The sequence below is a fragment of the Rhinolophus sinicus genome, linkage group LG11, assembly GCF_036562045.2.
Source record: "Rhinolophus sinicus isolate RSC01 linkage group LG11, ASM3656204v1, whole genome shotgun sequence".
NCBI classification, from domain to species: domain Eukaryota; kingdom Metazoa; phylum Chordata; class Mammalia; order Chiroptera; family Rhinolophidae; genus Rhinolophus; species Rhinolophus sinicus.
The window spans coordinates 122,349-410,706 of record NC_133760.1 but is presented as its reverse complement, the minus strand read 5'-3'; the positions used below and the strand labels follow the sequence as shown (position 1 = coordinate 410,706).

Sequence of the window (288,358 nt, the reverse complement as noted above, 5' to 3'; positions counted from 1 at the left end):
CTTTTCACCCCCTTATAAATTGCCTTATTTCCCCGTGAAGTCCTAGACCCCTGCTTACCCCTTCTTGGTCCAGAATGACATATATACCTCATTTTGCCTTTCTGTCTTTGAAATTTTCATGCTTATGTGAATTACCCATACACCTGTATTGAAATTGATTTTTCTGCTGTTAATCTGCCTTGTGTGATTTTAATTATTTGACTAGCCACAAGCTCTAAGAGGGAAATGGGGAAAGTGTTCCCATCCCAAACAGATGTAAGAAGAGAGAGACAGAAGGGCTGTGAGTAGTGCCCCATGTTATACAGCCCTACTTCCAGGGTCCATGATGGTCAAATGAATTCATGCATTTAAAAGATCTTAGAATCATGTCATCCAGCAGGCCTCCTTCTGAGTACACACCCAAAATAATTGAAAACAGGGTCTCAAAGAAATATTTGTTCACCCATGTTCATAGGCAGCATAATTCACAACAGCCAAAAAGTGGAAGCAACACAAGTGTTCATCGATGGAAAAATGGATAAACACAAAGTAGTCCATATGTACAATGGAATACTATTCAACCTTTAAAAGCAAGGAAATTCTGACACGCTGTAACATGGGTGAACCTGGAGGACATTATGGGCAGTAAGCCTGACACAAAAAGGCAAACACTGTATGACTCCACTTCTATGAAGTATCTAGAGTGGTGAAATTAGCAGAGACAGAAAGTAGAATGGTGGGTGTCAGAGGCTGGGAGGACAGTGAATGGGGAGGTAGTGTTCAGTGGGGACAGAGTTTCAGTTTTGCAAGATGAAAACTGGGATGTGAGGGCACAACAATGTGAATGTACTTAACACTACCGAACTGAAGTTTAAAATGGTTAAGATGGAAAATTTTGTTACGTGAATTTTACCACAATTTTAAAAAATCTTAGTAAGGCGCCTTGAAGGTAGTAATAACCATAGCGAGTCTGATAGCATCAGTGCAGAGTCTCCTGGCCCCGCCCCCCCCCCCCCCCCCGCCCTTCCGGGATAGAGTTGTCTGATATGGGTTCCCAGCTCCGTTTTAGAGCCATTATCAGCTCTAGCTCACCTGGCTTACCTTAACCTCACTGATTCCCGTCCAGTGATCCAGGCTGGGCTCCAACAGTCCGGTAAGTCTGGGTAACCCCTCTTCTGCAGGAGACAGGACAAGTGAATTCAGATATTCCTCGAGACTTCCGCAGTCCGAGCATGCAGTTGCTCAGTCTGGCTCCATGCCAAGGGTGGAAAAGACCCATTTTCCAGATGAAAGTAGTAGGAACTGCAAGCTGCGTGCCTGTGAGAAGAAGTGGGGGAGGGGGAGACTGGATGAGTGTCCGAAGGCCCTAAGGCTGTTTTCTTAATTCACGGGTAAACAATGTTAAAGGTTAAACGTTATTCAGGGTTTAGGATGGATGGGTCAATGATTTCACTCAGTCTCTCTTGTACGCTGATTTGTTTGTTACAGCCAGCAACTTTGGGAAGCTGGCCCTATTATTACCATCAGCGGCGTTTTATAAAAATGTGGTAAAATGCACATAAAATTGACTGCCTTAACCATCGACTCTATTATTATTGACATTTTCTAAAAAATTGTGGTAAAATGCGCATGACATAAAATTGGCCATTTTAAAGTATTTTTAACTATTTTTAAGTGTACAGTTCAGTAGTGTTAAGTATATTTACATTGTTGTGCAACCAATCTCCAGAACTCTTTTTTCATCTTGCAAAACAGAAACTCCTTACCGTTAATTAATAACTCCCCATTTCCCCTCCCCCGGCCCCTAGCAACCACCATTCTACTTTCTTTTTCTTGCTTCCCCCCCCATTACAGTGACATTCAATATTTTATTAGTTTCAGGTGTACAACATAGTGATAAGACATGTATATAATTTACGATGTGATCCCCCTATAAGTCTAGTACCTCCCTGACACTATACATAGTTATTACTGTGACTATATTCCCTATGCTGTACTTTACATCCGTTTTATAACTACCAATTTGTACTTAATCCTTTCATGTTTTTCACTCAACCCCCCACCATTCTATTCTGTCTCCATGAATTTGACAATTCTAGGTAATTCGTAGAAGTGGAATCATACAGTATTTGTCTTTGTGATTGCCTTTTTTCACTTAGCATAATATCCTCAAGGTTTACTCATGTTGTAGCTTGTGTCAGAATTTCTTTTCTTTTAAAGGTCCCCCCCACCCAGAGAAGTTTAGTGAAAGACATTCCAAACCCCAAAGGAGTAGGAAACAGAGTCCCGTCATTCCTGAATTTGGATTGAACATTAATCCTCCCTCCCTCCAGGCAACTGGGAGGACATTTTGGTTTGATGCCTTCACTGAGCTGGGCTAGAATCTTTCCCTTCCTACAGATTCCATCTCTTTCTGCCCCAGCTCCAAATTCTAAATCCATTTCACTCTGCAAACAACAAAACAAAGCTACCAGGTTTCAGGATCCTTGGTGGAGAAATCTGTGGCATGTGAGCTCTCTTATAACTAAACCCCACAGTCACTGATCAAGGAAGTGAGGAAATAATGATGCTTATTAAATAATCATAGTTTCCTCTGTTTTACAGAGGAAGGGAGGACAAAGAATGGTACGTAGCTTTTGCAAAATCAGACGGCTGATAACATGGCAGAGCTGGATTTGAACCTGGGTGATATGGCTTCAAAATTCCACACTCTTATCTACTCAACTCATACCAGATAAGCAGCTACTATGTCCCAGGCACTATACTGGGAGATTTTGCTTGCTTCTTAATCTTCAAACAATCCTTCCAGTAACTTTGAAATGTATTAAAACTCTCCATGAATTTGACTATTCTAGGTAATTTTTTTTTTTAAATTGGGGAATACTGGGGAACAGTATGTTTCTCCAAGGCCCATCAGCTCCAAGTCGTCCTTCAATCTAGTTGTGGAGGGTGCAGCTCAGCTCCAAGTCCAGTCACCCTTTTCAATCGTTACAGGGGGCACAGCCCACCATCCCATGCAGGAATTGAACCAGCAACCTTGTTGAGAGCTCACGCTCTAACCAACCGAGCCATCTGGCAGCCCTCTAGGTAATTCTTCTTTTCTTTTTTTAAAGATTTTTTTTTTTAATTGGGGAAGGGGAACAGGACTTTATTGGGGAACAGTGTGTATTTCCAGGACTTCCTTCCAAGTCAAGTTGTTGTCCTTTCAATCTTAGTTGTGGAGGGTGCAGCTCAGCTCCAGGTCCAGTTGCCATTGCTAGTTGCAGCGGACCCTGCCCACCATCCCTTGCGGGACTTAAGGAATCGAACCGGCAACCTTGTGGTTGAGAGGACGCCCTCCAACCAACTGAGCCATGCAGGAGCTCAGCGGCAGCTCAGCTCAAGGTGCCGTGTTCAATCTTAGTTGCAGGGGGTGCTGCCCACCATCCCTTGCGGGAGTAGAGGAATCGAACTGGCAACCTTGTGGTTGAGAGCCCACTGGCCCACGTGGAAATCGAACCAGCTGCTTTCGGAGTTAGGAGCACGGAGCTCCAACCACCTGAGCCACCGGGCCGGCCCCCTCTAGGTAATTCTTGATGGCTTTCTTTCTTGTTTTCTCTGCAGATCTTAACCTCCTCAACTCCATCTAGGATGCTGTGTCAGCGTGTTTGCCAATTTGGTCAGAAGCTGGTCCGCAGGCAGCCCCTGGAGACCAGGGGAGGTGAGAGCTGCTTGGCCCGTTGTCTGAGCACCATGGATCTGGTGGCCTTGGGTGTGGGCAGCACCCTGGGAGCAGGAGTGTACATCCTGGCTGGTGCAGTGGCCAAGGACAAAGCTGGACCGGCGATTGTCATCTGCTTCTTGGTGGCCGCCCTGACTTGTGTGCTGTCTGGGCTCTGCTATGCGGAATTTGGGGCCCAGGCACCAAGCTCCGGTTCTTCGTATCTCTACAGCTACGCCACAGTGGGACAGCTGTGTGCCTTCATCACTGGATGGACCCTCATACTCTCCTATGTCATTGGTGAGGTGGCGGCCAATGTGGGGGAAACAAAGGACTTAAGAGCAGGACACAGGAGGAAGGATTGGGGTCTTCACCCTCATTCACGAACACTTTATCCACCTTGTGAGGGAAGTGCGTAACAGTGCCAGGAAACCCCCCAAAACTTCATTCTACTCAACTCTATCCTGCTTTCATTAAATTACTGAACTAAGAACCAGGAAGAAATGGGAACTGTAGGAAGTGGGGAAGAATTCCTGTGGGTGAGAGACCTTCTCCAAGGCTCACCATTGTGAGGTCTTTGCTCAGCTGTCGCCTTCGTGTGATTTTCCCTGACCACCCGATTTAAACTGTCAGTGCTCGTCTCCCAACCCTCCAGGGCCCACTTCCCTGTTGACTTGCACAACACTGGTCTATGACATTAAAAAGTTTACCTGTTCTGTAAAACATCTGTGTCTGCTCTCCCCACCCCATGAAAAGAAGATAAATTCTTTGAGATTAGGTATTTTGTCTTGTTTCCCCCCCAAAAAAATATATATCCCATGGTGCCTTAGTGGGGGTGCAGACTGCAAATGAATGTTACTTCTTCTGTCTTGCAGGGAGTGCCAGTGTGGCCAGGGCCTGGAGCTCCGCCATTGACAGCATGACTGGGAACCACATCTCACGGGTCCTGCTGGGCAGTTTTTCTCTGCATGTGCCTAACCTGGCCCAGTACCCAGACTTTCTCTCGCTGGGCCTGGTGCTGCTGCTCACTGGTGAGGCAGGGATCAGAGACAGAATAGGGATAGTGGGGTTTGGAGGGGAAGCTGGGATCGAAAGGCTTGGAGGTGGCAAAATGGTGGGGGGAATTAGAGACTGGAAAGGGGGATCAGTAGTGGGAAGGACAGGGGGGCAAGATGTAGACCATTGTTTCCCACCCTTGGTACTACTGACATTTTGAGCTGGATCAGTTTTTAGTGTGTGTGGGGGGCTGTGCATTATAGGATTTCATTTAAAAAAAATTTTTTTTATGAGTCTATTTGAGCCAAACTGACATACTGGGAAGGAGGAGGAGGAGGGGGAGGGGGAGGGGAGGGGAGGGGGGAGAAGGGGAGGGGGAGGGGGAGGAGGAGGAGGGAGGAGGAGATAGGGGGCCAGCTGGTGGCTCAGGTGGTTGGAGTACCATGATCCTAATGCCCAGGTCGCTGGTTCAATTCCCACATCGGCCAGTGAGCTGCACCCTCTACAGCTAAGATTGTGAACAACAGCTCCCCCTGGAGCTGGGCTGCCAAGAGCAGCTGGAGGTTGGCGTGAGCGGTCCGCAGCCGTGAGTGGCTGACTGACGACTGGCGATCAACTACCTCCGCCAGGGGGCAGTGCAAGGCTCATAATACCACCATGGTCCAGGGAGCTGTGTCCTACACAACTAGACTGAGGAACAACGGCTTGAACTGGAGTGGGGGGCAGGGCAGAAGAAAGGGGAAAAAAATGCAAAAAAAAAAAAAGATAGGATATTGCCCATGGCACCTACCCCCTCAAATGGGACAATCAGAATATCTCCAGACATTGCCAAATGTCCCTTGGGGAACAAAGTCATCTCCAGCTGAGAACTATTCACTTTGACAAGTTTCTTCCTCCGTACTGAGACAAGAGTTTTTAAAAATGATGTCATTTATTTTTTTTAATTGAGGTGAAATTCCTGTAATGTAAAATGAACCATTTTATTTTATTATTTTCCCAAGCTTTATTGAGATATAATTGCTGTACCACATCGTGTCAGTTTAATATGTCCAACGTGGTGATTTGATACATGTATACACTGCGAGATGATGACCTCAATAAGAAATTAACCATTTTAAAGTGTACGATTCAGTGGCACTTAGTACAGTCACAATGTTGAGTAACTATCACCTCTATCTAGTTCCAAAACATTTTCATCATCCAGAAGGAAACCCTGTACCCATTAAGTAGTCACTGCCCATCCCCCTCCTCCAGCCACTGGAAACTACTAGTCTGCTTTTCTATGAATTCATTTATTCTGGATTTTTCCTATTTCACTTTCCCACAGGCCTACTGGTTCTGGGAGCTAGTGAGTCAGCCCTGGTCACGAAGGTATTCACAGGCCTGAACCTTTTGGTCCTTAGCTTCGTCTTCCTTTCTGGCATCATTAAGGGTGACGTGCGCCATTGGCAGCTCACGCAGCAGGATTACGAATTGGCCAAATCTGGATCCAATGACACCGATAGGTCAGGAGGGCATCCTGGACATAGTAGAGTGTGTGTGGGTGGGGTGGGGTGGGGTGCATAGCTGGGAGTCTGGTGGGGAACAGAGATCTGGGCTGATGGGTGCAGGTGACAAGGGGAGTAGAGCCCAGGACTGTGGTCTGACAGCTGTCCAGTACAGAGGGCTGAACACATCTCACCCATGTTCTTGCTTGTTCCTGTCTCTATAGCTTGGGCCCTCTGGGCTCTGGAAGGTTTGTACCTTTTGGCTTTGATGGGGTTCTCCGCGGAGCAGCTACGTGTTTCTACGCATTTGTTGGTTTTGACTGCATTGCCACTGCAGGTAACACAGTCATTCTGTCCTATTTGGGGTCTGGGCACAGTATGGGCTGCCCTTGGACACAGGGTTGGTAGAAGGTTAGCCTGCGTTTGGAGGTTCCCAAAGCAAGAGAATTTTGTGCCTTCATGTCAGAGTGTTTTCCTGACCCAACACTTCCACCTGTCCTGCAGGGGAAGAAGCCCGCAATCCTCAGCGTTCCATCCCTCTGGGCATTGTCATCTCACTCTTCATCTGCTTTGTGGCATATTTTGGTGTCTCAGCGGCACTCACCCTCATGGTGCCCTACTACCAGATTCATTCTGACAGCCCCTTGCCACAGGCTTTTCTTTACGTTGGATGGACCCCTGCCAGATATATCGTGGCTGCTGGCACCCTCTGTGCTCTTTCATCCAGGTCAGTGTCAAAAACTTTCTTCTCATTTACTTTAGATTCTCAGCTGTCCCTGCCTTGGATTGAGAGATGAGAAGGAGAGACACCTTGCCTCATGTAGGCTAGGGAGCAGAAGCCCTGGTCTGTCCTGCTCTCCATGTCCCCACACACGTTCCCATTTTCTCCTCCAGCCTCCTGGGTGCCATGTTCCCCATGCCTCGGGTGATCTACGCCATGGCAGAGGACGGGCTCCTTTTCCGGGGTCTTGCCCGGGTCCATGTCCGCACATGCACCCCCATCATAGCCACTATAGTTTCTGGGACTCTTGCAGGTGAACAAATAAAAGCCACTCCTGTTTTGATCAATTTCCTTAACTTGGGTATTTCCAGTGGTTTCTCGTCCCTCTCGCCCGACCTGGTTTGTGTCCTATTCTAGCATTCATGGCACTCCTCTTCGAGCTCAGTGATCTTGTGGACCTCATGTCAATTGGGACACTGCTTGCTTACTCCCTGGTGGCTTTTTCTGTGCTTGTCCTCAGGTGAGGCTCCATTACCTCCTGACTGGGGGTCTTGACCTCATGGGGGTTGATGGAGGGCTGATCCTTTTCTGCCTTCATGCTGTCTCCTAAGTGCCCTGCTACACTTAATGCAGGGAAGAGGTGGTTAGGCTGCCTGATGCTGAATGGATAGGGGCTGGTGTGAATACTTCCTTAATACCTCTAACTCAGGTACCAGCCAGACCAGGATTTACGTAAGAATGAGAAAACGGAGCTGGAAATAACTGAGGTAAAGCCTGAACCTGAAGCAAGTTCTTTGGCATCTGTACCTGAAGCAGGAAACGCAAAGACTCCTAAGAGTCTGTGTAGCCCGATCAACACCATCCCCACTCGGAAATCTGGCCAGACCGTCTATGGATGTGCCATACTGCTTGGTGAGCAGTGGGGTTTCTCTTTGGTGGTGTTCTGAAATTAACAGGATGTGTGCCTTTGGCAGCTGAGGAGGAGTCTTGGAGATATGATGGCTCTTCGTGACCTGGACAGTTGAGGGTGGGATGTGAGCCAAGGTCTTGACATATTTGGCTTCTGGCACCGGACCTGTTCTCCTCCAACATGACCCTTGCAGTTCTCCTGCTGACGATCCTGTGCCTGATACTGGCCCAATGGCCCAGCCATCTGTTCTCTGGAGACCCACTTTGTACAACATCAGCTGGGCTGCTGCTTCTGCTTATTTTCGGGATCACATTCGTCATTTGGAGACAGCCCCAGAACCCAACTCCTCTTAACTTCAAGGCAGGTGACTTTATATCTCCAAATTATCTACCTGGAGCAAATGAACTCACTTGAGGTCCAGGCATTCTTTGCTGGACCAGGGAAAAACAAGGGGAGTTGCTAAAACCATGATCCACACTCAGTCCTTTACTAGTTCCATTCAGGGACATCCAGTGGGACACCCGATATAAGCAGGCATTGAATGCTCGGCCCAGATGGTACTGGGCTTCCTTCCCGCCTGGGGGGTAGGGCACCTCCGGCTTTGCGGTGAGTGCTGGGATTTACCGATTCTGCCCACAGGTCCCTGCTTTGCCTGTCCTTCCGCTGATGAGCATCTTTGTGAATATGTATTTAATGATGCAGATGACTCCCAGGACCTGGGCCCAGTTTGGCCTCTGGATGGTGATTGGTAAGTGGCTTTCTGGGGACAAGGGGCCTCTCGGGTGGCTGACCCCAGCCCTCTTCCTAATATCTTGCCCCAAATTGCCTCAAATGCCATAACAGGAGCTCTACCGGGCATTTACAAGTGGGGAGAGTGCCCTTTTTTCCTTCTTCTTGTCTCATTTCTGTTCTAGGATTTGCCATATACTTTGGATATGGGATCTGGCACAGCGTGGAGACGACCAATGATCAACAGCCACCGGCCTCAAGCTCCCAGACTGCTGACAAAAATGTCCCTAGTGCTGAATTTCCATACGGGAAGTAGATGCTGTGTGGAACCTCCATCTGCTGGAGGTATGCAGGTGTCTTCTGGCTCAGCGGAGACTTTGAGCCTCATGGAGTGTGAAGGTGGGATGCATTTAGGACCTTGGATTTATGTCCACTGGACAAAATGCCTTTAATGTTGTAAACTTTTAAAAGCATAATATACACACAGAAAAGTGCATTTTCACAAAGAAAATACAAAGTAACCAGCAACCAAAAGAGGAAATAAAATATTACTTGCAGATAAGAAGTAACCTCTTGTGCCTATTTCTGAGGGGGGAGGGGCCGGGGGAATGCCAAATGGGGAAAAAAGACAGATTTCAACTATATTGTTTCAAGAGTCACACTTTAAATATTAGGACAGAAATAGGTTGGAAGTAAAAGAAAGGGAATCTGTCTAGATCATGCAAACAGTAACATAAGAAAGCTGGCACAGCTATATTAATATCAGACAAAATAGGCTTTACGAAAAAGAATAAAGAAGTGGATCATTTCATGCTGATAGAAAGAAATTATCGTTTTTATTCGCCCCCCAGCTTTATTGAGATATAATTGACAGATAACATTGTGTAAATGATCCTTTTTCTTTACTTTTCTGTCACGGACTTTTTAGAGTTACACAATAGAGTGGATGAAGAAAAGTTCTCCACTGAAAAATGGCAGCATTGCCAGAGGCAGGGGGTGGGGCATAGGAAGTAATGGTGTGGTTGATAAATGGTTACTATTGGTTGGGACTAAAAGGAGACAGAGAGAGAGAGAGAGAGAGAGAGAGAGAGAGAGAGATTACTGCAGGACAGAATGCTTGAAATTGAGATTAGTGGATGTTGAAGGCATTGGTAAGAAGGTATAGGGTTGACTGTGGGAATGAGCAACTGCAGTAGAGTGAAGAATATGACCATTGGGGGGGATGAAGGTCAAGAAACTGAGCAGCAAAGTTATTAGATAAATTAAGAAAAAGAGATGGCAGGGGATTAACAAAATTAGAAGCCCTGATGAAATTACAAGGTCAGGAAACAATGGAAACTGAAACTTTAGGTGGAAGTTTGGTGGAAATGGTTGACACCACCTGATTTATCATTATGACCACACTGATGTGGGACAGACACCATGTACATCCCATTGGGCCGACAGGCAATACAGAACATTACCCATAAAATAGCCTTGAAAAATTGGATCAGAATGTAATCAAGCCTCTAGTCGACTATCAGCTCATAGAAGACATAAGGAATGGAGTCACTTATCTGAAAACACAATCAGTGAGACCTAGAACGTGGGCAATTCTCCAGGAGAAAAGAATGGTGCACTTTCTGTAAAAATTAAATGATATGACCCAAACCAGAGTTAACAGCTGCAGATTAAATATTGACTAAGCATAAGAGTCAGAAGCTGACATTTGGAGGAACAATCTATCTTGTTTTTCATCAGAGAGAACACATGTTCTATCACCCACTTTTGCAGGGTGTGATAATGATATTGTGGTTATGCTTTTAAAAAGTATGCAAGATTTTGAATGTGCTTTAAAATACCCCAGCCAAGAGGAAAAAACAAACAAACCCTGTTTGGTTGTGATTTAGAACCAACCAACTGTATACACACAAGAGATTGTTGTGAAAAAGTGAATTAGAGGATATTAAGAAGTTAATTATTGGGGCGGCTGGTTAGCTCAGTTGGTTAGAGCGCGATGCTCAACACCGGAGTTGCCAGTTCAATCCCTGCATGGGCCAGTGTGAGCTGTGCCCTCCACAACTAGATTGAAACAACTACTTAACTTAGAGCTGATGGGTCCTGGAAAAACACACTTAAAAAACAAAAAAAAGTTAAAAAAAAGTTAATTATTGTAAATTTCTAATATATATTCTTATATGAGTGATTCCTAGAGTGTCTCATGTTGAGAGTAACGATATGATCTGTAGACGTGAATACTGGGTTTACTCCCAGTGTTTTCCTGAGTGACGCTGGCTACATGATCTCAGGGAAGTTCGCGGGCAGCAGCCAGTGTGCAATGGACTTCAAAGGTGCTGAGAAAAATATTAATAGAAAGACGGGAGTGGATGACTGATGCAAATGTAGCCACGAGGAAAAGAGTACTGGCAGCAGTGTTCCTTCTACAAGTGGCAACTGCTCAAGACGTTCCAGCCAGAGTAGGTGCTGTAAGTGCGGTGAACATGACCGTCATCCATTTCAAGGCAGATTGATTCATGAAGGTGATTCGACCAAATGGTTAAAGGCTGAGCTGTATGGTGAGATTTCCTGGCTCCAAATTGAACCATTACACTTAATGACTTACTGTTGGGCCTGTCTGTGTCTTGGCATTTTCATCAAAATGTGGGCACAGTGATAGTGTCTACAACCCAGGGGTGTCTCAGGATCCGGTCAGTGCACACAAAGCCTGTGAGTGGCATCCTGCACGCGGTGCACTCATATCACAGCCATTCAATATAGTGATTAAGGACGTGATCTTGGAGGCAGGCAGGGTTTGAGTACAGCTTCATCACATAGTATTGGTGTGACCTCGGGCAAGTTACTCAACCTCACTGGATCTCTGTATCCTCATATGGAAAATGGAAGAATGATGAAACTTACATCCTAGCATTATTGTAATTTTTATTTAATGTGAGTCTTTAAAAAGTGACAGCAGGATCAGTAATGTGGATTTGGGTATCAGTGTGGTGCAAAGCAATTGAAGGGTCTTAAGAGCTATAGGTAATGTCTGTGACCTGTATGTTAAAAACACGTTCAAGAACTGTGATGACAGGTTGTACTGAGGATGCTGGGTGACTCATTTACTGTTCAGTTCACGGAACGTTTAACATGGCAATACTACAATTTGAATTTTTATCTTCATGTTTACTATCCACAGATTTTCTCTGAAATCTTTCTCTAAGACACCTGTATCTAGCATTTACTCAAAGGTCACATTCTCAGTGAGACCTTCCCTGTATGTTTTGAAAAAACCCCTCAAATTCTGCAGACAGTCTCTAGATTCCTCCCCATCTTCAGCCCCTTATCTCTTCTGTTTACCTGAAAGGCTGGAAGCACAACTGTACTCGTTTATTCTTTGTATGTCTTCCACTGAAGTCCTGCCTATGACTCAGTCTGCCTATTTTCAGCTGAGACTTTTGTCAAATTATCTAATTTTGTTAACTTATTTGAAATTTCAGTTGGCCAGTTCACTCACTACATAATAGTTGAAAGAACATGAATTCTGTCTAGCAGATGTTTGATTGTTCCTTCAACACAACCAGGTACAACCAGATGTGGACGTTTTCGATGGACTTGTCTATCGGTTTGCCTCATATTAATACTGCAACCCCTCTCCCAGCCCCTGCCAGCTGTTTCCCCCCAACCCACACAGAAATTCTCCACAGAAAGTCAACGATCAATGTAATTTTCAGTAAGTAGCTCCTGAGATTAAGTGGAGATTTTTTGGCAAAGGTGATATGTGTCTATGTATATGTCACAGGAAAAATTTCAATTAGTGCTGTAAAAAGAATATATTCTTTTAAGTGGAGGTGTTGCGTCAAAGGCATATACATTTAAAAGTTTTGGCAGATGCAGGCATACCTCAGTGATATTACGGGTTTGGTTCCAGACCACCAAAATAAAGCAAGTCACACAATTTTTTTGGTTTCCCAGTGCACACAAAAGTCATACTTACACTACATTGTAGTCTATTATGGACGGCATTATGTCTAAAAAACAATGTACTTACCTTAATTAGAAAATACTGTATTGCTAAAAAATGCTACCCATCATCTGAGCCTTCAGAGTCGTAATGTTTTGGCTGGTGGAGGGGCCTGTCACGATGTTGAAAGGGCAGTATCTGTGAAACGTAATAAAATGAGGTATGCCTGTATTGCCAAATTGCAGCCCAGAACAGTGTTGTCCAACAAAATGTAATGAGAGCCACATATGTAATGAAAAATTTTCCAGTATCATTAAAATAGCAAAGAGAAACAGGTGAAATTTTAATATTTTATTTAGCCCAATATATCCAAAATGTTATCATTTCAACATGTAATTAATGTGAAACTATTGGTATTTTATCTTTTTATTTCTGGATGAGGTCTGCAAAACCCACCGTGTACATTTTACACTTACTTTAACATGTAGTCACATTTCAAATGCTCAGCTGCGCTTATGGCTAGCATACTGGATAACGCTGCTCGAGAATTTCTCCCATGCTTACTTGTTGGTTTAGTGCAGTGGTCATCTAAACTCTGGTCCATGGCCCCAATCTCCCAGGTGGCCCTGTTTTTGTATGGTCTAGAGGCGAAGAGTGGTTTTTATTTTAAAAAGGTTGTAAAAAAGATAAAAAGGAATACATGATACAGAGCATTATGTGGCCTGCGAAACTTTAAGTATTTACTATTTGCCCCTTAACAGAAAAAGCTTGGCAACCCCTAATTTGCTGTAACTGAATGTCCTTGCTTTGTTTATCCACTATGTTGATGTGTTCAAATTTGCCTTGCTTTTTGATGTCTCACCTTAGTCAGGCATGCCTAGAAGAGACTGGAATGTTCTCTAGTGATCTTTTGTTTTTCTTTGTATAATTACTTTTTTTTCTTAGTCAATCTGGCTAAAGGTTTGTCAAGTTTTGTTGATCTTTTCAAAGAACCAATTGTTGGTTCTGTTGATTCTTTATCGTTTTTCTATGTCATTTTTCACCACTCCAATCCCTATTATTTTCTTCCTTCTGCTAGTTTTCAGTTTAGTTTGCTCTTCTTTTTCTACTTTAAGATGTGGAGTTAGTTTATTGATTTGAGATCTTTTTTCTTTTTTAATGTAGGCATTTACTGCTACAAACTTTCTTCTGAACACGGCTTTCACTGTATCCCATAAGTTTTTTTTAATATTCATTTCTATGTATTTTCTAATTTCCCTTGTGACTTTTTCTTTGACCCACTTATTTAAGAGTGTGTGGTTTAATTTCCACATATTTTTCCCCCTTGTGTTGATTTCTAGTTTTATTCCATTGTGGTCATAAAAGATTCTATGATTTCAACCTTTTCCAATTAGTTGAGACTTGTTTTCTGGCCTAACATATGGTCTATCCTGGAGAACATTTTATGTGCTCTATAGAATGTGTATTCTGTTGTCAGTGGAGTGTTCTGTATATGTCTATTAGGTCTCATTGATTTACGGTGTTAAGCTCTTTTTTTAAAAAAAATCTATCTCCCATCTAGATTTCTATCCGTTATTGAAAGTGGGGTATTGAAATACTTATTAATGTAGATATTTCTTTCAACATTGTTAATGTTTACTTCATAATTTTAAGGTTCTTTTGTTTAGTGCGTATATAATTGTTAAATGAATTTTATTACTATATGGATTTTCTTTGTCTCTTGTAAGAGTTTCAGACTTAAAGCCTATTTTGTCTGATACTAGCATAGCTACTTCAGCTCTTTAATACCTGATGAGGAAGGACGTCACTATTTTGCTGTTTGCTGTGTGTCTTATGCCTTTTCTTTTGTTACATAGATTTAAGGTGTACAATTCTGTAATACATCATCTACATCTTATGCCTTTTTTTGTTTCTACTTTCCTCCATTACTGTCTTCTTCTGTGTTTATTTTTATAGTGAAATGTTTTGACTACTGTCTCATTTCCTTTTGTGTATTTTTAAAAGATATTTTCTTAATGGTTACCATGGGGATTATAATCGACATCCTAAATTTGAAACAATCTAGTTTGAGTTGATAGCAACTTAGATTCATTACAGAAACTCTGCTTCTATCTAGCTCTACCGCCTGTATATTGTCACATATCTTTATACATTTTGTACTCATTAACATAAACTGATATTTTATATTTTAAATCAAGTAGTAAATATAAAAAGAGACATTACAAACAAAAAGTATAACACTACTGGCTTTTATATTTACTTACGTAGTTACTATTTGTCTTCAAATTACTGTTAAGTGTCCTTTCACTTGTGCCTGAAGGTCTACCTTTGGCTCTTGTAGGGCAGGTCTGCCAGCAAGCAACTACCTTGCCTTTTATCTTGGAATGTCTTAATTTCTCTTTCATTTTCCCCTCCTTCTTCCACCTCCTCCCCACTCCGGTTCAAGCCGTTGTTTGTCAGTCTAGTTGTGTAGGACACAGCTCCCTGGCCCATGCTGGTGTTATGAGCCTTGCACTCCTCCTCGCTGAGGTGAGGCAGTCAGGGTATTGAAATACTTACTTTAACACCTGTCGCTCACAGCAGCTCATGGCAGCTCTCGCCAGCTGCGGCCACTCATGGCAGCACACTGCAGCCCACTGCTAGCCACTCAGCACACAGTAGCTTTTCGCCAACCTCCAGCTGCTCACGGCAGCCCAGCTCCAGGGAGAACTGTGGTTCACAATCTTAGCTGTAGAGGGTGCAGTTCACTGGCCCATATGGGAATTGAACCAGCGACCTCGGCATTATGAGCACAGTGCTCCAACCACCTGAGCCATTGGGCCAGCCCCCTTTCATTTTTTGAAGGATAGTTTTGACATATATAGAATTCTTTTTTTTTTTTTTAATTGGGGAAGGGGAACAGGACTTTATTGGGGAACAGTGTGCACTTCCAGAACTTTTCTCCAAGTCAAGTTGTTGTCCTTTCAATCTTAGTTGTGGAGGGTTCTGTTCAGCTTCAAGTTGTTGTCCTTTCAGTCTTAGTTGTGGAGGGCGCAGCTCAGCTCCAGGTCCAGTTGCCATTGCTAGTTGCAGGGGGCACAGCCCACCATCCCTTGCGGGAGTCAAACTGGCAACCTTGTGGTTGAGAGGGCATGCTCCAACCAACTGAGCCATCCGGGAGCTCAGCGGCAGCTCAGCTCAAGGTGCCATGTTCAATTTTAGTTGCAGGGGGCGCTGCCCACCATCCCTTGCGGGAGTCGAGGAATTGAACTGGCAACATTGTGGTTGAGAGCCCACTGGCCCATGTGGGAATCGAACCGGCAGCCTTCGGAGTTAGGAGCACGGAGCTCTAACCGCCTGAGCCACTGGGCCGGCCCCTGACATATATAGAATTCTTGATTGGCAGCTTTGTTTCAGCACTTTAAATATATCATCCCTCCCTTTTCTGGTCTTTCTTTGGTCTCCCTGGTTTCTGATGAGATTCCCATGAGCCCTTGTTAACAGCTCCTTAGACATATCCTTAATGATAAAGTATTTCTTATGCTGATATAGGCAAGAAGGGGATCATTAATTAATGATTTAATGAGGCTCAATAAAATTCATTCATTCAACAGACTGCATATAGTGTACATGGTATTGTTCAAAGGGGTCAGGATTCAGAGGTAAGCAAGCCAAAAGAGGTCACAGAATTCAAGAATTCACATTCTAATGTAGAACACAACAAAAAAACAGTAAATTGGTAGAAATTTCCATTTAGGATCTGTACCAGAAACAAACAGTAATGTGATAGGGAGAACTCCACGGAGCTGCCTTAAACCTATTCTCTCTAAAAACAGGAGCCTGAAGCAAGGACTGTGTACTGATATTTCATTGGACAGTGAGGAAGAACTTCTTAGAACTACTCTGATGACAGTGGTAGCCACTGGGAGACAAAGGGGACTTTTCTTGTAAAGGGAATGGAGTTCTGAAGCAGAAATATAAGAAAGGCTAAAATGCTGACAAGGGACTGTCCACCAAGCAAAAAATGAAAACAGTGGTTGAGTAATGTAGGGCTGGAAATTACAGCAATTTTCAGGCAAGCAACACCAAGCACTGGAAAAAAAAAATTGAATTGTGTGCAGAAGGCTAAGGAAATAGTACAGTGCCCTAAAGCCCCAGAAATGAGAACTTCAAGAGTAGATATAAAGTATGGTGTTAGAAATTATACATGGTAGTAAAGTAGCATATACTTCTTTTTGATGGACTACTGGAGATTTTATGAACTGTTTTGTAAGGGTAATTTTAAAACTGGAAAAGGACAGGAAGGCTCAAGATGCTGCATTTCCCCACTCCTCTCCCCTACACACACACACACACACACACACGCACGCACGCACGCACGCACGCACGCACGCACAGAGGTGGGTTCAGACTCTTCTGAAACTGCCCTCTTCTGAATGTAGGAATGTCCTGGTTCCTGCTCTGATGTGAACAGCTGCTGATTCTGTCTGTCCCGAATCTGGCCAGCTTATGTAAGCGCTCCTGATTTTCTTTGTTAAAAACTTCAGGGGGCCGGCCCGGTGGCTCAGGCGGTTAGAGCTCCATGCTCCTAACTCCGAAGGCTGCCGGTTCGATTCCCACATGGGCCAGTGGGCTCTCAACCACAAGGTTGCCAGTTCAATTCCTCGACTCCCACAAGGGATGGTGGGCAGCACCCCCTGCAACTAAGATTGAACATGGCACCTTGAGCTGAGCTGCCGCTGAGCTCCCGGATGGCTCAGTTGGTTGGAGCGTGTCCTCTCAACCACAAGGTTGCCGGTTCGACTCCAACTGGACCTGGAGCTGAGCTGCGCCCTCCAAAACTAAGATTGAAAGGACAACAACTTGACTTGGAAAAAAGTCCTGGAAGTACACACTGTTCCCAATAAAGTGCTGTTCCCCTCCCCCCCCCAAAAAAAAATAATATATATATATAAAAACTTCAACAGCAGGGCGGCCGGATGGCTCAGTTGGTTCGAGTGCGAGCTCTCAACAACAAGGTTGCCAGTTCAACTCCCACATGGGATGGTGGGCTGCACCCCCTGCAACTAAAGATTGAAAACAGCGACTGGAATTGGAGCTGAGCTGCGCCCTCCACAACTAGACTGAAGGACAATGACTTGGAGCTGATGGGCCCTGGAGAAACACTATGTCTCCCAATATTCCCCAATAACATTAAAAACAACAACAAAAAAAACCCAATAAGAAACCTCAACCGCATCCTGTGAGGCTTATGTGTGCTCCATGGTGGTTATAAGGCTTGGATGCACCAGAGATGTTTTGAATCCACCTTGCCCTGGGGATAGTTTCCAGGATAGACTGAACCAGTCCTGAACCAGTCTGTCTGGGAGACTCCATTCTGAAAAACCTGTGGAAGCATTTGGGAGACTTTTTCTTCCAGATACTGCAGGCTGGAAATGTGAGGGATCCTGGCATGGTCAGTACTGTGTGCAGCCTCTGCATAAAAGCTACTTTTAAGGAAGCAGAGCCAAGAGCCAGCCCGATGGCTCAGGCGGTTGGAGCGTGGGCTTCCAACCACAAGGTTGCTGGTTCAACTCCCTGACTCCCGCAAGGGATGGTGGGCTCTGCCCCTTGCAACTAAGATTGAACGTGGAACCTTGAGCTGAGCTGTCACTGAGCTGCTGGATGGCTCAGTTGGTTGGAGCGCATCCTCTCAACCACAAGGTTGCCGGTTCAACTCCCGCAAGGGATGGTGGGCTGCGCCCCCTGCAACTAACAACGGCAACTGGACTTGGAGCTGAGCTGCACCCTCCACAACCAAAATTGAAAGGATAACAGCTTGACTTGGAAAAAACCCTGGATGTACACACTGTTCCCCAATAAAGAATAAAGTCCCGTTCCCCTCCCCCAATAAAAATCTAAAAAAAAAACAAAACAAAAAAAAAGCTGAGCCAAAACTCAAGGCAGATGTCCTTGGAAGTTTTGAGTGAAACACCGGGGTCCACCCAAGGCTAAGCTAGTGAAACCTCTGCAGGAGTCAAATCCTTATTCCCCCACTCTGCCCTCTTAGGCTACTTTGAGTTAGGTTCTTGCTCCTTGAACAAAGAGTCCTTACATTCTTCCTCTATTTCCTTCTGTCAATTTCCTGTCCATCCAAGCAGTGTCCCTGCACCTTGGCCGTGTTCACCAGAGGCCTGCCCAGTACTGCCTGTCTGTGCAGCTTCGAGTTTCTCAGTATTATCTCCACCATGATTCCCACCCCCACATTTCTCCATCCTCCTCACACTTTTTGTCCTTTATGGTCCCCCCCCTCCTGACAGTAGTCTTCCAATTCTTCCTCACACATTTCTCCCATCTCATACTCTTTTCCTGCTCCTCCATCTGCTGTTTACAAAGCTTGGGAGGACAGGGCCCACCCAGCCTGCAGCCTGAAGCAGGAGGGAGCCTGGGCCCCTTCTGTTGATACTGGCATAGGGTCAACAGGAGAGGGGGAACTGAAAAGGATGAGAACTCCTACAAGGAGGATTATGGGGGTGATGAAGCCTCGTCCACAGTCACCTGCGTCTGGCACCCCTCCCCATGAACATGTTTCATGTTCCCTCATTCCACACAATTCAAATCCTTAACCCAACAAGAAGGTATATATGACCCAAGGACTAACTAGCTTTAATTGAAATTAACCCAGACCCTGAGGTAAACCAAACATAAGCCATACTTCAACCTGGTTCTGGATCCTTTGTCAGCCTTTATAGGACACTTCTCTGGGCTCTAACCACAGCACCATCCCGTGTTCAGGTCCTCCTACTGGCTTTAGCACCCACCCTAGACTCCCCAGGTTACACTCAGGAGCATTCCAGTCCTCCTCTGGCTCTCAAAGTCTCCCCTCCTCCCAGGACTTGTCTCTGAACACTAGCTTTTCCTTCCTCATGCAGTCTGCCCATCAGCTCCTCCCTCAGCTTTTCAAATGCACTCCCATGAGCCCTAGCCCTTTTTCTAAAATAAACCACTCCCGTTGCTCTAGGGCTGACCATCTTAAGATAGCTCAGGTCCCTGCCAAGTCGAATTGCTCCCTGAACTCTCTCAGGGCTCTACCCAGGGCCCTTTGTCAGGACAAGTCCACTCGCATCCCTTGAGCATCACCTTCATGCTGTTGTGGGGCCTCCAGGATTTGGTAGTGGTCCAGTGTGCTGGCCCAATTCTTTCCTGAACAAGTCATGTCTGAATATGCAAAAAAACAGACCAGCTCATATGCAATTTTAATTTTAACCATTCTGGTGAGCAGCTAGTGACATCACATGGTGGTTTTACTTTGCATTTCCTTAACGAGAAATGATGTTGAACACATTTTCACTTACTAGCCATTTGGTAATCTTCTCAAGTGCTTATTCAAGTCCTCCCCTCTACTCTTTGATTATGTTTTGCTACTCACTTGAAGTAACCTTTATATTCTATGTGAGTCCTTTGTCAGGTGTATGTAAATATCTTCTCCCAGCCTGCTTCCCACCCCCCCTTCCACCTCCTCCCCCCTCTGCCCCCGACTCCAGTTCAAGCCGTTGTTTCTCAGTCTAGTTGTGTAGGGCACAGCTCACTGGCCCATGCTGCTATTATGAGCCTTGTGCTCCCCCAACTGAGGTCGTCTGTTCACAGCAGCTCATGTCAGCCGGCTCACGCTGGCCGCCAGCCACTCATGGCAGCACATGGTAGCCCACGGCAGCACAGTAGCAGCCTGTGGCAGCACTCAGCGGCCCACGCCAACCTCCAGCTGCTCACCGCAGCCCAGCTACAGGGAGAGCTGTTGTTCACAGTCTTAGCCGTAGAGGGCACAGCTCACTGGCCCATGTGGGAATCAAACCTTTGACCCAGGTGTTAGGAGCACGGCGCTCCAACCACCTGAGCCACTGGGCAGGCCCCCCAGCCTGCTTCTTGCCTTTTCACTACCTTCATTATATCACTGATGAACAGAATTTTGTACTTTTGATGAAGTTCAACTTATTAACCTTATTTTATGTTAGTCTCTTTCGTGTACCAAGAAACACTATCAGCCCCAAAGTTGTGCCTATATTTTTTCTCAGAAGTTTCATAGCCTTTTCTAAACTCACTGCACTCACAGGGGGTCTTCTTGTAATAATTCACTAATAGCAATACTAATGGCAATGATAAGAACAACAACAGCTAGTATTTATTGAGCTTACACAATATTCCAGATATACTTTCAAGGAATTTACATGTACCAAACTGATTTAATCTCCACAATAGATGTATTAGGTAGGTGTGCTTATCCATCTCCGTTTCACAAATACTACACAGGAGTAAGAGCTAATTTGCCCAGTGTCTCACAGGGAGTAGAGGTGGGATGGTGAGATAACTGGTAGGGTGTATACCATCATGAAAGGCTTTTGCACATGTTACATTAGCAGAGTTATTCCCTAGAATGAATCTGAAATGTGATAGATACGAAAGGTATAAGAAAGCTTCTGTGCATCCATTAAATTAACCCATCCAGTAAAAAATGTCTACACTATCTTGTAATCATTTTTAAAAAAGTAATTTCTCCAGTCTCCAAATTTGCCTCTAGCATGACTATTCTGATATTCTATAAGAAGAGTGACCAGTGAAGGCTTTGTTATGTTAAATTGTATCACGAATTTTTCTCCTGTCATGGAAGAAATGAATGCTGTATAGGTGCCTCCAAACAGTCTTTGTATTCAAAAGGTTTTTCAACAGTGTGAATTCTCTGATGTTCTCTAAGACGGTTTGCATGGTTACATGCCTTTCCACATTCCTTACACTCATGGGGTTTCTCACTGGTATGAATTTTCTGATGCTGTGTAAGTTGATGGCCATGACTAAAGGCTTTCCCACATTCCTTACACCCATAGGGTTTCTCCCCTGTATGAATTCTCTCATGTTTAACAAGGCTTGACCCATAAATAAAGGCCTTTCCACATTCCTTACATTTATAAGGTGTTTCACCAGTGTGAATTCTCTCATGTTGAGTAAGGTGATAGCCACAATTAAAGGCTTTCCCACATTCTGTGCATTTATATGGCTTCTCACCTGTATGAATTCTCTCGTGTTTAACAAGGCTTGAACCCCAACGAAAGGCCTTCCCACACTCCTTGCATTCATGAGGTTTCTCACCAGTATGAATTTTCTGATGTTGAGTGAGGTAATTGACACGAGTAAAAGCCTTCCCACATTCTTGACATTCATAGGGCTTCTCACCGGTATGAATTCTTTTATGTTGAACGAGGCTCGAACCACAGATAAAGGCCTTCCCACAGTCTTTACATTCATAGGGCTTATCACCACTATGAATTCTCTTGTGTTGAATTAGTTTATACACACGGCTAAAGGTCTTCCCACAGTCTTTGCATTCATAGTCTTTCTCACCAGTGTGAAACCTCTGATGCTGAGTGAGCTCATCACCACGTCTAAAGGCCTTCCCACAGTCTTTACACTCGTAGGGTTTCTCACCCGTATGAATTCTCCTATGAATAACGAGGCTCGAACCCCATCGAAAGGCTTTCCCACAGTCCTTACATTCGTAAGGTTTCTCACCAGTGTGAATTTTCTGATGTTGTGTAAGTTGGTTACCCCAACGAAAGGCCTTTTTACATTCTTTACACTCATAGGGTTTCTCACCAGTGTGAATTTTCTGATGCTGAGTAAGTTGGTAGCCACGACTAAAGGCCTTCCCACATTCCTTACATTCATAGGAATTCTCCCTATTATGAAGTCTCTGATGTGGTCTAACAGAGGTATTTTGTCCATCAGTGGGCGTTTTCCTACAGCTGATTATCATCTGATTGAAATATCCCTCTTGAGGGCCCTGTGCTCCTTCCAACTCACCTTCACACATCCAGTTAAGGCCGAGGGATTTATTTTTTCCATCTGAGTTCCATTTGGAAACATTTATTTCATGAATGCCCTTTTGTGTAGTTAAATTCTTGGTCTCAAATGGTGACTCCAAATCTGGAAAAAAAAATTTTTGTTTCCTTTTACAGAAAACAAAATAAAAAAAACAAGCCTAACTACAAATCAAAAACTTCGCTAGTAGAATAAATATAAGTCAACTAGACCTACATTAAAACGTAAAGTCCACATCTGACACCACAATACTTAATGAGAAACACTGGAGAGTTTCCTGCTAAAGTCAAACAGGAAAAAGGTACTGACTATTAGTCCTATTCTTTCCTATCAGCTGACACAATTAAGCAAAAGAAATTAGCAGTGTAAGTCTCAAAAAAGGAGATGAAAAAGAGCACAATTTGTAGATGATGTGATGACATACCTGGGAAACCCAGGAAAATTAAATTCAGAACTACTGTAAAAAATAAAAACATACAGTTGGATGACTGTGTGTAAAATTAATATTCTGAAATTGATATATGTTTACGCAAGTAATACAATAAAGTAATTCTGGATAGAAAGACCCACCAACACTCAAAAGCAGTAAGAAAGGTAACAAGTAGGATTAAATTTAATTAAAAATGTGAAATACTTATGAGGAAATGTTTAGAAAAATTTGAGCATCAAAAAGGATGTGAACAGCAAAACATCAAACATGTTTAAATCCAGGGGCGGCCAATGGCTCAGTTGGTTTGACCGTGAGCTCTGAACAGGGTTGCTGGTTTGATGCCCACATGAGCCAGTGAGCTGCGCCTTCCATAACTAGATTGAAGACAATGAGCTGCCGCTGAGCTGCCAGAGGGGCGGCTGGATGGCTCACTTGGTTAGCGTGCGAGCTCTCAACAACAAGGTTGCCAGTTCAATTCCCACATGGGATGGTGGGCTGTGCCCCCTGCAACTAAAGACTGAAAAACGGTGACTGGACTTGGAGCTGAGCTGCACCCTCCACAACTAGATTGAAGGACAACTACCTGGAGCTGATGGGCCCTGGAGAAGCACACTGTTCCCCAATATTCCCCAATTAAAAACAGTGTGTAAATCCATGAGTTCATAATGATACTAAAAAAAGTTAAATGACCAATCTTGGAGTATTCTAGGAAAACAGCCCTTCATTATTAAAAACTAGTTAGTTTTTCTTTTTAATTTTTTTAAAATTTTATTGGGAAATATTGGGGAACAGTGTTTCTCCAAGGCCCATCAGCTCCAAGTCATTGTCCTTCAATCTAGTTGTGGAAGGTGCAGCTCAGCTCCAAATCCAGTCACCGTTTTCAATCTTTAGTTGCAGGGGGCACAGCCCACCATCCCATGCGGGAGTTGAACAGGCAACCTTGTTGTTGAGAGCTCGCGCTCTAACCAACTGAACCATCCGGCCACCCCTAGTTATTTTTTCTTTAATGAACAACCTTCTTATCCAATATGAACAGTGCCACTATATACATAACCAACCAGCAGATGGAGCACAGTTTCTTTTTAAAGAATTATTACAGTGAATAAATGAAGAAGCAATGGTAGAATACCACCATTTTGAACCCCCAGTGGAAGAGTGAATCTAGGCACTCAAATAGCACCATAACCAGATAGCGTGTCATGATGGAAGAATGTAACAGCACCTAGGATGCAGCACTGTCAAAATTAGATAAAAGGAAAAGAAAAAAAGCACTCGAAGCTAGGATAACAGCCTTCAGGAACAGGTGCGGGCCTAGGATCATGTCACCTCACCTTGGCTACTCAAGGCGTGGCCCACATACCAGGAATGTCATAGATTGTGGTAGAGATTATCATCAGCAACACATGAAATCGGGTGAAATATGAGAAAACAACAAGGTGAGAATGGATGGGGTGCAGATGAAGTTCATGGTGGTGGTTTCCTCCCCAGAAGCTGTGGGCCTTGGACCTTGCTAGTAGGTCCAAACGCCTCAGGGGTGCACCTGCTCCCTGCCCAGCTGGGCTGCTGCCATAAGGATGCTTTGTCCCAGCCAGACTGGCTCTTTCTTTGTAGTGTCTTCTTGTCTTTTTCCTCACAGCCATCAAAGCTCTTTCCCTTCCTTCCATAACAGACAATCACATCCAAAAGGAACTGTCCTGCTTTCAAAAATTGAAATGCCACATGATGTAGAACTTGCTCACAAATTTTTTGATTGAGCCTTAGTCAAATTTATAACAGCATGAAAGTAAAAATCTTAAGAGACTTCAGAAAAGAGAATGGATTAAAGAAAAAACAGGTGGACCAGGCAGGTAAGGAAAAGCTCTTATTTTAAACTTCCGAGGGCCTTATCCCTGGAGGTGAGTACAACGTGGCAGCTGACAGTATGGATTCTGGGCCAGAATTCTTAGGCTCAATTCTTGCTTCTGCCTTCTCTGTCTGACCAGTCACTTTGTGCCCCAGAATACTCACCTACAAATCAGACATACTATCATGTCTTTCTCATAAACTTGTGAGAATGAAATGAAATGTATTTATATATACACAGTGCTTACAACAATACCTGGTATAGAGTAAGCACAATATTGGCCATTATTATGGTTGTTATTTTACTAACAGTAAGTTAAGAAATTTCCTGGGACATTTACAAGATATTATCATCCAATATTTTAAGTCAAAGTTCATGGATTATAACTTTCAACCTCACTTCAGATGCAATGCATAGGAAATGAAATATGCTCACTTTGGTTTTATATGAATTCTGTTCATTCAATCCAGCTCTACATCAGACCGAGGCTGGTTAACTAGAGAAAAATCCAGCCACTGTGTCAAGCCATTTTCCTTAAAGGTGGACCCAAAGTACCACAGGCTATCAACAGCAATTTGGGTATAAACATATCACAGTGTGAAGCTCGGTTTCTTTGAAGATGGTCATGAAATATATGTTGCAGAATTCTAATTCATTCTTTGGTCATTAAGATAGAGCGGTAATTACAGCAAGGGCCAGACAAAGGTGGGAAGACCATTGATGGATGAGACGATGAAGGTACGTAATGCCTATTCCCAAATCGACAACTCAGAGCACTCCCTGGGGACGAGAAGAAGAACCTCAACTAGTTTCTTGAATGACAGTCCTGAAATTCACAACGCAGGGGGCTGACATTCCAGGGAGCAGAGTCTAAGTTTACGACGCAGGCAACTTACTCAGTGAGACCAGGTTGCTGTAGTTCTCCAACATCACATCCCAGTACAGGTCCCTCTGCGTGGAGTCCAGGCACGCCCACTCCTCCTGAGAGAAGTTGATGGCCACATCTGAGAATGTCACCAGACTCTGAAAACACAAGCCCACATGTCCCTGATGAAATGAGAAGATAGTTTCAAGATGAAGGAAAGGAGAGGAAGGGCTACGCTTTGGGTGGGGGCGGATACGGTGCATAGACTGAAAGCCTGTGATATGGGAAGGGGGCAGTAAGGACATGTCAGGGATTGAGACAGAATCGCTACAGGTTACTGAAGAGCCCCACGGCTGCACAGAAAGCCACCTACACCCTGTGGAATTCTTACTCATCCTGACCTGTCAGGACATGGGTAATTGATAAGCACAGAGCCTGCCACGGGCCTGCCTCACAACTTCTCAGCTGGTGTGGGTTCCATGGTATCCTTTGCCTTTTGAGGGGAAAGAAAAAAATGCCTACACTTTTGTTTCCATGTAACGTAATATAAGATCTTTTAACTTCAAAAATAAGGTTTGCATGTTTGGATGTTTTCAAGCCTCAAGTTCATCATTTTGCCAGGTTATCTTTTAAGCATTTTTCCTTTGTAATGACAAAAGCATTTCTTATTCCATCATGTATGATGGATTAGACTTAATTATTACACTTATACACTTGGGTTGAACAAAATGTGTAAGATTCCCCCCACTTCTGGGAGCATATGATCATCTACTGTTTCCGTCCTGGATAACCCTGCCTGTTACCACCTGCCGCCCTGCCTGCCTTTGTTCCTGATTTAGAGGATAACGGTACCGAATGATGCAGAAGCATATAGAGGTCTGGCAGGTCTGTTCGACAACAAAATTGACCTCTTGGGTTCCCTGACAAAAACATGACCTCTAAATCTGTAGGCTTCAGACACAGCCCTCTGCAATCCCAACGCCTCATAAAGCTTGAGCTCTCACCGCACACTAAGCCTGAGACCAATGAACATTAACACTCCCTGTTATCGTCCAGGAAAAATGATCAGCGGGGATCAGTTGACAACCCTCATTTTCTCCTGTGGTCAAATGGGACCAACATCTCTAAGTCCCCAAACCACAGACTCAACTTAAATATTTCTCTCAAGGGACTGTCTTCCTCCATTGTGACAACATTGTTACAACATTACTGTTACAACAGTTTTGGTGTGGCCTCCTCTCTATATGCTTAGCTATAGGGGTTCTGTTCAGGCAGTCTTCAGATGATTCTCGAAATTGATTGTTCTGTAATTTAGTTGTAATTTTAATGTGATCATGGGAGGCGGCAGACACAGCATTTATCTATTCTGCCATCTTGGCCCTCCCCACAACATTCCTCTAGACAAAGACAAAAAACTGAGCACAAAGGAGATACGGAACAATCAGCTCCATGGTTACATGAACATTAGCCACAAAGGGTGGGCACAGGGCTACATGGCATCACCATTCACCAGAACAGGAAGAACTGGGAGGTAGGTTATTGAATGAAATTCCTGGGCAGGGGGCTTCAGGATAATTCATAAAGAAGCCACAGGACCCAAATCGCATATTTCAAGAAGGAAAGAGAAATACTTACATGGGCCATAGTTTTAGAATCCAGAACTGACCAGTTGTCTTAGGATTTTCTTTACCGAAGACACAAAATCCAGAGAAACTAGAGCTGGACGAGGAGAAAGAAGCATCGCAGTAAGTGCACCTTGGTTCCACAAAATGACTTACAACCTTTTTGCTCCTCTGTCTTTGCTTCTAAAGAACCCGTGGCTCCTTCCCCCACACCCACACACACACATCTGGAGAAGATGAAGAGGATTCTAGAAAACAACAAGCTCTCCCTGAAACACCAGGAAACCCAGGGGCATAGAACCGAGCAGAGGAGCTTTTATGTATTTATTTCTCACCTTGACTTCAAGACCCAGGCATTTTAGCAGGATTCGTGGCCAGCTCCCTGTTGGTGGGTAGGTATTAAGAAACTGGTCTCGACCAAAGAGAGGTCTGGTCTTTGTCCTCAGCTTCTGAGAGGAATCTACATCATACCTGATAGGAAGGGCTCTGTTTTGGGTGCTGGCTGGCTATACCCAAGTCTTATGGTGGGAGCTGGCCCTGCTAGAAGGACCAACCAGGTGATTCTGGGTGGAGGGCTTTGGGTCATGGGTATCAGTTGACCTGAAGACTGAGGTTAACATCCAAGCAACGAATGAATCAATCATGTCTATAGAATCAATCAACCCACTGTGTCTATGCGATGAAGTCCTGATGAAAACTCTAAATATCGGAGCTCAGCTGAGCTTCCCTGGTTGGCAGTGCTCTGTGCGTGTTGTCAGACATTGACGCCAGCAGAGTAAGGAGTCCTGACTCTGGGGAGAGGACGCCGGAAGCTCGGGTTGGGAACAGCCCTGGACCTCCTCACCTTATGCACCTGTTTCCTTGGCCGACGTTAGTTTGTACACTTTCCCTGGAATAAACCGTACTGGAGTAAAACAGCTCTCAGAGTTCTGGATATCCTTCTAGTCCTGAATTATTGATCCTGAGGCTGGTTTCAGGAAACTCCTGATCCTGTAGTTTGTGTGAGAACTGGGGGTGGTCTTGGGTGGAGACTGTGCCTTCAGACCTTAGTGTGGCTCACTCCGGGCAGGGGGACTGTGATCTGGACCTGAGACCGGGTGTGTCTAGGACGCTGTCTCACTCTGAGCACATCCTGCTCCCCCCAGTCACACTGTCCAGGGTGAAGAGGCTCTGCATCAGCCAAACCTGAGTCTCTTCTGGCCTCCAGAGAGGGTGGTGTGGGGCAAGACATGGCAAGTGCATGGGGTGACGGACGGACTGCCCAGGCAGCAGTCAGCACTGAGTCCAGAAAAGCTGGCTGCATGAACACATGCAGACGATCAGTGCAGACAATGACATTAGTGCTTATTCAGCGCTACGACGGGAGAAATACTTAGACATGAATGGTATTTCAGATATACTGCCAGTTGGAAAATCAGTACCAAAACAGGATACAGTAACACATTTGTAACATTCTACATATGACTATATACGCACATGTGTAATATGATGTGTGTTATATATATGTATATATAACACACACACACACACACACACACACACACACACACACAGAGGGGAGAGAGAGTGACAAACACACAGACACTGACAAACCATAAGACATCACAGAAAGAAAGGGATATAAAAATAGAAACAGAGGGGCCGGCCCAGTGGCTCAGGCAGTTAGAGCTCCACGCTCCTAACTCCGAAGGCTGCTGGTTTGATTCCCACATAGGCCAGTGGGCTCTCAACCACAAGGTTGCCGGTTCAATCCCTCGAGTCCCACAAAGGATGGTGGATTCCGCCCCCTGCAACTAAGATTGAACATGGCACCTTGAGCTGAGCTGCCTCCCGGATGGCTCAGTTGGTTGGAGCATGGGCTCTCAACCACAAGGTTGCCGGTTCAACTCCCACAAGGGATGGTGGGCTGTGCCTCCTGCAACTAGCAACAGCAACTGGACCTGGAGCTGAACAGCACCCTCCACAACTAAGACTGAAAGGACAACAACTTGACTTGGAAAAAAGTCCTGGAAGTACACACTGTTCCCCCAATAAAGTCCTGTTCCCCTTCGCCAATAAAAAAAATCTAAAAACAAAACAAAACAAAAAAGGGATCAATCCGTTCCAGACCTTTAAAAAAAAAAAAAAAAGAAACAGATCAATAGAAGGAAAATATCCTGGAAAGTTACATATTCCTTACAGAGAAGCGTTAACATGGCAGGTCTGAAGCTGCTATCCTTAGGCCTTCTTGTAAGACTGGCCCTTGGCTGGTCTTCCAGAATGTTCCCACCATTCCCTAATGGCTAAGAGTGGTTCACTGTGCTAGAATTTTGGGTATGTGTTAAGGCAGGGATGCCTATGTGACTGACCCCCCAATAAAAACCCTGGCCTTCTAGGCAGGCGAGTGTCCCTGGTAGACCATACTGTACACTTGTTGCCGGAGGAATGAAGCATGTCGTGTGTGACTGCCCTGGGAAAGGACCCTCGAAAGCGTGTGCCTGTTTTCCTCCAGATGTCGTCCTGTGCGCCTTTCCTTCTGCTGACTTTGTGTATCCTTTCACTGTAATAAATCTTAGCCATGAGCAGAGCTATAGGTTGAATCCTGTGAGTCCAGCCAGAGAACCACTGAACCTGGTAGTGGCCTTGGTGACTCTGACGCAGACTTTGACCTTGAGTTTCTTCTTTTTGTATAAGTATACCTAACTGGGTATTACAACCATAGCCATGCATTGGCTTGATAAATATAAATGTGTGTGCATTTCTTTCTTTTAAATTTATTAAGACGCAGTTAGACTCTTAAAAACCGGAGAAACCTGTCTTTTTTTAAACAGTTTCCTCTTGAATTGCAGAAAAAGCTGACACTATATTATCTTTGGATTATCTTAATGAATAACTTTTGTTTCCTTTCACTTCCTAATACCTAAACCAACTCTTTGATGTCCATATATGCCTACAAATGTTGGAGTACTGACTGGAAAAATGACTAAAATTCCAAGTGATGCCTTAGATACTGACGGCTGTCTCAATGCTGCTTAGTTTATGTCTTGGTGGGGGGGTGAATTTTACTTTTCAATCTGTCCTTTCAGCTGCGGTGTCCTGCAGGTGACTGCTAAATCACTTGAGCCTATTAGTCTTCACTTTGCATCAAACGTTACAAAAAATATGTAAGGCATAAAACTTAGAAAATAAATTCCCTTTACCTTCACATAGAGCCTGTGAATTCAGAAGTATTTGGTCATGACCTGATGTCAGTGGCTCTAGTGAGAATGACACCCTGTCCTTAGCACCTCTCAGGGCACATCACTTGGAATTCGCCACGGCCTGCCTTGTGCTTCTGCCATTCAGACCTTCCCTTCCTTGCTGGATTATAAGCAGTGCACAGGTAACCGTGTGTCTTCAGTCACTCTGTCATTCCAAGTACCAGTACCACAGAGTCAGGCCTATTGCAGACACTTAACGAAAGTAGGATTTTGACTCAAAAGTCCACTTTTTGGAATGTATCCCAAGGAGAAAGCTATAATAGTGTGTGTATACAAACACACACACACACACACACAAATATTTTTATGAGACAGTTGTTCTTTTAAGTTGAGGTAATTGCAGGTTCATGTGCAGTTGTAAGAAATCATTCAGAGGGAGCCTGTGTAACCTTTACCCCAAGAGTACTACACCACGAAACCATATGGTACAAAATCACGACTGGGATGTTAGCATTCACACAATCCATTTATTTTATTCAGATTTTCCAGGGAATTATTTTAAAAAATGAAAAAAAGTAGAAATATAAATAATTCATAGTAGGGTATAGATTAAATAAATTACAGTCTGCTATAATGGCATATGTTTACTAGTAATGATATTGATTTATATGAATTGAGAAAGAAATTTAAGATGAATAACCAAGCAAAGAAGGTAGGTTTAAAAAAGTACGTATAATTTGGGAGGAGGGGTCTGGGTGAATTTAAGAATACTGGCTCTGCAGTCTGACTTTCAGGATGCGAATCTTAGCGCTGATGGTTCCTACCCTCACAGTATTTGTGAGACAGGGGTAAAAATAGTACCTACCAGGTATGACTGTCTCAACTACTAAAATCATCTACATAAAGCACAATATGTAACAATTATTTAACGCAAGTTAGCTGTTATTATTGAAGGTCACTAACATTAGACACCCCTCAATCCGGTTTTTTAAAAAGAAATCCAAGACTGCTGTGTCATTTTCTGATATAAAAATGTTTTCAAACCTGCTGTCTATATAATCAATACTAACAAAAAACTTTCAGAGCCTCTTAAGAATGAAATTATTTTTAATTAACAATAGTAGCAAAAAAAAAAAAAAAAAAAAAAAAGATTCTGAGACAGATAAGGAGGAAATGTTTTATCTCCACCAACAAAGAGAGGGACAGCCAGGATTCTGCGTTAAAAATCTAGCTAGAAGGACTGAAAGTGAGGAGATGCCAAATTAAGAACATTATCAAGCGGCTCAGTCTTTTCTTCTATGGGATATGAGAGATTTATGTGAACATTTTACTTCTTTTTTTTTTTTATGTGAACATTTTAAACTGCTGTCATCTTATACTTTTCTCATATATCAGCCCTTGGAAATGTCACTTGTACAGTCCATATTTGTAATGTGTCAGTGACCACTGCCATGGTCTGTGAAAGATATACCAAAATCCTAGAAAGTCTAATTTTGAAAGTCTTTCTTGCTAATTTATTGAAATGGAATTAGTTTCAAATCATGTATCTCTAATCCTATAAGGGGTAAAGATGTGAGAGATTTTTTTCAAAGCAAGAGGGGCTCACTGGCACGCCTCTCCCCTCCCCACAGGTACACAGGCATCACCTGATCCATGGCCGAAGTGGGTTCCTTTTACAAACTAAGATTTGGCGAGTCTTTGGCTCATTTGCACGAGCAGTTAGCAGGATTCAATGCTCTAGAAACAAAACCACACACATGCTTAGAGGGGGAGGGGAGGATTGGAAACAGACACACCAAACTATCAACAGTCATTATCTTTGGATGGTACAGTTACGGGTAATTTCAAGTTTCTTTTGTACGATCTCCCTAGGAAACTGAATGTTTTTTGCAGCAAGCCTGCATTAATCCCATCATAAGAAATGTAACTTAAGACAGTCCCAAATTTTAAAAAATAATTAACAAAGAAAAGGACCCTGGTTATGGGGGAGCAGTATCTTGCAGTCATTAAGGGAACAGGCTTGTGGTAGACAGAGTAACTGTCTCTCAAAGATGCCCATGCCCTAATTCTGGAAACTGTGAATATGTTACACTACCTAGCAAAGGGGATGTAGGTTGCAGATGGACTTAAAGTCACTAATAAGCTGACCTTAGGTAGGGAGATTATCCAGAATTATCCATGTGGGCCCAATGTATTTGCAAGAGTCCTTAAAAGGAGACGAGGAAGGGGTCAGAAGGAGAGAAAGATGTGATGACAGAAGCAGGGTCAGAGTGATGTGATAGGAGAGGACTTGACTTGTCTTTGCTAGCTCTGAAGAGGGAGGAAGAGGCCACAAACCAAATAAAGCAGGCAGCTCTGGAAGCTGGGAAAGGCAGAGAGAGAGAATGCCTCCTAGAGCTTCAAAAGGAACACAGCCTTGCCAACACCTTGACTTTGCACCTCTACTAGGACTGTAAGATAATAAATTTGTGTTGTTTTAAGCCACTACATCTGTGGCAATATGTTACAGCAGCAAAAGGAAACTGCTACAAAGCCTAGAATTGAAAAAGCAAGGTGACCAAAACAAACGTCACCTCGCTGATCCTGGATGTCCTTCCACTGCGTCTCAGCAGTGCCATCAGACCCTGAGCACAGTAATGCAGCTAAGCTGCTCTGCAGACTGATAAGGAAAAGTGTGCAAGGCAGACAGGAGGCTGTTTGGTACAGAGAAGGTGCTCAATAAATGTGGCCACGCTCCCCCCCACCTTTGCTGAATAATCAATTAAAACGTCATTTTGGATAGGATACTTAAAAAGTGTTTTATTAAATGAATTTCAAGCTAATTGAAAAATTTCACCCATATTATGAATACTGCTTAATAGTGTATCACATGTGTTTTTCCTTCTTATGACTATTTCTAAACATAATTTTTCATAGCTGCGTAATATTCTATAATGTGAATTTGGTGTGGTTTCCCACCATCCTAAATACTGACCGTAGTCAGGCTAACACAGTCTTTGATTCCAGACCAAGAATCTAATTGTTTGGGGCGTGTCCACCTTTGTGAACGCCATGAAGCTATAGACTTTCTCCCAGGAAAACACCACATTTACAAACATACGCACTGACTGCATATAATTTCCTTTGGGAAATTGTAAATGGAATTAAAAGAAGGACCCCAGTTTAAGGATTCCAGTCCTAGACCCTTTGAGGATCTAGTTCATTTTGTCAACTTGCAAGTACCAATCACAGTGAACATATGTTGCTCCTGATCTATAGAAAGTCTAGACTTACCATATAGCAAAAACAGTATTTGCTGAACACTTATGCTCTGGGGGGGGCTGTTCTAAGAGATTTTACCTGTATTATCTCAACCCTATTTTCATAAAGCTCAAAATGCCAGGAAGAGGCCGGATCGGAACCCCAATACTCTAGGCTGTAGGTCAGGCTTGGCAAACTACAGCCTGCTGGCCAAATCCAGCCCACAGCCTGATTTTGCGGGGCCAGAGAGCCAACAAGGGGTTTTATGTTTTTAAAGGGTTGTAAAAACAAACAAAAAGCAAAGGAGGAGGAGAGGGCGTCATTCCCCATTCCTTAAGTGTGAGCTGCACAGTGTGACTTCTTTCCAAAGAGGACAGTATGGAAAGGGGGAAAAAGGAGTGACTTTACACTGGAGGAAATTGATAAACACTACCTCAGCCAAGTGATCAAGTGCCACCTCAACAATCACAAATCGTGTTGACTACGTACCTTTGCCATGTCGTGAGGAAAGTGGTAATTTGCCTCTGTGATCTTCTACCCTCAAATGCATAAACCCTGTCTAACCATGAGAAAAACATTAGGTCCCAATGGAGGGACATCCTGCAAAACACCTGACCAGTACCTCTTAAAAATGTCAAGGTCATCAGAAACAAGGGAAGTCTGAGAAACCGTCACAGCCAGCCAAGAAGAGCGTAAGGAGACATGACAATGAACTGTCGTGGAGTCCTGGGGCGGGGGTGGGGGGGGGGGTGGGGTGGTCCTGGAACAGATGAAGAACATTATGCAAAAACTAAGGAAAATGAGTAAAGCATGGACTTCAGTTAATGATAATGTATCAAAATCGGCTTATTTATTGCAACTAATGTCCCTTACTAACGTAAGTTGGTAATAACAGGGGAAACTGAGTGCAGGGTACCTGGAATTCTCTGTACCATCATTGGAATTTATCTGTAAATCTAAAACCATTCTAAAAAATAAAATCTGCTGAAAAAGAACATATGCAACCATATATAGCTCACGATGCATAAAATGTTTAATACATGACCCTCTATAGAAAGAGTTGAGCAACCTCTCCTCCAGGTTCAGAATTTATACTCAGTATCAAACCGTATTGCTTCTCAGTTAATACAAGATGTATCTAAACAAACTGAAACTGACCGACTTCAAACAAGACTCGGCTCATACAACACACTTCTAGTTATAGATTACTGAAAAAAATTTCCTGCCTCATGACAAAGATCTTTGCCCAAACCCCACTCCCCAAAGCCTCACGAAGCTGATAACTTTGTCATGTACGGACTAAAACAATCAAACTTCTCCTTTCTTCCTGTGCTTTGAAAAGTCAGGTGTGTGGGAAAGACCAAAGATATCTAGTGTTTGATTCCACCTAAAAATCAATGTACTACTTACCAAATCACACTAAAATAAAGTGCAAACAATAACCTCCCAGTAATATTTTTTACGCCATCAAATTCTTAGAAAAGAGCACACAGAAGGATATGAGTAATCTGCCAAATGAGTAGGTGAATACTCACTGGAGAAGGTGGGTACACTGGGGAGGGTGGGTACACCTGCACAGCCCCTGTCACACCTCTTGGGAAGGAATTACTGGGATAGGTCACTGTTAGGGAGGATATTTCAAGGAAAGCAAATATTCTTAAGTCCTATAAACACAAATCACTTACTGAACAACAAAAAAACAACTCATCTGAACCTTGATTTTAAGATGTGTAACAATTCTTCTCCCTCCTGAGGATGCTTTATCTAGAGGATGGCTGGCCTGGGGGAAAGAGAAGGATAGAATGAGACACCAGGTTCTTTCTGGAGCACAGACTACATCAGAACATACCGTCCAAGGCCACACCTATCCCCATGTCATATCTAAAAACAATCACAAATAAGGGGGAACTGGGATCTGAGTATTTCAGAGATTCTTGGGGACCAGGCTCTAGTAACTGGGGTTCTGAAATATGTAGCTGTCCCATACTCCCACCTGCCAAGTCTGGGACCTCTACCCTCTAAAAAAAGGAACCTTATTCCTGAGGCCTTTCCATTCTGCCATTCAGGGAGCCTGTATCGAGAGCAGTGCTAGATCTATAACTGCCATCTCATAACTATGTCTGCGCCCTTCTTGTTAGTCATTTTCACTATAGGGTTCAGGCTCTGACTTACCTTTAGTGTCCCTGCGTCTAGGCAGGTATCACATGGTTAGGTGAAGGCAGAGGGAGTTGCAGACATCCGAGCTACAGGTTACACTGTCACAACACACCCGTGTTCACTCAATCCGTGGCCACACACCGAATCACGCGAGCACAATACTGCACCTGTAGTCACAGCCTAACAATCGCACCGTTAGGTGATACACCTTAGTCCTGTCATCGTTACTGACGCCCACGTCAGAGACACGGTGCCCGGCCCTGACAAACCCACAGATGAGCAAAGGCACACGGTTCACAGCCACGGAGACATATCTGGGCCCTGCCATCCCCTCAAAGCCCACACGCAGGTAACTCACACAGAGCAGAGTCGCCGACTTACAGCCTGGCCGCGTCGCCCCTACAGACGCTCCCACGCACGCGTCACAGCCACCGGGACCGGGAGGGCGGCGTACCCCCTCTCTCACTTCCAAGTGCGTCACAGCCACGGGGACAGGGCCTGTCCTTGTCACCCTCACCGACGCTCCCACGCACCTCACTTGCGGGGACGTGGCCTGGTCCTTGGCGCGCACGCGCACGCGCACACACATACACACTCTCTCTCGTGAGCGCGCTTCTCTCCGCAGCTGCTCTCGTAGCCATAGGCCCAGGCTCTGCTTCGGCCTCCTTGCCCGGGGCGCTTCCCTCCCCGCCATCCCCCGTGGCATTCCGCGCTGCTTTCCTCTTGGGATGCTAACAACTGCTAACAACTTACCGCGTAGGGCACAGCGACCAACACGAAGTCGGGAGGGGGCGCAACGGTTGAGCTTAACTCGGGACGGCGACCTGCAGGGGCCAGAGCCTAAAAACCCCTTCGCGCAGGAAGCGCGTCTCCCAGCATACAACTGGAGCGCTCCTAATGGGGCTGTTCCTTAGAGACCTCTGGGAAATGTAGTCCAGAATCTGGGAATCCGCGGAGCTGGAAGCGGTTTCTCTCACTTCCTCAGCTGGCAACTCTACATGGCCCTAATGAGTGGGCTGTGCCCCCAGAGACTTCTGGGAAATGTAGTTCTCGTGGGAATCCTCCGGTCTGGAAGCACGGCCTTCAGGCGTTCTGCCCTTTAAAGGAGCTGTGCCTGATAGCGCGATTGTTAGGGGGGAATTTGCAAATGCTGGGAGCCCTGCCAGCACTTCATTATCTCTCCCAGCTTGAAATTCAGCCTGCTGCTAAGGACAATGGACCGGCAGGCCCCTGAAAAATGTTCAGCGTCAAGGAAGGAATCCCCAAGAGATGGGAGTCCAATAGAGCAGACTGCTCCTGGGACCTAGCCTAAGGGTGTTTAGATTGTAACCTGTGTGGTTACCTTGTAAGTATTAGTGATTCTTGAACACTAGGGGGCTGAACTATGCCGGTCCACTTATGTGGGAATATTTTTCAATAAACAGTCAGCTCATCAGCTGTATTCCATCAACCAATGGAAAACTATTTTCAATCTGCAGTTGGAATTGTCGACTGGCCAAATAATTCTCCAGGTAATCCACCAAAAGAAAATGGTTTATTGAAACAGAATCACCAAGGAGTGCGTGCACACTGACCTACCTGCTTATTATCACCCATGTGGGAAAAAAAAAGGGTACAGCCCAACCTGGCTTTCCCCTTTATTTGCATCCCCTCATCCCCCCCACACCCGAAGTTATCATAGAGTTCAAGAGGAAGTCAAGACTAGAGAGTTAACAAGGGGGCCCAGCTCCACCCATAGTCCTCCCAGCTCTATGGTTAAACATCTTAAGGGGCCTTCGAGTGACTCAGTTGGTTAGAGCCGGAGCTCTGGGCAACCGGGACCTGGGTTCAATTCCCACATGGGCCAGCCAGCTGTGCCCTCCGAAACTAGAATGAAGTCAATGAGCTGCAGCTCAGCTTCCGGGTGGCCAGATGGCTCAGTTGGTTAGAGTGTGGACTCTCAACTACAAGATTACTGGTTCGACTCCTCAACTGCGCCCCCTGCAACTAACAGCGGCAACTGGACCTGGAGCTGAGCTGGGCCCTCCACAACTAAGATTGAAAGGACAACAACTTGACTTGGAAAAGTCCTGGAAGTACACACTTGTGGGGACAGAGCCAGGAGTGCAGTTTCCAGGCTCTAGACCTCACGTGGAAATGTGCTGGCTCAGGTAGTAAATAGCCATCAACTGTGATTGGATGGCCATCAGCTGTGGCTAGTTGGCCATCAGCTGCAACCAGTGAGCCATTGGCCACTAATATAACTGCTGTGGTTACGCTAGCAGAAAATGGGGGCTGGTCAGGAGATGGTGGCTGAGCTAGCAAGCACGGATTGTGGATTGCAGCTAGCAAGTGAGGTTGGTTGGCAGAGACAAGTGGACGGCAGGTTGCGGATCGTGTGGCTCCTGTCTCCTGTGTCTCCAACCCAGATGCCAGCAAGAATATAGTGGTATGACTCCCCTATCTATGGCTCCGTGGATGTTCCTTTTTGTCCTCACCATATCCTGCGTTCTTGTGCGGGGAGCGGGAGCTGAGACCCTGCATGACACATGGCGCAGCGAGCAGGGTATGGCGCCAGGAAAAGCTCTCCGAGGGATGGTAGAGCAGATTGTGCGTGTGAAAACTCAGCCTTGGGAAGCCCATGAGGAGCGGCGCTGGAAACAGGAAACGCAATCTGCCTGGGAGAAATGTGACCCCCTCGGTGAATTGGTGGTCCTCTTAAGCCTCCGGATGGCATGGCTCCCTGTTGGCCATAGCAGGCATCACTGGCTTTTTGGTAGGCTGCTGCTGCCATAGGCTCCGAGAGTTGTGGAAGTCTTGTGCAAGGGCTACCACCCACTTGGATGCCTGGCACGGCGAGCAGGATCCCGGCCAGGTAGAAATGGTGTCTGACTCCAGGTAGGAGAACAGATGGCCTCCACAAAGTGTGTGGCACCCGGTGGCCACTGTTCTCAGGAGTTGGACCCCCCAGGAAGGGTGGGAGGACATGGACGGCTCTCAGGCCAGTGTGGAGAGGGCCCTGCAGGCTCTGGCTGAGCGGTTGCCGGAGGAGGAGAAGGCTACAGCCGGCCACGTGGGCTGGATGTTCCTCATGGCCTTGAGTCTCAACACGGAAAGTATGCTTAATAAAATGGCCCAGGTGCCAGACCAGGTGTCCTGGTTGGAGGCGCTGGAAGCCCGGGTTCACCTGTTAGAAGAGGGGCCCCACAGTGAAGACTCTGAGGAAGAGGCGGAGGAAGTGGAGACAATGTAGTGAGACAATGTAGCTCCCAACCCCCAAGCCTGGCCAATCTTGAAGCAAAGGGTAAAACGTGAGCAACCTTTGGGCCCCAGGGGTGTTGCTGCCGGCAACCCAGCTATGACTGAGTTCACGACCTACACCCCTTACACTCCCACTGACTTGCAGGAGCTGGGGAGGCAGTACAGACAGCGCCCTGGAGTCTCGGCTTGGCTACTACGTTTATGGGATCAGGGAGCAGACAGCGTTCTCTGCTCCCCAGGCAAAATGGAAAAGCTAGCCTTCGTGACAAGGTTACAGAATTGCCATAGGTTGTCCCAAGACCAGGGCAACCACACCCTAATGGAGTGTGGCTCACTGCTGTGGTACGCACAATATGGGGAGAGGCTGGCGAACTGCCAGATACTGTGGGTAAATGGCAGTCATATACGGAACTTATTCAAATCATCCATGAAATGGGTATGAGACATGCTATTTTTAACCCTAATATGCGAGGGCCGGATGACGAGCTTTTTACAGCCAGCATGAGAGATCTGGTTTTGGATACTGCACCTGCGAGTGCTTTTGGATCCTTGGTTGCCATTCTTACGCCCTATGTGGGGCGGCGGATCCATGAAGTTACCATTCCATGGCCACCCTAGGGGATGTTGAAAGCTGGAGGCAAAGGAAGTTAAGACAGGAGGTCTGGGAAGTTGAGACCTGGAAGCCCAAATCAAAAGCAAGGGGGCGAGGTCATGGGCCTCAGAGAGTAATACGCATGCAGATGTGGCGTGATCTCGTGGCAGCAGGGGTCAATTGGGAAAAAATAGACTGACAACCCAATGCACTCTTGTTGGAACTTTGGGAGCAGTTGCATCCGGAACAGCAATTCAGGAGAAGCCTAAAGGAGGAGTCTGGCAAAGCACGACCCGTGTCCCTCCAGGACTTCATGCGGCCACTTGAGGCCAACTCCTTTTAGCTTGATTAAGAGTGGGGCCAAGGTACCACGTCAAAGGAGACAAGCGGGGACCGGAGGCCCCACGTGGAACTGTCCATACATTGGTCCCCTTCTAATGTGCAGAGGGTTTTAGCCCTAGTGGACACTGGCACAGACTGCAGTCTTGTTTATGGGAACCCAGAACTGTTCCCTGGACCAGCAATCTGCATTGATGGCTACGGGGGAAAGACTGACTGTAAAAGCCATTTCCCTAACACTGAGTATAGGAAGGCTTCCTCCTCGTACCTACAAGGTTTATGTCCCCCCCGTTCCGGAGTATATTCTAGGAGTGGATGTGCTACATGGCCTCAGTTTACAGACGTCGGTTTGAAAGTTCCGTCTCCGGATCTGGGTGGTGAAAGCGGTGACACGCGGGCATGCTCACCACCCTCCTCAAGTGTTGCCACAGCCCTGGCGCGTGGTTACAGTGCGACAGTACCGCCTGCCAGGAGGGCAGGAGGAGATTGGTCATACAATATTGGAATTGGAGAAGGCACATATTGTGAGGCCAAACACACAGTCCCTTTAACTCCCCAGTATGGCCTGTCAAGAAGCCAGAGGGGGACCTGGCGAATGACTGTGGACTATAGGGAGTTAAACAATGTGACGCCACCTTTGCACGCATCAGTGCCTTCAATACACGATTTGATGGATCGTCTGACTGTCCGCCTGGGAACATGTCACTATGTAGTGGACTTGGCCAATGCTTTTTTCTCCATTGACAGTGCACCCGATTGTCAAGAGCAGTTTGCTTTTACTTGGGACGGGTGGCAGCAGACTTTTCAAGTCCTTCTGCAAGGATACTTGCACAGCCCCACTATCTGCCACGGGCTCATAGCCCAGGATTTGGCACAGTGGGATCACCCATCCTCTGTGGCCTTGTTTCATTATGTCGATGATATTTTATTAACAACTGATTCTCTTTCAGATTTAGAGCAAGCAGCTGCCTCTTCTCTGCCACCTGAAGTCACGTGGCTGAGTGGTGAATGAGGAAAAGGTCCAAGGCCCTGGCCCATCCATCAAGTTTTTGGGTGTTGTGTGATCAGGTAAGACAAAGGTCATACCTGAGGCAATTACTGACAAAATACAAGCCTTTCCCCAGCCGACCAGGGTCTTCCACCTGCAGACATATTTGGGTCTGCTAGGATATTGGCGGGCATTTGTACCCCATTTTGCACAAATGGCAAGGCCCTTGTATAACATGATAAAAAAAAGGGGCCTCATGGGATTGGACAGAGGCTATAGAGCAAGACTTTGTTGCCACAAAATGGGCAGTGCAGCAGGCACGGGCTCTGCAAGTAGTAAACCCTAGCCGCCCATTTGAACTTGATGTTCACGTAACCCAAGAGGGGTATGGTTGGGGTCTCTGGCAACGGCAGGAGCGTCTCCGGCTGCCAGTGGGATTTTGGTCCCAATTGTGGAAAGGAGTGGAAATCTCTCCAATAGAGAAACAGCTGGCTGCTGTGTACGCAGCCCTAGTGGCCACAAAAGCCATTACAGGAACGGCATAGGTGTTGGTTCGAACAACCTAGCCCATCCAGGGGTGGGTCCGTACATGGACCCAGGGACCCAAAACGGGGGTGGCACAGACTACCACCCTTGCTAATTGGGGTGCCTACTTGGAGCAATGTAGCACCCTTAGTTCAAGCCCTTTGAGCACAGAGCTACAACAGATCCTGTGGCCTGTGGAGCTTGTAGCCCAGGCTGAGCCAAGCACTCTGCCTAGGGGGCAGGACTTGGAGCCCTTGCCCTACAAAGGACAGCCCCCAGTACCTGAGGATGCCTGGTTTACTGATGGTTCTAGCCACAGAACTGCAGCTGTTTGGACGGCTATTGGTGTGCAGCCCAAAACAGACACCATTTGGTTTGATACTGGGATGGGCCAGAGCAGCCAGTGGGCTGAGCTATGAGCTGTGTGGATGATAATCAGCCATGAGCCTGGGCCCCTAGTTATTTGTACTGACAGCTGGGCGGTGTTCTGGGGCCTAATATTGTGGCTCCCTATGTGGAAACACCAAAACTGGTTGGTAGGACACTGTCCATTGTGGGTTCAAGCCATGTGGCAGGACCTCTGGGACCTAGGGCACAGAAAGGAGGTGACCCTAATGCATTTCACAAGTCTCTCCACCTTAGTGTCACCAGGTAATGATGAAGCAGATGCCCTAGTACATGTCCGGTCGTTAGAATGGGCCCTTGCCACTGATGTGGCCCATTGGCTGCATAGGAAATTGCGGCACGCTGGAAGCCGAACCATGGGGTGGTGAGCAGACGCTGGGGTCTGCCTTTGAAATGGCAAGAGATAGCAGATGTCTGCTATGATTGTGCCATCTGTGCCCAGGACAGCCCCAAAGGCGGAGGCTTCCCTGGTAGACACAGCAGATTATGCAAGGAGGGTGCCCCTCACTTGCTGGCAAGTGGATTACATTGGACCCCTGCCTAAGGCCCGCAATGCGATATATGCATTCACAGCAGTGGACACTGCTACGGGGTTGATGTTTGCTTGGCCGTCTCCGGTTGTGGATTGTGTGGCTCCTATCTCCTGTGTCTCCAACCCAGACGCCAGTGAGACTATAGTGGTATGACTCCCCTATCTGTGGCTCTATGGGTGTTCCTTTTTGGCCTCACCATATCCTGCATTCTTGTGCAGGGAGCGGGAGCTGAGACCCTGCAGGACAATACTGTTCCCCAATAAAAGTTCTGTTACCCTTCTCCCCCCCAAAATAAATAAAACCAATGCAATACAACATTTCTTCTTAAAAAAAAAAAAAAAGCATCTTAAGATGCCAGTTCACTTTTAACAGAATCCAAGTGTCCACGAGAAAAACATCCAGCCTAAGAAAAAGGTTATGAGTTTATTTGAGCCAAACTGACGACAATTGCTGGGAAAGAGTCTCAACAGATTGATAAAATGCTCCGGTTGTTTTGCAATTTAGTCCATATATTTGTGGGGACAGAGCCAGGAGTGCAGTTTCCAGGCTCTCGGCCTCACGTGGAAAGGTGCTGGCTCGGGTAGTAGATGGCCATCAGCTGTGACTAGTTGGCCATCAGCTGTTACCGGTTAGCCATTAGCCACTGATATAACTGCCATGGCTATGTTGGGGGGTTGGTTGGTTGGCAGAGAAGTGGATGGCGGATTGCACATCGTGTGGAGCCTGCTTCCTGTATCTCCAACCCAGTGTCGTGCGGGGAGGCCTGCAGGGTCTCTGGTCCCGCTCCCCACATAATGCAGGATATGGTGAGGCCAAAAAGGAACACCCACGGAGCCATAGGTAGGGGAGTCATACCACTACGGTCTCACTGGAGGCTGGGTTCACTGGACGTGCGACCTGCTGTCCGTTTTGTCTGCAACCCACCGACGACTCTCTTTCACTCTCCTCCACTCTCCTCGGCTCCTCCGTAGCCGCAGCAGTTATATTGGCGGCTAATTGGCTAACTGGCTACAGCTGACGGCCAATCAGCCACAGCTGACGGCCATCTACTACCCGAGCCAGCACTCCTCCACGTGAGGCCGAGAGCCTGTAAACTACTTTCTGGGGCAGAGCCACACCCAGCCACTAGTGAGACTATAGTGGTATGAACCCCCCATCCATGGCTCCGTGGGTGTTCCTTTTTGGCCTCGCCATATCCTGCATTCTTATGTGGGGAGTGGGACCAGAGACCCTGCATTACACGTGGCACAGTGAGCAGGGTACAGCACCAGCCAGAATCCCCAAAGGGGTAATGGAGCAGTTTATATGTGTGAAATTTCAGCTTTGGGAGGCCTGTGAGGAGCAGCACCGGGAACGGGAGGCGTGGTTGGCCTGGGAGATTCGATCCTCCAGATGGCATACCACCCTCTTGGCCATAGAAGGTGTCGCCTTCCTTTTGGTAGTCTGCTGCTGCCGTAGGCTCCGAGGGTTGCAGACATCTTACACTGAGGCCTCCACCCACTCAGAAGCCTGGCACGGCGAGCAGGATTCCGGCCAGGTAGGAATGGTGTCTGACTCTGGGCAGGACGACATGTGGCCCCCACACAGTGTGTGGTACCCAGTGGCCACTGTTCTCAGGAGTTGGACCCCCGAGGAGGGGTGGGAAGACATGGAAGGCCTCTCTGGCCAGCGTGGAGGGCCCTGCAGGTTCTAGCTGAGTGGTTGCCAAAGGAGGTGAAAGGTACAGCCGGCCGTGTGGGCAGGATGTTCCTCACTGTGTTGCGTCGTAACATGGAGGACGCGCTTAATGAAATGGCCCAGGTGCGGGATCACCAGACCCAGGGGGAGGTGCTGGAAGCTCGGGACCGCCAGTCAGAGGAGGTCCTCACCGTATTGCGTCATAACTCGGAGGAAGCGCTTGCTGAAATAGCCCAGGTGTGGGACCAGCAGTCACAGTGGGAGGTGCTAGAAGCTCAGGTCCGCCTGTTAGAGGAGGAGCCCCACAGTGGAGACTCTGAGGCAGACAATGTAGCTCCCAACCCCCACACCCGGCCTATCGTGATGCAAAAGGTAAAGCATGAGCAACCTTTGGGCCCCCAGGGGCATTGCTACCGGCAGTAACCGAGTTCATAGCCTACACCCCTTACACTCCCACTGACTTGCAAGAGCTGGGGAGCCAGTGCCAACAGATCGGCCCTGGAAAGCCGATCTCAGCTTCGCTGCTACGTTTATGGGATGAGGGGAAGACAGCATTCTCTGCTCCCCAGGCGAGATGGAAAAGCTAGCCTCTGTGGCAGTGTATCCGTCCCTGTGACAAAGGTTACAGAATTGCCATAGGTTGGCCCACGACCAGGGCAACAACACTCTAATGGAGTGGCTCACCGCTGCGGTACACACAGTATGGGGACAGGCTGGCGAGCTGCCAGACACTGTGAGTAAATGGCAATCGCATACTGAACTTACTCAAATCATCTGTGAAATGCGTATGAGACATGTTATTTTCAACCCTAGTATGTGGGGAGCTGGACCAGAGACCCCGCAGGCCGCCTCGCACGACAAATGGCGCAGCGAGCAGGGTCTCCTGCATGACACACCAGTACCCCAATGAAGGGTCTTCCAGCACCCCAGTCTCGCAGGCGGCCAGGCAAGACACAGGAAGTAGGATCAACACGATCTGCAATCCACAACCCACTTGCTAACCACACTTGCTAGCCGCAATCTTCCATCCGCTTCTCTGCCAACCAACCCCACTTGCTAGCTGCAATCTGCAGTTATATTAGTGGCTAATGGCTAATCGGTAACAGCTGATGGTCAACTAGTTACAGCTGATGACCATCTACTACCCAAGCCAGCACCTTTCCACGTGAGGCTGAGAACCTGGAAACTGCTCTCCTGGCTGTCCCCACATTGACTACCCTATTTTATATAAAATTTGAGCATCTGTGGATTTGGGTATCCCCACAGGTCCTAGAAACAATACCTCTGTGGGCACCAAGGGCCGATTCTGGAATTAAGTTTTAGGGAAGTCAAAAGTCATAGGCAGAATTTCTACTCTGTAGGGTTGGGGGGTTTGGCATTCTTACCCCCACCTTGTTCAATGGTCAACTGTATATGAATTTCTAGGCCCCATCTATTATTAAGTGGTTGATTTTAAGAGTAATTGATATTTTCCCCATGTCATTATTTATTTTTAAAAAACTTTTCCTTATTTTGACATTCCTTCTACATCCATTAACTGGTATATTTTTATAAAGTAAGTCTACCTTTATAAAGCGGAACTGTGTGGTTACATCTAATATTAACCCCATTCTAAAGGCAGGATGTATGTATGCCTCTTTAATTGACACTTTCTAAAGTAATCAGTTGTTTTAAAAACCACTTTGAATGTGGATAACTTGTTATTTTGGCTTTTTCTTTTGAGATTAGAGCCATAAATTTTCATTGAATCAGTGTATTTCAAATTACAGAAATCAATATTCCTTATATTGGCCCAAATGTTCACAATAGCAAGGATATCTTCTTCACAACACCGTTTTTTTAAAAATTTGATTTCATTAGTTATTGAAAATTTTCTTGCTTTTTGACCAGCCAGCTCTCCCGGGTTCACTTTATTCTTTCTCTATTCCAGATGCAGAATGAGCCACTTCTCCAAAAAGTCCTGGTTCCTTTCAGTTGGAAGTGACATTAGTGAACACAATCTGGGCACTGTTGGGTTGACACTGCATTTAGACATTTTCAGTGGACAGAAGTAGGAAAAGAATGCTTGTCTCCCATTCATATTTTCAAATAAATTTTAACCCTATAATGTTTTTCTCTCAACTTACTGAATCCTAACTTTATTAACATAATTATATCCTGTTGCCTACAATATAAAGAAAATACTTTCAAAATAACAATGGCGATAGTTCTAAAATAACTATGGTATAACTGAAGGAAATCTGAAATATTTTTTGTAATCCCTTTTGTCCTTTAAATGGCTCCCAGTAAGCATATAAAGTCAAGATACCACATTGCTACTTTGTTGATGATGAACTATTTAAAAATGCTGTTGGGATAACAGGGTAGTTATGTGGAAAATGATCAAATTCATTCAATACCTCAAACTATATGTCAGAACAAGATACAAAGCGATCAGAAATATAAATGTAAAAAACAAAACAAAACAAAAAACTCATAAACATAATTAATGTGTTGTTTATAATGGAAAGTCTAACCATAATGCAAAATCTAAGAGTCATAAGAGGCACATTATAAACTGCTGAAAGCTAAAGAAAAAGAGAAAATCTTGAAAGCAGCAAGAGAGAAATGACTCATCTCATTGAGGGGAATGATAGACAATTTGATTAATGCCTGGCACTTCATTAAAAACAGTGAACAAAAGAAGCCAGTGGAATAAAATATTCAAAATGTTGAAAGAATATTTAAAAAAATCAAATAAGAATGCTATATCCAGCAAAACTATTAAAAAATTAAGGGCAAAATAAAGACATTTTCAGATAAATAATATGCAAAGAACTTTTACAATTCATTAAGAAACCAACCCAATTAAAAAATGGGAAAAAGACTTGAATAGACATTTCACTAAAAAGGATATATGAATGGCTCATAAACAAATGAGAATATGCTCAACATCATCAGGCAAATGAAAATCAAAATAATAATGAAATATTACACCCACTAAAATGGTTACAATACAAAAGAGCGGGAATATTGTTCCACAGGCTACGGAGAAACTGGAACCCTCATATATTTCTGCTCAGAATGTAAAATAGTACAGTATCTTCCATTTAAAAAAACTATTTAAGGGAAATGTATTATTTTCTAGGAAATTATGTTACAAATACTGACTGAAAAATAACCAGACAATCAGAATAAATCTGAATAACCAATTTTAATATACAGATTTAAAGGCATTGTAGGGGATTAACAAAGCCTGACTCATTTTAAGCCAGATATAGTTCCAATGTGACATAAACTCTTCTAAAAAATAAGTCTGTTCCCATTATTATACATCAGGCTATTAAAAAAAAGAACGAAAACAATTTTAACTTGAATCTTCATTAAATATGTAGGGACGGAGTCCCAAAGAGCAGTTTCCAGGGTCTCGACCTCACGTGGAAAGGTGCTGGCTTGGGTAGTAGATGGCCATCAGCTGTAATCAGATAGCCATCAATTATGATCACATGGCCATTAGCTGTAACTAGTTGGCCATTAGCCACTAATATAACTGTTGTGGCTATGCTAGCAAGTGCGGATTGTGGCTAGGAAGTGCGGTTAGCAAGTGGATTGCGGATTGTGTTGATCCTACTTCCTGTGTCTTGCCCAGCCACCATCGAGAATATAATGGTATGACTCCCCTATCTATGGCTCTGTTCCTTTTTGGCCTCACAGTATTCTGTGTCCACCCACCGAGAGCGAGACCAGAGACTCTGCATTACACTTGGCACAGCGAGCAGGGTATGGTGCTGGCCCAAGCTCTCCAAAGGGCGGTAGAGCAGTTTGTGCATATGAACACTCAGTCTTGGCGGGGCCTGTGAGGAGCAGTGCTGGGAGGAGGAAATGCGATCTGCCTGGGAGGAACATGACCCCTCGGTGAATTGGTGGTCCTCTGGAGCCTCTGGATGGCACATCGCCCTATTGGCCATATCAGGCGTCGTCTTCCTTTTGCTAATCTGCTGCTGTTGTAGACTCCGAGGGTTGTGGACATCTTGCACCGGGGCCACCACCCACTGGGATACCTGGTGCAGTGAGCGGGATTCCGGCCAGGTAGGAATGATGTCTGACTCTTGGCAGGAGGACATGTGGCCCCCACAGTTGTGTGGTGCCCAGTGGCCACTGTTCTCAGGAGTTTGACCCCCGTGGAGGGGTGGGAAAATGTGAACAGAATGGTTCTCCGACCAGCGTAGAAGGAGCCGTGAAGCTGCCAGAGAGCTGGACCCCCGTGGAGGGGTGGGAGGATGTGGATGGTTCTCCAGCCAGCATAGACCGGAGAAAGTGAAGGTCGTTGTGGCCATGTGGACTGGGAAGTGCTTGCCAAGGCACTTGGCAAGTCCCAGGTGTGGGACTTGTAGTCCTAGGAGGAAATGCTTGCTTAGTCCTTGGTGGAGGATGCGGGTGAGGTCAAGGTCGTCCCTCGCCCCCAGGTTGGGGAGGACTGGGAGCCCTCACCCTGTGGAGAGGGCACATATTGTGAGGCCCTGGCGAATGATTGTGGACTATGGGGAACTGCCTTCCAGACCTGATTTGATGGACTACTTTGACTGTTTGCTTGGGAAAGTACCACCATGTATTGGAACTGGCAGATGTTTGCTTCCTGTGTCTCGTCTGGCTGCCAGCGAGACTGGTGCAGGAAGACGCCTTGTTGGGGTACAGGCGGATGTTTACTGCCTGTGTCTCGCCCAGCTACCAGTGAGACTGAGGTGCAGCAAGACCCCTGTAATGCACGGTCTCTGGTCCCGTTGCCTCTCTTGGCGGGTGGACAGAGAGTATGGTGAGACCGAAAAGGAACAACAACAGAACCATGGATAGGGGGTTCATACCACTATATCCTTTCTGGCAGCTGGTCAAGACACAAAAGGAAACATCTGCCAGTACCCAACAAGGGGTGTTCGTATACCCCTGTCTCGCTGGCGGCCAGGCTAGACACAGGATGTAGGATCAACACGATCCGGAATGTAATCCACTTGCTAACCGCACTTATTAGCCACAATCAGCAATCCGCTTCTCTGCCAACCAACCAACCAACAAGCGTAACCACAGCACCACAGCAGTTATATTAGTGGCTAATGGCTAACTGGTAACAGCTGATGGCTACCCAGCCACAGCTGATGGCCATCTAATAACCGAGCCTGCACCTTTTCACATGAGGCCGAGAGCCTGGATGGAAATTGCTCTCTGGGATTCTCTCACCACACTCCACCCCTGTAGGGTCTCACCTCAGAATCTACATCACTAGCGTCTTCCACGAGGGGCCCTGTGTGAGGAACCTGGAGGTGGATGCAACATCCTGGGCACAGCCAGGCTTTCTGGGCACAGCTAGGTTTCCTGGGCACAGCCAAGTTTCCTGGGCACCACCAGGCTTTCTCAGGGTACCGCCAGTTTTTCTGGGCATAGCCAGGGTTCTCAGGGTACTGTCAGTTTTTCTAGGCACAGCCAGACTTCCTGGGCACAGCCAGGGTTTCTCAGGGTACTGTGCTGGAACAATAGTGGCTCACAGCCAAGGTGCTTATATATTCTCGATGGCGGCCAGTCAAGACACAGGAAGCAAACATCTGCCTGCACCCCAACAAGGGGTCTTCCTGCACCACAGTCTAGCTGGCGACTGGGTGAGACAGAGGAAGCAAACATCCGCCTGCACCCCAACAAGGGGTTTTCCTGCATCACAGTCTTGCTGGCAGCTGGGTGAGACACAGGAAGCATACATCCACCAGTTCCACTACATGGTGCTACTTTCCCAAGCAAACAGTCAAGCGGTCCATCACATCAGGCAGGGATGGAAGGCACTGCAGTGTGCAAAGGTTGTATCACCTTATTCAATTCCCCATAGTCCACAGTCATTCACCAGGGCTGTGAGTTGGCCTCACGATGTGTGCCCTCTCTGCAGGGCGAGGGCTCCAACCTGGGGGTGAGGGACGACCTTGACCTCACCCGCATCCTCCACCAAGGACTCAGCAAGCATTTCCTGCTGGGACTACAAGTCCCTCACCTGGGCTGCCTCAGCAAGCACTTCCAGCTATAACGACCTTCGCTTTCTCTGGCCTATGCTGGTTGGAGAATCATCCACGTCTTTCCACCCCTCCACCAGGGTCCAGCTCTCCAGCAGCTGCACACCATTTCCTATGCTGGTTGGAGAACTGTCCACATCTTCCCACCCCGCCATGCGGGTCCAACTCCTGAGAACAGTGACCACTGGGCACCACACTGTGTGGGGGGGCCCATGTCCTCCTGCCCAGAGTCAGACATCATTCTTACCTGGCCAGAATCCTGCTTGCTGAGTCAGGTGTCCGAGTGGGTGGTCGCCTGGGTGTAAGATGTCCACAACTCTAAGAGCCTACAGCAGACTACAAAAAAGAAGGCGATGCTTGCTATGGTGAAGAGGATGGTATGCCATCTGGAGGCTCAAGAGAATCACCAATTTACTGAGGGTCATGTTTCACCCAGGCAGATCAGGTTTCCTGTTCCTTGTGCTGGTTGAGACCCTGCTCGCTGTGCCAAGTGCAATGCAGGGTCTCTGGTCGCATCCCCACTCTCGGTGGGTGGACACAGAATATGGTGAGACCTTAAAGGAACAACAACTGAGTCATGGATAGGGCGTTCATACAACTATCTCGCTGGTCGAGACACAAAAGGAAACATCTGCCAGTACCCCAACAAGGGGTCTTCCTGCACCCCAGTCTTGCTGTGTCTTGCTGGCGTCCAGGCAAGACACAGGAAGTAGGATCAACACGATCTGCAATGTAATCCGCTTGCTAATTGCACTTGCTAACAGCAATGTGCAATCCGCTTTTCTACCAACCAACCAATGCCTAGCGTAGCCACGGCAGTTATATTAGTGGCTAATGGTTAACCGGTAACAGCTGACGGCCATCCAGCCACAGCAGATGACCATCTGATTACACCTGATGGCCATCTAATAACTGAGGCAGCACCTTTCCTCGTGAGGCCGAGAGCCTGGAAACTGCTCTCTGGGACTGTGTCCCCACAACCCCTTGTTGGGGTACTGGCAGATATTTGCTTTTGTGTCTCGACCAGCTGCCATCGAGAATATAGTAGTATGACTCCCCTATCTATGGCTCTGTTGTTCCTTTTTGGCCTCACCATATCTTTCGTTCTTGTGCAGGGAGTGGGAGCTGAGTCCCTGCATTACAAATGCATAATGTGAAAACATAAATATGACTTTAGCCGTTTAAATTTAGCCAGTTAGCAATCAATATTAGCCAAATGCAATTCATTCTAATTTAAAAAAAGATTCAATATTAGGACATCGGTTGATGCTATACACTAAAATAACAGATTTAAATAGAAAAAATATTTCAGCACTGCAGTAGATCCTTGAATAAGATATTTGATAACTGAATCATGCCAAGTAATGACAATTTAAAGTCTTTTTAAGCAAGAAAGTTTCAGTAAACGTTATGAGCAGCAAAAACACTGGGAGTATTTCCATGAAAGTGAAGCTCAGACCTAGCCATTCACCACTGCACAGGATGCCTAAGCCAGAATCCAAAGAGGAGGAAACAAGAAAAGAGAATCAAATAGCTAGGACAGCTATTATTCACAGGTGACATGATTACATACCCGAAACAGTGGAGGATTTATTTTAACTGTTAGGGCTAATAAGAGAATTGAGAACATAGAGCAAATTCTTAACATACACCAATCTTTCTTTTGTAGCAGTAATTAAAAAAACAACACAAACAAAAACAGAAACAGCCTGCATTCCCATTAGCAAATATACTGTGACTTCTTCTTAGAAGGCATTTCCAGATTTATGTGAAGCCGTCAAAATTTTTCAAAGGACATGATTAAAGACTGAAAAACACATCATTGCTGATATTTAACACAATGTAAGGGAAGAAATGAAGCTGTTGAATATTAGGTGATCTGGTTAAACTAATTTTTGACAGTCAATATAAAAGATAATCATCATTATTATGAGTAAAATTAGGCCCCCCTCCAAAGATATGTTGAAGTCCTCACCCCAATACCTCAGAGTGTGATCTTATCAGGAAATAGGGTCATTGCTCATATAATTAGTTAAGATGAGATTATTCTGGAATAGAGGGGGACCCTGGCTTCTAATTCAATGACTGGTGTCCTTATAAAAAGAACACCATATGAAGGACATGCAAAGAACACCTTGTGAAGACCAAGGATGGGGTTGGTTGATACACCTACATGCCACGGTACCTCACCTCAATGACTGCCAGAAGCTATTAGGTTGGTGCAAAAGTAACTGCGGTGTAAAAGGTTAAAAAAAAAAAAAAAAAATTTGCAAAAACCGCAACTACTTTTGCACCAACCTAATAGAAGAGGCTACTTTCAGAGAGAACAGGGCCCTGCCCACGCCTTGATTTCACCAGACTTCTAGCTTCCAGAACCATGAGTCAATAATTGTTATTTTAAGCACCCAATGTGTGGTACTTTGTGATGGCAACCCTAGGAAACAAATACACTCACCAAATGCACAATGAAATATGTAAAATTAGTTACCAGATACTGAAGAGTATTTTCAACATATAATGATTAGAAAGGCATTGAGACTGCATCTGAATCTGATACGATATATTTAAAAGGAAAAAAGTAATTTGGAAATTAAAAAGAAAAATGTAATAAATGTGGGACCAAATTTAAATAAAATTTGAGAATACAGGAATGGAATAAAGTTGCTCCCTATATGAAAAGCACACTGATCAGTGGGGCTTTGGGGCTGTAAACACACCACGACTAGCCAGCCCTGTTATGGGATGAGCCTTGGGATGGAAGAAACAGGAGGTTCCACAGGACAGGAGTCTGTCACCTCGCCCAGGAATCCGGGGGATGACTCCTCGAGGTAGTAACCGCGAAGTGGGGGCCAGGAGAGAGGCATGTCCCGGCTTGGAGAACGCGATGAGGGCGGGGAGGTGTCTCAGGACCGGGTGAGATCTGCAGAATTCCAGGACCAGGGAGGGGATTTGGCAACACGCACTGCCCGCAAGGGGTGGGCACCCGCGACGGAGGTGGGAGAAGGGCAAGAATCCACGTACAGAGTGAGGCTTTTACACGGCGTAGGGGTGGATGAGGACGGTCAGTGAAGGGTTTTAAGCAAGGAAACGAGGCAGGTGGCGCCCACACGGCCAGAATGCAGAGAGGGAGCAGGGATCGACCTCGGAGCGATTGTAATACGTAATGCACGTGGATTCCTGAATTCGGAAGGTCTCCTAACGACACTGGGACTCACCACGGGAAGGATGGGCGTATTTTAACGTCCGTAGCGACTCCCAAAACCCGAGCTGTGGAGGTCTACGGACTGGGAGGCCGCCAAACCCATGATTGAACCAGAAAGACAAAATCTCCCTAAGGTAAACTTGACCTCCGCTTCTCCGGATCAAACTCCGGGTCTGCCGGAAACTGTGCAAACGCCGATGCTGGAAGGTGCAGGGGGCGGGGCCCGGGCGGGGCCTTGGCCAACGAGTGGTGGAGGCCTGGGCTGTCCTGGCTGGAGAGGGAGCACAGGAACTGCGGGTTAAGGTTACGTAAAGAGGGGGTCTGAAAAGGGGCGGGTCTACCCTCCGCCCCGCCCCCAGGGCGTTTCTGGTTCGGCCGAACAGAATTTGACCTGGGTTCATAAGCGTTTGAATTTCTTTCCCTTAATGGAGTTACTTCCTGCTTATTTGAAGTAAATGTTTCAAACAATGTAAGATAAAAGTTTAGGGTGCTGTGGACCAATTGTATTTGGAAGGTGAGATCTTGTCCTTTTAATAAACTGAAAAAGTTTTAAATCAAAGACAGTTTTTGCTGGTGGGTGGAGACACTGTGAGTGGAGCGGGGGCGCTGGCACCACAGTGGGGATTGAGGTAGTAGAGCAATTGTTGGTGACTGTCCAAACCTGTAGATAACTTTCATAAAAAGTTGAGCGAAACAGAGGAGGCGCCTGGAAGCAAGACTTCAATAGACTGAGCAAAATGTTTTGGAGAATGGTAGTTTGCAGCTTCTTTTATGCAGGAATTGAGGGAACAGGAGGAAGATTATGTGAAGGGGAGAGAAAGCAAGGTGGGGATGGGATTCCAAGATAGGTAACAAGATTACGTGCTGTCTTGAGGGTGGTTACAGTTTATTTCAAAGGTGTGTTAACCTAGATGCACAGAAACAATGGATAGGGCTTGTTTAAGGCAAAGATAAACCTTTTCTACTAAAGAAGTTACAGGCCTGGGGCTTGACTACCCACGACCAGCCCAGTTAGGGATTTATGATCAGATCATCCTGTGAGGTTATTTTCCGTAGAACCCCTTTTTCTTCCACACAGTGGTTTGGTCTGGGAATATTTATGGCTGTGACAATTAGAACAGATTATTTAATTAATCAAGGACTGGAGTTGTCTGTATAGGGGATAGAAACTGGAAGATGAAATGCAAAAATCTGCTGGTGAGGAATGTGCAATTTTATAACGACTTCGTCAGTACTTAATTCCTGTTTCTGTTCTCCACTCACTCAGAGTAGTAACCCTGGGGTCACGTCCAGGGTCTTTCATGGACCAAGGAAGGACCTGGGTATGTGGGTGGAGGGTATCTGATAATTGAGGTCACCAATCCATTACTTTAAAATATCAATTAAAAATTTAAAAAAATAGATATTAATGTTTTAATTCCTCTTTATCTTCAGTTTGTTGATCTATTACACACTGGAGGTGATCTATAAATCCATATATTTTAAAAATAAAGTTGGATGGCATCTACTTTTTTCAGTTAGCTGAAATTTTCTTTTGCCCTACTGTAATCTCATATTTGATGGATGTTCTAGAGGTGCATTGAAGCGGAATAAAGAACATTTCTTGGTTTCATTTGTGTTTACTAACTTAGGTATACTATATCTGCAGTATGGACCTCACTGTAGGATTGATTACATGAGGACCTTCCAACAGGTAAGAGTTTTAAGGTAATTTCTAGTTCAACAACTGTTTGTACTCACTATTGTCATGGAGTGGAATTAACCCCTGGTCATTCGCAAAAGGTGAAAGCATTCACACAAGACTCTACAAAGTGGGAGAGTGAAGAAAGGTTTTATTAAAGTTGAGGCAGAGAGAGAATGCCCATGGCAATGTCCAAAGATGACGCTGCCATTGATTGTAAGGAAACACCAGCAGGGTAGGGTGTCGCTGGGGTAGAGTCCAGAGTCTGAGAGTAAACAGCTGCAGTTAGCTTTTTCTTACATAGGAAAGAGGGAGTCGGTCAGGCAGGTTTGAGGGCTGACATCCTTCCTGGGGTCTGGTCTGCTTGAAGATGAAATCTCCAGATTCTGGACTCGGACTCGGCCATCGAGGTCTGGGACTTTAATGTGTCACCAGTAAAAACTGCAAGAGGTTGTAAATTAGATTCCAGCATCCGGTGTCTGGGCACTTGAGGATTAAGAAATTGCTCTCTTCCAGGTTAGGATGTTGTTAATTAATGAGGCATAGGTGGCCTTGAGAAAGGGAACACACAGAGTTCTTCAGTTTTATCAGTGAGGGGAGAAACAAAGAGCAAACAGATGAATATCAGGATGAATCAAACTGCAAACAAACTAGGTTTAATCATAGGTGGCTAGACAGCGAACTATGCAGTGAGTTAAACTGCAAACTGGCTAAGTCTATTAACTGTGCTATTGATTTACTGAGTTTCACCCTTACAACTATATGCCCAATCAGAATGAGAATTCGCCTAATTTCCTAGCTCGCAGAAACAATAGGTCTTTCCCCATTTTAACAAAGAAAAACGATTTTTCATCTGTCCTCCAGTCTTAAAATGTTGCTTTAATTGCTAAGTTACTAAAAGAGGGACATTACTTTTTTTTTTTTTTTTAAGATTTTTATTGGGGAAGGGGAACAGGACTTTTATTGGGGAACAGTGTGCTCTTCCAGGACTTTTTTCCAAGTCAAGTTGTTGTCCTTTCAGTCTTAGTTGTGGAGGGTTGCAGCTCAGCTCCAGGTCCAGTTGCCTTTGCTAGTTGCAGGGGGGCGCTGCCCACCATCCCTTGGGGGAGTCGAACCGGCAGCCTTCGGAGTTAGGAGCATGGAGCTCTAACCGCCTGAGCCACTGGGCCAGCCCAGTAAAGCTACTTTTATTGAAGGCGTTTAAATCCATATCCATTTCATTCAGGAGTATAGTTATAATCCAAATACAGTTTTCATGTTTAATATTTATTTCTCAACATACATGGTATATTAGATTGCTTTTATCACTTGTGCATTAGAAATTAATGTTAACTTAATGATAATTTAAAAACTCATTGTTTATCAAAATTTTAAGAAGAAATAGCTTTAAACACATATTTTTTATAGAGAACTATCATAAGGTATTAAATAAAAGTATTGTGATGGGAGAAAAAATTAATATGAGTATATAATTCTTTGGGGGAGAAAATTATTCCACAATTTCCAGAGGGAAAAATGTACCATATTCATCAACCCTAGGATGCCAGAATTCCACTGAAAAGGAAACCAAGGTATTTCTCACTTGCTTCAAAGTCTTTCACAAGTTTTCCTGACAATCTAGTGAGATATTGGCACGTTAGATGATGAGACAGGCAGAGTTAACAGGAGTGAGCATGTGAATTAGCAGGAACGAGCTTAAAAATTAACCACTTGTTTTTGAATTCCCTGTCTAGCACTGTACCTATAAGCTGACAAGCACCTTCCATCCATCATAGATGGGAACAGAACAGTTCCCAGGGGAGGCCAACTGCAATGGCAACCCCCTGCCAGGGGTAAACACCCATCGTAGATGGGAACAGAATGGTTTCTAGAAGAAGCTCCCTGCAAGCTGGTGAGCACCCTGCATCCATCATGGGTGGTTGCCAGAGGAGGCCAATTGTAATGGCAACCCCCGGAAGCTGACAATCACCCTACATCCTGCACAGAAAAATATAAAGCCCCAACTAAACAGAAACCTGCTGCAGCTGTCTAGTCTACACTCTACTCCGGCAACTTCTCTGCTGGTGCTTCTGTCTGACTTCTGCTCCGTTGTCTGGGCACAGCTGCCTGTTCTAGACACTGCCATGGGCATCCTCGCTGCCCGACTTTCTCTTACTTACAACAAACTTTTTCTTGTTTTCCTACTTTTATGAGTCCCATGAATTCTCCCATGTTCTGTGAACAACCAGGGGTATCAAAAAAGCCCCAATCCATTAAATGTCTTTAAAATAATTAATTCTACTCAATTAAAAGAAAGCATATAATTTCCTGGTCTATTTCAGTAGCTGCTGCTCCTTTTTTTTTTTTTTTTTAGATTTTATTGGGGAAGGGGAACAGGAATTTATTGGGGAACAGTGTGTACTTCTGGGACTTTTCTCAAGTCGAGTTGTTGTCCTTTCAATCTTTAGTTGTGGAGGGCGCTTCAATCTTTAGTTGTGGAGGGCGCAGCTCAGCTCCCGGTCCAGTTGCCGTTGTTAGTTGCCATTGTTAGTTGTGGGGGGGGTCGCAGCCCACCATCCCTTGGAGGGAGTTGAGGAGTTGAACTGGCAATGTTGTGATTGAGAGCCTGAGCGCCAACCAACTGAGCCATCTGGCCACCCAGGAGCTGGGCGGCAGCTCATTGACTTCATTCTAGTTGCAGAGGGCACAGCTCGCTGGCCCACGTGGGAATCGAACCGGCAACCCCGTTGCCCAGAGCTCGTGCTCTAAACAACTGAGCCACCCGTCCACCCCAGGAGCTTCTTAATGAATCTCTTCCTTTATAAGCTTCACTTCACTTGGCAATCATAGAGAAGTCGTTTACAAACATAGATTTCATATTGTCACTTTCCTGCTTAATTCCCCATGGTCTCTGATTGCTCTCAGTTTGAAATCCAGATGTGTTACCAAAGCTGCTTACTATAATCTGGTCCATGGCAACCTGTCACTTTTCTTCCCATACCAATTTCATTCCATGCACACACACTCCTGGCATACACGGCATATTTCTCTTCTTCCAACACATCTTGTCTCTCCTCGTCCAGGGGTTTTGCATAGCTCTGTCCTGTGTTTTAAATGACCAGCTCCTTCCTCTAGCCATGGCTGACTTCTGCGCATTCCTCTTGTTTCAGTTCAGTATTGTCTCCTAGCAGAGACTGTAAAGGACACATTTATGCATCCCTTTGGGTCCCCTCAGGAGAATTACCTTCTGATCATTCTTGTGAAAATTTGTAGGTTTTTCATTTTTATCATATCCAACTGTAGCCTCCACCCCTTGCCTAAGGTAACCAAAAATCTGACATTTCTCTCTCTCTCTCTCTGTCTCTCTCCCCCTTAGATTCCACCCATAAAAGAGATCATACAGTATTTGTTTTTTCTCTGTCTAACTTATTTCACTTAGCATAATGCCCTCAAGGTCCACCCATGTTGTTGCAAATTGGGATATTTAAAAAATTCCCTTTAGATTTCCTCTTTGACCCAGTGGTTAATCAAGAGTATGTTATTTCGTTTTTGTGTACTTGTGAATTTCCCGGTTTCCTTGCTGTTACTGATTTCTAGTTTCATTCCATTGTGGTTCCACTAAATTGTCACCAAGTGTAACGTTTTAAATTATATACTTGTTTTGAGTTAAAATTTCAAATACGTGTAAAGTAGCTGAGGAAGAAGTAACATATTTCCTTCAGTTCCTTATCTCACAATGCCAATCTTTCTATTAATAGAAACAATCATTCATACTGGTCCTGCCTGTATCTTTCCAATTCTTTTAGAAATATGCATATAGATACCTAGTTAAATTTATGCATTTTATATTGCTTGGGTATTTTCTTTTATGTATAATCTGTGGCTTCCTTTCAACACTTAACCCATATATTCTGGAGATGTTTTCATCTTAATTAATATATCTTTAGTACAAACTTTAAAACCCCCCATGTAAGCATTCTGCTATTCACAATATATAGATTATTTTACAAGAATGCTGCAGTGACTGTCTTCAGAAAGTCAACCTTTTAAAGTACTTCTTTACCTGGGTTGGAGGATGTGACTTGTAGCTGCACTGTCAAAGGGGATCGCATTTGAAATCATGACAGAGACTGGCTAACATCCTCCTCAAAGCTCTACCAGAAAGAGGCTGCAGCAAGATTACACTATATCCCCACCTGAAACAAATAACAGCAGCAACAACAACAACAACAACAAAAAAAAAAACCAAAAAAAAGATTACACTATCCTCTGGGCCTGGGTATGGATAATGCAAGGGACCAGATGGGGTAAACATGGGGGGACTGGGAAGGAGAGTGGGGAGTTTTTTCCTTTTGGCTCCTCACCCTACTTCTGTGTTTTCTTCCCCTCCTTGTATCTCCCAGCACCCAGACAGTGTTCCAGGCAGTGGCTCTTCATTCTCCCCAAGCACGCACCAGGTTGAATCCCTCAGTCTGGGGCACTTTTATCTTCTCCTGCACCCAGCGCTCCCTCATCCCTGCACTACAGAGGGTAGGATGGTGACCTAGAATGGACATTTGTGTCCAACAGAGATATAAAAGTTTGAGTTTTACCCTTCCAAAAAGAATCCAGGAATATTCTTTAATGCTGTTGAAGTAAGAGTGTGGACAGAGGGAGGAATCGGGACAGAGAGAGAGCAATTCTGCACTAGCAAATGAGGCACTAGCAAGACACATTTCCCTTCAGTATCTAGCAGCCTCTCAGCTGCTGTCAGCTCAACCAAATGATGATATAATGTTTTCCAATTACGTGAGGCTCTATATCAATTTAGAGACACCTTGACCCTTTTTCCTCCTGCTTGGAAGAGAATGAACAGCAAGCAAAGCACATTCAGGTTGCTTGTTTCAATCCTGTTTCTCACCCATCAGCCTCATTCCCAGGTAGGACAGTGGAGGGTCCTGATTCCTCCTTTCCCACCAGCATCCCATCATCATCAAAACTGGGAAGAAGAATGTAGAGACTTAAAATTTACACTATTTACAAGCCAGCAAGTTAGCATGACTAGTTGCATGGATCCCTGCAGAACACATGAGATTCCTGGATAGAACACAAAAGACTTAATTCTTTATGGCACGATAGGCAGCAAGCGCTTCATGTTTGCAACTATGCCCCTTGCTCTTCCCAAATCCTGCAGTTGGGGTGATGCAAAGAGGCCCAGGTGTGTGCTGTACAGTGTAGATTTGCACCACAGATGACGATCCTCAAACTAAGGAAACCCCAGTATTTTAAAATGGGTTACAAGAGCATACTGTAAATTGGTAAATCCAATCCTAAATTATGCAGTATTATATTGAACATAAACAGACTACTCCCGTTAAAGTTGAACATATTTTACTATATACAATTTGGATATTTTTTCAAAAGGTATAGCTAAAACATAAGGATTGGAATAGAAAAATAAAAACACATTCCATATCATTTTAACTAACTAAGTAGAATGCGTACATATATGTACCAGGGGTGCCAAAGAAAATGTATGCAAGTGGACACTTTGGTCAATGTTGCTCAAGCAGTAGTTCGCCGTAATCAGAAGTGTCTGGATGCTGATGGTAACCACTGTGAGCACCTCTTGTAATTGCAGAAATCAAACGTGACTTGTATTCATCTTTTGTTACCGGTATATATTGAGTATTACAATTTTAATAGTTTTTTTCTTTCCTTAAAACGTGTATACATTTTTTGGCACCGTGTGTGTGTGTGTGTGTGTATAGAAACTAAAAATGTTTTTGCACAACATTCAGTATATAGTAGGTTAAACCAATTCTTCTGTTTTTTTTTTCCATTTTTGAATTTTTAATACTTTGCATCAGCTTTACAATGTAAATACAGACAAAGTTATATTAAAATACTTCCTAGAATTGAGGAAATATCCATTTTACTGCTTTAGAAAATCACAGGCCAGAAACTTTACATGAATAAGTTGAATTCATGACTTTCCCCTCCAAATGGCTATTCTCCCACTGTTTCAAAGTCAATGGAAGGCTCCAGCAAAACCTTATTCCTTTGCCTGAGAGACATGCGCATGTACCCTCAAACATTTCTTTGCAACATGTTCAATTGGCATCTTCACATAATAGACAAAAATCTTCCTTCTACAGATCCCCGAATCTGTGCAGTTTTGTCCCAGACAGCATGTATTTTTTCATAGTCAACACTTATTTGATAATTTTTAAAAATCAGCAAAAACATCCTTTTGTGTTCTCTTTTATCACACTGTTGGTCAACCTGGTCATTTCTACATGAAAATGTTTTTAAATATACTCATCTCCCTCATAGCATTGTATTTCATATTATAATCTCTCTAAATATGTAATGTACAAAACTTGTGTTTGGCCCTCGATGACTGCTTTTTGAAACTGAATCTACCCTATAGCTAAATTCCATGCTATTTACTAATCTATGGGAACTTTTTTCTTTCTTCAGTTTCTCAAATGACCACCTGAAATGGTATTCTTCTTACATGTGGGTTTTCTTACAATCCACTGAAGGTTAAAGCCTGGGACAATTAATTATGTCAGATTGAAAGCTACACATACGACTTTCCTGTAATCTGCAGATTGTTTTAGGAAAAACTGTTTAAAAGTGCATAGACTATGAATTTCTCCACTGCAAATATTAATGAGACTCCAGTTACATAAGAATTAACATGGTAATTTTATCATATTTCATTTACAATTGATTCTGTCTGGTTTACTACTCTCTTATAACTGTTTTAGAATTGTACTTAAACTTTGAGAAGATTAATGAATAAACAACTAGGCATTGTGAATATACTTACATTTTACATTTTTCTGATAATTGTAGGGGATGTTGTACTCCTTATCCAGGCAAAGCAGGACCTGGGCAATCTAGAGTCATCATGGCTCACGAGAATGTAGGGGCTGACTGCTGGGAAACATACAACAATCAGTGTAGCGATGTTCACCAGCCACAAACTGGGTCTGTTAAAAACAGCCAAGCAAACGTGAAAGATGGAGGAGAGGGTGTAAAAAGACACAAAGGTGCTCACCAGGGCACCAGGGCCCTGGGTGCCTCTGGTCTCAGGAGAGGGTCTGGGGGACAGACTGTTGCTATGTATGTATTGGACCTGCTGCTGGTGCCTGTACAGGATGGAAACCATGGAGGCACTAGCCCAGATCATGAGCCCCAAACAGAAAACATCATGCAGTAATACCAATGCTACATACAGTGACTGTGACTTTGGATAGAATAACAGTAGCCACAATCTCTTTTCTTTGTGATTTGTTTGTTGTTCCATTTGCCAGTCACATACACAGGAACTATAGTATTTAGCGTCACGTACAGAATCCAGCAGAGGAAGGTGGAGGTACCCATATACGTGGCAGCTTTCCTTTTAAGGTGTGCCTACCTGGAATTCCTGAGGCTGATGGTGAGGGCCTGGAAGACACTCAGGAGGCAGGTCGTGCCCACGGACACATCCCTGCTCATACTGTGAACATAGAAAATAGTTTGCATTCAATATCACTGAGGAAATATTTCAACCCAAAAGCTGCCACTGTTTCGGGTACTCCTTTAGACAGAACGATTAAGGTGTTGGCGACAGTCATGTGTTTGTGAATCAGATCTGCAGACCTCAACCTACATTTTGTGAAATGAAGGAAGAGATAATGGTAAAGAAGAGAGAAATTCCCTAGAGTTCCAACTATTGTCTGTAATAAAAAGGTGATTCCTAGCGCCAAGTTTCTGGTTGCCATCCTCTCAGTTCTCAGGGGCTGATATTGTCTTCAGAGCCGGAGATTCCTGTGTGGGAACATGAGGTGAAAGATGGAAAGAAATCAAGATTCTCTATGGGCATTAGTTCCCACTTAGAAATAATTACTTAAATTATTTCTTTTATTAATCATTTCCTCAGAGTTGAATATATAACCTTTAAAGCATACTGAGCGAATACGAGTCACAGTTATGAAGGCTGAACATGTAATAAATCCTTTATTCTTCCTAATGCCATGAGATGAGCAGCACTGTTGTTCTCTCTGAAAATATAAAGAGCATTTAGATAGATAAAGGTTAATGATTTGTCTAAATTCAATTCTTTATAAAGGGCAAAGTGGGCACTTGAACCTGGCTGGGCTGGTAAAAAGACAATGTCTTTAAAATACTCCGCCCAGCTAGTTAGCTGTGTTCTTCCAAAAAAAAAAAAAAAAAAAAAGTGCAGACGAATGTTTAGTCTTGATTGGTTGTATTTTATTTTGTAATTTCTAATGTTTCCATTAATGTGTAAAGATTTATTGCATAAACCAATACCAAATTGTGACGAAAGATTTAAATATTTAATAAAATGTATATACACTGATTGTCATATAAATTTATAGGGATCTGCTCCATAACAAGTTGTATTTAAAGAACAAATTGATACTTGTCACAGGAACCACTGAACACAATGTTAGTTCTAAACCATGGGGCATGAAATACCAAGATGTGATGAAATAGTAAAGAGTGGAGAATAAATATTACCAAATCTAAATCATATGGTTATCTATACCAGTGCCTTACTTAAATAAAAATGTGAACAATAAGGCAAGATTTGTGAAAGAAGTTAAGATACGAAGGTCTGACAATTAAGTTCGTTAACTTGTTGGAACGATGTTGCTAACTTTTTTGATAGCAGAGGGATTATTCACTTCGAATTTGTACCAACTGGACAAACAGTTAACCAAGTTGACTATTTGAAAGTGCTGAAAAGGCTGTGTGAAAAAGTTGGACGACTTGAACTTTTCACCAACAATTCATGGCTCTTGCATCACGACAAAGCACCAGCTCACACGGCACTGCCGTGAGGGAGATTTTAGCCAGTAAACAACTGTATTGGAACACCCTCCCTACTCATCTGATCTGGCCCCCAATGACTTCTTTCTTTACCCAAAGATAAAGGAAATATTGAAAGGAAGACATTTTGATGATATTGAAGACATTCAGTAATATGATGGTGACAGCTCTGATGACCATTCCAGAAGAAGAGTTCCAAAATTGCTTTGAAGGGTGGACTAGGCACTGGCATCGGTGTGTAGCTTCCCAAGGGGAGTACTTCGAAGGTGACTGTAGTGATATTCAGCCATGAGATATGTAGCACTTTTTCTAGGAAGAATTTGCCAAGTTAATTGTCATACCTCGTATGATCCAGGAGTTCCACTCTGGGTATATATCCAAAGGAAATGAAATCACTATCTCAAAGAGAGAGCTCCATCCCCATGTTTATTGCAATTATTCACAATACCAAGATAGGGAAACAACCTAAGTGTCCTCCAACAGATGAATGAATAAAGAAAATGTGGTATATATACATACAATGGAATATTATTCAGCCATAAAAGAGCAGGAAATCCTGTCCTTTGTGACAACATGGAGGAACCTGGAGGAACCTAGGCTCAGTGAAATAAACTAGACAGTGAGAAATAAATACTGTATGCTCTCCCTTATATATGGAATCTAAAATAGTTAAACTCACAGAAGCAGAGAGTATAATAGTGGTTGACAGGGTAGGAAGATGTTTTTCATGGGGTACAAACATTCATTTATGGGATGAATAAGTCTGGGGATCTAGTGGACAGCATGGTGACTATAGTTGACAATGCTGTATTATAATCTGAAATGTGCTAAGAGAATAGCTCTTCAATCAGCTCATCATACATAAATACTATGATGGATTTAATTGGTAATCATTTGACAATGTATACTGTATCAAATAATCTTAAATACACCTTAAATATATACAAGTTTGATTTGTCAATATTTCTTCAATAAAGTTGGAAAAAATCAGCCAAAACATTTTTTGTGTTCTCCCCTTTCCATTCCAGTTTAATCTGACCATTTCTACATGAAATATGCTTATCTCCCTCTATGTAATCATATTTGAAATGACTACCATCTTTGTCAGGACGTAAGGTATAAATTTCATTACTTGGGCCCAAATGCAACTACTATATGAAACTTAACTTTCATTCCAGCATCACCACATATTACTTCATTATTCCCTGGGAACATATTTTCTTCAGTTTCTTCAATGATCATCTCACATGCTATGTCTTCTTCTTTTCTTTTCTTTTTTTTTTTTAATTAAATTTATTGGGGTGACAATTGTTAGTAAAATTACATAGATTTCAGGTGTACAATTCTGTATTACATCATCTATAAATCCCATTGTGTGTTCATCACCCAGAGTCACTTCTTCCATCACCATATATTTGATCCCCCTTACCCTCACCTCCACCCCCACCCCCCTTATCTTTTTTTTTTTTTTTAAAGGACCATTTTTTTTTTTTTTAAAGATTTTATTGGGGAAGGGGAACAGGACTTTATTGGGGAACAATGTGTACTTCCAGGCCTTTTTTCCAAGTCAAGTTGTTGTCCTTTCAATCTTAGTTGTGGAGGGTGCCGTTCAGCTCCAAGTTGTTGTCCTTTCAGTCTTAGTTGTGGAGGGCGCAGCTTAGCTCCAGGTCCAGTTGCCGTTTCTAGTTGCAGGGTCACAGCCCACCATCCCTTGTGGGAGTCAAACCGGCAACCTTGTGGTTGAGAGCACGCGCTCCAACCAACTGAGCCATCCTGGAGCTCAGCGGCAGCTCAGCTCAAGGTGCTGTGTTCAATTTTAGTTGCAGGGGGCGGAGCCCACCATCCCTTGCGGGACTCGGGGAATTGAACTGGCAACCTTGTGGTTGAGAGCCCACTGGCCCGGCAGCCTTTGGAGTTAGGAGCATGGAGCTCTAACCGCCTGAGCCACCGGGCCGGCCCCCATGCTATGTCTTTTTTATGGAACTTTTCTAGAAACTCCATGTTCAGTTATTTTCTAATTAAATTGTTAGGTCAGATTGAACATCACACACTCAAAGACATTCCTATAATCTCCTGATTGTTCCAGGACCTACTACTGACAGGGGACATGGCCTTCTGGGCTCTACCTATGTCTTGAAGAATGTTAGTGCCTCAAGTCTGACATGATTTAAATGTTTTTGTTTATAGTGGTATTTCCAAAAATATAGTAAGAAAATAAAATACATCAAGGCAGAATAGAAATTTGAAAGTAGTGAATCTGGCATTTATTCATGTAAAACATAGGGATAAATAGCTAAAAATTTGTTTCCATCCACAAATATTGAGTAATCCATTATTTTCTGAGTTCCAAAGCCTCTTCTGACATATCACTGTATATTTTATATGAATATTTAGCGGACATATATTTCACATCATTAACTTCTATGTTTATTATTGCACAATCTTAGTTACTATTTCATTAAAATAGAGGGTGGTACCTAGAGGGGTACATTTCTCACAGTGTAATATTTCTTAGATTCATTTGTCTTCATAATTTTTGTCTCTGTGCTCTTTTCTGTTAATTTTTCAATTGCATTTGAGTGTTCTAAAAACCTGTTGAGATTTTGATTGGAATTAATTGAATTATACATTAATTTTGGGAGAATTGAATTTTTATGGTTTTTCCAACTATAGTCATATGTCACTCTCCATTTATTTGAATACTCTATCATGTCAACCAACAATATAATTATCTTTGTAAAGCTTTGAAGAACTTTTCCTGGATTTAGTCTGCAGAACTATTTAATATGGGCTGGTAATGTCAATAATCTTTCTTATAAATTATATTTTTGCTAATATGAATTATCTCAAATCCTGAAAGGCCTCTAGTATAGGCATTAAGATGTTCTCTCCATCACTTACCGCACCCAAAAGAGGGGTTTGGAATGGATGATGCAAGACTGGCAAAGTTTAACAAAATTTGAGTCTATGAGCTTAGGTTTTTTTTTGTTGTTGTTTCTTTGTTTTGAGATCATATAGTATGTCTTCCTCTGACTCACTTATCTCACTTTTCATAATGCCCTCAAGGTCATTCCATGTTGTTGCAAATGACAGATTTTTTGTGTGTATGGCTGAATTATATTCCATTATAAATAAAGCAAATGCGGTGTGCATATTTTCTTTATTCATTTATGTATTGATGGCTGCTTAGGTTGCTTCCATGTCTTGTTTATTGTGAATAATGCTTCAGTGAGCAGGGGAGTGCAGATATCTTTTTGATTTAATATATTTGTTTTCTTCAGATAAATACCCAGATGTGGAATTGTTGGATCAAATGGTAGTTCTGTATTTAATTTTTAGAGGGAACTCCATACTACTGTTTTCCATGTGTTTTTTTTTTCTAACTTGACAGAACAGAATCTTTACCCTACTCAGGTGTGTGCTGACTTGCATATTTATTTGCATATTAATGTCCTAATGCTGCTCATGGGAAGTAGCATCCCCACTATTGTCACAAACAACACTGAGAAACACAATATTACCTGTGTTACTCATTTAAAATTACATTGAAGCTCTCCCAAGGCAATTTAAAGTGGCAGAAGAATTGGAAACAATGATGGAAGACCCAGTTTGGAGATGATATTATTATTATATATCTAGGAACACAAAGGAATTGAAAGAAAAAAACTCATTAAAAATGATTCATTAAACTAATACAATATAACATTGACACACACACAAAAATAATAGTCTTCCTCTGTACAACTAACAGTCATTTATGAAGTGCACTGGAAGACGGTATATGATGAAAAAAATGAAGTAAATAAAAAATGTGACAATGTCTAGGCAATGTGAAATTGCGCACATAACTTCAATGAATTCTAATGTGAAATATTGGCATCATGTTCTTCCTTTTACTTGAACATCTGAAAATCCTGCTCAGGAAATTGTGTCTCATTTTTGTCTCTGCTCATGACTTAAATGGTGGTGCAGCTCAATAGTCTGAATATAAGAAAATACGGGGGGTTTTTTTGTTTGTTTTTTGTAAAATGACTTCTTATGGAAGTTGTTAGAGAATGCAGTGAGACACATGTGCTTGGCTGCCGGTCCCACATGTCAGACCCTAGATTTCCCTGGTTCCTTTGTTGCAATAACTGTCTTCAAAAAAGCCCACTTTTACAAGTGTCTGCCTGTAGGAATCGTGGAGAAAGAGCCTGCCTCAAACATTCCAAAGGTCCCTTTGGAGAAGCTAACTAGGAACTTGTAATTGTTTTGTTGATTTCTTTTTTTGTAATTAGCAACTGAAAGTAGATTTCAGAAACATTCTCCCTCGCCAGCCTGTACTCTGATGGCTGCTATAGCTGAAATGACAAATGCAGTCCTGAAGGGGTTGGTGAGTGATATCACAGAATCACTCACCAATTGTCAGGTTCAGCTGACTCCTTCCCTCATTTGCGTTGGCTGCTGTGACCTTCACATGAGCACCAACCATCCTGTCAGCAGGAATCAGTTGGGTGTTTTCTGTTTCAACTTGAGAGGCACAATCTGTAATGAAAGTGGGGCTGTCAGAAGTCTGGATAAATCTGTTGGAAAAACTGATGCTTCTGGGGTTGAACTTAGTCCAATGTCAAAGCCACGCAAGAGTGAGGAATAATTCCTGAGGCATGAGCCGGGCTAGTAAAGGCAGATGAGGTCCTACACCTCACACCAATCACGACTCCTAATTTAATTTACTGTAATTGACAAAGTCATTTTGGTGTTTAAGTAATAATGAAAACTGATCTTTAAGGTGCTTAGGAACTGAAATTCTTTCTGAGATCAATCTGCTTATTCTGTCTGCTTTACAGAATCATAAACTAAATTTCAGGATTACTAGATTTGTGCTTGTAACACATTCATGCTTGTAATAAAGAACAGGATGAATCTATAAGGACCATATAATACTGTGCAGAATCAGTGTATTCGAATCACAATTGCTGGAATAGAAATGTTTTCTCTAACTGGTGTCAGTAATTGTGTTTCTACTGAAACACCTGTGGTCTGCTGATAATTATATAAAGTTAGGGAAACAGCAGTGAAGGAAAAGATAACTTTATAACTATCAATTTCAGACAGTAGCTGTCAGGAATGCATATTTTGTGATACTGTATTTGGTTTAAAAACATTCTTATATCAAATAAAAAACTCTACTGTTGCAGTTCATAAAATATGCAAGATTTCATGCCCTAGAGATTCCATTTTGTTCATATGTCTCATATTTTAGTATCTTTCAAAATCTGTGCATCATTGCTCATAATTTTACTAAGTTGGGTATTAATAAATATATAAGTAGATGATCTGAAAATAATTAGTTTCTACTCTACACTATTTTATCACACAATATTGTTTTATGTCCTATAGAGTACAGCATGAATTTTTCAATAATTCCTGTAATAGGTGCCACTGTATTTTTTTTTTTTTCCTGGCATAAAAGCAAAGAAATCTTTCTTTTGCTCTCCTCATATCAACGCATTCTTCTGTTCATTTAATCCAACTTGTTATGCGGCAGGTTCCTGTAGCATTAAATTCCTATCAGTGCATCAACATTTATTAAAATTTATAAATCTTCATTCATAATGGCTTTTGGCCTATAGAAAATCTATGCACATAAATGGAAACTTGTTATAATCAAAATTATAAAATCACGACCAACCTAAAACCAAACAACAAAGGAAGAACGACACTAAATATGCATCTGGATTATCTGAAGAGTGCGGCCAGCCGGCTGTTTAGTGTAGCTTGGTGGTTCAGTGCACTGTTTTGTTACCAGCCAGGCATTTTCAAGTCCTCACTCTGCCCCTCACCAGCATATGGATTTAGACAAATCAGTTAACCTCTGTTTGCCTAAATTCCCCTTATCTTTATAGTTAAAGTAATAATAGTGTGTGTCTCATAGTTTTGTGAAGAACAAAGAAGTTACCACATGTATGCTCCTTGTAGCAATGATCCATACATCGTAAGTTTTCTCTGAAGCTTATATAGTCAATTCTTCAACATCTCTTAATAAAAGACAAAAAAATTAAATCGAACCTAGAAATAAGTCAGACAGAACAGTGAATGGGGATATTGGAATTCAGTTGACCCTCCTGCATGCCTCTTATTCCCACGCAGGATCCAATGACTTTGAACACAAGTGTCAGTCACTGAGAACAGGATGGTCACCAGGGATCTGGCACTAGGAATGATCTTCTTATCACAGACTGTATTTGGACTCCTGGGGAACGTCTCTCTTTTTCACCATTATCTCTCCCTTAACATCGCTGGGTGCAGGGAAAGTGCACAGATTTGATTCTCACGCACATGATAGTAGTGAACTTTTTGGTTTTTCTTTCTAAAGGAGTCCCCCGGACAATGATAACTTTTGGATTAAGACATTTCCCCAATGACTTTGGATACACACTTATTTTCTATGTTCAGAGAGTGGCCAGAGGTGCGTCCATTGGCACCACCTGCCTCCTGAGTGTCTTCCAGGCCATCACCATCACCCCTGGAACTCCGGGTGGGCAGAGCTGAAAGTGAGAGCCTGCAAGTACATTGGCCCCTCCACCGTCCTGTGCTGGGTCCTGAACATACTGATAAATACCATTTTCCCTCTTTGTGGGATGGGAAGGTGGATCAATACAAACATCACAAGGAAAAAAGTCTATGGATACTGTTCTGTTCATCATGACAGAATCACTGACACATTGTATGCAGTGATGCTGTCGTCCCCTGATGTTTTATGTTTCGCGCTCATGCTCAGTGGCTCCATGGTCTTTGTCCTGCACAGGCACCAGCAGAGGGTCCAACACATTCACAGGACCCACATCTCGTCCTGGTCCTCCCCTGAGTCCAGAGCCACCAAAACCATTCTTCTCCTGGTGAGCACTTTCGTATCGTTTTACACCATCTCCTCCATCTTTCAAGTTTGTTCGGTTCTTTTTAATAATACCAGTTGGTTGATGGTGAACATGTCTGAAGTATTTGCTGTTTGTTTCCCAGTGCTCTGCCCCTTTGTTCTCGTTACTGTGACTCCAGTGTCTCCAGGCTCTGCTTTGCCTGGATAAGGAATAAAAAAAACACCCTAATCTTGTCAGAAGCATGGATATTGCATGTTTTTTCACAATATTCAGTTGTTAATTCACTCATTCCTCAGATTTATAAAATTGTAAGCACAATTATGTGAGTCACATTACAAGTGGTGGCATGTGCACACATTATATGCATTTGTATACATATAAATGTGTGTATACACCCACACACATAGAAGGGTAGATGATAGATAGATAGATAGATGATAGATAGATGGAGCTCTAGATATAGATATGTATGTATACACACAATTAGATTATCTTTCTTAACCCCTAAGCAATAATGCTGGAAAAGTATACATTAATAGAGGTAAACATAATACTAATTATGACAAACTATTTTAAACTTCACATTTATTTTATCTGGTAATTACATGGCCTTCTTGGTTAATTGTTGAAAAGGACAAGGAATGCATCTTTCACTTTTCTACTTTAACTTTTATGTTTTAGCCATGTTTCTTGAAAAAAAAAAATCCAATTGAATATAGTCAAACAATGTTAGCCTTTAACAGGAGCAATTAATATATGTGTTTAAAATAATGATATATTTGGGATTGAAGTTATCGATTTACTGTGTTCTTCATGACACCTGTTCTATTTTCTTATTCTTTCTGTCTTCTGTGTTAACTTTTTAAATTATTGCACATTTTGCCTGTTTTTGGAGGTTGTATTTTCAGTATCTCTTTAACCGAGGCATTGCAGCATACTTAAAAAAAAAAAATCACAATGTGAAGTTATTTAATATTTTTACCTTCTACCTTGACAATATAAGACAATAATGACATTAACCTATTCATACCCTCCAAAATTTCTCTTTACTTGCAGATATGTATTTAAAAAATTAATATGTACGCACAGGTCAATGACATTTCACAAACTGAACACACCTATATGCAGTTCCTATGCCAAACAATGGAACATTGTCAGCCTGTGGCAGCTCCTACTCACTGTCCTTAATGGTGACCACTATTGTGACATCTAACATCTGAATCTCTTTACCTATTTTGTACTGTATATGAATGGAATCATATAGCACGAATTCTTTTGTATTTTGATTTTAACTTCCATATTTTGTTTTTGATGTTATTGCTATTTTGCATGTTATTGGTGATTCATTTGCACTGGTGACAGAATTTCATTGTGAGTGATTTTCTGTTTGGCACTCTAGGAATAGTGCCTATATCTGAATTCTAGGATGTGTTTTGATGAGATGTGTAGAAATTTCCCTTTGATGTATATGTGACAATGATATTGTTGTGTCATAGGGTTACAGGCAGACCTCAGACATATTGCAGGTGGGTTCCAGACCACAGCAATAAAATGAATATTGCAATAAGGTGAGTCACACCAAACTTTTTGGTTTCCAAGTGCCTATAAAAGTTATGTTTATGCTATATTGTAGTCTGTTACGTGTGCAATAGAATTATGTCTAAAAATACAATATATATACCTTAGTTAAAAACCATTTTACTGCTAAAACATGCTCACCATCGTCTGAGCCTTCAGTAAGTCCTAATCTTTTTGCTGGGGGAGGGTCTGGCCTCAGTGTTGATGGCTGCTGACTGGTCAGGGCGGTGGTTACTGAAGGTTGGGGTGGCTGTGGCAGTATCTTAAAACAAGGCAAAATGAAATTTGCCACATCGGTTGACTCTTTTTTTCATGACCGATTTCTCTGTAGCATGCGATGCTGTTTGATAGCATTTTACCCAGAGTAGAACTTTCAAACTTGGAGTCAGTTCTCTCAAACGCTGCCACAGCTTTATCAGCTAAGTTTATGTAATAGTTTAAATCCTCTGTTGTCATTTCAATGATCTTCACAGCATCTTCACCAGGAGTAGTTTCCATCACAAGAAACCACTTTCTGGTAGAAGAGGAATGGTAAAGGGGCTCAAATATAAGGTGACGGAAGGAGATTTGACTTGGGGTGGTGAACACATAATGCAATATACAGATGATGTATTGTAGAGTTGTACACTTGAAAACTATACAATTTTATTAAACAATGTCACCCCAATAAATTAAAAAAATAAAGAAATCACTTTCTTTGCTCACCCATAAGACAAGGGCACCAATAGACTTGCATGACACAGAGTTGCCACAAACCTTCATTTGTAAAAAACGCAATATCTGCAGAGTGTATTAAAGTGAAACACAACAAAATGGGGTATGCTTGTATATCTGTCCATCTTTAGGAGATATTGCCAACAGTTTTCCAACAGTTTGCCAACATAATGTGTGCATGAATTTTACACCCCACTGCAGTTGATGAGGTTCTTAGTTTATTTGCATCCTTGTCAACAAAACGTTTTCTGTCATTTTCATTTTAGCTTTCTGGTTATTGTGCGATAGTACCCTGTGGTGACTTTATTTGGATTTTCTTGATGAGTAAGAAATTTGAACATCTTTTCACACATTTATAAGCCATTGAGTAAACCCCCATTTTTTTTTTTTTTTTAAAGATTTTTATTGGGGAAGAGAAACAAGACTTTATTGGGGAATAGTGTGTACTTCCAGGACTTTTTTCCAAGTCAAGTTGTTGTCCTTTCAATCTTAGTTGTGGAGGGCGCAGCTCAGCTCCAGGTCCAGTCGCCGCCGCCAGTTGAAGGGGGCGCAGCCCACCATCCCCTGCGGGACTCGAGGAGTTGAACTGGCAACCTTGTGGTTCAGAGCCCACTGGCCCATGTGGGAATTGAACTGGCAGCCTTCGGAGTTAGGAGCATGGAGCTCCAACCGCATGAGCCACCAGGCTGGCCCCAGGTGTTTTGTACTTTTGAAGAAATCTTTTCCTATTCTAAGATAATAAGGATAGTGTCTTCACCTCCATTGGCTCACTCTTACTCGGGATGCTAAGCTACCTGTCAGAGGTGTTAGGACAAAGATTCTCTATGGTTTGAGAGATTTCTCGGGGTTTATTTTCAAAAGTTATTCCAGGAAGAAAGTGAGCATATTTTTATCATGCCTTTGGTTGAAAATCGAGTGGAAATAGTCTAAACACACAAAAATGGAAATGGAATAATTCTCGTGAGGAAAGACTGAAGACTTTGAGTAATACCATAATACATATTGGATAGCTCACAAAGTAGTTTATGACCCATAATAGAAATAAAGTAGTTTTTTTGACCTATAAAAAAAATAAAGCCATTCTAACTGGTGTGAGGTGGTTTTTATTTTCATTTCTCTGATGATTAGTGATACACAATGGAATACTATTCTGCCATAAGAAAAGATGAAATGGTGTCATTTGCAACAACATGGTGGATCTTGAGATTATTATGCTAAGCTAAACAAGTCAGACAGAAAAAGTCGAGAACCATATAACTTCACTGATATGTGGTATGCAAAACTGAAAACAACAAAAGAACAAGACAAACAAATGAAGAAACAAAAACTCATAAACACAGACAATAGTTTAGTGGTTATCAGAGGGTAAGGGGGGAGGGGACTGGTAGATGAGGGTAAACGGGATCAAATATATGGTGATGGAAGAACTGACTGGGTGGTGAACACACAATGTGATATATAGATGATGTATTTCAGAATTGTACACCTGAAACCTATGTAATTTTACTAACCATTGTCACCCTAATAAACTTTAATTTAAAAAAAATAAAGCTGGAGATAATAAAACATTTAGAGATAATCAGAGGTTTTTTTTTTTTGTTTGTTTTTTTAAAAAGGCAATGTATGCATAACAGTGTTTCCACAGAACATAATGTGGGAAGGATGTACGTATGTGTCCACACCAAGATGTTAAGATGTTAAGAGTGGTTTTCTATAAGATGTGGTATGATAGCATGTTCTTTTCTTTCTTTTTGTCACGCAGCTGCCTTCCCGTCTGTCCCCTCGTGCCTACCCCTAAAAAGAAAGAAGAGTCTGTGAGACTAATCCTTTCAGGGACTTTGCTTCACCTTTGTGCTTACACCTTATGTCTCCTTGTTTGGCCCGAAAGGATGGCTGGTCAGCCAATGATGGGTAAGACTCCTCAAGAGAGGAACAACCTAAGACAGGCACAGTCACGTGGGGAACTCACAGGGTTGATAGAGGTGGGCATAGACCCCCACTTCCCCCGTCGAAGGAGAGCTTCTGCCTCTGTGGCTGTATTCCTTCCCACAGCCTGCTTTGGAAGTGATTCTAGATGTGATAACGTCAGTTCTCCATCTCAGCAAGTTTCAGCATAAAGGTTTTGTCCCCTGGGGAGGTACAAACCACAATTACTAATACATCATGGGACTTTCGACAGGCAAGGGTGATTGGTTTGAACCAGCTTTCTGGTATCGTGTATGGGACTCACAGACTGTGGAGAAAACAATGCTACTTCCTTGTATGTGCATCAATAAAAGCCACAAGGAGGCCCGATGTGGGGCTCTCAGTCCTTTGAGGCTGTGAGACCCTTGGCCCCTGTTTCAAAACTTTCTTGATTTCTATTTCCTTCTTAACCCTTCGCCGCCCCTTCTCATTCTACTGCCCATGTTGCGCTGGATGCAACACTTTCTTTCCTTTTTTTTTTTTTTTAAAGATTTTATTGGGGAAGGGGAACAGGACTTTATTGGAGAACAGTGTGTACTTCCAGGACTTTTCCAAGTCAAGTTGTTGTCCTTTCAGTCTTAGTTGTGGAGGGCGCAGCTCAGCTCCAGGTCCAGTCGCCGCTGCCAGTTGAAGGGGGCGCAGCCCACCATCCCCTGCGGGACTCGAGGAGTTGAACTGGCAACCTTGTGGTTCAGAGCCCACTGGCCCATGTGGGAATCAAAACAGCAGGCTTCAGCATTAGGAGCACGGAGCTCCAACCACCTGAGCCACCGGGCCGGCCCCAGGTTCTTTTCTTCATTGACTTACTTATATTTTCTCATCTTGTGAAAATGCATAATTGAAGGGGAATATTTAAAAGTTAAACATGACTATGTGTCAAATATTCTGACAACATTTACTCTTTTAAATATTACTTCAAAATGCAGTGTGTTATACTCCATACATCTTTGCGAATGAAGAATCGAGTAATAAATATTTTCCTTTGATACCTGTGTTCCAAAATTTCCACCTATGCGATATTTAGAAATGTTTGTTCTAAAGGGTTAGATGAATTTTCTTTTGTGAGCTTTGCTATTAATCTATGCCTATTCCATTCTTATATTAATTTCATATCTGCATAAAAGTTTTTACATTATTTCATAAATAGCAGTAGTAAGTAAAAACAGATTTGAAATTTGGACAAATAGAAATAAAATAAAGAGCAAAAACCCCCTTTCTTCTCCCAATCCTTTATCCTTATCTCTTCAAAAGACCCTTAACCACAGTTCCTGGTGGGACATTCCAGAACTTGTTATTCATACACTAATGTAAGTATGTACATCATGGAAAGCACATACTGTAGTGGTAGCAGAAATTCTGGGGACAAATTGGAATCCTCGTGCGGTCACTGCTTATGTAACATTAGGTAAGCGATTATGTTCTGTGTCTCACTTTCCTCATCCGTAAAATGGATATTATAGGAAGAGTACCTACCACAGGGTTATTATAAGGACAAAGTGTGTTACTATTAGTCAAGCATCTAGCATAGTATTTGGAACATGGCAAGCATTGCGTAAATACTGTTTGGATTTTTAAATATCCTTTTTGGTTTGCTTAATAAAAATACTGTTTAATTACTTGCACTGTAGCATGGAAATTTGGAGATGTTTTCACATGAGGACTGACTGAGCTATTTCAGCTTTTTAGTATTGCAATACTTGAATGTACTAAGGTTTCTTGAAGTTGTTCCCTGTCGTTGTATTTTTCGTGTTACTTGAAATTGTAAATTCACCTGGAATAGACATTAATCTACTATGTATCTATCTGTTAATGTGAGTCTAGATGGAGATATTTTAACAATTTGATTGGACAGTAAGTTTAGTATGACAGCATGTATGTCAATATTGATACAAGTACAGAATATATGCCTTATGTTAATATGTAATGGCATGTGATATCCCAAATTGCATAAAAAGGAGAATACTCCTTAAAGACATGAAAATTATTCCATCTGGAGATCAAACTAGTATTGGGCAGGGGTGATTAAATGGGGACTTTTATTTTAACTTAAATATTTTATAATAAAACATGCATGTAATTGTTTTCAATGGAAAATATTACAATATATCCATGAAACTATTACTAATGGTTACCTCTTGGGATGGTTTCTTACAAGGGAATAAAAGTTCTTCCAGACATAAGCAGAGCTTAGTATGGGGACAGCCACAGACATTTATTTCCATCAGTAATGATCAGGTACAAATAAACATCCCCTGCCAGACCCCTCCAGTGTCACTCTCTGTACCTGGCATCCCCAAAGAAGAGAGCAAAAGGAATTGTTGTTCTCCCTAAATCTTACTTGCACCCCTATAATGTATATACAGTTTAAGGGTATTCTCAGGGATATCTTGTATATACAAGATTTCTGTCTGCTGAGCTAAATTTTTTTAAAAAAGAGACAAACAAAAAACTCATAGACACAATAGTTTAGTGCTTACCAGAGGGTAAGAGGGAAGTGGGGTGGTAGGAGAGGGTAAAGGAGGTCAAATATATGGTGACAGAAGAACTGACTCTGGGTGGTGAACACTCAATGCAATATATAGATGATGTATTATAGAAATGTACACTTTAAACCTATATAATTTTACTAACCAATGCCACCCCAATAAATGTAATAAAATTTTTTAAAAAATGAGTAAATTGTGAGTCAACTATAAATGAGGAAGTTTAGTGAATTTGTGATTTTTCACTGTGACTTTTGTCCATCTCCCCATCTCTATTCCACTCACCCTCCTGATTCCATTTCCCTACAATCTCAGACCTTCATCCATCAATCAGGTGAATGAGCTCTGTCCCACATCCTTCATTCGCTGGGTCACCCTCCATCTCCTTGACTGCTACCTGCCCCATTATATCCACCCAACCATTTTGGGCATCCATATTGCCACATCACCTCCAGTCTGTGCCCTTTGGACTTTCATCCCACTAAGAAGTCTATCCCAGCACTCCAAGAATGTCAGTCCCAAACTCCTTGCCTTCCTCCTTGTCCTGTATCCGATCCCCCATTTCAGTGACCCTAGTCTAATTATTGCATCCTTTCTGTTGCCAGCCTTCGAGTGTTTGGTTTGCTCCATCTCCCCCATCCTTTCATCACTCTCCATTACTTCCTGGGTCTATAACTCCAGCCCTTTTTTCTGGGTCCTTTAGCCCACTGATACCTCTTTCCACTGATTGCCTCCCTTGTCTCATACACATTTTATCCACCTGTGTCCATTTCCCCTCCAATCTCCATTTCCTCTTTCACCCTCTCCCTCTGCTGTGGACCACCATCAATCCCTGGGACCTGTACCCCAAGCTGCTGCCCCCTGCTTCCTTAGCCCTGCCTTGATAGAATCTCCAGTGCATTCACCCACCTCTGCCCTTTAACCCCTGCACTTGTTCTCCTTCGTCCCCTTTATGACATTCGCTTTCCAACACCTGGCACCCAGTATGCTTTCACCACCCAGTGTTCTCTTCATTTTTACACCTTGACCCCTTGTGCCCTTAAACTCTGCAATGCATTTTACCCCACTGCACCCCAATACCATGTGTCTTTGTAGCCTCTCACTTTCTCCCCTGTACCCACAATCCCACATGCACCTTGTTCTCTGCAACCCCACTTTATCCACATGCCACATTTGCCCTATGTTCCCTTCTTACTGTGCTCCCTACCACTCACCCACCTGCCTAAACTCTCCACCCTTGCCACTGTGTCCCTTGATTCAAGGGGCAAAGCTAACAGTGGTTTTATAGTCTGGCACATAGTAATCTTTTCCTTGTGGGATGTTTCAGGGTGGGTACCCAGGTTGGAGTCCCTCCAGGTCCCCGGTGCCATGGTGAAGAGCACTGAGCCAGGTATGGAGGTGTAAACTGATACAGCCATTGTTCCCACTTTATATGCCCCTTGAAAAACACAGATGAAGCTGTCATGGTTTCTACCACCCAAGAACATTTGGTTTAGAACAACCAGTTAAATGGTTGAATTCAGGACTCTGGGTGGAAGGAAGGGGTGCTTTAGAGGGGATTTTGACTTCATTTGGACCAGTTCCCTTTCTCTGTTTCATGAGTTCCGATATCGTCCCTGATGGACCATCTATGTATGGAAGAGTTTTTAAAATTATTATGGTATTAATATTCCTTTTACTTTTTAAAGAATAAAATAGCTTCTAATATTATTTTCCCAGGAAATTCTAAGGTTCTACATTAAGTTACTTGTCAGTTTGTACTATGAAACAGACACAAAAGTGTCTTAAATAGATTAAAATTATGTGAACTTTGGGTATTAGTTTCTGTTGGGCAGGCTTTGAAAAGATGGGTATGTGTGGGAGGAACATTAAGACTTTCTCAGAAAATTCAAATACATAGTACAGTATCATTGTCTATAGTTCCCATGCTGTACATTAGGTCTCCAGAACTTACTCATCTTGCATAACTGAAACTTTGAAACTTTTGATCAATGTCTCCCCATTTCCCTCACCCTCACCTAAGGAAACCATCATTCTGCTCTTTGCTTTTATGAGTTTGCCATTTTAGATTCTAGATATAATTGAGATCATGCAATCTTTGTCTTTGTGTCTCTGGATTATTTCACTTAGATAATACCCTCAAAGTTCATCCATATTGTTGCTTATGGAAGGAATTTTTAAAGGCATAAAAACATTCCATTCTCTCTCTGTATTTCTCTCTCTCTCTCTCTCTCTCTCTCTCTCTCTCTCTCCATATATACCATATACATGTAAAATATCATATATATATATATATATATATATATATATATATATATATATCACATTTTCTGAAATGGATTCATCCTAAACACCAGGGAAACTATAATGAGATAGCACTTCATATTTTCTAGAATGGCTCAATTAAAAAAACAACAACAACAAACAAACATCAGTGAGAATGTGGAGGAATTAGAATGATCATATACTGCTGACAGAGAAAGTACAATGTGCATTCACTTTGGAAAACTGTTGGGCAGTTACTTATAATTTTAAACATTTACTATCCTTTTACAAAAAGAAGTAAATTAGAAACAACAATGAAAAATCCCTCTGAACGACTACTCTACACTCCCTTTCTCTGTTCCTCTATCCATCTGTATTTAGCTTTATTCTATACTGGCATTTTTCAAAAAAAATATCAGTGATGCGGGGGGAAAGAAGTGCTACTGGAAACAGGTCTAGAGAGAAAGGACAGCTCTCCCCAGGGAGACTTAAAGATGCCATGTCCTGGGCCCCCTGCAGACATGCAGAACCATACGTGCTTAGAGTGGGCCCTGATCCCCCAGGGACCTGCATGCTTATTGAAGCTAAATGTTCCCATCCGTTTCCTCCTAGGTCACGTCAGGAATTCAAGGAGTGATGTCACCTGCACTCTCCCCCTGGGAGTTGGACAAGTGGTCTGGGTGGAGCATCATTATTTTTTTAGCGAGCTGTTCCATGATGAGGCAAAAAGAGTAAATAAAAGTGAGCCCAAACAGGGACTGCCTAGGCCTGCATCCCCTCCCCGGGAACTGCTCACGCTCAGCCCCTAGAGATCAATCGAGCTGTCCAAAGACTCCTAAAAAGACTCAACTGGATTTAGTTCATTCCTAACACATGTGCAAAGTGCTGGAGCCTGGCCGCTACCTGAACTCTAGCCTCATTATAATACAATTAAAATAAAATGAACATTAAGACTTACACCCCCCCCATGGGTTTTTCTGTAGCAGCATGCACAGAAAGAAACTAGTTATATAATCAACGTATGTCAATCAAATGACCTCAGTCTATACATCACATTTCCTGCTGTAAGGAAATTTACCTACCCTTTCCTATATGAGAAAAAGCTAGCCTACAGTTAAGTGAAGTTGTCTATTCTAAGACTGCACTGGCAACCCCTCTGCCAGTGTTTCTCTCCTTACTACCTGGGGCAGCTGTCTTCTTTAAACATGAACATTCTCTCTCTGCCTGACCTTCAATAAAATTTTCTTTGTTCTCCTACGTTTCTGAATCTGAATTCTTTCACCTTTTGCGAGTGACCACGGGTTTCCAATGACAAAACATCTGGTGCCGAAACCCAGGAGTTCAACTCTACCTCCTCATCTGTCGTGCCAACCGACCAACGACTCTCCTCCACTCTCCTCGACTCTCCTCGGCTCTCCTCGGCTCTCCTCCGTAGCCGCAGCAGTTATACTAGCAGCCAATCGGCTAACTGGCCACAGCCGACGGCCATCTACTACCCGAGCCAGCACCTTTCCACATGAGGCCGAGAGCCTGTAAACTACTTTCTGGGGCTCTGTCCCCACATCCTCTCCTGGAGTTCAACTCTTTCTTTTCTCTCCCTCAGGAGCCTCTCACAGAAAGATGTTAAACCCTTCCACTCCCCTGTCTCCTTTACTTTCCCTCTCCACGAGGCACTTCTGGTGGTCTAGCTGGGGCATCAGTAGGTAAGTGGATATGCTTGGGGACATCCATGGGGCGCCAGCAATGCCCCAGACCTGGTCCACTACCCCTGACCTTAGTAGTGTTGAGGACGCTGTCATAGCTAACGGTCAGTCTCATACTCTTGTCTCTCTCTGAAGTACATGGTAATATGCACTAATTCTGAAACTCCAGAGATAGAGGCCTGTGGGGACAGAGCCAGGAGTGCAGTTTCCAGGCTCTCGGCCTCACGTGGAAAGGTGCTGGCTCGGGTAGTAAATGGCCATCAACTGTGATTGGATGGCCATCAGCTGTGGGTAGTTGGCCGTCAGCTGTAACCAGTGAGCCATTGGCCACTAATATAACTGCTGTGGCTCAACTAGCAGCAAATGGGAGCTAGCAAGAAGGTGGTGGCTGAGCTAGCAAGAGTGGATTGCTGTTAGCACGGCGGACTGCAGTTAGCAAGTGAGGTTGGTTGGCAGAGACAAGTGGACAGCGGGTTGCGGATTGTGTGGCTCCTGCTTCCTGTGTCTCCAACCCAACCGCCAGCGAGAATATAGTGGTATGACTCCCTTAGCTATGGCTCCGTGGGTGTTCCTTTTTGGCCTCACCATGTCCTGCATTCTTATGTGGGGAGAGGGACCAGAGACCCCGCATAACACCTGTGGGGACAGAACCCCAAAAAGTAGTTTCCAGGCTCTCGGCCTCACATAGACAGGTGCTGGCTCAGGTAGTAAATGGCCATCAACTGTGATGGGATGGCCATCAGCTGTGGCTAGTTGGCCGTCAGCTGTAACCAGTGAGCCATTGGCCACTAATAACTGCTATGGCTATGCTAGCAGAGAAGAGGAAAAAGAGAGAATGGGGGCTGGAAAGAAGATGGCGACTGGGCTGGCAAGCGTGGATGGCGGTTTGCGGACAGTGTGGATCCAGCCTCCAGTGAGAGTATAGTGCCGCCAGAGAGAATATAGTGGTATGACTCCCCTACCTATGGCTCCGTGGGTGTTCCTTTTTGGCCTCACCATATCCTGCGTTCTTGTGTGGGGAGCGGGAGCAGAGACACCGCAGGCAGCCCTGCATGATAAATGGCGCAGCGAGCAGGGTCTCCCGCAGGACAACACCCCACATGACAAAGCCCCTCAAAAAACTGGCAGAAAATCATGGGTATGCCCCTCAGTTTTCTGGCTTAGCTATCATGAACCACTACCCCCACAGCCATAGGAAGTGGCCCCTCTATTCTGCAAGCTGGGAACTTATACTCCCTTGTCTCTGCTGTCAAAGCCTCTCTTAGGCTAATCACCAGCACCTGTTCTGGATTTATACACCATCTGGGCTTTGTGCCAATCTGGGGTCTCTCTGAGGCCAATCTGCGGTGCTGGGCTGGTTAGAGACCAAATTTTGACCCCCCAGCTCCTCATTTCGGGAGGATTTGGTTCTGTGAGTACTCTGGTTTATTTGACTTGTTTATTTTGTTTGCCTCTAGTCTGTCTTTTCCCTCTTCCCCTTCCTTTTCTATTTGTGTCTTAAACATCAAGCTAATGGGGAGCTCTGTATCTATACCTCCTGAGAGCCCCCTAGGTTGTATATTAACAAACTGGTCAACTTATAATTATAAGCCAGTGATATTTTATTGTAACACTGCTTGGTCCATATATGTTCTAAATTCTAAGGAAAGGTAGCCTCTCAAAGGTCTTTAAATTACTATACTATTTTTGCAGTTAAACTTGTTTTGTATACCAACTCTATATTCAGAAACTTGGTGTCATGTGGGGTCTCTGGTCCCACTCTCACTCTCGTCGGGTGGACGCAGAGTATGGTGAGGCCAAAAAGGAACAACAATGGAGCCATAGATAGGGGAGTCATACCACTATATTCTCGATGGCGGCTGGTTGAGACACAAAAGAAAACATCCACCAGTCCCTCAATGAGGGGTCTTCCTGCACCCCAGTCTCGCTGGTGGATGGGTGAGACACAGGAAGCAGGATCAATACGATCCGCACTGTAATCCACTTGCTAACCACAGTTGCCAGCCGCAATACTCAGTCTGCCAACCGACCACTCCCCTAGCGTAGCCACGGCAGTTATATTAGTGGCTAATGGCTAACCGGTAACACCTGATAGCCAACCAGCCACAGTGGATGGCCATCTGATTACAGCTGATGGCCATCTAATAACTGAGCCAGCACCCTTCCACATGAGGCCAAGAGCCTGGAAACGACTCTCTTAGCTCTGTCCCCACAATGCTCATGCAGTAGTTCACCGTAATCAGAAGTGTCTGGATGCTGATGGGGTAACCACTTTGAGTAACTCTTGTAATTGCAAAAGTCAAATAAATGTGAGTTGTATTCATCTTTTGTTATGAGTATATATTATTATAATTAATACAGTTTTTTTCCTTTTTTAAAAATGTGTATACATTGTTTTTTGGCACCCTTCATGTATATATATATATATATATATATATATATATATATATATATATATATATATGTATATATGTATGTGTGTATATATATATATATATATACACACACATATATACATATGTGTATATATATGTCACTTTCTTAATCACAGAAATAGCATTAAGTTGATTTGTCATAGTTTGTTATTTAAGATTCATTTATTTTTCTACAATATATTTTCAATTTTCTATCCGTAATATATTGAGTGTCTGGAATCAGCATGTTGGCGTTGGTATACTGAATTAGTACTTAAATATATCATTGTGTTTTCCAGGAAACTTAGCTGATTTCTTGCATGACTTTAAGGACTTCTTGTCCCCTGGTATTTATAACACCTGTAAGTTCTGTAAAATTTCTAAAGTTCTGGAACTTGTATCCTTGAGTGAAGACTTGAATACTGTTTTGTTTCCCGTTTGTTTCCATTTGAACCTCATGTAGAACCTGGGCCCTGAGGTCCCCTTCTAGGTGCTGTGCTGTTGTTCTCTGGCTCTTATTTGCTGTATATGTTGCTAATCACCTTTGTACATTGACCTGCTCTATGGGTCTCCACCCCACTTCTACATGTTTCTGCACATAATTGCTGCTACTTACAAGGCCCTTGAATACAAGCCCTTCTTGTTTGTGGGTCATTTACTTCTTTTCTCCAGAAGGTTACTTACATTCTCCTGATGATATTTATGGAGTGGAACTTAAGAATTTTGGATAAGTACACCTTAAGTGTCATTGACTCATAACAGTTATGCGTCTACTAATACATGCAGTGGGAATTCCTCTGACCTTATATGTCTCTCTCTCTCTTTTTTAATTTAAGACCTTTATTACCAGGTGCTTGCAGTTTGTTGAGTTTTTTGAGAAAAATCAAGTTGTAAATTTTTTTTACAAATTAAAAATCTCGGCTTCACCAGATATGAAACAATTTAAAAACCTTTAAAACTGTATTGAGAAAAAACAGACTTTTTAAAATTAAAAATCATGTTTGTCATTACCAAAAAGATTCATCTTTAGGTAAAAATAATAAAACCCCATGCTGCCTAGATAATGCAGATAATTCTTGTTATCTGGTCAATGGGCAAAATGCAAGCATGTAAGATCTTTACCTCCAATCTTTTGTTCATTTCTTCTTTCTGGAATTTCATATTCCTTTCTTGTTGGATGACTAAACCAGATGATGGTAGAGATGGTAAGCTGGTATTTACTCAGCCCCTCCTTGCTCAGCTTCAGCTGATGGATTGGCTGCTTTTGTCTCTGCCATCTTGTGGGTTAGGGTTTTCTGGGTGTCTGCGTCGGTCATTGAAGTTACGGCGGTACCGACAGTGTGGTGTGTCGCAAGCGCCTGTGAAGGACAGTCGCCACATTTTCAGTCTATTCCTGAAAGTCAAGGGGACATTAACCCCTCGGCAGGCCCTACATCCCTGCGTGGTACTCGGGACGCGAGTGGGGAACAAAGTCCCGGCACACAGGTTCAGATAGAGTAAGTAACACAGCTTTATTTGGGAGCCAGTGTCCCTCCAGAGGCCAATGCTCTGGTAAGTACAAAATATTATACAGAATAGAATAGAATTTCATAATGAACCAAGTCCCAGGGTCAATTGAGGTGGTGAAGGTTCCTGGTCCGGGAGAGATGACTGGGCCCACGACGGGTCTGAGGTGAGCTGGTCTTGCAAAGAAGAACTTCAGAGAGTCCTGGCTTGCCACTCGCAGGTGACGCTGTTTGATATTGTCTCACCCATAGTCTCGCAGAGGGTCTTAGCTGAGCGCCCAGTCAGACTGCTCATGGCATTGCTCTGCAGTTCTGCTTTTATCCTCTTTTCCTTGGACTCGTTGACTTCTTAGGTGATAACCAGAAATTGTTTGCCTCTTAGATGACAACCAGGAGTTGCTTGGTAAGGGTGTTTATCACTCAATTTTGTTATGCTCAGTTTTCACACAAAAACATGTGTTTCACTTCACTCTTATCAGTCTCAAACATATGTGGCCATAGTCCTGTCCACGTCACAGGGGCCCTCCAAACTAGCAACCAATTTATTTTGCAAGCCTCAGTCCAGCACATATAATACATTTTATATGTGCTCTGCATGGTGGTTGTTGACTTTGGGTTTCATCTCCTTGATTTTCCTTGTCTTCTTTATTGCTGTCCTCTCTAGGCCGTCTTTGGCAAGGAGGGCCTTGCAGAATCATGGTCTATCCCCCGATGCATATTCTGTCTCACTGGTCTACCTTGTTCTCCTGCACCCTGGTTGTCAGCACCCTCCATTGCTTCTCCCTACACAGGAGGGTTGGAATACTGTGGTGGACGCCCATCGGGTCTCCGAATGTAATGAGGTAGGAACCGCAGTCTGTGGGAGGGCTGGCGCTGTGGGGCCTGGCCTTCGGGAGCACTCTCCCATCCCTCATTCTTTCCCCCACTCTCACTCTTCCGGTAATTCTGCTGGTAATTGTGTGGAGGACCCCTGCAATGTACGTGGCATTTATCATGGTTACCATCTGCTGCATATTTACTGCCTTGCCCCGGAACTCCACCAGGGCAGGGCCTGTGACATCTGCTGCAACCCCCCACCCCCCCTTTTCTCCTTCAACGACTCCACAGTTTCTCCATCTCCTACACTGCGAACGTACTTCCTGGGGTTATTCTTTATGGCAGTCTGGTGTGCAAAGACGTTTTTATTCGTGTCACTCCTGTTGAAACCATACCCATTTCTTACACTGAACCATTTCGCTATTCCCAAAACTTTCATTTGAATGACCTTCTTGTCCTCATTGGGGCTGCTGCTCCCTGGCGGCTGTCCGCGGTGCTCGGTGACTGCTGGGTCTCAGCCCCGCTGCTCATGGTTGCTGTGACGTGACAGGCCTGGGGCTGCTGCGGCAGCTGCGGCTCCTCCCGAGGTGTAATGGTGACTAGGTCGGTGGCGGCAGTGGGGTCTCTGGGGTCTGCTTTCCACTCCCGCTACGGATGGAACTCCTCATGTCTCTTTTTTTATTGTGTTGTATAACTTACATTATTTCACATCATTTGTGCCTAGCAGAGTTAAACCATACCATATATTTTTTGTTGTGATTTGAGAAGGGATTCAAGTGATTACCATGAGTATATAAAATCACTTTTTTTTCTCTCCCTTTTTCCCTTTTCCCTCAGCTCCTGGCAGTCTCTTTTCTATTTCTAGTAATTTGATTATTGTAGACACTTCCCATAAAGAGAATTACATAGTATTTGTCTTATTTGTGACTGCTTCATTTCACTTAGCATAATGTTCCCAAGGGTCATCCATGTTGCAGCAAATGACTGTGTAAGTGCCTTCTTTTCAACACTGAATAATCTGTTATGCCTATTTACCACGTGTGTTTGACCAGTCATCTGTCAGTGGACATTTGGGTTGTTGCTGCCTGTTGGCTGTTGTAAAGAATGCTTCTGTGAACGCGGGTATGCAAATATCTCTTCGAGATCCTTCTTCCACTATTTCGTATATGTACCCACAAGCGGAATTGCTGGATCGTACAGTGTAGTGTGTTAGTCTGTTCACATGCATATAACAAGGTACCCAACAGGGTGGCCTATTAACAGGAAAATATATCTCACAATTTTTGGGCTGAATGTCTGAGATCAGGGGCCCAGCATGGTTACACTCTGAGGAGAACCCTCTTCTAGGTTGCAGATGGCTGACTTCCCACTGTTTATTCATGGCAGAGGGAGAGCTAGCTGGTCTCTGGAAGGGTCTTACTCATGATGGTTCCACGCTCATGACCTACTTACCTCCCAAACACCTACCATTGTATGTTGGAACATTTTAGCATCAGAATTTTAGAGGGACACCCATATTCAGTCTGTAGTGTATGGTAATTCAGTGTTAAATTTTCAAGGAACTGAATTGCCCTGTTTTCCATGACAGCTACAACGTCTTACCTTCCCAACAGTAATACAGAAGAACTCCTGTTTTTTCACAGCCTCTCTAACACTTACTTGCTCTTCTTTTAATAGTAGCCATCATAATGGGTGTGAGGTGATACCTCATTGTGGTTGAGATGTGTATTTCTGGAATGATTAGTGATACTGAATATCTCTTCATATGTTTGTATATCATCTCTAGAGAAATAGCTGCTCAAGTCCATTGCCCACTTTTTAATTGGAATATGTGGGTTTATTGTTCTTGTTGAGGTGTAGCACTTTATGATACTGTGATTTGTAATAAGAAATATATATTTGGTCTTCATCCCACTCTGACACGAGCTCCCAAAAGCCTTGGAGTTTCCTGATTGATAAAAGCAGTGGGCGGATCTCTTGTTATAACATTTGGTCTCTTGTCCTTACTTCCTGCAATTTTTTCAGTGTCTTAAAGGTAAAGTGGGTGTCAATCATCACAGGTTCCTCTCATTCACAACTCTGTTTATAACAATGAGGTGACTTTTGGAAATCCCCACGGATGATCAGTCTACTTGTTGTGGGAGCCAAACATAATTATTGGGTTGGAATTTCAGCCCCACCTCCTGAACTCTTGGGAGGGGGGAGGGGCTAGAGTTTGAGTGTAATCACCAATGGCCAGTGATTTAATCAATCATGCCTATGTAATGAAACTTACATAAAACCCAAAAGTAGAGTATTCTGAGAGCTTCCAGGTTAGTGAACATGTGGAGAATAGGGTGGGGTGGGGGGTGGCATGCTGGGAGGAGCATGGAAGCACCTGGCCCTTTCTCCATACTTTGCCCTCTCTGTCCTTTCATCTGGCTATACTTACATTATATTCTTTCTTAATAAGTCAGTGATGTAGTAAGATGTTATCTCATATATGATTCACCAATATTTTTTCCTATTCCATGGATTGTCTTTTCACTTAATTGAGTGTATTTTTTTTGTGCACAATAGTTTGTTATTTTGATGTAGTTCAATTTACCTGTGTTTACTTTGGTTGCCTGTCTTTATGGTGTCATATCTGATAAATTATTGTTGAATCCCATGTAAGTTTTCCTCCTATGTTTTCTATGAGTTTTATAGTTTTTGGTCTTTTGTTTTGGTGTTTGTTTCATCTTTGGTTAATTTTTGTATATGGTGTAAGGAATTGGTCCCAGTTTATTATTTTGTATGTTTATATCCCATTTTCTTAGCACCTTTGGTTGAATAACGTGACTTTCCTTCATTGAGTGGTCTTGATACCCTTGTGGAATATTGTTAGACCATATATACCTGAGTTTCTCTCTGACATCTCTATATTCTGTTCTGCTGGTCTCTCTGTCTTTATTCCAGTATGACATTGTTTTCATTAGTATAGATTTGTAATAAGTTCTGAAATAAGGAAGTGTGTCTTTCAACTTTATTTTTTCAAGTTTCTTTTTCCAATTAGAGTCTCTTGAGACTTTATATGAAGCTTATGATGGATTTATGTATTTTTTCAAGAAAGTTATTGTAAATTTCCCGAGAATTACATTGAATCTGTTGATATTGGTTAATATTGACAGCTTGACAATATTGTCTTCAAATCTGTAAACTTGGGATATCTTTGCATTTGTTTGTGTTTTCTCTAATTTTTTTCCAGCAGTTTTTCATTAACAGTACACAAATTTTCCCTTTCTTTCATAAGTTTATGCATAAATGTTTTATTTTTGATGTTATTGTAATGGAATTGTTTAGTCAATTTCCTGTTCGATTGTTCTTTGTTAATGTATAGAACCAAAATCGATTTTTGCATTTTGATTTCATATCTTGCAACTTTTCTGCATTCATTCATTAGTTCTAGCAGTGTTTTTTTTTTTGCAGAGTTTTCATGTTTTGACATATTAGATTATATCACCTGTGAATAGAGAAAATGTTGCTTCCTCTTTTTCTATTTGGATACCTTTTATTTCTTTTTTCTTTTTAACTTTTTATTTGTTTAAGTGTGTTTTCCCAGGACCCATAAGCTCCAAGTCAAGTAGTTGTTTCAATCTAGTTGTGGAGGGCGCAACTCACAGTGGCCATGTGGGGATCAAACTGGCAACCTTGTTAAGAGCACGGCCTCCAACCAGTTGAGCTAACCGGCTGCCCCTTATTTCTGTCTCTTGCCTCTTTGTCCTGGCTAGGGCTTCCAGTATCATTGTTTACAGAAATATTGGGAGTAATTATGTCTGTCTTGTTCCTGATCTTAGAGGAAAAGCTTTGAGTCTTTCACCTTTGAGTATGATGTCAGCTGTGGGCTTTTCATATGTATCGTCTTTTGTGTTGAGGGAGTTAATTTTTATTCCTAGTTCATGGAGTGTTTATCATGAAAAGAGAACTTTTATCAAATGCTTTTTCTGCATCAGTTGAGATGATCATGTGTTTTTTTTTTCATTCGTTCTTTTACTGTGCAGTATTACATTGAATGATTTTCATATGTTGAACCATACTTGCATTCCAAGGACACATTCCACCTTAGTCATAGTGTATAATCCTTTTAATGTGCTGTTTAATATGATTTATTATTGTTTCACTGATACTTTTTCATCAGTATTCATTGGGGATATTGATCTGTGGTTTTCTTGTACAGTAGTACCTCAGTTTTCTAACGTCTCCATTGAAGAACATTTTGGTTTATGAACGCCGTAAACCCAGAAGTAAATGCTTTAGTTTTCGAACACAACTCAGAAGTCAAACATGTCACACAGCTTCCGCTGAGTGCAAGATCCTGAGGCCTAGCTGTCGGCTGTTTTTGAACATTTCAGAACTCATGGATTATGTTTGAAAACCGAGGTACCACTGTATTGTCTTTGTCTTACTTTGATATTAGCGTAATTCTGGCCTCCTACGATGAGTTTGGAAGTGTTCCCTCTTCAATTTTTAGCGAAGTGTTTAAGGAAGATTTGTGTTAATTCTTTTTAAATGTTGGGAAGAATTTTGCAGTGAAGCTATGTAGCTTTTCTTTGTTAAATGTTTTTTGATTAGTTATTTAATCTCCTTACAAGTTACAGGTCTGTTCATATTTTTTATTCTTGCTTTAGCTTTGGTAGGTTGTGTGTGGTTTGTTTTGTTTTGTTTTAGGAATTTATTAATTTCTTCTAGATTATCCAATATTTAGGCATAGAATTGCCCATTGTATTCTCTTATAATGGTTTTGATTTCTGTAGGATCAGTTATAAGCAAGTATAATGTCCCTTCTTTCATTTCCAATTTTAATTATTGGAGTCTTCTCTCTTTATTTCTTAACCTAACGAAGGGTTTTTCAATTTTGTTGAACTTTTGGAAGAACCAACTCTTAGTTTTGTATTCTTTCTTATTTTTTATGCTCTATGTTTATCTCTAATCTTACTCTTTTCCCCCCTTCCTCTTGTTAGTTTTGGCTCTCTCTCTTCTTTTGAAATCTTCTATTTGGAAATCTTTTTTATGCAATGGTAAGCCAGGATCTCTTTGAATATTCTTTTGTACTTTCTTTTGTTCCTAGCTTTTAACATATAACATACTGTAAATTTAAAGTGTACATGGTGATATTTGATATACATGTATATTGCTAAATAATTACCATAGTAGGTTAATTAACATGACCATCATAATTTATTCATCTTATTACTGGAAGAATGTATTCTAATTAACATCCCATTCCTGCCACTCACACTGCCCCTGGAAACCACTGTTTCTCCTCTTTTTCTATTTGGCTTTCTTTTTCTTTTTTTTTTTTTAGATTCCACAGAAAGCTGTAGAAGAAAGCTGTAGAAGTGAAATTATACACTATTTGTCTTTCTCTGTTTGAATTATTTCACATAGCATAATGTCATCATAGTTCATTTATTTATTTATTTACCTGTTGTTGGACACTTGATTGGTTTCCATGTGTTGGCTTTTGTACATAATGCTGCAATGAGCATGGGTTTGCAGGTATGTCTTCGAGATAGTGATATATATATATATATATATATATATATATATATATATATATATATATTCCAAGAAATGCAATGGCTTGATCATGTGGTTTTCCTTTTTTTGAATATTTTGAGGAACCTCCATACTGCTTTCCATGGTGGCTGCACCAATTTACATTCCCACCAACATTGCACTAGTGTTCTCTCTCTCCCATATCCTCATCAATGCTTGTCTCTGATTTTCTTTTTTTTTCTTCACATTTTTATTCTTTTATTCTTTTTTTTTTTTTTGTGGGAGTGGGGAAGGTGAACAGGACTTTATTGGGGAACAGTGTGTACTTCCAGGGCTTTTCCAAGTCAAGTTGTTGTCTTTTCAATCTTAGTTGTGGAGGGTGCACAGGTCAGCTCCAGGTCCGGTTGCTGTTGTCAGTTGCAGGGGGCACAGCCCACCATCCCTTGCGGGAGTTGAGGAGTTGAACCAGCAACCTTGAGGCATCTGGTACTGGCCCGTGTGGGAATCGAACCGGCAGCCTTCGGTGTTAGGAGCACGGAGCTCCAACCGCCTGAGCCACCAGGCGGGCCCCTGAAACTTTTATTTAGGAACTCATTAATAAGAAAACTATGGTCTTTTTATATCTTGTAGATATCTGTCCTCCATATGTGATCAAGAAATTAAAACCAACAAGACCCAATAATACAAGAGAAATCTTCCAAATAGTGATGTTTAGAAGACATGACAGCCATGTAATAAAAAATGTTCCCTTCAGAGAAATACAGAAAAATATGCATGACTTTGCATGTCAGTGGAGAGATGATGAAACAAATTACCAAGGAATGCCTATAACTCATAAAAACCATCTTCCTGATAGGAGAGATCAACATGGTAGAAAGCAAGCAGGAAATAAGCCTATTCAAAATAGGCTTGGACTAAGCTTCTAGTCACATCTGGCTGATGTAGAGATAATTCATCATGAAGGGAAAACTTATGAATGTAAAGTAACTGAGAAGTCTATCAACAATACTTCCTCTGTTTCTCCACTTCAAGGAGTGCCTCCTAGTGCCCAAGCCCACATTTCTAATATATATATATATATATATATATATATATATATATATATATATATATATGGGAATGACCTTAGGAATCGTTCAATACTAATAACAGACCAGAAAGCATGAAGGAAAAATTCTTACAAATGTAATGATTGTGGCAAAGAATTTAGGGTGCGTTCAACCCTAACTAGACATCAGATAATCCATACTGGAGAAAAACCTTACAAGTGTACTGAGCGTGGTAAAACTTTTCATAGAAAATCACATCTGGCAAGTCATCAGAGCATTCATACAGGAGAGAAAAGATACAAATGTAACAAGTGTGGCAAAGCCTTTAGGGTGTGGTGGAGCCTAACTTACAATCAGTTCATCCATACTGGAGAAACACCTTACAAATGTAGTGAGTGTGGCAAAGCCTTTAGGGTGTGGTCAAGCCTAACTTATCATCAGGTACTGCATACTGGAGAGAAACCTTACAAATGTAATGAGTGTGGCAAGGTTTTAGTAAAAAAATCAAACCATGTACATCATCAAAGCATTAATACTGGTGAAAAACCTTACAAAGTAATGAGTGTGAAAAGGTCTTTAGTCAGAAATTCCACCTTACAAGTCATCAGAGAATTCATATAGGAGACAAACCATACAAATGTAAGAAATGTGGCAAGGCCATTTGTGTGCGTTCAAACCTGTCTAAACATCAGTTAATCCATAGTGGAGACAAACCTTACAAATGTAATGAATGTTGCAAAGCCTTTGTTGTGTGTTCATACCTGACTAGACATCAGTTTATCCATAGTGGAGACAAACCTTACAAATGTAATGAATGTTGCAAAGCCTTTATTGTGTGTTCACACCTGACTAGACATCAGTTTATCCATAGTGGAGAGAAACCTTACAAATGTAATGACTGTGGCAAGGTCTTTGTACAGAAATCACACCTTACAGATCATCAGAGAATTCATACTGTATAGAAACCTTACAAATGTAATGTGTGTGGCAAAGCCTTTAGTGAGCATTCAAACCTAACCAGACATCAGGTAATCCATAGTGGAGAGAAACATTACAAATGTACCAACTGTGGCAAGGTCTTTAGTTACACCTCACCCCTTGTAAGACATCTGAGAATACATACTAGACATCTGAGAGAAAAACCTTAAAAATGTCACAAGTATGACAAAGTCTTTAGTGTGAGCTGAACCCTAACTTACCATACTGGCGAGAGACTTGATAAATGTACTGGATGTGGAAGGCTTTTAGGTATTGCCTTAAACTTGGGGTTCATCCAGTAGTTCATATTTGCACATGCGGTGAATGTGGCAAAACTTTAAATTAGAGCTCACTCTCTACTGGATATATGAAAATGCATCCAGGAGAGAAATCACACAAATTAGTGTGTGGCAAGATTTTTACAGGTGCAATGAGTGTGACAAAGGCATTACTTTGAGTTCAAGTATTAATCAACAGCAGAGACCCCATAGGGAAGAGAAGTTATGTAAATGTATGTGGCAGAGCCTATTTCCAGGTCTCAAATTAACTAGAAATCAGAATGCATGTCTTTGAGAGAGCCACACAAAATTGATGTGTGTGTTAATGCTTTTACCCAAAGGTCAAAAGTGTGGGACATCAGAGGATTCATACTGGAGAGCAACCTTACAAATTTGAATGTCATAGGCTCTTCACCAAATGTCTATGCCTTTGGAGTAATGACAAAATTCACACAGGATGGAAACTACACTACCGTTTCACTGAAAATAAGACCTAGCCGGACCATCAGCTCTAATGCATCTTTTGGAGCAAAAATTAATATAAGACCCAGCATTCTATTATATTATACCCAGACTTATATTAAAATAAGACCAGGTCTTATATTAATTTTTGCTCCAAAAGACACATTAAAGCTGATGGTCCAGCTAAGTCTTATTTTTGGGAAAACACGGTGATATACTGAACATGGAAATACTAGGAAACTGTCCTCAGGATTCATTTAAGATTTCATACTGGGGAGAACCCTTACAAGTGTAGTGAATTTAAGCAAGTCTCACAACTGACCACACAGTCAGCATTCCATACTAGGAATAATTACCGTATTTCCCCGAAAATAAGACCGGGTCTTATATTAATTTTTGCTACAAAAGATGCATTAGAGCTTATTTTCAGGAGATATCTTATTTTTTTCATGTACAACAATCTACATTTATTCATTCATGTACAAAAATCTACATTTATTCAAATACAGTCATGTCATCTTCTTCTGGAACATCGTCATAATTCTCCAAACCCCTAATTCCAGCTTGAATTTCTTGCAGCTCCATGTCCTGTATAACCATTGGCCCTAATCTCTCATGTCCAGGAAAACAGCTCTCCTTAAATGAGCACTTCTTGTCCATTTAGCCTGCTCGTAGTGCATTGGCAACACAGCTCTCAGTGATTTTATCCCATGAATCCTTCACTTAAGTCACGACCTCTTGCAGGCTAGGCTTCACAAAGTTTCCACGCTGATTTCTCTCCATTTTATTTTCAATGTAGTCATTTATTTCCATGGGCAAATCGTCCTTGAATGGCTTGTTTATTGCAATATCAAGAGTCTGGAGATAGGCAGTCATTCCTGCAGGAATCATTATTTGATCTATTCTTCTCTCTACAAGAAAGTTCTTCATGTCTTTAGTGCGGTGAGTGCTGGCTGAATCCCAGACTAGCAGACCTCTTTGGCCACCTCACAAAACAAGTGGCAGCATTAAATCAACCCACTTCCTTATAACTGTTTATGTGCACCAGGCTTTTTCGGTTTCAAGAACATAAATGCCTGAAACACGTCCAACCTTATCTTTCTTGCCCTTAGTGATGATTAGAGATGGGGCTGTTTTTCCATTCAGACGAATTGCCAAAATACAGGTAACACGTGTACTTTCATAACCAGTGGAGGGAATGTAGATTGACGAGGCACCCCTCTGATCAATTGTCGTTTGAGATCCTTGGCCTATAAACACTGCAGTTTCATCCATAGCAATCATGTTGGAGAGTTGGTATTTAGAAAAGTCGATGCCGTCAACAAAGGACTTGAATGCAGGTGTGTGTTTAAATAACTCCAGTATCTTTCAGCTTGAACAGTGTTGTCGATCTTAGAGGCAGTTCATATCACTGAAGGAAGCCATCCAGCAAGTGTTGTGATGCTTTGAATTCTTCTGGGATATTTCTAACTGTGGTGCCACTGCAAGGGCAAATGCCTGAATGTCAGCCCTGAGCACAACCAAAGCCTTTGCTCTCCTGTCAGCAACCCATTCACAGATGATGTCTTCCAGCTCAGGAAATAATGGTTGCCGACCTGATCCACACTTGCGCTTCTTAGCATTTCCCTTGTCCACCTGTTGAATGAGGTTATCGTACTCTGCTCGCCATTTTCAGACCATTCGGAGATCCAACTTATTCTTTTTGTAGAAAGCTGTAAGATTCTTGCCCTGGGAGTCCTCCACAATTCCTTTCTTGTACTCAATGGGATGGCTCTTTCTTTTTGCACTCATCTTGTCTGGGGGTCAAAATATTGTTCCCTTTAAATCTACCATTAAATCAAGTGTTAATTGAAGACTTACGAGACAGGAGTGGCAACAAAAATAATGACAAGTTAAGAATGATGGTCCACGCAAAAGCAACAAAAAATTGCAGGCACCAAAATTCAGAAAACGTTTCTTTATTTCGCATGAGTGCATTAAGTACATCCATTACAATGCACGATGTATTGAATTATGAAGATTCATATTAGACACAATCACGTCCGTTCGTTATCAAGTGCGCACATTATTTATGTCTGTACTCCAACTGGTCATTGGGCAATCAGTCTCTAGTTCATCTGTTTAGATAGGTGTTTACCTCTCACCCAAAGGCGCCCATTTGGGTACTTACAAATATTTAATTATAATTTATATTATAATTTATTTTAAGTATTAGTGTCAATAATTTAATTATATATTAATATTGTTATTTTAAAATTCAATATGTTCATTGTGTGTTGTAATTGATGTACTAAATGTGTCTGTCTGGCTGACGATCTTAACTGGGGCTTATTTTGGGAGTAGTGCTTATATTACGAGCATCCTGAAAAATCATGCTAGGGCTTATTTTCCAGTTAGGTCTTATTTTTGGGGAAATATGGTAAGTCTCTAGTTCTCTGAGATTAACCCGTGACATTATATGCTTCAGAACAATTACAAAGCAAACTTTTAAAATTCAGGACATGGTATATATCACAGGAACAAAGATGTGTACAAACAGTCCATTATTTTTAGGGTTTGTAATACTTAGTTATTTGAGTTTTCTGGAAAAGACTGCATTACTATTTATGAATTTTAACGTGAAGTTAAAAGTCTGTTGAAGTTAAGCATTTCTTACAGGCCTTTCATGATGATCCCTGGGAAGCAATCCATACAGTGCAAGTGCCTCCTTCATTAGGCATATATCCATGACCCCTGGAAAAACAAGGACACTGAATATCAGATTCATTGTTGCATGAATTTGCATTAGGGAAGGCAGAGAGTAATGTAAAACTATGTTATCAGGCTTCATACTTACTAGGTTCAGGGTGCCCATCTCTAGACAGGCCCCTGTAGGTCACAGGAAAGAATACCAAACAGACCAAGAAACAGCAGGCTGGACATTGAGGGCTGGGTTTTTCATGGGAGGAGAGTGATAGGTTACTGGGGGGTGATTCTGTGGTAGAAATAATGCAGAGGAAATGGTGACTTTTTTCCATTGACTGGCAATAACTTGTATATCAATAGTAATGAAAAATTTGTTTTGCTCTTGGAAATTGTAGAGAGCAGTAATCTGAGAGAGCACCTAAATGAAAAGAACCGGAAAGGTTGTGTGTGTGTGTGTGTGTGTGTGTTTCCCACCTAAGGGCTGGCATTACTTCTTGCCCGTGTTATTGGGAATGTATATTTGGGCTCATGTTTTTAATGAATACAGTTAATCATTTTTCATAACCCTGAATGAATCATGTTACTTGTATGAACACTGTTATATTCCACCTCCATAGGGTACTTCATAATAAACGAGAAGTGCTTTGGGCTCTCGAGGTTGAAGGAATTGATAACAATTTCCTTCCATCGTGGGATCAAGGAACATACAATTTATGGGTCACGTACTTGCACTTGAGTTATTCCCTCCACATTCTGGCTCATGACATTTCTTACACTATAATAAAAATACAATAGTGGTGCAATTTCAGACTGTGATCTCTAAAACCTGCCTCACATTTATGAATATACACTATAGGATTATATTTATGTCCTCAGTTTTACCAAAGTACAACCCATCGTATACTCCTTGATTTACATGAAGTGAAAATAGAAGCAAATATGGAAAAAATATGAAATCAACATTTCAGGAATAAGTATAAATCTTTTGAGATTGGAGCACTTAATGAAATAATTTAGGTGAGCAATATACAATGAGAACATTTTGTTGTTGGGAAAATTGGAAATTTCATATATTCACTCTCAAAACATTTTTGTTAATTTGCACTTGTAACCATTCACAACAGAGTGGAACCCCGTCCAAAACTTGGTTTGCATATAGAGACTGATGACACCATACACTCAAATGTTAAGAGATTACTTTTTATATAAAAAAGCTTGCTTTCTGAAAGTAGTGTTATGTGTTCTTTCATGTCAGGCAAATCAGAGTTAAAACCATAGGTCGGGCCAGCCCGGTGGCTCAGGTGGTAGCAGCACCGTGCTCCTAATGCCGAAGGCCACCAGTTGGATTCCCACATGGACCAGTGAGCTGCACCTGCTACAGCTAAGATTGTGAACAACAACTCTCCCTGGAGCTGGGCTGCTGTGAGCAGCTGGAGGTTGGCGTGAGCTGCTGTGTGCTGCTGCGGGCTGCTGTGTGCTTCTGTGTGCTGCCATGAGTGGCCAGCAGCCATCGTGAGTGGCTGGCAGCCAGCAAGAGCTGCTGTGAGCTGCTGTGAACAGACGACCAAAGACTGGCGACCAGCTGCCTCAGTGGAGGGGAGCGCAAGGCTCATAATACCAGCATGGACCAGGGAGCTGTGTCCTACACAACTAGACTGAGAAACAACGGCTTGAATTGGAGGAGGGGCAGGAGGAGGGGGAAAAAAGGGTGGGACGGAAGAAAAACAAAAAGAAACCATAGGTCAATTTAATATGAGATTAAATACTACAGAAATAAACTATGAACCAACCATCAGTGTGGATTACACCACAGTGTATTAGCGGCACTCAGATTAGTATGGTTTTTAGGACCAATCGTTTATCTCCACACACTAAGTGCATTTGTCAGGAGTTATTCCTCCTACGCTATCTTTTCCACTGGACTAATTCCTACCCTGCAGGAATCCCTTTTTGTGCTGTGAGCACTTACCCCATCTTCTCATCCACCTCTTTCCCATACAGACTCTGGCTCTCCCACTGAAATGGGTAAAGATTCATTGGGTTCCTTCATGTTGCCTGGACTGCAGCTTCCACCCCATTGTGACAATAAAAAATGTCTTCACATATTTGGGGCTATTTCCTAGGAGAGGTGTGACCACTCCTGGGTGTCACCTGCATCCATGTAGAAGTCAGAAAAGCAAAAGATAACATGCCATGTTGTTTTCAATTGCATATGAAAAAATATGACAATGAAGACCTGACATCGGAAATGAAGAAACTCATTTGCAAGCAGGATTTAAAAGGCGTAACTGTGTCTTAGACTGGTAAAACTTACCATTTAGAAAAGGTGAGAATGGCAGAGGTAGAATCTTTGTGAGGTGGAGCTGTTTGGGTCAGGCCCTAAGCCTCATCCTACCTGAGACCCTCTCGGGAAAACAAGTCAAGGGGAGGAAAAGAAGCCACTAATGCCAGAAGCAAGACAAGAGATGGAACCTTAGGGGGCCAGGGTAAGTGGGGGAAACATGGGAGTAGAGGTGCTTCCTGGGGTGGGGGAATGGCACTACAGTGTCTCTCCCTTCCCTGTTCCACCCCAGCTCCAGCCCTGGCCTTTTGTTTTCTTCCCTCTCCTCCAAGGCCGAAGCTGTGGCCCTGGCCTTGTCATCATGTTCCTGTGTCCCCTGCATGTTCCCCACCCTTCACCCTCTCCTTTTGTGCAGATCCCATTACAATACATTTTAAATAAAAACGTGGAAAAAAATGCTTTGTGGGTCAAGGGCAATTGAAACTCAAAACATAGCATAGTCATGTAGTGATGTCACAGAAATGGTGGCATGAGGGGTGCTCTTGAAATCTGTGGAAGTTACAACAAATTGAATGACTATAATTCAACAAATAATTCTCTGCTCATCACACAGGAGCAACTAAGAGACCTGCACAATGAATCACCTGAAGGTGTGCGAATTGGGCGAGTAGGGTAGGAAGAAAAGGGGAAGTGTGGAGACGCTGCCGACAGGAGGGTTATGGGCCCCAGGACACAGACTGGAGACCACAAGGACCATGGGAAAAGGAAAAATCCAGGCTTTGGGCTCTCTCCCTGTGCCCTGCAGTCCTGCCTGAAGGATTAGCACATAAGATTGCTGTGCCCAGCTGAGAACTGTGGCTTAAACCTCACAGCTAGGCAAGAACCAGAAAAGACTCAAGCCTGTACATCTCCCCCTGACCCTCCCAGAGCTCGCGCCACCCCCGCCGTCCCAGAGTTACAAGCAGTCTCCAGAAGAAGCAGGAGCAGTGTCTGTCAGATTACAGAACAGAATAACTGCAACTACAGCCACTGAGACACAGGTCTAGCATCAGGTTGCAGAGGCAGCTCTGGGTTTTCAGATGCTCAGAAATCTATTGCCTTCCATATCTCCCCTTGTAAGACCCAGGCAACCTGCTCACACAAAAGAAGCCCACCTTCTGGTGGTTGGCTTTGGTGTTTTCAGCACAAGTTTGTGTGGGTGAGAGCAGAAACTGCACTGACTTTGTAAAAACTACCGAGCACACCCTATTGCCCCGCCCATCTAGAATTGCATTGCCAGGGGCACTCTGGGTGCCTGGTGACCAACCCCACCTCCACAAGACCCAGAGGAGATTTTTTACAGCTGTGGACAACTTGGAGATAGCTGGTGAACGTTAAGCCAAGACCTGAGCATTTTTCTTTTTTTCCTTCCTTTTTTCCTTTCTCTTTGTTTCTTTTATTTCTCTCTCTCTCTCTCTCTCTCGCTCTCTCTCTCTATTTTTATATTTTCGTTTGTGTTGAGTGTTTGTTGTTTCTATGTGTGAGTGTATTTGGTTTTCTTTGTTGTGGTTGTTGGTTTGTTTTGTTCTGAAATTGCCCTGCACAAGAGCCCCGCCCATGAGGCACAAGAATCAACACACCCAGAGGCCACCTTCAGAACAAACCAGAGGACTACCTGTTTGACCTACAAGCAGCACGCACAAAGGGAATTCTCAACAGGCACAAGAGCCTGTAGGGCCAAAGCCTCTGCTGAAGGATCAGTCCTCACACAACAGCTCACACACTGTGGGCATAGCCAATCATCATAGCTACTCAGCCTGGGCGTCATTCCCACCCACTGACAAGCCAGAAGCAATCAAGGCTCAACTACAACAGGAGAACACACACAAATCAAGGGATACCTCTGGAATATATGAACAGGAGATTAGGGAGACTGAGCAATTTGACTACAAAGGACACATACTACATAAGGTCACCCAGCAAAGACTCAGAGACATAGATGATCTACCTAATACATGGAAACAAACGCAGAGCAATAGCCAGAATGAGGAAACAAACACATCCCAAATAAAAGAACAAAAGAAACCTCAAAAGATGGAACTAAATGAAATGGAGGCAGTCAATCTATCAGATACAGAGTTTAAAATACTACTAATAAGAATGCTTACAGAACTTAGTGACAATTTCAACAAAGAAATAGCAAGCATAAAGAAGGATACAGAAACCATGAAAAATGAACAGTCAGAAATAAAGACTACAATAACTGAAGTGAAGGACACACTAGAAAGAATCACCAGCAGATTAGATGAAACAGAGGATCAAATCAGTGATCTAGAAGACAAAGTAGTAGAATTCACCCATTCAGAAAATAAAATGAAAATGAATAAAAAACAATGAAAATAGTTTAAGGGTCCTGTGGGACAACATCAAGCGCGACAACATTCATATCATAGGAATACCAGAAGGAGAAGAGAGGGAGCAAGGGATACAGAACATATTTGAAGAAATAATGACTGAAAACTTCCTTAACTTGGTGAAAGAAAATGACATACAAGCCCAGGAAATGCAGAGAGTTCCAACTAGATATCCCCAAACAGGTCCACACCAAGACACCTCATAGTTAAAGTGGCAAAGGTTAAAGACAAAGAGAGAATCCTAAAAGCAGCAAGAGAAAGACAGAGGGTTACATACAAGGGAGCTCCCATAAGACTATCAGATGACTTTTCTACAGAAATTTTGCAGGCCAGAAGGGAGTGGCAGGAAATATTCAAAGTAATGAAAAACAAAGGCCTACGACCAAGATTGTGCTACCCAGCAAGGCTATCATTTAAAATTGAAGGAGAGATAAAGAGCTCCCTAGAAAAGAAGAAGCTAAAGGAATTTATTACCACCAAGCCAGTCTTGCAGGAAATGTTAAAAGGGCTTCTTTAAGCAGAAGAAAGGTGAAAACGAACTAATGAAGACTAGAAATATAAATAATAAAGGGGCAATAACTATGTATCTATCAATAATCATTTTAAATGTAAATAAATTAAATGATTCAATCAAAAGACATAGGATAGCTGAGTGCATACGAAAACAAGACCCATTCATATACTGTTTACAAGAGACCCACCTCAGATTACAAGACACACACAGACTGAAAGTAAAGGGATGGAATAAGATATTTCAAACAAATGGAAATGAGAAAAAACTAGAGTAGCAATACATATATTGGACAAAATAGACTTTAAAACAAACACTATAATAAAAGACCAAGAAGGGCACTACATAACAATAAAGGAATTGATCCAAAAAGAGGACATAACCCTAGTAAACAACTATGCACCCAACACAGGAGCACCTAAATATATAAAACAGACATTGACCAATATAAAGACAGAGATCAACAGTATCACTATCATAATAGGGGACTTCCACAACCTACTGACACCAATGGACAGATCCTTCAGACAGAAAATCAATATGGAAACAGTGGCCTGAAATGACATATTAGACCAGTTGGATTTAATAGATATTTTTGGAGCATTTGACCCCAAAGCGTCAGAATATGCATTTTTCTCAAGTGAACATGGAACATTTTCCAAGATAAGCCAGATGCTAGGCCACAAAACAAGTCTCAGTAAATTTAAGAAGATTGAAATCATATCAAGCATCTTCTCTGATCACAGTGCTATGAAACTAGAAAATAATTACAAGAAGAAAACCAGAAAACACACAAACACATGGAGGCTGAATAACTTGATACTAAATAATGAATGGGTCAACAATGAGATCAAGGAACAAATCAAGATATCTTGAGAAAATGAAAACATAATGACACAAAATCTATGAGATGCAGTGAAAGCAGTCCTTAGAGGAAAATTCATAGCGATGCAGGCCTACCTAAAGAAACAAAAATAATCTCAAATCAATAGTTTATCTCTACACTTAAGGGAACTGGAGAAAGAACAGCAAAATAAGCCCAAAGGGAATACAAGGAAGGAAATGATAAACATCAGAGTGGAAATAAATTAAGTAGAGGCCAAAAAGAAAAAAAAATACAAAAGATCAATGAAACCAAGAACTGGTTTTTAATAAAGATAAACAAAATTAACAAATCTTTAGCCAAACTCATGAGAGAGAGAGAGAGAGAGAGAGAGAACCAAATTAATAAAATCAGAAATGAAAGAGGAGAAGTGACAACAGACACCACAGAAACACAAAAAAATTTAAGAAAACACTACGAGCAACTGTACGCCAACAAATTAATCAATCTGGAAGAAATGGGTAAGTTTCTAGAAGTATACAATCTTCCAAGCCTGACTCAACAAGAAACAGGAAATCTGAACAGATTGATTGCTAACAATGAAACTGAATCAGTAATCAACATGTTCCCAACAAACAAAAGCCCTGGACGAGATAGCTTCACAGGTGAATTTTACCAAACATAGAAAAAAAGGAATTGTCACTTATTCTCCTCAAACTATTTCAAAAAATCCAGAGGGAGGGAAGGTTCCCAAGCTCATTTTATGAGGCCACTATCACCCTGATCCCGAAAACAAAGACATTGCAAAAAAATTAAACTGTAGGCCAATATCCCTAATGCGCGTAGATACAAAAATCCTCAACAAAATATTAACAAACCGAATTCAGCAATACATTAAAAAGATCATACACCACAATAAAATGGGTTTCATTCCTGGTGTACAAGGTTGGTTCAATATCCACAAATCAATTAACGTGATACACATTAACAAAATGAAAAATAAAAATCATATGGTCATATCAATAGATGCAGAAAAAGAATTGGACAAAATCCAGCAACAATTTATGATAAAAAAAAACTCTTAGCAAAGTGGGAATAGAGGCATCATATCTCAACATAATAAAGGCCATATATGATAAACCTACAGCTAACATCATACTCAATGGGGAAAAGCTAAAACCATTCCCTTTTAAGATCAGGAATAAGACAAGGTTGCCCACTTTCACCACTTTTATTCATCATACTTTTCAAAGTTCTAGCCACAGCAGTCAGACAAGAAATAGAAATAAAAGGCATCCAAATATGAAAGGAGGAAGAAAATTGTCATTATATGCAGATGACATGGTACTATATGTAGTGAACCCCAAAGACTCCATCAAAAAACTGTTAGAACTGATAAATGAATTTAGTAAAGTAGCAGTATATAAAATTAATATTCAGAAATCAGTTGCATTTGTATACACCAATAACAAACTATCAGAAGGAGAAATCAAGAAAACAATCCCATTTACAATTGCTTCAAAAGCAATAAAATGCTCAGGAATAAATTAAACCCAGGAAGTAAAAGACCTGTACTCAGAAAATTATAAGACATTGAAGAGAGAAATTAAAGAAAATATAAATAAATGGAAACATACACCAAGCTCATGGATAGGAAGAATTAATATAGTTAGAGTGTCCGTACTACCTAAGGCAATATTATAGATTCAATGCAATCCTTATCAAATTATCAATGACATTTTTCACAGAAATAGAATACATAATCCTAAAATGTATATGGAAAAATTAAAGGCCCCGAATACCCATGGCAATCTTGAGAAATAAGAACAAAGTGGGAGGTATCACTCTACCTGGCATCAAATCATACTACAAGGCTATAGTAATCAAAACAGTGTGGTATTGGATAAAAACAGGCACATAGATCAATGGAACAAAATAGAGAGCCCAGAAATAAATCCATGCCTATATGGTCATTTAATCTATGACAATGGAAGCAAGAATTTACATTGGTATAAAGAAAGTCTATTTAATAAATGGTGGTGGGATAACTGGACAGACATATGCAAAAATATGAAGCTGGACCACACTCTTATGCCATATATGAGAATAAACTAAAAATGGATTAAAGACTTAAATGTAAGACTTGAAACCATAAAACTCCTAGAAGAAAATACAGGAAGTAAATTTTCAGAGATTAACCTTAGTAATATATCCCCTTGGGCATGAGAAGCAAAATAAAAAATAAACATATGGGACTACATCAAACTAAAAAGATTTTCACAGCAAAGGAAACCATCAATAAAACAAAAAGACATCCTACAGAATGGGAGAATATATTTGTCAATGATACATCTGATGAGGGGCTAATATCCAAAATTTATAAAAATCTCATGCAACTCAACACCATAAAAACAAACAAACCAATTAAAAAATGGGCAGAGGATATGAATAGACCTTATTCTAAAGAGGACATACAGATGGCCAACAGACATATGAAGAAATGCTCAACTTCACTAATCTTTAGAGAAATGCAAATAGAGACCACAATGAGATACTACATCACTCCTGTGAGAATGGCTATCATCAATGAATCAACAAACAAATGCTGGCGAGGATGTGGAAAAAAGGGAACCCTTGTGCACTGTGGGTGCAGATTGGTGCAGCCACTATGGAAAACAGTGTGGAGGTATCTCAAAAAAACTGGAAATGGAACGACCTTATGACCCAGCAATTCCACTCCTGGGTATATATCTAAAGAAATCCAAAACTAACTTGAAAGAACATACGCACACCTATGTTTATTGCAGCGCTGTTCACAATAGTCAAGACATGGAAACAGCTGAAATGCCTGTTGATAGACGATTGGATAAAGAAACTGGTACGTTACACAATTGAGTATTACTTGGTCCTAAAGAAGAATGAAATCTTACCATTTGCAATGACATGGGTGGATCTAGAGAATATTATGCTAAGTGAAATAAGTCAGACATAGAAAGACAAATACCATGTGATCTTACTTATACGTGGAATCTAAAGAACAGAAGAAATGAACAAACAAAATGGAAATAGACTCAGAGATATAGGGGGGAAAAAACCTCTTGGTTGTTAGATGGGAGCGATGTGGGAACAGGGGAGAAGGTAAAGGGATTAGAAAGTTCAAATTAGTAGTCACGGAGATATGAAATACAGTATGGGGAATATAATCAATAATGTTGCAAAGTTTATGTAGGGGGCCAGATGGGCACTGGACTTATTAGGGAGACCACTTCATAGACTGTGTAGTCTATGTATTGCGCTAACTACTGGGCAATACACCTGAAGCTGAAGCTGAAGTTGAATAGTATGGAATCTCAACTATAATTATATATATATATATATATATATATATATATATATATATATATATATATATATCACAGAATGTGGAGTACAGCATAGGGAATGCAGTCAATGGAATTGTAACAGATATATATGATGTCAGAGGGGTAGTAGATTGGGAAGGTTATCACTTTGTGAGAGGTGTAAATGAATGAGGTCAGACAATTAAGTTTGCGAACTCATCCTAGAAAAAGTGCTATGTATATCGTTGCTGAATGTCACCACAGTCACCTTCGAAGTACTCCCCTTGGGAAGCTATGCACTAATGCCAGCACCTAGCAGACACTTCAAAGCAATTTTGGAAGTCTTTTTCTGGAATGGCTATCAGAACTGTCGTCACATTACCCTTGATGTCCTGAATGTCATCAAAATGACTTCCTTTCAATATATCCTTTATCTTCAGGTAAAGAAAGAAGTCATTGGGGGCCAGATCAGGTGAGTAGGGAGGGTTCCAATACAGTTATTTGTTTACTGGCTAAAAACTCCCTCACAGACAGTGCCGTGTGAGCAGGTGCATTGTTGTGATACAAGAGCCATGAATTGTTGGTGAAAAGTTCAGGTAGTCTAACATTTTTACACAGCCTTTTCAGCATTCCAAATACTAAGCATGGTTAACTGTCCAGCAGTTTAAATGAAGGACAGGACCCCAATGCCCTTTTTTATTTATTTATTTATTTTTAAAAAATTTATTGGGGTGACAATTGTTAGTAAAATTACATAGATTTCAGGTGTACAATTCTGTATTACATCATCTATAAATCCCATTGTGTGTTCACCACCCAGAGTCAGTTCTCCTTCCATCACCATATATTTGATCCCAGTGCCCTTTGAAGTAATGTGCCGGTTGGTAAGATAGCTCCTGTGAAATTGCTCCCTTTGGACAAAATGGTTTAGTGAACAGAAACTACAAGTGTGGCTCTTCTAGGAAAACCTGAGAAGCATGAAGACCCTGGAATAAATCTAAAGAGATAGGCATGCCTCTCAAAAAGTGGAGGGTGGAGCTAATGGAAAGTGGATCTATTTAGTATCACAACATGTAACTTTTTATTTAAATTAAAATTTATTAGGGTGAGGGGCTGGCCCGGTGGCTCAGGCGGTTGGAGCTCTGTGCTCCTAACTCCGAAGGCTGCCAGTTCGATTCCCACATGGGCCAGTGGGCTCTCAACCTCAAGGATGCCAGTTCAACTCCTCGAGTCCTGCAAGGGATGGTGGACTCCGCCCCCTGCAACTAAGATTGAACATGGCACCTTGAGCTGAGCTGCTGCTGAGCTCCCGGATGGCTCAGTTGGTTGGAGCGCAGGCTCTCAACTACAAGGTTCAATTCCTCGAGTCCCGCAAGAGATGGTGGGCTGCGCCCCCTGCAACTAGCAACGGCAACTGGACCTGGAGCTGAGCTGCACCCTCCACAACTAAGACTGAAAGGACAACAACTTGACTTGGAAAAACGTCCTGGAAGTACACACTGTTCCCCAATAAAGTCCTGTTCCCCTTCCCCGATAAAAAAGAATCTTTAAAAAAAATTTTATTAGTGTGATAATGGTCAACAAAGCTACATAGGTTTCGAGAGTACAATTCTATAATACATCATCTATATATTGCATATGTGTTCACCACCCAGACTCAGTTCTCCTTCCATCACCATGTATTTGACCACCTTTTTTACTGTCTTCTACTATCCCCCATCCCCCATTCCCGCTTGTCCTCTGGTAACCACTAAACTGTTGTTTGCGCCTATGAGTTTTTGTTTCTTTATTTGTTTGTCTTGTTCCCATGTTGCCTTCAGTTTTATATCCCACATATCAGTGAAGTCATATGGTTCTCAACTTTTTCCGACTTATTTTCCTTAGCATAGTAATCTCAATATCCATCCATGTTGTCGCAAATGGTACTATTTCATCTTTTCTTATGGTAGAGTAGTATTCCATTGTGTATATATACCACATTTTCTTTATCCAATCATCTATCGAATGACAGTTTTTTTTATTTCCATGTGTTGGCCACTGTAAATAAAGCTGCAATGAATATCGGAGTACATATATCTTTATGGATAAATGTTTTCAGGTTTTTTGGGTAGATACCCAGGGGAGGGATTGCTGGATCATATGGTAATTCTATTCATAATTTTTTGAGGAACCTCCATATTGTTTTGCATAGTGGCTGTACCTATTTACATTCCCACCAACAGCGTATGAGGGTTCCTTTTTATCCACAGCCTCTCCAACACTTGATATTATTTGTCTTGTTGATGATAGCCATTCTAATAGGTGTGAGGTGATATCTTACTGTGGTTTTTGTTTGCATTTCTCTGATGATTAGTGATGTTGAGCACTTTTTCATATGTCTATTGGCCCTTACAATTCCTTCCCTTTCACCAGAATTAGTTGTGCTGTGAGTCTGTGGCTGTGCGGCTTCAGTTCTCAGGGCTGTAAATATTCTGTCCTTTAATTTGACACTGCTACTGTTTCTTCTGGAGCCCACTTCTAACACTGGGAGGGTGGGGTGGGGGTGTAGCGGCTAGGCTCCATGTCTTTCTCTTCTGTTTTCTGTCTGAAAGTCAGGGCTTACATCACAGTTCTCACCCAAGGTCTCTGCCACAAACGCTGGGTTCAACTCTCTCATGTGCTGATCCCTCAGACAGGACTGTGGACCACAGCGGGTGCACCTGCAGCCTGAATTCTTTCCTCTCCCACGACTGTAGTAAGCTCTGGACTCTAGCGAGCTCCAGTCTGAGTCCTGTAGCCCTATGGACCGCATTTCTGCACTTGCCCCTTCCCACCTTCCTCTCTCGCCCAACTTGCCAACCTTTAGGTGATGAGATTTGTGGGTCCCTTGATGTGCCTGTGTGTCACGCAGGGAATCCTTTGTTGAATTATAGCTGTTCAATTTGTTGTAACTTCCAGGAGAGATTTCAAGAAGCACTCTTCATGCCGCCATTTCTGTGCCGTAATACCAAAAGTGTAATTATTTAATGTCCTGTTGTCCTGTTGAGAGTTCTACAAACTTGTCCTATAAAAAATTTGAGCTAATAGACTCACAATAATCTTTGGAACTATAGGTGTTAATGAGATGGATGTAGCTGGGGAAAGATGCTTGTTTCACCAGGAATGAATGCATCATTTCTAATCCTGTATTACATGTGACTATGTGACATCGGGAAAAAGAAACAGAAAGACTGGCTATCCATTCAAGGGATAACTGGACTCAAGAAAGGATCCTTCTTCATTCCCATCCCCATGGACTAGGGCCCCAACTCCTTTGGGGAGGATTTATTGAGGTGTTATTTCTGTGTTCCACTGTAACATATTATGTGATGAGGACTCCACTCAGGGCTCTGAATCAGATGAATCTCATGACAGTCTTATAAGACATTTGTGATTGAAGTCATATGTAGGTAGGACTTTTAAACATTTTTTTGGGACACATGTAAATGTATGCTTTTGGGGGCAAATGAGGAACAAATTATTTCTGATGGAAGCTGCACTGCCATATGTTGTAGCATTATTCCCAATTATCATTCTCCTGTGATATTGTACATCTCTGCCCTTTGATAGTAACCTTCACTACTTCACCCAGGCCACCCTTCCTCCTTTGGGATGATTGTACTTCGTACCAACATCATGGCAAGCTTGACTGTGAGTTTTCGTGACTTCCTTGGTCAATTTGGTGTGAGTAGAGAGGGCATAATTCAATTTTAAAGGGACGCTTTAGGCATTTTTGTTTACTTTTAACTCCATCATTTTCTGCTTCTGTCCTGGATGAACTTAAATTTCCCAGAATTGAATTATGGGGCCATGCAAGTGTGGATGATGAGAGATATAATATGAGGAAGAAAGAAAGGTTTGTTGTTGTAAGCCAAAGAGAATTCAGGGGTATGTGCTACCACAGCTAAACTTCCAGAAACCTGACTGGTATTCTTTCAATGACATTTTCTTTTTTCTGTACGCCCCTATCCTCCCAACTCTGAGATTACAGATGGGAGAGCATTATCTTCAGCAATTGAAATCTTGATTTCAAGAAATCTCTTCCTATATTATTATGCTCATTCATTTTGTTTTATCTTTTCAGTTTCCTTTATAATATCCATTTATTTTTAATTCATCGAGGAACATATTGTCTTTCATTGTCTAACAGCCCTCAGTGGCCTTATGGTGTCAGTTACATTTTCACCTTGTTTATCAAATGTCCATAAAGGACCTCACGCACCTTGCCCATGTTCACCTGCTGCCTTCACCTGACAGCCTCAGGACCTGATGAGCTGTTTTCAACTCACGTCCCTTTACAGGCAGGAAGTTCACAATGATGTACAGAAAACCAAAGCAAACAAACAAAATAAATAAAAGAACACTTAGCTTATGGGTGTTTGGTTCAATTGCCATCTTTTTTTTTTAGATTTTTTTTTTTTTTTAATTGGGGAAGGGGAACAGGGCCTTATTGGGGAACAGTGTGTGCTTCCAGGACTTTTTTTTTTCAGTCAAGTTGTTGTCGTTTCAGTCTTAGTTGTGGAGGGCGCAGCTCTGCTCCAGGTCCAGTTGCCGTTGCTAGTTGCAGGGGGCACAGCCCACCAACCCTTGCGGAAGTCGAACCGGGAACCTTGTGTCTGAGAGGACGTGCTCCAACCAACTGAACCATCCGGGAGCTCAGCGGCAGCTCAGCTCAAGGAGCCGTGTTCAATTTTAGTTGCAGGGGGCGCTGCCCACCATCCCTTGCGGGACTCGAGGAATTGAACTGGCAACCTTGTGGTTAAGAGCCCAGTGGCCCATGTGGGAATCGAACTAGCAGTCTTCGGAGTTAGGAGCATGGAGCTCTAACCACCTGAGCTACTGGCTGGCCCTGCCATCTCTTTTCGAATGGTGCTATTTATAATTTCTGTGTTAGTGACAAATTATAAATGTTGATATGTTCTGTTCTTATTAATTCAGATTGCATTTTATAGGACTAAGAATTTGCTTTGTCTTGTTATAGTACTATGTGCATTTTTAAAAAAGTTTTTTATTTGAGAATATTGGGAGCAGTGTGTTTTTCCAGGGCTCATCAGCTCCAAGTCAAGTTGTCCTTCAATCTAGTTGTAGAGGATGCAGCTCAGTCGCTGTTTTCAATCTTAGTTGCAGGGGGCACAGCCCACCATCCCATGCGGGAATTGATCCAGCAACCTTGTTGTTAACAGCTCATGCTCTAACCAACTGAGCCATCTGGCCAACCCTACTATGTGCATTTTTAAAGATTGTGTATAATTCTCTTGGTCAGTGCAGTGTTCTTATGAAGGAAGATTTCAGTTTTCCACTTCCTGTGTCAGATAAAATCCAGTTCTTCCCTACTGAGTGTTTCCTTCTTCTGTGTCCCCTGTACTGTCACAGCACTGCCATAATCACCCAGAAGTCTTCACTTGAGACACTTTTGGTCAGCAAATATGTGGAGGTTTTACCCTACACGAAGCAATTCTATGGTACACCAGCTGGGTGTCCTAAATTTTAATGCAATTCTGTCACTATTGGTCTGGTCTGGAGATAGCATCAGGTCTCACAAGTTAAGGGATTCATTCCATCGGTTGTTCCTATTGCCTCCAGCACAGATGCCAGTTGGAGCTCCAGTTTAAGTGTACTTCTGACCAACTGGCTATAGATTGGAGGTTTCTACAACCCCCTCCTTGGGTTCAGTTAATTTGCTAGGTCTTTTCACAGATCTCTAGTTTATTAAAGGATGTGATAATACAAATGGACAGTCAGATGAAGAGACACATAGGGTCAGGTCTGGGAGGGTCCTGAGCACGGGAGCTTCTGTCCCCATGGAATTGGAGTGCATCATCCTCTTGGTGTGGATGTGTTCACTGCCTGGAAGTCTCTGAACCCTCAACTAATGGGATTTTATAGCAGCTGCCTCATGTAGGCATGATCAATATGTAACTCCATTTCCAGCCCCTCTTCCTCTCTGGAGTGTGGGGGTGCAGCTGAAAATCCCACCCTTCTAATCATGGCGTGGTTTTTCTGGTGACCAGTCCCCATCTAGGAGCCCACCAGAGTCACCTCAATAGAACAAAAGATGCTCCCAGTGCTCTGATGACTTAGGAAATCTTAAGAGTTTTAGGAGCTCTGTGCCAGCAACCAAGGGCAGAGTCAAATTTATATATTTTGTTATCTCCTAGTTCTATAAATGTCAATAAATTGATTTATTAACAATTTAATTGTTAGAGTCTTCTATGTACTAATTTTCTTTCTAATTGTTTTATGTATTATTGAGAGAGGGAGTATGGGAATCTCTGAACATGTGTGGATTGCATTTTTTCTCACTACAGCCTTGTCAAGGTTGTCAGGGCTTTGGAAGTTCTGCTGCTCAGTGCATGGATCATGGTTGTCATGTCCTGGTGATGAGTTTATCCCTTCCTGATTGTGAAATAGAGTTCATCATCCCTGGTCATAGTATTTGTTCTCTATTCTCCTTTGATGTTAATATAAGTACTCTATTTTGAATAGTGCATATATGGTTTATCTTTTTTTTAAGATTTATTTTGTGTCCCTTTCTATCCTAATTTTCCTGTTGTTGTTTAGATATTTTCTTTGTTATTACCTTTAAAAATTTAAAATATCACTTCAGTATATATTTCCCTGAGACTGTTTATAGTTCAGTAATTTTAACTTCCAACCATGGTGAGGACCTAGAATGTTTTACCCCCACCCCCCACCAACAATCATGCTACTGCATTTCAAGTTTTCATTTCTCCTTTTTTTATAATACATTTTTTTAAAAATTTTATTTTCTTATTCTCACCTCTAGCCCCTCACATTCAGTGACCCTCGGCTTGTTCTCCATATCTTTGGGTTTGTTTATATTTTATTTTGTATATTCTTGCTAGACTTGTTGATCCCTCCCTAGAATAGAAAAGCCCTCTTCTGCCTGACCTGTGAGTGTAGATCTTGTACTCAGAATATTCTGTCTAGAGTAATGATGTTTCCTGTAAAGTCTCTCCTTACCTACATCCAGATTTTTAAAAACTCGATAGTGGTAAATATTATGTGTTTCATGTGTGCAGTCACACAACAGCCTAGCCAACTGTCCCCCTGTGTCTTTCCTTAAGGAAAGAAGAGTCTGTGAGACTGTGCCTTTCTGGGTCTTTGTTCCATCCTTGCGTTTACACCTTATGTCTCTCTGTCTGGTCCCCAAAAGATGGTTTGCAGCCAAAGACAGGTAAGATATCTCACGGGAGATACAACCTAAGCTAGGCGGAACCAAGTGGGGACCCCCAATGAGCTGCCTTAGAAAAATATGGGAAGGGGCCTTGCCTCTCCTTCCCCCTGCCTGGGAAAAGCTGTTGCCGGCTCTGCCTTTTCCCTGGCACCTGTTTGTGAGAGAAGTCATGAGGACAACAAAGATCAGTCCTCTCCACTTACCTCAACGGAACTGTTACCATATGAGAGACTTGACCCTGAGAGGGTACATACCTTAGGTAAGACATCATGGGACCTTGCGCTTCGGCTCTTTACAGACAAAGGGTGATTGGAATAAACATTTTTCTGCTATGATGTATGAGTCTCACAGACCGTGTAAGAAACAATGCTACTTTCTTATATTTGTGTAACTATCAATAAAAACCTCCAGTCAGCCTTATTCTGGGCTCCAGTCCTCTGAGACTGAGAGACCCCTGGCCTTCGGAGAGATTTAACTACATTAAGTCTCTGTTCGTTTCTTTCTTAAAAACTTAACCCAAGCTGCCCCTTCTCACACCCTCACTGCCCGTGTTGCGCTGGACGCGACACATGTGTGCTTAAAAATGTATGGTCTCTGTTTTCGTAACCCAGATTTCAATTCATAAGGTCAAACTAGTTCTTTTTTCAAATTTTTGAGGTCTTCAATAATTTTGACATCTCTAATAATCATAATTTGCATGTGTTTTATAATGATATCACAGGGCGACATGTGACATTTTTGCATTGATTGAGGAAATTCTTTCTTTCTTTTTGAATATTTTCTTTTTCCTCCCTGTAAATTTTACAAGCAACAAAACTCCCCAAGAACAAAACGAATTCTCGACTTTCACCTATTATTGGCTTTGCCTCAACTATTCTGAATTTGATGAAATGTTCCACCAGCCATGCATTTATTTGCTTGAGAACATGTGAGTCCCAGATGAAATCTCTTTCATGCCAATTTGGCTGGTTGGTTCAATATTCCACGATACTGTATAATCTCCATAATCTACTTTCAAAAGATCGCCAAGATTGTGCCTTTAAAAACATGTTCAAGAGACAAACGCATGGAATGATTTGATAAAAGGATTGGATCAAAGTTTAAATACATCAGGGTAAGCCATAGAGATTATAACTGAGGATGCACAAAGTATAATCAGTTAAGAAATCTATCCAAAAGGTTTCAGTTTGCAGAACTGGAAAGAATCCTTGCTAGTATCAAGCTCAACATTTACAATAAAGATGGGAAAGTTTTGATCCATTCTTCAATGATAACCAAATCTCACAGGTATACATATTAGAGAAAAAACTTTACAAATATAATGAAATTAGATAAATTTCACTAATCATCAGAAATTCAAACCGGGGAGATCTTAAAATATAATGAAAACCAAGAGTCAAGCATTACTAACATCAGTAAATATACATCTAAGAAATCTTAAAAATATAATGTGGGTGGGAAAGATATTTGTATCCAAACTACAAAGCTAACGAACAACTATAGTCTATAACCAATGAGAGCGAAGCGTAGGAAAGCCCCGCCACGCCCCCGCTCTGGCCCCACCGCGTCCCCCGGTCCCGTCCCTCCCTCCCGCGGGCCCCGCCCATTACAGGCCACAATTCCCGCCCCGCCCGAAACCTTAGGGCTTCTCACAGGTCCCGCCTGCCGCCCAGGTTTTCACGTCGCGTCCCCGCGGAGTTGGTTGCAGACCCGGAAGCGATTAAGGCAGAGAGAAGGTCGGGTTGGCGCCGTGACTTTCGGTCTTTCTGGTTTAAACCTGGGCGTCTCAGTCCACGGTCCCGCACACGTGACGCCTGGCGGTCACTACGGACGTTGAAGTCCCCGCACCAGCGCCCCCCACAGCGGTGAGTCCCGCGTCCTGGGGAGACGACCCGATACCAGACCTTTTCGCTGCCGGGTGGAGGCTCCGCGGGGGTTTCCGGGTAAACTGAGGCCGTCCTCCCTCTGGTCTCTCCGCCTTCGGGCCCTTAGACCTCTCCTGCCGCGTTTTCCTGCTTAAAACCCTCCACCGGGCAGCCCCCCACGCGCGGCGTGAAGTCCTGGGAGATGGACTCGGGAGATGGAGTCCGGCCGTTGGCGCCCCTCCCCCAGCCCCGCCACGCGGCCCCTGGAGCCCCGCCTCCCCCCGGGGCTGGGGTTCTGCAGACCCTCCGCCGCCTGCAACCCCCCTCGCCCCAGTTTAATAAGAGGCCCCGAATCCCAGGTAGAGCACACTGTTCAGGGGGATGGGACTTAGGAGGGAACACCGCGGGGTGTCACCAGGTCACCCCCTCACCCGGGGAGGGGCTTTGTGTGAGCGGGGACTGTGAAGGGCCGGCCAGGAAAGCGGCAGAACGAGGGTGTGAGGGGGTCACGAGAAGGAGACAGATGAGAGAGGAACAGACAGGTGAGAGGGCAGAACGGTCAGTGCGGGTCGGTAAAGAGGAGGCAAAACAGGATGTGGGAGGGACTTGTAAAGCGACGGTAAGACAGAACGAGTGACTCGGAGAAGTAGCCAGAGGAGAAAGAAAATGGAGAAATACGGAGGGAAGGGGGAGCTCCAGAGAGATGAAGGGGAACCTAAAGGGAGAGGGGCCCCTGGTTAGCAGAAGTGGGGGCAACAAAGGACAAGGCACTTTAGAGGAGAGAGGGGTTAGGAGAAGAGTTAGGGGAGCCGAGTGCAGGAACTGAAAGGGGTTGGGGGTTGACAGCACAGCAAGAAGCCTCCCTGAGCTAAGTTGGGTGTGTCAGTGAGTCCCGACACAGGGATGTAACAGGACAGACAGTGTCACAGGGGAAGAGGAGGGGCACATGGACAGGAAGAAAGGCAGAAATACATGGAGATGGGGAACAATCAAACAGATTAGGCAGAAAGAGCAACTGAAGGTGAACCGGGTTTCAAGAGTTTCAAGGAACAGGTGCAAGGAAGGGGATAGAGAAAAAGGGAGAAATCAGGGAAGGGGAGAGGGGACAGGACAGGACAGAAGTGGAGAGAATCCTATGGAGAGGGACACAAACCATAGACAGGAATATATAGTAGCAGAGGAAGAAGGGGAGCCCCCACCTGCATGAGTTGTGAGTTGGTGGGATGTGGGTGGTCAAGTCGTGATATATTGGTTTGTGGCTTTATAATCTATTTAACTTTACTTGTGCTGTATTTTCAGTCACAGATGAGAATGAGAATTACAAAATTCCAGTTTCTAAAGCCTTGTGCATTTAATAATTAATTTCATCACCCAATGGCTTCCGTGTGAAACCCTCATAGAGCCAGAGGGGGGAGACCTATGTCAGTCAGTCATGCGTCCCTTCTCATTTCCTGGGGTGGCATGAGGGACGTGACCTGGGATGAGAAATGACTACTCTGTCACCACATGATGCTTTTCAAGGAATATTGAAAGCATTGCATCCTTTTTTATTTGACAAGGCATTTACTTTTTTCTTTTTAGCTCTCTTACACTTGATTCATTGTTTTTTGTGTGTTTTTTTAAAAGCACATTGAGTTAAATCTTAGTCTGCTGAATTTCTGGTTTGTTCTAAATAGCCATTAACTGCTGGAATAAGCTTTGGTGACATCTCATTAGCAGCTCTTATACTAAATATGAGGTAAAATTAGTTTTTTTAAAAATTTTGACCCTAGAAGTCATTACAGTAAAAAACATGTAGAATAGATTTCCCTTCTAATAATATTGTGACTGGTTTAGGTGAGAAGCCCTGCATTCTTTCTACTCTTTATTATGTTGAAACATCCATTGGTACTTATTAATAATACTAAGTCACTTCAATGTGCATTTGGTGAGGAGGTCTGCGGTGAGAACCTAGTTTGGTGTGTTAGTCTGATATTCAGGAGCTTTTGTCTTCTGTTTAGATGATTTGTTAAATTAGTGAGCTGGGAGCTACCAAGTAGCTGTCCCCTCAAGTCCCTTTTTCCATTCTCTGAAAATGTGGACGGATGGACCGGATGGACCTAAAACTCCCATGGAGCCCACCCATTCACAGTGAAGTATTAATAATTTGCTCAGCGTGTTTTCATAGCTAACCTTTTTTTTTTTACAAGTTTCAGCACCAAATGCATGTTCATCATTTTATAGCTGTTAGCTGATTCCCTGTGATTTCCTGGAAAAAGGAAAGAAAATCCACCCGAGGGGCTGGCCCTTCTAGAAGTTCCCGCCCCAACCCCTCACCCACTCCAGAGCTCTCAGGTGTGAGGTGTTTGAGATCTATAGCCCAGTGTGACAGGAAACAGGTGTGGGTAGCAAGTCAGCTCCCCCAGGGAGACTTAGAGATGCCATTTCCTGGGCGCCTTGCAGACCTGCAGAACCATAACTGCTTAGAGTGGGCCCTGATCCCCCAGGGACCTGCATACTATAATCATTGATGCTGAAAGTTCCCATCTGGGTTCCTCCTAGGTCTGTGGGAATTTCAAGGAGTGATGTGACCTGCACCCTCCCCCTGGGAGTTGGACACATGGTCTGGGTAGAGCGTCGTTGTAGTGAGGTGGTCCAGATGATGCTCAGATGAGGACAGGGATTAGCTGGGGCTCCTGGACACAGTTCTGAGAGTTGAGAGCAGACTTGGTCAAGGGGAAATAGTGGATACTGCGTTGGGTTTGTGGGGGCAGGAGAGCAGCCCACATTCTCATTGCTGTAGGAATTTGTGAGTGACTTTTTGAGGAGAGAGCAGGTGAAGACCGGAAAGAAAAAACTCACAGTTCTGTCTTCACTTAGGAGCTCCTTGTCCCTGACTGTCCTGGGACACAGGACAGGAGAGGGCAGCATTTTCAGCATTTCAAGGTCCTTCTGCCTGTCAGTTGGGAGGAAGCAGAAGGGCCTGTGCCCACGCCTATAAAGGCACATTCTCAAGATGCAGGAGTGATTCCTCCCCAGAAGTTTCCTGAGGAAACAACCTAGAGCAGGAGGACAAGGACGAAATGGCTGCTTGTCAGGTAAGTGTTCCGTCCTGGGTCACAGGCTATGTCCGCTTTTCTCTATTTGGCTGGGTCAGATGCTCCCTGTCCTGAAAAGGAGCAGTAGATGTGTGTCCTGTGACTATAGCTTCAGGGCTGTAGAACGACGGTAAGAATATGCAGGACGACCCAGGATGCCTCAGTGCTCAGAGTAGCCTGGAAAATTCTGAAGAAAAAGAGTAATTGGAAGAGACACTTACTCACTAGGTTGATAAGAAAGACTTAGTGGGTTTTTGTTTGTTTTATTGGGTGTTTGGGTGTATTGGGTGTTTATTGTTTAACAGGGTGTTTTTTCCAGGACCCATCAGCTCCAAGTCAAGTCGTTGTCCTCCAGGCTAGTTGTGGAGGGCGCAGCTCAGCTCCAAGTCCAGTCGCTATTTTCTAGTTGCGGGGGGGTGGGGTGGGGGCATAGCCCACATGTAGGAATTGTAAACGCAACCTTGTTGTTAAAAGTTGCCGCTCTAACCAATTGAGCCATCCGGCCTCCCCAAAAGACTTACTGTTTAAATGCACTATTAGAGTCTCAGAACTGGGGAGCTATATCTGCATTGAAATTTCCATAAAACTAATGTTTTTATGATCACATTATGATTTCCTTATTTGTTCATTTGTGCTGGTAATATCACAGCGGTGATGGTGTGTCCTTCCATGTGCCTCGGCCAGCTGATACCATTTGTTCCTTCCACCTGATTTTCACCTGGTTGAGGTCCTGTCTTCTGTCTTCACTATAAAGTTAACATTTTTTTTGTCTTTATCATTAATAAAAGTCTGGAGGGATTTATAGAGAGATGTGCAGAAACCATCACATTTCATCTGGAAACTCCCTTTTTCTTAGTTTCTCTGCTTTGGATAATGAAGGCCCTCAGCTTTCTTTCCTTGAGATAATTGCCTTTGGAGTGGAGGCTTTAATCAGTCAGGCCTTGTTCCTGTCAATTTTAATTATATTCCACACTCATGTCACAGACATTCTCTACTTCATCACTTTTTGTGTTTTCACGAAAGTTTACAAGAATCATATTATTAAGGTGTTGAAGTGTGGTAAATTTGTAATGTATAGCTCAGCACAAACGATATACAATTTTTTTCAAAGAAACACCAGCTCGAACTTATTTTATGTTACTGTGTGTTCCTCTCCCTACTGTGTTTTTTAAATAGAATCATCCACAAAGACATTTATGAGATTTACACAATTGAAAATAATTGTGATTTCAGTGACATGAAAACTTCCTTCTCTGTCACTTGTAATATGCACATAGTACTCATACATCTGTGTGTGCACATAAAATGTTAACACTATTTGAGCTATTTTTTCTTGCTTAAGTTGTTTCTCTTCTTCTGAGTCACGGAAACTGCTATGAATGTTCATGAGGTTTGTCTATGCATATTGGTCTGGACCTTTCTGATAAATTCTAGAGATAGTTGGAGTGAACTCAAAGCTCTACCATTGACTGGATGCTTCATAAAATATTCTCAAAGAAGAAAAAGGTGAATGTTGTTCTAGATTAATTAAGTGCTTTATGAATTAATATGTAAAAAACAACTCTGGTACACAGCAAGTTTTCAGAAAGGTTTATTTTGCTATGCTTCTAGAAGTGTAAATTCCATAAAACTGTCAGTTCAAAGTTACGTATGAATTTTTCCGTTTCCTTCCTCTGTGCTATTCAACAGTGTGACACATGGACCAGAGACATTGGTGTCACTAGTTAAAAGTGAGTTTTGTTATATATAGAAACTTAGGCCCCACCCCAGGACTCCTCAGTTGGATTCTGCATTTTTACGACAGTCCAATTCCTCGTTGTCCATGTGACAATTTGAGAAGTACTTTGCATTTCTAACTCACCATGATATTTCCTGCCAAGAAATGAACACAATGTATGAACACAATACAGATATGATACAAACACAATACTCAAAAATCCATATGCCTGTGTTGACACCTGAATTTAAATCTACCTTTCAGAAAAGTAGATTTTTGTCTACTATGGTTTGTGGATCATACGTCATCCTCCTTTCTCAGAGTTAGAAAATAACACTCGAGAATATTACTGTCTGACGTTACTATTTAATTCTGGATACTCTCCTAGGTCAGCATCAGTTCTCTTAACTCTGTTTTCATATTGAGTTACGTTATGACCTTGCCTGTGACCACGTGTAAATGTGTCTTGTTTCAGGGACGGTTGACATTCAGGGATGTGGCCATAGATTTCTCTCAGGAGGAGTGGGAATGTCTGCACCCAGCTGAGCGGAAACTGTACGTGGACGTGATGCTGGAGAACTACAGGAACCTGTGCTCCCTGGGTGAGGGTGACTTCCTTCCAGAACTCCTACCCCACCGCAGGGTTGTGCTTCCTTCATCAGTACAGCGTCTCCTGGGAGCTTCTGCTTTGTGTGGTAGAGTTTCAGATCCCGGCTCTGAGGAACAAACTGGGGGTTTGCTGGTGTAGAAAAGAAGCAAATTGGGGGTTTGCTGGTGTAGAAAAGAAGCAAATTGGGGGTTTGCTGGTGTAGAAAAGGAGTCTTCATGATGCCCTTGGAGTGGAACTCAGGATCTGAAAAGTTTCTATGTTGTCTGGTAAAGGTGCTGTCAGAAAAGAGTGTTTTGGGGGAATCCTTTTTAGAATATTCCAATTTTCTGCAATGTCTTTCTTCTCAACTGAGCACGTACTGGATTGGAAATTGGAGAATCTCCATCAAAATTCATGTTCCTTTTTCTAATAAACAGGTCTTGCTGTCTCTAAGCCAGACCTGGTCATCTTTTTGGAGAGCATGAAGGAGGCCTGGGATGTGAAGCGAAAAAAGACAGTGTCCATCCACCCAGGTAGGTGGGAATGAAGGAGGCAGATGACACAGGTGAGCGGGTCAATGGTCCTGGAGGAGCCAGACCTCAAGATGTGGTTTGGGAAGCTCCGCTTCAGTGGAAAGGATGTGAGAAGCCCAGGTTTCTTTCTGTTGCTGTCACAGAGGGACAGTCCTGTCCAACACGTCCCGTGCTCCACATCCTCTAGGGACTGTCCTGCTCAGTGATCTGGGTCCCATCGCAGTGAGGGCCGACGTCCTCCCCCTGGACTGTGGGGGCCGCCATGATGTGGTTGTTGTTCCATTGCTTCCAGGGCCCGGGAAAATCTGCTCTGTGCTGAGGAATTCTCCCTGAAGCCATATTTAGAGTTCTGTTCTTGCCTCACATAAGGAGTTTGTGATGGCAGTGGTGGAGGTCCTGGAATTAGGTTCAGAAATCTCAGGGGCACTGGAGACACATGTCTTATTTTTCTCTGCTATATAATTTCTAATCCTAAGGAGGTTTCAAACATAATCCTACAAAGGTTCAGACTCAGTAATTTCATCTCAGCACAAAGCACCTCCCTATGGTGAGAAACCCTCAATCTCAGTTTCACTTCAAAATATCCTTTTGCTTTTTATGAACTAACATGAGAAATTTCTAATCTGTATCCCCCATTCCTCCATGTTAGAATAGTTTAATGTATCTGTTTACCTCACAGAATTCTTAAATGAATTCATGCCTTAGGGGAGCTTAGAGCATTGCCCACTATATAGGAAGAACTCCATAGTTGCCTGATTTCTTAATGACTCTTGTGTTATAACTGTGTTGTTCTGTCCAAAACTGCCCTAGCCTGTGTCTTGTATGTTTTCACTCTCTAATTAGATCTTTTCAGATTAGTGATTTTAGATGCAGAAGTACTGATGCCGCGTGCTTGAATGAACTCCTTTGGTAAGAAGTGAGTTGTAGAATTATTAGGCTCGCATGTTTCAGAAAATGTGTGCTTCCTCAATTTCAGTTTACTTCAGGCAAAAAATAATGAGGTTTATCATCTGCCTTCCTCAGCATGTTTATAGATCACTGATTCTGTTACATTTTACAACTTTTTTGTTGTTCCTTTAGAAATTAAGGGTTCTTTTGTTCTCTACATGCAGATTATAGTGTACATATTTTCTGTAAGAATAGTAGGAATGTATTAATAACCTAATAAATTTCTCCAGTGTCAATTCCATGCTTGTTTATTAAGTTTTTCTTTAGATCTTTTTATGAATGATTCTAATGCATTGTCTGAAATTTACCTGCAGTGCAACACATATTGTAATGCTTCAGCATGCTTGTTACTCTTCATGGGCCCACACTCACAGTGGAAGCTGAGTTCTATGGAAGAATTCTCTTCAATAGTACATCTGTGTAGTGTTCACAGTTCTGGGGATACATTGTGTTGTGTTCTCGTTTTGCAATTCCATGACAATGCCTTTGTTTATGGTAGTTTTTTCAAATTTAGTTACTTGTGTTTTGGGTTGTTACTTAGACATTATGAACGTCAATGTCAGTTTTCAGCTCCGTACACTTAAGACAATGTGGGGTTTGATTCAACATGAATCAGGCATATGTCTATTTCTGTTAGAATTATGTGCATGTCTGTCTATCATTTTACCCTGACTTTGTGCATGATTCATCTTGTTCATTTCTTTTTTTTGGTAATGGTCAGTCTTTTCTTATCCTGAGTAGTTAAGTAGTTGTGGTAATAGTCTCAATTTCACATCTATTTATTGATGATTTTATATTCTCTTTGTGAGAGAACCAGTATTTTGAATTCTAGATTATTTTTGAAATGTATTATAACTGTATCTGTTTTACATCTTATTTTTCATTTTTAATTTTGGTAAAACACGCCACTAAAATTCTACCCTCTGTAACTGGAGACCAGTCATGTTAAGTATAATCAGATTGTTGTGCAACTGATCTCTGGAAATTTCCATCTTGCAAAACTGACTGAGTACCCATTATACAACCAGTTTGTCATTTCCCTTCACCCCAAATCCCTGGCTACTACCCTTCTTTTTGTTCTATGAAGAGGACTGCATTATTAGTCCACAAAAGTGGACTCTTACAGTATCTGTGTCTTTGTGATTCATGAGCTTTACTTAAATGTCCTCAAGGTTTGTCTGAGTGTATCAGGTGAGAGCATCTTTTTCTGTTTCAAGGCAGAATAATATTCCGTTGTATGTATATGCTACATTTTCTAAACCCGATCATTTATCGATGACCAATTGTGTTGCTTCCAGCTATTACAGGCTTTGTGAGTAATGCTACAGTGCGCATGTGTGTGCACACGGCTCTTGCAGAGCCTCCTTTGAAGTCTCTTGGAAATGTACCAGAAGTGGGAAGTTTGCATCATAGCACGATTCTATTTTTAAGTTTTTCAGAGACCTTCATATCGTTTTTCATAGTGTTTGCATCAATTGATATTTCATCCAACTGTGAATAAGGGTCCAATTTCTCCATATTTTCACCAACATTTGATATTTTAGGTTTCCTTGATAGTGGTCAGGGTAATTGATGTGAGGTGATATGTCATTGTGTTCTTTTAAATAGAGGATACAAGCATGTGTGTTCTCGTAGAAGCATAACGAACCACTGGAAAGACATGGCACTGAGATTGGATAGTTCAGAGAAGCAGAAGTCTGAGGATGACTTTTATGTTAAGTGCAGTTTTCGGTCACAGCAAAATTGAGTTGAACTTATAGAGAATTTCCACATGCCCCTCCCATATGCACAGCCTTCCCCTTCCCAGTGGTAGATTTGTTGCAGAGATGAAGCTACATTGACACGTCATTGTCACCCAGAGTTCATAGTTCACCTTGGGGTTCACTGTGTGGCTATCCATTCTGGGCATGTGGACACATTTATGATGACATATGTCATACAGAGTAGTGTCACAGCCATGAATATTCTCTGTGCTCCACCTGTTCATCTGTCCCTCCCCTAAACCCAAGCCACCAGTGATCTTTTTACTATCTCCATCATTTTGCCTTTTCTAGAATGTCATAGCTGGACTCATAACATTATGTGGCCTTTTCAGATTGGTTTCTTTCACTTAATATCTATCTAAGTTTCCTCCACTTCTTTTCATGGCTTGATCACTTCTTTCTCTGTAGCACTGAATAATATTCCATTGTCTGTATGTACCACGTTCACTCCTCCATTCTCCTCTTAACAGACATCTTGGTTGCTTCCTCATTTTGGAAATTATGAATAAAGCTGCTGTGAACACACACGTGTAGGCTATTGGGTCGATAAATGTTTTCAACTCTGGATAACTACTGAGGAACACAATTTCTTGATCTTATAGTGAGAGGATGTATAACTTTGTACGAATCACCAAAGTGTGTACCCAAAAGGCTGCAGCATTTTGTGTTCCCACCAGCAGTGAGTGAGAGTTCCTGCTGCTCCACGTCCTCACCAGCACTTGGTGTCGTCCGTGTTCTGGGTTCTGGCCCCTCCTAATAGGTGTGTAGTGGTGTTTAATTTGCTGTGTGTTTAATTCTCGTTGTTTTCATGTGCATTTCCCTGGTGACATGATGTGGAGCATCTTTTTATACATCATTTTGCCTTCTGTATATCTTGTCTAGTGTGCTGTCTGTTTAGGGCTTTGGCTCATTTTTCAATCAGGTTGGTAGTTTTCTCATCAATGAGTTTGAAGGCTTCCTTGTATGTTTTGTATATGGTCCTTTACAGGTATTTCTTTTGCAAATATTCTTTCCCATTCTGTGATTACTCATTTCATACTCTTGATAAAGATAATTCCTTCATTTTTGCTCCTTAATATGTTGTTTCAAACTTGGGAATTCTGAACTTAACATTAGAGATAGCAAAAACAAGAACTTATTTAAGAATTTGCCTGGCAAAAAGTCTGAAGTGTATGAAATTAAGTTCCCTTTATATTTAATAATATTTAAATTAGAATTCCAGCTCTGTGTTCTTTCCTGCAATAAACACATAATAAGTCACGTGTTGATGGAGAAGAGTTTACAGATAAATTTTCTGATGATATTATGTCAACTCTAATGAAACCTTTTAATTCATTCCTAATTGTATAGCATCATCAAAGATGACCTTTTTTTCAATCTTTTTCTATTATTTTGGTGTTTCTTGCATTATAAAAATAATACATGTTTGCTACAAAAATTGAAAAAGTAGAAAGATATTCAAATATTCATTGTGGTGGAAAATGTCATCCATTTTGTTTGTTTATTTCTATTATTAAAGTCTAGTTGACATGCACTGTATTAGTTTCATTTATGCAACAGAGTGATTCTTCATTTGCATATCTTAGGAAGCGGTCGTCACGCTGAATCAAGTTTCAATGTTGTCACCTGTCAAGCTGTATCAGGATATCGTTGACTATATTCCCTCTGTTACATTACATCCTGCGCCTTACTCATTTCATAACTAGACATTTATACCTCTCAACCCGTTTCCCCTTTTTCAACTTTCCTTATGGCCCTCTCTTCTCTGGCAAGTGTCAGTAAATTGTATATATGAATCTTTTTCTGATTTGTTTGTTTGCTTTTAGTTTTTAGATTCCTCATAATAATGAAATCGTATGCTGTTTAGTGTTCTGTGTCTGACAAATCTCACATTGTGTAGTACCTTCTAGGTCCTTCCATGATGTTGCCTCTGGCAGCATTTCTTTTTTTTTTTTTTTTTTTTTGATGAATAATATTCCATTTTGTGTATTTATCACATCTTTATCTATTGATCTATCCATGGACACATAGATTGTTACCTCATCTTGTTGTCTACTGTAAATAAGGTTGCAATGGATGTAGGGTTTACATATATCTTTGCAAATTAGTATTTTGGTACTGATTTGATAAATGTCGGAAGTGGAATTGCTGGGTCATATGGTAGTTGTGTTTGTAATGTTTTGATGAACCACCATACTGTTTTGCTGCACCAATTTTTACATAAATATTGTTATAGCTTCTTGGTGAATTCACCCTTTTATTGCTATATAATGTTCTTTGTGTTGTAACAGTTTTTGACACTTATTGTGTATTTCAGTAATGCCAGCATGGCCACTGTGCTTTTTATCAGTAACCGTTTGTATGGAATGCCTTTTCCCATCCTTTTAGTTATGTTTTATGTCCTCATCAAAATAAGTCTCCTGTAGGCAGAATGTGTTGGATTTTATTTTTCAATCCATTCAGCCAACTTGTGTCTGTTGATTGAGGGAGTTTTATCTGTTTTCATTTAAACTAATTAATGAGAGGGAGGGACTAAAACAATTTTAGAATTATTTTCTGCACTTTTTGTAGCTCTTTTGTCCCACGTTTCCCTTCTCAACTGTGTTCTATTTTGTTTCTTTGACCTTTTTAGGCAGTGACATGCTTGTGATTTTTTCTCAGTTTCTTTTTGTGTCTGGTATAGGTATTATATTGTGGTTACCGCGGGGGTAACTTAAAACATTTTAACTTATGAGAGTGTATTTTGAATTCTTGGTGGTAATTAATAGCTCTGTTAGTTTAGGGCCAATATCTGGAGATTTAGTTTGTTAGTCTGATTGGACCATGTTTTTCTGTTCCTTTGTATGCCTTGTGGTCTTTTGTTGAGATTTGGGAGAAATAGCTACCATCCCAGACTGTGTGGACTTGCTTTGTACAGGAAAACACAAATAACAGGAAGATTTGATGGGAATTCTAAGGCCTGTCAAACTGGTTCTGGGGATGTGTGTTCTCTGTTTTTTTTGTGCGTAATTTTCCACTTTAGAATGTTTTCTTTTTCTTCTTTAGAGGCAGTGGTATCTTCCTATTATTATTGTTTGTTTTTTTTTAGTGAAATTTTTTTTTTTTTAAATTTTTATTGGGTAATGTTGGGGAACAGTGTGTTTCTTCAGGGCCCATCAGCTTCAAGTAGTTGTCCTTTAATCTAGTTGTAGAGGGCGCAGCTCACTGGCCCATGGGGGAATTGAACCGGCAACCCTGTTGTTCAGAGACTGTGCTCTAGCCAACTGAGCCATCCCGCCCTCCCCTATTCCTGATGTTTGTCTTCAGTACTGCAGTCTTTGTGGTGTTACCTTTTTTCTTAGTGGCCACCACAATACACTGACATTGTATTGCCATTTCCTTAGCACTTTGTGTCATGCAGAAGATAAACAAGTCCCTCAGGCAGCTGTGATGAAGGGACATCATTGGACACACAGTATACTCAGCTATTTCCCTCCTGAGAAGAAACTGGGAATTGGTCGTTCTCACAATGTTACCATAGTGTGCCAGGGAGGGTTAGTGGCTATTATCGGCAAATGTAAGCAACTTTTCTTCCTTCTTTGATGTGACTCTCTTTTTGTACTTTCCTGAGTGTGCTGTGAACTCTTCGCTCCCTTCTAAAAGTATCAGTAACTCTCCATGGAGGAGCGAAGGTTTGGTACTTGCTCTTATGCCATCTTCCTATCTCCAATAATCGATATTAAATTCATGCAATAGAATTTATCTGACTGTAGAAAGAGTGATAATTTATTTGGTGCCTTGCAGTTATGCCTTCTGAAGACACAAAGGGCCTGTTGCCAAAACCGGGTATAGAAGATTCAGTCCACAGAATGCTTCTGGTAAGATATGAAAGGTGTTTCCTTGAGTATCTACCATTAATGAAAAAGTGGTAATACGAGGGGGAGTGTGAAGGGCTGAAGGGAGATTATGATGGACATAACGAAACTGGGACCGTTAATCATAATAAAATCCCTGTGGCCAAAAGCGATCAAATATATAAGACATCTTGGGAAAACCGTCACTTTAAGGCAGTTACATTTGCAGAACAACGTGTTTCTAAATGTAAAGATAGAAAAGAGTTTTGTAAAGATATATATTCTGACAAATATATAAAAAGTATAAGCAAATGTGGAGTATCTGGGAAGTCCTCTGATGCATGGTGTGATAATCATTCAAATAATTTCAAATGTAGGATTGTATTAAACATTGAACCGAAAGATTTCCTCAATCCCTTAACCAGGCATTCATTATTCTTTCACCAAAAAGAATCCCTCCTTGTTTCAAATTCTGTAGTTGTCATGAATGTGGGAGGGTATGTATACAAGCATCATGGTTCCATAAGTATCATGGTGTAATTGGGAACAACTTTACATGTTTAATGAAATTGGAACCCTCACTAGAGGTCTTTCTGTCTTCAATGATTACCAGAGTACACGTAATGGAGAGAGAAGCTTTCAATTCAATGAATCTTGGAAAAACTTTAAACAAGGGTCAAACCCTAATAAGCATCAGAGAACTCACTTTCCAGAGAACCATTGTAAATGTGGGAGTGTCTTAGATCAAAGCTTAAATCTTATACATCAGAGTCATCCTACTGTAGAGAAGACAATCAAATGTAGTGAATGGGACAAATCTTTGAACCAATCTTTAAATTTTACTGAACTTGAGAATATTGACACCTTGGAGGAACCTTACAAATGTAATCCATGTTGGAGAGTCGTTACTCAATTACCCAATCTATTAAATAGATGTAAGAAAATCCGTACTGGAGAGAGGCCTTACAAGTGTAGAGAATGTGGCAAAGCCTTTATTCGGCGTTCACATCTTACTAGACATGAGATAATTCATACTACAGAGAAACCTTACAAATGTAAACAATGTGGCAAAGCCTTTAATGTGCGTTCACATCTTACTAGACATGAGAAAATTCATACTGGAGAGAAGCCTTACCATTGTAGAGAATGTGGTAAAAGCTTCTTTTGGAGTTCAAGTCTTACTCAACATCAGAAAATTCATACGGGACAGATGCCTTACAAATGTGAGCAATGTGGCAAAGCATTTCATTGGCGTTCACATCTTCTTCTGCATGAGAGAATTCATACTGGAGAGAAGCCTTACAAATGTAGAGAATGTGAAAAAGCTTTTATGTACTGTTCACAGCTTACTATACATATGAGAATTCATACCGGAGAGAAGCCTTACAAATGTAGAGAATGTGAAAAGGCTTTTATGTACTGTTCACAGCTTACTACACATAAGAGAATTCATACTGGAGAGGGTCCTTACAAATGTAGAGAATGCGGTAAAGGCTTTACTCACCCTTCAAATCTTGGTGTACATAAGAAAATTCATACTGGAGAGAAGCCTTACAAATGTGAACAGTGTGGCAAAGCCTTTATTCAGCGTTCATGTCTTGCTGCACATAAGAGAATTCATGCTGGAGACAAGCCTTTCAAATGTAGAGAATGTGGTAGAGCCTTTACTCGGTGTTCATCTGTCACTATACATCAGAGAATTCATACTGGAGAGAAGCCTTACAAATGTAGAGAATGTGGTAAAGCCTTTACTCAGCGTTTATATCTTACTGGACATGAGAGAATTCATACTGGAGAGAAGCCGTATCAATGTAGAGAATGTGGTAAAGCCTTTACTCAGCGTTCATATCTTACTAGACATGAGAGAATTCATACTGGAGAGAAGCCTTACAAATGTAGAGAATGTGGTAAAGCCTTTACTCAGCGTGCACATCTTACTGTACATGAGAGAATTCATACTGGAGAGAAGCCTTACAAATTTAAATAGTGGGGCAAAGCCATTACTCATCATTTACAGTTTACTCAACACGTGAATATCTATCATAATGGAGAGAAACCTTAAAACTCAAGAATCCAAGAAGCCCTGTAGCTATATCTACAGCCTCACTCAATTTCAGAGAAAGCTTACTGTCGAGAAATCTACATAATAAACGATGAAAGCCCTTGGTTCAGAATACACACTTCTAGAAAACCGACAGAAGTCATGCTTCAAAGTAACTTTAAAGATGTAAAAAAACTGTAATCCAAAATAAAATCTGAAATACCAGAAAATTGACATTAGAAAATAGTAAGTGAAGAACACTTTTCAGATATCACTTTAAATCAGAATACTTATAAACAATAAGCAAATGTTAAAAAACTTGTTTAATATGATTGAAAGTATCAAGGGCATGGATGTTGGACAGGTATAATTATTTACAATGAGTCTTTATATATTGACAGTACTTGACGTTTATTGAAAAAGAAATATTAATTTCTAGTATGATTCTAGTATGAAGTTACTTGGTGCTATGTTTTTACAGCTAGTGTGTGTGTGAATCGTGGGTTGATTGTTGCTGCCTCAACAATTGTTGATTGTTGAGAGCCCTCGTATGTTGGTGGGATTCACTCAGATCTTCTCAGACTCAGATGCACTGAGACTGAGGGCAGTGTAATATAAATGTTTGTAGAAAATCTATGTGGGGATGCTGTTTGGTTGACTTAAATATTGATGTAAGTCACCATGAAGTAGGTGTTCAGGGCATTGTTCTCTGCATTAATGTAAGACAGAAACATTCTGAATTTTCACTAGTTTTACCCATTGCTCTTTAAGGAAAATAGGTGGCGGTTCATTAAAACCATGATGTATTTTTGTAGTAGCCAAAGATAGGAGTTGTTGAGTTTTATTTGATGTGGTTGAAATAAAGAAGTCCTCAGAGGTACCTGAGAAAAGGACAGAAACTCATCCCTAAGTGCATAATTATTGTACATTCATGTTTCCTAAACAATGAGCCTCAGTCTTCAAACCCATTGAAAACAGAGCTCTAAGGTTACTATATCAGAACAACCAGAATGCTTCTTAAATGCTTATTATCTGTATTTTGTCCATGGACCCTACAGGTGGTTTAGACTATGTGTGAACTTATATTTTTAATAATAAAGGTGATTGATTTTTAATGTACCAACACTGATCTGTAATGAATGATTTGTTTTCCTGCCAACTACATTAACCTCTCCCACCTTAGTCATGGTTGTAATCAACAATTCACTATTCGGTGATGCAGTGGAATGACAGCCCTAGTAATCCCTTTTTCCTGTGGTTTTAATCTGCAAATAATGTGAGGCCATTTTCCCCATGATTTATGTATTGTATCCTCTTCTGATTGTAACTACTGGAGAATTATTACAATAAAGACACAGTACTGCTGTAGAGAGTTTAGCTAAACTACCATATTGCCTCAGAATCCATGTTGTGTAGCCAAGTTGCCTTGAAGTGACACTGGCCCCTCCCACTAGTGCATACACTAGACAATAGGTCACAGACTCACGAGTAAATGTAAGTTCACGATAGGACTTCTCCAGCAGCCCTTATGAGCAACAGTGTCCCCTGCCTGTGAGGGACTTCACCTTGTATACCCTTGGATAGATCCCTGCAGAGCTTACCAAAACCTTGCTGTTTTTTGTTTGAATTGATTAATGTGGACTTAGCTTGAGAACCCCAAAGCACTGCTCTCATGGACCCTAATAAAGGCATGTGCCCTGGGTTCTGCCCTTCTCTGGTGCATCCCGCCTTGGCCTCCCCATGTGGCCCTTCCAGGTGTACTGTGTCCTTCCTGCAGGATCCCCATGAGGATAAGAAACTTGTCTGTTTCGGTTTCCCTGTGGTCCTTTTTTTACCCCCTCTCCTGCTCCTCCCCCCCTCCCACTCCAGTTCAAGCCATTGTTTCTCAGTCTAGTTCTGTAGGACACAACTCCCTGGCCCATGCTAGTATTATGAGCCTTGTGCTCCCTCCAGGTGAGGCAGTCGGTCCTGCTCACGGCAGCCCAGCTCTAGGGAGAGCCATTGTTCACAGTATTAGCTGTAGAGGGTGCAATTCACTGGCCCATGTGGGAATCGAACCAACAACCTTGGCGTTAGGAGCACAGTGCTCCAACCATCTGAGTCACTGGGCCGGGCAGGGCCCCCTGTGGTCTTTCTTTGAACTGCGTGTTCAGCATCCAGTGAAGGAGCTGTGCTTAACAAATGCTAATTCATCAAAGTAACAAGAAATGTAATTAGGAGCTGTACTTTAGTCCAAGAGGAGGTAACAGTCTGCTTTACATGGCCTTGCAAAGTGGGTATGTCCATGCACCCCTCAATCCCCATCTGTATCAAAATTTGTGGGTGTTTGTGGGAAAGTAGGGAGCTTGAGGACAGGAAAAAACTCTGTTTGGTCTCCCTGTGGGAGCTCATTGTCCCTGATCCTCTCCTGTGACTGAGGACAGGAAAGGGGGTCCTCTGCATTACAGGGTCCTGCCTGTGGATGTGGTTAACAGATGAATGGGCTTTGCTGGTGCTATAAACACAGATTCTAAGGTTGCAGGTGTGACTCCCCACATCACTAGATGAGGAAGAGTTAGAAACGGCAGGTTCTCCCGTAAGAGTCTTGTCTCAATTCAGTGGCTCTTGTTTTTGCCTGTTAACGTCATGTATTTAGAACTTGCAAACCTTTACTTCTTCTGCTGTTCCTAGCTAACCAATGTTTTCAACTAGTTTTTCCCCTCTTTTTCTTATGATAGTCAGGGTCAGCTCTTTAGATTACTTCTTTTCTGTGTCACAGAGTTTCTGTCCACTTCTCCATCATGACTTCCTACATCTTCAACTACTGACCTGCAACTTTTGAAAGTGTTCCCTTTGTGACAGGACGACATAGGAATGTATCGATAGCCAAGATTCGCACTGGTGTTGGGCTTGGGTCCTGGGATATCAGTGAAGGAGAATATTTCATGTTTGGGTCCCACTGGATGCTCCCTCAGTTCTGCTGGAGACTGGGCTTCAGAAGATGCACAGACAGTATGGAAAGTGTCTTGCTGTCTAGAATGCTAGCAAAAGACTTTAAAATAAAGGTGGGCTGGCCCGGTGGCTCAGGTGGTTGGAGCACCGTGCTCCTGATGCCGAAGTCACCGGTTGGATTCCCACATAGGCCAGTGAGCTGTGCCCTCTACAGCTAAGATTGTGAACAACAGCTCTCCCTGGAGCTGGGCTGATATGAGGAGCCGGAGGTCGGCGTGAGCTGCCGCAGGCTACCATGTGCTGCCGTGAGTGCCTGGTGGCCAGCAGCCAGTGTGAGTTGCCAGCAGCCGGCGAGAGCTGCCGGTAGAGAGCTGCTGTGAGGGCCCAAACGACGACTGGTGATCAACTGCCTCAGCTGTGGGGAGCACAGGGCTCATAATACCAGCATGGGCCAGGGAGCTGTGTCCTACATAACTACACTGAGAAACAACGGTTTATCCGGAGTGGGGTGGGGGGAAGCAGAAGAAGGGGAAAAAGAGAAAAAAAAGGTTAGCAGACATGGAAGCTACATATAGCTTGAAATGTGCATAAAGCACCTGTTTTCTTGTGATCAGAATCATATAATTCACTTTTCCCCAGTGATAACTGGATAGATGATGTGTTCATCTGTGTGCGTCAGGCAGCCCACACCAGTTTGTCCCCTCACAGTTGATACTACCTTCATCCACTTGATGGAGGTCTTGTATGCCCGATTTCTCTAGAACAGTAACAGTTTTCCTATTGTCAGTAATAACGATTTGGGGGCATATATAGAGTGTTGTATATAAACCTTGACATTTACTCTGGAAAATCCTTTCTTCTCAGTTTGTCTTTGCTTGTATTTTGCTTTGGATAATAAAGGCTCTGACCTTTGTTTGTTACACGTACTGGTTTTTATAACTGGAGGTTCTAAGTCAGGCCTCAGTCCTGTAAGTTTCCATTCTATTCCAACGTTGTGTCTGACATTATTCTTCATGTCTTTGTTGCATTTTCAGAAGAAGAAAATAAGAGTCATATAGTTAATAGATATTCAAGTGTCTTCATGTTCTAAGATGGAATTTAGCACAATAACTAAGAAATTTTCAGTAAGTACACATTCACAAACAATAGCTTTTATATGAGTTTATGTCATTGGGTGTGTTTGTCCCCATAGTATTTTTAAAACATGAAAGAAGATTCATCCCCAAGGGGCGACTGGATGGCTCAGTTGGTTAGAGCACGGGCTCTGAACAACTGGGTTGCTGGTTCGATTCCCACATGGGCCAGTGAGCTGCACCCTCCATAACTTGATTGAAGACAACGAGCTGCAGCTGAGCTTTCGGAGGGGTGGCTGGATGGCTCGGTTAGAGCGCAAGCTCTCAACAACAAGATTGTCGGTTCAATTCCCGCATGGAATGGTGGGCTGCACCCCCTGCAACTAAAGTGTTGTCACAAAGCAGCCTACCCGTCTGTCCCCTCATACCTGCCCCTAAAGAAAGGAGAGTCTGTGAGACGGATCCTTTCAGGGACTTTGCTTCACCTTTGTGCTTACACCTTATGTCTCCCTGTTTGGCCCCGGAGGATGGCTGGTTAGCCAATGACGAATAAGATTCCCCATGCGGGGGACAACTCAAGCCAGGCACAGTTGAGTGGGGACCAGCAGGAGAACCCATGGGGTTGATAGAGGTGGGCATAAACCCCCACCTTCCCCTGGTTAAGGAGAGCTTCTGCCTTTGTGGCTGCATTCCTTCCCACAACCTGCTTGGGAAGAGATTCAATGGTGTAATAACATCACTTCTCCATCTATCCATTTCAGTAAGTTTAAGCATAAAGGTTCAGCTGTTTGCAGGAGGTACATCCTGAAATTGACGGTACAGCTGCCTGCAGGCAAGGGTAATTAGTTCAAATCAGTTTCTTAGTATAATGTGTGAAATTCACAGACCTTGGAGAAAACAATGTTGCTGTCTTGTGTGTGCATCAATAAAAGCTACAGGGCAGCCCCATTCAGGGCTCTCAGTCCTTTGAAGCTGTGAGACCCTTGGCCCCTGTTTCATAACTTGCTTGATTTCTGTTTCTTACCTTCTTAACCCTTCGCCGCCCCTTCTCGTTCGCTCACTGCCTGTGTTGTGCTGGACGCGACATCTGGCGCCCCACGTGGGGCTCGAGGGAAGGACGACTACGAGTCGAAATTAACCGGTGGAGCAATGGCAAGGACTCTGGGTAACGGTCGCGACAACTACATGGTGAGGTAGGGAAGGTCCCGGAGAATTTAACCAAGGAAAAGGGGAATTGGTAAAAACCTTACTAAACACTTTTGTATGTGAGAGTGTGACTGTGTGAGTGATTGATCTTAGCTCCATGGCCTCAGTTATGGAGCTTGTGTGGGCTCTAATCTGCGGTTCCGTGGTCTAGGTCATACGGCAAAACGGTGACTTAGCCCCTGATGGCGTTAACCAGGCCCGTGGTTTATACGGGTTTACCTTAGCCAAGACCGACCTAAAGTCCCGCGAGGGACATGGCCAGACGAGCATCAGAGTGAACTTGAAGTGAAAGCGCTTCTCTTTTCTCTTGTCTTTTACTAACATGGACAATGCTGAGAGTAAGTATAGGCCTTATATTTGCCTGCTTAAACAACTTCTTAAGAAGGGAAAACATAAAACCTCGGAAAAGAAAGTAGAGGAACTTCTTAAGGTGATTGAAACTGATTGTTCCTGGTTTCCAGACCTTGGAACATTTGATTTAGATCAATGGGAGGACGTGGGACAAGACCTCCATAATTTACATTCCAGTGGGGTCTTTTTGCCCGGTTCAATCTGGGAAACATATGAACTAGTTCCTTTAGTTTTGGAACCTCTGCAGACAGACTCAGAGGAGGGGATGAAGGGAGAGAAGACCAGATGGGGGAAAGGGAGGATAGAGAAGATGAAGACAGAGTCTGAGACAACATCAACAATGGTCCCCAAATCATTAAATTCAAACTTGGGAGACTGTTTAAAGGATGTTCGGTCCCCCTCCCACTCTTCATTATCAGCCATAGAGCGCGGCATATGCCAGGGCAGGTTAGAAGGGGATGTGGATGCCTTGGCCTTCCCTGTAGTCATTAGGGAACGCGAAGCCCCTACTGCAGAACACCCCGATGGGATTCATGAGGCAGTTCATGAACCTTTTTCTTTTAAACTACTCAAAGAATTAAAACAGGCAGTTTTGCAATTTGGACCTACTTCACCTTATACTACAGGCCTTAGATGCAGTGCCGATAGCAATTGGCTGATTCCTATAGATTGGAATGCGTTAGCAAAAACCTGTCTGGCCCCTTCTCAATTTTTTTTGGTTCCAATTTCCTTTATTCAAGTTGCATTATTTTCATATTTAAATTCAATTTTGTTTTTCCCCTTCTCAAGTTTTACAGTTTAAAACCTGGTGGATTGATGGTGCAGAGACTCAGGGAAGATATCATCAGATTCGTAATCTTGATATCAATCAGGACTAATTATTAGGAAAAGGAGATTGGGTGGAAACACAAGATCAGTTGGGAATGGAAGATCATGCTATTGATCAGTTAAAACAGATTTGCCTGATGGCCTGGGAAAAGATAGAGGTGGGAGGGAAAGCTCCATCTTTCCAAAAGATTTCACAAGGTCCACAGGAACCTTACTCCGATTTTCTTGCTTGCTTACAGTAAGCTATTAACAAACAGGTGACTAATTCTCCAGCAGCAGATATAATTCTACAAATTATGGCTTATGATAATGCAAATGAGGATTGTAAGCGAGCAGTTGGAACACAGAGAGGAAAAACTGATGCCATGGGATATCTTTGGTTATGTCAAGGAGTAGGGACAGAACAGTTTAAGACCACTATGGTAGCCCAGGCAATTACAGGATTTATAAAAGGAAATAAGTTCGCAGGCACCTGTTATAATTGTGGGAAAACAGGACACACTAAAAGGGAGTGCCATAAGAAAAGTAACAGCTCTCAACCACAAAATTCCTGTTTCCCAGGGTCCTAAACAACCTGGGATTTATCCTCGATGTAAAAAAGGAAATCATTGGGCATCAGAATGTAGGTCAATATATTATAAGGATGGAACACTCCTTCAGGGAAACGAGAGGCAGGGCCAGCCCCAGGCCCAGACAACAACCAGGGCATATATGAGCCAGGCAATGCCTCAAAATTACCAGGCTGTGCCTCTTCCCCCAAATTATCGGTACAACAGTTAACTCCTGCCACCGAGGGAAGTGCTGCAGTAGATATCTGCACAATTCAAGATATTCTGCTTCCAGGGGAAAGCCCCCTTCCTGTGCCCACAGGTGTAAGGAATAGAAAATATGAAGGCCTGCCTGGGAACATTTGGGGATGTAAACTGTCACAGTGGTTGGGGTACGTGCTTGGCCTTGGAAGGATTGGCTACCCTCCCAAGGACCAAGAAAATATTTACAGGATGTGGAGCCTGGCCTTTGCCTTGGCGCAGGTGGGCCGAGCTCCGATACATCTAATCTCGTACCAAGGACTGGCCCCGGCTCCTAGCCAGGTCCGAGTCCAGTTCCTTGTGTTGTTAACACGTATGCTTATTGGCTCCTTGCCGCTGTTGTTAGTGAAGTCCTCAAAACCCCAGAAAGCAGGCAGGTAGCAGCAGTAGTTGTTGTTATTCCCTGGCCGCCTCGGCTGCTGCAAGATACTCCGCCCGTGCTGATGACTTTACTTGACTGGGATTTCGCCCACGCTGATGAAGGGCTGGTGCTGTTTCTGTGCGTGATGTTTTGCCCGTGCTGATGAAAGGCCATTGCTGTTTCTACGACTCTAATTGACTGGGCCCTGGTGGTATGATGAATTGCCTCCTTGCTTGTTAGTGGTATGATGATATATTCCCCTAATCTCTGTCTTGTCTTACTTACTTTCACTCTGTAATAAAACTCTTTAACCCCTTCATCCTGGCTTGTGGTGGTGTGTCTTGCGTATCGGGCCTTGAAATTAAGTCTGTGCACAGCAATCGATAATACTTATCGATGCAACAGGAATAATTGGACCAATCCCTCCAAATACAGTTGGACTTCCCCTTGGTTGTTCAAGCTTAACATCAAAGGGAGTCACAGTCCACGCTAGTAGCATAATTGATCCAGACTATGAGGGAGAAATTCAAATTATAATGTCCTCTTCTGTTCCCTGGTCGGCTAAAAAGGGGGAACGAGTTGCTCAACTCCTTCTGATCCCCTATGCACCCCAGAAAAAAGGGAACACAAAAGAGAGGAACCGGAGGATTTGGAAGGACCAGTCTGGCAGGTATTTTTCTGGCAGAAAAAAATCTCAGGAATCCGTCCTATTTGTCAAATTGAAATGCAAGGCAAGAAATTTAAAGGTATTTTAGATACAGGAGCTGATGTTTCTATAATTAGCTCTCAGGAATGTCCAGCAAACTGGCAAGTCCAGGAGACCAACATTAATATCATTGGGGTAGGCCGAGCCTCAGGTCTGTGTCACAGTGTTTGCATTTTTCCTTGTCTCGGACCTGAGGGACAAAAGGGATTTTTACAACGTTATGTTGCTGACATTCTGGTAAATTTATGGGGTTGAGATCTGCTCACTCAATGGGAAGCAGAAATCTGGATACCCCCTGGACAATATAGTCCTCAAAGTCAAAATATGATGAGTCATATTGGCTATCAGCCAGGAAAAGGTTTAGGAAAATTTAATCAGGGAATCACCCAATCTATACAGCCCTCGTCTCAACAAGGACGTGAGGGACTGGGATTTAAATCAGAAAATCAGGAGCCTTTTGTGTAGGGGCCTCTGTTGCAGAGCTATGGACTCCTATAGCTCTTCAATGGATTAATGGCAAGCCTCTTTGGATAGAACAGTGGCCCCTCTCAAAAAAATTAGAGGCTTTGACAAAATTAGTACAGATCCAATTAGAACAAGACCATATAGAGCCCTCCACTAGTCCATGGAATTTGCCAGTGTTTGTAATGAAGAAAAAACCAGGAAAATGGCGAATGCTCACTGATTTGTGAGCTATTAATGCTCTAATTGAACCTATGGGTCCTTTACAACCTGAACTCCCACAACCGTCCATGAGTCCTAACATTTGGCCATTAGTACTGATAGATTTACAGGATTGTTTTTATACTATCCCCTTACATCCTCAAGACTGCCCTAGATTTGCATTTTCAATACCGTCTATAAATAACAAAGAACCTATCAAAAGATACCAATGGAAAGTGCTTCCACAGGGAATATTTAATAGCCCTACAATTTGCCAGTTTTTTGTAGCTTGAGCTGTTTTGCCAGTTAGAGAAAAATTTCCAGATTGTTATATCATTCACTATATGGATGACATTCTCTGTGCTGCATCATCTACAGAGATTTTAGCTGATTGTTTTCAGTTCCTCCAGGAACAGCTTGAGTCAGCAGGTCTCTGTATTGCTCCTGATAAAATTCAAACTACAACTCCTATGCGATATCTAGGAGCTGTAGTAGATAGGCAAACCATCCAGCCACAAAAGGTGCAAATTAGGAGAGATCAAATCTCTACATTGAATGATTTACAAAAATTATTAGGAGGTATTAATTGGCTATGTCCTACTTAGTATTCCTACTTATGCGCTTAGTAACCTATTTGGTCTTTTGTGGGGCCCCCCTCAACTAGTTAGCCTCCGCACTCTAACCCCTCAGGCCAACAAAGAGTTAGAATTAGTTGAAAAGAAAATTCAGGATGCTCAAATTCAGCGCATAGATCCATCTCAACCTTTACAAATTTTAATTTTTCCCACTCCACATTCACCTACAGCAGTCATTATTCAACAAAATGACCTGGTAGAGTGGATTCTTTCACCTAATAATTTTGTTAAATCACTCCCAAGTTATGTGGAATTAATTTCAGAGCTCATATTGTAAGAGACCGTTAGCATGAGAACTGCTACCTTACGGTCAGGGTTAACAGCCCTTAGCTTAAAACAACCTAATTGTAAATTCCAGGATGTGGGCAGTTGCAGCACAGAGACCAGAAGTCCTGTAGCTTATCTGTGACGGGCCAGCCGCCACGAGTCGATCAGTACCTGAATGGGGGAGTTGGAATGAAATAAAAGACACACACAAATGCTAATGCGGCCGGTCTTCAGTCATGCTGAAGCCCTGAGTTTATTATCTCTAACCAATATATACAATTTGAGTACGTGCAGTTAAACGAAGAAGATACGTATTATCTCAGTGAAAGTAAATCTTTCCAGCTTCAACCTTACTTTGACATAGAAGATACAAGGTCACTGAAACTCACAAAAGTAAATATCTCAAGGAGACAGAATCTACTAATTGTCCAGAAAGCCCTTAGTTTTCTGTGTCTGGGAACTGGCCGTTTCCACCACATTCCTCAGCAGCCGTTAGGCGCTTCTCAGATAAGGCAGAGACAATGTTATGGGGGCAGAAACCGAGCCAGTCTGCAAGGTTCAGGGCTGCAAGAAACCATGGCTCCCCACACTTATCTTATACTCCTTGAAGCTATGTAAGTCCTGTAGTTTATCTTGTACTCCCTAAGACTATGGAAAATTACTGAGTGCCTTAAGAACGCTATAAAAACCCTTAGCTTTAAGGGTTTGGGGTCCTTGTTAAAACCCGCTGCGTAGGGCAGAGACTGGGACCCCAGCTGGCTGGAAATAAACCTGGCTGTGTGACTTGCATTATCGTGTGTGTCCTCTGTCTGTCTGTCTGAGGGGTGGACGATTCCAGGCCTTAACAATATCACGAGCCCATACCAGAATCTTACATCTAAATGGAAAGGAACCCAATAAAATAATAGTTCCCTTTAAGAAACAACACATAACACATTATATATTCATTCTGAATCTTGGCAGACAGCTATTTGTGAATTTTTTGGAGTCTTGACAATCATTATCCAAAAAAATAGTTATTCCAGTTTCTTTTAAAAACTAAATGGATCTTGCCTAAAAAACTCAGACAGATCCCTATTCCACAGGGTGTCACAGTCTTCACTGATGGATCAAGTAATGGTAAGGCAGCAATTGTCAGTAAAACGGATAAACAGATCATACAAACTAACTGTACCTCTGTGCAAAGAACAGAGTTAGCAGCTGTTATAACCGCCTTAAAAATTTTTACTGAGCCTTTAAATATTGTCTCTGATTCTGCTTATGTTGTACATACAGTACAAAACATTGAGACAGCATCTTTATCTTATAATTTAAACCTGCCTCTCCAACTTCTTTTTAATCAACTCCAACAAGTTGTAAGAGACCGTCAACATCCATTTTTTATCACACGTATTCGCGCTCATACCCCTTTACCGGGATCATTAACGCGTGGCAGTGCTGTTGCTGATTTACTAGTAATAAGTGCCCAGATTACTGAGGCAATCCGTTTTCATTCTTTAACTCATACAAATGCTGGTCGCCTCCAGGCCTGTTTTCCTGTTACTCATAAACAGGCTCGACAGATTGTTCAAACTTGTCCAACTTGTCAAATTCTTAATGTCCCACAGGAGTGTCCTGAAGGGGTCAGTCCCCGGAGTTTGGTCCCCAATGCTATCTGGCAAATGGTTGTGACTCATGTCCCCTCTTTTGGACGTTTGTCCTTTGTTCATGTTACTATGGATACCACCTCTGGCTATCTCACTGCTACTGCGCAGACAGGTGAGACTGCCACACACTCCTGCCTCCATTTACTTGTCTGTTTTTCAACTATGGGGCTCCCTCAAGCGATCAAAATGGACAATGGCCCTGCTTATACCAGCACAAAATTTACAAAGTTTTGTGAACTGTGGAAAATGAATCACACCACGGGAAATTCCTTATAACCCATAAGGCCAAGCCATTGTGGAACGTGCTAATTGTACTTTGAAAAAACAACTTCAAAAACAAAAAGGGGGAGACGGAAAGGATTCTCCACAAGTACGGCTAGCTAAAGCCATGTTTACTTTAAATTTTTTGAATTATTCTGGCTCCAGCACAGAACTACACCTTGGACGCACAGCTGCAGAAAGACATTTTAACAATCTCCATAGTCCTAACGCTTTGGAGAATGTGCCCATTTGGTGGAAAGATATTCAAACGAATCAATGGCAGTTGGAACCATGGAAACATGGGGGCGAGGTTATGCTTGTGTTTCTCCAGGACCGGAAGAACGTCCTTTGTGGGTGCCCAGTCGGTGTATTAAACCATACCATGAAAAACGCAGCGAAGACCAGCCTGACAGTCAACCGCGGGAAGAACCAAAAGATTTATTGGACTTTTAATTGCAGCTATTATGGGAATAATTGCTATGGCCACTGTAGCTGCCATTTCTGGAGTAGCTCTCCACCAAACGGTACAAGGCCACTGAATTTGCACAAAAATGGCATGAAAATGCTGGTAAATCTTGGAAAAGACAAGATAGATCAGGAAATTAATGTTAGATTAGCTAATTTAGAAACTACTGTTGTATTTCTTGGTGATCAATTGGAAAATCTCCATACTATGTGTGGGGACAGAGCCCCAGAAAGTAGTTTACAGGCTCTCGGCCTCACGTGGAAAGGTGCTGGCTCGGGTAGTAGATGGCCATCAGCTGTGGCTGATTGGCCGTCAGCTGTAGCCCGTTAGCCAATTAACTGCTAATATAACTGCTGCGGCTACGGAGGAGAGCCGAGGAGAGCCGAGGAGAGTAGAGGAGCAGAGTCGTCGGTCGGTTGGCAGAAAAACAGACAGCAGGTCGCACGTCCAGTGAACCCAGCCTCCAGTGAGACCATAGTGGTATGACTCCCCTACCTATGGCTCCGTGGGTGTTCCTTTTCGGCCTCATCATATCCTGCGTTCTTATGTGGGAAGCGGGACCAGAGACCCCGCAGGCCGCCCCGCATGACAAATGGCGCAGCGAGCAGGGTCTCCCACACGACACTATGATTACTTTAAAATATGATTGGAATATATCTACCTATTGTGTAACCCCTTTCTCTTATAATCAAACTCGTACCCCTTGGTCTGAGGTGCGAGCCCATCTCCTGGGACACATGCCCAATCTCACTGTGGACATTTTACAACTACAACAAGAAGTTGACCAGATGTCTAACGCCAGCTTCAACTCCTCCCTGGAGAGGAGACACTTTCTGCAGCTGCAGAAGGACTTTCTACTTTAAACCCTGTCAGTTGGATAAAGACTTTGGGTGGAGGGTTTGTTGTTGCTGTTGCTGTTGTGTTTATTGTTCTATGTTTATTTTGCTTAGTCCTCAGAAGTGGACAAAGAGCCCTCCGACGGGCAATTAATGAAAAATCTGCAGGGTCTGTGTTTTTCATATTTCAAAAACAAAAAGGGGGAGATGTCATGCAGCAGCCTACCCGTCTGTCCCCTTGTACCTGCCCCTAAAGAAAGGAGAGTCTGTGAGACGGATCCTTTCAGGGACTTTGCTTCACCTTTGTGCTTACACCTTACGTCTCCCTGTTTGGCCCCAGAGGATGACTGGTTAGCCAATGACGAGTAAGATTCCCCATGCGGGGGACAACTCAAGCCAGGCACAGTTGAGTGGGGACCAGCAGGAGAACCCACGGGGTTGATAGAGGTGGGCATAGACCCCCACCTTCCCCCAGTTAAGGAGAGCTTCTGCCTTTGTGGCTGCATTCCTTCCCACAACCTGCTTGGGAAGAGATTCAATGGTGTAATAACATCACTTCTCCATCTATCCATTTCCGTAAGTTTAAGCATGAAGGTGTTTGCAGGAGGTACATCTGGAAATTGGCCGTGCAGTTGCTTGCAGGCAAGGGTAATTAGTTCAAATCAGTTTCTTAGTATAATGTGTGAAATTCACAGACCTTGGAGAAAACAATGTTGCTTTCTTGTATGTGCATCAATAAAAGCCACAGGACGGCCCCATTCAGGGCTCTCAGTCCTTTGAGGCTGTGAGACCCTTGGCCCCTGTTTCATAACTTTGATTTCTGTTTCTTACTTTCTTAACCCTTTGCCGCTCTTTCTCGTTCGCTCACTGCCTATGTTGTGCTGGACGCGACCCTGAAGATTGAAAACTGCAACTAGAGTTGGAGCTGAGCTGCACCCTCCCCAACTAGATTGAAGGACAATGACTTGGAGCTGATGGGCCCTGGAGAAACACACTGTTCCCCAATATTCCCCAATAAAATTTATTTTTAAAAAATGGCCCATATGTCCGGGAATTGTTGGACACTACTACTTGATACTTAGCCATTATTAAGATTCCAGGGCATTCTAAACTCGATTCCCTGGAAGCTAAAGGAAATCACCTTGCTGACATTTCTGCTAAGAATGCTGCCCTAAAAGGTGTCAGCAGCAGTCAAACCTCTGTCATGGTCCAAAAAGAAATTTCTCCAGTTGATAAGTTAGAAAAACGGCCTAGAGAAGCCCAACAATCAGTTTCTAAAGAAAAACAAGACTCAACAGTTGCAATTCAACAATTGCTGGATTAACAAGGCAAAGAAACTCTGGTTTGGACCAAATAATCCAGTCCTATGAGAAACTCTAAAATTCCCACTCCTAACAACTGTACATGCGTTGAACCACTGTTCAGCTGACAAAATGGTAGTAATCATGCACCAACACTGGTCAGGAGATGTTAATGCTGCGAAAAGTGCCTCCGTTAGGTGTCCCACCTGCCCAAAGTATAACCCAGGGAAGCCTGTTTTGCTGACCCTGGACATGTTAAGTTGCCAAACGGACTGGCAAATCTGTTTGACTTCATACAGCTTCCCACATCTCATGGATACAAGTATGTTTTAGTCATGATATGTATGTTTTCTCACTGGACTGGATTCCCTTGCAGACAAGTTAATGCGTCTGCAGTGGCTAAAATACTGTTAGCGGTTATTCCTGCTTGGGGAACTCCTTGAACTCCACAGTGATTAAAGAATCCGTTACACTGGCCAGGTGCTAAAGCACCTGTGCTATTAGGCCACTTCTACATTTCCACTGTGCTCACCATCCTCAATCTTCAGGATTGGTTGAATGCATTAATGGCATTATTAAGACTCAAATTGGCAAAATTTATGGAACTCTTCAAATACCTTGGCCAAAAGCATTGCTGTTAGTCCTTTTAAATCTCAGATCTACCCCTTTTAGGACTCATAAGCTTTCACCGTTTGAGAGAATTACAGGATGCCCTATGCATTTGGCTCCTGCCACTCTTGGTCCACAGTTGGTGAAAGGAGACATACTTCAAGATTGTAAAGGCTTAATTGCTTCTATTGACAATAACCACGCCTTGGTAGAACAATCATTTCACCGTGCACTCCAGGGAAATGAAAAACTAAAAATACGTACTCTACAAGCTGGAGATTTTGTTTACTGGAAGAGACAACTCAAAAAGGATTCACTCCAACCACGCTGGAAGGGCCCTTTCCAGGTGCTGTTGACTAATCCCTGTGCTGCTAAACTGCAGGGAGTAGGTTCTTGGATTCATGGAAATGCACACAGTTTGGTGACCTGAAACTGAAGTTGTCAAAATTTAAAGCAGGTGACGTCTAAAGGAGACGAGTTACCAAATCTTTCTACAACTTTGGTCTATTTAAGGTAATACTAGTCTTCGTCTCATTATCTACAAGCTTGGGCTCCTGATTTGCACCTGCCACATAAGCTAGGTTGTTATGTCCTAATTCTATCTGTAATTCTTATTGTTTTAAGCTCTGTTCCTGATGCCTGTCAACCCTGGACACCAGCTGTTCCTGATCCTTGCACTCTCCCTCTGATGAAGAGATGACATCCAGAGAAAGTCCTTCCTGACATCAAGGGACAAAAGGCTGAGGACTGGAAAACATGAGATCTAAAGAGCTGACTGTTGATCAGTGATACTTTTGGAGAAAAGATCTTGATCAAAAGAGGGGAATGATAAAAGCAAACTGGCACTTTCAGGAAACTGACCAGGGAGTTGGGAGGACTGTGGATGAAGCTGGGCTTCCTGTTACTCTCTAGTCCTGACTTCCTGTTAAACTTTATAGTTCTATCTTCCTGCCGGGGGCGGGGGATATATATAAAAGAGCCATCTTGGGAGATCGCTCATCTCTCTTGGCATGTGGGTGGCCGTCCGGAAGGTGCGTGTTCCCACACTGTTGTGGTGGTTTACTTTTTTTCCCCCGAATAAACCTTATTGACAGACTATCTAAAAGATTATTTTTGTTCAACCAACAGGGTAAAATTTGGTGAATCAATAACGTAATTAGATTTAGGTCGTTTGCAGTTTGACTCACCACATAGCTTGCCATCTAGCCACTTGTCAGTTTGATTCACCCTGATATGAAGCTGTTTTCTCTCTGTTTCTCCCCTCACTGATTGACTTAAGAACTCTGTTTTGTTCCCTTTCTCAAGGCTACACATACCTCATTAATCCATTTAGTCAACTCAATCCTAACCTGGAAAGGGCAACTTAATCCTCAGGCGCCCAAACAATTTGAAAGCCACAGGCCACGGAAGCCGATTCCCAAGTCTGGGTTCCAGAGATATAATTGTCTTAAAACAGACCAGACCCCAGGAAGCAATGTCAACCATCCGACCTGCCTGACTGACTCCCTCTTTCCCTTTGTTCTTATTGTGTACGAATAAAACCTGTCCGTTCTAGGAACAGGGAGATGGCCTTTGAAAGGAGTCTGCTATTCTCCCAGAACGCCGGCATTCTGAATAAACCTTTCCACCAATCTTGTCTCTCAATTTTTAACTTTTTCAAGCAGCAGGCAGCCGGACCTTATCATGGTATCATTGGTACTTCCAATTCATAATAATATAGCATAGTTACATTTTGTCACCAAAAAAGATTTATTTGGGAAGAAGACAAAGGAAAGGGTTGCAACCCAGCAGAAACAGACATAGAAAACCACCTTCACATTCTGGCCAGTGTGGCAAGATGGAGGGATATTTAAGGAAGGGAAAAAGGAAGTTAGAACCATAGAGTTCTATTATCTTGCTCCCCAGCATATGTCATTAGTTTGGCTCAAACTCATAAAAATGGTCTACAGAGATCTACATGTTTTATATTGACAGCTCTTTGGTAGGCTTTAGGAGTGAGAAAATAATGGTGGGAGACTTCAAACAGAGTGGGGAGAGGATAGAGGTATTGGATCCATGGCCCATAGAACCACTTGTTTTCTCGGATTGAAAGAGAGGACAAGGGGGTGACAGGGAGAGCAGAGGAAGAAACAGCAGGATGGAAGTGTAGCCTCCTGGGTGTGGCAGAGTGGGGATGAATGGGGTGTAACTGGGAAAGAAGGAATGTAACTGGGAGAGTAGAGAGGGAGCTGAAATGGGGAAAAAAGTGAAAAAATTCAGGGAGATTAGGGACAATCAGAAGTTGTGGAAAGAACAAGAGGGTATCAAGTTGTTGAGTGGGGTTAGCACAGGTGAGAAAAATACTGAGAAAGGGAAACAACAGGATGAGGGCAACAAAATGAGCAGAATAGTAAAAAAAAAATAAAATGTGGCGATAGAAATACATAGCAAAGGAGCGAAATACATAGTAGTGAAGAGGGGGATCCACTTCTGGGTACATATATCTAAAGGCAATGAAATCATATTTTGAAGAGATATCTGCACTTCCAGAGTGTTACTGCATTATTCACAACAGCCAACGTGTGGAATCAACCTAAATGGTGACAGATGAATGGATAAAGAAAAAGGTCTATATATGAGGTCAGCCGAAAAAGTTTGTGAACTTATCCTAGAAAAGTCTTACATAACTCATTGCTGAATATCACTACGGTCACCTTCGAAGTACTCCCCTGGGGAAGCTATGCACCGATGCCAGCACCTAGTCCACCCGTCAAAGCAATTTTGGCACTTTTTCTGGAATGGCCATCAGTGCTGTTGTCGGATTACCCTTGATGTCCTGAATGTCATCAAAATGCCTTCCAATATTTCCTTTATCTTCAGGTAAAGAAAGAAGTCATTGGGGGCCAGATCAGATAAGTATGGAGGGTGTTCAATACAGTTATTTGTTTACTGGCTAAAAACTCCCTCACGGTGCCGAGTGAGCTGGTGCATTGTCTGTGATGCAAGAGCCATGAGTTGTTGGCAAAAAGTTCAGGTCGTCAAACTTTTTCATGCAGCTATTTCAGCATTTCCAAATAATTTTAAGATCCAGTTATGTTGTCGCAAATGGCACTATTTCATCTTTCTTTATGGCAGAATAGTATTCCATTGTGTATATATACCACAACTTCTTTATCCAATTCTATACTGAAGGACACTTTGGTTGTTTCCATGTCTTGGCCACTGTAAATAAAGCTGCAGTGAACATTGGAGCACATATATCTTTACAGATAAATGTTTTCAGATTATTTTGGGAGAATCCTCCAGGAGAGGGATTGCTGGGTCATATATTAATTCTATTCTTAATTTTTTTGAGGAACCTCCACACTGACTTCCATAGCGGCTGCACCAGGCTGCATTCCCATCAACAGTGTATGAGGGTTCCTTTTTCTTGACAGCCTTTCCAATACTTGTTATTATTTGTCTTGTTGATGATAGCCATTCTAAATGGTGTAAGGTGATATGTCATTGAGTTTTTTATGTGCATTTCTCTGATGATTAGTGATGTTGAGCATCTTTTCATGTGTCTATTGGCCATCTGTATGTCCTCTTTGGACAAGGGTCTTTTTACTCTGCCCATTTTTTAATTGGATTGTTTTGCTGTTGTTGTTGAGTTGTATGAGTTTCTTACATATTTTGGATATCAGCCCATTATTGGAGGCATTTTTTGCAAAAATCTCCCACTCGGTTGGTTACCTGTTTATTTTGTTGATGGTTTCTTGTGCAGAAGCGTTTTAGTTTGTTATAGTCCCATTCATTTATTTTAGCTTCTACTTCCCATGCCTTTGAGGTCAAATTCATAAAATCCTTTTTTAATCCAAGGTCCATAAGTTTAGTACCTATGTTTTCTTCTATGCAGTTTATTATTTCAGGTCTTATGTTTATGTCTTTGATCCATTTTGAGTTAGTTTTGGTACACGATGACATATAGCAGTCTAGTGTGATTCTTTTGCATGTGGCTTTCCAATTCTCCCAGCACCATTTTTGAAGATGCTTTCTTTTCACCATTGTATATTTTGGGTTCCTTTGTCGAAAATTATCTTTCCATATTTATGTGGGTTTATTTCTGGGTTTTCAATTCTATTCCATTGATCTGTGTGTCTGTTTTATTGTCAATACTATGCTGTTTTGATTACTGTTGTTCTGTAGTACAAGCTGAAGTCAGGGAATGTGATTTTTCCAGTGTTGTTCTTTTTTCTTAGGATTGCTTTGGCTATTCAGGATCTTTTATGGTTCCATACAAATCTGATGATTTTTTTGTTCTATTTCTTTAAAATATGCCACTGGGATTTTGATTGGGATTGCACTAAATCTGTATATTGCTTTGGGTAATATGGCCATTTTCACTATGTTGGTTCTTCCAATCCATGAACATGGGCTATCTTTCCATTTCCTTGTATCTTCTTCAATTTCTTTTAAAAATGTCTTATACTTTTCAGTGTAGAGGTCTTTCACATCCTTGGCTAAGTTTATTCCTAGGTATTTTATTCTTTTTGTTGCAATTGCAAAAAGAATTGTTTTTCTAATTTCTTTTTCTGAGATTTTATTGTTAGTGTATAGGAATGCAATTCATTTTTGTACATTGATTTTTTTTTTTAAGCTGGCAACTTTACTGTATTTTTTTATTGCTTCTAATAGCATTTTGGTGGAGTCTCTAGGGTTTTCTCTATATAGTGTCATGTCATCTGCAAAAAGTGACAATTTAACTTCTTCATTCCCAATTCAGATGCCTTTTATTTCTTTCTCTTGCCTGATTGCTCTGGCTAGGTCTTGCAATACTATGTTGAATAGCAGTGGTGATAGGGAACAACCCTGTCTTGGACCTGAACATAGAGTGAAGGGCTTCAGTTTTCCCCTGTTAATTATATTAGTTGAGTGTTTGTCACATATGACCTTTATTATGTTAATGTATTTTCCTCCTATACCCATTTCATTAAGAGTTTTTTTGTTGTTGTTTTTAGATTTTTTTTTTAATTGGGGAGGGGGAACAGGACTTTATTGGGGAACAGTGTGTACTTCCAGGACTTTTTTCCAAGTCAAGTTGTTGTCCTTTCAATCTTAGTTGTGGAGGGTGCCGTTCAGCTTCAAGTTGTTGTCCTTTCAGTCTTAGTTGTGGAGGGCGCAGCTCAGCTCCAGGTCCAGTTGCCGTTTCTAGTTGCAGGGGGCGCAGCCCACCATCCCTTGAGGGAGTCAAACCAGCAACCTTGTGGTTGAGAGGATGCACACTAACCAATTGAGCTATCCGGGAGGCAGCTCAGCTCAAGGTGCTGTGTTCAATCTTAGTTGCAGGAGGCGCTGCCCACAATCCCTTGAGGGACTCGAGGAATCGAACTGGAAGCCTTGTGGTTGAGAGCCCACTGGCCCATGTGGGAATCGAACTGGCAGCCTTTGTAGTTAGGAGCATGGAGCTCCAACTGCCTGAGCCACCGGGCCGGCCCATTAAGTGTTTTAATCATAAATGGATGTTTTATCTTGTCAAATGCTTTTTCTGCATCTATTGATATAATAATATGACTTTTGTCATTTATTTTGTTTTATGTGGTGTATTACATTGATGGATTTGCATATGTTGAACATACTTGTGCCCCTAGGATGAACCCCACTTGATTGTGATGTATAATGTGGAGACAGAGCCCCAGAGAGTAGTTTACAGGCTCTCGGCCTCATGTGCAAGAGTGCTGACTCGGGTGGTGGATGGCCATCGGCTGTGGCCGGTTAGCCGATTGGCCGCTGGTATAACTGCTGCGGCTACGGAGGAGAGCCGAGGACTGCCGAGGACTGCTGAGGATTGCCGAGGATTGCCGAGGAGCCGAGCAGAGCCGAGCAGAGCCGAGGAGAGCGGAAGAGAGAGCCGAGAGAGAGGAACAGAGGAGAGAGTGGAGAAGAGTCGTCGGTCGGTCGGTTGGCGGAAAAGCAGACGGCAGGTCGGCGTCCGGTGGGCCCAGCCTCCAGTGAGACCGTGGTGGTATGGCTCCCCTACCTATGGCTCCGTGGGTGTTCCTTGTTGGCCTCACCGTATCCTGCGTTCTTATGTGGGGAGCGGGACCAGAGACCCCGCAGGCCGCCCTGCACGACAGTAATCTTGTTAATGCATTGTTGTATTCGATTCGCTAGAATTTTGTTTATGATTCACATCTATATTCATCAGAGATATTCATCTGTAATTTTCTTTTTTTGTATTATCCTTACCAACTTTTGGTATCAGGGTAATGTTAGCCTCATAAAATGAGTTAGGGAGTATTGTCATTTTTTCAATTTTTTGGAAGAATTTGAGTAGGACAGGTATTAGATCCTCTTTGGATGTTTGGTAGAATTCACTAGTGAAGCCATCTGGACCCGGAACTTTATTTTTGGGAGGTTTCTGATAACTGATTAAATTTTCTTACTGCTAATCAGTCTATTTAGATTTTCCAGATTTTCGTGATTAACCTAGGAAGGCTATATGTTTCTAAGAATTTGTCCATTTCTTCAAGGTTATTGAATTTGGTGGCATATAGTCAGTCCTTCATAGTATTCTTGGATGATCCTTTGTATTTCTGGGGCAGCCATGGTAACTTCTCTTTCATTTCTGGTTTTGTTTCTTTTGTCTTTTCTCTTTTTATCTTAGTGACTCTACCAAGGGTTTTGTCTATTTTACTAACCTTTCCAAAGAACCAGCTCTTTGTTGCATGCATTTTTTCTATTGTCTTTTTGTTGTCTATTTCATTTAGTTTTGCTCTGATTTTTATTATTTCCTTCTTTCTGCTGACTTTGGGTTTCATTTGTTCTTCTTTTTCTAGTTCTTTAATGTGTAACATGTGGTTGTTCATCTGGGATTTTTCTTCTTTCTTGAGATAGACCTGTAATGATATAATTTTCCCTCTTATTACTGCTTTTGCTGCATCCCAATAATTTTGATAGGATATAGTTTCATTCTCATTTGCTTGTATGTGTCTTTTCATCTCTCTTCTTATTTCTTCTTTGACCCAGTTGTTCTTTAAAAGCATGTTGTTTAATCTACACATATTGTGATAGCTTAAACCACAGTAGAAAGTGTTTTTTCCTACTTGCTTTTTACATTTGATATCCAATTTCGAAGGCTTGTGATCAGAGAATATGCTTCGTATGATTTCAGTCTTCTTAAATTTTTGGGACTAATTTTATGTCCTAATATATGGTCTATCCTTGAGAATGTTCCATGCACACTAGAAAAGAATGTATAGTGTGATATTCTAGGATGAAATGCTCTATAAATGTCAATTATGTCCATTTTGTGTAATGTGTCATTTAAGGTTGATATTTCCTTATTTATTTTCTGTTTGGATGATCTATCCATCCTGTCAATGATGTATTTAGTGATATACTACTATAATTGTGATTTGGTCAGTTTCTCCTTTTAGTTCTGTTAGTAGTTGCTTTGTATATTTTAGTGCTCCCTGTTTGAGGGCATAAATATTGATGACTGTTATATCTTCTTGTTGTATAGTCCTCTTTATCATTATGAAATGTCCATCTTTGTCTCTTGTTACCTTTTTTTATCCTGAAGTCTGTTTCATCTGATATCAGTATAGTTACACTTGATTTTCTTTGAATACCATTTGCTTGGAGTGTCAATTTCCACCCTATCACTTTGACTCTATGCTTGTCCTTGTAGCTGAGATGTGTCTCTTGGAGACAGAATATGGTTGGGTTTCGTTTTTTGATCCAATCTGGTACTCTGTGCCTTTTTATTGGTGAGTTCAGTACATTTACATTTAGGGTGATTAGTGATGTATAAGGATTTCCTATCATGGTATCTTTTGTTTTCTGGTGGCTTGGTGTCTCCATTGTTTCTTTGCCTTTTTGTTGCTGTCCATTATTTCAATGTGGTGGTATTCAATGGTTTTTCCCTCTTTTTCTGTGCTTTACGATGTCTGACAATTAAGTTTGCAAACTTGTTGCAATGATGTTGCTAACCTTTTTTGATATCAGAGGGATTATTCATTATCAATTTGTACCAACTGGGCAAACAGTTAACCAAGTTTACTATTTGCAAGTGCTTAAAAGGCTGCATGAAAAAGTTAGAGGACCTGAACTTTTTTCCAACAATTCATGGCTCTTTGCATCACGACAATGCACTAGCTCACATGGCACTGTCTCTGAGGGAGTTTAGCCAGTAAAGAAATAACTGTTTTCCCATTCAGTTAGTTGCCTCTTTATTTTGTCGATGGTTTCTTTTGCTGTGCAGAAGCTTTTAAGTTTCATATAGTCCCATTCATTTATTTTAGCTTTTACTTCCATTGCCTTTGGAGTCAAATTCATAAAATGCTCTTTGAACCCAAGGTCCATAAGTTTAGTACCTATGTTTTCTTCTATGCAGTTTATTGTGTGAGGTTTTATGCTTAAGTCTTTGATCCATTTTGAATTAATTTTGGTACATGGTGACAAATAGGAGTTCAGTTTCATTCTTTTGCACGTGGCTATCCAATTCTCCCAGCACCATTTATTGAAGAGGCTGTCTTTCCTCCATTGTATGTTTTTAGCTTCTTTGTCAAAAATTATCTGTCCATATTTATGTGGCTTTATTTCTGGGTTCTCAATTCTATTCCATTGATCTATGTGTCTGTTTTTCTGCCAATAATATGCTGTTTTGATTATTGTAGCCCTGTAGTACAAGCTAAAGTCAGGGAGAGTGATACCTCGCATTGTTCTTTTTTCTTAAGATTGCTTTGGCTATTCAGGGTTTTTTGTGGTTCCAAACAAATCTGATGATTTTTTGTTCTATTTCTTTAAAAAATGCCATTGGGATTTTGATGGGGATTGCATTAAATCTGTATATTGCTTTGGATAATATGGCCATTTTAACTATGTTGATTCTTCCAATCCATGAGCAGGGAATATCTTTCCATTTCTTTGTGTCTTCTTCAATTTCTTTCAAAAATGTCTTATACTTTTCAGCATATAGGTCCTTCACATCCTTGGTTAAGTTTATTCCTAGGTATTTTATTCTTTTTCCTGCAATTGAAAAAGGAATTGTTTTTTGTATTTCTTTTTCTGAGATTTCATTGTTAGTATATAGGAAGGCAATGGACTTTAGTATGTTGATTTTGTAGCCAGCAACTTTACTGTATTCGTTGATTGTTTCTAATAGCTTTTTGGTGGAGTCTTTAGCGTTTTCTATATATAGCATCATGTCATCTGCAAAGAGTGATAATTTAACTTCTTCATTCCCAATTTGGATGCCTTTTATTTCTTTCTCTTGCCTGATTGCTCTGGCAAGGACTTCCAACACTATGTTGAAAAGCAGAGGTGATAGGGGACAGCCCTGTTGTGTTCCTGAACGTAGAGCAAAGGGCTTCAGTTTTTCACCATTAATTATGAGATTAGCTGAGGGCTTGTCATATATGGCCTTTATTATGTTAAGGTATTTTCCTTCTATACCTATTTTATTAAGTGTTTTAATCATAAATGGATGTTGTATCTTGTCAAATGCTTTTTCTGCATCAATTGATATAATCATATGATTTTTGTCCTTTATTTTGTTTATGTGATGTATCACATTGATGGATTTGCGGATGTTGAACCATCCTTGTGCCCCGGGGATGAACCCCACTTGGTCGTGATGAATAATCTTTTTAATGCATTGTTGTATTCAATTTGCTAGAATTTTGTTTAGGATTTTTGCATCTGTATTCATCAGAGATATTGGTCTGTAGTTTTCTTATTTTGTGTTGTCCTTACCAGGTTTTGGTATCAGGGTAATGTTGGCCTCATAAAATGAGTTAGGGAGTACTGTCTCTTGTTCAATTTTTTGGAAGAGTTTGAGCAGGATTGGTATTACATCCTCTTTGAAGGTTTGGTAGAATTCACTGTGAAGCCACCTGGTCCTGGACTTTTGCTTTTGGGAAAGTTTTGGATGACTGATTCAATTTCGTTACTGATGATAGGTCTGTTTAGATTTTCCAGTTCTTCATGGTTCAGCCTTGGAGGGCTGTATGTTTCTAAGAACTTGTCCATTTCTTCTAGGTTATTGAATTTGGTGGCATATAGTCCTTCATAGTATTCTTGGATGATCCTTTGTATTTCTGTGGTGTCCGTGATAACTTCCCCTTTTTCGTTTCTGATTTTGTTAATTAGTGTCTTCTCTCCTTTTATCTTAGTGAGCCTAGCCAAGGGCTTGTCAATTTTGTTTATCTTTTCAAAGAACCAGCTCTTTGTCACATTAATTTTTTCTATTGTCTTTTTGTTCTCTATTTCATTGAGTTCTGCTCTGATTTTTCTTCTGCTGACCTTGGGTTTCATTCGTTCTTCTTTTTCTAGTTCATTAAGGTGTAACATGAGGTTATTTATTTGGGATTTTTCTTGTTTCTTGAGATAGTCCTGTAATGATATAAATTTCCCTCTTAAAACTGCTTTCGCTGCATCCCAAAAATTTTGGTAGGATGTATTTTCATTGTCATTTGTTTCTATGTATCTTTTGATCTCTCCTCTAATTTCTTCTTTGACCCAGTCTTTCTTTAAAAGTATGTTGTTTAATCTCCATGTATTTGTGGTTTTTCCTGCTTTCTTTTTTGCAGTTGATATCCAATTTCAAAGCCTTGTGATCAGAGAATATGCTTGGTATGGTTTCAATCTTCTTAAATTTACTGAGGCTGATTTTAAGTCCCAATATATGGTCTATCCTTGAGAATGTTCCATGTACACTAGAAAAGAATGTACAGTCTGATGTTTTAGGATGAAGTGCTCTATATATGTCAATCATGTCCATTTCATCTAATGTGTCATTTAGGGCTGCTATTTCGTTATTTATTTTCTGTTTGGATGATCTATCCATAGCTGTCAATGATGTATTTAAGTCCCCTAGTATAATTGTGTTTTGGTCAATTTCTTTAGTTCTGTTAGTAGTTGCTTGGTATATTTCGGTGCTCCCTGATTGGGGGCATAAATATTGATGACTGTTATGTCTTCTTGTTGTATAGTCCCCTTCACCATTATGAAATGTCCATCTTTGTCTCTTGTTATCTTTTTCACCCTGAAGTCTGTTTCATCTGATATCATTATGGCTACACCTGATTTTCTCTGGGTACCATTTGCTTGGAGTGTCAATTTCCACCCTTTCACTTTGAGTCTATGCTTGTCCTTGTAGCTGAGATGTGTCTCTTGGAGACAGCATATGGTTGGGTTTAGTTTTTTGATCCAATCTGCTACTCTGTGCCTTTTTATTGGTGAGTTCAGTCCATTTACATTTAGGGTGATTATTGATATGTGAGGATTTCCTGTCATTCTATCTTTAGTTTTCTGGTAAGGCTGTGTCTCCATTGTTTCTTTGCCTTTTTTGTTGTTGTCTATTATTTCTGTGTGGTGGTATTCTATGATGTTTCCCTCTGTTTCTTCTTTTATTACAGTATATATTTCAGTTCTGGATTTTTTTTGAGTGGTTACCATTAAGTTTATGTAAAAGAAAGTTTGATATTTAGAGTATTCCATTTTCTTCAGCACGCTTACTTTCTCCATTCCCATATTGCAGTTCAGGCCTTTACTCTCCCCCTTTTTATGTTTCAGTTGCCACAAATTGTCCCTGTTGATGGTGGTCGAATAGCCTCCTTTAGTATTTCTTGTAGTGCAGGTCGTGTATTAGAAAATTCCCTCAGCTTCTGTATGTCTGGAAAGGTCTTTATTCCTCCTTTATATCTAAAGGATGTCTTTCCTGGATATATTATTCTTGGCTCATAATTTGTCTCTTTCAATAGTTTGAATATTTGGTTCCACTCCCTTCTGGCTTGTAGAGTTTCTGCTGAAAAGTCTGATGAAAATCTAATGGGCTTTCCTTTGTAGGTTACCATCTTCTTTTCCCTGGCTGCCTTGAGGATTCTTTCTTTGTCGTTGATATTAAACAGCTTCAATACAATGAGCCTTGGAGAAGGCCTTTTGGGATTGAGGTTCCAGTTCTGTCCACAAGTTTGGGAAGTTCTCATTGACAATTTCTTTGAATATATTCTCTGTTTCCTTCTCTCTTTCTTCTCCCTCTGCTATGCCCATTATTTTTATAGTGCTCTTTCTGATGGAGTTAGAAAGTTCTTGTAGAGTTCTTTCATTTCTTTTAAGTCTCAAGTCTCTTTCTTCTTCCATCCATGTCATTTCCAGGTTTCTATCTTCGACGTCACTGATTCTTTCCTCCATCTGGTCAACTCTACCACCTAAGCTGGTTATTTCATTCTTAATTTCTTCTGTTGAGTTCTTAATCTCCAGAAATTCTGTTTGGTTCTTTTTTAAAATTTCACTCTTTCGTAAAATGCTCATGCTGTTCTTTGATTGTGTTTCTGAGTTCATTAAACTGCCTTTCTGTGTTTCTTGCATCTCATTGAGTTTTTTCAGAACTGCAATCTTGAATTCTCTGTCATTTAAGTCACATATTTCCATGTCTTTAAGTTCCTTTTCTGGAGACTTTTCACTTTCTTTCTGAGCTGTCTTGTTGCCTTGGTCATTCATGGCAATTACTGATTTATTATTTCTCTTCCTAGAAATCTATAGGAGTGGCTTCTGCAACAGGTTGATAGGAAGAGGTCTTTCTTTTGTTTTCCAGTACTTGTTGGTAGAGTGTTTTATTTTCTCTCCGACTGCAGCCTTTTTTTTCTCTCTCACACGGTAGCGCTATGTTTTCTCTGCACTATTCCAGCTTCTCACACAATGGGTGGATTCCCTGGGAGAGGGGCTTCTCCTCTGTTAATAGTTCGCCTGGGTCACAGGGCACAGTGTCCGTGTGGGTATGCGGAGAGCTTTTGAAGTTCCAAAGCTCTCCCTGCACCAGATTCATAGCCTGTGTGTTTCAGCAATTCTGTTTACTCCTGCAGGGATCCACCCAGATAGGTGGGGCCAGGGTCAGTGTGAGTTGTGAGAGGTGGTCCAGAGCAATGGTGTTGACCACCACCAGAGCCGGTCCTGCTTCCACAGCTCCCTTCCCTTTGCTAGAACTAGTTGGGCTGCGAATCTGTGTCTGCGGTCCACAGTTCTCAGAACAGCAAATATTCTGTTCTTTTGATCTGAGACTGCTATTGTTCTGCTTCTATCACCGGGTAGGTGGGGGTGGGGCGAGCTCTGGGAGGGTAGGGAGGGGGCGGCTAGTCTCAGTGCCTAAGGCTTCCGTTCTCAGCTCGGCTTGAGGGCTTAAACCACCGTTTTCACCCTTCTTCCCTCAGTCTTTTCTCCGAGGTCTCTGCCGTGAAAGTTGGGTTCAGCCATGTTATATGCTGCCCCCTCAGCCCTGTGGGCCACAAGCGGAGCCCTAGCAGTCCGAGTTCTTCCCTCTCCCGCAGCTGCGGTAGTTCCGGGAAGCAGCGAGCTCGGAGCACTGAGCGAGGTCTGCGTCCTGCGCGCGCGCGGCTCCGTCTCCACCCACTTCTCCGTTTCCTCTTCCCCCCACTCACGCGAGTCTCCCACCTGTAGGTGACTTCGGTAGTGGGCCACTTTGTCTTGCCTGTCTGCTGTGCAGGGAGTCCTTTGTGGAGTTATTGTTGTTCGATTAGTTGCAAATTCCAGGGGAGCTTTACAGAGGCTCACCTCTCGCCGCCATTTTGATCAGTTCTGGATTTTTTTTTTGAGTCATTACCATGAAGTTTATGTAAAAAAAAGTTGCATATTTACAGTATTCCTTTTACTTCAGCATGCTTCCTTTCTCCGTTCCACTTTGCAGGTTCAGACTTTTACTCTTTCGCCTTTATTTTTTTGTTGTCACAAATCATCTCTGCTTATGCTGTGAGTTGATTTCTGTGTAGCAGTAGCAAGTTGTCTTTTTCCTCTTTTTTTGAAAATGTTTTTTTTCCTTCTTAATCCTGTATGTTATGTTTAAGTGTATAGTGTCCTATTTTGTGTAGTGATTGTTGTTTTTCACAACTGTCTGTCTGTTTTAGTACTATTCATGGTGTTGTATTCTTTTGCTTTTTTGTTTCAAGTCAAATAGCCTCCTTCAGTAGTTTTTGTAGTGCAGGTTATATATATGTTAGAAAATTCCCTCAGCTTTTGTATGTCTGCAAAGGTCTTTAGTCCTCCTTCATATCTAAAGGATATCTTTACTGGATATATTATTCTTGGCTCATAACTTCTCTCTTTCAATAGTTTGAATATTTGATTCCACTCCCTCCTGGCTTGTAGACCTTCTTCTGAAAAATCTGATGATAATCTAATGGGCTTTCCTTTGTAGGTTACCATCTTCTTTTCTCTGGCTGCCCTGAGGATTCTTTCTTTGTCGTTAATTTTTGACAGCTTCAATACAATGTAGCCTTGGAGAAGGCCTGTTGCGATTGAGGTAATTAGATGTTCTATTTGCTTCTTGGATTCAAGGATCCATTGCTTTCCACAAGTTTGGGAAGTACTTTTCGACTGTTTGAATATACTTTCTGTTCCCTTCTCCCTTTCTTCTCCTTCTGGTATTCTCATTTTTATGTTTCTCTTTCTGATGGATTCAGAAAGTTCTTGTAGAGTTCTTTCATTTCTTTTATCTTTCAAGTCTCTCTCTGCTTCCATCTGTGTCATTTACAGATTTCTATCTTTGATGTCACTGATTATTTTCTCCATCAGGTCAACTCTACTACCTAAGCTGGCTCTTGTATTCTTCATTTCTTTTATTGAGTGCTTAATCTCCAGAATTTCTATTTGGTTCTGTTTTAATATTTCAATCTCTTTGGTAAAATGTTCATTTTGTTCTTTAATTGTGCTTTTGAGTTGATGAAACTGCCTCTCTGTGTTTACTTGCATCTCATTGAGTTTTTTCAAAACTGCAATCTTGAATTGTCTGTCATTTAAGTTGCATATTTCTGTGTCTGGAAAGTCATTTTCTGGAGACTTTATTTTCTTTCTGAGTTGCCTTGTTACCTTGGTTATTCATGGTAATTAATGAATTGTTATTTCTGTTCCTAGGCATCTATAGGAATGGGTTCTGCAACAGGTTCATAGGAAGATGTCTTTCTTTTGCTTTCCAGTAGGTGTTGGTGGAATGTTTTATTTTCTCTCCCGCTGCAGCCTTTCATTCTCTGTCACACTGTAGCATTATATTTTCTCTTGCACTGTTCTGGCTTCTCAAGTGATGGGGGTTTCCCTGGAATGTGGGCTTCTCCTCTGTGAATAGGTCCCCTGGGTCTCAGGGCACCACCTCTGTGGGGGGATGTGGAGAGCTTCTGAAGTCCCAATGCTCTTCCTGCAACCAGATTCAGAGCTTGTGTTTCTGGCTCTGGTACCCCCTGCAGGGCTCCTCCCAGATAGGTGGGGGCTGGGGCAGAGTGGGTTGTGAGAGGTGGCTCTGAGCAATGGCAACTACCAGCTCACAGTTGTCTTGCCCCTACTGTTCCTTCTCTTTCACCGGAATTAATTGCACTGTGAGTCTGTCACTGTGGGTCTGCCATTCTGTGAGCTGTAAATATTGTGTTATTTAATCTGCCACTGCTACCATTTCTTCTGGAGTCTGCTTGTAGCCCTGGGAGGATGGGGAGGAGTCGGCAGGTCTTTGTTTCTTCCATCCTCTACTTGGCAGTGAGGGCTTTAACCACCGTTCTCACCCTTCTTCCCTCAGTCTTTGCCCCAAGGTCTCTGCTGTGATGAGGGGGTTCAGCTGTGTTATATGCTGATCCCTCAGGCAGGTCTGTGGGCCATAAGGGGAGCACTAGCAGTCAGAATCCTACCCTCTCCTATGACTCTGGTAGCTCCGGACTACAGGGAGCTCTGAGCTTTGGTGTGTGTCCTGTGGCCAGTGGCCCGAGTGTCTTCACTTCCCCCTTCTCTCCTTCCCTGCTTGCCTGATTTGTCCACTTTAGATTATTCGATTTGGTGGTCTCTCAGGTGTGCCTGTGTGCCGTGCAGGGATTCCTTTGTTGAATTATAGTTGTTCAATTTGTTGTAAATTCCAGGGGAGATTTCATGAAGCATTCCTCATGCCACCATTTCTGTGACATAAACCTACAATTTCTTTATCCGGTGGTCTATTGATGGGATTTTGATTGTTTCCATATATTGGCTATTGTGAATAGCACTGCAGTAACCATACAGGTGCATATATGTTTTTTAAATTAGTGTTTTGGATTTCTTTGGATAAATACCCAGGAGTGGAATTGCTGGATCATAAGGTAGGTTTATTTTTAATTTCTTGAGGAACCTCCATATTGTTTTCCATAGTGGCTGCACCAATTTGCAAACCTACCAACAGTACACGCAGGTTCCCTTTTTTTCACATCCTCACCAGCACTAGTTGTTTGTTGATTTATTGATGATAGCCGTTGTGACAGGAGTGAAGGGATATCTCATTGTGATTTTTATTTGCATTTCCCTGATGATTAGTGATGTTGAGCATAATTTCGTATGTCTATTGCCCATCTTTATGTCTTCTTTGGAAAAATGTCTTCATGTCTTCTCTGAATTTTTTCATTGAAGTGTGTGTGTGTGTGTGTGTGTGTGTGTGTGTGTGTGTGTGTGTTTTGGTGTTGATTTGTATTTGTTTTTAAAATAAATTTTGGATATTAACCCCTTATCAAATATATCATTGGCAAATATCTTCTCCAATTCAGTATGATGTCTTTGTTTTTGTGATGGTTTCCTTTGCTCTGTAAAATACTTTTTAGTTGGATGTAGTCCCATTTGTTTATTTTTTCCTTTGTTTCCCTTGCCCAGGAGATATATAAGTACAAATATTCTTAAGGGTAATATCTGAGAGTTTACTTCGTATATTTTCTTCCTGGAGCTCTATGGTTTGGGTCTTACATTTAAGTCTTTAATCCATTTTGAGTTCATTATTGTATATGGCATTAAAAGGTGGCCCAGTTTCTTTCTTTCTTTTTTTTTTGCAAGTATGTGTCCAGTTTTCCCAGCACCATTTATTAAATTGATTGTCTGTACCCCAATGTAAATTCTTACTTTTTTGTTCACAGATTAAATGATCATATAAGCATGGATTTATTTCTGGGCTCTCTATTCTGTTCCGTTGACCTATGTGTCTGTTTTTATGACCATACCATGCTCTTTTGATTACTATAGCCTTGTAGTATAATTTGATATCAGGTAGCGTGGTACCTCTAGCTTTGTTCTTATTTCTCAGGATTGCTGTGGTTATTCATGATCTTTTATGGTTCCATATAAATTTTAGGATTATTTGTTTTAGTTCTGTGAGAAATGCCATTGGTATTTTGATAGGGATTGCATTTAGTCTCAGATTGCTTAGGATAGTATGGACATTTTAATTATATTAATTCTTCCTACCCATGAGCATGGTATATGTTTCCATTTATTTGTATCTTCTTTAATTTCTGTCTTCAATGTCATACTTTTCTGAGTACAGGTCTTTTACTTCCTTGGTTAAATTTATTTCTAAGTATTTTATTTTCTCATGCAATTTTAAATGGGATTGTTTCTTAATTTTTCTTTCTGATAGTTCATTTTTGGTGTATAAAAGTACAACCAATTTCTGATATTAATTTTGTATCCTGCTACTTTACTAAATTCATTTATCAATTTTAATAGTTTTTGGTGTAATCTTTAGGTTCTCTGTATATAGTATTATAAGTCTACAAACAATGACAATTTTACTTACTCCTTTTCAATTTGGATGCTTCCTATTTCTTTTTTCTTGTCTGATTGCTCTGGCTAGAGCATCCAGTACTATACTGAGTAAAAGTGGAGAAAGTGGGCATCTTTGTGTTTTTCCTGATCTTAAGGGGAATGCTTTTAGCTTTCCCCCCGTTGAGTATAATGTTAGCTGTGAGTATGTCATATATGGCTTTTATTATGTTGAAATATGGCCCCTCTATTCCCACTTTGCTGAGAGTTTTTATCATAAATGGATGCTGGATTTTGTCATATGTTTTTTCTGCATCCATCGATATGACCATATGATTTTTATTTTTCATTTTTGTGTGTGCTGGATCACGTTGAGTTAAAGATATTGAACCAACCTTGCATACCAGGAATGAATCTCACTTGACCGTGGTGTATGATCTTTTTAATGTATTGCTGAATTCAGTTTGCTAGTATTTTGCTGAGGATTTTTGCATCTATGTTCATTAGGGATATCAGCCTATAGTTTTCTTTTCTGGTAATTTCTTTGTCTTGTTTTGGAATCAGGGCAATGGTGGCCTCGATGAGCTTAGGAGCAGTCCCTCCTCCTGGATTTTTTGGAATAATTTGAGAATAGGTGTTATGAGCACTGCACTCTAACCACTAAACCAACTGGCTGCCCCCTCTCTTTTTGGTAAAATTCACCTGTGAAGCCATCTAGTTGCACTTTTATACATCATCAATAACAACTATCAGAAAGAGAAATTAAGAAAACAGGAAAAAGAACAGCAAAATAAGCCCAAAGTGAGTATGAGAAATAAAAGAAGGAAATGCTAAAGATCAGAATAGAAATTAATGAAATAGAGACTTTAAAAAACAATACACAAAAAACATGTACTCAGAAAATTATGACCTGATTTTTTGAATTGATAAACAAAATGGACAAACATTTAACCAGCTCAGCTCCAGGTCCAGTCGTTGTTTGTAATCTAGTTGTGGATGGTGTGGCTCACCGGCCCATGTGGGGATCTATCTGGCGACCTTGGTGTTATGAGCACTGCGCTCTAACCACTGAGCCACCTAGCGGCCCACCGGCGGCTCAGCTCCAAGCTCAACCTGTTGTTTCTCACTGGTCCATGTGGGAATTGAACCAGCGACCTTGGTGTTATGAGCACTGCATTCTAACCACTAAAACATCCGGCTGCCTCCTGTCTTTTTTCCCTTGAGTCTGGTTAAAGGTTTGTCAGTTTTGTCTATCAATTCAAAAAACCAGGTCTTGGTTTCATTGATTTTTGTGTTGTTTTTTAAAGTCTATATTTCATTAATTTCTATGCTGATCTTCATCATTTCCTTGCTTGTACTCACTTTGGGCTTATTTTGCTGTTCGTTTTCCTGTTCCCTCAGGTGTAGAGATAGACTGTTGATTTGAGATTTTTCTTGTTTTTTGAGGTAGGCCTGTACTGCTGTGAATTTCCCTCTTAGGACTGCTTTCTCTGTGTCCCATAGGTTTCGGGTTGTTGTGTTTTCATTTTTGTTTGTCTGAAGGTATCTTTTGATTTCTTCCTTGATCTCATTGTTGACCCATTCATTATTTAGTAACATGTTTATTCTGTGTGTGTGTGTGTGTGTGTGTGTGTGTGTGTGTGTGTTTGTGTGTTTCAGTTTTTTCCTTGTAATCGATTTCTAGTTTCATACACTGTGGTCAGAGAAGATGCTTGATGTGATTTCAATCTTCTGAAATTCTTCGAGACTTGTTTTGTGGCCTAACATGAGGCCTTTGTTGGAAAATATTCCAAGTATGCTTGAAAAGAATGTATATTCTGCTGCTTTGGGGTGAAGTGCTCTAAAATATCACTTAAATCCATCTGGTCTAGTGTGTCTTTAAGGCTGTTGTTTCCATGCTGATTTTCTGTCTGGAGGATCTGTCCCTTGGTATCAGTGGGTGTTACAGTCCCCTACCATGATTGTGTTACTGTTGATCTCGCTGCCTTCATGTTGGTCAATATTAGTTTTATATATTTAGGTGCTCCTTTGTCGGGTGCATAGATGTTTACTAGGGTTATGTCCTCTTGTTGGATTGATCCCTTTATAATTATGTAATGTCCTTCTTTGTCTCTTATTATAGTGTTCGTTTTAAAGTCTATTTTGTCCAATATGAGTATTGCTACCCCAGCTTTTTTCTCATTTCTATTTGTGTGAAATATCTTTTTTTTATTTTTTTACTTTCAGTTGTGTGTGTGTCTTTCAATCTGAGGTGGGTCTCTTGTAGACGCCATATGCATGGATCTTGTTTTCTTATCCACTCAGCTACCCTATGTCTTTTGATTGAAGCATTTAATACACTTCCATTTCAAGTGATTATTGATAGGTACATAGTTATTGCCATTTTATTATTCATATTTTTAAATTAAAGTTTATTGGGGTGACAATTGTTAGTAAAGTTACATAGATTTCAGGTGTACAATTCTGTATTACATCATCTGTAAATCACATTGTGTGTTCACCACCCAGAGCCAGTTATTATTCATATTTTTATCTTAGTTAGTTTCCAAAGTTTCTGTTCAGAAATCAGCTGATAGTATTATGGGAGCTCCCTTGTGAGCAACTAATTGTCTTTCTCTTGTTGCTTTTAGGATTGTCTCTGTGTCTTTAATCTTTGCCATTTTAACTATGATTTTCTTGGTGTGGGCCTGTTTGGGTTCATCTTTTTTGGGATCCTCTGTCCTCCCTGGGCTTGTATGTGTATTTCCTTCACCAGGTTAGGGAAATTTTCAGTCATTATTTCTTTAAATAGTTTCTCGATAATTTGCTCCCTTTCTTCTTCAGGAATTCCTCTGATGCAAATGTTGTTATGCTTGGTGTTGTCTCACAGGTCCCTTAATCGATCTTCATTGTTTTTTATTATTTTTTCTTTTTGTTGTTCTGATTGGGTGTTTTCTGCTATCTTGTCTTCTAAATTGCTCATTTGATCCTCTGCTTCATCTAATCTGCTGTTGATTCCTTCTAGTGTATTCTTCATTTCAGTTATTGTATTCTTTATTTCTGACTCATTGTTTTTTGTTTTGTTTTTTCGGTTTCTATGTCCTTTTGTTTTTTGCTTGCTGTCTTTTTTTGAAATTCTCACTAGGTTCCTTAAGCATTCATATAATTAGTGTTTTAAACTCTGTCTCTGGTAGGTTGGTTGCCTCAGTTTTCTTTTGTTCTATTTCTGGAGGTTTCTCCTGTCCTTTTATTAAGGCATGTTCCTTTGTTGCCTATTTCTAGCTGCTGCTCTGTGTTTATGTCTATGTATTAGGTAGCTCTTCAGTGTTTGCTGGTAGGCTTTATGTAGTATGTATCCTGGGTAGTCCAGTGGCACAGTCTTCCTGATCTTCTGTGTGTGTATTTCAGGAGTGTCCCTTGAGTGTGTTGTGTGTGTTCTCCTATTGTAGTTGAGCCTTGATTGCTTTTGGTACATTAGAGAGTGGGACTGACTTCCAGGTTGAAGGACTGTGAGGATTGGCTTACCCACAGTGTAAAAGGTGTGATAAGTTCGTGAACTTGCCATCATGTGCTTACATTTCTAGCACTGTACAAACAGCTCAGTAAGGTTTCATAACCTTGGTATATCAGCATCTCACAGCTATGATCGTGTTGACATGTGGCAGTGTCTTGCTGAGTGGTGTTCATTATTGTTGTTGTGTGTTTTTGTGTGCTGTCACAAGAATGTCCGAGTTTGAATTAGAGCAATGATCAAACACTAAATTTCTTGTTAAACTTGGCAAGAGTGAAAGTGAAATCCGGGACATGTTAGTCCAAGTTTATGGGGATAATGCCATGAAAAAAACGGCAGTGAATAAATGGATTAAATGTTTTTCTGAGGGGGAGAGAATGTGTCACTGATAAAGAGAGGTCAGAGTGGGCAGTAACCAGTAGAACTGACAAAAACGTTGCAAAAGTTCATCAAATTGTGTGTCAAAATCATTCGCTGACTGTGAGAAGCATAGCAGACCAAGTAAACAAATCTTAATTGAAAATCTTGGCATGAGAGAGGTATGTGCAAAAAATGGTCCCAAAGCAGCTCCCCAGTGAAAAAAAGCAAAAGAGAGTCGAAGTTTGCCAAGTCCTTTTGGAGCGGCAAGACGCTGTTTTGGATTATTTTATCACTGGTGATGAAACATGAGTGTATCAATATGAACCTGAAACAAAGCGTCAAAGTGCACAATAGAAATCAGCCAATTCTCCCTGATCAGAGAAGTTCCGTCAGTCCAAATCAAGAATCAAAATGGTGTTACTAACGTTTTTTGATATCACAGGGATTATTCGTTATGAATTTGTACCAACTGGACAGTTAACCAAGTTTACTATTTGGAAGTGCTGAAAAGCCTGCATGAAAAAGTTAGATGACCTGAACTTTTCACCAACAATTCATGGCTCTTGCATCATGACAATGCACCAGCTCACACAGCACTGTGTGTGAGGGAGTTTTTAGCCAGTAAACAAATAACTGTACTGGAACACCCTCCCTGCTCACCTGATCTGCCCCCCAGTGACTTCTTTCTTTACCGGAAGGTAAAGCAAATTTTGAAAGGAAGATATTTTGATGACATTCAGGACATCAAGGGCAATACGATGACAGCTTTGACGGCCATTCCAGAAAAAGAGTTCCAAAATTGCTTTAAAGGGTGTAGTAGGTGCTGGCATCGGTGCATAGCTTCCCAAGGGGAGTACTTCGAAGGTGACCGTAGTGATATTCAGCAATGAGTTTTGTAGCACCTTTTTCTAGAATGAGTTCGCAAACTTAATTGTCCAACATTGTATGATCTCACTTATGTGTGGAATCTAAAGAACAGAATAAATGAGCAAACAAAACAGAAATATACTCAGAGATAACAGAAAACGAACTGCTTGTTGCTTCATGGGAGGTGGGATTGGGGGATGGGGAGAAGTTGAAGGTATTAGAAAGTACAAATTGGTAGTCACAAAATAGTCACAAGGATGTGAAATACAGTATGGGGAATATTATCAATAATGTTGTAAAGTTTATGTACTGTGCCAAATGGTACTGGACTTATCAGGGGGAATCACTTCATAGACTGTGTAGATGCCTGACCACTGTGCTATACACCTGAAGCTAAAGTAGAATAATATTGAATGTCAACTATAATTAAATGTGTGTGTGTGTGTGTGTGTGTGTGTGTGTATGTGTGTGTATAGTATATGCATATTTATGATCATGGGATATGAAGTATAGCATAGGAAATGAAGTTAATGGTATTGTAACAGCTATATACAATGTCAGATGGGCAGTAGACTTGGGGGTCATGGTTATTACTTTGTGATAAAATAATGTCTAAGCATTATGTTGTTTTATACACCTGAAACTAATATAAAAAATAAAATGAAAAAGAATAAGTACATAAAAAAAGTTTTCCGGGCGATGTAGCGCCAGCTATACGGGACAAGGGGACAGGGGTTGGGAACCAGGGCATCACCAAGGTGGTATGCAAGTGCTGATTTTACCATATCAATGTGGTCCCAGACTTGCCCTTTGGGGGAGGGGTTAACACTGAAAAAACAGTGTTTTCCTCTAGGCCACATATGTGTCAGTTTCTACACAGCGATAACAATGGCTCCTATCCCTCCAGCTCCTGTGCCAAAGCCAAACAACTCAGTCCTTCCTCACACATCCCTCGGACTCCCGAGCTGCCACCCCTCCACCAGAGACCAAGTGAGCGAGTCCATGTGCCAGCTCTACAAGAGGGAGTCTGGGTTTCTAGCCACCTTCCACCCTATTGCGAAGGGCAGACAGCATCCTTGATTTTCACAGCCAGATGCCATTGGAGCTCCTCTTCTCGGCACAAGACCCCTGCACTGGGGAGCCCAGCATGGGGCTGGGACCTGTCCCTCTTCAGGGGGGACCTCTGCCACTGAGGTGTCCGTCCCAGCATTTAACTGCTATCTGTCGGTTTGGGGTCAGTGCATTTCACGCCTCCGTCCCTCCTACCAGTCTTAATGTGGCCTCTTCTTTATATCCTTAGTTATAGTGGTTCTGTTCAGCTGGTGTTCAGATGATCTTGAGGTTGATTGTTCTATAATTTATTTGTAATTTTGGTGTGATCCCTGGATGCAGTAGGCATAGCATTTACCTAATCTGCCATCTTTCCTGGTTCTACAAAGTGCTATTTTTTAATGACCTGTTGCACTGTTGAGTGTTGTACAAACTTGTCCTATCAAAATGCTGACCTGATGGACTTACAATGTTCTTTGGAACTATAACTGTTTATGAGAAGGATGTAGCTGAGGTAAAGCTGCTAATCTTGTGTTAGATGTGACTAGGTGATGTCAGAAACAAGAAACAGAAGGACTGGATATTCACTCATGGGAGAACTGGAGTCAAGAAAGGATCCTTCCTGAGCCGGCCCGGTGGCTCAGCTGATTAGAGCTCCATGCTCCTAACTCCGAAGGCTGCTGGTTCGATTCCCACATGGGCCACTAGGCTCTCAACCACAAGGTTGCCGGTTTCGACTCCAAGGGATGGTGGGCTATGCCCCCTGCCACTAGCAATGGCAACTGGACCTGGAGCTGAGCTGTGCCCTCCACAACTAAGACTGAAAGGACAACAACTTGAAGCTGAACGGCACCCTCCACAACTAAGATTGAAAAGACAACAACTTGACTTGGAAAAAAGTCCTGGAAGTACACACTGTTCCCCAATAAAGTCCTGTTCCCCTTCCCCAATAAAGAAAAAAAGAAAGGCTCCTTCCTCATTCCCGCCCCCGTGGACTAGGGCCCGCACTCCATTCTACCCAGCAAAATCGCACATTTGCTGTGCACCAGAGGCTATGGTGTTCCTCCTTTCTTTTTGTTTTCTGAATGGGAGGGTTTATTGACGTGTTATTTCTGTGTTCCACCATAATGTGTTTTGTGACAAGGACTCCATATAGGGCTTTGAATTGGGGGAATCTCATAAAACCCTGATAAGATACTCATTTGTGATTGAAGTCATATGTAGATAGAACTTTTTAACATTTCTTTTGGGACAGAAGTAAATGTATTTTGTGTGAAGAAAGGAGGGACAAATTATTTCTGATGGAAGCTGGACTGCCATATAGTAACATTATTTCCAATTATCATCCTCCTGTAAGAGTATACATCTCTGTTCTTTAACATTAAACTTCACTTAGGTATACGGTATATGATATATAGATATAGTATGAGGAAGAAATAAAGGTTTCTTGTAAGCCAAAGAGAATTCAATAGTATGTGTTACCATAGCAAAACTTCTAGAAAGTTGTCTGGTACTTCAATGACATTCCTTTTTTTTTAATTAAAATTTTTGTTTTGTTTTCAATGACATTTTATTGTACCCATCTTAATCTCCCAATGTCAAAGTTATAGATGGGAGTGCTTTATCTCCAGTAATTGTACCACCTCTGAAATCTTGATTTCAAGAATTCCCTTCCTATATTATTACCATCATTCCTTTCATTTTACTACTTCTATTTCCAGTAGAATGTCCATGTATTTTTAATTCATCAGGGAATGTATTGCCTTTCATTGTCTGACAGCCCTCAGTGGACTATGTGTTCTCCATTACAACATTTTCAACTGGTTTATCGTAATCAAATGTTTATAAATGACCTCATGCACCTTGCCCGTGTTAACCTGCTGCCTTCACCTAAGTCAGCCTCAGTACCAGATGAGCTGTCTTCAACTTACATCACTTTACAGGCAGGACGTTCCCAATGGTGTACAGAAAACCAAAACAAACAAACAAATTAAATAAAAGAACCCTTATCTTATAGGTGTTTGGTTCAATTGCCATCTCTTTTTGAATAGTGCTATTTATAATTTCTTTCTTAGTGGCAATTTACAAATATTGATATGTTCTGTTCTCACTTATTTAGATTACATTTCACATAGCCAAGAATATAGTTTGTCTTGGTTTAGTACTATGTATATTTTTGAAGATTGTGTATAATTTTCTTGGTTGGTGCAGTGTTCTTGTGAAGGAAGACCTCAGTTTTCCATTTCCTGTGTCAGAAAAATCCAGTTCTTCCCTACTGAGTGTTTCCGTCCTCTGTGTCCCCTTTATTGTCACAGTACTAGCACTCACCCAGAATACTTCACTTCCAACACTCATGGTCAGCAAATATGTGGAAGTTTTCCCCTACACCAAGCAATTCTCTAGGACACCAGCTGGGTATCCTACATGTTAATGCAATTCTGACTCTAATGGCCTGGATTTCACAGGTTAAGAGCTCAGTCCCATAGACTGACCCTCCTGCCTCTAACGCAGATGTGAGTCGATAATCAGATCATAACCAGTGCTTCTGACCAAATTGCTATAGATGGGAGGTTTCAACAGCTCTCACCTTGGGTTCAATTAATGTGTTAAATAGGCTCACAGATGTCCAGTTTATTAAAGGTTGTGATAATACAGATGGACAGTCAGATGAAGAGATACATAAGGCCAGGTCTGGGAGGGTCCCCAGCACAGGAGTTTATGTCCCCATGAAATTGGAGTGCATCACTATCTGGGTGTGGATGTGTTTACCCTCTTCGAACCGCCAACTTTTGGGATTGTATGGCTGCTTCCTCGTGTAGGTATGAACAAATTGTAAATTAATTTCTAGCCCCTCTTTCTCTCTGGGGTGTGAAGGTGGGGCTGAAGAACCCATGCTTTTAATCATGGCGTGGTCTTTCTGGTGGCGAGTCCCCATGGAAGAGCCGACCCTGAGTTGCCTCAATAGAACAAAAGATGCTCCTAGTGCTCTTATCCCTCAGGAAATCACAAGGCTTTCAGGAGCTCTGTGCCAGGACCCAGGGGCATAGACTATGTTATCTCATAGTTCTATAAATGTCAATTTCATTGATTTATTATCAATATCATTGTTAGAATCTTGTAGGTACTCATTTTTTTTTTCTAATTGATCTATGTATTATGGAGAGAGGGGGCATGAGAATCTCTGAACATTAGTGTGGATTGCATTTTTTTCTCATTAAAGCCAAGTGAATTTTTTTTAAGAAATAAACTTTGTTTTAAAAATTTTATTGGGGAACAGTATGTTTCTCCAGGGCCCATCAGCTTCTAGTCATTGTCCTTCAGTCTAGTTGTGGAGGGCGCAGCTCAGCTACAAGTCTAGTCACCATTTTCAATCTTTAGTTGCAGGGGGCACAGCCCACCATCCCATGCGGAAATTGAACTGGCAACCTTGTTGAGAGCTCGCACTTTAACCAACTGAGCCATTGGGCCACCCGAAAGCCCAGTGACTTTTTTCAGGGGTCTGCAAGTTCTGCTGCTTGGTGCATGGTTCATGATTGTCATGTCCTTGTGATGAATTTATTCCTTTATGATTGTGAAATAGAATTCATTATCCCTGGCCATAGTATTTGTCCTCTGATCTACTTTGATCTTAATATAACTATTTTCTTTTGAATAGTGTGCATATGACTTGTCTTTTTTCCATGCTTTTATTTTGCATCATTTTCCCCCCTGATTTTTTTGTTGTTTGGATTTTTTCTTTGATACTACCTTTAACATTTTAACATATCTTTGAATTACATATTTTTCTGAGTTCTGTAATTTTAACTTCCAATCATGATGAGGATCTAGAATACTTTACCCCACCACCTCCACGAACAATCATGTTACTGTTTTTAAAGATTTCATTTCCCCTTTTCTTATAATACATTTTTTGTTTTTCAGTTTTATTTTCTTATTCCCATTCCCCACCCCACTCACGATTTGCAACCATCAGCTTTTTTTTTAATCTTTGGGTCTCTTTATATTTTGTTTCATGTATTCTTTCTAGCCTTGTTGATCCCTCCCTATAAAAGAAAAGCCCTTTTGTCTGCGTTGTGAGACCCTTGTAGATCTTGTACTCAGAGGATTGTCTTTAGAATAATAATATTCGCTATAAAGTCTCTCCTTAACTAAACCCAGATTTTTAAGTTTCATAGAGGTAAATATTATGTTTTATGTGTGCTTACAAATGTACAGTCTCTGTTTTCATGACATAAAGTTTAATTCACCAGGTTAAACTAATTCCTGTTTTTTTCAAGTTTTTGAAGTCTTCAATTATTTTGACATCTTTAATAATCTAAGAATTGGCATGTGTTTTATAATGATATTACAAGAAGACATGTCAAATTTTTGTATTGATTGAGGAAATCCTCTGTCTCCACATGAATATGTTCATTTCACTCCCTTGTAAATTTTACAAGCAACAAATTTCCCCATAAACAAGATGAGAATTCTTGACTTTCATCTATAACTGGCTTTTCCCCAACTGTTTTGAGTTTGATGAAATGTTCCACCAGCCATATATTTATTTGCTTGTGAATATGGCAGTCCAAGTTGAAATCTCTTTCATGCCAGCATGGCTGGTTGGCAATATTACATAATCCCATATAATCTCTATAATCTACTTTTGAAAGATCCCCAAATCTATTCCAAACATTCTATTAAAACAACAACAATAACAACATGTTCAGGAAAAAAATGCATGAGATGGTTTGATAAAAGGACTGGATTTAAATCAGGATAAACTGAGGTTGGATATTATAACTCCAATCGAGTTAAAAAAATCTGTCTAAATAGTTCATCAGTTTTCACAATTGGAAAGGATCCTTCTCAGTATCAAAACCAACATTTACAATAAAGATGGGAAAGTTTTGATCCATTCTTCATTTATAACCAAATATCACAGGTATACATATTAGAGAAAAACTTGCAAATATAATTAACTTGGAAGGTCTTTAGGCACGACGAATTTTTACTAATCATCAGAAACTCATACCCAGGGAGATCTTAAAATATAATGAATTCTGCTACATATTAAACCGAGAGTCAAGCATTACTAACATCAGTAAATATACATCTAAGAGAAATCTTAAAAATATAATGTGGGTGGGAAAGATATTTGTATCCAAACTACAAAGCTAACGAACAACTATAGTCTATAACCAATGAGAGCGAAGCGTAGGAAAGCCCGCCACGCCCCGCTCTGGCCCCACCGCGTCCCCGGTCCCGTCCTCCCTCCCGCGGGCCCCGCCCATTACAGGCCACAATTCCCGCCCGCCCGAAACCTTAGGGCTTCTCACAGGTCCCGCCTGCGGCCCAGGTTTTCACGTCGCGTCCCCGCAGAGTTTGTTGCAGACCCGGAAGCGGCTAAAGCAGCGAGAAGGTCCGGTTGGCGCCGTGACTTTCAGTTTTCGTAGTTTAAACCTGGGCGTCTCAGTCCACGGTCCCGCACACGTGACGCCTGGGCGGTCACTACGGACGTTGAAGTCCCCGCACCAGCGCCCCCCACAGCGGTGAGTCCCGCGTCCTGGGGAGACGTCAAGATAACAGAGCTTTTCGCTGCCGGTTGGAGGGTCCGCGGGGGTTTCCGGGTAAACTGAGGCCGTCCTCCCTCTGGTCTCTCCGCCTTCGGGCCCTTAGACCCCGCCGGCCGCGTTGTTTTCCTGCTTAAAACCCTCCACCGGGCAGCCCCCCACGCGCGGCGTGAAGTCCTGGGAGATGGACTCGGGAGATGGAGTCCGGCCGTTGGCGCCCCTCCCCCAGCCCCGCCACGCGGCCCCTGGAGCCCCGCCTCCCCCCGGGGCTGGGGTTCTGCAGACCCTCCGCCGCCTGCAACCCCCCTCGCCCCAGTTTAATAAGAGGCCCCGAATCCCAGGTAGAGCACACTGTTCAGGGGGATGGGATTTGGGAGGGAACACCGCGGGGTGTCACCAGGTCACCCCCTCTCGTGGGGAGGGGCTTTGTGTGAGCGGGGACTGAAGGGCCGGCCAGGAAAGCGGCAGAACGAGGGTGTGAGGGGGTCACGAGAAGGAGACAGATGAGAGAGGAACAGACAGGTGAGAGGGCAGAACGGTCAGTGCGGGTCGGTAAAGAGGAGGCAAAACAGGATGTGGGAGGGACTTGTAACGCGACGGTAAGACAGAACGAGTGACTCGGAGAAGTAGCCAGAGGAGAAAGAAAATGGAGAAATACGGAGGGAAGGGGGAGCTCCAGAGAGATGAAGGGGAACCTAAAGGGAGAGGGGCCCCTGGTTAGCAGAAGTGGGGGCAACAAAGGACAAGGCACTTTAGAGGAGAGAGGGGTTAGGAGAAGAGTTAGGGGAGCCGAGTGCAGGAACTGAAAGGGGTTGGGGGTTGACAGCACAGCAAGAAGCCTCCCTGAGCTAAGCTGGGGGTGTCAGTGAGTCCCGACACAGGGGTGTAACAGGACAGACAGTGTCACGGGAAGAGGAGGGGAATAAGGAAGGGAGAAAGAGGCAGAAATACATGGAGATGGGGAGCAATCAGATTAGAAGGAGCAACTGAGGTTGAAATGGGTTTCAAGAGTCTCAAGAAACAGGGACAGGGAAGGGAATCGAGGCAAGGGGAGAAATCAGGAGAGGAGAGAGGAGGCAGGAGAGGAGAGGGGACGCAGGAGAGGACAGCTGTGGAGAGAATGGGGGTGGAGAGGGACACACAGACCATAGACAGGAATACCTAATAGCAGACGAAGAAGGGGAGCCCCCAGCTGGTTGAGTGATGAGCAGGTGGGATGTGGGTGATCAAGTCATGATATATTGATTTGTGGCTTTATAATCAATTTAATTTTACACGTGCTGCATTTTCAGTCACACAGATGAGAATGAGAAGTACAAAACTCCAGTTTCTAATGCTTGTGCGTTTAATAATTAATCAGTCAGTTATGGGTCCCTTATCATTTGCTGGGATGGCTTGAGGGACGTGACCTGGGACAAGAAATGACTGAGTCTGTCACCACATGATGGTTCTTCAAGGAATATTAAAGCATTGGGTATTCTTTTACATGGAATTTACTTTTTACTTTCTAGTTCTCTTACATTTGATTCATTGTTTTTCTTTGAAAAGCACATTGAGTTAAATATCAGTCTGTTGAATCTGCTTTTTTCTAAGTAGTCATTAACTGTCAAAATAAGCTTTGGTGACATCTCATTACCAGCTCTTATCATTCTTTCCTAAATATGTTGTAGTCTCATTTTTTTTTTTAAACTTTGACCCTACAAGTCATTTCAGTTAAAAAAAAAAGTCAAATCGATTTCCCTTCTAATAACATTGTGTCTGGTTTAGATAATGAACCCTGCATTCTTTCTACCCTTCATCATGTTGAAACATCCATTGGTACTTATTAATAATATTAGGCTACTTCAGTGTGTATTTGGTGAGGATGTTTGTGTTGAACCTAGTTTGGTGAGTTAGTGTGATATTCAGCAGCTTTTGTCTTCCTTTTAAGTGTTTTGTTAGTGAGCTGGGAGCTACCAAGTAGCTGTCCCCTCAAGTCCTTCTTGTCTATTCTCTGAAAATGTGGACGGATGGAGATGGGGTGGACCGAAACTTGGTTCCCATGGAGCCCATCTATTCACGGTGAAGTAATTTGATCAGTGTATTTCCATAGTTAACCCTTTTTTCGAGTTTTCAGCACCAAAATGTGTGTTCATTATTTTACAGTTTGTAACTAATTCTCTGTGATTTCCTGGAAAAGACGAAAGAAATCCACCTAGGTAGCCAGCCCTTGTAGAAGTTTCCTCCCCAACCCCTCACACTCCCTAAAGCTATCAGGTGTGCAGAGTCTGAGATCTGTAGCCCAGTGTGACAGGAAACAGGTCTGGGGAGCAAGTCAGCTCCCCCAGGGAGACTTAAAGTTGCCATTTCCTGGGCCCCCTGCAGACCTCCAGAAAGATAACTCCTTAGAATGGGCCCTGATCCCCCAGGGACCTGCATGTTCATTGCAGCTAAAAGGTTCCCATCTGGTTCCTCCTATGTCACCTGGGGATTTCAAGGAGTGATGTGACCTGTGCCCTCCCCTTGGGAGTAGGACAAATCGTCTGGGTGGAGCATCATTGTATTAGTGAGGTGTTCATGCGACTCTAAGGTCAGGCCAGGGACTAGCTGGGGGCTCCTGGACACAGTTCTGAGAGTTGAGAGCAGACTTTGGACAGGGGAGGTAATGGGGTGCTGTGTTGGGTTTTGGGGGCCAGGAGAGCAGCCCACGTTCTCATTGGTATGGGAATGGGTGGGTGCCTGTGTGAGGGGAGGGCACGTGAAGACAGGAAAGAAAAAACTCAGTTCTGTCTTCATTTTAGGTGCTCATGGTTCCTGACTGTGTCCTGGGACAAAGGACAGGAGAGGGCGACCTTATCAGCATTTCAAGCCCTCAATTTGGGGGAAGCAGATGGAGGTGGGGTTAGGGGCTGTATGGACCCTCTTGAAGGCACATTCTCAAGATGCAGGAGTGATTCCTCCCCAGAACATCACCTGAGGAAACAACCCAGAGCAGGAGGAGGACGAGGACAAAATGGCTGCTTCTCAGGTAAGCGTTCCGCCCTGGGGCCGAGGCTGTGTGAGCTTTTCCTCCTAAAATCTGTGGTTTTAGAACCTGCCACATTTAACTCTCTACTTCTGACATTCCTGCCTAGTGAGTTTCTTTTCAACTACTTACTTTTTATTTTTCTTCTCATGAGAGTCAAGGTCAGCTCTGTAGAACTCTCGTCTCTTTTCTTCCAGAGCCTTCTCTACATTCTCTCCATTAAGGCTCCCTGAGGAGATGAGGAATTCTCACCATGATTACTGTCCCTCAACTACTGATAAAATCCACCTGGGAAAGGGGTTGTGTCCAAGGTCCCTATTGGGTGGGGTCAGATGCTTGATGTCCTGAAGGGAGGTGTAGGTGTATGTCCTGTGACTGCAGCATCAGGGCTGTAGAACAGGGGTAAGAATGTCCATGAACACCAGGATGCCTCAGTGCACAGAATAGCCTGGAAAGTTCTGAAATAGAAAGAGTAATTGTAAGAGACTTGCTCACTAGATTGGTAATATTGACTTACTATTTAAATGCACTATTAGAGTTACAGAACTGGGGAGCTATATGTGCATTGAAATTTGCCTAAAACTAATGTTTTTATGATCACATTATGATTATGATTTCCTTATTTGTTCGTTTGTGCCGGTAACATCACAGCAGTGATGGTGTGTCCTTCCGTGTGCCTCGGTCAGCTGATACCCACTTGTTCCTTCCACCTGATTAGTGAGGTGAGGGTGAGGTAGGTGAGGGTGACTTCCTTCCAGAACTCCTACCCCACCGCAGGGTCATGTTTTCTTCATCAGTACAGCGTCTCCTGGGAGCTTCTGCTTTGTGTGGTAGAGTTTCAGATCCCGGCTCTGAGGAACAAACTGGGGTTTGCTGATTTTCACCTGGTTGAGGTCCTGTCTTCTGTCTTCATTATAAAGTTAACATTTTTTTCTTTATCATTAATAATGGTCGGGGTGGATTTATAGAGAGATGTGCAAAAACCATCACATTTCTTCTGGAAACTCCCTTTTTTCTTAGTTTCTCTGCTTTGGAAAATGAAGGCCCTCAGCTTTCTTTACTAGAGAGAATTGGCTTTTGAAGTGGAGTCTTCAATGAGGCCTTGTTTCTGTCCATTTTAATTATGTTCCACACTCATGTCACAGACATTCTTTACTTCGTCACTTTTTGTGTTTTCAAGAAAGTTTACAAGAATCATATTATTAAGGTGTTCTACTGTGGTAAATTTTAATGTATAGCTCAGCACAAATGACACCCAATTTTTTCCAAAGAAATAGCAGCTCTAACTTTTGTTATTGTGCGTTCTCTCCCTATTGAGTTAATAAAATACAGAGTATCATCCACAAAAAAAGGAATTAAAAATGATTTTCAGAATAAATCATTGTTATTTCAGTGATGTGAAAATTTCCTTCTCTGTCACTTTTGGTGTGCACACAGTCCCCATATGTCTGTGTCCATAAAATGTTAATACTATTTGAGCTATTCTTTCTTCTTACTTGCTTAAGGTGTTTCTCTCCTTCAGAGTTATGGAACTGCTATGAACGTTCATGAGATTTGTCTGTGCATATTGGTTTCTGTCCTTTTTTGGTATGTTCTACAGATAGTTTGGAGTAAAACCCAAGCTCTACCATTTATTGGATGCTTCAGAAAATATTCTCATAGAAGAGGAACAATAATACTGTTCTCAGATTACTTATGTGCATTATAAATTAATATATAAAAAACAGAACACTCTGTAGTATACAGTAGTTTTCCTAAAGAACTGTGTTGCTATGCTTCTATGAAAAGTGTAAATTCCATAAAACTCTGTCAGTTCAAAGTCATGTATGAATTTTCCCTGTTTCCTTCTTCTGTGCTATTTAACAGTGTGACATGGACCAGAGACATTGGTGTCACTAGTCAAAAGTGATTTTGTTAAATGTGGAAACTCAGGCCCCACCCTAGGACTCCTCAGTCAGAATCGGCATTTTTACAACAGTCCAGTTCCTTGTTGTCCACGTGAAATTTGAGAAGTGTTTTGCATTTCTAACTCACCATGACATTTCCAGCCAAGAAATGTACACAGTGTATCCTGTGTTATACAACACTCAAAAATCCATATGCATGTGTTGATGCCTGAAAATTTATCTTCTGGAAAAGGAAAGTCTCTCGTTTGTGGATCATACGTCATCCTCCTATCTCACAGTTAGAAAATATATTACAGAATATTACTGTCAGTGACCTTACTGTTTAATTCTAGATACTCTCCTAGGTCAAAACCAGTTCTCTTAACTCTGTTTTCATATTGAGTCACATTATGACCTTGCCTGTGGCCACGTGGTAAATGTGTCTTTTGTTTCAGGGACGGTTGACATTCAGGGATGTGGCCATAGATTTCTCTCAGGAGGAGTGGGAATGTCTGCACCCAGCTGAGCGGAAACTGTACGTGGATGTGATGCTGGAGAACTACAGGAACCTGTGCTCCCTGGGTGAGGGTGACTTCCTTCCAGAACTCCTACCCCACCGCAGGGTTGTGTTTCCTTCATCAGTACAGCGTCTCCTGGGAGCTTCTGCTTTGTGTGGTAGAGTTTCAGATCCTGGCTCTGAGGAACAAACTGGGGGTTTGCTGGTGTAGAAAAGGAGTCTTCATGATGCCCTTGGAGTGAAACTCATGATCTGAAAACGTTCCAAGTTGTCTAGTAAAGGTGCTGTCAGAAAAGAGTGTTTTGGGGTCATCCTTTCCTAGAATATTCTAATTTTCTGCAAGGTTCTCTCTTCTTAGCTGAGCACATACTGGATTGGAAATTGGAGAATTTCCATCAAAACCTGTGTTCCTTTTTCTAATAAACAGGTCTTGCTGTCTCTAAGCCAGACATTGTCACCGTTTTGGAGAGAATGAAGGAGGCCTGGGATGTGAAGCGAAAAAAGACAGTGTCCATCCACCCAGGTAGGTGGGAATGAAGGAGGCAGATGACACAGGTGAGAGGCCCAAAGGTCCTGGAGGAGCCAGACCTTAAGATGTGGTTTGGGAAGCTCCGCTTCAGTGGAAAGGATGTGAGAAGCCCAGGTTTCTGTCTGTTGCTGTCACAGAGGGACAGTCCTGTCCAACACGTCCCGTGCTCCTACATCCTCTAGGGACGGTCCTCCTGCTCCGTGATCTGGGTCCCATTGCAGTGAGGGCTGAAGTCCTCCCCCTGGACTGTGGGCATCACCGTGGTCTGGCTATTGTTCCATTGCGTCCAGGGCCGGGGAAAATCTGCTCTAGCTGAGGAATTCTCTCTGAAGCCATTTTTAATGTTCCGTTCTTGCCTCTTGTAAGAAGTCTGTGAAGCAAATGGTGGAGTTCCTGGAATTTGGAGCAGAAATCCCAGGGGCACTGGAGACACATGTCACACATTTTCTGCTTTATAATTTCTAATCCTAAGGAGGCTTCAAATATGACCCTACAAAGTTCAGACCCAGTAATTTCATCTCAGCACAAGGCACCTCCCTAAAGTGAGAAACCGTCAATCTTAGTTTCATTTCAAAATGTCCTTTTTGCTTTGTGTGAACTAACATTAGAAATTTCAAGTCTGTACTCCCAAATTCCTTTATGTTAGAATAGTTTAATGTATATGTTTACCTCACAGAATTGTTAAATGAATTCATGCCTTAGGGGAGCTCAGAACATTGCCCACCATGTAGGAAGGTCGCCATTGTTCCCTGATTTATTAATGACTGTCATGTTATAAGTCTGTCTTGTTCAGTTCAAAGCTGCCTGGGCCTGTTTTGTATGTTTTCACTCTCTGATTAGATTTTGTCAGATTAGTGGTTTTAGTTGTAGCAGTGCTGATATAACGTGCTCGAATGAACTCCTTTGGTAAGAAGTGAGTTGTAGAATTACTAGGTTCCCATATTTCAGGAAATGTTTGCTTCCTCAATTTCAGTTTACTTCAGGTGGAAAGTAATCATGAGGTTTGTTATCTGCCTTCCTCAGCATGTCTCTCAATGATGGTGTACTTTAATCTCAAATGTTGATTTTATATATCACTCATTCTGTGATATTTTACTTTTTTCTTGTTTCTTTTTTTAGAAATGGTTTTTTGTTGTTCTCTGTTTGATGGATTACAGTTTATATCTGTGAGAATAGCAGCAATGTATTTATAATCTTATAAATTTTTCTAATGTTATTTACATGCTTATTTATTAAATTTTTCATTAAAGCTATTGATGAATGATTCCAGTGCATTGTCTGTGAAATTTTCCTGCCCTACAACACATATTCCAATGATTCAGAATGCTTGCTGTTCATGGGGCCACACTCAGGGTGGAAGCTGAGTTCTACAGAAGGATTCTTTTCAATAGTACATCTGTGTAGTGTTCACAGTTCTGGATACATTATCTCTTATTCTCATTTTGCAATTCCATAACAATGCTTTTTTTATGGTAGTTTCCTCAAATTTAGTTACTTACATTCTTGGTTGTTATTTAGATGCTTTGAATGTCAATGACAGTTTTCACCTCAGTCCATGTAAGACAATGGGTGGTTTGGTTCACATACCAATCAGGCATATGCCTGACTCATCTTGTTTATTTATTTATATTTTTGGTTAATGGTCAGTACAGTACTTTTCTTATCCTGCGTAGTTAAGTATTTGTGGTAATAGTCTTCATTTCACATCTATTTACTGATGATTTTGTGTTCTCTGTGGGAGAGAACCACTTTTTTGAAGTCCAGATAATTTTTGAAATGTGTTATAACTGTATCTGTTTTAGATATTATTTTTCATTTTCAATTTTGGTAAAATCCTGTGACTAAAATTCTACCCTCCATACAGTGCAGTCGTGTTAAGTATATTCACATTGTTGTGCAACTGATCTCTGAAAATTTCCATCTTGCAAAACTGACCGAGTACCCATTAAACAACCACTTCCTCATTTCTCTCCACCCCAAGCCCCTGGCTGCTACCCTTGTTTTTGTTCTATAAGGAGGACTGCTTTAGGTGACTCACGGAAGTGGACTCTTATAGTATCTGTGTCTTTGTGATTCATGAGCTTTATGTAAATGTCCTCAAGGTTTGTCTACATTGAATTAGATGAGAGCATCTGTTTCTTTTTGAAGGCTGAATATTCTATTGTATGTATATGCTACATTTTCTTTGCCCATTCATCTATCGATGGCCAATTGCATTGCTTCCGTGTATTACAGGCTTTTGTGAGTAATGCTGCAGTGTGCATGTGTGTGCACACGGCTCTTGCAGAGCCTCCTTTGAAGTGTCTTGGAAATGTGTTCAGAACCGGGATGGTTGCATCGTAGCACAATTCTATTTTCAGTCTTTTGAGAGACCTTCATATTCTTTTTCATACTGTTTGCACCAATTGATATAGTTTATACAACCATTAATAGTGTCCAATTTTTACACATTTTTGCTGACACTTGAAATTTTGTGCTTCTTTGTTAGTGGTCTGCTTAATTGATGTGAGGTGATATGTCCTTGTGTTTTTCTAACTAGCGGGCACAAACGTGTATGTTTGTATAGGCATAACAAACCTAGAAACATGAAACTGACATCAGATAGTTCAGAGAAGCAGAAGTCTGAGGATGACGTTTATGTTAAGAGCAGTTTTAGGTTTACAGCAAAATTGAGTAGAAGTTACAGAGAATTCCCACATGCACAGCCTTCCTCTTATCTTCGTGACTTCCTCCCCCTAGCGGCACATTTATTACAGAGATGAAGCTATATTGATGCATCATTGTCCACCAGAGTTTATAGTTCACCTTGGGGTTCAGTGTGGCTATCCATTCTGGGCATATGGACACATTTATGATGACATGTGTCATACAGAGTAGTGTCACAGCCCTGAATATTCTCTGTGCTCTGCCTGTTCATCGTTCCTTCCCCTAAACCCTGGCCCTCAGTGATCTTTTTACTGTCTCTGTCATTTTGTCTTTTCTAGAATGTCATAGCTAGAATCATAGAGTATATGTCCTTTTTAGATTGGCTTTTTTCACTTAATATGTGTTTAGGTTTCCTCCACGCCTTTTTGTGGCTTGATACTGTATTTCTTTGTAGCACTGAATAATATTCCATTGTCGGTATGCACCACATTCACTCCTCCATTCACCTCTTTACAGACATCTTGGTTGCTTCCTAGTTTTAGAATTATGAATAAAGCTGCAGTGAACGTGTACGTGCAGGCTATTGGGTGGATAAACATTTTCAACTCTGTGGGTAACTGCTGAGGGAGGAGCACAATTGCGTGATAATATGGTGAGAGGATGTGTAACTTTGTACGAACCACCAAACTGTACCCAAGAGACTGCAGCATTTTGCGTTCCCACTAGCAGTGAGTGAGAGTTCCTGCTGCTCCACGTCCTCACCAGCACTTGGTGTCGTCCATGTTCTGGGCTCTGGCCCCTCCTAATAGGTGTGTAGTGGTGTTTAATTTGCTGTGTGTTTACTTCTTGTTGTTTTCATATGTATTTTCCTGGTGACATATGATGTGGAGCATCTTTTTATATATTATTTTGCCTTCTGTATATCTTGTCTAGTGTGCTGTCTGTTTAGGGCTTTGGTCCATTTTTTAATCGGGTTGGTAGTTATTGATCAATATGAAGACTTCTTTGTGTGTTTTGCATAGCAGACCTTTACAGGTGTGTCTTTTGCAAATATTCTTTCCCAGTTTGTGGCTTCTCCTTTTGTACTCTTGATGAGGATGACTTGTTTGTTTTTGCTCTGTAATATTTGATTTCAAACGTGGGAGTTCAGAACTTGATATTACGGATTGCAAAAACAAAAACTTGGTTAAAATTTCCCTTGATAAAAATCTGAAGTGTATGAAATTATGTTTACTTTATATTTAATCACATTTAAATTCCAATTCCAGCTGTGGGCTCTTTCTTGGAATAAACATGTGTTGATACAGAAGAGTTTACATACAAATTTTTTGATAATATTATGTCAACTCTAATGAAATTTTTTAATTCATTCTTAATTGTACAGCTCCTTCTAAGATGGCCTCTTTTTTTTCAAAAATTTTCCATTATTTTGGTGTTTTTTGCATTATAAAAAAGTAGGGGTGGCCGGTTAGCTCAGTTGGGTAGAATGTAGTGCTGGTAGCACCAAGATTGCCAGTTTGGTTCCCGCATGAGCCACGGTGAGCTGTGCCTGCCTTAAAAAATAAATAAATAAATAAATAAATAAATAAATAAATAAATAAATAAAATACGTTTTTGTTACAAAAATTGAAACAGTAAAAAGATATTCAGATTTTCATTGTGGTCCAAAATGTGGTCAACCATTTTATTTTTTTGTTTATTTCTATTATTAAAGTATAGTTGACATGCAATTTTATATTAGTTTCAGTTGTACAACATGGTGATTCTTCATTTACATATATTAAGTGATCTGTCACCTGAGAAAGGTATCACGATATCATTGACTATATTCCCTCTGCTACATTACATCCCGTGCCTTACTCATTTCATAACTAGACGTTTATACCTCTCAACCCCCTTCGCCTTTTTTCCCTTCCTATGGCCCTCTCTTCTCTGGCAACTATCAGTGAATTTTCTGTATCCGTGACTTTTTCTGATTTGTTTTGTTTGTTCGCTTTTACTTTTTAGATTATACATAGTAATGAAATTGTATGCTATTAGTCTTTCTCTGTCTGACTTATCTCACTTAGTACGCTGTAGGTCTTTCCATGATTTTGCCTCTGGCAGCATTTCCCTCTCTTTTTTTTTTGGCTGAATAACATTCCATTTTGTGTATTGATCACATCTTTAGCCATTGATCTATCAATGGACACATAGATTACTACTTCATATTGTCTACTGTAAATAAGGTTGCAATGGATGTAGGGTTACATATATCTTTGCAAATTAGTGTTTTGGTACTGCTTGGATAAATGTCCGGAAGTGGAATTGCTAGGTCATATGGTAGTTGTGTTTCTAATGTTTTGATGAACCACCATACTGTTCTGCTGCACCAATTTTTACATAAATTCAATTGTTACAGCTTCTTGGTGAATCGACCCTTTTATTATATAATGTTCTTTTGTTGTAACAGTTTTGACACTTATTGTATATTTCTGTAATGCTAGTTTGGCCACTTGTGCTTTTTATTGGTAACCATTTGTATGGAATACCTTTTCCCATTCTTTTAGTTATGTCCTATGTCCTCACATGTAATATAAGTCTCTTCTAGGCAGCATGTGTTGGATTTTATTTTTTAATCCATTCAGCCAACTTATGTCTATTTATTGGGGGCGTTTTATGTTTTCATTTACACCAGTTAATGAGAGGGAGGGACTACTATAACCATTTTAGATTGCTTTTTGCCCTTTTTGTAGCTTCTTTGTCCCATTTTTCCCCTCTCAACTGTGTTCCATTTTCTTTCTTTGACTTTTTCTTGGCAGTGACTTGCTTGTGTGCCTGATACAGCTATTATATTTTGGTTACCATGGGGGTAACTTAAAATATTTTAAAGTTATGAGAGTGTATTTCGAAATCTTGGTCAGGTTATTAATAGCTCTGTTCATTTAGGGCCAGTGTCTGGAGATTTAGTTTGTTTGTCTGATTGGACCATGTTTTTCTGTTCCTTTGTATGCCTTGTGATCTTATGTTGAGTTTTGGGGGAAGAAACAGCTACCATCCCTGACTTTGTGGACTTGCTTTGTACAGGACGACACATGTAAAAGGCAGCTGTACCTGAAATTCTGAGGCCTGTCAAATCGGTTCTAAGGATGTGTGTTTGCTTTGTTTTTGTCCCCCCCCCTTCTTCCGCCTCCTGTTCCCACCCCCCCACTCCGGTTCAAGCCATTGTTTCTCAGTCTAGTTGTGTAGGACACAGCTCCCTGGCCATGCTGGTATTGTGAGCCTTGTGCTTCCCCCGGCTGAGGCTGTCAATCACCGGTCGGCGGTCGGCTGTTCACTGCAGCTCTCGCCAACTGCCGGCCGCTCACGGTGGCTGTTCGCTGTTCAGTCTGCCTGCCGGCCACTTGTGGCAGCTCACTGTAATCCACGGCAGCACACAGCAGCCCATGGCAGCTCTTACCAACCTCCGGCTGGCTGCTCACAGCAACCCAGCTCCAGGGAGGGCTGTTTACAGTCTTAGCTGTAGAAGGTACAGCTCACCGGCCCATGTGGGAATCCAACCGGCAACTTCGGTGTTAGGAGCACGGTGCTCCAACAACCTGAGCCACCGACCGACCCCATTCTCTTTGTTTTTTGTGTGTAGTTTTCCACTTTAAAATGTTTTCTGTTTCTTGTTTAGAGGCAATGGTATCTTTCTATTCTTGATGTTTGTCTTCAGTACTGTAGTCTTTGTGGTATTTGAACAATTAATCACCTTTTTTGTTAGTGGCCACCACAATGCATTGACAATGCACTGCCATTCCCTTAGCACTTGGTGTCATGCAGAAGATAAACGAGTCCCTGAGGCAGCTGCAATGAAGGGACACCATTGGACACACAACATGCTCAGCTATTTCCCTCCTGAGAAGAACCTGGGAATTGGCGTTTCTCACAATATTGCCATAGTGTGCCAGGGAGGGTTAGCAGCTTATCAGCAAATATAAGCAACTTTTCTTCCCTCTTTGATGTGAGTGTTTCTCTTTTTATACTTTCCTGGGTATGTTGTGAACTCTTAACTCCCTTCTGAAATTATCAGTATTCGCCACAAAGGAGTGAAGTTTTGGTGCTTGCTTTTATGCCATCTTCCTAAGTCCTATAATAAGTATTAAATTTTTATGGTAGAATTTACCTGACTGTTGAAAGAGTGATCATTTGTTTGCTGCCTTTCAGCTCTGTCTTCTGCGGACACCCAGGGCTTGTTGCCAAAACCGGACATAGAAGATTCATTCCACAGAATGCTTCTGGTAAGATATCGAAGGTGTGACCTTGAGTATCTACCTTTAATGAAAAAGTGGGGATGTGAGGGGAGTATCAAGGGCCGAAGGGAGATTATGATGGACATAACGAAACTGGGACCGTTAATCATAATAAAATCCCTGTTGCTAAAAGACATGAAAGATATAAGATGTCTTGGAAAAACTGTCACTGTAAGGAGTTACCTTTGCAGCATAATTTATTTCTGAATGTGAAGACAGAAAACAGTTTTATAAAGATACATATTCTGTGTAAGAAAATGTGGAGTATCTGGGAAGTCCCCTAATGCATGGTGCGATAATCATTTGACTCATTTAAAATGTTGGATTGGATTAAACATTGAGCCAAAATTCCTAAATCCAGAGATATAAAAATGGAAGATAGAAATTTAAATCTCCTCAATCTAAAAATGCCTTAACCAGGGATTCATTATTCTTTCACCCCAAAAGAATCCCTACTGGTTCCAAATTCTGTAATTTTCCAAAATGTGGGAGGGTATGAATGAATACAAGCATCATCTTTCCATAAGTATCATGGAGTAATTGGGAACAACTTGACATGTTTAATGAAATTAGAACCCTTACTAAAGTCCTTTGTGTCTTCAATGATTACCAGAGTACGTGTAATGGAGAGAGAAGTTATCAATTCAGTGACTCTTGGAAAAACTTTAGAGAAGGGTCAAATCCTAATAAGCATCAGAGAACTCAGTATCCAGAGAAACATTGTACATGTGGGAGTATCTTTGATCAACGCTCAAATCTTATACATGAGAACCGTCATATTGTAGAGAAGACAAAGGAATGTAAATGTAACAAATCTTTGAACCGATCTTTAAATCTTACTGAACATGAGAATATTGACACCTTGGAGGAACCTTACAAATGTAATCCATGTTGGAGAGTCTTTACTCCATTACCTAGTCTAAAGAGACGTAAGAAAATCCATACTGGAGAGAAGCCTTACAGATGTAGAGAATGTGACAGAGCCTTTAATTGGCGTTCAAATCTTACCAGACATGAGAAAACTCATATTGCAGAGAAACCTTACAAATGTAAGCGATGTGGCAAAGCCTTAACTCGGCGTTCACATCTTACTGTACATGAGAGAATCCATACAGGAGAGAAGCCTTACAAATGCAAACAGTGTGGTAAAGCCTTTAATCAGCGTTCACATCTTACTAGACATGAGATAATCCATAGTGGAGAGAAGCCTTACAAATGTAGAGAATGTGGTAAAACCTTCTTTCGGAGTTCATGTCTTACTCAGCATCAGAGAATTCATACGGGACAGATGCCTTACAAATGTGAGGAATGTGGAAAAGCCTTTATTCACTGTTCAGAACTTACTACACATGTGAGAATTCATACTGGAGAGAAACCTTACAAATGTGAACAATGTGGCAAAGCCTTTTACCGCCGTTCAAATCTTACTGCACATGAGAGAATTCATACTGGAGAGAAGCGTTACAAATGTAGAGAATGTGGAAAAGCCTTTATTCATTGTTCACAGCTTACTCGACACATGCGAATTCATAATGGACAGAAATCTTAAAAGTGAAGAATTGGAAAACCCTGTTTGTGGCCCTCCAGCTTCACTCAATATCTGAGAATGCTTACTGGGGTGAAACTCTACATTGTACTGTACAATGAGAGACTTTTGACCAAAATACTTCAGAAAACCCCACAGAATTCATCCTATAAAGTAACTTTAAAGATTTTAAAAAATGTAGGAGAGTGTGCATTGAAAATCAAATCTGAAATATCACAGAATTGACATTAGAAAATAGTCAAGAACACTCTTTACATATTACTCTAAATCAGAATGCTTAAAGAAAATAAGCAAAAGTTAAAAAACTTAGAAAACATTCTTGATAGTATTTTTCAACTTAAGAAAAGGAGGGATGTTGGACAGGTGTACTTTCAATGTATTTGTATATATTGACATTACTTGACTTTTTTCCATAAGGAAATAGATATTTATGTGAATCCACTATAAAGTCACTTGACACTATATTTTTATACCGTGTGTGTGTTAATCATGGGTTGATTGTTGCTGCCTCGGAAATCTGAAAGCCCTTGTTTGTTGGGTGGGATTCACTCAGATCTCCTTTTCCCTGGAAGGCTGAGGGCAGTGTAATACACAATGTAGGAAGAAATCTAAATGGAGATACTGTTTGGTTGACTTAGAACATTGATGTAAGTCACCCTGAAGTAGGTTTTCAGGGCACCAGTCTCTGCATTAATGTAAGACAGGAACATTCTGAATTTTAACTAATTTTACCAATTGCTCTTGAAGGAAAATAGGTAGCAGTTCATTAAAATCCTGATGCGTCTTTGTAGTAGCCAAAAGATAACAGTCGTTGAATATTATTTGATGTGCTTAAAATAAAGACGTCTTCAGATACCTGAGAAAGTATAAACAACTCATCCCTAAGTGCATAATTATTGTACATCCCTATTTCTGAAACAATGAACCTCAGTCTTCAAACCCATGGAAAACGGAGCTCTAAGATTGTTATATCAGAACAACCAGAATGCTTCTTAAATACTTGTTATCTGTATTTTGTCCATGGGTCCTACAGGTGGTTTGCCATGCTTTATTTAGACTATGTGTGGACTTAATATTTTTAATAATAAAGGCAAATGTTTTTTAATGTACTAACACTGATGTGTAATTAATGACTTGTTATCCTGCCACGAATGTTAACCTCTCCCACCTTAGTCACAGTTGTAATCAACAATTCAGTATTTGGTGAAGCAGTGGAATGAGAGCACTAGTAATCCCTTTTCCCCATGGCCTTAATCTGCAAATAATATGAGGCTATTTTCCCCATAATTTATATATTGTATTCTTTTCAATGGTAACAATAAAGGTGATACTGTAGTGCTATAGAGAGTTTAGCTAAACTACCATATTGCTGCCTCAGAATCCATGTTGTGTAGCCAAGTTGCCTTGAAGTGACACTGGCCCCTCCCACTAGTGCATACACTAGACAACAGGTCACAACTCACAAGTGAATGTAAGTTCTCAATAGGACTTCTCCAGCAGCCCTTGTGAGCAACTGTCCCCTGCCTCTGAGGGACTTTACCTTGTATACCCCTGAGATAGACCCCTGCAAAGCTTACCAAAACCTTGCTGTTTTTTTGTTTCAATTGACCAATCTTGGCTTAGTTTGAGAACCCCAAATCACTTCGTTCATGAACCCTAATAAAGGCATGTGCCCTGGGTCGTGCCCTTCTCTGGTGCATCCTGCCTTGGCTTCCCATGTGGCTTTTCCAGGTGTACTGTGTCGTTCCTCTAGGACCTGTGAGGATAAGAAACTTAGCTGTTTCAGTTTCCCTGTCATTTTGTTGAACTGTGGGCTTAGCATCCAACGAAGGAGCTCTGCTTAACAAATGCTAATGTATCAAAGTCACAAGAAATAAAATTGAAGCCATACTTTGGTTCAAGTCTGCTCTACATAGGCTTGCAAGGTGGGCACGTCCATGCACCCCACATCCCCCATCTGTACCAGAATTTGTGGGCATCTGTGCGAAAAGGGTGTTTGAGGACAGCATAGAACTGTCAGTTTGGTCTCCATGTAGGAGCTCATTGTCCCTGACTCCTGTGACTAAGGACAGGGAAGGGGGGCCTCTGTATTTCAGGGTCCTGCCTGTTAATGGAATGGTAACAGATGAAGGTCTTTGTTGGTGCCTTTAAATATAGATTCTCAATATGCAGGTGTGACTCCCCATGTCACTGTATGAGGAGGAAGAAGAGATACAAATGGCAGGTTCTCGGGTATGTGTCATGTCTCAATTGAGGGGCTCTTATTGTTTTTCCATTAATGTCATATATTTAGAATTTGCAAATCTTTACTTCTTCGCTTTTTATGTTCCTTGTTAACCAATGTTTTCAACTAGTTGTTTTTCTCTTTTTATTACGATAGTCAAGGCCAACTCCTTAGATTACTTCTTTCCTGTGTCCCAGGGCTTCTGTCCACTTCAACGTCCTGACTTCTTACATCTTCAACTGCTGACTTGCAACTACTTTTTTTTTTTTTTAACTTTAATCTCTTTGGTAAAATTTTCATTTTGTTCTTTGTGTCTGTGAGTTCATTCAACTGCCTGTCTGTTTCCTTGCATCTCATTGAGTTTTTTTGGTTGTTGTTGTTTTTTAGAACTGCAATCTTGAATTGTCTGGCATTTAAGTCATATATTTCCATGTCTGGAAGTTCATTTTCTGGAGACTTTTCATTTTCTTTCTGTGTTGCCTTGTTAACCTTGGTTATCTGTCGCGTCCAGCATGACATGAGCTGTGGGAAGCGAGAAGGGCGACGCAGGGCTGAGAAAAGACAGCAGTCAAGAATAGAGTGCAAGCGGGGCCAAGGGACTCAAGCCTCAAGGACTGAGCCCCGAATTGGGCCAACACATAGCTTTTATTGGTTAACTTCCAAGGAGGTAAAAGATTGTTAATCTCAAGATCTGTGTGTTACGTAGCCTGCTGGCCGTCTTTCCGAAAGTTCCCATTGTGTTCCAGCTTGTACTTTGCCTTCACACACGCACAACTCCAAGGAGTCCATTGAAGGGGAGGGACCGATATGATTCCATCGGGTCTTAGTTTGCTGAGACTTCCCCTCAAAGGAGCTTTTCCGATATCTCTCCATCGGGCCTTAGTGTGCTGAGACACTCCCTTGTGAAATCCTGGGAAGAGCACGGGGGAACAAATGGTCTGGCAGCTGTAAGGCAACAGTTATTCATGGCAATTAATGAATTATTATTTCTCTCTCTGGGCATTTACAGGAGTGGGTTCTGTAACAGTTTGATAGGACAAGGTCTTTTGTTTTCCAGTAGGTGCTGGTGGAATGTTTTATTTTCTCTCCCACTGCAGCGTTTTATTCTCTCTCATGCTGTAGCTTTATATTTTCTCTTGCACTGTTCTGTCTTCTCACACGATGTGTGTGTGTGTATGGGGGTTTCCCTGGAAGGTGGGCTTCTGATCTGTGAGCAGGTCTCCTGGGTCTCAGGGCACTACCTCCTTGGGGGATATAGAGAGCTTCTGAAGTCCCAAAGCTCTTCCTGCAACCAGATTCAACCTGTGTGTTTCAGTGGCTCTGTTTACTCCTGCAGGGATCCGCCCAGATAGGTGGGGGTGTTGGGGGTGGGAGGTGTGAGAGGTGGCTGTGAGCAATGGTGACTACCTGCAGAGTTGTCTTGCCCCTACAGTCCCCTCCCTTTTGCTCACAGAATTAATTGGTCTGTGAGTCCCTGGCTGCGGGCTGCAGTTCTCAGAACTGCAAATATGCTGTTCTTTTGATCTGACACTGCTACTGCTACTGTTCTGCTTCTAGCACTGGGAGGGGGGGTGACCGGTTAGCTCAGTTGGTTGCTGGTTCAATTCCCTCATGGGCCACTCTGAGCTGTGCCTTGCTTAAAAAAAAGAAAAAAGAAAACCTATGTTAGCACTGGGAGGGTGGATGTGGGGCAAACTGAGGTGAGCTCTGGGAGTGTAGCGAGGTGTCGACCAGGCTCCGTGCCTATGTTTTCCATCCTCTGCTAGGCAGTGAGGGTTTAAACTGCCATTCTCACCCTTTCCTCATGTTGGGTTCAGCTGTGTTATATGTTGATCCCACAGGCGGGACTGTGGGCTATAAGGGGAGCACTAGCAGTCTGAATTCTTCCCTCTCCTGCGACTGTAGTAAGCTCTGGAATACAGGGAGCTCTGAACTCCAGTCTGCATTCTGAAGCCTGCGTCTGCACTTCCTACTTCCCTCCTCCCCTGCTCACCTGATTTTCACACCTTTAGATGGTTCCAATTGCATGTCTCAGGCTTGCCTGTGTGCCATGCAGGGAGTCGTTTGTGGAATTATAGCTGTTCAATTTGTTGTAAATTTCAGGGAAGATTTCAAGAGGCACTCTTCACGCCGTCCTTTCTGTGACATAAATCCATCTGCAACTATTAAAGGTGTTCCCTTTGTGACAGTCCAACACAGGAATGTGTTGGTAGCCAAGATTTGCACTGGCGATGAGGTCGGGTCCTGGGATATCAGTGAAGGAGGACATTTCATGTTTAGCTCCTATCTAGATGATCCATCAGCTCTGCTGGAGACCAGGATTCAGAAAATGCACAAATAGGATAGAAAGAGAGTCCTGCTGTCTAGAGTGCTAAGGAAAGACTTATTATTAAAAATAAACTAAAGGTTAGCAGATGGGAGTTACATGTGGCTTGAAATGTACTTCAAGAGTCTGTTTCCTTGTGATTAGATTCATATCCTAATTCACTTTTCCCCAATGATAACAAGATAGGTGATATGTTCATCTGTGTGCATCAGGCAGCTCACACCAATTTGTCCTCTCATAGCTGATGTTACCTTCATCCACTTGATTTAGGTCCTGTATGCCCCATTCTTCCTCTATAATGGTAACAGTTTTCCTATTTTCACTAAGAGTTTGGGGGATTTACTGAGTGTTGTGTATAAAGAATGACATTTACTCTGGAAACTCCTTTCTTCTGAGTTTGTCTTTGTTGTTTGCTTTGGAAAATAAAGGCTTTGACCTTTGTTTATTAGAGTTACTGTTTTTTACAACTAGAGGTTCTAAGTCAGGCCTCAGTTCTTTATATTTCCATTTTATTCCAAAGTCATGTCTGATACATTCTTCTCCATGATGTCATTGTATTATCAGAAGAAGAAAATAGATTCATACAGTTAATAGATGTTCATGTGTCTTAAAATTCTAAGATACAACTCAGCACAATGATAACTAAATATTTTCAGTGAAGTACACACTCATAAATAATGCCTTTTATGAGTTTACGTCATTGGGTGTGTCCATAGTGTTTTTAAAATACAAAAAGCTTTATCCACAAATAGATGTATAATTTTATGCAATTGAAAATATTTAATTTCAGTGACATTACAACTTTTCCACTGTGTCACTTTTTACCATGTACATAGTTACTTTTTAAAAAAGATTTTATTGGGGAAGGGGAACAGGTCTTTATTGGGGAACAGTGTGTACTTCCAGGATTTTTTCCAAGTTAAGTTCTTGTCCTTTCAATTGTAGCTGTGGAGGGCGCAGCTCAGCCCCAGGTCCAGTTGCCATTGTTAATTGCAGGGGGCGCAGCCCACCATCCCTTGTGGGAGTTGAACTGGCAACCGGCGGAACCCACCATCCCTTGCTGGACTCAAGGAGTTGAACCCACAACCTTGTGGTTGAGAGCCCACTGGCCCATGTGGGAATCGAACCGGCAGCCTTTGGCGTTAGGAGCATAGAGCTCCAACGGCCTGAGCCACCAGGTCGTCCCCATAGTTACTTTTTAAAGATATGGATGTGTGCATAAAATGTAAAAGTTTTTTGGTCAATTCATTTCAGCATCTTGTTTCCATTACTTCCCAGTGACAAAATCTGCTGTGATTATTCGTTTAGGATTTTCTCTGTGTATTGGCCTTGTATATATCTTCCTTTTAAATAAATTCTAAGTCAGAAAAACTACATAAAATCCCAGGTTGTACCATTTGCTGGATATCAGACAAATATTCTTATAAAAGAAAAGCAATAATATTGTTCTCAGATTAGTTTTTTGTTAGTTTTATGCATTAATTTATGAAAAACTGATGGAACAATGAGTAGTATATTAAATGTTCACAAAGAATTGTTCAGCCTTTTTGCTATTATATGAGAACCTGTAATTGCAGTGACAGCCTCGGTTCAAAGTCATGAATGAATTCTTCCTATCAGGTTTTGCCTCTTTGATACAGAAAATGTGACTCTAGGACCTGAGGTATTAGCATGAGTGTCCAGCCTGTTAGAAATGGAGAACACAGGCCTCACCCCACAACTACTGGATTGGAACCTGCATTGTAATAAGATCTCCAATTCATTGCTGTGCACGTTATAATTTGAGAAATACACTTCAAAGTCACCATGAGTTGCTTGTATGGGATATACACACTCAAAAATATGTGTGCCTGTGTTGATGCTTTAATTACATATTTTACCTTCCCCAAAGTGGATTACCTATGGTGGGTTTTTACATGGATGCCATTCGCTTTTTTCAGTTAGCAAAAATATTAGAGAATTTTACCGTGTTGAAATAATCTAGTTTTATATTTCAGGTCACTCACCTGAGTCAAAATCACTTATCTTAACTCTGTTTCCATTTTTGGTCAAGTTTTGAACTGTGTTCATGGCCACTTGGTAAATGTGTTATTTACTGCAGGGACTGAGATATTGAGGGATGTGGCCTTAGAATTCTCTCAGGAGCAGTGGGAATGCCTGGGCTTCTCAGTAGGATTTGAACCTGGACCGTGATGTTGGAGAACTCCAGGAACCTTGTCTCCCTGCCAGAAGGACGTTTGCAGAAGTCCTACCCCACCCACACGGTTCAGTTTCTTTCATTTGTACAGTGTTTCTTGGGAGATTCTACTTTGCATGACTGAATTTGTGACCCTCTTTGAAGGAAGCTGTTTGGGGTTTGTTGGTGTAAAATCTTCATAATGGGGCCGACCCGGTGGCTCAGGCAGTTAGAGCTCCATGCTCCTAACTCCGAAGGCTGCCGGTTCGATTCCCACATGGGCCAGTGGGCTCTCAACCACAAGGTTGCCAGTTCAATTCCTCGAGTCCCGCAAGGGATGGTGGGCAGTGCCCCCTGCAACTAAGATTGAACACAGCACCTTGAGCTGAGCTGCCGCTGAGCTCCCAGATGGCTCAGTTGGTTGGAGCGCATCCTCTCAACCACAAGGTTGCTGGTTCGACTCCTACAAGGGATGGTGGGCTGCACCCCCTGCAACTAGAAACGGCAACTGGACCTGGAGCTGAGCTGCACCCTCCACAACTAAGATTGAAAGGACAACAACTTGACTTGGAAAAAAAGGCCTGGAAGTACACACTGTTCCCCAATAAAGACCTGTTCCCCTTCCCCAATAAAAAAAAAAACTTTAATAAAAAAAATCTCCATAGTGTTTTATATTGACCTTCACTTTCCCTTTTTGTGAAGTGATCTGCATCCTTCACTTTACGTTAAGGATAATCATAGAAATTCATTGTCATAAAGTATTGTTGCCTGAATCTTAAACCTCAATTTCCACGCCTTATGTTTGATTCCATATTAGTACTTTGATGTGGAGCTCAGATCTGTAAATTGAATGTGCTTACTAAGCGTTATAAAGGGGCTGTCAGTAAACTGGGGAAATTTTTTTCTATATTCTTCTATAATGTCCTCTCTTCTCTACTGAGCACAATGCTGAGTGGAAATTGTAGAGTCCCCAGGAAGAATCATGTTCCTTTTTTCCTGATAAACGTGTCACTGTCTCAAATCAAGATCTTGTCAATTTTTGGAGCGAAGAAAAAGCTCCATAAAGGGAAGATACTCAGAACACACACTCGCTTCCACCCAGGTAAGTGGGAATGAACAAAGCAAATGACACAGATGACAGGGCCAAGATTCAAGGGGGATGCACACCTTAAAGTGTGGTTTGGGAAGATGTGCTTCAATGGAAATGATTTTGAGAAGCCCAGGGTTCTTTCTGTTGTTGTCACAGAGGAACGTATCCTGTCGTACTCTGATCCTACTCCCACATCCTCTAATACCTCTCCTTCTGCTCAAGGGACCTTCTAGCACATTCCCAGTGAGCCAAAGGCCTCCCCATGGCCAGTGAGGGTCTGCATGGTTTCACTGTACTTCCACTGCTATTGGGCTTGAAAAAAATCTGTGCACATCTGGAGTTCCTACATGGAGGCCAAAATGTGAGTTTCCCCTCCCCAATATTTGGGTTTCCTTGCCTGCTACAGATAACCTGTAAATTTGCTACAATCTAGGGAGTGTGGGTTATACTGACTCCCCTATCGAATCCTAGGCAGAGCAGTCCCCCCCTGCCCCACCCATGGAGGTTTCCTCCTGGGCGAGACCCTGAATCCAGTTGACAGAAATGGCCCTGGGTCCTCCCAGTGTTTAACCCTGGCCACACAGTAAAATATCCTGGGCTACTCCATGAAGATATCGTTGATGCTGTGCCCTGCCACAGACTGACTGACACTCTGGGGGTGGGATACAGGAGATGGTAGCTGTAAAACCACACGGGATGCCATCAGGAACTCCAGGCTTATAATGACTTTGCTAACCATAGCTCATCAAACTTTCATGCACTTACAAACCACAGAGCATCCCAGAAAAACAGATTCTGGGGTCCCCACACTCATGTTATACCTCCCCATGTGTGAGGTGAGGCCAGTTAATTTGCCTTTTTAACGACTACTAAGGTGGGTGCCTTAAGACCCCATTTCCAGCAGCATGAAGCCCGAGAAAGGAAGCTCACCTGAGTCCGGTACACGCAACTCTCCATCTCAACACAAATACTCGTTCCCAGTGAAGGTCACATAGCAGCTTCTCAAGAGAGGACATTCTCTGCTCACTGTGTGCCTCTTGAGAGGGGACAGAGAGGGCAGTGGTGTCTGAGTAAGGGTGTGTGGGAAAAAGCATTCACTCGTTCATGAAAGCAGCGTTAATTGAGTTCGACTTCCTCTGAGAGCTCCCAAGAAACAAACTGTTATTTCCCAAGAACTTTCCCATTTCATGAGACTTTCCGCACCAGCAGTGGAGTGGCTTACTCTGTGCCCATGTGACCTCTTCCTTGTGTTCATGTCTCCATTCATTCCCACCTGTCTGGATTTCCCCCTATTTTCCCCTCTCTTTACAGGTCCAGGGCTTCTTTCCTTGTTGCAATATAGAGATCAAAATTAGCTCAGAAGAGATTTCAATTTATAAAGAAAAATGGAACATGATATGCTGTGCTTTTCCAGAACACGTTCACAGTACATTGTCCAGCTGAGAAGAAACAATATTAGAGATGGGTCTAAGAAAGTATTTCAGAAATTGCTCAACTGACTGTCTCAAGTTTGCAGAGAGCTGGGTCTCTTCCACAACTACTGAATCAAAAGCATGCAGGTGAAACACAGAATCAGATGTTCCTAAAACTTTTCCATAAGGTTTCCTGACTCCTAACACCACTCACCCGGCACTAATCAAGCATGAAGTGTGCAGAAATCATGATGGGGGAGTCTAGAGTCAGTATGCCCCATGAGGAACACTTCCTTCCCAACCAAAACAGCTTCAGTGGCTCTCTCACAAACTGATTTGAAATGCAGACAAGGAAGTCAGTGGCCCCCAAGAAACTCACAAGGGAAAATGCAGAGATAACAGAGTTACCGATTTTTAGAGAGAAGCAGTTTCCTGCAGTTCTCCAACTTCACGTCCCTGGCAAGGCCCGCTGAGCAGGGTCCAGGCATTCCTGCTTCTGAGAAAATTCTATGGCCACATCCTTGAGTGTCAACCCCCCCTGAGAGGAAAACACAGTTCACCAGTGGACAAGGAGAGAGTTCACATTGTGACAGAAAAGTAGAGAATCAGAGAGACACAGAAATTAACCTGTCCAGAGCCAGTGTCTTGACTGATCCATGTAGATAATGTTGAGGCCTTTACATATGCCTATTTTTAATGGAGTGAAATTGAAATAATATAAGTTTAGGCATGTGAAAGTACAATTCAGTGGCATTTAGTACATTTAGAATTTTGTACAAATATCATTTCTAAAATATTTTTATGTGACACAACGGAAACCCTTTACACGAAGCAGTTGTTTCCCATTTCCCCCTTTTTGCACTCTCTGTAAACCACTAATATCCTTTGTATCTCTATGGATTTTCTTACTTAGGACATTGCGTGTACATGGAATCGTGTGAAATGTGACCTTTTGTGTCTGGCTTTTTCACATAGAATAATGTTTTCGGTGGTGTCATGGTTTCATCCATGGTGTCATGTGCATCAGGAAGAAATTCATTTTTTATGGCTGAATAATCTATTGTACAACTATAACACTTTGCGTTTATTCATTCATCAATTGATGGACATTTCAGTTGTTCCCAGCTTTTGTCTAATGTTAATAGTGCTGCTGTGAAGTTTGTGTACAAATATGTGTTTGAATACCTGTTTTCTATTCTTTTTTGCACCAACGCAGGAGGGGAATTACTAGATAATATAGTTAAATTTGTTCCGCCCATGCCACACAATTTTCCACAGCAGCTACACCATTTCATCAATAATGTATCAGAATTCTAATTTCTCCACATCTTTAAATACGTGTTATTTTCTGTTGTACTATAGTCATCTTAGTGGGATTCAAATGATCCTTCATTGTGATTTTGATTTTGAATTTTCCAAATGAGTAATTTTGGTGAACATCATTTTATGTTTTTTTGTTTGTTTGTTTGTTTTGCTTTGTTTTTACCACTTGTATATCTTCTATGAACAAGTGTATATTTAAGTTCTTTGCCCACTCTAACTGGTTTGTTTTTTATTTTGGTTGTTGAGTTGTAGGAATTCATCAAATATCATGGATAATAGTAGACCCTTACCAATATGTGATTTGCAGTTATATTCTCCGATTCGGTAGACTGTGTTTTCATTCATGCGATAGTGTCCTTTAATGCACAAACAATTTAGATGAAGACCAATTTATCTTCATGTTTCTCTCATTTGCTATTGGTGTCATACCGAAAAATCCACTGCGAAAGCCAAGGTCATGAAGATTTAACCTTAAGTTTTCATCTAAGAGTTTTATAGTTTTACCTCTTACAATTAGCTCCTACATAGCTCCAAGGTCTTGCCTCAAATATAACCATTTTTATTTCAAACACCTGCTGAATGAGAGTCCCTAAATCAGGGGTGTCAAAAGTTTTTTCAACGTTTTTTACCAAGGGCCATATGCGGTAAAATACACAAACAGCCGGGCTACTCACTCGAGGTGAAGTACATATTGCCTCACCTGGTTTATTTAAGTAAACTAAATATATTTTTGGAATTTGCTGCGGGCTAATTAACAATGGATTGTGGACCGCAGTTGGCCCACAGGCTGCAGTTTTGACACCCCTGCCCTAAATGAACACCAGGGTTTTTGTGAGATGGAAATGCAGTGAATACGGAATGTTTACTGTTAGAAAATTAGGTTTAATTTACATTTTAGAGCTAATCATGGAGTGACAGCAGAAGAATGGTGGTGTGAAAGGTCCCCTTGATTTCTCCCATGAAGTTACAACAAGTTGAACATCTATAATTGAACAAGGATTCCCTGTGCAATGCACATCTGAGAGAACCGAGTGTTGAAACATCTGAAGGAGGGTGAATCAGGCAAACGGGAGGAAGAGATGGGTGCTGCGGATGCAGCCCGGTCCTTCCTGTGGGTCTCATGAGAGAGGAGGAATCACGCTGCAGAAGCACTCTGTAGCCCTGACCATTCCTATCTGAATGATCAGAATTTAATAATGTCTGAATCCAGCAAATGGGGCAGAGATTTATACAGAAGTGTGACAGCTGCATTCTAGTAGCCTTCATTGCCAGGCAGAAAACAAAGCCATGGGGCCTGGCTGCCAACCTCCACCCTCCCAGAGCCAGCAGCAGGCCCCAGAAGAAATAGTGGTAGTGGGTGTCCTATTACAAAGCAAATATCTATTGCCCTGAGAACTTGAGAGACAGTTCCTGAGGGGCAGACCAACACTGCAGCTAATCCCAGTGACAGGTAGAGATACACAGGTAAGGCAGCTGACCTCTGGAAGTTGCCATTATTTGGAGGAAAACAAAGCCACAATCACACCAGAGGTCTCTCCCAGCCCACCCTCCCCTACCCTTCATGGCTAATCCTAGTGGGGGCACCTGGTACACCTCAGAGAGTGCAACACTGCTTCTGGCTGCATGGGCAGCACAGGGATTTCAGGAACTCAAACCCCATTGCCATCCACATTCTCCCATGGGGTTGGTGCCTTCCTACTGCGGTGACCTGGTCACAGAGGGGAAGCCCACCTCCTGGGGGAATACAAGGCATGTTGCACTACCTAGCAGAGATCCAAGAAGCTGGAGGTGTGCAAGAGGAAATAAAACACTGTGCTCCCACACCACATACTGGAAAACAAAAGAGAAAGACATATTCTTATCAATCTGGTGCAGAGGTCACTCTCATAAATGTCATGGCAGAGAAATAATCCATCAAATACCCAGAAAATCCAGGGTAACAAGACAGCTCAGAAAGAAAATGAAAAATCTCCAGGAAATAAGAGATGGACATATATGATGTAATTGACAGAGAATTCACGATTGCAGTTATGGAAAAACAAAATGCAAGAAAGTTCAGGCAGTTTAATGAACTCAGAAATAAAATCAATGAAGAAATGGAATACTTTACCAAACAGATTGAAATTTTAAAAAAGAACCAAATAGAAATTCTGGAGCTGAAGAACTCAATAAAGAAGATGAAGAATAAAGAAGCCAGCTTATGAAACAGAGCTGACCAGATGGAGGAAAGAATTAACTGATTTCAAACAGAAAAATCTGGAGATGATGGAAGAGAGAGAGACACAAAATGAAAGAACTCTACAGGAACTACTGTGTTTCCCCGAAAGTAAGACTGGGTCTAATATTAAGTTTTGCTCCAAAAGACGCATTAGGGCTTATGTTCAGGGGATGTCATACTGAAAAATCATGCTAGGGCTTATTTTCTAGTTAGGTCTTATTTTTGGGGAAACACGGTATCAGGCTCTATCAGAAAGAGCAATATGAGAATAGTGGATATACCAGAAGGAGAAGAGAGGGAGAAGGGAACAGCCTATTCAAACATATAGTCAGTGAGAACTTCCCGAAGCTATGAAAAAAACTGGATCCTCAAATCCAAGACACCAGCAGGAGAGCCAATTATCTCAATTCAAAAAGGCCTTCTCCAAGGCACATTATATTAAAATTGTCAAAAATTAATGACAAAATTAATTCTCAAGACAGCCAAAGAAAAGGAGATGGTAACCTATAAAGGAACTCCTATTTGATTATCATCAAATTTTTTGGCAGAAACTCTACATGCTTGGAGAAAGTGGAATAAAATATTCAAACAATTAACAGAGAAATTACTGGCCAAGAATAATGTATCAAGCAAAGCTGTCCTTATATATGAATAAGTAATAAAGACCTTTCCAGACAAACAAAAGCTGAGGGAATTTTCTATTACAAGGCCTGCATTACAAGAAATACTGAAGTGGGTTATTATACCTGAAACTAAAAGACAAAAGTACGTAAAATTATGAGTAAGATGTGTAACAGAAATGGGAAATGGCAACCACTCTTCAGAGTAGGACACTATGCACTTAAATATAACATAAAGGTTAAAGGAGGTAAAAATATTTTTAAAAAAAGACTAGAAGACAATAGTGACTACAACTTGAAAATGAATTCACAGCATAAATAGGGATAATTGGTAACAAGAAAAACATAAAAGGGAAAGGGGTAAAGGTCTGAATTTGCAAAAGGGAATGGAGATAAGATACATGCAGAAAAAATGGACTACCAAATATAGATATTTTATCTATGTGTATCCATATCTATATCTATAGATATAGATGTTATAGATACGAAACTTTCTTTTACATAAACTTAATGGTAACCAGACAAATAAAACATGCAGAAGTGACACAAATGACATTTAAAAAAGGAAACATAGGAATAATCATAGAATACGACCAAACTGAAAATAATGGAAAGAAACACAAGGGCAAGGAAACAATGGAGACATTGAGCTACCAGAAAACAAAAGATAAAATAGCAATAGGAAATCCTCATATCAGTAATCATCCTATGTGTAAATGAACTGAACTCACCAATATAAAGGCAACCAGTGGCAGATTGAATAAAAAAACAAAACTCAACCATATGTTGCCTTCAAGAGACAAATAGAGGCTCAATATGAAAGGGTGGAAAATGGTACGCCAAGCAAATGGCATTCAGAGGAAAACAGTTGTAGCCATACTTATAGCTAATGAAACAGTCTTCAAGGTAAAAAAGATAAGGAGACAAAGACGGGCATTTCATAATAATAAAGGGGACAGTACACGAAGAAGACATAACATTTATCAATGTATATGCTTCTAATCACGGAGCACCAAAATATACAAATTAACTACTAACAGAACTAAAGGGAGAAACTTAATAATGCACATTTATAGTAGGGTAGGTAAATACACCATTCTGATCATCCAAACAGAAAATAAGGAAATATTGGCCTTAAATGACACATTAAACTAATGGACCTAACCTACATTTACAGAGCCATTCATCCCAGAACACCAGATTATACATTCTTCTCTAGTGCACATGAAACATTCTCAAGGATAGACCATATGTTGGGACACTAAACAACCCTCAACAAATTTAGGAAGATTAATATCATACCAAGCATATTCTCTGACCACAATGTTTTGAAATTGGAGATAAACTGCAAAACGAAAGCGAGACAAATAGAAGTATGTGGAGATTAAATAACATGCTACTAAAGACCGACTTGGTCAAACAAGAAATAAAAGGACAGGTCAAAAGATACATAGAAACAAATAAAAAGGAAAATAGAAAATTTGGGGGATTCTGGGAAAGCAGTGATTAGAGGGAAATTTATATCATTACAGGCCTATCTAAAGAAATAGGAAAAGTCCTAAATAAATAATGTAATATTATATCTTAAAAAGCTAAAAAAAGAACAAATTAAGCCCAAAGTCAGCACAAGGAAGGAAATAATAAAAATTAGAGCAGAATTAAATGAAATAGAGAATAGAAAGACAATAGAAAAAAATAATGCAACTAAAAGCTGGTTCTTTGAAAAGATTAATAAAATTGACAACCCCCCCTGCCTAGATGCACTAAGAAAAAAAAAAAGAAAAGACACAAAAGAATCAGAAATGAAATTGGAGAAGTTATGAAGGTTACCACAGAAATACAAAGGATCATACAAAAATACTGTGAAAGACTATATACCACCAAATTCAATACACTAGAAGAAACAGACAATGTTTCTTAGAAACGTATGACTTTCCTAGACTGAATCATGAAGAACTGGAGAAATTTAAATAGACTGATCAACAGTAAGGAAACTGAAACAATCATCATTCAAAACCTCCCCCAAAACAAAAGTGCAGGACCGTATGGCTTCACAAGTGAATTCTAGCAAACATTTAAAGATGATTTAATACCTCTCCTTTTAAATGCTTCCAAAAAATTGAAGAGGCAATTATTTCCTATCTCATTTTATGTGGCCAACATTAGCCTGATACCAAAACTGGGGAAGGATAACACAAAAAAAGAAAACTACAGAGCAATATCTCTGATGAATACAGGTGCAAAACTCTGAAACATAATACTAGCAAATTGAATACAACAATTCATTAAAAGGATTATATATCACAATTAAGTGGGGCTCATTCCAGGGGTGCAAGGATGGTTCAACATATGCAATTCAATCAATGTGATACTCCACATAAGCAAAATTATGGATAAAAATCATATAATGATATCAATACATGCAGAAAAGCATTTGGCCAGATACAGCATCCATTTAAGATAAAAACACTTAGTAAATGGGTATAGTAGGAAAGTACCTCAACATAATAAAGGCCATATACGACAAACTGTCAGCTAATGTCACACTTTAAGATGCAAAACTGAAAGCTTTTCCTCTAAGGTCACTCACAGGACAATGATGCCCTCTGTTACCACTGTTAGTCAACATAGTACTAGAAGTCCTAGCCAGAGCAGTCAGGCAAGAGAAAGAAATAAAAGGCATCCAAATTGGGAATGAAGAAGTTTTTGCAGATGACATGATTCTTTATATAGAAAACCTGAAGACTCCAACAAAACACTAGTAGAAAAAATGAACAAATACAGTATAGTTGCAGGATACAAAATCAATGTACAAAAATCCATTGCATACCTATGTACTAACAATAAAATTTCACAAAATGAAATGAAAAAAATATCCTTTCACAATTGCAACAGAAAGAATAAAATACCTAGGAATAAAATTAACCAAGGATGTGAAAGACCTATACACTTAAAACTATAAGACATTATTAAGAGCAGTTGAAAAAGACACAAAGAAGTGGAAAGATATTCCATGTTTATGGATTGGAAGAATCAACATAGTTAAAAATGGCCATATAACCCAAAGCAATATACAGATTTAATGCAATCCCCATCAAAATCCCAGTAGCAATTTGAAAAGCAAAAGAGCAAAAAAATCATCAGATTTGTATGGAATCACAAAAAATCCCAAAGAGCCAAAGCAATCCTGAGAAAAAAGATCAAGGCTGGAGGTGTCACACTCCCTGGCTTCAAATTACACTACAAAGTGAAAATAATCAAAACAATATGGTATTGGCAAACACACACACACAAAAACCAATGGAACAGAATTGAGAACCCAGAAATAAATTCACATATATATGGGCAAATGATTTTGCAAAAAGGAGCTGAAAGCATGCAATGGAGAAAAAAACAGCCTTTTCAATAAATGGTGCTGGGAAAATTGGGAAGCCCCATGCAGAAGAATGGAACCAGACTGCTATCTGTCACCATACACGAAAACCCTAAAAGGATCAAAGACCTAAATAAACGACCCGAAACAATAAATTGCATGGAAGGTAAGTACTAAACTTATGGACATTGGGTTTAGAGAGAACTTGACGAATTTGACCTTAAAAGCAAGGGAAGTAAAAGCAAAAATAAGAGAATGGGACTATATCAATGGAAATAGCTTGTGCACAGCAAAAGAAACCATCAACCAAATAGTCAACCAAGCAAATGGGAGATGTTTGCAAACTAAACCTCTGATGAGGGACTAATATCCAAAATATCTAAAGAATTCATACGAAAAAACAAACATTCCAATTAAAAAATGGACAGAGGACCTGAACAGACAGTTTTCCCAAGAAGATATACAAATGGCCAACATATATATGAAAAGAAGCTCAACTTCACTAGCTATTGGGGAAATGCAAATCAAAATCACAATGAGATACCACCTCACACTTTTTAGCATGGCTATTATCGACAAGGCCAGTCATAACAAGTGTTGGAGAGGTTGTGGAGAAAAGGGAACCCTCATACGCTACTGATGGGGAGGTAAATTGGTACAGCCTCTATGGAAAACAGTATGGAGTTTCCTCAAAAACATTCAGAATAGAATTATCATATGACCCAGCAATCCCTATTCTGGGGATCTACCCCCAAAATCGAAAACATTTATCTGCAACGACCTATGTACCCTTATGTTCATTGCAGCATTATTTACAGTGGCCAAGAGATGGAAACAACTGTAATGTCCTTCAGGAGATGACTGGATAAAGAAGATGTGGTACATTTTGTGGTAAGAAAAGGTGAAATAATGCCATTCTCGAGAACATTGATGGTTCTTGAGATTATCATGTTAAGTAAATGAAGGCAGAAAAAGTAAAGAGGTATATGATTTCAGCCATGTGGGTTATAAAACTGAAAGAAACAAATAAAAAAGACAAACAAATAAACAAAAGCTCATAGATAGAGACAAGAGTTTAGTGGTTTCCAGAGGATAAAGTGATGGGGAGAGGTAGAAGAGAGTAAATTGGATCAAATAGATGGTGATGGAAAGAAATTTGACTTTGGGGGTGAACACACAATGCAATATACAGATGATGTATTACATGATTAGACATTTTAAACCTATATAAGTTTATTAACTAGTGTCACGCCAACAAATTTAATAAAAATAAAACTATGTGTTAAAAGCCCTCTCTATCCCTTAGTTCTAAAACTGAACTTCCCACTCCGTTATAAATTATTCCTGTTTTGGAGTCAGAAAGACACTGATTCAGTTGTTTAACTTCAAATGCCTTTATAAAATCAGGCAAAGCCACTTTTCACTATCAGTCTTCTTTTCCAGAGTTTCTTAGGCATTTGTTCACATTGATGTATCAGTACACATGTAGTCTCTTTAATCCTGGTTTATAGAGCTGAAAGGGCACCAGATGGGGCCCGTAAATAATCCTTGCTGACCAACATTGCTGATAGCACAGTCTCCACCCTGTCTCTAATCCATGACTGAGTATACATCCCTTCAGAGGATGATCACCTCAAAGCAGCCTCTGTCTTCCCAAGTTCCATGTCACTACCTCATCCAGAGACATGTAATCAGGATGTCTAGTATGTGAACAATAAATGCAAATAGTAAAACTAGTTTTCAACTTTTCAAGAGCATCATTTATACCCTTAATAATTTTCAACTTGTAATATACAAGTTGATAGATCCTTTCCGGTCTGCTGGGGCAATTCTGAAATGGTGCTGGCAGGATTTGGGATCAACTAGAGCATAACTGTACATGCTACAGAAATTTCTAAAAGGTTACTTCCTGTAAAGGGCATTATTCTGGTATCCTTAGAACAGATACCAGTTTCTGAAACCTTTAAAGTGTTTTTTTTCCCTAACATTTTATTGGTTTTATTATTTTAATGAAATGCTTGGACTCAAATAAATTGAAACTTTGGAAGATAAACTGCTCTTAGGCAAGCAAACAACCTACCCCCATCCCTCTCTTTTCCCGGGTTCCCAGGACTGAGCTCACTTCCCCTGAGCTCTGCTGTTGCACACAGACTGACTTGCCATTTTTCTATAGATGAAATCTTCCACCAGTAGGGATGAGAGAAAACATACTTCATAGAAGATGGTGACTGCCAGATAGTGCCCTAAAAATTATTATGGGTAGACAAGAAGTTGTTGGATATTCAGTAATTTAGTTTACTTTCTTTAGGGCTCATCTTACAGAGAATATACCTCCCTACTCAATGCCCTTAAAAATACTGCAAAATTAATGATTCTTTAGATGAAAAGAAGTCTCAATGTCTTATCAAGATTATATATTTTACAAGCTTTGTTATCCACACCTGACAGAACATTCAGACATAGAAAACAAAAAAATGGTAAAATATATTACAATTTTAAAATTAAAAATAAACTTTCCAATTATTCTCTGAAAGAACATATCATGAATTTGAAATTACATTATATTTAGGTATTATTGACCTAAGTATATTATGATGTGAACAAGTTTATCTCAAAGGTATCTGAAGGTAATATATTTCAAGTGTGGAATACAACAAATATTTTATATACGCAATTCATGACAAATTTTCAAAAAGTTGTTTCTTTTTTAAAAGCAATACTTAGTGACCTAAAGTGTCACATGCCTTAGTCCTTCAAGTCTCATGTCCCAGAAGTGTTGAGACAGGGACTTGGGCCAGGGGTCGAAAAAAATGCCAGATGGCCAGGAGGAACCCTGGATATGCCAACCACAAGAATGCCACCACCCTATCACCCCTAAAACAAAATGCAGAAGTGGCTGATTATTTTCTCCTGTCCAAACTTTTCCATACAGATTTCTAACCACTGCTCCGCATGTGAAGTTATTGAAGGTTTGACCACTCTACCATCTTCCTGGAGTGGCCATACTAACCACTGCACCATCTTGGCGCCAGTTTGGAGGAGTGAGCATGATTACCAGGCAACATAGCAGTAAAGGAAGCCTGCCTTTTTCAAAAAGCCCATTGTTTTCAAAGAGCCCACTCTTTCCTGCAAGCCCATTTTTGTTCCAAACTTATAAAAGCAGCCAGGCAGAGCCAGCCCCCTAGTCAGTTCGGAGGACATTTCTTTTCTTTGGGCCGCCAACCTTGTGCTCAAGCATAAGCTTAATAAAATGTGTCTGGAAAATTTTCTCAGGTTTCCCCTGGATTTCTATCTTGGGGAACCCAAGAACCCCAATGCTGGTAACAGTCTCCCTACAAAAATCTCTGGAACTGAGCCGTGTTGAGTCTTGGCCTCCGTGGTGAATGAGGAATAGAAAAGGAAATGCCGTTCTGTTGGTGTCAGTATGAAACTGCCTATTCTACCCAGGGAGAGCTTTGTATTTGACATTCTAGTTCGTAATCCCCACAGACAACTGCAGTTCTTGCTTAAACTGCTTAGATTAATTTTAACTGCAGAGATGTTCCCGGATCCCATCCCCTCCTCACGTCTACCCCCTCACCGAGATCCTAGTTCCCCCCAGTTGCTTTAATCTTAGTAGCAGTACTTGCGTGCAACCAGCAGGGAAAAACAGCTTTTGATGTAAACTGTTTTCAACTTGTTAAGAGGAAAACATCTGAGTTTCCAACACAAGTGACTCATATAACTCTAAGCTCTTACCTTAAAACTGTTACACATAGCTGTTAGCTTTCTGAATGTTGGAGACCTTGACTTAATGTTAGGTCTCTAAATGTTAGGTCTCAGAGACCTTGACTTACAGACAGCACTATGTCTGCAAGAAAACAAAATGTCTGTTGGCCTGCACCTGCAGACAGAGCCAAACCTGCGATAATAGAAAACTCTGCAAAACAGGTACTGGCTTGCAGGCAGTCAACATTTTCTGTTTAAACAGTGCTACCCTGTCAGCGCAGCCCCTATAAGACCTTCCTCAACCCCTCCCTCGGGGCTGCAAGTCTCCTTTATGTGCAGCCCAGGCGGTAGCTATCATTGTTCAGCCCGATAGACTTTTTTTAATAAAATAGACTTTCTCTTAATCAACTTTCTTAACTTGCCTGACTGTGCACATTCCTTTGTTGGCTGACCTATCATTTGGTGCAGACACCCAGGAGGGTTTAGGCCAGAGAGTATAGGATTGCCCCTTCTCTTTCTCTTCTCCCTCCCCCAGGCCTTGATCTGCTCTCTGGCTACCCTCCCACACCTGCCGCACCTGCCATAAGGTAAGGACGAGGTTCGGGACTTTCTCCCTTCCGTTGCTGACATCCCAGACAACATCAGGCCAGACTCTCACACCGGGTGAGTGAGACCTCCTATTCTCTCCTTGGACCTTCTGACTCTCCAGTTTTCCGCAAGTCCTAGTGCTAGGCTAGAAGGTTCTTCCAGGCCTGGGGGCCCAGATCCTCCCAGTCTGAGGACGCTCATTCTGAGGCGTGATCTCCCCTCTCTGTATCTGTGGAGGATGAACACCGGGATTGGCTGAAGCCACCTCCTGTTCTCCTAATAGGAGGCTCTCCCTTCACCCTTCTCACTCTATCTCTGCGAACCATGGGGACCTACCTCACATTCGGTCCCTGCCAAATCTACACCTCTTGGTTTTCTCCTCCACAACTTACACACCCTTGGGCTCAAGGGAGAGATCTGACCCAAACGACTTATTTTCTACTATAACACAACTTGGCCCCAATATAAACTAGATAATGACTCTCAATGGCCCCAAAATGGGACCTTTAATTACACCTCTCTCAGGTATTTAGATAACTTTTGTCACCGCAACGGAAAATGGTCAGAAATTCCCTCTCTCCAGGCCTTCTTCACCCTTCGAGCTTGACCCTCCCTCTGCCAAACCTGCAACACTTTCCAAATTCTCCTAGCCCACTCTAAGCCTTCTCCTCCTCCAGATAAAAATCCCTCCTTTGACCCAGCTGAAGATTGGGCCCCTCTTCCTCTGCCCCACACCATACTATCCCCTCAGCCTAAACCTTCTCCCTCAAACTCCAGCTCCTCATTTCAGGAGGATTTAGTTCTGTAAGTACTAGTTTATGTAACTCATTAGTTTCATTTGCCTCTGGTCTGTCTTTTCTGTTTTCTTTTGCCTTTTCTATTTGTGTCTTAGACACCAAGCTGATCGGGAGCTCTGTATCTATACCTTCTGTGAGCCCCCTAAGTCGTGTATTTAAAATTGGTACACCAACTCTGTTTTCAGGAACTTGACAAAAGTAAGTCTTAAAAGATTTCTCTAACTCTCAGTAACTTTCAAAGTCTCACAGATAACCTCAAATGTAAACAAAGGGCTGCTGCTGTCTCTGCTTGAGGCTGACATAACTGAAGAGGAAAAAAGAGGCACTTTTATCTCTCTCTTTTTTTTTTAAATTTTTTAAATTTATTGGGGTGACAATTGTAAAAGAGGCATTTTTAAATCCAGGCGGCAAGTCCCCCCACTCCTTATTACAGCCTCCTGAAGTTGTAAGGACAACTACAAGATCTTAGGTCCTCTCTACAATTGTTGGTGGTTCTGTTTATACATATAGTCTCTAAGGTCTATACTTGTCTGTGTTTTATACATATTATAATGTTTTTGCTTCCGGATGGTATTACCAGTTTATAATATCAGATTAGCTAAAAATAAAGAGATTAAGAGCTTATATTAATTAATAAAAACTAACTCAACTACTACTCAGGATCACGTGATCTAAGGAAATAGTTGATACTAAAGCTGGTTTCTTGGTTTTACTAAGTTGCGTTAATTGATAAAAGTTATTAACTATTTAGGTATTTCAAAATAACGAAATACTGCAGTATCAATTATTGGATAGGTCTGAGTTTATCTATTTCTGGCTTCTTGTCACAAGAATGTCAAAAGATAAATTAAGATCTGTTAATGAATATATTATGTATTTCATTACAAAAGCCTATATTTTTGAAGGTTACAAAATACATTCCTCGATTTACCAGGGAAAGTGTTAATTACTTGCTTTTGGTTATCAATAAAAATTAAGGTTATGAACCTAATACAAAATTCGAGTTGAGTTTTCTCTCTCTGCTAAGTAAGACAAAGTTTGTTAGACTACTGGTCTACTACTAATATTATAAAACGTTTACTACCTTAAAAAAAATGATTATATGCCATCACAATAATTTCTATGTTTATGTTATCTTAATCAGGTCCTTGGTTACTGAAAAAACAAACAAACCTAAATCTAACAACTAAGTCTTGCTAATAGTTATATAAATTTCTATATTCTAGGACTGTTGGTGTTCATGTGCCCTTCTCATGTCAGACATAAGCAACTATAAAAAAATAATTTGACTGTTTTTACCAAAAACCTAGATAAGTTAGGGTAAATTCATTAAGCTTGGTCTAATATTTTCCCTCACCTGACAGGAAATTATAGTAATTCTGACCCATTGTTGCATCTTAATGAAAAGCCATAGAACCTAGAGAAGGCCAGGAAATTTGTTTAAATATCTTTAACAACCGAGGCAGGAAAAACAAATAGTAAAGGAACAGTGAGACTAGAGACAAGGCCAGAGACAGGCCAGAATTTTGGCTAGTTATAGACAACCCAGGACTGAAGCCACCTCAGGGCACCCCAGAAGAGGAAACGACTGATAAAAGGAGGCTGCTTTGGATATGGAGGCCCAGACCATTGGAGTAAGGAGTGTCCTAATCCTCCAAAGCAGTCGTGCCCCTGTGCAAACTAAAATGACACTGGAGGAGGGATTGCCCCCTGTTCTGAAGGGAGCAGGGACCAACTCCCTCCCCACAAATGGCTGTTATCACTGTTGGGCCTGAAATTCTCAGCAGCTCCCAAGCTGTTCTCATCACAGGGGTGGAATTGTTGGTGATCCTTGACATGGCAGGTCAGCCTGTTAATTTCCTGATTAATATAGAAGCCATTATTTATTCTTTCTTGACCACTCACTCTGGACCTATTTATTTCCTCTAAAACCTACTCAGTTGTAAAAACAAAAAGCCCCTAGATTTGGGCTCATTTTACTCAGCCTGTTCCTTACCATTGGCCTATGCCTTAGACAGACTTAAAAGGGACTCTAAAATGTTTTGTCAGGAGACCTCTAAGCCCCAGCTCTAATTGCTGCCCATTGCTTTGGATTCTGACCTCAATTCTGTTATTTTCTATGTTATTAACTTGGGAAAAAGTCCAGCAGGCACTCAAAATGTAAGGACTGGCACCTCCCCCAGGCCGACTCCTCTGCACATTACAGTCCATTAAAGTTGTAATGTTGTGAAGTAAGAACCAAGTACTGTTAAAAGCCTAGAGGGGGAGGGGTCTCTAACAGCCCAGTCAAATGGAAGGGACCCTTCCCAGAGCTCCCAAGCACCCCAACTACTATCACAACTACTACACACAGCCGGGTTCCCTTCTCTTCGAATCAAACCTGTTTTATTAAAGTCTCCACAGGACTCCCCCAAAAGAAAGACTATTGCTTCTGTTCCTTTGAGCCAACTGAAGACCTGAAGCTCCTCTTCGAACAGACAAACAAGTCACTCTCCCCGGACTGATAAGCACTCATAATTACCCCCAGACTCCTGGATCTGCTCTTTATTACCTTTCTCTTCCGAGCTCTAGGTTTCATCTTTACTTACACCCCAGCAGGGCTCCCCGTCTCACTCTTAGGGATCCTGGTTATAATCCCGTCTCTCACCTTTACTGTTCCTCTTCTCATTCTCCTTGGGCTACTCCTATTTGGACCATGTCTTTTTAACCTTCTTGTCAAGTTTATCTCTTCCAGAATCGAGTCTATTAAACTGCAGATGACTCTTGTACACGGCTTCCAGCCCATCCGCATGAGGGACTCTATAACCACCTTCAGCCCCTTGGATCGGAACTTTGACTTCCAGCTCAACACCCCTAATTTAGTTCAGTCAATAGACATGGCTGCCCGGATTTTCGGAGCCCAGTCATTCCAGCGTCCCCCATTCCTCAGGAGGATCCGACCTCAACCTTCCTAGCCTTCTTAGTTTAGCCACAGAGGACTGACAGAGCCCAGGGCCCCCGGTTCCCTCCTGCCCCACAACAGCGGAGACCAGGGTAACTCTTCAGGTGGTAAGTAAGCCAATCTCCTTCTTAATAGACATAAGGACCACCTACTCTGCCCTCCCCAAATTTTCGGGGCCTACTCATCCTTCCCACATCTCCATTGTTGGGGTTGACGGCCTTATCTCACAGCCTGTAAATACCCCTGCCCTAACTTACGCACTTCATAACTTGGGTTTCTGCCCCTCATTTCATATAGGAATATTAGGGCAAGACATTCTTTCCAAATTCAGTCTCCTTTCAATTTCATCCGCCTGACTCTGAACCCATCCTCCTCCTTGCTCTCTCCCCCTCTGACACCCCGATACAGATCTCCATACCTCTGTCCTTGTTGATCCTATTTGGGACCCTCCACGCCTTCTATCACTTCACACCACTGTCCTGTCAAGATCAAGCTGCGTGATCTAGCCAAACCATCTGCACTACCTCACCTCTCTCACGCACCAACAGGGCCTACAGCCCACCATCGACTGACTTCTAGCTAGGGGTCTTCTCAGGCCTACCTACCCCCCATATAACACACCTATCTAGCCCGTCAAACAACTCGATTGATCCTATAGACTCGTTCAAGATCTCAGAATAATCAATCAAGCTATTCTCCCAACGCATCCCATCATCCCCAACCCCTATACCCTTCTTTCTCACATCCCCCTGATACCACTCACTTCACTGTCCTGGACCTCAAGGATGCCTTCTTTACCATTCCCTTACATCCTCACTCCCAAGACCTCTTCGCCTTTACCTGGACTAACCCTAACACACTATGTTACTGACAACTAACATGAACAGTCCTTCCCAAGAGTTCAGGGACAGCCCCCATTTCTTCCATCAGGCCCTAGCAACTGACCTACCTCTCTCAACCTCACTCCCAACACACTCCTACAGTACATGGATGATCTCCTTTTGTGCAGTCCGTCTCACTCTCTATCTGCCATACCGCTACCTTTCTTAACTTCCTTGGTAGTAAGGGCTACCAGGTGTCCCCACACAAGGCACAACTCTCTATGTCCTCTGTTATCTACTTGGGAGTCCAACTCACCCCCACATACAGGGCCATCACGTCTGACTGTATCTCCCTTATTAAATCCATACCATCCCACGGGACCCCACCTTCCTCAGTCCTTTTGAGCTCATGTATGGCAAACCTTTCCTACTAGACAACCTCCCTCCTAATAGCTCACCAATGGAAAACTAATTCCCAGCCCTTAGTCTCGTTCGGCAGATCCTTAGGGAACATGCAGATCACATTCTTCCCCGACCCCAAGACACTTCCTCTCTTCCTTTCCCAGGAGAAAAGCCCCAGGAGACTGGGTCCTTCTCAAAGACCTCAACCCCTCAGACTTATGACCATGGGGGGAAGGGCCCTCCGTGTCCTTCTCACCACCCCCATGCAGCCAAACTGCTGGATCACCCCTCCTGGTTTCACTTCTCTAGGCTGAAAAAATGGCTGAACCACCTGTCCTGCCACTGCACAGGACCAGTCAGGCTCCACGATATCACAGCTCAGTCCTGAGCCCCACCTGGCTTCGACTTCACAAGATTCCTGAGGAAAAACCGGGAAACTCATGAATGATGACCCCTGCCCCGTCCCTGTCCTCGCTGCATGAACCAAACACCCTCAACCTCACTCCTGGTTCCTTCGCTCCGCCTCCAAATCCTCTCAGTTATCTCCACCTTTCCCCTTAACCTCCACAGGTCAATTTTAGCCCTCCTTTCAACACTTACCTCCAAGGAAACTTTGATTACCTGTGGGATTCCATCACCCGTCTTCTCAACTCCAGAGGGGACATACTCAACTCCAGAGGCACCTTCATAATATTACTTTTCTCTCTCATAACACTTTCCCTACCATTACCCCCTTATCTCCTCCGGACCATCAACCTAACTCATCATCTTCTAAACCAGGCACCCTCCTTACTTACTCAAGACTGCTGGCTCTGCTTATCCACCTCTACTCAACTCTTTGCTGCCGTCCCCATAACGGCTCAAATATGGACCAATACCTCTGCCTTCCTCTTCTACAAAGTTCGATGTGGATCTGCCTCACACTCTAAATCCACCACTCACCACAACTCCTTGCCAAGCCAATACCAGCTCAGAGCAACACAATACCTAAAAGCCTTCGCTGATGCTCTAGATAAGGCCCATGACAAATTCAGGCCCATTGTGGGCCCCCTAAGTACCTCTACTCACATCCACACCACAGACTCCCCGTCTACATCTCCCACTCACAGGCCATCAGCAGCCCCCTGGGCACCTTAGACCCCAGTCTCCTAAATAGCACCATCACTATCTCACCCTCTCTTACTCATCCCACATCTTCCGCAGGTTCCTTCTTCCAACAACCCCTCCGCTTGTCCTCCTGTCCGAGCCTCAGCGCCACCTGAACAACTAACATCAACACCCTATACTGTCAGGAGAGGACTCAGACCTCAATTAGACTCCCCCTTGGCTCCCCCATACTGTCTAAAAGGGATCCACCTGTCTTAAGCCACCTAGTCCATCTGACCCAGCTGACTTTCACCTCGATACACTCAAACTCCATCTCTTTAAACATCAAAACTCTACACCTGACATTCCCATACAGCCCCTCATGGGGCCAGTGTTGGGCACAATCGGTATTTGGGACAAAGAAGGCTCCCCACAAAAATACATGGGAACTTTCTTCTCCCTCAACATCTTCACCTGCCTTGGTCCCTCTGGCCTCTTCTTCCTCTGCGGAACCTCCACATACGCCTGCCTCCCCACCAACTGGACACGCACCTACACCCTAGTTTTACTTTCTCCAGATATTCAGATAGCCCCCAATAATCAATCTCTACCTGTCCCCACATACACTGTAATGTGCCCAAAAGAGGGCCATCTCCCTTATTCCTAGTGTCACTGGGCATCTCTGCATGGTAGCGACAGGGACAGCAGGGCTCGGAGTCTCCTTACACCACTTTCAGGCCCTATCACAGAACCTTGCCCAGGCCCAGAAAAACAGAGACTGCCACAAGCGCCAGTGCAGCTCCTGGTTTATGGAGCTGGGGCCAGTGGCTTCTCCCCTTCCTAGGGCCTCTAATTATCTTTTCGATCTAGCCTTCGATCACTGTCTCCTCGCCTTTTCACCCAATTCCTGCAGAGCCGACTCCAGGTGTTCACAAATGGAACTGTCAGTGAAACGCTTCTCCTACAACAACATTACCAGCTCCTTCCACGATGTCCCCCTCCTCTCGCCGCCCCCGGTCAGCCTGAAGCAGCTACAGAAAAGAGACACAACGGCGCCTCTCCTTTTTAGTAACAAACAAGGCTGGACTGTTAGGTCTCAGAGACTTTGACAGTGCCATGTCTGCAAGAAAACAACAAAATGTCTGTTGGCCTGCACCTGCAGATAGAGCCAAACTTGCGATAACAGAAAACGCCGCAAAACAGCTACTGGCTTACAGTGAGCATTTTCTGTTCAAATAATGATACTTTGTCAGCACAGCCCCTATAGTACCCTCATTCCCTCCCTCGGGGCTGCAAGTCTCCTTTAGATGTGCAGCCGTGGCTGTAGCCGGCTCTGTTCAGCCCGATAGACTTTCTCTTAATAAAATATACTTTCTTAATAAACTTGCTTAACTTGCCTGACCTTATGAATTCCTTTATTGGCCGACCTATCAATAGCAACTTAAAATGGGCAGGCAACAACTTTGCCTCAGCACATGCTAAAGACACAGGAGGATTCCTAAACCAGGAAAAGAAACCTTCGTTGCTAAGCGTCCGAAAGCCCAGGCCCCGCCCCAGCCACTCCTTCACCCCGCGGCCTTTTCCCTTCCTCAGGTTCAGGCTGAGCTCTGGCATCTCACCGGCCTGGCCTACGGCAGCTCATGCGCATCCTGCCCCGCCTTCACGTCAGGTGCCTTTTGCTGCCGCCCAGTCATCGCGCATGCGCAGGCCCTGCCCCTTCACTCGGGCTGCGCCCAGGCTTTGTTCTCATTGCCGACCTTTGTGTCTGCGGCCAGTTCTTAACAGACTCTTAAGCGGAGACCTGAGAGTGAAGGTCACCCGACCGAGGTGAGTTTCCGTCTTTCTAGTGTAAAGCTGCGTTTCACAACCTCCCATCTTCATTCATGGGTCTGGAGTCGCTATGGACCTTGAAGTCCGCGCGACAGGTCCTCCCCTCTGTAAAAAAGAGCCGGGCACTTCCTTTGGAGTTTGAAATGCCTCCGAGGCTGCTCCCTGCCCGCGGGCTTTTCTGCTTTTCCGCGTTGTTTTCCTACTTAAAACTCTTCACTCACCTCTTCGCCGGTCAGGCGCCCTTAAAGTATTCGGTGAAGTGGATTTGTAACCGTATGTGAACTTCCTGGCTTTTGGATGTGTTCTGCTTTAATCCAAGCTTGCTTTGTTTATCCAGATAGAACTGTAACTCACTTGCATTCTTTCCCCGGATCCTCCGGCCTGCTCCTGTACTGTATGGGCCCTCCTTTTCATCCTTAAGCCCTTAGGACATTGGGTTCTGGTCAACACCAAGTTCACTTAAGAATAAACCTTCAGGTCTATCAACCCTGACCAAGATATAATAACTAAACCTCAAACGATGAGTACGAGTTTAACACAACAAAGCTAACACCTTGGCCTCGGTTATGTTTCCACTCCGGCTGCATGAAAGCGGAACAGCCCCACGGACCACCGTATCCCCTGGACACTGGAGGACACAACGCCGTGACTGAACCAGGACCTAAGCCATGATCATCTGCTCCCTGCCTTAGCCCAGACCGGTCAGTAGAGCCCCCAGCTCCAGCCCCCATAGCACCCATGATTAATGATTGTTTTCCTTATATAAGGCAATCGCTAGAGGCTACCAGGGAGCCAGGTTTTGGAGACTACTAGCTCACCTGTGTCTCTGGACTATGCGCCAACTCCTTAAATAAACCTTTTCTTTCTTTGCTGCAAACTCCTACTCGTGTCTTTTTGGCTTCGATGTGCCAGGCAAGCAGTCCCCTTTGAGTTGTCATTACAGATTCACAGCCCCCCGCCTGGCCCTAGAGGTCCTTAGGGCATCACTGGTCACCCTGCCACAGATAAGGCCATATTCTCTCCCTGGTCCTGGGAATCTGGAGACCCCAACCCTGTCCTAAGCCAGTCTCCCCACACCCGGGTCTCCCATCTTCCTCAAGTCCTGTCCTTCTACTCAGGCCACCGCTTCTTAGTCCCCCTTCTTCTGACCACGTGTTGGGGGGGGTGGGGTGTTTGTTTGTGTGACCTGGATCTTCCTCGTGATACCCAATGTTTTTCCATTCGAAGTTTCACCCCACTGGGAAATGTGCTCTTTGGGGAGATGGGCAACTGGTTCCCTCCTACTCCTTCTGAATGTGTGGCCCCTGAAATAGACAGTCCCTGAGAGAACTAGAAAAGCAGAGGCAAATGAGTGATGGACTTGCAAAGAGACAGTAACAGTGAAAGTAGCAGGGGGAGAAAATGGTCATTTAGAGAAAAAGAGATTTCCAGGGAGATGAAGGTGAAGCAAGTAGGGTAGCCTTTGGAGGCAAAAGGGATGCTGTAATAAATTATAAATCCCTAACTGGGCGAGTCATTATGGGTAGTCACACCCCACGCCTGTAACTTCTTTAGTGAAAGGTTCTTAAGCCAGCCCTGTCCATTGTTCTTGTGCATCTAGGTTAACATACCTTTGAAAGGCCAGAGGTAATGATGGGGAAACTGACCTTAAAATGATTCCCTGCCACGTGGAACTGATCTAAAATGGTGGCCCGAGCGGAGAGACAAGTCCCCAGCCTAAGCCCCAGCCCACTTCGATAACCCCTCCAAGCCACACCTTGAGTCAATCACCAGACGAAACCTACCCCTTCCCGACTCAAGAAAGTCCCCAACCCATAAAAACCTGCTCAAAACCTTGCTAGGGGCTCAGTCTTTTGGGAAGGATCCCGCTGAGCCCGCCGGCGTAATAAAGCTGACTCTCCTAACTCTCTGAGTGCTGCTTGGGTTCTTTGCGGTCTTGGATTCTGCAACGGTAATACCCCTCCCGGCATGGCAGCCCACCAAGAGACAACATATCTCGTTATCTATCCTGTGATCCATCCCCCATCCCTGCCTTCTTTTGTAATCCTCCTTACTTTGACATGCATAAAAGAAATTACAAAACTCATTCTTGGGAGCATTTGCAACCTTACTCCCTGGCATATGTCCTCAGTTTGGCTCAAACTTATAAAAATTCTCTACAGGTTTGTACATTTTTTATGTTGACAGGCCCTTGGTAGGCAATAGGAGCAGGAAAACAGTGGTGAGGCACTTAAGACACTTGAGATAGGGGAGAGGCTAAAAGTGTTGGATCTGTGGGCCACAGAGCCACGTGTTGCCTGGGACTGAAAGAGAAGACAAGGAGTGAGAAGGAGAGCAGAGGAAGAAAGAGCAGGAGGGAGGCCTAGCAACCTGGGTGAGGCAGAGTGTGAGGTTGAAGGGGGTATAACTGGGAAAGAAAGAATGTAACTGGGAGAATGGATAGGGAGCCAAGGTGGGGAAGAAAGTGGCAAAATACACGGCGAGTAGGGACAATCAGAAAAGTTGGGGAGAAAGACCAACAGCAGGTGTATATAATTGCTGAGTGGGGTTAAGACAAGTGAAAATAAATACAGAGAACGGAAAACATCAGGATAGAAGAGGGGAAAATGAGCAGAATAGAAAAAATAAAGAAAATACGGTGATACATACACAGAACGGAGTCGCAAATGCGTAGTAAAGTGAGCATCCACTTCTGGATATATATCGAAAGGAAGTGATACCATGTTTTGAAGAGGTATCTGCACTGCCATGAGTGTTACTGCATTATTCACAGCAGCCTAGATGTGGAATCAACCTAAATGTCTGTTGACAAGTGAATGGATACAGAAATGAAATGAAATCTTTCTCGCAATGATACATTCAGCAATAAAGATGAAGGAAGGAATGAACAACATGGATGAAACTGGAGAACATTATGTTAAGTACATTAAGCCAGATAGAGTAAGATAAGTATTGTATGATCTCGCTATATGTGGAATTGAGAAAAGTCAAACTCAGAGAACCAGAGAGGAGAGAGATGTTTACCAGGGGCAGGGGAAATGGGGAGGTGATGGTCGAAAGGTACAAAATTTCACTTGTAAAATGACTTAAGTTCTGGACTAGTGAGTATCTAATGTACGGCCCAGTGAGTATCATCAATCACACTGTATCATATACTTGAAATTTGCTGAGAGATAAGTCCTAAGTGTTCTCACCACCTGGACATAAAAAGCAGTAATTGTGAGTTGATCAGTGTGTTAATTAAATTGTGATAATCATTTTAGAGTGTATATGTATTTCAAATGATGGGGTTGTGCTCTTTTATACAAGGAATTTGTATTTGTCAATTATGCCTCAATCAAGCCGGAAAATAATCAGGGTGGAGTTGTGCTGGGCTCCCCTTCCCTGGGTGCTGGTGAATCTCACTTCAACTAGATTGCTGAGGCATTTTGCAATTCCATGTCTTGCTTCCCTTGACCAGAAAGTTTCATTCCTACATTCAATGTGGGCCCAGTCTCAACGACATTTAAAGTGCTTCAGGTGACCGAATGTGTATCCGTCATTGAGCAGCAAGGCTCTGGGTCCTCCATTTCTGGGGGCTGAGATCTGGGGTGAGGGTGAGGGGCTCTGCTCTGCTCTGCTTGGGGTTTGATCAGGGCCAGGTCTGTGATCTGAAGGGGAGTGCCAGCCAGCTGAGGTCCCGCTGCTGCAGTGTGTGTGAAAACGTCACCAGGAGGGCAGCGTGATCTGAAGAAAGGGGTGGGTGGAACTCACTTGGTGTTGGAGTAGTTTACTGTCCCTGAATGCCGCGTGTGGCAGGGGCAGCAGGCACAGTCTTTTCCGCATGGGGAGGTCTCCCCTGTGTTTGCGGCTGTGGCACAGGGAGGGGTATATTGATAAACTGCATATTTTCAACTTTTTAGATTGAATTCTAAAGACACTTGTTGCTGAGGATGAAGCCCAGAGGAGGAGGAAGAGCAAAGAAAGGACTTTCAGCAATGGCTCTTTCTCAGGTTACATCATTTCCTGGGTTGGTGGTTGTGTCTGTCCTTCCTGAGATGCTCTTTTACTTGCTGATCTTCTCTGACTCCGAATTGTCCTGCCTGACATGTTTATTGACACTCAACCTGGGCCTTCCCTCACTCCCTCCCACCTCCAGTAGGTTCCATCTCACTATGACCTAGTGACATGGGACTTGTGAAGAGGCTTCACGTGCCGTTGGATTGGAGATGATGTGTAGGCTCCATGGCATTACTGCGGTTGGGCAACAGGGATTGTGCAGGAGTCACATCTGGATGCACTGTCACCTCTCTGTCAAATAGGGTAAAGGAAGATGCTCATAGAAATTATGTATTGATCTTGAGATTGTAATGCTAAGCAAAAATAAATCACGCAGAAAAAGTCAAGAACCATATGATTTCACTGATATGTGGAGTATATAACTGAAAACAACAAAGGAACAAGACAAACAAATAAAGAAACAAAACTCATAGACACAGACAATAGTTTATTGGTTACCAGAAGGTAAGGGAGTAGTAAATGAGGGTAAATGGGATCAAATATATGATAATGGAAGAAGAACTGACTCTGGATGGTGAACACACAATGTGATATATAGATGATGTATTACAGAATTGCACACCTGAAACCTATGTAATTTTACTAACAATTGTCACCCCCAAAAAACATTAATTAAAAAATAAGTCATGTATTGATATGCACAAATACTTATAAATTCTGGAAAGGAACCAATATACAAAAATCTTTCTGACTGATATTATTGAGTCACTGACTTCAAAATGTTAATGACGGAATGGAAAGAAAAGGTCACAGAAAGATATCAGTGACAAAGGGTATTTTATCCTATCATGCATTTTAAAATAGGAAATACAGTGTAATGTCTGACAGATGCAAATTGTTCAGGTAGTTTTTTTCTCCTGTTTGTTTCTCGGGGCAGCATTTTCACTGTGTGGATTGTATCCTTTGACACACAGAAGTTTTTTATGTTTGACATAGGTAAGTTTCCAGTGTCTTTTTTTTTTTAATGTCGATATCTAGATTTCCCACACCATTTGTTAAAGGGACTGACCTTTCTCCATTGTGTAGTCTTGGGGTCCTTTTCAAAAATCGTTTGATGTATATGCATGGGTTTATTTCAGGGCATTCTCTTTTCTTCCATTGGTTTATGTACAAGTATCTGGGTAATGCCACTATGACACTGACCTGATGACTCTTTGTTATTATGTTTTCAAATCCAAAGAAGTGAAGCCTCCAACTTCTATTTCAAGAGCGTTTGAGCTCTCCTGAATCCTTTTTGCTTGATTCCATATGAATTCTGGTGTGTTTTTTTCTATTTCTGTCAAAATTGCTTTTGGAATTTTGATAAGGATTCCATCAAATTTGCAGAACACTTTGAGTATCATGGGCATTTGGACAATATTAAGTCTTGCAATCCATGTGTAAGGTATATCTTTCTATTTATTTCTATCTACTTTCATTTCTTGTGCCAATGTTTTGTAGTTTTCAGTGCATAAGTCTTTTCTGTTCTTGGCTATATTTTTTTCCCTATATATATAATCCTTTGTGATGCTATGGTAAAAAGTATTGTTTTTTTTAAGTATCTTTTCAGATTGTTCATTGCAACTTTCATAACATAATTTTCCAGTTTTTACATTTCTTTTTTCATGTGTGGAATCTCTCTGATTTTCTACACTTGATCTTAGCCAAAAGACTGAGAAGCGATCTGATTTTCTACATGTAAGAGCTTTTCATCTGCATAAAAGATAATTTAACTTCTTTTCAATTTCAAATTTCGATGTCTTATTTCTTTTTCTTGTCTAATTGCTCTGGCTAAGACTTCTAGTACTTCCTTGAATAGTAGTGCTGGGAGTATGCATCCTTGCCTTTCTTCTCATCTTAGAGCTCAAGCTCTCAGACATTCACCTTTGAGTTTGATGGTAGCTGTGTGCTTTTCAAATATGGTGTTTATTATGTTGATGTAATTTACTATTTATAGCTTCTGAACAGGTTGTTGAATTTTGTCAAATGCCTTTTCTGTATCACTTGAGATCATGTGTTTTTTCCCCTGTCTTTATTCTCTTAATGTGGTGGGTTGCATTGATTGACTTGTTTACAGTGGTAAGTTGCACTTGTCTAATTTGTCAGTGTGCTGTTGAATTTGGTTTATTCGTATTTTGTCTTTGCATCAATACTGATCGGGGATATTGTCTGTAGGTTTTTTCTTGTGCCTTTCTTGGGTTTACTATCAGTATCATGCAGACTTTATAGTATGAATTTGCAAGACTTCATTCTTGAATTTTTTGTAATATCTTTTAGCAGAATTATTGTTATTTCCTTTGTCAGTGTTTGGTAGAATTTTGCAGCAAAGCTATCTGTTCGGGGTTTGTTTCATTTTTTGTTGGATGTTTTGATTACTGCTTGAATCTCTTGTTAGAATTTCCTTTACATTTTTTATTTTTTCATGATTGGTCCTGGTATATTTTTAGGAACGTACTCGTGTTTGAGGTTATATAATTTTTTTTCATATAGTACCATTCATACCACTCTCTTAAAATCCTTTACAAAAATTTCTGTGACATCAGTTGCAATGGTCCCCATTTCATTTCTGATTTGAGTTATTTGAATCTTCTTTTTTCCTTAGTGTTGTTAAGGTTTTATAAATTTGTGAATCTGTTCAAAAACCAACTCTTAGTTTGTTGATTGTTCAGTTTTTTTCTCTTTTCTTTACCTGTGCTTTAATAGAGTAGTTCTTATTTCCTTCTATCTTTTTACTAAACTTTGTTTTAGTTTCTTCTTTCTTTCTTTTTTTTTTTTTTTGGAGGTGTGAAAGTTGATATCTAATTTGAGGTCTTTCTTCTTTTTAATGTAAATACTACTTAGTTCCTCCTTGTGCTGCTATCACTGCATCCCATAAATTTTAGTCTGTTGTATTTTCATCCAGATTTTTAAAAAATGCTGTTGTGATTTCTTTTAATTACTGATTGTTTAAGAATGGCTTGTTTACTTTTTATGTTTTGTAGCTGTTTCTGTTTTCCTTCTGCTGTTTGTTTCTAGTTTCATTTCATTGTGGTTGGAGTAGATGATTCATATGATTCCAATTCCTAAAAATTTTTTCTTATTTGTTGCTGACATGTGGTCTATCATGGAGGACATTCCCTGGGTGCTTGAGAAGAATGTGTTTTCTGCTGATGTTGGGTGGAGTATTGTGTATGTCTGTTAGATTCCATTGGTTTATTGTGTTTTTCAAGTGTTTCGTTTCCTCATTCATTTTGTGTTGGTTGTTGTATCCATACCTAAAGCTGAAGTAGTCAAATCTCATAGGATTACTGTGCTGGTATCTATTTCTACCTGCATTTCTGTCAACATTTAACTCACATATTTGGGAGCTCTAATGTTTTATGCATATATACTTATAACTGTTATATGTTCCTGGTGAATGGGCCCCTTTACCATTACAATGTCGTTTGCCTCTTGTCAGTTTTTGTCTTATACTCTGTTTTGTCTCCTAGAATTTAGCAACTCTGGCTGTCTTTAGGAACAGGTTTGCATGGAATATCTTCTTTCCTCCATTTGCTATTAGCCAATATCTATTTAGATTTGTGAGTTTAAAGTTCCAACTCTTTGTCTCACTGTCTATTTTTTCCTCCTTTTCCCTCTTCTACTGGTCTTTGTTTAGGCAGGCTCTCTGGTCAGCCCCCTTTGTCCACTGATTTAAGAGGAAATGAATCCACTGTTTTCTGCTAATCAAAATGTTTGGTGAAATGTTTCTGCTTCATGAAAGGTTTTGCCCCAATTTCATTTTTCTCGTGCTGTTTAATTATATAACAATTTTCTCAAGTACCCATTAATGTAATAATATACAACACTGATGATTTTGAAAACCTTGAATCATTGTTTTATGAGTGGACTACACCAATAAACTTTGGTTTTTGTTAATGCCTACATATCTAAATGTAAATGGATAAAATTCTATTTGTATGTTTCAATAAGTAATTTATAGAAATTAGAGTTGGAGTATTCTATATTCTTTTCTCTTTTTGTAGTGTTTTACTAACCTACAATACATTTCAAAAAATCAAATTGTACATTGATAAATTTTTATTGTTTCAAAGATGTTGAAGTACATATGAGTAAAAATGATAATGAATAAAAACTTTCATAATATGTCAAATGACAACACTTCTTGTTTCAGTTAATTGTTTGGTTTATACATGTGTACATGAGTGTATGGATGTGTAAGTTCATGATTTTTATAAAAGATATGATCATTTCATAAGTAAGTTTTATATTTTTTAGCAGTTGAAATTATATCTTAAACATATTCCATGGTGTTAAATTTTTTCTACACTATCGTGTTTGATTTAAATAAAAGTAAAATAGTAGTATTATGTACATGTTTGTGTATGCCCTTTTATGCAGTTTGATGTCGTTAACCTTGAACTTGTTTCAAGTTTTTTCAGTTAGAGAATGTTTTGTTAGTATACTTTTAAGGCACCATTTAGGTTCAAGTCTAAATCCCACCACCTGAGTTCGGTTGTTTGCTAAGTCAAATTGTAGATTTTAACCTGTGGTAAGTTTCTTAGAGTTTCTGTGACACGTTATCTTTTCTATAAGATGGAAACAGTGTTGTCTGTAGTGAGCCATTATGTTGTTAACTTGTTGAACTATGTAAAGCATTTAGACTAATGCTTAGTGTATAGGACGTGTTCAGAAACTTTTACTTATTGCTGTTGTTATCCTCAGCACATTTAAAGGTCTGAATTTTTTAAAGACACTGTGGACTTTGTCAGCTCTGAAGACACTACTCAGGCTCTAGCTCATCTACACATTGAATATCACTCAGTGCGTAGAACATAATATCTGACACTTCCATGTAAACAATCATATTTTGAATTTTATTTATTTACTTATTATTATTATTTTAAAAATTAGTTTTAGGTGCACAAAACAAAGTAATAGTTAGATGTTTATCATTTATATCCCTTTCACTGTGTCAATCCCCTGCCCCCCATCCACTATCCCTCTGACATCGCACACAGCCAATACATTTCCACTGTCTATTCCTAATGCTGTACTCTGCTTCTTGTAAGTATATACATACCTAAATACATATATATATGTGTATATATATTTATATATATATATAAATTTGTAGTTGACATTCATTATTGTTCAGCTTCAGCTTCAGGTGTACAGTGCAGTGATCAGGCATCTACATCATCCCTGAGGTGGTCTCCCTAACGAGACAAGTGTCCATCGGATACCCTACAAAATCTTTACAGCATTATTGATTACATTCCCCAAATTAACTTTTGTAACCCCGTGGCAATCTTGTGGTTACTGACTGCTTTCTAGACCCCTCACCTTCCCCCTTATCCCCACCCCCGCTCCCATCTAGCAACCCTCGATTTTTTCTCTATGTCTCCGAAACTATTTCTGATTAGTTCATTCACTTATTCTTTTCTTTAGATTCCACATATAAGTGAGATCATATGGTATTTGTCTTTCTCTGTCTGACTTATTTCACTTAACATAATGTTCTCTAGGTCCATCTATGTTGTTGCAAATGGTAAGATTTCTTTCTTCTTTATGGCTGCGTAATATGCCATTGTATAAATATACCACAGTTTCTTAATCCAGTCGTCTACTAATGGGCATTTTGGTTGTTTCCATGTCTTGCCTATTGTGTATAGTGCTGTAATAAACATAGAGGTGCATAAAGTTTTTTGAATTAGAGTTTTGGATTTCTCCGGGTAGATACCTAGGAGTGGAATTGCTGGATCATAAGACAGTTCCATTTTCAGATTTTGAGATACCTCCATACTGTTTCCCATAGTGGCTGCACCAATCTGCAATCCCACCAACAATGCACAAGGGTTCCCTTTTCTCCACATCCTCTCCAGCACTTGTTGTTTGTTGATTTATTGATGATAGCCATTTTGACTGGGGTGAGGTGGTATCTCATTGTGGTTTTTATTTGCATTTCTCTGATGCTTAGTGAGGTTGAGCATTGTTTAATATGTCTGTTTGCCATCTGTGCGTCCTTTTTAGAAAAATGTCTCTTCGTCTCCTCTGCCCATTTTTTAATTGGGTTTTTTGTTTTTTTGGAGTTGAGTGAGTTTTTTTATAAATGTGTGATATTAACCCCTTATCGGATATATCGTTGGCAAATATCTTTTCCCATTCAGTAGGATCCCTTTTTTGTTTTAAAAGTTAAAAAACTTTTTAGTTTGATGTAATCCCACATGTTTATTTTTTCTCTTACTTCCCTTGCGCGAGGGGATATATCAGTAAAAATCTTACTCCTGGTAATGTCTGTAAAGTTTCTTCCTATATTCTTCCAGGAATTTTATGGTTTCAGATCTTACATTGAAGTCTTTAAGCCATTTTGAATTTATTTTTATCTCTGGTGTAAGGAGGTGGTCCAGCTTCATTTTTTTGCATGTGTCTGTCCAGGTTTCCCAGCACCATTTATTGAATAGACTGTCTTTACCCCACCATATATTCTTGCTTCCATTGTTGTAGATTAAATGGCCATATAGGCATGGATTTATTTCTGGGCTCTATATTCTGTTCCATTGATCTATGTGTCTGGTTTTATGCCAGTACCATGCTGTTTTGATTACTGTAGCCTTGTGGTATAATTTGATGTCAGGTATCGTTATACCTCCCACTTTGTTCTTATTTCTCAAGATTGCTGAAGCTATCCGGGGTCTTTTATGGTTCCATATAAATTTTAGGATTATATGTTCTATTTCTGTGAAAAACGTTGTTGGTAGTTTGATAGGAATTGCATTGAATATGTATATTGCCTTAGGCAGTATGGACATTTTAACTATACTAATTCTTCCTATCCATGAACATGGTATGTTTCCATCTATTTGTATCTTCTTTCATTTCTTTCTTCAGTGTCTTATAATTTTCTGAGTACAGATCTTTTACTTCTTTGGTTAAATTTACTCCCAGATATTTTATAGTCTTTGAAGCAATTGTAAATGGGATTGCTTTTTTAATTTCTCCTTCTGGTATTTTATTATTGGTATATACAAATGCAGCTGATTTTTGAATATTAATTTTGTATCCTACTGCATTACTAAATTCGTCTATCAGCTCTAATAGTTTCTTGGTGGAGTCTTTAGGGTGCTCTCTATATAGTATCATGTCATCTGCATATAATGACAATTTTACTTCCTCCTTACTGATTTGGATGCCTTTTATTTCTTTTTCTTGTCTGACTGCTGTGGCTAGAACTTCCAGCACTATGTTGAATAGAAATGGAGAAAGTGGGCAACCTTGCCTTGTTCCTGATCTTAAGGGGAATGGTTTTAGCTTTTCCCCATTGAGTATGATGTTAGCTGTGGGTTTATCATATATGACCTTTATTATGTTGAGATATGATCCCTCTATTCCCACTTTCTTAAGGGTTTTTATCATAAATTGCTGCTGGATTTTGTCAAAAGATTTTTCTGCATCTATTGATATGATCATGTGATTTTTAGTTTTCATTTTGTTAATGTGATGTATCACATTAATTGATTTGCGGATATATATTTTTTAATTTAATTTTATTAGTTTCAGGTGCACAAGACAAAGCAAAACTTAGACGTTTATCATTTATATTCCTCACACTGTGTGAACCCCCTCCCCCTATCCACTATCCCTCTGACATTGCACAGAGCCATTACATTTCCACTGTCTCTATTCCTAATGCTGTACTCCGCTTCCTGTAACAATATACATACAAATATATACATATACATACATATATATATTTATAAAAAATTATAGTTGGCATTCAGTATTGTTCAGCTTCAGGTGTACTGTGCAGAGATCAGGCATCTACATCATCCCTGAGGTGGTCTCCCAAATGGGACACATGTCCATCGGATACCCTACAACATCTTTACATTATTGATTACGTTCCCCAAATTAATTTTCAAAACCCCGTGGCCATCTTGTGGTTACCGACTATTTTCTAAACCTCTCACCTTCCCCATATCCCCACCCCTCCTCCCCTCTAGCAACCCTCAGTTTTTCCTCTATGTCTCCAAAACTTTCTGATTAGTTCATTCACTTATTCTTTTCTTTAGATTCCGCATATAAGTGAGATCATATGGTATTTGCCTTTCTCTGACTTGTTTCACTTAACATAATGTTCTCTAGGTCCATCCATGTTGTTGCAAATGGTAAGATTTCTTTCTTCTTTATGGCTGCGTAGTACCACAGTTTGATTTGCGGATATTGAACCACCCTTGCATACCAGGGACGAATCCCACTTGATCATGGTGTATGATCTTTTTAATGTATTGCTGAATTCTGTTCGCTAATATTTTGTTGGGATTTTTTCATCTATGTTCATCGGAGATATTGGCCTGTAGTATTCTTTTTTTATGGTGTCTTTGTCTGATTTTGGGATCAGGGTGATAGTGGCCTTGTAAAAAGGGTTTGGGAACCTTCCCTCCTTATGGATTTTTTGGAAGAGCTTGAGGAGAATAGGTGACAATTCTTTTTTGAATGTTTTGTAAAATTCACCTGTAAAGCCATCTGTCCAGGGCTTTTGTTTGTTGGGAGATTGTTGTTTACTGATTCAATTTCCCTGGTGGAAATCAGTCTATTCAGGTTTTCTCTTTCTTCTTGAGTTAGCCTTGGAAGGGTGTACGCTTCTAGAAAATTGTCCATTTCTTCCAGATTGTCAAATTTGTTGGCATATAGTTGCTCATAGTAATTTCTTAAAATTTTTTGTATTTCTGTGGTATCTGTTGTCACTTCTCTTTCATTTCTGAGTTTATTACTTTGGGTCCTCTCTCTCTTTTTTTTAATGAGTCTGGCTAAAGGTTTGTCGATTTTGTTTATCTTCTCTAAAAAACAACTCTTGGATTCATTGATCTTTTGTATTGTTTTTCTGGTTTCTATTCCATTTATTTCCGCTCTGATCTTTATTATCTCCTTCCTTGTACTCCCTTTGGGCTTATTTTGCTGTTCTTTTTCCAGATCCCTTAAGTGTGAAGATGAACTGTTGATTAGTGATTTTTCTTGTTTCTTTAGGTAGGCCTGCAATGCTGTGAATTTCCCTCTGAGGACTGCTTTCACTGCATCCCATAGATTTTGGGTCATCGTGTTTTCATTTTCGTTTGTCTTGAGATATCTTTTGATTTCTTCCTTGATCTCAGGGTTGACCCATTCATTATTTAGTAACGTGTTATTCAGCCTCCATGAATTGGTGTGTCTTCCAGTTTTTTTTCCTGTAGTTCATTTCTAATTTCATAGTACTGTGGTCAGAGAAGACAATTGATAAGATTTCAATTTTCTTAAATTTATCAAGACTTGTTTTGTGGCCTAACATGTGGTCTATCTTGGAAAATGTTCCATGTGCGCTTGAGAAGAACGTGTATTCTGCAGCTTTGGGGTGAAATGCTCTGAAAATATCGATTAAATCCAAGTGGTCCAATGTGTCAGTTAAGGCTGTTGTTTCCATATTGATTTTCTGTCCGGAAGACCTGTCCCTTGTTGTCAGAGGTGTGTTGAAGTCCCCTACTATGATAGTGTTACTGTTGATCTCTGTCTTTATGTCAATCAATATCTGTTTTATATATTTAGGTGCTCCTATATTGGGTGCATAGAAGTTTACTAGGATTATGTCCTCTTGTCGGATCGATCCCTTTATTATTATATAGTGCCCATATTTGTCTTTTAATATGTTCTTCATTTTAAAGTCTATTTTGCCAGATATAAGTATTGCAACTCCAGCTTTTTTCTCATTTCCATTTGCATGAAATATCTTACTCCAACCCTTCACTTTCAGCCTGTGTATGTCTTTTGATCTGAGGTGAGTCTCTTGTATACAGCATATACAAGGGTCTTGCTTTCTTATCCACTCAGCCACCCTATGTCTCTTGATTGGAGCATTTAATCCATTTACATTTAAAGTGATTATTGATAGGTACATAGTTATTACCGTTTTTTAAATTTGTAGTTAGATTGTTTTTATCTTTCTTCTGTTTACAGAAGTCCTTTTAATATTTCCTGCAATGCTGGCTTGGTGGTAATAAATTCCTTTAGCTTATTCTTTTCTGGGAAACTCTTTATCGCTCCTTCAATTTTAAATGATAGCCTTGCTGGCTAAAGCAATCTAGGTTGTAGGCCTTTGTTTTCCATCACTTTGAGTATCTCCTGCCACTCCCTCCTGGCCTTCAATGTTTGTGCAGAAAAGTCATTTGATAGTCTTATGGGAGTTCCCTTGTATGTAACCCTCTGTCTTTCTCTTGCTGCTGTTAGGATTCTCTTTGTCTTTAACCTTTGCCATTTTAACTATAATGTGTCTTGGTGTGGACCTGTTTGGGTTTATCCTGGTTGGAACTCTCTGCACTTCCTGGGCTTGTATGTCGGTTTCCTTCAACAGGTTAGGGAAGTTTTCGGACATTATTACTTCAAATATATTCTCAATCCCTTGCTTCCTCTCTTCACCTTCTGGTATTCCTATGATGTGCATGTTGTTGTGTTTGATGTTATCCCAGAGGTCTCTTAAACAATCTTCATTGTTTTTTATTCTTTTTTCTTTTTGTTGTTCTGTTTGGGTGATCTCTGCTAACTTGTCTTCTAAGTCGCTGACTCGATCCTCTGCTTCATCTAACCTGCTGTTAATTCCTTCAAGTGAGTTCTTTATTTCAGTAATTGTGTTCTTTAGTTCTAACTGGTTGTTCATTATGATTTCTCTATCCTTCTTTATGTTGTCACTAAGCTCCTTAAACATTCTTATCATCAGTGTTTTGAACTCTGTCTCTGATAGGTTGGTTACCTCTATTTCATTTGGTTCCAATTCTGGAGGTTTCTTCTGTTTTTTTTATTTGGGACATGTTTCTTTGTTTTCCCATTCTGGCTGACTCTCTGTGTTTTTTCGATGTGTTAGGTAGATCCCCTAGGGTTCTTAGTTCTTGCTGGGTTATCTTATGTAGTATGTGTCCTTTATATTTGACTTGCACCATTTCCTTCTTCTCCTCTGCGCGTGCTCCAAAGGTGACTCTTGTGTTGTGTATATTGTCCTGTTAAAGTTGATCTTTAATTGCTTTTAGCTTGTGAGTAGGTGGGGTTGACTCCTAGGTTGACTAGTTGTGAGACTCGGCTCTGCCCATAGCAGGATGTTCTGCTGTGTGAAGGTTGACCACTTCAATGTGGTTTGGCCTCTATGGGCTCTTGTGCCTGTAGAGAATTCCCTCTGGGTGTGTCACTCATAGGTCAAACCCAGTAGTACTCTGGTTTGGTCTCGAGTTGGCCTCTCGGTATGTTGAGTCTTGTGCCTCTTAAGCTGGGCCCTGGTAGGGCAATTTCAGAATAAAGCAAATCACCAAGCACAACAAAAACAACAACAACAAAGAAAAAATCAAATACATTCACAGGTAAAAACAATCAACAACCCACACTCAACACAGGCAAAGCTATCAAAGATAGAAAGACAAAACAAAACAAAACAAAAGCAGTGCCAGTCTTGGCTTAAGCCCACCAAATAATCTGCAGGTTGTCCTCTGCTGTACCAAAGAGTCCTCTGTGTATTGTACAGGCAGAGCCGCTCACCTGGTGCCCAGAGTGACCTTGGGACTGCAGATTTAGATGAGTGGGGCTCAGGGGTCTGGATGGTAGTTTCTACAAAGTAAGTGCAGTTTCTGCTCTTGCCTGCACATATGCGCACTGACAATAGCACCACCAGCCCTGTGGCCAGTTCTCCTGAGTCTTAGGGCACTTTTTCTGTGTTTGTGTGTGAGTGTGTGTGTGTGTATGTGTGTGTGTGTGTGTGTTTGTGTGTATGTATGTAGTGGGCAGGAGATTTCTGAGTTGCTAAAAACCCAGAGCTGTGTCTGCCGCCTACTGCTGATCCCTGGGAGTGCCTCCGCAGTTGTAATTGCCCTGCCCTAGGCAGGCCAGAAAGGGTGGGAGCTGGGGATGGAGGGGTCTTCTCTCTCCCAGCCCAGCCGTGTCACACTCTTCCCGCAGCCCAGAAAAGGTGGTGGCCGGGGGTGGAGGAGTCTCTTCTCTCCTAGCCCAGCAAAAATCACACTCTTTCCAGCCTCTTCCCTGCATCAGAGCTGCACACCAGTCTTCCCAGAACCTGAGCACTATGGCTCTTCTGTAATCTGACACTACTCCTCAGTTCAGGGGCCAGTTTAAGTCTCTGGAAGGCTGGGGGTAGGATTGGGAGAGTGGGGGGAGGGGCTCAGGTATGGAGTTTGTGTCCTTTGTCCAACCTAGGACCCAGCTGGAGGTCTCAGCTTAGGTTACTGCCTCAAATACTGGATATGCTGCCCCCTCAGCAGGAGAGATCAGCTGTGGGACGCAGGGTAAAAGCCCACCTCCTGGCTTTAGTGTTCAGTGTTCTGTCCTGGGATCCCCTGCGTCTCTGCAGCTGAGGATGCCGGCCGCGTTTCCATAGCCGCACATGTGGGCCGCGTCTCCACAGCGGCAGATGCGGGCCGCGTCTCTACTCCACTCCCTTCCCTCTTCCCCCTGCTCGCCCAATTTGCCCACCTTCAAGTAATCCTTGCATGAGTCTCTTAACTGTTCTGCGTGATGAGCAGAGAGTCCTTTGATGGGTTATAGCTGTGCCGTTTGTGATAAGATCCAAAGGAGAACTCAAAAAGTCCACCTCACTGCCACCATTCCTATGACGTCCTATCCTATTTTGAATTTTAATTGTATATTTTATGTATGGTCCACAAAAATGAGAAACCCTCTCTGACTTATGGGCTAGCAATAGCTATTATGGGAAAGTAAAATAAGCCAACATTACAGACACTTAACTGGCTCCACAATATCATATGGAGATCTGTCAGAACACTCACTTCAACTGAATCAATTTTACACCTCTCTCCTCATTCTGTATGAGGGTAAGAACTGTCATCATTGTCCCGTGGTGAAATGTGTTTTTCATTTCAGCAATGGTTGACATTTAAGAATGTGGTCATAGACTTCTCTCCGGAGGAATGGGAATGCCTGGACTCAGCTCAGAGGGCTTGTACAGGGACATGATGTCAGAGAACTACAGGAACCTGCACTCTTTGGGTGAGGGTGACTTCTCTCCAGAAGTTAGGATCTGCCCTGGGGTGTCTTCATGTTCCCTTGTGTGCTTCTCAGGAGCCCCTGCCTCACATGAGTGAGATCGAAGCTCTCTTTACTTGGACATGAAAAGGCTTCGTGATGTGGCATCAGGACTTTGAACTTTCCCTATCTTCAGGTGATCGGCCCACTTCATGACCCCTCGGGTTGCTCCAGAGCTTAAAATGTCTATAAAGCCTTGTGGCAAACTCAAAATATTTAATTCTTTGTTTTCTATCCCCATGTATTGATTCAGGAGTTCTTGGAACAGGGCTAGGTGGCTGCATATAATTCTGCCCTATGCACAGAGGTAGACAAGCAGTGGACGGATTAGTGAAATATTTTTCTCGACCCATCTGTAATATCCTCATACCTCAGTTGACCAGAGATTGGGGATTCTGGAGTAACTACAGGTCTTCATGTGCCTTGCTTCTTATATGCAGGGATTTCTGTTTGTGGTCTAAATATTGTCTCTAATGTGGAGTAAGGGGAAGCACCCTGGACTCTGGAGAGTGAATTGAAAATAGCAAAAGAAGCAAATCGGTAGGAATGAATGAAACGTGTAAATACATGGAAGCTGCAGCATTCATACTGTTTGCAAAACTCTCCCCAGGAGAGAGATCTTTGGGAAACAGAAGTTTATTTCTTGGGAACCCTCGATGGAAATTTTTCTTCTCTCCAAATCCGCTCCGTCCTTCCACGTGTAAAAGTTGACCTTTCACCCTCCTGTGGTGCGGCAATTCCAACAGAGACACAGGGAAAGTGTTTATGGTGATCACAGCGCTGTTGTGTGGCCCCTGAAATGTCCTTGAGGAACATGGGCAGGTTGTTCCACATGGTTTCTTTCCTCCTTGGTCTCTCCTTCTGGACTTGATTCCATTGGTTGCTGAGTTCTTAGTCCTTACAAATCACTGAGGCCATTGTGATCCTGCCTCCCCAACCTATGCCAATTCCATTGCCATTTCCTATACATGGAAGACCTCACTGTAATGAGACATTTGTCTTATTCTTGGAAACAATAGAGAACAGTTATCTGACAGGGGAGCTTAATCAAAAGAACCAGAACAGTGTGTGTGGGAGTGTGATTCACACTGAAGTGCTGGCATTAGCTTTTGCCCTTGTTAGTGGGAACGTATCTTAGGGATCATATTCTAATGAATAAAGTTAATCATTTTTCATAGCCCTGAATGAATTGTGTTACTTGTATGAACACTGTTTTATCCCACCTCCGTAGTGTGCTTCATAATAAATGAGCAGAGGACCATTAGGCTCTCAAGGTTGAAGGAATTGATAACGATTTCCTTCCATTGTGGGATCAAGAAACATACAATTTAGGGGTCATGTACTCATAAATTGCTCTTGAGGTATTTTCCCCATACTGTGGTCCATGACATTTATGAGACTATAATAAAAATACCTTAGCGGTGAAATTTCAGACTGTGATCTCTAAAACCTGCCCACCAGTCATGAGTATCCACCATCAGATTATACTTATGTCCTTCTTTGTACCCAAATAAAACCCATGGCATACCCCTTGATTTATGTGAAGTGAAAGTAGAAATGTAGTAAATATGGGAAAAATATGAAATGAAACAACATTTCAGGAATAAGGATAAATCTTTTGAGCTTGGAGCACTCAAGTAAAATTATTTAGGTGAGGAATATACAATGGGAGCACTTTGTTGTTGTTGGGAAAATTGGAAATTTCATATATTCACTCAAAACTTTTTTGTCAGTTTGCACTTGTAACCATTCACAACAGGGTGGAACCCTGTCCAAAGCTTGGTTTGCATACAGAGACTGGTGACACCATACACTCAAATGCTAAGAGATTACTTTTTATGTAAAAAAGCTTGCTTTCCGAAAGTAGTGTCATGTGCAGGCAAATCAGAGTTAAAACCTTAGATCAATTTAATATGAAATTAAATGCTACACAGATAAACTGAACCAACCATCAATGAAGATTACACTACAGTGAACTGGCCACACTCAGATTAGTATGGTGTTTAGGGCCACTAGTTTATCTCCATACACTCAGTGTACTTGTCAGGATTTATTCCTCCTACCCTGTGTCTTTGCCACTGGACTCATTTCTACCCTGCAGGAACCGCTTTTTGGTCTGTGAGCACTTATCCACCTCTTTCATCTACTTCTTTCCCTTATAGACTCTGGCTCTCCCACTGAAATGGGAAAAGAGTCATTGGGTTCCTGCTGCCTAGACAGCAGGCTCCACAGCATTGTGACAATAAAAAGTGTCTTTGGATATTTGGGAATATTTCCTAGGAAGGGGATGACAACTCCTGGATGTCACCTGCATCCATGTAGAGATCAGAAAAGCAAAAGATAACATGACATATTCTGTTCTATTGCATATGACACAATATGACAATCATACCTGACATCAGAAATGAAGAAACTCATGTGTAGGCAGGATTTAAAGGGCATAATTATGTCTCATCTCAGACTGGTAAAACTTATTAAGAAATGCTTTGTGGGTCAAGGGCAAGTTGAAACTCAAACCCACAGCCCAGTCTAAATGAAGAATATAGCCCCAGTGCCCCTTGAAATAAGCTGCCAATTGAGTACATTGGCTCCTGTGAAATTGATCCCTTTGGACAAAATGGTTTAGTGAACAAAAACTATAAGTGTGGCTCCCCTAGGAGCACAAGAAGCACAAAGACCCTGGAATAAACATAAAGAGCTAGGGATACCTTGCTAAAAATGCTGGGTGTACCTATTGGAAAGTGGAGCTGTTTGACATCACAAAGTGCTATTATTTTTTTCTGATTCCAAAGTTTTGTTCCATTTATTTATTTTAAATTTTTATTCAAATACAGCTAACATACAATATTATATTATTTCAGTTGTACATCATAGTTTGTCGCGTCCTGCTCAACACGGGCAGTGAGGGTGCAAGAAGGGGCAGCTTTGGGTTAAGTTTTTTTTTTTTTTTTTTTTTTTAAAGATTTTATTGGGGAAGGGGAACAGGACTTTATTGGGGAACAGTGTGTACTTCCAGGCCTTTTTTCCAAGTCAAGTTGTTGTCCTTTCAATCTTAGTTGTGGAGGGCGCAGCTCATCTCCAGGTCTAGTTGCCGTTGCTAGTTGCAGGGGGCACAGCCCACCATCCCTTGTGGGAGTCGAAACTGGCAACCTTGTGGTTGAGAGGACGCGCTCCAGCCAACTGAGCCATCCAGGAGCTCAGCGGCATCTCAGCTCAAGGTGCCCTGTTCAATTTTAGTTGCAGGGGGCGCTGCCCACCATCCCTTGCAGGAGTCGAGGAATTGAACTAGCAACCTTGTGGTTGAGAGCCCATTGGCCCGTGTGGGAATCTAACCGGCCGCCTTTGGAGTTAGGAGCATGGAGCTCTAACCGCCTGAGCCACCAGGCTGGCCCTGGGTTACGTTTTTAAGAAAGAAACAGAGATTTAATGCAGTTTAAATCTCAGAAGGCCAGGGTTCTCAGTCATGAAAGACTGGAGCCCAGAATCAAGCTGACGGGTGGCTTTTATTGCTAAGCATACAAGAGGGTAGCGCTGTTCCTGACATAGTCTGTGCGACTCATTTATCATGTCATAGAGACAACCCAAACCAAATATGTCAGTCCCCAAATAGCCGAAGCAGAAAGTCCTATGATGACTAAGGCGAAGTATGCGACTCTCTAAGGGACACATATCACATGTCGAAACTGTTCCATAGAGCTGAGGAGAGAGGGCTTGATCTTTATTGCTCTCTTGACCTCTTTCAGGTGAGAGGGGAAAGCCAGAGTCAGCAGTGGCTTTTCCAAGGCAGAGGGAAGGGGAGGCAAGGCCCCTTCCCATATCTTTCTAAGGCAGCTCATCGGGGGTCTCCACGCGGTTCCACCTGGCTTGAGTTGCCCCCACCCCCGTGGGGAATCTTACTCGTCATTGGCTGCAAACCCTCTTTTGGAGACTAGACAGAGAGACATGAGGTGTAAAACATCAAGATAAAACAAAGTCCAAAAAGGCACAGTCTCACAGACTCTTCTTTCCTTAAGGAAAGACACAGGGAGACAATCGACTAGGCTGTTGTGTGACAATAGTTATTCAACAGTGCCTACCTAGCCCTATACAGTGTTATTACCACATTATTGATTTTATTCCCTATGCTATAGAACTGATCACCATAATAAGTCCAGCAATCATCTGACACTGAACCATGCTATTACATTCATTATTACTGATCTTTTTTACCCTTTTTAAAATTTTTCAATTACAGTTGACATTCAATGTTATTTTATATTAGTTTCAAGTGTATAGCATAGTGGTTAGACATTTATATAATTTAGGAAGTGATCCCCCTGACTAGTAACACCTGGCACTATACATACTTATTAACATGTTATTGATTATATTCCCTATATTTTACATCCCCATGACTACTTTGTAACTACAGATTTCTGTTTCTTAATATCTTCATTTTTTTCACGCTGCCCCCAACCCCATTTCCATCGATCACCCTGATAGATCTAGTACCTATATGGCACCATGCATAGTTATTAGGTTGATGCAAAAGTAATTTCGGTTTTTGCAATTATTTTTAACCTTTTAAACCGCAATTACTTTTGCACCAACATAATACAATATTATTGATTATATTCCTTATGCTATACCCATGACTACTGTGTAACAACCAATTTGTACTTCTTAATTCCTTCCTGTTTTCACCCATCCCTAACTCCCAACCCATCTTAAAGAAGTCCCTCTAAGATTTCTTGTAATACTTGTTTGGTGATGATGAACTCCTTTAGGCTTTTCTTGTCTGGGAAGCTCTTTATCTGTCCTTTGATTATAAATGATAGCTTTGCTGGGTAGAGTAATCTTGGTTGTAGGTACTTGCTTTTCATCACTTTGAATATTTCCTGCCGATCCCTTCTGGCCTGCAAAGTTTCCATTCAGAAATCAGCTGACAGTCTAATGGGGGCTGCTTTGTAGGTAACTAACTGCTTTTCTCTTGCTGCTTTTAAGATTCTCTCTTTGTTTTTAACCAATTCCATTTTAATTATGATGTGTCTTGGTGTTGGCCTCTTTGAGTTCATCTTGTTTGGGACTGTCTGTGCTTCCTGGGCTTGTATATCTATTTCCTTCACCAGTTTAGGGACGTTTTTTGTCATTATTTCTTCATATAGGTTGTCATTCCTTGCTCTTTCTCTTCTCCTTCTGGTACCCCTATAATGCGAATGTTGGTATGCTTGATGTTGTCCCAGAGACCCCTTAAACTCACCTCAATTTTTTGGCTTCTTTTTTCTTGTTGCTGTTCTGTTGGGTGTTTTCTGTATCTTCTACATTGCTGTTTCAAATCTCTTTTTCACCTAATCTGTTGATTCCCTGCAATATATTCTTCATTTCCATTACTGTATCTTATATTTCTGACTGGTTCTTTTTCATGTTTCCTATCTCCATTTTTATGTTTCCTATATCTCTTTTGAAGTTCTCCCTGAGATCACTGAGCATCCTTATAACCAGTGTTTGGAACTCTAGTAGATTGCTTGCCTCCATTTTGTTTAGTCGTTTTTCTGGAGCTTTGTTCTATTCTTTTATTTCTGATGTGTTTCTTTGTCTCCCCATTTTGGCTGCCTCCCTGTGTTTGTTTCTATGTATTGGGTAGGGCTGCTATGTCTTCTGGTCTTAGTAGAGTGGCCTTATGTAGTAGGTGTGCTGTGGGGCTCAGTGGCACAGTCTTTCTGGTCACTTGAGCCATGCATCCCAGGTGTGTCCCTTGTGTGGGTTGTGTGTGCCTTCCTCCTATAGTTGAGCCTTGGTTGATAATTGCACATCAATGGGAGGGACTGACTCTTGGACTCACTGGTTGTGAGGACTGGCCTTGACTACAGTGGAAGAGTTGTTGTGCAGGGGCTGACCCTACAGAGCAGGATCTGCCTCAGCAGGACTCACACCTGCCCAACCCACCCCTTGGGTGTGTCATTCTTGGAGATGGCTGGGTGATGCTCCAGCTCATTTTGAAGCTGGCTACTGGGGGCTCAGCACCAGGACCACCTTGGAGGGGATCCACTGTAGGTCAATTTCAGCCACAGCCCGTGTCCCACCCAGGGCCAGCCAGCAGGAGTCACAAATAAATCTGCAAATGGCTGCCACCATGCTGTGCTTGGAAGCACCTGGAGAGGCCAAGCTGCAAACCAAGACCAGCTGCTGGTAGTGTTGAACTTAAGGCTGCTTGGCCAGTGGTACCAGATACATTCAAGCCAGATGCTGCTTGTTTGAGTTCCACGAAACTTTGAGAGGCTCTAAGAAAGTCTGCAGCCTGAACCAAGGCAGGTAGCGTCTACAAAAAAGCCACTGGAAGCAGCTTTGGTGTACCCGAAAGTTAAGTGGGGCGGGGTCTCGAATCGGTAGGGTGTGGCGAATGAACAGTGGAGACTCAGATATGGTGGCCACCTGAATCCATATGGTGAGAAGGGGGTGGGCTCAACAAAGAAACAATGGCCTCCACCAGCTCCTCTATCCAGGAGAAAGCTGCCTCTCCAGCTCCCATCCCAAGCAAAACAACTCAGTTCCCCACCATATGTCCCTTCCACCATTCCAGCTGCTGTCCCAGCACTGGAGTTCAGAGCAAGTGATTCAGTTGGTAGGTAAGTCCGCGCTCGGCTCTTTTAAGAGGAGTGCCTGGGAGTGCAGCCGCACTCAGTCACAATCTCTGCTTTTTTTCACAACCAGAAATTATAGGGACTTCTCTCCTTGGCACTGGCACCCTGGACTGTGGTGGGCCTGGGACCTCTCACTCCTTCAGAGGGTGGCGGGGACCTCCATATGCAAAATATCCCTCCTGATCTTTAATGGTCACTCATGGGTGTGGGACCAGCCCTTTCTGCATATCTGCCCCTCCTATCATCTTCAGGTGGCTTCGTATGTATGTCCTTAGTAGTAGGGCTTTGGTTTAGCCAGATTTTAGGTGATTCTCTATGATGGTTTTGTAGTTTAGTTGTAATTTTGATGTGGTTGTGAAGGAAGGTAAGCACAGCATTTACCTATTGTGCCATCTTGCTATTCTCTCACAAAATGTTTTTTTAATGTCCTGTTGTGCTGTTGAGAGTTCTACAAACTTGTCCTATAAAAAAACTGAGCTGATAGACTTACAATAATCTTTGTAAGTCCATAACTATTTATGAGAAGTACATAGCTGTGGAAAGCTGCTTGTTTTACCAAGAAGGCATGGTTTCTAATCCTTTATTAGATGTGACTAGGTGATGTCAGGAGCAAGAACAGAAGAATTGGATACCATTTGCAGGTGAAGTGGAGTCAAGAAAGGATCTTTCTTCATTCCTGCCCACATAGACTAGGGCCCCGACTCCCGTGTTATTTCTGTGTTCCACTGTAATTGTGTTATGTGACGAGGGCTCCACTCAGGACTCTGAATCAGACGAATATCCTGACAGCCTTATAAGTCACTCATTTGAGATTGAAATCATGTGTGGATAGAACTTTTTAACGTTTCTTTTGGGGCAAAAGTAAATGTATTTTTTTGTGAGCAAGGAAGGGACAAATTATTTCTGATGGAAGCTGCACTGCCATACATTGTAGCGTTATTTCCAGTTGTCATCCTCCTGTGAGATTTACACATCTCTGCCCCTTGATATTAAGCTTGACCTCTTGACTGGCCCCACCTCTTACCCTGAGCACCGCCCCTCCCTCCCGCCGGCCCCGCCCAGGCCTGGACGAGAAACACAAGCCCCGCCCACTGCCGGAAGCAGTCGGCCCACACTCTGCACCTAGGTCATCGCTTCTGGCAGCGCGATGCGGAAGTTTCTTTCAGACCGGGAGTCCGCAGAGACAGACGAAAGTTGAGGGTGGCGTGGGTGATATTTGGGCTTTCTGGTTTAAACCTGAGCGTCTCAGTCCACGGCCCTACACTCGTGAAGCGTGGGGGTCACTACGGACGTTGAAGTCCCCGCACCAGCGCTCCCCACAGCGGTGAGTCCCGCGTCCTGGGGAGACGTCCCGACCCAGACCGCTTCGCTGCCGGGTGGAGGTTCCGCGGGGGTTTCCGGGTAAACTGAGGCCGTCCTCCCTCTGGTCTCTCCGCCTTCGGGCCCTTAGACCCCGCCTGCCGCGTTTTCCTGCTTAAAACCCTCCACCGGGCAGCCCCCACGCGCGGCGTGAAGTCCTGGGAGATGGACTCGGGAGATGGAGTCCGGCCGTTGGCGCCCCTCCCCCAGCCCCGCCACGCGGCCCCTGGAGCCCCGCCTCCCCCCGGGGCTGGGGTTCTGCAGACCCTCCGCCGCCTGCAACCCCACTCGCCCCAGTTTAATAAGAGGCCCCGAATCCCAGGTAGAGCACACTGTTCAGGGGGGTGGGATTTGGGAGGGAACACCGCGGGGTGTCACCAGGTCACCCCCTCACCCGGGGAGGGGCTTTGTGTGAGCGGGGACTGAAGGGACGGCCAGGAAAGCGGCAGAACGAGGGTGTGAGGGGGTCACGAGAAGGAGACAGATGAGAGAGGAACAGACAGGTGAGAGGGCAGAACGATCGGTGCGGGTCGGTAAAGAGCCGGCAAAACAGAGGATGGTGGGAGGAACTTGTAAAGCGACGGTAAGACAGAACGAGTGACTCGGAGAAGTAGCCAGAGGAGAAAGAAAATGGAGAAATACGGAGGGAAGGGGGAGCTCCAGAGAGATGAAGGGGAACCTAAAGGGAGAGGGGCCCCTGGTTAGCAGAAGTGGGGGCAACAAAGGACAAGGCACTTTAGAGGAGAGAGGGGTTAGCAGAAGAGTTAGGGGAGCCGAGTGCAGGAACAGGGAGGGTGACAGCAGAGCGAGAAGCCGCACTGAGAGCTAAGCTACGGCTGTCAGTGAGTCCCCGCACAGGGGTGTAAACAGAAATACAATGTCACCGGGAAAGAGAAGGGGCACATGGACGGGGAGAAAGAGGCAGAAATACATGGAGATGGGGAACAATCAGCCAGATTAGGGAGAGGGAGCAACTGAAGGTGAAATGGGTTTCAAGAGTTTCACAGAACAGGGACAGGGAAGGGAACAGAGAGAAGGGGAGAAATCAGAAGTGGAGAGAATTCGGGTGGAGAGGGACACAGACCATACACAGGAATATATAGTACCAGAGGAAAAGGGGGAGGCCCTGCCTTTATGAGAGGTTAGTGTGATGTGGGTGATCAAGTTATGATATATTGATTTGTGGCTTTATAATCAATTTAATTTTACACGTGCTGCATTTTCAGTCACACGGATGAGAATGGAATTATAAAACTCCAGTTTCTAATGCTTGTGCATTTAATAATTTCATCATCCAGTGGCTTCCATGTGCAACCCTCATGCAGCGGGAGGGGAGAGACTTGTGTCAGGCAGTCATGGGTCCCTTCTCATTTCTGAGGATGACATGAGGGACTTGACCTGGGACAAGAAATGACTATGTCACCACGTGATGCCTTTTCAAGGAATATTAAAAGCATTGCGTCCTTTTTTCTTTTACATGGAATTTACTTTTACCTTTCTACCTCTCTTACATTTGAGTCGTTTTTATAAAAAGCAAATTGAAATAAAGCTCAGTGTGCTGATTTAATTGCTGTTTTGTAATAGTCATTAACTTCTGAAATAAGGTTTGATGACATCACATTACCAGCTCTTATTCTTTTGTAAATATGAGGTAGTCACAATTTTTTAAAAATTTTGACCCTAGAAGTAATTACAGTAAATAACATCTTGAATCGATTTCCCTTCTAATAACATTGTGTCTAGTTTAGATGAGAAACCCTGCATTCTTTCTACTCTTTATTATGTTGAAACATCCATTGGTACTTATTAGTAATATTAGGCTACTTCATTGTGCATTTGGTGAGGCTGTTTGTGTGAGAACCTAGTTTTGTGAGTTAGTCTGATATTCAACAGCTGTTGTCTTCCATTTATGTGATTTGTTAAATTAGTGAGCTGGGAGCTACCAAGTAGCTGTCCCGTCAGGTCTTTCTTCTCCATTCTCTGAAAAATGGATGGACTGGATGGACCTAAAACTTGGTGCCCACGGAGCCCATCTGTTCACTGTGAAATAATTTGATCAGCGTATTTCCACAACGAACCCTTTTTTACAAGTTTTCAGCACCAAATGCATGTTCATCATTTTATAGCTCTTAGCTGACTCTGTGATTTCCTGGAAAAGAGGAAGAAAATCCACCTGAGGGGGCCAGCCCTTCTAGAATTACCCTCCCCCCCAACCCCTCACACTCCCCAGAGCTCTCAGGCCTATGAAGTCTGAGATCTATTGCCCAGTGTGACTGGAAACAGGTGTGGGGAGCAAGTCAGCTCCCCCAGGGAGACTTAAGGATGCCATTTCCTAGGCCCCCCCCCGCAGACCTGCAGAAACATAACTGCTTAGAGTGGGTCCTGATTCCTCAGGGACCTGCATGTTCATTTAAGCTGAAAGTTCCCATCCAGGTTCCTCCAGGTCATGTGGGAATTTCAAGGAGTGATGTGACCTGCACCCTCCCCCTGGGAGTTGGACACATGATCTGGGTGGAGCATCGTTGTAGTGAGGTGGTCCAGATGATTCTCAGGTGAGGCCAGGGATTAGCTGGGGCTCCTGGACACAGTTCTGACTGTTGAGAGCTGTTGAGAGAAACCTTTGGTCATACCTTTGGGTGCTCTGTTGGATTTGCGGGGGGCAGAAGAGCAGCCCACGTTCTCATTGCTGTAGGAATTTGTAGACATCTGTGGAAGGGAAGAGCATGTGAATCAGGAAGGAGAAAACTGACAGTTCTGTCTTAGGAGCTCCTTGTCCCTGACTGTGTCCTGAGACACAGGGCAGGAGAGGGGACCTTAGCATTTCAAGATCTTGCTGCTTGTCAGTTTGGGGGAAGCAGATGAAGGGCCTGTGCTGACACCGTTGAAGGGACATTCTCAAGATGCCAATGTGATTTCTCTCCAGTAGGTTGCCTGTGGAAACAACCCTGAGCAGGAGGAGGACGAAATGGCTGCTTCTCAGGTAAGCGTTCTGTCCCGGGTCACAGGTTATATCGGCTTTTCCTCCTATAATCCATGGGTTTGGAACCTGCCACCTTTAATTCTCTACTCCTGAAGTTCCTGCCTAGCAAGGTTCTTTTCAACTACTTACTTTTTCGTTTTCTTCTCGTAAGAGTCAAGGTCAGCTCGGTAGAACACTCAGACTTTGTCCGACAGACTTTTCTGCAGTCTGTCCATTAGGCTCCCTGAGGACATGAGGAATTCCCACTGTGAGTTACTGACCCTCAACTACTGAAAACATCTCCTTTGTGACAGATCGACCTAAGAAGGTGGTTGTGTCCAAGGTCCCTGTTGGGCGGCGGTCAGATGCTCCGCGTCCTGATGAAGGGAGGTGTAGGTGTATGTCCTGTGACTGCAGCGTCAGGGCTGTAGAACAGGGGTAAGAATGTGCATGAGCACCCGGGATGCCTCAGTGCACAGAATAGCCTGGAAAGTTCTGGAAAAAAAAAAGTAATTGGAAGCGACTTGTTCACTAGCTTGGTAAGCTTGACTTACTGTTTAAATGCAGTATTAGAGTTACAGAACTGGGGAGCTATATGTGCATTGAAATTTGCGTAAAACGAATGTTTTTATGATTAGATTCACATGATGATTTCCTTATTTGTTCATTTGTGCCAGTAACATCACAGCAGTTATGGTGTGTTCTTCCGTGTGCCTCGGTCAGCTGATACCCGTTTGTTCCTTTCACCTGATTTTCACTTGTTTGAGGTCCTGTCTTGACTATAAAGTTAACATTTTTTTCTTTATCATTAATAAGGGTCTGGAGGGATTTATAGAGAGATGTGCAAAAACCATCACATTTCATCTGTAAGCTCCCTTTTTTCTTAGTTTCTCTGCTTTGGAAATTTTAGGCCTTCAGCTTTCTTTACTAGAGATAATTGCCTTTGGAGTGGAGGCTTTCATCAGTCAGGCCTTATTCCTTTAAATTTTCATTATATTCCACACTCATGTCACAGACATTCTCTAGTTCATCCCTTTTTGTGTTTTTAAGAAAGTTTACAAGAATCATATTAAGATGTTGAAGTGTAATTTGTAATGTATAGCTCAGCACAAGTGACAAGGAAATTTTTTCAAAGAAACAGTGGCTATAACTTAGTAATTGTGTATTCTTCTCCCTATTATAATTATAAAATACAGAGTATCATCCACAAAGACGTTTATTAGATTTACACAATTGAAAATAATTGTTATTTCAATGACGTGAAAATTCCCTTCTCTGTCATATTTAATGTGCACACAGTTCTCATATGTCTATCTGTGTGCCTGTGTCCATAAAATCTTAACACTATTTGATCTATTCTTTCTTCTTATTTGCTTAAGTTGTTTCTCTTTTTCTCAGTTACAGAAATGGCCATGTAGGTTCATGAGGGTTGTCTACACATATTGGTTTCTGTCCTTTTTGAAAAATTCTAGAGCAACTTTGGAGTAAAACCCAAGCTCTACCATTTAGTGGATGCTTCAGAAAATATTCTCATACAAAAGGACGTACGATACTGTTCTCAGATTATGAGTTATGTGCATTATGAGATTATGTGCATTATGGATTAATATGTTAAAAAAGTTAGAACGCTATGTGGTATAGTCATTTTTCAAAAAAGATTGTGTTGCTATGCTTCTAGAAGTGTAAATTCCATAAAACACTTGCCAGTGCAAAGTCATGTACGAGTTTTTCCGTTTCCTTCCTCTGTGCTATTGAATAGTGTGACACATGGACCAGAGATATTGGCATCACTAGTCAAAAGTGATTTTGTTAAATGTGGAAACTCAGGCCCCACCCCAGGACTCCTCAGTCAGGATCGGCATTTTTATAACAGTCCAGTTCCTTGTTGTCCATGTTAAAATTTGAGAAGTACTTTGCATTTCTAACTCGCCATGACATTTCCAGCTGAAAAATCTACACAGTATATCCTGTATGATACAAATATAACACTCAGAAATCCATATGCATGTGGTTTTTTTGTTTGTTTGTTTGTTTTTAAGATTTTGTTGGGAAGGGGAACAGTGTGTACTTCCAGGACTTTTTTTTTTTTCCCCAAGTTAAGTTGTTGTCCTTCCGATCTTAGTTGTGGAGGGTGCAGCTCAGCTCCAGGTCTAGTTGCCGTTTCTAGTTGCAGGGGGCACTGCCCACCATCCCTTGCGGGACTTGAGGAATTGAACTGGCAACCTTGTGGTTGAGAGCCCATTGGCCCATGTGGGAATCCAACCGGCAGCCTTTGGATTTAGGAGCATGGAGCTCTAACCGCTTGAGCCACCAGGCCGCCCCCCATATGCATGTGTTGAAGCCTGAATTTAAATTTTTCTTTCGGAAGAAAAGATAGATTTTTCTCTACAGTGGTTTGTGGATCATACATCATCCTCCTTTCTCAGAGTTAGAAAATAGCATTCAAGAATATTACTGTAAATGGCTTTAGTGTTCCATTCCAGATACTCTCCTAGGTCAAAACCAGTTCTCTTAACTCTGTTTTCATGTTGGGTTACATTATGACCTTGCCTGTGGCCATGTGGTAAATGTGTCTTTTGTTTCAGGGACGGTTGACATTCAGGGATGTGGCCATAGATTTCTCTCAGGAGGAGTGGGAATGTCTGCACCCAGCTGAGCAGAAACTGTACATGGACGTGATGCTGGAGAACTACAGGAACCTGTGCTCCCTGGGTGAGGGTGACTTCCTTCCAGAACTCCTACCCCACCGCAGGGTTGTGTTTCCTTCATCAGTACAGCGCCTCCTGGGAGCTTCTGCTTTGTGTGGTAGAGTTTCAGATCCTGGCTCTGAGGAACAAACTGGGGGTTTGCTGGTGTAGAAAAGAAGCAAATTGGGGGTTTGCTGGTGTAGAAAAGAAGCAAATTGGGGGTTTGATGGTGTAGAAAATGATGTCCTTGAAGTGGAACTCATGATCTGAAAATGTTCCATGTTGTCTAGCAAAGGTGCTGTGAGAAAACTGTTTTGGGGGAATCCTTTCTAGAATAGTATAATTTTCTCCAATGTCCTTCTTTTCACCTGAGCACATACTGGATTGGAAATGGAGACTCTCCATCAAAACTCATGTTCCTTTTTCTAATAAACAGGTCTTGCTGTCTCTACGCCAGACGTGGTCACCTTTTTGGAGAGAATGAAGGAGGCCTGGGATGTGAAGCGAAAAAAGACAGTGTCCATCCACCCAGGTAGGTGGGAATGAAGGAGGCAGATGATACAGGTGAGAGGCCCAAAGGTCCTGGAGGAGCCAGACCTTAAGATGTGGTTTGGGAAGCTCCGCTTCAGTGGAAAGGATGTTGTTGTCATGCAGCTGCCTACCTGTCTGTCCCCTCGTACCTGCCCCTAAAGAAAGGAGAGTCTGTGAGATGGATCCTTTCAGGGACTTTGCTTCACCTTTGTGCTTACACCTCTTGTCTCCCTGTTTGGCCCCAACGGATGGCTGGTTAGTCAATGACGGGTAAGATTCCTCAAGGGAGGAACAACCTAAAACAGGAACAGTCGCATAGGGGCCATCTGGAGAACTCACGGGGTTTACAGGTGGGCATAGACCCCACCATCCTCTGGCTAAGGAGAGCTTCTGCCTCTGTGGCTATATCTTTCCCACAACCTGCTTGGGAAGTGATTCAGTGATGTGATAACATCAGTTCTCCATCTATTCATCTCAGTAAGTTTCAGCATCAAGGTTTTGTCCCTTGGGGAGGTACATACAACAATTACTAAGACATCCTGGGACTTTCAGTTTCTGCCGCTTGTAGGCAACGGTGATTAGTTTGAATCAATTTCCTAGTATAATGTATGAAATTCACAGACGGTGGAGAAAACAATGCTACTTCCTTGTGTGAACATCAACAAAAGCCACAAGGTGGCCTGATTCCGGGCTCTCAGTCCTCTGAGGCTGTGAGACCCTTGGCCCCTAGGGCATAAATCTCCTGACTTCAGTTTCTTTCTTAACCCTTCACCGCCCCTTCTCGTTCTCTCACTGGACGTTGCGGGATGTGAGAAGCCCAGGTTTCTTTCTGTTGCTGTTACAAAGGGACAGTGCTGTCCAACATGTCCCGTGCTCCTACATCCTATAGGGTCTGTCCTTCTGTTCAGTGATCTGGGTCCCATCGCAGTGAGGGCCCCTGGACTGCGGGGGCCGCCCTGGTGTGGCTATTGTTCCATTGCCTCAGGGGCCGGGGAAAATCTGTGCTCTCTGCTGAGGAATTCTCCCTGAAGCCATATTTCAAGTTCTGTTCTCGCCTCATGTAAGGAGTTTGTGAAGGAAGTGGTGGAGGTCCTGGAATTTGGAGCAGAAATCCCAGGGGCACTGGCAACAGATGTCACATGCTCTCTGCTTTATAATTTCTAATCATAAGAAGGCTTCAAACAGACCCTACAAAGTTCAGACCCAGTAATTTCATCTCAGCACAAGGCACCTCCCTAATGTGAGAAACCATCAATCACTGTTTCACTTCAAAATGTCCTTTTGCTTTGTATGAGCTGACATTAAAAATTGTGTGTCTGCTCCCAATTCCTGCATGTAAGAATAGTTTAATATATCTGTTTGCCTCAGAATCCTTAAATGACTTCCTGCCATGGGGGAGCTTAGAACATTGCCCACTGTATAGGAAGGTCTCCATTGTTCTGATTTCTTAAGGACTATCGTGTTATAAGTCTGTCTTGTTCAGTCCAAAGCTGCCTGGGCCTGGGTCTTCTATGTTTTTCATTTCTGATTAGATCTTTGTAAGATTAGTGGTTTTAGATTCAGAAGTGCCGATACTATGTGCTCGAATGAAATCCGTTGGTAAGAACTGAGTTGTAGAATTATTAGGTTCCCATATTTTGGAAAAATTTACTTCTTCAATTTCAGTTTACTTCAGGCAAAAAGTAATCATGAGGTTTCTCATCTGCCTTCCTCAGCATGTCTCTCAGTAATGGTGTACGTTAATCTCAAATGTTGATTTTATACATCACTCATTGTCTGAGATTTATAACTTCTTGCACTTTCGTTTGGCAGTGAAGGGTTTTTTCCCCCTCCGGAGGATGGATTAAAGCCTGTACATTTTGAATGAGAATAACAAAATATATTAATAACAGGAAATTTCTTCAGTGTGTTTTAAATGGTTATTTATTAACAATTTCCTTAGAGCTATTTATGAATGATTCTAATGCATTGGGAAATTTTCCTGTCGTGCAACACATATTCCAATGATTCAGAATGCTTGCTGGTCATGGGGCCACACTCACGGTGGAAACAGTTGTACAGAAGGATTCTCTTCAATAATGCATCTGTGTAGTGTTCACAGTTCAGGGGATACATTGTCTCTTATTCTCATTTTGCCACTGCATAGCAATGTGTTTTCTTTTTTATGGTAGTTTCCTCAAATTTAGTTACTTGCATTTTTGGTTGTTACTTATATGTTATGAATGTGAATGACAGTTTTCAACTCAGTACACTTAAGACGATGTGGGGTTTGATTCACATAGGAATGAGGCGTATGTCTATTGCCATTAAAATTATGTGCATGTTTGTATCATTTTACTCCAGCTTTGTGTATGACATCTTGTTTATTTCTTTTGTTGGTTAATGGTCAGTGCTTTTCTTATCCTGTGCAGTTAAGTAGTTGTGGTAATAGTCTTAATTTAACATCTGTTTACTGATTATTTTATATTTTCTTTGTGTGAGTACCACTTTTTGAATTCAAAGTAATTTTTGAAATGTTTTATAACTGTGTCGTGCGGGCAGCCCTGCTCGCTGCGCCATTTGTCATGCGGGACGGCCTGCGGGGTCTCTGCTCCCACTCCCCACACAAGAACGCAGGATATGGTGAGGCCAAAAAGGAACACCCACGGAGCCATAGGTAGGGGAGTCATATCACTATATTCTCTCTGGCGGCACTATACTCTCACTGGAGGCTGGATCCACACTGTCCGCAAACCGCCATCCACACTTGCCAGCCAGCCACCATCTTCTTGCTAGCCCCCATTTTCTGCTAGCACAGCCACAGCAGTTATATTAGTGGCCAATGGCTCACTGGTTACAGCTGACGGCCAACTAGCCACAGCTGATGGCCATGCAATCACAGTTGGCCATTTACTACCTGAGCCAGCACCTGTCTATGTGAGGCCGAGAGCCTGGAAACTACTCTCTGGGGCTCCGCCCCCACAAACTGTATATATTTTAGATTTGTTTCTGTCATTTTCAATTTTGGTAAAACCTGTGACTGAAATTCTACCCTCTGTAACTGGAGACCAGTCATGTTAAGTATATTCACATTGTTGTGCAACTGATGTCTGGAAATTTCCATCTTGCAAAACTGACCAAGTACCCGTTAAACAGCTACTTTGTCATTTCCCTTCACGCCAAGCCCCTGGCTACTACCCTTCTTTTTGTTCTATGAGGACTGCATTAGGTGACTCACAGAAGTGGACTCTTACAGTATCTGTGTGTTTGTGGCTTGTGAGCTTTACTGAGATGTCCTCAAGTTTGGTCTGCATTGTATCAAGTGAGAGCATCTGTTTCTATTTTAAGGCTGAATAACATTCTGTTGTATGTATAGGCTACATTTTCTTCACCTGTTCATCAATTGATGGCCATTTGGGTTGTTTTCACCTATTACAGGTTTTGTGAATAATGCTACAGTGTGCATGTGCGTGCACACGGCTCTTGTAGAGCTTCCTTTGAAGTTTCTTCGAAATGTGTCCAAAAGTGGGAAGGCTGCATCATAGCACAATTCTATTTTTAATTTTTTGAGAGACCTTCATATTGTTTTTCATATTGTTTGCAACAATTGATATTTCATCCAAGAGTGCGTAAGGGTCCAATTTCTCCACATTTTTGCCAACACTTGATATTTTGTGTTTCTTTGATAGTAGTCAGGGTAATGGTTGTGCAGTGATATTGTGTTTTTTGTTAACTAGCGGATGCAAACATTTATATTCTTGTATGAGCATGTCAAACCTCTGGAAAGACACACGCACCTGAGATCAGATATTTAGGAGAAGCAGGAGCCTGAGGGTGACTTTTATGTTAAGAGCACTTACAGGTCACAGCAAAATTGAGTAGAAGTTACAGAGAATTCCCACATGCCCCTCCCACATGTACAGCCTTCCCTTGTCCATGTCGTCCCCGACTCAAGTGGTACATTTGTTACGTAGATGAAGCTACATTGACACGTTATTGTTACCCAGAGTTCATAGGTCACATTGGGGTTTACAGTTGTTCTGTCCATTCTATGTGTGTGGACACATTTATGATGACCTGTATCCTCCATTACAGTGTTTTATGGACTAGTGTCACAGCCCTGAATATTCTCTGTGCTCTGCCTGTTCATCTCTCCCTCCCCTAAACCCTGGCCACCAGTGATCTTTTTATTGTCTCCATCATTTTGTCTTTTCTGGAATCACACTAATGGGCCTTTTCAGATTGTCTTCTTTCACTTAATATGTATCTAGTTTTCCTCCATGTCTTTTCATGGCTTGATAGTTTCTTTCTCTATAGCACTGAATAATATTTCATTGTTGGTATGCAGCACAGCCCACTCCATTCTCCTCTTAACAGACGTCTTGGTTGCTTCCTAGTTTTGGAAATTATGAATAAAGCTGCTATGAACACATGTGTGGGCTTTTGGGTGGATAAACGTTTTCAACTCTTTGGTTAACTACTGACGAGCACAATTGCTTGATAGTATGGTGAGAGGCTATGTACAAACCACTAAACAGTACCCAAAAGGCTGCAGCATTTTGCGTTCCCACTGGCAGTGAGTGAGAGTTCCTGCTGCTCCATGTCCTCACCAGCACTTGGTGTCGTCCGTGTTCTGGGTTCTGGCCCCTCCTAATAGGTGTGTAGTGGTGTTTAATTTGCTGTGTGTTTAATTCTTGTTGTTTTCATGTGCATTTCCCTGGTGACATATGATGTGGAGCATCTTTTTATATACCAGTTTGCCTTCTGTATATCTTGTCTAGTGTGGTGTCTGTTTAGGGCTTTGGTCCATTTTTAATCAGGTTGGTAGTTATCAGTTTGAAGACTTGTGTGCTTTGCAAATATTCTTTCCCAGTCTGTGGCTCCTTGTTTTGTACTGTTGACGATGACTTGTTTGTTGTGTTTTACTGGTTATTACAATATTCTATTTGAAACAAGGTGTTCAAAACTTAATACTACAATTTGAAAAACGAAACTTGGTTAAGAATTTGTCTTAGAAAAAATGTGAAGTGTGTGAAATTAAGTTTATATTTCATAACATTTAAATTCCAATTCCAGCTTTGTGTTCATTCCTGGAATAAATATGTAATCAATCTCGTGTTGATGAAGATGAGGTTAAATATTATGACAATATTATAGGTCAACTCTAATGAATTCTTTTTTTTTTTTTTTAAGGAGGGCACAGCTCCCTGTGGCCCATGTGGGGATCGAACTGGCAACCTTGGTGTTATTAGCATAGCACCGCACTCTAATCAACTGAGCTAACCAGCCACCACTCTAATGCAATCTTTTAATTCATTCCTAATTGTACAGCACCATGGTGTTTTTTACATTATAATAGTAATACGTGATTGTTGGAAAAAGTGAAACAGTAGCAAGAGTTATCAAAATTTTTATTGTGGTCCAAAATGGGATCAACTGTTTTATGTATTGATTTATATATTTCTATTTTTAAAGTATAGGTGGCATACAATATTCTATTAGTTTCAGTTTTATAACATGGTGATTCTTCATTTATATATTTTACAAATTGATCACCATGACTCATGTAACATCTGTCACCTTACAAGGGTATCACGATATTGTTGAGTACATTCCCTCTGCTACATTACATCCCATGCCTTACTCTTTTCATAACTAGATGTTTATACCTCTGATTCCCCTTCACCTGTGTTTTCTTTCCTCATGGATTGTCTTCTCTGGCAACTATCAGTTAATTCTCTGTATCTGTGAATCTTTTTTTGATTTGCTTTTTCATTTCTATTTTTTAGCTTCCATGTATCAATGAAATCATATGGTATTAGTCTTTTTCTGTCTGAGTTATCTCACTTAGCATAATACCCTCTAGGTCCATGTATGATGTTGCCACTGGCAGGATTTCTGTTTTTCTCCTGGCTAAGAAATATTCTATTGTGTACATTTATCACATCTTCTTTATCTGTTGATTGATTGATGGGCATGTATATCTCGTCTATTGTAAATAATGTTGCAGTGGATGTAGGGATGCAGATATCTTTTTGAATTAGTGTTTTTGTATTCTCTGGAAATGCCCCGAAGTGGAATTGCTGCTTCATATGATAATTGTGTTTATAATTTTTGAGGAAGTTCCATATTGTTTTTGGCTACAACATTTTCTGCATACATATAATTGTTATACCTTCCTGTTGAATTTACCCTTTTATCATTATATAATGTCCTTCTTTGTGTTTTGACACTTTTTGACACTTACTGTGTATTTTTCTGATATCATTATGGACACCCGTGCCCTTTTTTGGTAACTGTTTGTGTGGAATACATTTCCCATCCTTTGAGTGCGGTCCCATGCATGTCCCCACGGCTAATGCAACTACAGGAGGTAGTTGGTTTTTATTGTTTTATCCATTCATCCAACTTACGTTTTTTGATTCAGGGAGTTTCATCTGTTTTCAATTAATCACTGAGATGGACGGACTACTATAATCATTTTAGAATTGTTTTCTGCCCTTTTTGTACACTATTTTGTCCTGCGTTACCCCCTCTGAACTGTGTTCCATTGTTTCTATTATATCAATTGGTAGTGGCATGCTTTGATTTCTTTCTTGATTTCTTTTTGTGTTTCTGTTACAGATATTTTATTGTAGTTACCATAGGGGTAACTTAAAACACTTTTAAAGTTATGACAGTGTATTTTGAATTATTGGTCAGGTAATTAATAGCTCTATTAGTTTTGGGCTAATTTCTCAAGATTTAGTTTGTTCCTCTGATTGGACCATGTTTTGGTGTTCTTTGTGTGCCTTGTGGTCTTTTGTTGAGATTTGAGAAAAGAAACAGCCACCATCCCAGGCTTTGTGGACTGGCAGAACACAAATAACAGGCAGCTGTGCTTGAAATTCTGAGGCCTATCAAATTGGTTCTGCAGATGTGTATTCACTGTGTTTTTTGCATGTAATTTTCCAGTTTAAAATGTTTTCCATTTCTTCTTTTTGAGGAAGTGATGTCTTCCTATCCTTGATGTTTGTCTTCAGTACTGCATTCTTTGTGGTGTTTGAACAATTACTCACCATTTTTCTTAGTGGCCACCACAATGCATTCACATTGCACTGCCATTCCCTTAACACTTGATGTCATATAGAAGATAAATGAGTCCCTCAGGTGGCTGCAAAAAAATGAATCCATTGGACATGCAGTACACTCATCTATTTCCCTCCAGAGAATAAACTGGCAATTGGGTTTTTCTCACAGCATTGCCATGTGTGCCAGGCAGGGTGAACAGCTATTAGCTACTGTTGACAAATATAAGCAACTTTTCTTCCCTTTTTGATGTGCCTCATCTATGGTGGTTTGCTCTCCGGAGCATGGTTTCTGAGTACTCAGAAAGCTTAGTGGGTCAGTAATTATTGCTAAGTTCATGTCTCCAGGGAGGGTGGAAGTTTTGGTATTTCCTCTTATGCCATCTTGTTAAGTCCTGTAATCAGTATTAAATTTGTACATTAGAATTTAAAGTATATTCACCTACATGTAGTAAGAGTGATAATTTATTTGATGTCTTTTAGCTATGTCTTCTGAGGACACCTTGGACTTGTTGCCAAACCCAGGCATAGGAGATTCATTCCACAAAATGCTACTGGTAAGATAATGGAAGGTGCTGCCTTGACAGTCTGCACTTAATGAAAGATTGGGAGTGTGAAGGGCCAAAGGGGTATTATGGTAGACATAACCAAACTGGGACAGTTACTCATAGTAAAATCCCTGTTGCCAAAGAGATCAAGGATATAAGACATGTTGTGAAACCCTGCACTTTAAGGCAGTTTCATTAGCAGAACACTTTGTTTCTGAATGTAAAGATAGAAAACAATTTACTAAAGATACATATTCTTTGAAAGGAAATGTGGAATGTATGGGAAATTACCTAATACACGGTATAACAATCATTTGAATCACTTAAAATGTAGGATTAGATTAAACTTTCAGTCAAACATTTAAAAATCAAATTTAAAAATGAAGATAGAAATTCTAAATGTAATCAATTTTACAATCTCTTAATCAGGCTTTCATTATTCTTTCACCAAGAAACAATTCCTCCTTGTTCCAAATTGTGTAATTTTCATGAATGTGGGAGGATCTTGGTAGAAGCATTATGGTTCCATAGGTATGGAGTAATTGGGAACTTTATATGTTTAATGAAATTAGAGGCTTCACTAAAGGCCTTTCTGTCTTTGTTGATTACCAGAGTACGTGTAATGAAGAGAGAAGTTATCAATTCAGTGAATCTTGGAAAAACTTTAAACAAGAGTCAGATCCTAATAAACATCGGACAATTCAGTTTCCAGAGAACCATTGTAAACATGGGAAAGTCTTTGATGAAAACTCAAATCTTGTACATCAAAGTAGTTATATTATAGAGAAGTCAAACAAATGTAGTGAATATGACAAGCCTTTGAACCAATCAGTAGAACTTACCAAACTTGAGAATATTCATACTGGGGTGGAACCTTACAAATGTAATCCATGTGGGAGAGTCTTTAGTCGATTATCTAGTTTAAACAAATATAGGAAAATCCATACTAGAGAGAAGCCTTTCAAATATATAGAATGTGGTAAAGCCTTTATTCAGCGTTCAAATCTTACTGGACATGAAAGAATTCATAATGGAGAGAAACCTTATGCATGTAAAGAATGTGGTAAAGCCTTTAGTTGTCGTTTATTACTTACTAGACATGAGAGAATTCATACTGGAGAGAAGCCTTACAAATGTAGAGAATGTGGTAAAGCCTTTAATTGGCATTCATCTTTTATTAAACATGAGAGAATTCATACTGGAGAGAAGCCTTACAAGTGTGAGGAATGTGGCAGAGCCTTTCACTGGCGTTCACATCTTAGCGAACATGAGATAATTCATACTGGAGAGAAGCCTTACAAATGTAGAGAATGTAGTAAAGCCTTTACTCAGCGTTCACAACTCGCTGTACATATGAGAATTCATACTGGAGAGAAGCCTTACAAATGTGAAGAGTGTGGCAAAGCCTTTACTCAGCATTCAACTCTTACTGAACATAGGAGAATTCATGCTGGAGAGAAGCCTTTCAAATGTAGAGAATGTGGTAAAGCCTTTATTCAACGTTCATATCTTGCTAGACATGAGTTAATCCATACTGGACAGAAGCCTTACAAATGTAGAGAATGTGGCAAAGCCTTTCACCTGCGATCTAAACTTACACAACATGAGAGAATTCATACCGGAGAGAAGCCTTACAAATGCAGAGAATGTGGTAAAGCCTTTACTCAGCGTTCATATCTTACTAGACATGAGATAATTCATACTGGACAGAAGCCTTACAAATGTAAAGAATGTGACCAAGCCTTTCACCAGCACTGTAAACTAACCCGACATGAGAGGATTCATACTGCAGAGAAGACTTACAAATGTAGAGAATGTGATAAAGCCTTTACTCAGCATTCATATCTTAATAGACATGAGATAATTCATACTGGACAGAAGCCTTACAAATGTATAGAATGCGGTAAAGCTTTTACTCAGCGTTCGTATCTTACTAGACATGAGATAATTCATACTGGAGAGAAGCCTTACAAATGTAGGGAATGTGGTAAAGCCTTTACTCAGCGTTCATATCTTACTAGGCATGAGAGAATTCATACTGGAGAGAAGCGTTATAAATGTGAAAAATAGGCAAAGCCATTACTCACCATTTACAGTTTACTCAACACACGAAAATTCATAATGGAGAGAAACCTTAATACTGAAGAATCCAAGAAACCCTGTAGCTGGACCTACAGCCTCACTCAATATCAGAGAATGCTTACTGCAGAGAAATCTCCATTCAAAATTAACGATGAAAGCCCTTGGTTCAAAATATAAACTTCAGAAAACCCACAGAATTCCTACTCCAACGTGACTTGAAAGATGTAAAAAAAATGTGGGGAAATGCTTAATCGAAAATGAAATCTGAAATACCAGAGAATTGACATTACCAAGTTGTAAGTGAAGAATGGTTTTCAGATATTACTTGAAATCAGAATATATATAGAAAATAAGCAAATGTTAAAAAAGTTGTTAATATGCTTGAAAGTATCAAGGGATGAATATTGGACAGGTATAATTATTTACAATGAGTCTTTATATATTGATCGTAGTTGAGGTTTATTGAAAAGGAAATATTAATGTGATCCCACTATGAAGTCACTTGATGCTATGTTTTTATTCCTAGTGTGCGAATCATGGGTTGTTTGATGCTGCCTCAAACATCTGGGAGCCCTTGTATGTTGGCTGGGATTCACTCAGATCTACTTTTCCCTCGAAGACTGAGGGCACTGTAATACATAATGTACGATGAAAATCTAAATGGAGATGCTATTTGGTTGACTTAGAATGCTGGTATAAGTCATCGTGAAGTAGGTGCTAGGTCATCATTCTCTGCGTTAATGTAAGACAGGAACATTCTGAATTTTAATTAGTTTTACCAATTGCTCTTTAAGGAAAATAAGGTGGTGGTTTATTGAAACCCTGATGTGTCTTTGTAGTAGCCATACATAGGAGTCCTGAATATTACCAGATGTGGTTGAAATGAAGTCTTCAGAGATAACTGAGGAAGTATAGACAACTCATCCACAAGTGTATAGTTATTGTACATCCATGTTTCCTAAACAATGAGCCTCAGTCTTCAAACCCATGGAAAACAGAGCTCTAAGGTCATTATATCAGAACAACCAGAATGTTTCTTAAATGCCTGTTGTCTGTATTTTGTGTATGGACCCTACAGGTGGTTTGCCATGCTTTATTTAGACTGTGTGAACTTATATTTACATTAATAAAAGCAAACGATTTTTAATGTATTAGTAGTGATGTGTAATGAATGACGTGTTGTCCTGCCACCAACGCTGACCTCTCCCACCTGAGTCATGGGTGTGATCATCAGTGCCCTGTTTGGTGATGCAGTGGAAGGACAGCACTAGGAATCCTTCCCCATGGTTTTAATTCGCAAGTGGAAAGAGAACCTTGCTCTCTACAATGCTAAAGAAAGACTCTTTAAACTACACTCAAGGTTAGCAGACATGGGAGCTATATGTGGCTTGAAATGTGCATAAAGCACCTGTTTCTTTGTGATTAGATCCATATCATACTTCACTCTCCCCCAGTGATGACAGGACAGATGATGGGTTCCTCCACGTGCATCAGGCAGCCCACACCAGTTTGTCCCTTCACAGCTGGTGTTACCTTCATCCACTTGATTCAGGTGCTGTGTACACCATTTCTCTATAATATTAACAGTTTTCCTATTTTCACCCCCAATAAGGATTTGGGGATATTTACTGAGTGTTGTGCATAAAGAATGGTATTTACTCTAGAAAATCCTTTCTTCTGAGTTTGTCTTTGCTTGATTTTGCTTTAGAACATGGAGGCTGTGACCTTTGTTTATTACAGATACTGGTTTTTACAACTGGAGGTTTTAAGTCAGGCCTCAGTCCTGTAAGTTTCCCTTTTATTCCAAAGTCATGTCTGACATACTCGTACTCTTCTTCATGTCTTTGTTCTATTTTCAGAAGAAGAAAATAAGAGTGATATAGTTAATAGATGTTCAAGTGTCTTCAAAGTCTAACATATAACTCAGCATAATGATAACTAAAAAATTTTCAGTAACGCTCATACTCACAAATAGCTTTTATATGAGTTTACATCATTGGGCATGTTTTTTCCTGCAGTATTTTTAAGACACTCAAAAAACTTCATGCACAAATAGATGCATACGTTTTTGCAATTGAAAATATTTCTTAGTTTCAGTGACATTGAAATTTTTCTACTGTGTCACTTTTGCCATGTACATAGTTACTTTTTAGAGATATGCCTATATACCTAAAATGTAAAAGTTATTTGATCAGTTCCGTTTCCATTACTCTTCTCAGTTACAAAATCATCAACAAAATAATTTGTTGATGATTTTCTCTGAATATTAGCCTCGTACGTGTCTTTCTAGTAGATGAATTCTAGGTCAGAAAAGCTAGGTTCAACCCCTGGTTATAATATTGACTGGATGATGAGACAAGCAGAGAGTTAACAGGAGCGAGCTTGTGAGCTGGCAGGATGGGACAGGCATAGAGTTAACACACACTAGCTTGTGAGCTAGCGGGAATGAGCTTAAAAATTAACCAGTTGGCTCTGAGTCCCCTGGCTTGCACTGTACCTGCAAGCTCACAAGCACCTTACATCCATCATAGATGGGAACAGGACAGTTATCAGGAGAAGACAATTGTAACGGTAGCCTCCCTGCATGCTAACAAGCACCCACCCTACTTTTTTCATGGAAAAATACAAAACCCTGGCTAAACAGAAACCTGCCACAGCTGTCTCCATCAGACTCTGCCCTGGCAAACTCCTTTTGCCAGTATTTCTCTTACCTCTCTGTCTTGGCAGATGTCCCAATTGGACTCTGCACCGACAAAACTCCCTTTGCCAGTATTTCTCTTCTAAACAACTCTCTCTCTGCCTGACTTTCAACAAACCTTTTCTTGCTCTTCTACTTTGTAGAGTCTGTGAACTGCCAGAGGTTAGTTCTACACCAATTCACTGGATAGTGGACAAATAGAAAAATAACATTGCTCTCATAGACTATTTTTTTGTAGTTCTATGCGTTAATATTAGAAAAAGTTAGAATAATGTGTCAGGATACCCAATGTTAAAAAAGGAATGGTCTGCCATTGTTGCTATTACAGAAGAACTTGTCATTGCAGTGCAGCTCTTTCCTTTCCAAGTAATTCATCACATCTTCCCATTTGCTTTACCGCTTTGGTATTAAAAAGTGTGGCCCTGGGACCTGAGGCATTAGGATGAGTGGCCAGCATGTTAGAAATGCAGAAACTCAGGCCCCACCCCAAAAAATTCTAAATTAGAACCTGCATTGTAATAAAATATACAGTTCATTGTTGTGCATGTTTAAATTTGAGAAATCTACTTCAAACCCACCATGAGTTGCCCGTATGGCTTATACACACTAAAAAATACATGTGCCTGTGTTGATCCTTAATGACATATTTTATCTAAAGTGTATTATCTATAGTGGGTTTTTATATCTTTGTCAATCCCCTTTTTTAATTAGAAAAATACTGAAGAATATTACCATGTTGAAAGCAACCTGATTTTATATTTCAGAATCAAATTCACCTACCTCAAAACCACTTCTCTTAATTCTTTTAATCTTTGGTCGAAGTATGAACTGTGTTGATGGCCACTTGGTAAATGTGTTATTTACTTCAGGGATGGTTGACATTCAGGGATGTGGCCGTAGAATTCTCCCAGGAGGAATGGGAAATCCTAGGTCTCGGTGGGATTTTTACCTGGACATGGTATTGGAGAACTCCAGGAACCTGGTCTCCCTGCGTGAGGAGCGCTTCCTTCCAGAATTCCTACCCTACCTGCAAGATTCAGTTTATTTTATTTGTAGACTGTCTCCTGGGAGTTTCTGCTTTGTATGACTGAATTTGTGACCCTCTTTGAAGGAAGTTGTTTGGGGTTTGTTGGTGTAAAATCTTCATGACCTTTTATGTTGACCTTCCCCTTTTGTGAGGTGTTCTGCATCCTCCACTTTACATTAGGGACAATCATAGAAACCTAGTGACATAAAGTATTTTTTTAAACATTTTTTATTAGTTTCAGGTGTACAAAACAATGTAATAGACATTTATCATTTGTATCCCTCACACATTGATGACCCCTTTCCCCCGTCTACTACCCCTCTGACATCGCACAGAGCCATTACATTTCCACTGTCTCTGTTCCTAATGCTGTACTCCGCTTCTTGTAAGTATACACACACATACATACATACATATATATAAAATTATAGTTGGCATTCATTATTGTTCAGCTTCAGGTGTACAGTGCAGTGATCAGGCATCTACATCATCCCTGAGGTGGTCTCCCTAACGAGACAAGTGTCCATCGGATACCATACAAAGTCTTTACGACATTATTGCTTGCATTCACAAATTGACTTTCGTATCCCTGTGGCAATCTTGTTGTTACTGATTGTGCTTTCTAATCCCCTCACCTTCCCCCTTATCCCCTACCCCCCCAATCTAACAACACTCAGTTTTTCCTTTATGTCTCTGAGACTGTTTCTGATTAGTTCATTTATGTATTATTTTCTTTAGATTCTACATATGAGATCATATGGTATTTGTCTTTCTCGTGACATAAAGTATTGTTGCCTGCATCTTAAACCCCAATTTGCACCCCTTATGTTTGAGTCCATATTAATACTTTGATGTGGAGTTCAGAGTAAATTGAAAATGCTTTCTAAGAATCATTAAAGGGGCTATCAGGAAACTGGGGAAATAATTTTCTATTTCCTTGTATAATGTCCTCTCTTCTCTATTGAGCACAATGCTGGGTGGAAATTGTAGAGTCCCCAGCAAGAGTCACGATCCTTTTTCTAATAAACTGGAATCATTGTCTCAAATCCACACCTGGCCATGTATTTGGAGCAAAGGAAAAAGCCCTGAGAAGTGAAGACACAGGAGACACTAGCCTTCCACCCAGGTAGGTGGGAATAAACAAAGCAGATGACACAGGTGAGAGGGCCAAAGGTCAAGCAGGAAACCCCCTTAGAGTGTGGTTTGGGAAGATCTACTTCAATGGCAATGATTTTGAGAAGCCCAGGATTCTTTCTGTTGTCACAGAGGGACGTATCCTGTCCGACTCTGATCCTTCTCCTACATCCTCTAATGACTCTGTTTTCCTCCAGAAACCTTCGAGCACATTTAATTGAGAGCCAAAGCCTCCCCACAGCCATTGAGGGCCTGCATGGTCTCACTGTATTTCCATTGCTTTTTTACACGTCTGGAATTCCTACATGGAGGCCAACGTATGAGTGTCCCTTCCCCAATATCTGGGTGTCCCTGCATGCTAGAGACACCTACAAATGAGCTACATCCTAGGGAATGCGGGATACATTGACACTCCCCTAGCAAAACATAAGCAGAGGAGGCCTCCCCATGGAGGCTTCCCCATGGAACAGACCCTGTAACCAGCCCACAGAAATGGCCCTGGGGTCCTCCCCGTGTTTCACACTGGCCTTATGGTAGAATATCATGGCTACTCTATGAAGATAATATTGATGCTGGGCCCTGCCACAGACTAACTGAGAATCTCTGAGGTGGGGCACAGGAATGATAGTTGTAAAACCACACAAGGGAGGCCATCGGGAAGTCAAGGCTGAGCTCGACATTGCTAACCCTATCTCATCAAATTTTCATGCACTCACAAATCACCGAGGATACCTTTCTGGGGCTCCACACTCAGACATTATATTTCCCAGGTTTGAGGTGAGTCCATTTAATTTTCCTTTTTAACAACCACTGAGGTTGCTGCCCCAAAACCCCATTTCCAGCAGCACAAAGCCTGAGAAAGCAAGCTCACCCAACTCTCCATCTCAACACAAATACCCGTTCCCAATAAATGTCACCTAACAGCTTCTCGAGAGAGGACATTCTCTGCTCACTGTGTGCTCGTTGAGAGGGGACAGAGCAGACAGTAGTGTCTGAGTAAGGGTGTGTGGGGAAAAAAAATCACGTATTCATGAAAGCAGTGTTGAGGATGACTTCCTCTGAGACCTCCTAAGAAATACACTGTTATTTCTGTCAGATCTTTCCCATTTCAGGACACTTTCTACACCAGCAGTGGAGCGGCTTACTCTGTGCCCATGTGATCTCTTATTTGTGTTCACAGCTCCATTCATTTCCACCTGCTTTGATTTTCCCCTTCACTTTGCGGTTCCAGGGTTTCCATTTTTGCAAAGTGGAGATCAAATTTAGCTCCAAACACTTCAATATATAAATAAAAATTGAACATGATATGGTATGCTTTTTTCAGAACACATTGCCAGCTCTTGATTCAGCTAAGAACAGAGAATATTAGAGACAGGCCTAGGAAACCATTTTAGAAATTGGTTAACTGACTGTCTCCTTCTGAATGCTGAGGGGGTCTTCTATTAAGTTCGCAGAGAGCTGGGTCCCTTTAGCAATTACTGGATCAAAATCATGAGGGTAAAAGAATCAGGTGCTCCTAAAACTTCTCCATAAGGTTTTCTGGCTCCTACCTAACATTGCACATCCAGCACTCATCAAGCATGAAATGTGCAGAACTCGCAAGGAGAGGATAAGTCCAGAGTCCACATGCCTCATACAGAAGCCTTTTCTGCTGAATCAAATCAGCTTCAGTGGCTCTCTCATGCACAGGGATTTGAAACTCAGACAAGTCAGGGCCTCCCAAAAGACTCAAATGGGAAAACAGATATGCAAATATTGTCTCTGATATTTAGAGAGAGGCAGTTTCCTGCAGTTCTTTAATATCACGTCCCTGGAAAAGCCCTCTAAGATGGGTCCAAGCATTCCCATTCCTCCTCAGAGAATTCTGTGGCCACATCCTTGAATGTCAGCCATCCCTGAATGGAAAACACAGTTCACGGAGTTGACAGGGAGAGAGTTCTTATTTTGACACAAAATGAGAGAATCGGAGCTATGCAAAAATTAACTTGGCTGGGTCTAGTGTTCTGACTTATCCATGTTAGGTAAATTTAAGGATCTTATATATGTCTATTTCTTTTTAACGGAGTGAAATTCAAATAATTTAAGGTTAACCATGTTAAAGTACAAGTGAATGGCATTTAGTACATTGAGAATGTTGTACAAATGTCACATCCAGTTGTAAATATTTTATCAGCAGCAAAGGAAACCCTTCACACACGAAGCAGTTGCCTACACCTCCCTCCCCCCATTCTGGACACCACTATGGTGCTGACTGGATTTTGGATTAATGGGATCATCAGCGTATGTGCTGCAGACATTTCTAAGAGGTTATCTGCAGTGAGGACTCCTGGTTTCCTCAGGACTAATACTAATTGTCAAACCTTTAAAATGTTTTCTTCCCTAATATTTTACTGAGGGTTTTATATTTTAGATATTGAAATACTTAGATTCAAACAGTTTGAAACTTGGGAAGGTAAATTGCTTTTGGACAAGACAACAAATCACCATTCCCCCATCCTTCTCTTTCCCCTGTCTCCCAGGGCTGAGCTCACTTCCCCGGAGCTCTGCTCCTGCACACAGACTCACTTGCAATTTCTTCTTATTTATTTTTTTTTTTTATAAGTCAAAGTACCAGGTGTTTGTTTTTTTTTTTTGTTTTTTTTTTTAAGATTTTATTGGGGAAAGGGAACAGGACTTTATTGGGGAACAATGGTCAAATTGTTGTCCTTTCAATCTTAGTTGTGGGGGGTTCTGTTCAGCTTCAAGTTGTTGTTCTTTCAGTCTTAGTTGTGGAGGGCGCAGCTCAGCTCCAGGTCCAGTTGCCGTTGCTAGTTGCAGGGGGCACAGCCCACCATCCCTTGCGGGAGTCGAACCGGCAACCTTGTGGTTGAGAGGACAGGCTCCAACCAACTGAGCCATCTGGGAGCTCAGCAGCAGCTCAGCTCAAGGTGCCGTGTTCAATTTTAGTTGCAGGGGGCGCTGCCCACCATCCCTTGCGGGAGTCGAGGAATTGAACTGGCAACCTTGTGGTTGAGAGCCCGCGCTCCAACCAACAACTGAGCCCTCCGGGAGGCAGCTCAGCTCAAGGTGCCGTGTTCAATCTTAGTTGCAGGGGGCAGAGCCCACCATCCCTTGTGGGACTCAAGGAGTTGAACTGGCAACCTTGTGGTTGAGAGCCCACTGGCCCATGTGGGAATCGAACCGGCAACCTTTGGAGTTAGGAGCACGGAGCTCTAATCGCCTGAGCCACCGGGCCGGCCCTCTTCTTATTTTTTTAAAGCTTATTAGGGTGACAATGGTTAGTACATTGTACAGGTTTCAACTGTACAATTCTGTAATACATAATCTATATATTACATTGTGTGTTCACCACCCAGAGTCAGTTCTTCCGTCACCATATATTTGATCCCTTTTACCCTCATCTACCACCCCTCTTCCCCTTTACCCTCTGGTAACCATTAAACTATTGTCTATCAATTTTTGTTTCTTTCTCTTGTTTCTTTGTTGCTTTAAGTTTTATATCCCACATATCAGTGAAATCCTATTGTTGTCAACTTTTTCTGTCTGACTTATTTCGTTTAGCATAATAATCTCAAGATCCATACATGTTGTCGCAAATGGCACCATTTCATCTTTTCTTATGACAGAATGGTATTCCATTGTGTATATATACCACAACTTCTTTATCCAATCATCTTTCGAAGGACACTTTGGTTGTGTCCATGTCTTGGCCACCCTAATTAAAGCTTCAGTGAAGATCGGAGCACATATATCTTAATGGATAAATTTTTTCAGATTTTTTGGGTAGAGAGGGATTGCTGGGTCATATGGTAACTCAATTCTTAAGTTTTTTTGTTTTTTTTTTAAAGATTTTAGTGGGGAAGGGGAACAAGACTTTATTGGGGAACAGTGTGTACTTACAGGACTTTTTTTTTTCCAAGTCAAGTTGTGCTTTCAATCTTAGTTGTGGAGGGCACAGCTCAGCTCCAGGTCCTGTTGCCGTCACTAGTTGCAGGGGGCGCAGCCCACCATCCCTTGCGGGAGTCGAACCAGCAACCTTGTGGTTGAGAGGAGGCACTCCAACCAACTAAGCCATCCGGGATCTCAGCGGCAGCTCAGCTAAAGGTGCCATGTTCAATCTTAGTTGCAGGAGGTGGAGCCCACCATCCCTTGCGGGACTCGAGGAGGTGGACGGGCAGCCTTGTGGTTGAGAGCCCACTGACCTATGTGGGAATCGAACCAGCAGCCTTCGGAGTTAGAAGTACGGAGCTCTAACCGCCTGAGCCACCGGGTCGGCTCTGCCCATTTTTTTTTTTTTTTTTAAGATTTTATTGGGGAAGGGGAACAGGACTTTATTGGGGAACAGTGTGTGCTTCCAGGACTTTTTTCCAAGTCAAGTTGTTGTCCTTTCAATCTTAGTTGTGGAGGGTTCTGTTCAGCTTCAGGTTGTTGTCAGCGGCAGCTCAGCTCAACAAGGTGGCTCAAGGTGCCGTGTTCAATTTTAGTTGCAGGGGGCGCGGCCCACCATCCCTTGCGGGAGTCGCCCTTGCAGGACTCGAGGGATTGAACTGGCAACCTTGTGGTTGAGAGCCCACTGGCCCATGTGGGAATTGAACCGGCAGCCTTCGGAGTTAGCAGCACGGAGCTCTAACCGCCTGAGCCACCGGGCCAGCTCTGCCCATTTTTTAATTGGATTGTTTGTTTGGTTTTTTGTTGTTGTTGAGTTGTAGGAGTTCCTTATGGATTTTGGATATTAGCCTGTTTTTCAAGGAGTTGTTTGCAAAAATCTTCTCTCATTCTGATGGTTGCCTGTTTATTTTATTGGTGGTTTCTTTTGCTGTGGAGAAGCTTTTTGGTTTGATATAGTCCCATTCATTTATTTTAACTTTTACTTTCATTGCCTTTGAGGTCAAATTCATAAAATCCTCTTTGAATCCAAGGTCCATAAATTTAGTATCAATGTTTTCTTCCATGTAGTTTATTGTTTCAGATCTTATGTTTAGGTATTTGATCCATTTTGAGTTAATTTTGGTACATGGTGACAAATAGCAGGCTATATGTCAAATAGAGGGTTATGTTTCATTCTTTTGCATGTGGCTTTCTCATTCTCCCAACACCATTTAGTGAAGAGGCTGTCTTTTCTCCATTGTATGTTTTTGGCTCCTTTGTCGTAAATTATCTGTCCATGTTTAAGTGGGTTTATTTATAGGTTTTCAATTCTATTCCATTGGTCTGTGTGTCTGTTTTTCTGCCAATACCATACTGCTTGGATTATTGTAGCCCTGTAGTACACACTGAAGTCAGGGAATGTGATACCTCCAGCATTGTCCTTTTTTCTTAGGATTGCTTTGGCTATTCAGGGTCTTTTGTGGTTCCATATAAATCTGATGATTTTTTGTTCTATTTTTTTAAATAATGCCATTGGGATTTTGATGGGGATTGCCTTAAATATGTATATTGCTTTGGGTAGTATGGCCATTTTAACTATGTTGCTTCTTTCAATCCATGAACATGGAATGTCTTTCCATTCCTTTGTGTCTTATACAATTTCTTTTAAAAATGTCTCATTTTCAGTGTATAAGTCTTTCCCATCCTTGGTTATGTTTATTCCTAGGTATTTTATTCTTTTTGTTGCAATTGCAGAAGGGATTGTTTTTTAATTTCATTTTCTGAGATTTCATTGTTAGTATATAGGAATGCAATTCATTTTTGTACATTGATTTTTGTAGCTGGCAACTTTATTATATTCGTTTATTGTTTCTAGTAGCTTTTTGGTGGCGTCTTTAGGGTTTTCTATATATAGCACCATGTCATCTACAAAAAGTGACAATTTAACTTCTTCATTCCCTGTGTGGATGCCTTTTATTCCTTTCTCTTGCCTGATTGCTCTGGCTAGGACTTCCAATACTATGTTGAAAAGCAGAGTGATAGGGGACAGCCCTGTCTTGTTCCTGAACATAGAGCAAAGGATTTCATTTGTTCACCATTAATTATGATATTAGGTAAGGGTTTGTCATTTATGGTCTTTATTATGTTAAGGTATTTTTCTTCTATAACCATTTATTAAGTATTTTAATCATACATAGATGTTGTATTTTGTCAATGCTTTTTCTGCATCTATTAATATAATCATATGATTTTTGTCCTTCATTTTGTTTATGTTGTGTATCACATTGATCAATTTGCGTATATTGAACCATCCTTGTGCCCATCGGATGAACCCCACTTGGTTATGATGTATAATCTTTTTGTTTGTTTGTTTGTTTTTTATGAATTGATTTTTTTTATTAGTTTCAGGTGCACAAGACAAAGTAATACTTAGACATTTATCATTTATATCCCTCACACTGTGTGAACCCCCCTCCCCCATCCACTATCCCTCTGACATCGCACAGAGTCAATACATTTCCACTGTCTCTATTCCTAATGCTATACTCCGCTTCTTATAAGTACATACATGCATATATATATACATATATACATATACATACATATACATATACATACATACACACACACACACACACACACACACACACATATATATATATATATATATATATATATATATATATATATATATATATAAACTTGTAGTTGACATTCATTATTGTTCAGCTTCTGCTTCAGTTGTACAGTGCAGTGATCAGGCATCTACATCATCCCTGAAGTGGTCTCCCAAATGGGACAAGTGTCCATCGGATACCCTACAAAATCTTTACATTACTGATTACATTCCCCAAATTAATTTTCAAAATCCCATGGCCATCTTGTGGTTACCTACTATTTTCTAATCCCTTCACCTTCGCCCTTATCCCCACCCCTCCTCCCCTCTAGCAACCCTCAGTTTTTCCTCTATGTCTCCAAAACTGTTTCTGATTAATTCATTCACTTATTCTTTTCTTTAGATTCCACATATAAGTGAGATCATATGGTATTTGTCTGTATAATCTTTTTTAATGTATTGTTGTATTCAATTTGCTAGAATTTTGTTAGGATTTTGGCATCAGTTTTCATCAGAGATATTAGTCTGTAATTTTCCTTTTTTGTGTTATCCTTACGAGGTTTTGGTATCAGGGTAATGTTGGCCTCATAAAATGAGTTAAGGAATATTATCTCTTCTTCAATTTTTTTGAAGAGTTTGAGTAGTACAGGTGTTAGATGCTCTTTGAATGTTTGGTAGAATTCACTAGTGAAGCCATCTGGTCCTGAACTTTTGCTTTTCAGAAGGTTTTGGATGACTGATTCAATTTCCTAACTGTTGATTGGTCTATTTAAATTTTCCAGTTCATCGTGATTCAGCCTAAGAAGGCTATATGTTTCTAAGAACTTGTCCATTTCTTCTAGGTTTTTGAATTTGGTGGCATATAGTCCTTCATAGTATTCTTGGATGATCCTTTGTATTTCTGTGGCATCCGTGGTAACTTCTCCTTTTTCATTTCTGATTTTGGTTATTTGTGTCCTTTGTCTTTTTATCTTAGTGAGTGTAGCCAAGCATTTGTGAATTTTATCAATCTTTTCAAAGAACCAGCTCTTTGTTGCATGAATTTTTTCTACTGTCTTTTTATTCTGTATTTCATTTAGTTCTGCTCTGGTTTTTATTATTTCCTTCCTTCTCCTGACTTTGGATTTCATTTCTTCTTCTTTTTCTAGTTCTTTAAGGTGTGATGTGAGGTTGTTTATCTGGGTTTTTTCTGCTTTCTTGAGCTAGGTCTCTAATGATATAAATTTCCCTCTTATTACTGCTTTTGCTGTGTCCCTATAATTTTGATAGGATGTATTTTCATTCTCATTTGTTTGTATGTATCTTTTGATCTCTCCTGTTATTTCTTCTTTGACCCAGTCATTCTTTGAAAACATGTTGTTTAATCTACACATATTTGTGTTTTTTCTGCTTTCTTTTTGCAGTTGATACCCAATTTCAAAGGTATGTGATCAGAGAATATGCTTGCTATGAGATTTCAGTCTTCTTAAATTTCTGAGGCTAGTTTTATGTCCCAATATATATGGCCTATCTTTGAGAATGTTCCATGTACTCTAGAAAAGATTGTATAGTCTAGTGTTCTACAATGAAGTGCTCTATAAATGTCAATTATGTCCATTTCATCTAATGTGTCATTTAGGGCTACTATTTCGTTATTTATTTTCTGTTTGGATGATCTATCCATAGCTGTCAATGATGTATTTAAGTCCCCTGGTATAATTGTGTTTTGGTCGATCTCTCCCTTTAGTTCTGTTAGTAGTTGCTTGGTATATTTTGGTGCTCCCTGGTTGGGGGCATAAATATTGATTACTGCTAAGTCCTGTTGTTGTATTATCCCTTTTATCATTATGAAATGTCCATTTTTGTCTCTTTTTACATTTCCTATCCTGAAGTCTGTTTCATCTGATATAAGTATGACTACACCTGATTGTCTCTGAATACCATTTGCTTGGAGTGTCAATTTCCACCATTTCACTTTGAGTCTATATTTGTCCTTGTAGCTGAGATGTGTCTCTTGGAGGCAGCATATGGCTTTGTTTTGTTTTAAATAAATTTTTATTGGGGTATATTGGGGAATAGTGTGTTTCTCCAGGGCCCATCAGCTCCAAGTCATTATCCTTCAGTCTAGTTGTGGAGGGTGCAGCTTAGCTCCAAGTCCAGTTACCATTTTCAATCTTTAGTTTCAGGGGGTGCAGCCCACCATCCCATGGAGAGAATTGAACCAGCAATCTTATTGTTGAGAGCTCGCGCTCTAACCAACTGAAGGCCACCTGAAGCTCAAGGGCAGCTCATTGTCTTCAATTTAGTTGTGGAGGACACAGCTCACTGGCCCATGTGGGAATCAAACCGGCAACCCTATTGTTCAGAGTTTGTGCTCTAACCAACTGAGCATCCAGCCGTCCAGGTTTTGTGTTTTGACCCAATCTGCTGCTCTGTGCCTTTTTACTGGGGAGTTCAGTCCACTTACATTTAGGGTGGTTATTGACATATGAGGATTTCCTACCATTCTCTTTTGTTTTCTGGTAGGGATGGTGTCTTCATTGTTTCTTTACGTTTTTGTTGTTGTCTTTTATTTTAGTGTGGTGGTATTCTATGATTTTCCCCTCTGTTTCTTTTTTTTTTAATGATATATAGTTCAGTTCTGGATTTTTTTGAGTGGTATACTGACGAGTGGGGAAAGTAAGGGGGGGTTATGCTAGAGTGGGAATAATTGATTTATTCAGCAATATCTAATCAATTTATTTAGCAACATGCAATAGCAAAAAGACAAAGGCAATTAATAGAACGTGTTAAAGACAGAAAGTAAAGGTGGTTAAGATTAAACTATATACACTGATAACAATGTCATGTCACAGGAGTACACATACTTATAAGTTTAAGAGATCTCAACATATGTTTACTATTGATCAAAAATCACTTAGCTAAATACACAAATAACATCAGTAAAGAGTATCCAAAAGCAGTAATAAGCTCTATAGGATAGTAACTATTACAGTAGATGTCAAAAGCTCACCACTCCTTAGGAAAAATGATAATAGAAAAGTCAGGAATCAAAACCTTGCCAGGTCTGCAGCTGAGAGAAACTCAGGCGTCTCGCACACCACTGCTTTCTAGTTCCCCAGAATGTTGCTGTTGTTGCCAATGTTGTTGTTATTGTTGTTGGAAGTTAAGGTGTCTCCCACTGCTGCAAGCTGCAAGCTGCATACAAATTTCCAAAATGCTAACAAATTCTCAAGAATGTTGCTGCTGTTGCTGTTGCTGGTGTGGTTGTTGCTCGAAGTTAGGGCATCTTCTAATGCTGCAAGCTGCAAGCTGCACACAGGTTTTAAAATGTTAACAGTTCCCAAAGAAGGTTAACCTTGGGGAACAACACTGGAGAGGTCGGGAACCAGCCAGACTTCACCAGGTCCAAGGCTAGAAGTCAGAGTGTCTGCGGGTGTTGTAAGCTGCATGTTGCTGGAAGTTTCCAAAATGTTAGAATGATGAAGAATCACCAATGACAAAATTATGAAATTACACTGCCAACTGAGGTCTGTCTTATATATTTTTCCAGATGTACCTTAGAGCCAAGTTCTTTGTTCCTGCCTCCCCCTCAGGGAATAGCCAGTTCTGGGAGGGTTCGGCAGTTACTGTGATAAAAATATTGCTTATCGAGCTGAAGGGTTAGTTCATCTGGACAAGCAATATCTACTGTTCCTGCTTGGGACCATTGGCCCAATGCCTGGCAGCATGCCTGTCACGTCATCCTGATATAATTGAGTTACTTCTTCACTTTATCTGCTGATGTGGGAGAAACAGATGGAAAAGCAACCTCATCTCATATGTCCCCTGCTTGGGAGGATGAGACCAAAGGGGGAATTCTCTCAACCCCTGATCAAGAATTATTTTAACCCTAAGCTAGCCATCACCTCACATGCAGTAACAGACAAAAGCTAATAGACAAAAATTAACAGCAGCCAATGAAAGCAAATTTTCCTCAACATCTTCCTTACAAGTGGTTACCATTAAGTTTATTAAAAGAAAGGTTCATATTTACAGTAGTCCGTTTTCTTCAGCATGCTTCTTATCGCCATTCCCCTTTTAGGGTTCAGACCTTTACTCTCTCCCCTTTTATGTTTTTATTGTCACAAATTATCCCTCCTTCTGCTGTGAGTTGATTTCTGAGTTGCAGTAGCAAGTTGTGTTCATCCTCTTTTTTTTTTTTAATGTTTTTTTTCTTCTTTACCTTGTATGTTATATTTAAGTGTATAGTGTCCTATTTGGTGTACAGGTTGCCATTTCCTACTTCTGTCTGTTCATAAGGCTGCTCATGGTTTTGTATTCTTTCGATTTTTTTGTTTCAGGTTGAATAGCCTCCTTCAGTATTTCTTGTAATGCAGGCTATGTGTTACACATACCTTCTGTATGTCCGGAAAGGTCTGTATTTCTCCTTCATATGTAAAGGATATCTTTGCTGGACATATTATTCTTGGTTTAAAATTTCTTTCTTTTGATAGTTTGAATATTTGATTCCACTCTGCCCCGGTTTGTTGAGTTTCTGTTATAAAATCTGATGATAATCTAAAGGGTTTTCTTTTGTAGGTTCTGTTCTCTTCTCCCTAGCTATCTTGAGCTTTCTTTGTCATTAAATTTTGACAACTTCAAGACAATGTGCCTTGGAGAAGGCCTGTTGGGATGGAGGTAATTAGGTGTTCTATTTGCTTCTTGGATTCCAGGATCCAATTCCTTCCACAAGTTTGCGAAGTTTTCATCAACTACTTGAATGTACTCTCTGTTGCCTTCTCCCATTCTTCTCCTTCTGGTATACCCATTATTCTTACGTTGTTCTTTCTGATGGAGTCAGAAAATTCTTGTAAAGTTCTTTCATTTCTTTTAACTCTCATGTCTTTCTCTTCTTCCATCTGTGTCATTTTCAGATTTCTATCTCCGATGTCACTGATTCTTTCCTCCATATGGTCAGCTCTATTACCTAAGCTGGCTATTGTATTCGACATTTTTTTATTGAGTTCTTAATCTCCAGAATTTCTGTTTGCTTCTGTTTTAAAATTTCAGTCTCTTTGGTAAAATGTTCTTTTCTTTCTTTGATTGTGTTTCTTAGTTCATTAAACTGCCTGTGTGTTTACTTGCATCTCATGAGTTTTTTTTCAGAATTGCAATCTTGAATTCTCTGTCATTTAAGTCACATATTTCCATGTCTGGAAGTTAATTTTCTGGAGACTTTTCATTTTCTTTCTGAGCTGCCTTGTTACCTTGGTTATTCATGGCAATTAATGAATTATTATTTCTCTTCCTAGACATCTACAGGAGTGGGTTCTGCAACAGGATGATAGGAAGAGGTCTTTGTTTTGCTTTTCAGTAGGTTTTGGTGGAATGTTTTATTTTCTCTCCCACTGAAGCCTTTTATTCTCTCTCATGCTGCAGCGTTAATATTTTCTCTTGCACTGTTCCAGCTTCTCACACAATAAGGGCATTCCCGGGAAGGTGGGCTTCTCCTCTGTGAGCAGGATGCCTGGGTCTCTGAGCACTGCCTCCATGGGGGGATGTGGAGGATGATAGAGTTCTGAGCTCCTGAAATCCCAATGCTGCCCCTGAAGCCCGATGCAGAGCCTGTATGTCTCTATGGCTCTGGTTGCCTCTGCAAGGATCTGTCCAAAAGGTGAGGGCAGGGTGGGCTGTGAAAGGTGGCTGGGGCATTTATGACTCTGAGCAATGGCTACTCCCAGCCCACAGTAGTCTTGCCCCTACAGTTCCTTCCCTTTTGCCGCAGTTAGTTTCGCTGTGAGTCTGTGACTGTGGGGTTGCAGTTCTCAGAGCTGTAGATATTCTGTCTGTTAATCTGACACCCCTACTGTTTCTTCTGGAGCCCGTTTTTACCACTGGGAGGGTGGGAGTGGGGTGAGCTCTGGGAGGGTGTGGGAGAGGCGGCCAAGCTTCATATGTTTGTTTTCTGTTTTCTGCCTGGCACTGAGAGCTTAAACCAATTTTCACCCAAGGTCTCTGCCCCAAACACTGGGTTCAGTCATCTTATATGCTGAACCCTCAGGCAAGACTGTGGGCCACAGTGAGTGTGCCTGGAGCCTGAATTCTTCCCTCTCCCGTGACTGCAGTTAGCTCTGGACATCAGTGAACTCTGGTCTGTGTCCTGCAGCCCCTGTGGCCCACATCTCTGTACTTCCCCCTTCCCTTCTCCCCCCGCACTCCCGACTTGCCCACCTTTAGGGGATTTGATTTTCAGGTCTCTTAGACGTGCCTGTGTGCCACACAGGGAATCTATTGTTGAATTATAGCTGTTCAATTTGCTGTAACTTCCAGGGGAGATTTTTTTTCCTATAAAGTTTATTGGGGTGAACATTGTTAGTAAAGTTACATAGATTTCAGGTGTACAATTCTGTAATACATTATCTATATCTCACATTGTGTGTTCACCCAGAGTCAGTTCTCTTTCCATCACCAAATATTAGACCCCGTTTGCCCTCTTCTATAGTCCTGCTCCACCCTCTCCCTTTACCCTCTGGGAACCCCTAAACTATTGTCCGTGTCTATGAGTTTTTGTTCTTTCAGTGTTTGCCTTGTTCTTTTGTTGTTTTCGGTTTATATACCACATATCAGTGAAATCATATGTTTCTCTAATTTTTCTGTCTGACTTATTTCGCTCAGCATTACACTCTCAAGATCCATCCATGTTGTCACAAATGTTCCTATATCATCTTTTCTTACCACCGAATAGTATTCCATTGTGTATATATACCACAACTTCTTTATCCGTTCATCTATCGAAGGACATTTTGGTTGTTTCTATGTCTTGGCCACCGTAAACAAAGCTGCAATGAACACTGGAGCACACGTGTCTTTAATAATGTTTTCAGATTTTTTGGGTAGATACCCAGGAGAGGGATTGCTGGGTCATATGGCAATTCTATTCGTAATTTTTTGAGGAACCTCCACACTGCCTTCCATAACGGCTGCACCAGTCTGCATTCCCACCAACAGTGTATGAGGGTTCCTTTTTCTCCACAGCCTCTCCAACACTTGTTATTATTTGTCTTGTTGATGATAGCCATTCTGACTGGGGTGAGGTGATATCTCATTGTGGTTTTGATTTGCATTTCTCTGATGATCAGTGATGTTGAGCATTTTTTCATATGTCTATTGGCCATTTGTATGTCCTCTTTGGAGAAATGTCTCTTCAGGTCCTCTGCCCAGTTTTCAATTGGGTGTTTGTTTTTTTGTTGTTGAGTTTCATGAGTTCCTTGTATATTTTGGATATTAGCCCCTTATCAGAGGCACTGTTTGCAAAAATCTTCTCCCATTCTGTTGGTTGCCTCTTTATTTTGTCAGTGGTTTCTTTTGCTGTGCAGAAGCTTTTAAGTTTCATATAGTCCCATTCATTTATTTTAGCTTTTACTTCCATTGCCTTTGGAGTCAAATTCATAAAATGCTCTTTGAACCCAAGGTCCATAAGTTTAGTACCTATGTTTTCTTCTATGCAGTAATTGTGTCAGGTTTTATGCTTAAGTCTTTGATCCATTTTGAATTAATTTTGGTACATGGTGAAAGATAGCAGTCCAGTTTCATTCTTTTGCACGTGGCTATCCAGTTCTCCCAGCACCATTTATTGAAGAGGCTGTCTTTGCTCCATTGTATGTTTTTAGCTTCTTTGTCAAAAATTATCTCTCCATATTTATGTGGTTTTATTTCTGGGTTCTCAATTCTATTCCATTGGTCTATGTGTCTGTTTTTCTGCCAATACCATGCTGTTTTGATTATTGTAGCCCTGTAGTACAAGCTAAAGTCAGGGAGTGTGATACCTCCAGTATTGTTCTTTTTTCTTAAGATTGCTTTGGCTATTCAGGGTCTTTTGCGGGTCCAAACAAATGTGATGAGTTTTTGTTCTATTTCTTTTAAAAATGCCATTGGGATTTTGATGGGGATTGCATTAAATCTGTATATTGCTTTGGATAATATGGCCATTTTAACTATGTTGATTCTTCCAATCCATGAGCATGGAATGTGTTTCCATTTCTTTGTGTCTTCTTCAATTTCTTTCAAAAATGTCTTACAGTTTTCAGCATATAGGTCCTTCACATCCTTGGTTAAGTTTATTCCTAGGTTTTTTATACTTTTTGTTGCAATTGCAAAAAGAATTGTTTTTTGCATTTCTTTTTCTGAGCTTTCATTGTTAGTATATAGGAATGCAATGGATTTTTGTATGTTGATTTTGTAGCCTGCAAGTTTACTGTATTTGTTGATTGTTTCTAATAGCTTTTTGGTGGAGTCTTTAGGGTTTTCTATATGTAGCATCATGTCATCTGCAAAGAGTGATAATTTAACTTCTTCATTCCCAATTTGGATGCCTTTTATTTCTTTCTCTTGCCTGATTGCCCTGGCAAGGACTTCCAACACTATGTTGACTATTGATATGTGAGGATTTCCTGTCATTCTATCTTTAGTTTTCTGGTAAGGCTGTGTCTCCATTGTTTCTTTGCCTATTATTTCTGTGTGGTGGTATTCTATGATGTTTCCCTCTGTTTCTTCTTTTATTACAGTATGTATTTCAGTTCTGGATTTTTTTTGAGTGGTTACCCTTAAGTTTATGTAAAAGAAGGTTTGATATTTATAGTATTCCATATTTTTCAGCACGCTTACTTTCTCCAGTCCCATATTCCGGTTCAGGCCTTTACTCTCCCCCTTTTTATGTTTCGGTTGCCACAAATTGTCCCTGTTGATGGCGGTCGAATAGCCTCCGTTAGTATTTCTTGTAGTGCAGGTCATGTATTAGAAAATTCCCTCAGCTTCTGTATGTCTGGAAAGGTCTTTATTCCTCCTTCATATCTAAGGGATATCTTTACTGGATATATTATTCTTGGCTCCTAATTTCTCTCTTTCAATTGTTTGAATATTTGGTTCCCCTCCCTCCTGGCTTGTAGAGTTTCTGCTAAAAAATCTGATGATAATCTAATCGGCTTTCCTTTGTAGGTTACCGTCTTCTTTTCCCTGGCTGCCTTGAGGATTCTTTCTTTGTCGTTGATTTTAGACAGCTTCAATACAATGTGCCTTGGAGAAGGCCTGTTGGGATTGAGGTAATTAGGTGTTCTATTTGCTTCTTGGATTCGAGGATCCAGTTCTGTCCACAAGTTTGGGAAGTTCTCATTGACAATTTGTTTGAATATATTCTCTGTTCCCTTCTCTTTCTTCTCCTTCTGGTATGCCCATTATTCTTATATTGCTCTTTCTGATGGAGTCAGAAAGTTCTTGTAGAGTTCTTTCATTTCTTTTAAGTCTCAAGTCTTTCTTCTTCCATCCGTGTCATTTCCAGGTTTCTATCTTCGATGTCACTGATTCTTTCCTCCATCTGGTCAACTCTACTACCTAAGCTGGTTATTTCATTCTTAATTTCTTCTATTGAGTTCTTAATCTCCAGAAATTCTATTTGGTTCTTTTTTAAAATTTCAATCTCTTTCATAAAATGCTCATGTTGTTCTTTGATTGTGTTTCTGAATTCATTAAACTGCCTTTCTGTGTTTTCTTGCATCTCGTTCAGTTTTTTCAGAACTGCAATCTTGAATTCTCTGTCATTTAAGTCACATATTTCCATGTCTTTAAGTTCCTTTTCTGGAGACTTTTCACTTTCTTTCTGAGCTGTCTTGTTGCCTTGGTTATTCATGGCAATTACTGATTTATTATTTCTCTTCCTAGAAATCTACAAGAGTGGCTTCTGCAACAGGTTGATAGGAAGAGGTCTTTCTTTTGTTTTCCAGTACTTGTTGGTAGAATGTTTTATTTTCTCTCTGACTGCAGCCTTTCTTTTCTCTCTCACACGGTAGTGCTATGTTATCTCTGCACTATTCCAGCTTCTCACACAATGGGTGGATTCCCTGAGAGAGGGGCTTCTCCTCTGTTAATAGTTCACCTGGGTCACAGGGTGCAGTGTCCATGTGGGTATGCGGAGCGCTTTTGAAGTTCCAAATCTCTTCCTGCACCAGAGTCAGAGCCTGTATGTTTCAGCAGTTCTGTTTACTCCTGCAGGGATGTGCCCAGATAGGTAAGGCCAGGGGCGGGGTGAGTTGTGAGAGGTGGCCCAGAGCAATGGCGGCGACCACCACCACAGCCGGTCCTGCTTCCACAGCTCCCTCCCTTTTGCCGGAACTAGTTGGGCTGCGAATCTGTGTCTGCGGTCCACAGTTCTCAGAACAGCAAATATTCTGTTCTTTTGATCTGACACTGCTACTGTTCTGTTTGTAGCACTGGGCAGGTGGGGGCAGAGCGAGCTCTGGGTGGGTTCGGAGGGGGCGGCTAGTCTCAGTGCCTAAGGCTCCGTTCTCTGCTCGGCAGTGAGGGCTTAAACCGCCGTTTTCAGCCTTCTTCCCTCAGTCTTTTCTCCGAGGTTTCTGCGGTGAGCGTTGGGTTCAGCCGTGTTATATGCTGCCCCCTCAGCCCTGTGGGCCATAAGCAGAGCCCTAGCAGTCCGAGCTCTTCCCTCTCCCACAGCTGCGGTAGTTCCGGGATGCAGCGAGCTCAGAGCACTGAGCTAGGTCTGCGTCCTGCGCCCCCACGGCTCCATCTCCGCACTTCTCCTTTCCCTCCTCCCCCGCTCACGCTATTCGCCCACCTTTAGGGGCATTCAGTAGTGGGCCTCTTCGTCTTGCCTATCTACTGCGCAGGGAGTCCTTTGTGGAGTTATTGTTGTTTGATTCGTTGCAAATTCCAGGGGAGCTTTACAGAGGCTCACCTCACGCGCCATTTTGATGACGTCTTGTCACATCCAGGATTTTTTTCCAAGTCAAGTGTTTTTCTTTTGTCCTTTCAATCATTGTGGAAGGCGCAGCTCAGCTTTAGGTCCAGTTGCCATTGTTAGTTGCAGGGGGCGCAGCCCACCATCCCTTGTGGGAGTCGAACCAGCAACCTTGTGGTTGAGAGCCCGCACTCCAACAAACTGAGCCATCCAGGAGCTCAGCTGCAGCTCAGCTCAAGGTGCCGTGTTCAATCTTAGTTGCAGGGGGCACTGCCCACCATCCCTGTGGGAGTCAAGGAATCAAACCAGCAACCTTGTGGTTGTGGGAATCCAACTGGCAGCCTTCGGCGTTAGAAGCACAGAGCTCCAACCACCTAAGCCACTGGGCCGGCCCTATGTATAATTTTTGTGAGGAACCTCCCACTGCCTTCCATAGTGGCTGCACCATTCTGCATTCCCACCAACAGTGTATGAGGGTTCCTTTTTCTCCACAGCCTCTCCAACACTTGTTACTATTTGTCTTGTTGATGATAGCCATTCTGACTGGGGTGAGGTGATATCTCATTGTGGTTTTGATTTGCATTTCTCTGATGATCAGTGATGTTGAGCATTTTTTTCATATGTCTATTGGCCATTTGTATGCCCTCTTTGGAGAAATGTCTCTTCAGATCGTCTGCCCATTTTTCAATTGGGTTGTTTGTTTTTTTGTTGGTTAGTTGTCTGAGTTCCTTGTATATTTTCGATATTGTCTGAGTTTCTTGTATATTTTCAATATTAGCCTCTTATCAGAGGCACTACTTGCAAAACTCTTCTCCCATTTAGTTGGTTGCCTCTTTATTTTGTCGATGGTTTCTTTTGCTGTGCAGAAGCTTTTAAGTTTCATATAGTCCCATTCATTTATTTTAGCTTTTACTTCCCTTGCCTTTGGAGTCAAATTCATAAAATGCTCTTTGAACCCAAGGTCCATAAGTTTAGTACCCATGTTTTCCTCTATGCAGTTTATTGTTTCAGGTCTTATGCATAAGTCTTTGACCAATTTCGAGTTAATTTTGGTACATAGTGACAGATAGCAGCCCAGTTTCATTCTTTTGCACGTGGCTATCCAATTCTCCCAGCACCATTTATTGAAGAGGCTGTCTTTTCTCCATTGTATGTTTTTTGCTTCTTTGTCAAAAATTATCTGTCCATATTTTTGTGGGTTTATTTCTGGATTCTGGATTCTATTCCATTGGTCTATGTGTCTGTTTTTCTGCCAATACTATGCTGTTTTGATTATTGTAGCCCTGTAGTACAAGCTAAAGTCAGGGAGTGTGATACCTCCAGTATTGTTCTTTTTTCTTAAGATTGCTTTGGCTATTCAGGGTCTTTTGTGGTTCCAAACAAATCTGATGATTTTTTTGTTTTCTTTCTTTTAAAAATGCCATTGGGACTTTGATGGGGATTGCGTTAAATCTGTATATTGCTTTGGGTACAGGGGAGATTTCAAAGTGCACTCCACACCATTTCTGTGATGTATTGCCAAAAGTGTAATTGTTTAATGTCCTCTTATACTATTGAGAGTTATAAAAAACTTGTCCTATAAAAAAAACTGAGCTAACAGACTTACAATTATTTTTGGAACTATAACTATTTATGAGAAGGATGTAGCTGGCGAAAACTGCTTGTTTCACCAAGAAATAATTGTTTCTAATCCTGTATTAGATGTGACTAGGTGACATCAGGAACAAACAGAAAGACTGGATATCCATTTGTGGGATAACTGGACTTAAGAGAGGATCCTTCTTCATTCCCATCCCCATGGACTAGGACCCCGACTCCCTTGGGGAGGGTTTATTGAGGTGTTATTTCTGTGTTCCACCATAATATGTTATGTGACGAGGACTCCACTCAAGGCTCTAAATCAGACGAATCTCGTGACAGCCTTCTAAGTCACTCATTTGTGATTAAAGTCATGTGTAGGTAAGACTTTTTAACATTTCTTTTGGGACAGAAGTAAATGTATTTTTTTTGTGAACAAAGGAGGAACAAATTACTTCTGGTGGAATCTGTACTGCCATATATTGTAGCATTATTTTCCATTATCATTCTGTGAGATTGCACATCTCTGCCCTTTGATATTAACTTTGACCACTTGACTGAGGCCACCCTTCCTTCCTTTAGGATGATTGTACTTCCTTCCAACATCACGGCAAGCTTGGCTGTGAGTTTTTGTGACTTCCTTGGCCAATTTGATGTGAGTAGAGGTGGCATATTTCAATTTTAAAGGTAAGCTTTAGGCATCTTTGTTTGCTTCTAACTCCGTCTTTCTCTGCTCCAGTCTTGGATGGACTGAAATGTCCCAGAATGTAATTATGGGCCAAGCAAGAGGTGGACGATGAGAGATATAATATGAGGAAGAAAGAAAGGTTTGTAGTTGTAAGCCAAAGAGAATTCAGGGGTATGTGCTACCACAGCTAAACTTCCAGAAACCTGACTGGTATTCTTTCAATGACATTTTCTTTTTTCTGTACCCTCCCTAACCTCCAAATATTGAGGTTACAGATGGGAGAGCATTATGTCCAGCAATTAAAATCTTGATTTCAAGAATTCCCTTCCTATATTATTACCCTCATTTCTTTCATTTTATATTTTCTATTTCTCTTATAATATCCATTTATTTTTTAATTCATTGAGGAACATATTGTCTTTCATTGTCTAACAGCCCTCAGTGGCCTTATGGTATCAATTCCATTTTCAACTGGTTTATCAAATGTCCATAAAGGACCTCACGCACCTTGCCCATGTTCACCTGCTGCCTTCACCTGACAGCCTCAGGACCTGATGAGCTGTTTTCAACTCACGTCCCTTTACAGGCAGGAAGTTCACAATGATGTACAGAAAACCAAAGCAAACAAACAAAATAAATAAAAGAACCGTTAGCTTATAGGTGTTTGGTTATATTGCTACCTGTTTTTCAAGGGTATTATTTATAATTTCTGTGTTAGCGGCAAATTATAAATGTTGATATGTTCTGTTCTCATTTATTCAGATTATACTTAACATGGCCAAGATTATATTTAACATGGCCAAGAATTTAGTTTGTCTCCTTATATTACTATGTGCATTTTAAAAGACTGTGTATAATTCTCTTGGTTGGTGCAGTGTTCTTACGAAGGAAGACCTCAGTTTTCCACTTCCTGTGTCAGATAAAATCCAGTTCTTCCCTACTGAGTGTTTCCTTCTTCTGTGTCCCCTTTACTGTCACAGTATTAACACACTCACCCAGAAGAGTTCACTTGTGACACTCATGGTCAGCAAATTCGTGGAGGTTTGCCCCACACTAAGCAATTCTATGGGACACCAGCTGGATGTCCTAAATTTCAATGCAATTCTGTCACTATGGGCCTGGCACAGAGATAGCATCAGGTCTCACAAATTAAGGGATTGGCCCCATAGACTGCCTCTCTTGCCTTCAACACAGATGCCATTTAGAGCTCCAGGTTCTGACCAACTGGCTATAGATTAGAGGTTTCTACAACCCCCTCCTTGGGTTCAGTTAATTTGCTAGATCAGTTCTTAGAGCTACAGTTTATTAAATGATGTGATAATACAGATGGACAGTCAGATGAAGAGAAACATACGGCAAGGTCTGGGAGGGTCAGGAACACAGGAGCTTCTGTCCCCATGGAATTGGAGTGCATCACCCTCCAGGCGTGGATGTGTTCAGCCACCTGGAAGTCTCTGAACCCCCAGCTACTGGGATTTTATAGCAGCTGCCTCATGTAGGCATGATCAATATGTAGCTCCATTTCCAGCCCCTCTTCCTCTCTGGAGTGTGGGGGTGGGGCTGAAAAATCCCAAATTTCTAATCATGGCGTGGTCTTTCTGATGACCAGGACCCATCTAGTAGCCCACCAGAGTCACCTCCATAGAACAAAACATTCTCCTAGTGCTGCATCACTTAGGAAATCTTAAGAGTTTTAGGAGCTCTGTGCCAGGAACCAGGGGCAGAGACTGATATGAATATATATATATATATATATATATATATATATATATATATATATATATATAGTTACCTCATAGTTCTACAAATGTCGATTAGGTCCATTTCATTGATTTGTTAACAATTTAAATGTTAGAGTCTTTTATGTACTCATTTTCTAATTGGTCTATATATTATTGAGAGAGTAGGCATGGGAATGTCTGAACATAAGTGTGGATTGCATTTTTTCCTATTACCCCAGTCAGGGTTTTAAGGGCTTTGGAAGTTCTGCTGCTTGGTGCATGGTTCATGGTTGTCATGTCTTTGTGATGAGTTTATTCCTTCCTGATAGTGAAATAGAGTTCATTAACCCTGGTCATAGTATTTATTCTCTATTCTCCTTTTCTCTTTTCTTTTATTAGTTTCAGGTATACTTTGGTCTTAATATAAGTACTCTATTTTGAATAGTGCACATATGGTTAATCTTTTATTCAAGGTTTATTTTGCCTCCCTTTTAACCCTAATTTTTCTGTTTGGATTTTTTTCTTTTGGTATTACCTTTAAAATTTTAAGATATCACCAGTATATATTGCTGAGACAAATAAAGAGTTAACTGGAGTGGGCTTGTGAGCTGGCAGGATGGGACAGGCAAACAGTTAATGTCACGCAGCAGCCTACCCGTCTGTCCCCTCATACCTACCCCTAAAGAAAGGAGAGTCTGTGAGACGGATCCTTTCAAGGACTTTGCTTCACCTTTGTGCTTACACCTTGTCTCCCTGTTTGGCCCCAGAGGATGGCTAGTCAGCCAATGATGAGTAAGATTCCCTATGGGGGGGGGGCAATGCAAGCCAGGCACAGTCTACTGGGGACCAACAGGAGAACCCACGGGGTTGATAGAGGTGGGCATAGACCCCCACCTTCCCCCAGTTAAGGAGAGCTTCTGCCTTTGTGGCTGCATTCCTTCCCACAACCTGCTTGGGAAGAGATTCAATGGTGTAATAACATCAGTTCTTCATCTATCCATTTCAGTAAGTTTAAGCATAAAGGTGCTTGCAGTTGGTACATCCTGAAATTGACGGTGTAGCTGCTTGCAGGCAAGGGTAATTAGTTCAAATCAGTTTCTTAGTATAATTTGTGAAATTCACAGACCTTGGAGGAAACAATGTTGCTTTCTTGTGTGTGCATTAATAAAAGCCACAAGTCCACCCAATAAGGGGCTCTCAGTCCTTTGAGGCTGTGAGACCCTTGGCCCCATAACTTTCTTGATTTCTGTTTCTTACTTTCTTAACCTTTCGCTGCCCCTTCCCGTTGTCTGACTGCCTGTGTTGCGCTGGACATGACAAGTTAACAGGAGCAAGCTTGTGGGCTAACAGGAACGAAGGTAAACATTAACTCCTTGGCTCTAACTCCCCTGTATAGCAGTGCACCTACAAGCTAACCAGCACCTTACATCCATCATAGGTTGGAACACAATAGTTCTCAGTCACAACACAATAGTTCTCAATCGCAACAGCAACCCCCTGCAAGCTGACATCCATCATAGGTGGGAACAGGGCAGTTCTCAGGAGAAGACAATTGTAACGGCAGCCCCCCTGCAAGCTGACAAGCACCCTACTTCCTGCATGGAAAAATATAAAATCCCTGCACCACTTCTCATCTGTGCAGCTGTCCCTATTGGGCTTTGCCCTGGCACAACTCCATTCACCAGTATGTCTCTCTTACCCCTCTGTCTCAGCAGCTGTCACTATTGGGCTCTGTGGGGACAGAGTCCTAGAGAACAGTTTCCAGGCTCTTGGCCTCACATGGAAATGTGCTGGTTCGGGTAGTAGATGGCCATCAGCTGTGACTAGTTGGCCATCAGTTGTTACCAGTTAGCCATTAGCCACTGATATAACTACCGTGGCAAAGCTACCAAGCATGGATTGCTGTTAGCATGGCGGATTGAAGTTAGCAAGTGGGGTCAGTCGGCAGAGAAGCGGACGGCAGGTTGTGGATTGTGTGGCTCCTGCTTTCTGTGTCTCCAACCCAGCCGCCAGTAAGAATATAGTGGTATGACTCCCCTACCTATGGCTCCGTTGGTGTTCCTTTTTGGCCTCACCATGTCCTGTGTTCTTGTGCAGGGAGCGGGACCAGAGACCCTGCATGACACCCTGCATGACAGGCTCTGTACTGGCAAAACTTCCCTTTGCCAGAACTGTCTCTTTCTTTGACTTTCAATAAATCTCTGCTTACTCTTGTAGAATCTCGTAAATTCTTTGTACATTCTGCAAGCCACCAGGGGTTAATTCTACACCAAGACATATATTTTCCTGAGAGTGCTTCCAGTTCAGTAATTTTAACTTCCAACCGTGATGAAGACCAGAATTCTTTATCCCCACCACCTCCAACAACAACCATGTTGTCGTGCAGGAGACCCTGCTCGCTGCACCATTTGTCGTTTGGGGAGGCCTGCGGGTTCTCTGGTCCTGCTCCCCACATAAGACCGCAGGATATGGTGAGGCCAAAAAGGAACACCCACGGAGCCATAAGTAGGGGAGTCATATCACTATATTCACTCTGGCGGCATCCGCCTCTCTGCAATCGCTCTTGCCAGCCTAGCCGCCATCTTCTTGCTAGCTCCCATCTTTCTGCTAGCGTAGCCACAGCAGTTATATTAGTGGCCAATGGCTCACTGGTTACAGCTGACCGCCAACTACCCACAGCTGATGGCCATCCAATCACAGTTGATGGCCATTTACTACCTGAGCCAGCAGCTTTCTATGTGAGGCCGAGAGCCTGGAAACTGCTTTTTGGGGCTTTGTCCCCACACATGTTATTCCATTTAAAGTTTTCATTTCTCCTTTTTTTGTAATACATTTAAAAAAAAATTTTTTTTTTTTTTTTTTAATTTTATTTTCTTATCCCCATCTTCACCCCCTCACATTCAGCAACCACTGGCTTGTTCTCCATGTCTTTGGGTTTGTTTATATTTTCTTTTGTTTATTCTTTTTTTTAATACTTTTATTTTATTTTATTTTTTTTTAAGATTTTATTGGGGAATGGGAACAGGACTTTATTGGGGAACAGTGTGTACTTCCAGGACTTTTTCCCAAGACAAGTTGTTGTCCTTTCAATCTTAGTTGTGGAGGGTGCCATTCAGCTTCAAGTTGTTGTCCTTCTCAAGTTGTCCTTTTAGTCTTAGTTGTGGAGGGCGCAGCTCAGCTCCAGGTCCAGTTGCCGATCCCTTGCGGGAGTCGAAACAGGCAACCTTGTGGTTGAGAGGACGCGCTCCAACCAACTTAGCTATCCGGGAGGCAGCTCAGCTCAAGGTGCCGTGTTCAATCTTAGTTGCAGGTCTTAGTTGCAGGGGGCGGAGCCCACCATCTCTTGCAGGACTCGAGGAGTTGAACCGGCAACCTTGTGGTTGAGAGCCCACTGACCCATGTGGGAATCGAACTGGCAGCCTTCGGATTCAGGAGCATGGAGCTCTAACCGCTGAGCCACCGGGCCTGCCCTCTTTTGTTTATTCTTGCTAGCCTTGTTAATCCCTCCCTATAATAGAAAAGCCCTCTTCTGTCTGGTCTGTGAGTATAGCTCTTGTACTCAGAGCATTCTGTCTAGAGTAATAATGTTTCTTGTAAAGCCTCTCCTTACCTAAGTCCAGATTTTAAAAAATTTAATAGTGGTAAATATTACATGTTTCATGTGTGCTTAAAAATGTCTAGTCTGTTTTCATGACATAGAGTTCAAACTAGTCCTGTGTTTTTCAAATTCTTGAGGTCTTCAATAATTTTGACAACTTTAATAATCATAAGTTGCATATGTTTTATAATATTACAGGGAGACGTATGTTTAATTTTTGCATTGATTGAGGAAATTCTTTTTGAATATGTTCATTTTCCTCCCCTGTAAATTTTAGAAGCAACAAAATTCCCCAAGAACAAAATGAATTCTTGACTTTCACCTATTATTGGCTTTGCCTCAACTCTTCTGAGTTTGATGAAAAGTTCCACCGGCCATGTATTTATTTGCTCGAGAATATGTGAGTCCATGCAAGTTTGGCTGGTTGGCACAATATTCCATAATACTGTATAATCTCCATAATCTACTTTTGTAAGATCCCCAAATTTATTGCCAGGTGTCATGCGGGAGACCCTGCTTGCTGCGCCATTTGTCATGCAGGGTGAAGGGCGGGGTCTCTTCTGGATTCTCTAGTCCCGCTCCCTGCATAAGAATGCAGGATATGGTGAGGCCAAAAAGGAACACCCACGAAGCCATAGATAGGGGAGTCATACCACTATAGTCTTGCTGGCGGCTGGGTTGGAGAAACAGGAAATTGGAGCCACACGATCCGCAATCCACACTCCGCCACCTGCTAGCTCAGCCACCATCTTCTTGCTAGCCCCCATTTTCTGCTAGCGTAGCCACAGCAGTTATATTAGTGGCCAATGGCTCACTGGTTACAGCTGACGGCCAACTAGCCACAGCT

The 288,358-nt window shown here is 41.8% G+C and overlaps 6 protein-coding genes, 1 long non-coding RNA gene and 2 pseudogenes across 39 annotated transcripts; 6 read left to right on the top strand and 3 right to left on the bottom strand.

Moving 5' to 3' along the window:
* Positions 1–3,568: 3,568 nt before the first annotated feature.
* Positions 3,569–8,838, top strand: LOC109437009 (cationic amino acid transporter 3). The gene is made up of 11 exons (XM_019715893.2): positions 3,569–3,979; positions 4,555–4,710; positions 6,003–6,180; positions 6,387–6,499; positions 6,667–6,889; positions 7,057–7,196; positions 7,301–7,403; positions 7,593–7,795; positions 7,987–8,153; positions 8,433–8,541; positions 8,708–8,838. Exons 1-11 carry the CDS (start codon positions 3,610–3,612, stop codon positions 8,836–8,838), a joined length of 1,893 nt encoding a protein of 630 aa, XP_019571452.2. The 5' UTR covers positions 3,569–3,609.
* Positions 8,839–20,577: 11,739 nt separating this feature from the next.
* ZNF331 (zinc finger protein 331) lies at positions 20,578–36,605 on the bottom strand. 22 transcript variants are annotated; one of them, XM_074315937.1, is made up of 7 exons: positions 36,380–36,605; positions 35,642–35,806; positions 35,155–35,249; positions 31,876–31,966; positions 27,064–27,147; positions 25,460–25,610; positions 20,578–22,395 (listed from the first exon to the last, which is right to left on the bottom strand). In XM_074315937.1, exons 5-7 carry the CDS (start codon positions 27,070–27,072, stop codon positions 21,077–21,079), a joined length of 1,479 nt encoding a protein of 492 aa, XP_074172038.1. In that variant the 5' UTR covers positions 27,073–27,147; positions 31,876–31,966; positions 35,155–35,249; positions 35,642–35,806; positions 36,380–36,605; the 3' UTR covers positions 20,578–21,076. The 22 variants fall into 22 exon arrangements, with proteins under 22 accessions (XP_074172038.1, XP_074172037.1, XP_074172045.1 ...); XM_074315936.1 differs by having other exon boundaries at positions 35,184–35,249; XM_074315944.1 differs by having other exon boundaries at positions 25,460–25,586; positions 35,184–35,249; positions 36,380–36,603.
* A 16,928-nt stretch (positions 36,606–53,533) lies between these two features.
* Positions 53,534–60,151, top strand: LOC141567702 (uncharacterized). The gene is made up of 3 exons (XR_012490520.1): positions 53,534–53,667; positions 54,785–54,846; positions 56,568–60,151. It is a non-coding gene; the product is annotated as an uncharacterized LOC141567702 (long non-coding RNA).
* A 1,482-nt stretch (positions 60,152–61,633) lies between these two features.
* On the bottom strand, positions 61,634–62,679 carry LOC141567701 (vomeronasal type-1 receptor 4-like). The gene is given in 3 exon segments (XM_074315934.1): positions 61,634–62,052; positions 62,055–62,318; positions 62,321–62,679. Coding segments are annotated over 3 exon segments (930 nt in total). The 5' UTR covers positions 62,568–62,679.
* Positions 62,680–70,008: 7,329 nt separating this feature from the next.
* On the top strand, positions 70,009–81,189 carry LOC141567656 (vomeronasal type-1 receptor 4-like; annotated as a pseudogene).
* Positions 81,190–84,835: 3,646 nt separating this feature from the next.
* Positions 84,836–87,650, bottom strand: LOC109437006 (Y-box-binding protein 1; annotated as a pseudogene).
* Positions 87,651–92,064: 4,414 nt separating this feature from the next.
* Positions 92,065–94,258, top strand: ZNF813 (zinc finger protein 813). Its single transcript, XM_074315857.1, is given in 3 exon segments — positions 92,065–93,058; positions 93,061–93,705; positions 94,119–94,258. Coding segments are annotated over 3 exon segments (1,779 nt in total).
* A 20,819-nt stretch (positions 94,259–115,077) lies between these two features.
* Positions 115,078–259,359, top strand: LOC109459446 (KRAB domain-containing protein 5). 12 transcript variants are annotated; one of them, XM_074315926.1, is made up of 7 exons: positions 173,364–173,597; positions 176,399–176,625; positions 178,964–179,090; positions 179,453–179,548; positions 186,389–186,462; positions 205,589–205,673; positions 207,715–208,991. In XM_074315926.1, exons 2-6 carry the CDS (start codon positions 176,611–176,613, stop codon positions 205,649–205,651), a joined length of 375 nt encoding a protein of 124 aa, XP_074172027.1. In that variant the 5' UTR covers positions 173,364–173,597; positions 176,399–176,610; the 3' UTR covers positions 205,652–205,673; positions 207,715–208,991. The 12 variants fall into 12 exon arrangements, with proteins under 12 accessions (XP_074172025.1, XP_074172022.1, XP_074172032.1 ...); XM_074315924.1 differs by lacking the exons at positions 173,364–173,597; positions 205,589–205,673; positions 207,715–208,991 and adding exons at positions 115,078–115,338; positions 187,088–189,135; XM_074315928.1 differs by lacking the exons at positions 205,589–205,673; positions 207,715–208,991 and adding an exon at positions 259,336–259,359.
* Positions 241,772–259,023, top strand: LOC109437008 (uncharacterized). Its single transcript, XM_074315919.1, is given in 7 exon segments — positions 241,772–241,984; positions 244,943–244,999; positions 247,564–247,690; positions 248,102–248,197; positions 255,726–255,799; positions 256,403–257,855; positions 257,858–259,023. Coding segments are annotated over 6 exon segments (1,836 nt in total). The 5' UTR covers positions 241,772–241,984; positions 244,943–244,984; the 3' UTR covers positions 257,929–259,023.
* Positions 259,360–288,358: the final 28,999 nt, after the last annotated feature.

Bases quoted from the DNA above. Each gene is read 5' to 3' on its own strand.
- LOC109437009 (XM_019715893.2), top strand. From the start codon at position 3,610: ATGCTGTGTCAGCGTGTTTGCCAATTTGGTCAGAAGCTGGTCCGCAGG. The intron at 4,711-6,002 runs GTGAGGCAGGGA...ACTTTCCCACAG, and splicing joins CCTGGTGCTGCTGCTCACTG to GCCTACTGGTTCTGGGAGCT. The intron at 7,404-7,592 runs GTGAGGCTCCAT...CCTCTAACTCAG, and splicing joins TTTTCTGTGCTTGTCCTCAG to GTACCAGCCAGACCAGGATT.
- ZNF331 (XM_074315937.1), bottom strand. The intron at 22,396-25,459 runs GTAAGTTGCCTG...TTTTTTTTCCAG, and splicing joins CAGCAACCTGGTCTCACTGA to ATTTGGAGTCACCATTTGAG.
- LOC109459446 (XM_074315920.1), top strand. The intron at 120,735-121,158 runs GTGAGGGTGACT...TCTAATAAACAG, and splicing joins CAGGAACCTGTGCTCCCTGG to GTCTTGCTGTCTCTAAGCCA. The intron at 127,823-128,411 runs GTAAGATATGAA...AATGATTACCAG, and splicing joins CAGTCCACAGAATGCTTCTG to AGTACACGTAATGGAGAGAG.